This window comes from Aquila chrysaetos, chromosome 21, assembly GCF_900496995.4.
Source record: "Aquila chrysaetos chrysaetos chromosome 21, bAquChr1.4, whole genome shotgun sequence".
NCBI lineage: Eukaryota > Metazoa > Chordata > Aves > Accipitriformes > Accipitridae > Aquila > Aquila chrysaetos.
The window spans coordinates 15,977,193-16,250,788 of NC_044024.1; the positions used below are offsets into that span (position 1 = coordinate 15,977,193).

A 273,596-nucleotide genomic window follows, 5' to 3' on the forward strand; every position below is an offset into this window, starting at 1 on the left:
ATGCTGGATCTCTGCAGTGCTTTCCAGGACAGAGGATGAACAGGGACCATTTTTTGTGTCAGTTGCAATGAAAATAAAATAGAGATTCTTGGGAGCAGGGAGAAGGGAAAGCAATTTTCATGTAATTGATGTTGTGAAGCTCATCAGAAATCCTTCACTTTTAGGACTGCTTTAACAAAGAAATGACCCATTTTAAAATCCTCCCACACAATGCAGTCATATAGTAGTATCACTAATTGTTGTGATATAGTATTATTTACTCCCAAGCACTGTCTGTCTTATCTCCGGTTTAAAGTACATGTGTATGTATGGGTTTGTATCTATCGATCTATCTGTCTAAACCAAATCTTTCTGCTTAGCTCGAGAGTCCTGTGGTTCAGCTGAAGTCAGCCGGTGCCACAGCACGGAGGGAAACATTGAGCAGCGACTGCGGAGCTACGGCTCAGCTGAAGGTGCTCTTTCTCTTCCTTTGGGAGTGGGTACTTCCACCACAAAGCCAAATGCTTTAGGAAGATCCACAGAAACACTGTCCCCCAAAGCATGCTCTTTACCTGGTCAGCCAAACAGAGCGTTTTGCCTATTTTATCTTTATTCCCAGTTTGTCTGTCTACACAGCGCGGAGATAGCTGGCTTGTAGATCTCACCTATTTGTTTGACCTCCAGTGACTACTCAAATGCAGCAACGACTACTTCAGGGGGCCACTTTTGAATACAGCAGCTGTTCTTTGCACCTTATCTTCTAAGTTTTGCACCTGCAGACAAACATGCAAAGCCCCTAACTGCATCTCACATTTTCACAATGGTCTTCAATGGCAGCAACAAAAAGCAAGGGCAAACAACAATTAAATACATGCATTTCTTCCAGTTGCTTTATTTTGACTTATCTATCATCAACACAGTAGTTTTAGGTAAAAAATCCTCAGAAGATTCCCTCTTATTAAAGGAAAAAGAAATCTGTTCCATGCACATAACCATGACATGAGAAATACGAGTTTAAGTCCCTCCTTTGCTACCCTCTGGACAAGTTTCTATGACTTGGGCAGGTTCTTTGGTATCAGATATAGGAATGGGGGTCCTAGAAGTATTTAGCTGAATCTGTTGGGGTTTGACTGCTCCACTAAGACCTTCATAAAGGTCTCTAGTCTCTGTTGGCAGTTGCTCACAGTGCCTGGACAAAGATTTCCCCAGTTCTGTTTATAAAAAGATGGTGAGAGGTCTGCCAGGACCTGGTTGGAGCCAGAAACCTTTGATTTCTAATTCATTTTGAAGTAGTTTGGGACTTTGAGACCTAACCAAAATGAGGACTGTATTTCATAAATTGGATTATTTTCAGAACAGAGCATTTGCATTCATGTCCCTGAATGGGCTTTGGAAGTACTTTTACCCCTGTACCGTCCTTTCAAGGACTTAATGGTAGTAGTAGGCGATGTAATTGTATTATTACAGGTCTGCCAAGAACAGCAGGTTCACAGATCTGGGGAGGAGAAGAGTTTACAGTAAGCGTGCACTTGTGCATATGAATAATGGTAACTATTTTCACTCTCATTCTCGGCTATTTCTGATGGACCACAGTCATAGCACTGAGAAGTAATTTTTTCTTCACCATGTCACTTTTATAACCATCAGTCTTTTCAGGTATCCTTTTCAAGTATGTGGGGTTTTGGGGGTTTTTTTTGTTTTGTTTCCAACTCTGCAAGATGAAGGTAAAATGTGGTCCAATTCTTTGCTGAAATAATGGTACTAGATCCTGAGGGCCAGTGCTGAAGCAGCTGGGGAGCCGTGAATCTCCCATTGGCAGGGACAGGGGACAGAATCAATCAGTATCACAGGGGACAGAATGCAAACAGCATCGCTCTGTTGTCGTCTGACCCCATGTGTTGGGTAAGAAAGAGGGCTGTAACATTACAACTTGGCCATAATCCAGCCCCATAGCAAAGGACCCTTTCCCTCTTATTCTCCACTAATAATATTAGTCTCAAATCCAAGGGGGAATACTTCACACCAAGCCCTTCTGAAGAACTTGCTGGAGACCCGGGTTTCTTCCTGCTTCTTCTGCGTTCACCTGTAAGCAAGGCATGGCTGTAATCCTGCTACTGAGGGTATCTTTTGTAGGAAAAGGGCTGTCATCCCAGAGCTAGTAGGCATAAAGTCTTGCAGTTCCCATTGCATGAAACAACATCCTTTTTATGAGTAGACATTATTCAAGCCATAAAACCCACGCATGTTTCTGTAGTCTATAAAGCGCGTGTCTAGACCTGTCCAGGAAACAACTGCTTTTCCCGTTTATTTGTATGTGTGAAGTTGAGGGCCACATTTAATGTTTGTCACGCAGTCCCCTGCTATTCAGACTGATGGATCTCTCTTCCCCTACTGCTCCCAGTGCACTGCAGCGCTGCCCACATCCCGCCCTGCCTAGAGGTGAGTATGCCAACCTCAAAACCTGCTCTGCTGATACAAGGTATTGCCTGGTTGTATTTGTTCTAGCCACCGTCTTGCTTTTCTGTGGTGCCTGTGAACATAGCAAGAGAATATGGTTTTTTTCTATGTCACCTGCTGGGACCCGGTGCTGCCCGGTTGTACCTGCTCGGTGCCTGCAGAGCACTGGCTGCCGCAGGACAAACCCACAAACCCCGGGGCAAGCTGGCAAAGATGGAATGGGGATGATAGCAATAGAGTACATGCCTGTGCCTCAGCCCTAATTGGTTTTCTAGTACAGGTGCAGGCAAATTCCTTAGAGAATCAGATAGGGAAGATAAACACCTAACAGAATGAATGGAGAAGGCCCCACGTAACCGTAGATGAATGGTTTAGTGCTTCTATGTTTCTGTATAAGGATAGAAGTGTCTCCAGTTTTTGATGGTTTTCCTGGGCACTTAGAGCATCCCAGTTGTTCTGCCTTTGCTGAAGATTTTTTCTTGGAAAATTTCTAGTATTAATTAGAAAAATAATCTCCCCTTTGTGACAAAACCCTTTTGGCAAAGGTGGAAAGTCATTTGTGGTCTGTCTCAGCTAAACAATACTGTGAAATTTTATCTAATAATCTAGTGTGAAATTTTTTTGTGTGACTTTTTTTTTGCACGCATGATCAAGTTACAGTTGAAGAACAGGTTTTCATCAAATGAAAATGTAGAAGTCCTCTAAATTTAATTGTTGTTCTACCACTTTATCCTGTTATAGTGGCAAATAAATTATATAATTAACATCCCCCACACCCCATTTTCCTGCCCCACAAAGAGAGTGACACTTACGAAAACAGAATATTGAGGTTTATTTGGTACTGGAAGATAGTAACAGAAAAAGTGAATGTTACAGAACTCTAAGCTGTTGACTTCAAAACCAGGGTATAGTATCTTAAATATTGAATAATTGCATTGTTGCTTTATTCCAGAAATAGTTTCAAGGTCTGTAGTTATCATGGTGAATTCTTTCCCATGAATCTTTCTGATGTCAGTCTTTTGAGACAGGAGTAAATGTAACTTTGGTCTTTAGGAAGGATTGTGATTTGCCATTTCAGTGTTCCTAATAACTAATACTCTCTACTTTCTTTATTTTCTCAGGTACCTTAGGAATGTCCGACAGAGACAGCTATTTTTATGCTGCCATAGTTGCTGTAGTTACTGTTCACGTGGTACTTGCTCTCTTTGTATATGTAGCATGGAATGAGGGTTCTCGACAGTGGCGGGAAGGCAAACAGGACTAGAACGAAGACCGTCATCATCTGACGCCTACAGACTGTAAATCAAAGCTTTGTGAGCTGAAGGAAAAGCATTCTTCAAAATGTATAATACACACGTACAAAGATAAGGCTAATGCCTCAACCCTGGTTAGAATAAGACTTGTGCTCATCTTGAACGTGTACCAGTGTTTTCTCTAATGCTGATGGAAGTTGTTGTTTAGCCAGCCTCTACTAGGTCGAGCTGAGGTGGTGTTCCCCTGGAATTAGAATGGAATAATTACATAAATTTTTGAAAAAATCCTGTAGCTATTTTGGCCATTCCTAGTATTTTTCTGGCTTGCTCTGAAAATGATACTGGCATGAAGCAAGCATTACATTTTTGAGTAATTAAATTGCTAGTTAAAAAAGCTACATTACTCACTCTCCAACTACAGTGGAAAAGATGGGATTTCACTTTCCTGATTTATGGGTGTTGTGGTTTAACCCCAGCTGGCAACTAAGCACCACGCAGTTGGTTGCTCACTCCCCCCAGCTGGATGGGGAGAGAATCAGAAGAGTAAAAGTGAGAAAATGGGTGGGCTGAGATAAAGACAGTTGTGGTAGGTTGACCCTGACTGCGCGCCAGGTGCCCACCAAAGCCGCTCTATCACTCCCCCTCCTCAGCTGGATAGGGGAGAGAAAATATAACAAAAGGCTCATGGGTCAAGATAAGGACAGTTTAATATAGTGAAAGCAAAGGTCGTGCGCACTAAAGCAAAAGAAAACAAATGATGTTATTCTCTACTTCCCATCAGCAGGCGATGTCTGGCCACTTCCTCGGAAGCAGGGCTTTAGTACCCGTAGTGGTTGCTCCAGAAGATGAAAATGCCCCCCCTTCCATCTCCCTTTACTTAGCTTTTATAACTGAGCTGACATCATATGGTATGGAATATCTGTTTGGTTAGTTTGGATCAGCTGTCCTGGCTATGTCCCCTCCCAAGATCTTGCCCAGCCCCAGCCTGCTGTTGAGGGGGCGAAAATGTTGGAGAGCCAGCCTTGATGCTGTGCCAGCACTGCTCAGCAGTAGCCAAAACACTGGTGTGTTATCAACACCTTTCTAGCCACCAACGCAGAGCACGGCACTACGAGGGCTGCTATGGGGAGTTTTAAATCCATCTCAGCTAGACCCAATACAACAGTTTAATAGGTAAAGCAAAATCAGCGCACGCAAGCAAAGCAAACCAAGGAATTCCTTCACTATTTCCCATCAGCAGGCAGGTGTTCAGCCATCTCCAGGAAAGCAGGGCTCCATCACAAGTATTGGTGTCACGGTTTAAGTCCAGCTGGCAATGAAGCGCCATGAGGCCGCTCACTCACTCCTCCCAGCTGGTGGGATGCTGTGGTGGGTTGACCCTGGCTGGATGCCAGGCACCCACCAAAGCCGCTCTATCACTCCACCCCTCAGCTGGACAGGGGAGAGAAAATATAATGAAAAACTGGTGGGTTGAGATAAGGAGGTAAGGACAGGGAGAGAGCACTCACCAATTACTGTCACAGGCAAAATGTGGTGGGTTGACCTTCGCTGGACGCCAGGTGCCCACCAAAGCCACTCTATCACTCCCCCTCCTCAGCTGGACAGGGGAGAGAAAATATAACAAAGGGCTTGTGGGTCAAGATAAGGACAGGGAGAGATCACTCAACCAATTACCATTATGGGCAAAACAGACTCTACTTGGGGAAAATTAAGTTAATTTATTGCCAATCAACCAGAGTAGGGTAATGAGAAATAAAACTGAATCTTAAAACACCTTCCCCCTCCCCCTCCCTTCTTCCCGGGCACAACTCCACTCCTGAATTCTCTACCTAACACCCTCCAGTGGTGCAGGGGTACGGGGAATGGGCGTTACAATCAGTTCATCACAGGTTGTCTCTGCTGCTTCATCCTCTTCAGGGGCAGGGCTCCTCACACTCTTCCCCTGCTCCTGCATGGGGTCCCTCCCACGGGAGACAGTCCTCCACAAACTGCTCCAACGTGGGTCCTTCCCACAGGCTGCAGTTTTTCATGAACTGCTCCAGCGTGGGTCCCTTCCACGGGCTGCAGTCCTTCAGGCACAGACTGCTCCAGCGTGGGTCCCCCGCAGGGTCACAAGTCCTGCCAGAAAACCTGCTCCAGCGTGGGCTCCTCTCTCCATGGGGCCACAGGTCCTGCCAGGAGCCTGCTCTAGCGAGGGCTTCCCGTGGGGTCACAGCCTCCTTTGGGCATCCCCCTGCTCCGGCGTGGGGTCAATGGGCTGCAGGTGGAGATCTGCTCCACCGTGGACCTCCCTGGGCTGCAGGGGGACAGCCTGCCTCACCATGGTCTTCCCCACGGGCTGCAGGAGAACCTCTGCTCCGGCGCCTGGAGCACCTCCTCCCCCTCCTTCTGCACTGACCTGGGGGTCTGCAGGGCTCTTTCTCTCACGTCTTCTCACTCTTCTCTCTGGCTGCAGTTTCTGTTCCACAGCAAGTTCTTTTCCCTTCTTAAATACGTTATCCCAGAAGTGCTACTGCTGTCACTGATGGGCTTGGCCTTGGCCAGCGGCAGGTCTGACTTGGAGCCGGGGAAGCTTCTAGCATCTTCTCACAAGATCCTCCCCTGCTACCAAAACCCCACCACACAAGCCCAATGCAGGAATTTAAGTAATGCTGTACTGTATCGGGTTTGTGTGCCAAGGTTTTGGTAGCGGGGGGGCTACAGTGGTGGCTCCTGTGAGAAGCTGCCAGAAGCTTCCCCCATGTCTGATAGAGCCAATGCCAGCTGGCTCCAAGAAGGGCCTGCCGCTGGCCAAGGCTGAGCCCATCAGAAACGTCACCTGTATAACTCTCCATCTTCACAAAACCCTGTTGTATTTTCCAAAGGTAACTATTAACCAAACAGCAGTGGGAAGAGGCTGTGTTTTCTGTGCATTTGTGCTAACATACACTATTTTTCAGACAAGTACCCCCCAAACTTACAAAACAAATCCACATCATCCACTCTATAGTCAGCATTGTTTGTCCAGGCAGAGGTATAAAAAGTCACATAGTGGTTTAACTGCATGTAACGTGTAAGACACTGATTACATTTGCCTCTACAGAAAAAGGGGATTTCTCTTTCCTTCAGCATCTAGAGTCTCACTGGTATTTGGTAAGTATTGGTTGACTTATATCAGCTGTGGGAATGAAGCCTTTCCCATTCTATTAATGTAGGTGCCTCAGGTATTTCACAATGCATGTGGAAGGCAGCCACTTCCATCCATAACCCTATGTTTTCTTTGCAAAATGACAGCAATAATAGTGGGAGGTAGAAATTAGACAGTGAGACTCTAAGCTCCATTAGCTAATAGGGGTGTCTTAGCTCTTTGCTCTAACTGATCCTGGGACGTGCAATAAAGCAACAGGATTGTAACAGGGAGTATACCCCTATAATGCCCATATAAATGGTTTCTTTACTAACCCAAGTATTAATGTTACTCTGGTTCTATTTCCACAGAAGCTGGTGGCCAACTATGCAACGTGCTCTATGCTTTGTATTGAAAAGTTGTGGTCTCCAGGCTTTTGGCCTGGAGTATCATGAAGAGTTAGCCAATCCATTCATTTCACCTTTTGTGAAACTTATCTCTTTCTGGGGTATAGAGGTTCACAAAACAGATAAATAGAGAGTATTCATGGTATTGTTGGAGCCAAGAACATCAAGAAACTGAAAGAGGAAGGGTTTGGTAGGAAGAGCTAACATCTTTAATTAGATCAACTGACATCACTGGAAAAAAATGGACCGTGTTCCAGCACAGAAGTCCTTATTATTCAGCAAAAGACATTGACAGCCTCTAGAATTGTCTTTGTTTGCTCAAGCTCTATCAGATGGTGTAATAAAAGATGTTATCGCTACCTACAAATGCCAGCTCTCTTATAGAGGAATTGTCCCTCCACACTGTGAATCCAGTCACAAACATTACACATCCTTCCCCCAACCACAACAAAGCCCTGTCTCACAGCTGCTCTTTCTTCTACACCATCTCCTCTGGGGCTAAGCCCTAACCACATAAAAACATTTACTAATTCTAAGTGGTTAGCAGCTTCAAAGTTGATGCTGCGCAGTGCTGCTTGTTTGTTGCTGGGAAATCTCATTTCAAAAGCCAGACCCTTGAGGTCACTTGGCACTTTGCAAGATCAGGCCTTGTAACCTGAGCCTGTTACTGGCCCCAGTAACCACGGTCCCTTCCCCACTCCAGCTCCTTTTCTGATCATCTGTTTTATATCTTCCTTTTTGATACATTACCATGGAAACAAACCTTGGGAAAAAAAAAATATTCCCAAGCAGGTGGTTTTGTTTTTAAATATTATCTTTTCAGTCTTCACCTTTCCAGCTCTGCGCATGTTGGGGGGATTCTTTTTCTCCATCTGCCACTAGATGGTATTGCTTCAGCAGGCACCTTCCCGGCTGCTCTGCACCCTTGCCGAGATGCAGAACCCCAGAAAAGCTGGGGCCTCGGCGCTCCTGCGTTGCAGAGCACTCCGTCCGCACAGGCTCTGTTCTCAGTCTGAATTTCGAAATGTGCTCACGACGCCAAATGAGCCCAAATGAACCGAGTTCAGCAGTTACACAACGGGTTGTGTTTTCACGTTGCTTTTAATCTTTTACAGGCAGGCTGCAAGGCAATTCACAGGGACCAGCTAAAGGGGCTGCAGCACCAAGGAAGATGAGGAAAAGAAAATGCTCCAAGCGCTTGGAGGTGCATGGCCAGACTTACCAGACTAACAGGCTTTCTCGCTGCGTTTGCTGGAAAAACAGGAATGCCTTCACCCGCAGGCAGTCCTCTCCATAGAGCTCACTGCCGGGAGCTGAGATTGTGTCCCAGGAAACGAATTGCTCTGCACAGGCTTTATTTTTTTATATTCTTCAAGAATCCCCTGGCAATTGTCGTTGAGGACGTCTTAGAATAGCAGATCTTTGGTCTCAGCTAAACTGGCAGTTTCTTGTGCTTGCAGCACAGTTTCTGCTTAAGGGCAAATTTTTATTTGCTCTATGATCCAGAAGGTAAGACAGGTCTGCAGTCTGCCTGAAATTTCGGAATACTTGACGTATAAAACCTAAAGCAAACAGACAAGACTTTGTATGCTCCAGATCCTGTAAAATAACTGACACAAAAAAAGCAAATAAAAAGCTTTTTTTTCTCACAGTTGCAAAATTTTTCTAATAGTTTTATATTTCCCTTATGTGCTCATGAAAGAAAAGCTGTTAAACATGCAGGAAATCATTCAGCGAAATTGTTATTAGTCTAGTAATGAAAGCATCAGTGTGATGAGATATGAAGTAATTTTATATTAAAAATTAATGACTTGGGCTGTTAAGCCTTGAGTGATTCACTACTTTCTAATGATTGATATGCATCTTTATGGTAAGTTTATATGACGTGAGACTTATTCCACTTTTATGTTTCCTTGTTTTGTTGTTTTGTTATTAAACTGTCTTATGTCATTGCTTTTCCTACTGGGGAAACAAACAGAAAAGTCAAACCAGAAGTGGAAAGTACATCATGTATCTGGTGATTAAATGTTCACTGCACCTACATTCATATTTTTCAGTCATCTGACCTATATCTTAACCACGCACTGATTTCTTTGCCGAAGTATTTTTGTTCGCTGAGCAATCCATAAATAAACAAAACCTGCTCACACATTTGGGTTGGATTTGTGAGTGGCTAGCTGGAGTTTAATTAGATGTTTTTAAGAATTAGTTTGAAGTTTTAAGCTCATGTTACACAGCAAACCCTCCTTCCATCCCCATCCAAATGGGTATGGGCTACAAGGCATCCCCCGGGTCCACACCAGCCCCCTTCTGCCCCCCTCATGCAAATCGTCTCTCTTGCGAGCTCAGGCAGCAGTGGAATCAAATGAGAGGAGGGCTGTCCTATTTTAAAAGAGCATGAAATTGGTTGGTTTATAGTGAAAGTGAGACCTTCGTCCCTAAGCACTAAACAGCCTGAACTGTGCTGCATCTTAAGAAACAGGAGGGAGCCACCAGCTAAGCTACGTTCATTGCTGAAAAAAATAATGCTTCTAACAAAATTCACCTTCTTTCTCACATACACTGGAGAAAACAGAATAAAAGGCCTCACTATTCACAATCAGAGGGGAGAAAATCAGTGCTGCAGACAGTGTTGCTCCTTCCCTCCCACCTTTACACACTGTAGCTGCCGGTGCAGTGTAGTGTCCATGTCCTCTAGCCCAGATGAGGGAAATTCACTCTGAGTAAGCTTGGAGAAGCAAGCTCACAGCAGGGATTACCAAGAACAAAGTGCTTATTTCCTGATCTTAATGCTTGCAGGGAAAACAACCCTCTCTTATACTTCTTCTCTTCCAGGCTCGTAGGTAGCAGGATGCCATGCTAGCCCATGAGAGGATGAAAAGGCCACTGTGCTGTGCCATGTGCTGTGTGGCACTGCAACAAGAAGCAGGGCAGAGGCTACAGTGCTGGGCTGCAGGAATGCTGGATGTCTGCACGCTGCAGGAAAACATGAGGAAAGAGTCAGTGTGGAGTTAGTGACTCACACAATCAAGATTTGGCACGGCTCAGTGGTAAGATAGCAACGTGGTTTTACCATAAAAGGGGCAAATATGTTATAGCTGTGGTATATGAGATTCAATTAAATGGCAACGTTCAATTAAACGGCTTCCAGAGCTCTTGTATGGAAGCTTGCAATGCTTTGTGTTCCTGCTAGAGCTGATTGTTGAGTATAAACAACTAACTCTCCTGCAGACGAGACTGATTGCATAGCACAAAGATTGTAACACTCTGGTCTTCTGTTGAAAAGCTGGGTTCAAGTCCATCCCTTGGGGAGTATATAAGCAGAGCAGAGTAGCTTCAACAGGAATGTGAATTAATGGCTTAAACAGTGTCATCTTGGAAATGCTTAGTCCTCTGCCAGGCTACAGGAGAGTGAAACCTGCCCGAGTCCTTGGTCTCTCATCTGCAGGACCTCTTAGTTATGTTGGGGACTGTTCCTCTCAGATTTTGACCAGAAATTTCATCTTTGGCTGGAGAAGGAATTTTGATAAACCTTAGTGCCAGGAGAGCAGGAAACCTCCCTCCTAACAGGACAACGTAGAGCAACTTTGCAGTTTCCCTTTAGAGAATGCCGTAGCCCTTGCCTGCGTTTTTTCACGTATAGAGTTTTGTACTGGTGAGTTCATCAAAACATCTCAATAACATCTTTTTTCTCTGGCTCCGACACCACTGCCATTTGCTGGGAAGCCTTGACCTTCACCCAGTACACTCAAGGGTCGGTGCCGCTCGACCGCGGGTTCGCCACGCACGGACACTTTCCGTCTCCCTCCCTCCCTCACAGACTGCGGGGCTGTTCCGAGCCCGCGGGGGGGAGGGTAGCGTTCCCTGTAGCGAGACGCCACAGTCCGAGCACAACAGAAACCACGGCTGGGGCCTAGGCCCCGGGCTGGCAGGCCGTGGCGGTCGCCCGCAGGCCATGGCGGTCGCCCACCGCCCGGGCGGGCTCCAGCGCCGCCCGCAGCTAGGCCGCCACGGCCCCGCCGTTGCTATGGAGACGGCGGCGCGCGGCGCTGCCGCCGCCCTGCGCATGCGCCCGGCCCTCCGGCGGGCTTCCGGCAGACCAGAAGCTTCGGTAGAGCGGGACGCTGAGGAGGAGGAGGCGGCGGTGGCGATGGAGCGTTACGGTGAGGCGGCGTTGAACGCCGTCCCCGTGCCCGACTTCAGGCCGTAAGTCCCGGGGAGGGTGAAGGGCTACTGGTGACGCGAGGGGCGGGCAGCCCTGCCGGGATGGCGGGGCCTGGCGGCGGGCCGCAGGCTGTCCGGGGGAAGGGGTGTCTGCTAGGCCGCGGCGGGCGGGGATCGCTCCCGGTGCCGCCAGCCCGGGGTGGCGGCGGGGGGGTGGGGGGTGCGGCCCCCGGGGAAGAGTGTCCGCCCGTCCCGAGCCGTTGGCGAGGCAGGGGGAGCGGCAGCTCGGGCCCGGAGGAGCCGGAGGAGGCCCCGGCTTTGCCTTGGCCGTGCTGTATAACCCTGGGCAACCCCGCACCCCGAGCGCGGAGGCTGGTCTGCAGTTAAAAGCTCCGTGTCGGGGCTGAGGTCATACGCGAATGTTTGTTTTTGCTGCGTAGGGAAGCGATGGGAGTATGCCCGTGTAAGAAAAGTATTTGTCAAGAGTGGAGTTTTCAACTTCGGTAATAAGCTGGAGGTCATCTTATCCTTTTACGCGTAGGTGTTAGGTAGGGAATAGTTTCTAATTTCCATAGGGAAAGTTTGAATGGGGTTACGCTTGCCATCCCGAGACAAACTGTAGTAAAGGAAAAGATTTGGAATGTCTTTTTTTTTTTTTGTGCTACTTAATGTGCTACTTAAATGTATGGCAGTACATGATTGGCAAAAAGTGCTGTTAGCCTTAGTGTTAAAGCTGTGTGTGGCTGCATGTCACTTGTCTTTTGATGACTGTCAGAGGATGAGATATTTTTTCTTTTTCCCACTTCGACTCATTTTTCCAAGAAAATGTCAAGGATAAAATGTGATTTCAAGCAATATACTATGGTACAAATATGTCTTGATAAAAATTTTTGAAACTACTTATACAAAAATTACTGTGGAGGTGCCTGGGAATTTTAAGAATTGTGTATCCCTGACTTGAATTGTTTTTTATGCAGATTTGTGTTTCAGAGCCTTAAGGACAAGAGGAAATGGCCTGAAGTGCCAGGGGAAGTTTAAATTGGATATTAGGAAAAACTTCTTCACTGAAGGAGTTGTCAAGCATTGGAACAGGCTGTCCAGGGAAGTGGTTTAGTCACTATCCCTGGAGGTATTTAAGATATCTAGATGTGGTGCTTAGGGACATGGTTTAGTGCTGGGCTTTGCAGTGCTAGGTCAACAGTTGGACTCGATGATCTTAAAGGTCTTTTCCAACCTCAATGCTTCTATGAGTGTAAGGACACATGCCATTGAATCTGGTAGTCTTTGAAAGTCAGAAGGGTATTGCTTGTCTTACATGTTTACTTCAGCATAAAATAATGTAGTTAGCCAAGCAGAGAGAGTGAAAACTGGTAGAAGCACAAACAAAAACAAGCTGTATGCAGTGTTTTGTACATACAAAACCTGTTCTAGCGGGTCAACTTCAGGGAGACCTTACCAAGTAAGTAATCCTTCATTGTGATTGTCTTGCTCAAGGTATTCTAGGTTTAGGTCTGTGAAGGCAAAAAAGGTTACTAATGTTTTGGTGTATTGGCTCCGTGTTCTGATCATCGCTACAGTTATTCCAACTTTTTCAGTGGAAACTGAGAAATTATTTTAAATAGAGGAACAATATCTAATAAAAAGGAACTTCACTTCCCATAGTAAGCTGTTAAAGTTATTCTGCATACTTCCCTCTGTATCCTGGCCTGTAGGATTTCTCATTTTCCTAGACTTATGAGAATTGTCATATGACAAATGCATGTGTATCTAGTATTAGATATTTAATAATTATGTAATAATACACTGATAAACATATTAATGTACCTCCCCCCATGTTGTTAATGCTTGCAAAGCCATAACAGGGAAAAATCTAAAGACTATTTTTAATCTTGTTTGTGAGCTTTGACTGGCAGAATCCTTGCATCATTTTGAATACTGTGATTTTTCTATTGCAGCCAACAAATGCATACTCCAAGTCTTTATTGCTTCCAAATTATATACGTACTCAATTCTTGAAAATTAATTGTCTTCTGTTTGGGACTAGTTCTTGTCCTGTTTCAGGCATGTGTATTGTGACTTTCTTTTGTGTGTAACTTTTCTTATTTATTTCAGAAATGAGGGTTCATTAACATCAACTTTAAGAACGCTTCTATTCTTCACAGCTCTAATGATTACATTACCTGTGGGGCTATATTTTTCATCAAAGGCTTATATATTTGAAGGTAATTCTGTTTCTGCCAATTAGCATTACTATTACAAAAAAGAGGAAAAGCACAATCCTCTCATAGCTTCTTTGTTCTCCTTCCTGTTTTGAATATTTGTTTCCTTGTGCAGACTAAGGGCCTTGTAATGTCTAATTAGAACAGAAAATTACATAAATGGTCGATGCATCCTTCCCTGCATTGTGGTCTGCAATCTAGTATTTGCTGTTTGTTATACAATGGTTTAGATAGTATACAGGTGCACTGTTCCAGTTACCTAAAGGGTTTCTAACATCACCCTGCAGCAGACTTTTATCAGAATCATCAGGGATATGTTTCCTGCAGGTGTTGCAAAGTAATTGTGTATTCAAGACAGAATAATGTTGTTTACTAGGTTTATTTTTTGCTTTTTAAAACATACCTGTATTTGTAAGTGTAAACCAGGTAAGTCATATACCCAGTTTCAGATATCGAATGTGATTGCTTGTAGAGTTTTCTTTTAATTTAAAAAAAAAAGAGAGATTTTTAGCTGGCTGTTTGGAGCAGTTCTGTCAAACTGCTAACCAGCCACATTCTAGCCTTGATTCTGCAAGGCTTTAATGACTTCCTAATAGTGCAGGAGAAAAGTATCTCCTTCAGTAGCGGAGAGGAAGAAGGGAGAAAGCAGCTACTTTTAAGACCAGTGTGTGAATATATAACTGAGTTGTGCCAAAATGATTCTCCTTTGGTGTGTGCTGTTGTACGTAGTTCTGAAGGCTGAAGCTGAAAGCTTGTTAAGTAACTTTCAAGATCCTTTTTAGCATGTGGGTTTTTTTGGGTTTTTTTTTGTTTTTGTTTTGTTTTGTTTTTTAACATGAGGTATAGCAAACTGAGCCTTAATTTTTCTGTGTCAGTTAATGGCAAGATCTGTCAACACTGATAGGATTTGGTTTGTGTTTGGAAGGTGCTATTTTTGATGTGGTGTGATGTGTATTTTTTTGCTTGGTTGTTTTTTGGTTTTTGTTTTTTTAAATGAATGAAGAGAAATGATATTGTAGTATTTGGTCTTCTGGTATTTGAAGGCTTATTTCATGCAAGACGCATTCATGTCTCTTAACTGGTGAGGAATTATTGTTTTACGGTCTAAATCGAGAGACTAGAAGTCCTCTAAATTTAATTGTTGTTCTACCACTTTATCCTGTTATAGTGGCAAATAAATTATATAATTAACATCCCCCACACCCCATTTTCCTGCCCCACAAAGAGAGTGACACTTACGAAAACAGAATATTGAGGTTTATTTGGTACTGGAAGATAGTAACAGAAAAAGTGAATGTTACAGAACTCTAAGCTGTTGACTTCAAAACCAGGGTATAGTATCTTAAATATTGAATAATTGCATTGTTGCTTTATTCCAGAAATAGTTTCAAGGTCTGTAGTTATCATGGTGAATTCTTTCCCATGAATCTTTCTGATGTCAGTCTTTTGAGACAGGAGTAAATGTAACTTTGGTCTTTAGGAAGGATTGTGATTTGCCATTTCAGTGTTCCTAATAATTAATACTCTCTACTTTCTTTATTTTCTCAGGTACCTTAGGAATGTCCGACAGAGACAGCTATTTTTATGCTGCCATAGTTGCTGTAGTTACTGTTCACGTGGTACTTGCTCTCTTTGTATATGTAGCATGGAATGAGGGTTCTCGACAGTGGCGGGAAGGCAAACAGGACTAGAACGAAGACCGTCGTCATCTGACGCCTACAGACTGTAAATCAAAGCTTTGTGAGCTGAAGGAAAAGCATTCTTCAAAATGTATAATACACGCGTACAAAGATAAGGCTAATGCCTCAACCCTGGTTAGAATAAGACTTGTGCTCATCTTGAACGTGTACCAGTGTTTTCTCTAATGCTGATGGAAGTTGTTGTTTAGCCAGCCTCTACTAGGTCGAGCTGAGGTGGTGTTCCCCTGGAATTAGAATGGAATAATTACATAAATTTTTGAAAAAATCCTGTAGCTATTTTGGCCATTCCTAGTATTTTTCTGGCTTGCTCTGAAAATGATACTGGCATGAAGCAAGCATTACATTTTTGAGTAATTAAATTGCTAGTTAAAAAAGCTACATTACTCACTCTCCAACTACAGTGGAAAAGATGGGATTTCACTTTGCTGTGGATAGTTTCCTGATTTATGGGTGTTGAGGTTTAACCCCATCCGGCAACTAAGCACCACGCAGTTGGTTGCTCACTCCCCCCAGCTGGATGGGGGAGAGAATCAGAAGAATAAAAGTGAGAAAATGGGTGGGCTGAGGTAAAGACAGTTTAACAGGTAAAGGAAAAGCCACACACCAAAGCAAAGCAAAACAAGGAATTCCTTTACCAATTCCTATGGGCAGGCAGGTGTTCAGCCATGTCCAGGAAAGCAGGGCTCCATGACAAGTAACGGTGACTTGGGAAGACAAATGCCATCACTGCGGACATCACCCCCCCTTCCTTCTTCTCCCCCCAGCTTTTTATTGCTGAGCATGACATCCTATGGTCTGGAATAGTCCTTTGGTCAGTTGGGGTCAGCTGTCCCGGCTGTGTCCCCTCCCAACTTCTTGTGCCCCCCCAGCCTCCTCGCTGGTGGGGTGGGCTGAGGAGCAGAAAGGGCCTTGGCTCTGGGTAAGCACTGCTCAGCAATAGCTAAAACATCCCTGTGTTATCAACACTGTTTTCAGCACAAATCCAAAATACAGCTCCATACCAGCTACTGTGAAGAAAAGTAACCCTATTCCAGCCAAAACCAGCACAGTGGGACAGACGTGAATAATACATTTCTGAGTTTAGAAGTAATTGCAAAAATAGAATTGTGTAGAAACTCAGGTGATGTCTTTCTAATGTGAAATACAAAGGTTTTTTTGTTTTTCAAGTGTAACTTTTTTATTACAGTGTAAAATTCAATCTTCAGTTTCCTTTTGGGAGGATTGTTGTATTACTGCATTGCTCATCTTTCCACTCTTCTACAGTTAAATCTTGATGATGCAAAGGAAATGACATAGCATATTCTCTTATATGTCTTTACATTTTTCTCCTTGATAGTTGCTGAAGGATGTAGTTGGATTTCCTGTGGCAAAGTAATGTCAGTAACAGCTATAAGCCACTCTAATTGCTAGTAGAGGAATGAGCAAGAGAAAACAAGCTGTAGCCATCTGCAAATGTTGCCCTTTTTGAAGCAGAACACAAGAGTGATCACATGGAAAATTTGCTTGTCTTCATAAATATTAACTTTCACACTGTGAAATGATACAATATGTTGATTGTTTTCTTTTTAACTTGGTTGTGTATAGAAACTTGCTGTAGTCAAACCGATGTGAGATTTTTGTGTTGTAGGATAACCTGAATTTCATTTTGCTCTTGTGCTGCTGTTAGCAAGCTTCTTAGTCTGTAGATAAAACATTTTTCCTAAGGTTCCAGCAATGCGTAGAACTTTCCAAATGCTGATGATTGCTGTTCAGCTGTTGTGCTCGAGGTCTTTCTGTTAATTTGAGTTTTCCAGTTTGTTGTATTAGTTGAGCCTTTTTTGAAAGTGTTTTGCTTAATATAGGGCGTGGAATGGTTTTGATGCTGCATTTATCCATGCTAAAAATTACCCATAAATGAGGCAAAAATTGGTTATCCATGCCCAGTGGCTTGAGGGATGTGTTCCCAGGTCTCATTCCTCTCATCTCCACCACGGTCCTAGGCATGCACTATTATATACCCCATGTCAATGCAAATCAATTTCTACATTTTGTTTCTGAAACATTAACTTTTCTCATCCAGAAGCCCATTGTCAGGTTGCTGCCAGCAAACTGGAGAATGGTCTCGTAGTATTTGAAATATAAATTTAGTTTGTACGTTGGCATATTGGCTTCCTGTTCTCCAGTATATGAACTGTATGTTGTAGAACAAATACTGCCTTTTAATAAAGAACTACCCCGCAATACAAGGTCCAGTAAACAAGCACTTGTGCTGAACAGTTTTTTGAATAATCTCTTTAATACCGCTCATGTGCAGCACAGCCTACAACAAACAGATCAGCTATAGCACTGTTCAGTAGCTTTTTTTTTTTTTACTCCATCTATAGTGGAGAATAAATGGGAACATAGCTGTCGTGCTTTACTAGCTGAGTCTTGTGCTGTATCTGTTTTGTTTCACGTACCAGAATCCCTAGACACTAAGTTAAATAATTGTTTAGTTACAAAAAATCTGAAAAGTTTGACCGATGCTGTAAGTATAGGTACTATAATGTCTAAGCAGTTGGGGGTAACGAGCTGAGCATTAATCCATCCATTGGAAGATCTTTGAAGATAATCCTTTGATCCACAGTGTTCTCATTGAGAAAAGAGGCAATGCGTGAGTCTCTGCATAGTAACAGCCATGTACTGGGTTTTATGTTGCCTATGCTTGAGAGTTGAAAAAACTACTCAGGTAAATGGTACAATGAAAACAGTCAAGTGGTGGAATTATACCATGGCTAGGGAGCTCAAAGAACAGAAACTGCAGCCATACAATGTAGAGTGTACGTGGAGTAGATACGATACTGGAACCCCTATTGTCCCTTATCAATATTAAGATTTGTTATATTTCAAGAGCTTTGTTGTGGTCTCTTTAGGTTGAGTGTTTCCTTTCGTGTATATGATGTTCCTGTTAATGTCAAAGCTAATTCTCATGTCAATTTTTTAATTGTATAATGGCCATTGTAATTCTTTTAGAGTTTAAATAATGCTGTACTGTATTGGGTATGCGTAGCAAGGTTTCGGCAGCGGGGCGGCTACGGGGGTGGCTTCTGTGAGAAGCTCCTGGAAGCTTCCCCTATGTCCGACAGAGCCGATGCCGGCTGACTGCAAGACAGACCTGCTGCTGGCCAAGGCCGAGCCCATCAGCGACAGTGGTAGTGCCTCTGGGATAACCTATTTCGGAAGAGGAAAATGCTGCACAACAGCAGCTGGGAGAGAGGAGTGAGAAGATGTGAGAGGAACCCCTGTGCAGACACCGAGGTCAGTGAAGAAGGAGGGGAGGAGGAGCAAGGCAGGAGGGGATGCCCCTGCAGCCCGTGGGGAGACGGCAGGCTGTCCCCCCCCAGCCCATGGCGGGGAGCAGATGCCCACCTGCAGCCTGGGGGGAGAGGAGCCCACGCCGGAGCAGGGGGATGGATGCCCCCCAGGATGGCTGGGACTCCATGGGAAAGCCTGTGCTGGAGACCTGTCTCCCGTGGGAGGGACCCCACGCTGGAGCAGGGGAAGAGTGAGGAGTCCTCCTCCTGAGGAGGAAGGAGCGGCAGAGACAACGTGTGATGAACTGACCCCAACTCCCATTCCCCGTCCCCCTGTGCCGCTTGGCGGGGGGGAGGTAGATAAATCAGGAGTGAAGTTGAGCCAGGAAGGAAGGAGGAGTGGGAGGAAGGTGTTTTAAGATTTGGTTTTATTTCTCATTACCCTACTCTGATTGGATTGGTAGTAAATTAAAATAATTTTCCCCAAGTGGAGTCTCTTTTCCCCGTGACGGTAATTGGCAAGTGGTCTCTCTCTGTCCTTATCTCAACCCACAAGCCTTTTGTTATATTTTCTCTCCCCTGTCCAGCTGAGGAGGGGAGTGATAGAGCGGCTTTGGTGGGCACCTGGCTTCCAGCCAGGGTCAACCCACCACATGTACGAATATAGAAACTGATAAAAGGTGTGGAGAGATCAATAATTCTTGTTGCTTTGTTTTTTATTTTCTATAAAATGGTGATGTAAAATTTTTAATCGTGTAATACTTTAAAGTGGTACTGTAAGTTTGCTTGTTTTATTACTAGGAATGGATTTGAGACAACTGTTGTTAAAAACACCAAATTGGGAAAACCTGGTCTGCATAAGCCATTCAGTACTTCAAAATTGCCTCTCCCTTAGTGGTCCATCATGTGTTTGTAAAGGTTGACAATTGGGCAGTGTAGCTAAAGCAGGCAATTGTATCTAGCAGTGAGCAAATACCTTGAGACTGAGATTGTAGCAGAATTTTTCTGGAATGTTTTCCAAGACTATAAATAGTAAAGGCAGTTGGGGAGAACTGAGAAGTGGAAAATCAGTGACTTCTCAGAATTAGTTTAGTTTTCTTCTTCTGTACTTCTTATAATCTCTGGGTTTTTTTAAATGCCTGCAGAACATTGTGGTGGGTACCCAGCCTATGAAAGTATGCAGGTGATCAGCTTTAGTTTGTGGTTAGGGATGCCTGACTTAATTAATCTGTTAACCGCTAGCATGGAGTAGGAAGCCTCCAGAGAAAATGGTGATGTTGGCGATCATCTTGTGAACGGGAATTGTTTGTCGTACCCTAACATTGATTAATGTACATGAACTTTTAAACACTCTTTACAGCATATTTGAAACAAAACAAAATACTACCTACCTTGTTTTTGCTGTGTAAGAGAGGGCCTAGTAATAGCTCTCAACATTAAAAAACAAACAAAAAACCCCACAAAAACCCAACCCAACCAACCCCTCAAAACCCTCAACCTCCTGCATAATTTTCACCGCGATGGTTGTTGGATGCTATCAAACCGATACAAAGGTAAAGGTAATTTTGCCATGCTGCTAATGCAGCATGGTAGAGGGCAGGCTTTTCTACCTGATTGCTGTGATGGGAGAGGGGGAGTTGTGGTGCTGGCTGAAAAACTAGGTTCTCTCTCCCTGCATTGGTGAGCAGTAAAATGTTTGATGTTACTGCAATTTTGACAGGTTTTAGACTGCTGCACCGTTATTGTAGTTAAATAAACTGTGCTTAGGCTTCTGATAGCCCACGCAATTGGACAGGGTGTGCTTAAAGCCTCCAGGCAGAGGCGTTGTTGGTAATAGTTCGTGTGAGTAAGAGATGGGAAAGGAGAGGGCCCTTAAAATAGCGAACTCAGCCACACATGTATTATTACAAAATAACATGATATGGGTATGACTGAAATTTAGGTAGGCTGCAGCCCATGGGATAGAGGGAGGAAGGGGTCCTGTGAAGCAAAAGAGTGACCCAGGGAGGTGGGGTGGAGACGGGGTAGGGTGAGGACTGGAATGTGCTGGCACAGCTTGGTATATTATGACTGAGACACCATGTGTTTTTTCCACTGTTCTCCAGGGGATTATGCAGAGCCGTTGATCTGAAATATTAAATGTAAATCATACCAAATAGCAAGCCAATTCCATTTTTAACTTCCAGTTAAAGTTGTTCATAGGTTGACAGCTTTGCAGTCTGTCATCTGGGGCACATTTATTCAGCTTTGTCTTGTACAAACTAGCATTGTTACTTGGCTCCGAGTCATCTCTTAGGGCAGGGTCAAGCCCTTGGAGTGTAAATATTTCTTTAAAAATACCAAAGAGCAACTGCTACTCTAATGTTTCATTAGCTCTAATCAACTGTCAGTTAAAGGAAGACACACAAGCTTCTTGTTTCAAGTTCTCAGGAAAGGGTCCCTGCTGTTCCCCTGCAAGGGGAGGCTCTCCTTGAATGGGGCTTGCAACAAGGCAATAAATACTGTGTAATTTGGGGTCTCCACAGTCATTCTTTCATCTGATGACATGCTAATGTCTGAATTTCTGAGATGGTGGGATACAGCTTGAGCCTCTTTATTAGGAGGACTGAATCAGTGTTGTGTAACAGTGGTGAGGTATAGTTCAACACAAGAGATGGAGGTAAACTCTTGGGACTTGAGTGCTGTTTGAACCTAAAATGGTAAGAAAAAGTATGGGGGAAGTGAATGGGGAGTTCTGTAGAAAGCAGCTTTTTTAGGTGCTGGTCTCCCAGTTTGCATTCTGAAACCAAGAGACAGAGATGATGGTGGTCCTGTTTCTGAAGGCGGGGATACTGACTGGGAAGCTTTGTGGGGAAGGATGACCCGGCGGCAGAGCTTGGAAAGTCAAGTAGTTAACTTGGTGAGTGTCCAGCTGAATGCCTGGGACTGAGTTTTCTTGGTGCTGGTTTGCTGTCACGTTTCACAGCTCTCTTTGTCCCACCGGCTTTGGGTGGCGTGTTCTTGCCGAGATGATTCCCCGTGAGTGCCCAGTGTTTCTAGGAGTTATCCGGTTCTTACTTGCAACTGTGCTTTTACAATAGTGGAAACTACTCGTAGGCCTGGAAAAAAGCTGTTGATGCTTATAGTTGGCACATGACAGTGTGGTTTAATAGTTTTGATGTAAATGGCCCAGGGCACAGGCACAGGGGGTGTGTTATTAATTAAAACTGGTTTTAATTGAAGGATGATTTATGAGTGAGAGTAAGAGCAGTCAAAGAACAAAAACTGCTGTGGGTGTGGGCCCATGCTGCAGGCACCACTGAGGAGCCATTTAATACCTTTGCAGTTTTTCATCCTCAAGATGCAGAGTTTCTCTTAACTTGCTTGACTCATTAATACAGCTCTGCTGATGTTGGAGATCAACTGGAATTACCAAAGTTTAGCTCCACGGCTGGAATGCTTCGTACAGCTCATTTCAAGGGAATGAGTCTTTGATGTGTAGGTGGTTTTGTGTTGTCTTATACAGAAGACAGAAGAACCCACTTTGCTCTCAAACCTTATTGCAGTTTGAGCCCTTTCCTAGAACAATTCCTATAGAATTAGCAAGTGTTGGATGATTCTTCATTTGAAGCATTATGATAGAGCAGTTTCTTTAGAAGCTTGTGTTATGTCTTCAATACAGCATTTTTTTTTCCCAGTGTAAAATATGTCCTTGCCAAAAAATCCAAACCAAGAGTGATTCTGATGATTTGCATGTTCGAACTGTTTTGATGGCTGTTTGTGTGTTAGGTGCAGCTAGCTGTGTTAAATGTGGAGTGGCTGTAGCTCATCGTCTGCAGGTTTAGCCCAACATCTCTGAGACTTTCTGGGTGGATATCAAATTCTGTGCACCATGTGTTTAATAGGAGGGTCCTTTGTTTTCCTTAAGGCTTAGTGACTTCAGCAGGGTTTTTAGAAATAATCTTGAATAGCAGCTGTTTTACAGCTCCCAGTTTGACTAAATGAAAACTGGTTTTTATATTTGAAATAAAATTATAATGGCAGCTCTCTTCATGGTAATGACTGACTGATGTGTTGTGTTAAGCTAGTTCCTTTTATTTCTAGTTAGCATTAATTTCTAACCTATTATACTTTTGCAAGCAGCAGCAGCAGCAGGTTCCCCACTCTTTTTAGCACTTCTCCCTCTTTACCTATCCTAGCTATTTGTCAACTGCTTTCGATGGGAGCAAATATTTTCTATAGTAAGACATCCGTTGTGATCCCTAGTTAAGATTACATTGAACTTTGCAGGGAGAGATGAGGTTTTTATACCACTTGGTGGGGACCGTGCTTTCCTGCCCATGAATTTTCAGAATTGTTAGTGCTATCAGCTCTGATATTTGAGTCATGAAAACAATGCAGGGGAAAAAAGTTTCCAATTTTATAAACAATTGTTAATCAGATAGCTATTTGTCATGGGCCTTGGGAGGAGTAATTAACAACACTAAAATAATAGCACATTTCTGCGTTGTCATATGCTTCTTGGATTCAAAACAGTCCAACTCTACATTCAAATGTAGTTTTATTTTAGCATATTACAAAACTTAAGAACACTTAAGAACACGAGTAGCATTGTCAGTGTGATCCAGGCTGCTTTCACTTTTCCAGCTCTGAAAGAAAACTATGTTCAGCCTTTTGGTAAGGAAATCTTAGAGAGAACCTGGGAATGTATGATGCAGCTCTTCAAGAAGCCTGCCCATGCCAAAAAGCCGTGTTTGCATTGTATCAAGCTTATGCAAGGGATTAATTTGGAAGCAGAGCTGAGTGGCTTGTGAACTTTCTACCTCATGTCAGCTGTGCTCTAGCTGCATGGTCCAAATTGCAATTTGATGGGATAAACAAGTTCTGTGTGCTTTTTATGGACTTTGTTCAAAGAGTGAACAGGTAATTCTTCACAGCAGGTGATTCTGCACAGCACCAGAACTAATTTGCTACAATTTTATTCAGTTAAAGATGGAGCAATGCAATAAGATGGCCGATTGCATAAGCACAAGTTCGGTTGATCACATCTGTATGTGGATATGTGAACTGATTGACCAGTAAAGCAGACACAGTGATTTATTTTGTCTTGTCTCCTTGAATTCTGCCAAGACAGTTTTCTTTCAGTTCCAACTCAGCAGTTTGCTCAGCCTCAAAGATTACTGTACAGATCGATTGACCAGTAAGATGAATTGCTGTGCTTGTGGAAGCCAGCGTGCTTCAGACTCCTGTGATGAACAGGTGAGGCTGTGCCTCGTGAGGGAAGTCCCCTTCCCTGTGATCCTGGCTTTTGCAGAGCTAACAAGGGCTCGTCCCAAATCCGATACAATATGAAATGCAGAAAATGAGGTATTGGAGGTATCTGTGCCAGGAGTACTGTGATACAGATAGATAAGAAGAGTTATGCATCAGTGACGGGACGTCGACTGATGCTTTTTTTCTCATGTGCATTCCTAGCACTGGGAAATCAGTATAAAGCCATCATTTACTCTAACAGCCTTTGAGACACACAATCTGTTCTTAATATTTCCCCAGGAAAAAATTCTACTTAAACTAGGCTTTTGAGACTCAGTACAAATTTAAGCTCCTTATTTCTTTAGCCAAAAAAAGAGCTTTTGGATAAAACTCTGGTGTTGGTGTTGATGGATTTTCCTCCCCAGAATACCCTGCATATTCCTTTTGTGCAAAAAAAAAAAAGTTAATGTCACAGAATACTATGTGTGGTAGCATCCACGGGTTCATTGTGTTGTAACAGAGTATTTAACCTTCCTAGAGATTGTGCCACGAGATATCCAGATCACCTTCTGTAGTGCTTGCCTTTTCGTCTACTGTCCTTCATTGCAGCAATACCCAAAGAACAAGATAGGATCCTGCTGTGCTAGATCTTTATGAATGCACAGTGAGAGTTAATCGCTGTCCTGAAGAAGTCGCTGTATAACTAGATAGGTCAGGCGAAAGGGTTGTTGGGAAACAAACGCAGCAAACCTGTCAAAGTGGAAGTAGCAGTTTAGTGGTAGTTTAGTGCAGTTAGTACGTGGTAACTCCTGTGGTCACTGGGTCTGGCCTCTGAGCTATGTCTCCGGAGAAGAAAAAATAACACATCTTTACTGTGCGTAGATGCACTTAGAGAGGTAAAGGGATTTGCTTGGCATGCTATGGGAGATCCCAGGTTTAGAAATGGAGAGCAGGTGGGGGAAGGGACTGGAACTTGAATCTTTTGACCCACTGCCCTGTTAGCAATATCTGCCACTCGCCACCATCCATCCACAGTGATTTTATAGGGATTGTTTCTGGTGAGATCTTGAATCAGTGGATACCTGGAATGTTACCTAATTTTGCATAGCTTGACGTTCTCTTCAGTGTCTGTGCACCTCACGCTATAGTGCATGCTTTCCTTCTTTGCCAGTTCTGAGTATTCCATGAAATCCCTGTTTCAGCAGATCTTTGCTGTTGTTCAGCTGGCTTTAGACTTCTCTGAGCTTCTTTCAGGCATACCTTTTCTCTGCCTGATCCTTTCCTTCCACTCCTCCTAAAATCTTAAATAAAAATAATAAAGCTAGTGGAAATTTGCACACCACTGGAGGATGATGCTGTACTTGAACTGTGTGATTCCATTATCCTTTCAATAGGGTTAGCGCTGTGCTTTTGTCCTGCTTCACACTTTAAGAGCACATCCCTTCATTTGCCCACAAGATTAAGCTGGCAGTGAGTTCGGTGGTCAAGGCATAGAATATGCATGTGGTGCTGTCTGGAGGAAGGGTTGGAACGAGACTGGAAGAATATGGCAAATGATAAAGGAATTAAACTAATATACAGACCCTAATTTTTCATCTATCCCTTGGGGTGTGTACATGTCTTAGCTCTAAGCGGTGTATTGTTTGGGGAAGTGCATTCAAGCATGACTAATCTGCATTTGTCTCCCTCTCCCAAAACATTGTACCATTTGAAATGTTTTATTTTTTGGTATTTAAAGAATATTCTTTCATAATCCAAAAGCTATTTTTCATTTTTTTTAGAACAATTGGTTGAAGTGTTTGTATTAATCTCTTTATTATTTAAGCACTTCTATCTGCAATACACAATAGAGGCAAATGAATTGATTTTTTTTTTTGAGACAAGCTTGCTTTTTATCCTACAGAAACGATGACTCATGAGATTCATCCAACCCTCATCTGTATTCCTCCCCCAGCTAATAAGTTAAATGTGAGTTTTGTGTTTGTATTAAAAGGCAGCCTATGCTTACCTCACCAGGGAGCTTGTTTGAACATTGAGTTCGCAAGAGGAAAATTCCTTGCCACAGTAAAACTGCATCTCTGGGCATTAAGGAGCTTTGCAAAGTTTACTCCCTAAGTGAAGGAAGCAGCATTAGATTTAATTCATTGCTCGGGTTTACAGTGATCCTAGTCTGGCGTGCTTGTAACTCTTCATGGTGATGCCAGAGGGTTTGTGGCTCTGATGTGTGAGTAGACAGCAGAAGGCAGAGACCTGTAATATTTTGTCTTTGGGCCCGTTAATCCTGCAGATGGAGAGTATCGGGATGTACAAGATGCTACACTGGTCTGGGATAAAAACGCCCTCTATTTTCATTCTGACTGAGGCAGTCCTGCAAATGGTTGTGCTGGTGTGACTCGGAGGGGAGCGCGGAGGATGGAGACGGGTGGGTTGCTGCTGAAGCCCCGTGCTGTGAGCGGGCACCCTTAGCTGGAGCCGACTCCCACGTTAACACAGCCGAGCTTGCTTAAAGCTAAAATGAGGGATGGCCTTGCAGCGCTGCCGTGCGGATACCCCGTGAGTTTTCGCCGAGAGGAAAGAGCTTGTTCAGTACAATTCACTGCGTGAAAGGCAGCTGATAGCTCTGCGAAGTTGTGGATTTTGCATTGGGCTTTTTTTAACTGAGCAAAGGTCTTCTGAGCATCCTTGCTGACAGATCCTGGTTTAAAGCCTCCCGTGGGGGACGCCTGAGAGGGCTGCAGAGGAGTAAGAGGCTTTCTTGGTGTCTCCCAGCCCACGTCTGGCAAAAGTGTTTCACATGTAGGATCTGGCTTCTCTGCCTCTGCTCGTCCCTCCAAAGGTGCTTATAAACCAGGTGACGTGACTAGGGGCAGGATTGAGGCCTCTGTCCACTGGGATTAGGGAGAGAGTGTGAGGAACCAGTTGCAGGACAAACTGGTTACTTTGGAGAGCTGGTCCTGAAAGCTGGCTTACAGGTGGATGTTTGAGTTATCCATTTAACCTCAAACTCTTGGGCAAAGAGATACTTACATAGCTGAGCCTGATGCTGATCAGGTTCTTTTATAAAGATTTGATCCTTTTGTGATGTAAAGACTGTGTGACCTAGAACAGAGCTGAGCTCCTGAATTGGTTTTGCCTAGGTGCTGATCAGTGTCTGGCTGTAGACAGTGCCCAAAGCCTAACCAGTGACATGGGTGTGAATTCTCAGTCTGGACAGGTGTTCTGCCCTCTCTTCCCTACTGGTAATTATTCAGCAGCTTCACAAGAGCAAGCCCTGTTTTTCCACGTACTCCTTTTTGGTGAAATCTGGAGAGGTAAAGCAAAAGAAGCAGCATGCAGAAAGAAACCCATACCGTGAACACCAATTTTCTTCCTGTTTGGTCACTGCACACTTAATACTGCCTTGCAGATGTTGGGATGACTGGTACTTAACAAAGACTGTTGAGATTGATTTTTCAAGAAACAATAAAAAATCCATGCATAACTATCTCCTCCCTTCACCGTTTCCTAGGGTGGGAGGGACTGCCTGTAGTTACAGAAGCTGCAGAATAGACATGTCTGTACTCTCCATCAGCCAGAGCTACAAGCCTCTTTCTGTATGACTCTGGCTAAGGCCAGACTATCTATGGATTCCTGTTAAATGGGGTTTGGAGATTTTGCAGCACTTCTATTTTCCTGGAACTCTCCACAGCAAGTGTGCTGCTGTGAATGGAGTTCTTGATAGATGAACCTGCAGAAGTGCAAGAGATTGACAGGGTCTTGTATAGCAAAGGGTTAAGCTTTATATCCCACAGGGCGCTAAACAGAACGTGCATCTGCAAGAATAAAGGATGAAAGCTACCTAGACCATCAACTTCACATTTCCAATGGAGAAAAACACTTTGGGTAGATGCAGCCTGTGGGAGGAAGAAGAGATTCCGCCATGGCAGAAATGGGAAGTTGAACTGTGTGTTGAAGTTCAAAGACTGGAGGATCTGGAGGGTAATTCGTGCTCCTGCCTTACAAACTCAGTTAGGATTTCGGTTGCAAGTGGAGTGAACACCAGAAGCTTAGGTGAGACAATGCTGCTGAAAAATATGTTGGGCAGCTCTATGAATAGGCAAGGAATGCCTTTATGGTTTGACAGGTAATATTTCATTTCTCCCATCCCTTCTCAAGACAACTGCAAGTGGAAAAATATTGTGATTGAGTACAGGCCAATAGGCCAAGAGAGATTTTTACCTTTCTCTGACAGAGAGCGCAGCTTTCAGCTGGCTTCAGTGGGCATGGTTGCCTGGACACTTCAGCATTAGAACTGACCTAAGTGCTAGTCAGGTGGGGGGGTTGGGGTGGATTCCCCTTAGCTGGTATCAACAGCTTTCCTTAATTTGAATTTCATGAGCGATCTATTGGTTTGATGTAGTACTGTGCATGGGCTGAATGTAAAATATCCTTCCAAACTTAAGAGCACAAGGTAAACAAATGCCCAATGCAAAAGGCAATCTCTGCGACTTCGAGACACTGCTAAAATTAATTTAAAAGTGTACTGTAATGAAGATAGAATCTGTGTGCTGAAAAAGATCTTATTTCACAGACAAGTAACTTAGTGTGTATTTTGCAATTTGATGGTGTTCCATATAACATAGTGTTAGTTTCCTCATTCATTTGTAGATGTCTGCTCACTAAGCAAGATCTTTACAGAGTGTAGGGGCTGTTTAAATGCTTTAGGGGATGAACGTATTTATTACGAGCTGCTAATCCTTGTAACTTGTTACATTAAAATATAAATGGATTAGAGTGTAGTCCGATGAGAAGCATGAAAGTGATTACTAAACTGTGGAAATAAATGTGCTAGAACCCTAAATAGTATAATAATCCTCTAAGGTGAAATTGCACACTCATTCATTTATAATGGTATTGTGATTGGCTTTGTTTTAGTCCAACTTTGAGTCAATGCCTCCATGAAAATCTCATGACTTGCCTTCCAAAATGACATCAAAGACGAAAGGAGAAAAACAGTCTTGACAAAACCAGGTCACTACATCAGCAAGAGCAGAGTGGGCTGAGCAGCTCTGCTTCCTAAATCAAAGCCTTGCTGCAGGAGCATCGCTGCGCTCCCACTAGTGTGTCACAAGTGCCGTTCTCGGCGGTGAGGGACCGAAAAGTGTCACAACAGCAGATGAAGGGCTGAAGGCCTTGGCCAAATCCTGAGATGAGGATGTGGAGGTGCTCAAGGCATCCCTTTGGGGGGAATGTCCTGGTCCCAGCTATGCTTGTAGCCAGCCCCTGCACAAGTTAGGAATGAGGAGGAATAGCGAGTCCTTTGTGTCTAAATCAAGAAAAAAATCCCAGCAAGGGAGCTGAGATGTTCTGCTAGCCCTATGTTTCCAGAAAAGCAAGGGTCTTTTCATAGTCTTGGCTACAAACTCCCAGGGCTGGGAGAGATTGAGGATCTTCTGAAGCATACACACCTGTGATGTCTGTGAACCGTGAGAAAAATGTACGGGCCTAGAGCCAATCTCAGTCTGCCTACAGAGCAAGGAACTGTCAAGAAACCATCATTTCCCTCTCCTGCCACAGTTCCTGTGTATCCCCAGAAGAGCTGTCCATCAAGGGACAGGGAGGGGGATTTGAGTACACGTGCCCGGGGCCACGCAGGCTGCTGTGGAATTGCCATGTGGGCAAAATAACTCCTTCGTGCACGATTCAGCTGTCTGTAATGGTGGGGTGGGAGCTAGAGGGCATTCACGAACAGGACTCTGCTCCTGGACCCCATGCGACAGTGTCCTCCAGCTGCTTTGTAAAGGGCCAGTTTAGTGTATCTAGCCAAAACTTAACAAGATAATTATGTAGCTGGCAGGGCCAGGTAATACGTAGTACAACATACTGTAACGTACTGCTTCTTTTACATGTGTTTTGTGCAAAGTGGGAGTGCTGAGGTGTGCTAGTTTTGCTAGTTTGCTGCTGCCTGGTGAAGAGGGTGAAAAAACCTACAGGAAGAAGGAAGCGCGTTTCCTATCTTTTGGGGGTTTAATTAAATAATCAGCAGTGGCAGCGATGGCAAAGTGCCAGGGCTTTTCCTGGGACACGCTTGCTGAGCAAGCGATTTGCAGAGGAGAGGGAACCTGGATGCAGGACGCTCACACAGGTGTCTGTGTTCAAGAACAGCATCTGTTCTTGCCAGCAAGCTTCACTCTTTGTGTTGCTTACTTACTTTATTTAATGAAAGAGAGACCTTTGCCTGCATCTTTGACCATATGGGTGCAAGGCCAGGGTTTTGGTGTTGCCACGTGAGTAGCAGTACCAGCACATGGTCTCTTGCAGGTTTCACTAAAGCCGTCCAACATCACACGTAGCAGATGCTAAATGGAAGCCACGAGGCACAAGCTTCACTCTTTCTATAGCACACCTCAGGCAAGATTTACCGAAAGCAAAGACCTAGTCTCGGGCTTGAAATGTCACGCAGCGCAATCTGTCTCCTATCGCAGCTGCTACCGAGCGCTGAAAGCCGGCGTCCGCTCCTGCGCTCGCGATCCGACGTTCCCCCCGGCCGCACCTTGTCGGCAGAGACGCCCCGGCTTCCAGCAGAAGTAGCTCACCGAGGGGTTCAGGTCAGCCGCCTCTCCCCACGGCGTCCTCCCGAAGCAACGCAGGTGCTGCGGGGGCGCGGAGAGGGGGGGTCCCCTGGGCGTACGCGGGGTCCGCGTCCCAGGGGAGGTCGTGCCTCTACAGAGCAAATGCCGAGCACGAGCTGGCGTCTGCCGTGACCCAACAGGTCGTCCGGAGGGGTAAACTCGGGGAGGGAAAGAGAAACTTGCTTTAATAATACTGGGAGAGCCGCCTTGTTTTCAAGTGAGTTAATATCTCGGTGCAAAATAAATGGCTTCTATCACCTTGGGCTTCTCTGGGTAGGATTTTGAGCACAGCAAGCTAGTGGTGATTCTGGCGCATTGGGATTTTAAAAGGCGTTCTTGCTTCTTGGTGTAAACAGAAGGTGATAGCGTAGCGTGTGGGAGGTCTTTAATCTTGTCTTCTAGAGTTACATTTTGTAGGATTATAATTTATTTTTTTAAGCTTTTTGTTTCATCTTGAGCACTGGCAGAGGCAAGCAGGTAACTAAAGGTACACAGAGAGCATTTTAATGTGGCTTTTTCCTGAAATCATCCGAGCAGCCAAGCCCCCTCTGACCACAGCCCCACCCTCCCATCTGCATTTCATAAGGGTATTATCACTGTAATTAATAGGGGTTGTATAACAGTACCTAATTAAACTCTGATCATATAGTGTAAATTTAACTTGATTATCGTTAACCTCCGTGAACTCTGCAGGAGATTAATCCTGGTGATTCACTCAGCACAGAAAGCAACAGCGCCAGTTCTGCAGAGGACCAAAATATTAGCGTACAGAAATGTTCTGCGGTCCGAAACCCTGCGAGGTAGTGCCACGTGCCGACGATAACACCGGTGTCGGTGAGGGGATTGCGGTGCAACTGGAGTTTCCCATTTCCAAATTGATTAAAAGCCACTGGGATGCCAGCAGGCTCCTACGGTGCAGATCTTAAAATCACTGAATAAGGAGTCTGAGAGGATTATGGCTTACGTAAGAGTTTTATGTCTGTCCTAAAGCTACAGCCCCTATGCGTTCGTGGGCTGTGTACTGTGTCCGCCAATGATTCATGGACACCAGGACCTCCTGAATGACTACAAGCTATGTTTTGTTTAAGATGAGATTTCAAATACAGGACCTTGTCCCTGTCTCACAAAAGCTGGTGGGGTTTTGTATGTGGGAACAGAGCAAAGGCAATAATGTTGTTTATTTATCTTGATTTCTGCAGATTAAAATGCCTCTGCCCGGTGTGCTAGAGAATGTTTCCACTTTTCTTTGCTAAAATACCAACTAAGCCTTTGGTAAAGTAATCTTTTTTTTTTTTTCTGTATCTAGTCCAGAAGTACAGGGCACGGGGTTTGTCCTGTCTTTCGCTGAGCACATCTGTTTGTTTGCCGCTAATAATAGTTTAATCAATGGGGCCGATTCCTGCATATCCTCCGTCTGACGGTAGCCCAGAAGACCCAGATGCCAGCAGAAAAAGGTCTTTTGTGCGTGTTGCTTTTCTTTTTTTCTTAATTAAAAGCAAAGAGAAAGTTTTACTCCTGTTTGCATGAATGGTCACATCAAACGGTACAGGAAAATCTAGGCCAAGCTGCTTTCAGCGGGCTAAGGAACATTATACCATTGCGCCGCGTCCTTTCATAGTAGCGATGCCTGTTAATAAACGCCGGGCACCTTTTGAACTTTCTTTGATACTGTCGGCGTTGCTTTTCACGAGTACCCCCAGGCCCACCTTGCCCCTCCCTCGCTCGCCGTGGCGCGGCTGCTGTTAGGAGATGCGTCCGTGCGGGATGGGAAGGAGAGGGATGCGCGGCTCGTGCATCCTCGCTGCCTGCGGAAACGGTGCCGGTTATATAACGCCCTCGCCGGGTAACGAGGTAAAAACTCCGTCAACTCTTCTGCGGGAGGTTTTACGGGGTTTGGGGCTGCTGGCTGGCTAAAGGGTAAGTCAGGAGCGTGTTTCTCGGGGTGGTGGAGGGGGAAGGGGGGTGCACACGCGGGTGTCGGCGTGCGCGGCGCTGAAGAGGGGCTCCAAAATCACAGGCTGGGATGTGGGTGCGGGCGATGGTACCTCCAGCGAGCGCAGCCACTTTGCGCAGTTAGCACGTTGCCTGAAAAAGATCATTAGAGGATATCGCTGCTTTGCGAAACAGCTCTGTAACTTGTTTGTACGGTTTTTCTGTGTCTGAAACACAATTAAGAATATGCTGTGCTTAAGCCACAATGGCTTTCCCTTAAGAGTGGTAATAACGCTTTTTGAGAGAAGGCTGTGCTCGGGCAGTGAAATGCTTTATGTCTAACAATCGCAAGATGTTGACGCTGTTCAGAATGCAACTTGCTGGGGCTCTGCTGTTGGTTTTTTGCACTTGCGGAGTTGTGCCCGTTTGCAGCTCAGCTGGTACGTTTGCTTGTTGAGAGCAAATGTTCATGTTGACTGGTGAGTGCGTGCTGGATGACTCTGTCCATGAGTGCCAGATACCCATGTCTGTTTTGATTTAAGACTGGAGGGAGCTATAAAGCTGCCTTTATAGGTCTGGACGTGCTTGCCACTGTCACCGAAGAGCTACTCATACGCGTAGCGCTCTCGTGGAGCTATGGTCAAACGTGCCTCTCGGAACAGAAAGCAATCTCTGTTTGCAGCAAGATGTACAACAAAGAGAATGCCTGAGCTTTTGGGGGTTATGCTTGCTCTGTAAGTGCCGTATGCGCTTAAAGTATGCGGGAGTTACTGGTGAAACCGATGGTTCCCTTACAGAAAGAGAAGGGCTGCGGAGAGGGGCTGTACGTCCGCAGCCCAGTTAGCTGTAAGCTCAGAAGATTCAAACAGTGAGAAACAGAGCTCAAATGAACCTAAATAAGCAAGGGGATCTGAATTATTCACAAACAGAAATGTTTGTTCCTGAACAGTCAGGTGCCTAAATCCGGAGCAGCCTCGGGCTGTGGGACTGGCATTGCAGGGGTGAGCGTTGTCCTAAAATGAACTGTGCAGCAGAAAAATCACTTGGTATTAGATACAAGCTCGTATTCCCCTGGGACTGTGACTCTCTTGTGCTCGATTTTTTTTTTTCTGTTTTTTTGTTATCATCTAAAAGGTACTTGATGCCACAATGCTTGTCACTTCAGCTTTTGCATTTGGTCCTTGCAATGTTCAGCTGGAATAGCAGACTGCCGGGACCCACATCCTATTTCATCTTCGTTCTTCTTCTCTCACTCGGCTTGGGTCTGGTGGCCCCATAGATCCGGCTGGTCCCCGGCTGGCTGTGTGGCCCTTGGGTGAGGAGATGTGTGTAAGCAGAGGGGACTTAACCCGAGGGCAGCGTCCCGCTCCAGACTTGCGTGAGCTGCACATGGACTGGTTGCCAAACGGTTTTTACGCTGAACCTCCGGGGTTGTGGGCAGGCGGATGCGTGGTGGCCGCTTCTTCTGCATCTCACCGTCGCCAGCGCGCTTCTCGTTTGTTGCAGAAGTTTTGCAGGGAGCAGCTCCCCGACGTTCCGTACCCCCACCCCAGCACCCCAGGAGGAGTGTGGCAGGGATGGCTGGGGCTGGCGGCCGTGGCGTCCACGACTCGGACCTCGGGAAGGGAAATGAGCTGATGAAATCCCACCTTGGTGGCAAGCGTGGCATATAACTGTCTTTGCCCCAGGGAAGGTGGCTTCTCTGTGCTGTAGAAACACCTCGTTGCTTCGGGCAAGATCATCGGTTGCATGCTATAAGTGGGTGCAACTAATAAAAAAACATTATCTGTGAAGACTGCAGGCAGGTTGAGGCAGGAGCTGTTTCTTACTACAAGCCACGTGGTGCAGTAAGGACCACTGCGCGACTGCCCCACGGGCATGACCCTGTCTGGGGTCTGCCCTCACTTCAGGTTATTGCCCTGGGGAGGACAGCGGGTGGGTGGTAGTTACAATGCCAGACGGCAAGGTGTAATTCACGCTTTTATTACTCTGAATGTGCTCCTGAGATCACAGCTGTGGGTTTCTGGGGTGCTCCAAGAAGCAGGGGAGAAGGGCAAGGAGGGAGCACACACGTGGAGCAATGGGTCTGTTAAAACCTAATGGCTTGGGGCTCCATTCTGGATCCCGCTGGGCTCATTCCCTGGGCCAGAAAGGGATCACAGATTTAAAAATACGATTAGTATTTAGGTATAGAGCTCTCTCTCTTGCTGACCAGTTCCCAGCTGATGCCAGCCAGAGGCAAACAGAAGATGGTTTGACCTGCAGGTTGGCTGGTGTGGAAGTGCAAGAGGTTTAATGGAGCAGGTCTGTATCCCAGTAACAGCTGCCCGTGGACAGAACTGGACAAAATGGAAGGAGCAGTTCAGATGACCAGAGCCCTGAGCAGGGCTGCCTGGTGAGAACTTACAGCGTGGTGCTGAACTGCAAGTTAGCTGGCATTGTTGCTTTTTTTTCCCTCAGGCAGGAACTGAGCCTGGTTTGGGTGGGGTTTTGGCTTGGTGTGACTTTTAAAATTTTTTAATCCAAACCAGAACCAAGCCAAAACATGGTCTGGTTCTGGCCCAGGATAGTGGTCCAGCTGAAAAGTGGTATCTGTCAGACCTGTTCCCCAGCAGGACTCCCAGGACCCGAAGCGTAGTGCCATACCGCGCTCTCCTGTCCATCCTCTCCCTCCCTCTCCTGTGCTGCGTCACCCGTCGTTCATGCCAGATGTAGGAATCAGCAGCAGTGGACAATACTCCAAGCGGTGCTGTGCTCTGGCAAGGGAGAAGGAGATACTTGGGGATAGGCTGTCTCTGTTTCATCCACTTTAGTTTTGCCCCTGTGAGCTGGTTGGAAGCCAATGAGCCAGTTTGGTCCTGGGCTTAAAACTGAACTGGAACAGCTTCAGTCACACCAGGGCTGAAAAGCCCAGCTTCATTCTACCAGGCTCCCTACTTCTGGGGTAGGGTGCAATTGAATAGAAGCAGCACAGGACCTGCCAGGAAACAAAGACTGCTAAATGCACATAAGAAGTCATAAAAATCATTATAATAATTGAAAGTGATGGGCAGCCTTGCTGGGAACTTAAACAGAGATGCCAAGAGTTAACCACACCTCAGAGGCTATACTCCACTCTCTCCTTGAGGTAATTTCTGTCTTGCTGGGCAGGAGGATGAGCAGAAACCTCTGCTTTCCCTTTGCAGGAGGGAGAGACGAGTTAGTCCTGCGTGCATCAGCAATGCAACAGTTCCCCCAGACCTGCAAAGACAGCAATGGAGTTAGGCTTTCCGATGCTGCAAGCCCCCAAGCACTGGGTGCATCATTGACCACAGGTAGAAGGCCGTAAGTGACCACAGGTATAGAAATATCCCATAGCTGCCTAGTTTTTCATACGTGATCACCGCGGTGTTGGTGGCTTTGTAACTTTTGCAGCCCCATAGCTGAGTTCGCAGGGTCCCGGTTGCTGCCTGCAGATGGTGAGCCTTGCCCTATATATAAGCAGATTTCTCTCTGTGCGCATGCACGTATTTAATTACCATTATGAAATGGTAATAAAAAATTTAAAATATCATTACAACTTGGTGCGGAGCTGGGATTTGCAATCCAGCTGCAAGTCTCCTGTTGGTGAAGCTGCTCCGAGTTTATCTGAACTCTGCTGTTGGACGGTTGTTCCCCTCTATGAACCGCTCCCTGAGCAGGCTGTCGTTGCTCACGTTGTTTGTCACCGACTTGCCTGGATATGACTGTGTCAGCACCTTTCCTGAGTCTTTCCTATGGTGGAATTTTAGCCTGGTTAATACTCCTACCAGCCAGATGCCTCAGCAAAAGCAGTGCTAGGCATGCTTTGCCCAAGGAGTAACTTGCTTCTTGAAGGAGAGTTATTTTGATGTAGACAAGGGTCATTAGGACTGCTTCGACTTCCTGATGTAGATTGGTACGCATTCCGAGAAAGTCACCATGGAGATAACTTAATGCCACTGAACTCCTCTCTCCCCGCTGCAGCTGCAAGAGCGGTGCTGCCTCCGAGACAGCGGAGGCACGGCGCTGTGTTACATCGCGGGGCCGAATGCTGAGCATCTTTGCATCTGTTAGTTGACGGCCATCCTACCAAAGGTGCCTGCAGGTAGTTTCCTTTGCTTCCTTCAAAACACCAGGCAGAGAGACGCCCAATGGAGCCTCTTTGGCATTTGCCTTCATGTGCCCCAAGGAGAAAACCAGCCCAGCAAGTCTGGAGCAGGAAACCAGCACAGCCCCGTGCTGGTGCTGATCTTTGCTGGCAGCTGCTTCAGCCCTCAACCCACGGTCTGACCAGTTGTCAGTCCTTAGACTGAGCGGTTTGGCCCTTAATTTGTGTTGGGGTGGCTCTAATGGAAGCTGCCTGCCAAGTTCAGCTGCAGTCGGAGCACTTGGAAGATCTTCTCCCGTGTGCAATGACTGCCCTCCGCTCAGCCACGGTCCTGAGCTCAGGCGCTTGCTCTTGCGGAACTGTAGGAGACTGGATCAGAATTTGGAGGAAGCGGTTGTATTTCTCTTATCAGCACTCAGATGATAAAGCTGGACACATCTCTTGGTGGTCATGAGAAAACAACAGGAGTGTGATTTTTTTTTTTTTTTTTTTTTTTTTTTTTTTTTGAAATATCACTACCTGCCTGCAGTTGTTTCAGCAGCTCTGCTGTGGAGGAGAGTTCCTGGACTTGTGTTTGTATTACGTGTTTCTAGAATCAGTCAAAGCACTACCTAGCATCCAGGTTAGCAAAATGTTAAAATGCACATGGTAAACACTCAGATAACCCTAAAAATTTGCAGGATTAACCCAGTTCTAAGGTTATAAATAACTATAAAGACTTAGGTGAAGGCATCAGTGATAAAAGTAGGAGGAAAGGATGGGTACTGACTGTGCAGAGAAGAGGTTTTCAGATAATGGGAGGTATCTGGATGTTTCCTGTTAAAACCTTGACATTTTAATAGTGTGTTCTTCGTGCCACCCTCTTAAATCTCCTTGCCTGTTCGTTGAATTTGAGAACTGTAGACGTTTGCACACGTCCGTTGCTGTGAGGGTAGGCGAAGAAAAGTCTTTGAGAAGTTTTGGGCCAAGCGGTGTAGAAGCATGTCACATAATGGAGAGAACGATTTGGAGAATCCAAGCTGAGTGGGCTGGTGAGTGGGTTCGTGTTGCCGTCCGTCTGCCCTGGCGTGATTTTGGCCTTTAAATGGTACATGCATTTTAATTTTTTTTTTTTTCCCCTTCTGTTGACATCCTCGGAACAGCGCTTTGCAGTGCGGTCCAGGGCAGCTGGGTGGCAAGGCTGGACCTCCGTGGGGCTGGGCAGGATCCTGCCCCAGGGCAGGGGCCATGGGATCCCCGCACAACCGTGCCCCAGCTGCGTGGTCCAGGGACAGGAGCGGCACCCACCTCTCCCCCCTGCTCCCATCCACGCTCCTCATTTTGCTTTTTGGACCGTGCCTGGCACATGGCAAACCCCCCCTCGCCTGCGGGCCGGGAGGAGGTCGTCTTCCAGCAGACTGGTGCGTGCGTGCCTGCGGTACCGCGACAGGACCGGTCGGAGTAAAGAGCCCGAACGGCACAAGGAGCATCAGGAAGGGTCCCCCGGCTCCATAGGGGACACCCCCAAAACCTGACCCGCCTCACCCACCCCCAGGCCTCCCTCAGCACATTTTGCAAAGTGCCACCTCCTGGCAGCTGCTGAAGCCGTGAGCACCCGTCTCGCCAAGGTAAAGCCATCTGATGCACTTTGCAGTAAAATGACTCTCCGGTGCTTGCAAATCTTTCAGGGTATTAAAATGGGCTTAAAACCTACCGCATTTCTTCCTTTAGCTTGGAGGTGGCTCAGAGCTGGGTTTGACTGGCAGCTCAGCCACTGCTTGCAGTTTAAGTTCTTTGGGATGGGATAAATCCCTGCCTTCCCCAGCCCCCGTTCATCCCGCTGCCTTCGGGGCAGGCTGAGCCCCGACAGTTTAGCTCCGAGCTGCAGCCGGTGAAGCTGTCGGCACATAAACCTCAGTGGCAGGGTCAGAGCCAGGTTCGTCAGAAGTGTCCCGGCTTCAGAAAATACAGGCTTTTATTTTGGGGGGAGGAAGGGAGAGGACAAGAATGATTTCCAACATGCTAATAAAACCCCTAAAGTAAATAGTCGTTCTTCAATTTCACTGTAGCTCTTGGAAAATTTCCCAGGATGTTTTTAAGTAGCTCATTGTAAAATAGTGGGATGTTCTTTCCCAACAGGTATATGTTAAAATAAAAACATTTCATTTTCTCCACTTGAAATTATCATAGAATTACCTGGTCTTGGGATTACTGTGAATACCTTTGGGAAATCATTCTCCTGGGCTGCATTACGGGAGATGTGCTACAGCTGTGCAGGTCCACGGTTTCGTATAGCAGGGGAGGGAATGGTTCAGCACGCAGTCTTGCCTGCCTCGCTATAAAGGGGAAATCACAGGTTTGACTGGGGTTATATTTAAACCTTTCCATCATCAGCAATGAAACTGGTTCTGTTCTTTAAATTAAACTTTTCAAAATAGAAGTGAGGCTTTAGTACAAATGCCATCTGATTGACTCAGCCAATTTTTTTTCCTAGTTGAAGTATTTTGTTGCAGGAATTAACAGATATCTGATTACTACCAAACTTCTTCTAACATTACAACACAAACGTGTACATAGGAAGCAGAAGTCCTCCTCTGCCTACCTGGAAGAGCAGTCCGGCTCTTACCTGCTGATGTGGAGCACCTTGGGGAAGGTGCTGAGCCCTGTCTGCTGGGGAAAAGAGTGCAATAAATTGCAATGTTTTCATTGACTTCAGTAGCCTTTTGATTAGATTGCCATTCCCTCCGTAGACTTGAGGACCAGAGTACTAAAGGTAATGAAGGATGAGTAATAAAGGTAAGCGCGGATGTTTAGCCATCCCAGTCCCTCTGACATGCCAGTCCATTGAACCTATTTGCTGTTCTGACCTCTTCTTGGCTAGAATTTGATTTTGAGTCTCCATCGGGGGGTAGATTGGGCAGTCCCCTGCTCAAAGTACTGCTTCAGCCGTGCAGAAAATATTGAGCCAGGCTCTATGTTTACTAATAAGCTGATTTTGTAAGGACATGGAGCACCGTGTCTGAGCACTTGCGGCAGGGCTAGCTAATGATATTGGACAGCAAGCAACTGTCACTTTTGCTAAATCTGTCATATTGCAAGTAAGCTGCTTACAGCATGCAGTTGAGGTGGGCAGAATGTCTAATCCACCTTAGGGCTCTACCCAAAGTCAAATTTGGAGTCTGCTTTTCTCAAGAGCACAGTTGTCCCTTGGAAACTATTGTCTCAGAGGCACAAAAAAAGCTAAGGAGCAGAACAGTCACCAGCTTTGCTAAATAAACTCCATCTGCATGTCTGCTCAAGAGCTTGTAGACCCTCATCCCTAAGCGCTGATAAAATAGGACTTCTGAGGAACAGAAGCGACATGGAATTTGTCAGAAAACATATCCTTGTACATTGCTTAGCAATGTAGCACAGATATGCAAGCAACCTGAAGAGCTGGAACAGAGCTTTATATAGAAAAGGGGAACGCTGTGGGACACGGTCAGCAGTATGGGACTCTCAGCAAAGCTTTCATGGGTGGGAGCTGTGGCAAGTGGCACACAAAGAGACTCTCGGCTCTCTCTTTCCGTTCCCTGTGTAGCAAGATGCCAATCCTTAACCTAGAGACCCCGGCGGGACCTCACCTGCACCGGTGGGAGTGCAGCCCGTGGGCTCTGCGATGGCTGTATGGTGGGTTTGGGGGGGAGGGAGGATGGTGTGGGTACCTGCTTCTGCTGATACCTTCCTGCACCACCTCCCGCTGGCCTTCAGCCCTAGGTCGTTCTTCACCATTGCTACATTGGGCATGACTGTCCCTTCATGCTTCCGTGGCAGGAAAACAGTGGATCTCTCCCAGGTTTCTCCCTCTCTTTTTACAGGTGAGACTTCACCCATGCATCACAAGACACAACGTCTTTCAGAAATGTTCCCCCATTTTGGCCCTCATTTGGCCACAGTGCGTAGCAGATCCTTGAATTTGAGTAGACAAAGAATCCCATTAATGGAGGTGCTGCTGCTTAATATTAAACCAAGTCTGTTGCTGAATCAGCTCCTTGATCTTTGGCAGCCTTTGTGCTACAGAAGTGTTTATAGATTTTAACATTAGATCATAGATACAGTTTCTTCAGATGACGCTGTGGCATATGGGGCACAGTGCTGAGCTTTATGGGACAGTAAAACTCAGTGCTGAACACTCTGAATAGTTTCCTCTTCACAGGTCTTTATATCCGCCCTTAACAACTGTTCCTCCGTGGCATTTAATAGTGTTTAAGAATATTTTCACTCCCCTTAAATTGTTCAGTCATCTGTGCAGTGCTCCACATGTAGAGGGTGCTTGCTGGTACTATTGTCTTTCCTGTGGTTGCATGAGAAGCTCCACATGAGGTTGGAGTGCTGTGTTAAGCTGGGACAGTAGATCGTGCGTAGAGTTCAAAGGCTGTCGATTACAATACGCATTTTGAAATGATGGGACTGGACAAAATATATCTGGAAGGAGCTTCAGGGGGGCATTTTTTTGCTCCCCACAAGGAGATCCATCACAACCAAAAGTAGAGATGTGCTGACGTGACTTCTAGAGTTAAAGCTTAAGAAAACAAGACAGGAAAGTGGTTTTAAATGCTGTCATGAAAAGGAGATGGGAGACAGATTAAATGCCTTATTAAAATCACTTAGTGGCAGGGCTGCAGGTTCACTGTGGAATTCCTGGCTGTCAGCCCACCGATGCCAACAGCAATCACGTGCTTCTGAGACGCAGAGCTGAGGTCCCCTCCGTTTCCTGCAGACACCAGGGCGCGTGTGAGAATCCTTGGTGGCCGTCATAGATGATGGCTTGTGCGACCAAGGATACCAATTCACGAGTAGCTGATTTAAGACCAAAGAAGGCAGTTCTGCCTTCTCCCGCTTCCCGCCATCTCTGCTGCATCAGCACAGCAGTGGCAAAGTAGTTGAAAGCTGATCTTTTTAAAACTTTTCTTCCAGCACTAGCTTTCAACCATGCAAGTGTGATTTTTTTTTTTTCCATGCAGGCGAGGCTGGGAGTGGTGGAAGTCCTTCAAGGGCAAGATGTGCTTGAGCTGGTCATGAAACTGCACCCTGAGGGCTGCTGAATCAGGCTGCTCATAAAAGTCAAGGGCATTTTAATGTACGAGATGTTTATGTCCTTTTTTGAAGTGTTACAATGAGGATAAAGCGATAGCATCAGGGAAACGGGGTCACGGAGCGGAGCCGTGGGGAAGCGCCCGCCCAGCTCCTCCGGTGTTTACCTCGGGATGTGTTTTGGTTACCGACTGCTACACATAGCAAAGCTGAAGGTGCATTATCACTCTTCTGAATTTCAAACAGTTTGTTGTGTCTTACTGGAGAGCACATCATTGTTAGCTTTAACCAGCTGTAATATAGAGGCTGTTGAAAACCACAGCTCTGTTCCCATAACAGCACTTTTATTTTTATCTTCAGGAGGAAATATTTGTTGAAATTACCTTTTGGCTCCCAAAAGGTGAAGACATTTCTAATTAGAATGGTACCTATGTGTACGTGTAACTTTTTTTAAGGTAGAAAAATGTTTACCGGTAGGCTTGTACATTTGGTTTGTGTGTTCACTGCAGTCTTCAGCAATTGGGTTTGGTTTTTTTCGGATGGCTTTAACAATTATTGGGAGGTGATGGACAGTCTAGGGTTTTGAATACTCTTTAGAAGACTCTTTTAGTAGGAGGCCTGTGAGGATGAGAATGCTGCATTGCCACTGGAGAGATCCAATGAGGCATTTATGCCTAAAAAGCACTCCCTAAATTAGCCGACCTACCAGAAGGGAGATCCACCTACTGAGGGCTTGAAACCCTCGCTGAGGAACCCACGGACAGTGCTGGAGAGCACCCCAAAAAAGTGGTTCCTCAAAGCGTTTTAGGCCATGCGCGTTGAGATTGGTACTTGCTTACCCTGATGGTTAAACTTTCGCTGTCCAATTGATTTAAAGGCTACAACTTGTGTTTAAAGCTAAGCATCGGAGATGGAGTCTGTAAAATCCCTTCATGGTCTACTCTCAGGGAAGATTGGCACCTGTTTGCTGCCCTCATCCTAAAACCCACGTTCCCAGAAGGTCAATGGCAAGCAATACTGTGATGTAAAAGTACTTGGTGGGAAAGATAAGAGAATAAATCCTCCAAAGCAATGTAAGACAGAAATATTTTAGGCAAAAAGGTTTTCTCTTCCTTAACGCTGTAGATTTTTTTTAAGTGTTGTGTACAAATTGTGACCAGCTCTAGAAAGTACTTTAAAAAACTGCAGAATTAGGTAGACTGAATTCTTTCCCATATTTTTTTTTTTTTTTTTTTAAAGCATACAGTAGAATTCATCAAGAGGTGTCATTCTGTTTGTGTCTGTGCCAGTGGATCAGCCAGCAGTGCAGAATTCACCTTTTTCTCTATGAAGCTGAACAAAACAAAAAGGTTTTTGAGTTGTCGTCTTCTCAAATCCTTGCTAGGTAGGTATTAGAGATTTTTTACTAAATACTGCTGTTCTACTGAAGTCTTTAAAGGAAGCTTATCCAAAAGTTTTGCTTTGCAGGTGAGATTCAGTTTTGCAATAATCTGGGATTCCACTGCAACCCAGGAAAAAAAACAAAGTACAGACATCAAAGAACATAAGTAAATTAAATTACTGGGGTTGGAAAGCTGGCATTACATCCCTAGAAATAGCTCATTTTGCAGGAAGGTGGCATAATTTAAAATCAGTGGCACATAAAAGCAAAGAGGCCCTAGTGACCATCGTGGGCAGGAGTGAGTCGAGGTTTACGTGGGTCCATTTGTTTCAGACATTGAATGTTTCTTGGAAACTGGGCCCTTTCCAGGCATTTCAGTTTGGACATCCTGAGTCACTTTTCAGAAGTTTAACACTATTTGTTTCAAGTGAATCTGGCCACGGGATTTGTGTCCCGGTGCCGTGCAGGGTGTGTTCTGAAAATCCAGCCGGCCACTGATTGCTTGGCCTGCCCTGCCCTGGACCAAGGGTTTGTTGGAGGAGTTTAGGTTTAAATAACATTTCCACTGTCTAGATCTTTATCATCCTTAGAAGAGAGCTTACTCTGAAGGGGCCACTGATTGCATGTGAGCTACTGCTGGCTCTCACAAGCGTGGCTGTGTTTACACAAGCCAGGATTTGTTCCTGGAAAACGGGAAGGTAGGGACTCTGCTCCCGGCGGCGTGCGGGGGGGACACCTCCGCAGCCTGGCTTCCTCTCGCTCACTTAACTAAGTTCTCACTGACCTCTGCCAGAAGGTATTTCTGCAGCAGTTCTGACTGTCTAACATCCTCCAGCTACCCATAAATGCATGCCAAAGCTGTTAATTTTGTTCAGGGTGGTTTTGTTCCGTTGTTTTGAGGGCGCGGTCTGGGGTGGTTTTGATCTTTTTGAGCTGGATGCTGTGGTTAAGGCTTCTTCGTAAAGATGCTAAACCAAGGAAGTTGAGCCGTGTTAGAAATAACATGGGTAACATTTACAATCTTGCCCCCTGCTGAATGAAAACTATTGAAACACAAAAGCTGTGAAAAGCTAGACTGAATTTTCAACTTGCACAGCAGCACTTTGTTGAATAGGGCTGAACCGAAGCACGAGCTCAAGTTTCACTACATTTGCTGAATCAGGGCCTAAATTAGGAACATCAAGTAATCGTTGGTGCAAGAACTGGCTTCAGCTATGTAGGAAATTCAGGGCTCTCTTTTTCAAACACAGAAGCCCATTGCATTGCAACGCCAAAATGAAAAATTCACTTTGCATTCGCCAATGCTGAAATTTGGTAGGTTGCAATGGATTTGCATTGCAAACGGCTCAGTAACAATACGCTGGGTGACAGTGCTGTTGAAACAGAAGATAGCGTTGATGTTTGGAAACAGCTCTTATATGGGAGAAAAAAAGGCTGTTGAGACATTCTTTTTTGTGAAATAGCTCCAGACTAAGTACGGAGCACACGGCAGTGTGTAGGAGAAGAAAAAAGTGCATTAAGGCGTCTCTATCTGTTGCATGAGTCATCAAAACTTATGTAAATATGCATTCTCATAAGCTGTGTTTATCTTATTCATATAGAGGAATCAATAGTAATGCTTCTGTCTTTCCTGAGCAGCAGTGATGTAGATACGGAGTATAGTATTTTGATAAGCAGCGTTACATGTGTCCATTATTCCTGTGGATCATAGAAGACGAGACCAGCTAAAAGCAATTCCCCGTGACCATTACTTGGAAACATAAACAAAATCCCAGACCCTCTGATCCAGGATGGTAATGCTATCTAATCAGTTTTTGAAAGACAGGTATGAGAGTCCGAGTAACATGTCAGTCTAAAATAATCTTCCTTTTTTTTCCACTTTTATGTATCTCTGCATGTACTTCAGCAGGGAGTCGACGTGGAGGTTAAGAGGCTTTGTTAGCATAGTTGCAATTTTCTTGAAATTTGTCAGAACTGAATTGTAGCTGGCCAGTGAGAATTGGCAAGAGTCAAAATATGGTGTGACACCAAGAAAAAGGATCTCAGATTGTGTAGGTTCAAAGTCAGAAAAGTGCTGTGACAGCCTGCCAGCGTGATTCACATATTTTGGAAGTGCTTACGCGTCATACCCTGTTCCCAAGTAGAAGACACTGCTCTTTCGGACATCTTTCAGCCTTGTGCAATCAGTCCACCTGCTTTAAAAATGAAATTAAAAAAAATATTAATAATGAGAGGGATAGTAACAGATTGAAATTTCATGGGGTTTTAGGAATGAACCTCTGACTGCTGAAGTCAGAGGCAGCTTTGCCGTTAACAAAGGTATTTAGTCACTGCATAGCCTAACAGAATGCAATTGCCTTAATAGGCTAGAGTTATTTGAAAGGGCATTCTGTAAATGTCAAACAAGGTTCAACTGGGGTTCCTTGTGCATTTTATTGGGAGTAACTAGGTTTTGGACAAGAGAAAATATATTTTAGAAATCTATCCATACGTGGAGTACTTTGGAAATTCACCTAAAGGTAAATGAGTAACAGACGCAATATTCCTAGATTTCTAGTGCTTGGATTTTGAGAGCTACAGTAGTCTTTACAAGGGCTGGCTTCTCTGAAGAAAAGGGGACTTTTTTTGTAATGTATGTTGAGCTTTGGGGATGGTTTTGGATTCGGGCCATCCTTTCAACCACTGACATACCCCTATGCTACAAACTTTAACCCCCCCCCAGGGAAATACCTGAGGTCTTTGATGCTGTACCAAGATCCTCCAGTGCCACAGAGCTACCAGTGGCCACCGTAACAGTGAGCCTGGCATCAGGCCTGTGAGGTTCACCCTGCCTGTCTTCTTTCTGATGTGTTTGCCTGATGTTTGAACTCCGTGTAAGCCGACTCAGGGGATCCCAGATTTTCAGCTCTGGAGCTCACAAGAGCAGAAATGAGGCTCTTGGCTCCAGTGCCCTAACCGGCTTGTCCTTTGTCCAGGACAGCGCAAGATATTTCCTTCCAAGCAAATACTTACTAAGTGCATGGGGAAGAGTTCATATACAATTTGTTGGCATTATGTCAATACAGATTTATTCTGTTGTGTGTTTTAGAAGTTTAATTAACTTGAGCTTTGCAATATGTGCTGGAAAGTAAATAGCAGCCACATCTTTATTTACTTGGCAGAAGAGTAACACTTCCGCAGAAGATACGAAAGCTTTTCCTAGTGCGTGCAACTCTTATTCACCAGTACCCTGCAGGCCATTGCACAGTGCACACTCTTCTTAAATCCCCTGTAAGCCCAAATATCAGGCTTAGGGGAGACTTAGGTGCTGTACAAATCTTGTGGTGAGCCTTCACACGGGGGGTGAGTTTCATCCTACCATCTGAACACTGTGCGAACAAGCAGGCAGACCCGAGGCCAAAGGTGATGATCGACTCCATCAGTTTGGCTGTTGTGCAGAGCCATTTATGGAAAACATATCAGATGCACAGGCTGATGCTGCTTTGTGGATTTTTATCGTGTTAGTGATCAAAAATATCCAACATGAGCAGAATACCCACAACTGAACAGTTTTCATTTGGAAGGTCTTCTTGGCTGAGGATTTGGCTGTCCACTGAATTATAAATCTCAGCTGGCAGCATTTTGTAATAGGAATCCTCATATAACCTTTAGCCGAGAATCACAGATGGCAACCATGTGAGAAGGCTACTGTGCTTTTGATGCCGTCTGCATTGTAATCACCCCCGTAAAAAAGTGTCATATCCTATCAGTGATACATCACCCTCTGATGTCTCATCCATAAAGTCTGGTTCTGGGGCCTTGCAGATTATTTACACATGAGGTTTCCATTGCAGAGTCCAAGGTTCAGGCTGATCAGTGGTGAAAAGTCGCTGCCAGCGGTGGGAGCTCTAGTGAGAGTTAAGAAATCAAGCCTTACTGAAGCCGTTAGACCTGTGAATACTTTCACCCATTTAACTTTTAACCATCTGAACAACGAGTCCTCATTAGCTTACCTGGAATCACCTGCGTGCTGAGGGCCAGTTATCAGTGTACACATCTTCGGGGCTTGGGCTCAGGTGGAAAAGGAGAAAAGCCCTGCTTTGGGAGAGATCCTTCCAACACGATCACAGGCAAGGGCTGTTCTCCATCAAGTGCATGTCCCAGCCTACTGCAGACATTCTCATGCTTCCCCTGGTCCTTTTGGTGTAGCATCTCACGTCTGGGATAACAATGTCGTCGTAGTCCCTGTTTTCCAAGAAAAGCTTTCATCGCTTCATAAGCAGCTAAAATATGCATAGCCACTAACTTCACTATTAACATAACATTTACAAGAGGCTTAACAACAAGGACCGGATTTCTCATTGGTAATTAGTCCTGTTGGGCTGAACTGAACGCAACAGTCAAACTTCTCTTACTTTTCTCAATACTTCTCCTGTTTGCGCATAACTGACCTTTCCCCCTCCTTCATTCCTATTCCTCTTCCTGTTTTCTTCTTCAAATCTCACTTAAATGATGTTTGATGTGGGTTAAATGCTATAGAAATGCTACCGATTGCTGCTCAGTTCAAATTTGACAACTCTTATTCTAAGGCATCAGATTGCTAAACGGTCTTCTAACACCCTGATACAATGAATATTTTTCCAGGTTGTCATTATAGAGAGGTAGAGTAGATGTATATTTTTTTCCAAGGTTATGCAAAAATAGGCATAGTATTTGTTACTTGTCCCTCACATCCCCATATATGTTTCCTGCTCTGCTACTGTGAATAGGTTATTACTGGCTTGCTTGTTTGTAGTCATCACCCACACTTCGATACAGAAATTGCAGTGGGTGATGTTTTTTCTCTGGACCTCTTTATAACTCTTCTTTCATCTGCCTCCCGATTTTTCTCTGCCTATTGAAATTTCATGCATTCTGGGGGGCTGGTAGCCCAGATGTTTTCATGACAATGGTGTCTTTATCATCAGGATTTCATAATTAGGCAATTATTTTTTTTACAATACAGTCATTTCAAGATTTTTGTGTAATAAGCAGTTAGATATTATAATCTGCTAGAAATGCATTTTTGTGTAAGTATGGATTAGAATAGATTTTAATTTTACAATTTCAGAGATCTAAATTAGACATTGTAGTAAAGAAAAATGACTTTTTATGTCTATTAGAACATTTACTTTTGCGTTGTGCTTATGCCAGCTAGAGTGAAATATTTCCATATGTTTTTAATCTTAGCTTAAGTTAAAACTGCTGGTAAAAGAGATGGTGGAAAAATGGTTTGTGATGATGCAAGAAAATGTAGCTAGAATTTTTAAGATACTGCAGTGCCTGGTCCCCTCCTGCTCTGCAATAGGGAATTCAAAGTGTCAACAGAAATAAAATCTTAGTCAGTTTGAGCCAGCTGGAAGGTGGAATAACTTCAAGACATTTTGTTCTGATTATTTCAACCGCTTCTTTTTGCATGTAGCCGGAATGTTCGACCGAAAGTCATTTCCTTTCCACCTCTTCCTATAGTGTGGGGGTGTGTGTGTGTTTTTCAGCTGAGAGATGGAATGGAAGCAATCACCTGCAAAAATGGGCATATTCCACTAAAGAATCATTTTCCATCATTTCCCTAAAGAGCTCCCTCTGTAATTTTTCTCACTCTGTCTTACCACTCTTATTTGTTTTCCCTGATGTTCAGTAAAATATTAATTCTTTCAGGCCTGAATTTAGTCTTTCAGTTTATCCTTTGCTTCTTAATGGCTAGTATTAAACACTGATTTCCAAGGATGTTCACAGAGGCAGGTACAGTTTCAAACAACACTAGATGAGTACTACTTTCTGTTTCTGTTCTTCCTTTATTTCTAGTAGAAAACTGCCTGAAAACTTTACTCCTAGCCCATCTCCAGTTGTGTTTTGAAGGGAAAACTCCAGCTGGCTTTCGGCAAACAAAATGCTTTGAAGATGTAGACAGTCTTTTGCTGAACTGGGGCCCCATTAAGCGCTCGCTGGTCCTGCAGTGCCAGGGCTGTGCTGAGACACCCTGGCACTCATGGAAGTCTTTTTGCCGAGCTTCTGGATAGTTTTGCACTCGTGCCTTCTGCCACAGTCTGCAAGGGCTGCTCAATACCCCTCCACTAGCTCAAGTGAAATGTAGGCTGCCAAAACACCCAGCAAGTCGTCTCGCTCCTTTCTGCTTTAGCACTGATTCAATGATCCAGCTCTCCTCCTTTGCTCTGTCAGAAGAGTAGCAGTAGTATAACTGGCTGCTTTTTTTTTTTTTTTTTTTTTTTTTTTTTTTTTTGCCCCTGGAAGTCCCAGGAATACGACGTGAAAATAGATGATCCACCATGCTGTGAGACAGATACTAACTTTGCAGCTGGTGTTTGTTGCCTGACCCATTTGGGGACAGCAGGTGTTAAGCGAGGGCTGTCTCTGGATGATGAGTGCCACAGGTTACCGCTTTTCCTGTCTGCAGGCTACTGACGCTGTATCCAGGTCCATTTCAACCAGTGATGCCGCTTTTGTCATTAAAAAAAATGAAGAGAAACTATAGATAAGATGCAGGAGAAAATTCCCAGTACCCCAGGAGTTGCCCTGGAGAAAAGGGATGCTGCATATCCTTGAGAATGCATCTCTTCCCACCTTATTTAGCAGTTCCCCAAGATCCTTCATTAACCCGAACAGAGGTGGCAAAGTGTACAGCGTGGGATCAGCCTGGCTGCTTCTTGGATTGAAGGGAAGCCTGAGATGGGGGAGAGATCTGGGGGAGCGAAGAGGGGAAGAGGAAGGCTGATGCCATCCCAGAGGTGGTGGGTCTTGGTGGCCGTTGCTGTTGCCCTGTTGAAGGGAGAACAGGCACGGAGAGCTATCGCAAGAGAGCAGTTTTTGCCGGTCACAGAGGTCCTCGAGTCTCTCCTGCCTTTAAAGACTGAGCTATGTGGTCTCTGAATACCACATCAGGTCAGGATGAGGGAGTTGAAGTGAAAATAGCTAAAGCAGCGCTACGGAGGTAAAACAGGTCTCCTTCGTGAAGTGTTCCCTTGGACAATTTCTTTACCCATAGCCATGATGCTGATGGTGGCACTGGTGCTGTAGACAAAATTTGAGGTTGCTCTATGCGTCAGCATGATGGACTCCCAAGTCCAAACTCTGCCGCGTGGAGCGTGCGTGTTCAGATGGTGGCTTTCAATGACTTGAGGTTAGAAACCGCTTTCTGTATTCCTGCCTAACCCAAAATGATTTCTGTGGCCAGAATGAAGTAAATGATGACCACATCTCATCTAACTCTTCCCAGCCAGACCCACTATTTGCCTCTAAGAAGTTAAGTAAGAGGTGACGTCGCAGTCTAGGCTAGGGGTGGCTTTCATGTTACGTAGTGCTCAAAAAGTAGGTTACTGGGTCAGGAACAGCAAGTTCTGACTGTTTGCCAGCTCGGCCTTTTTTTTTTCCCCCACAATGTTTATACTGCTGTGACCTGCCATGCTAAAATGAGTCTAAAACGAGTGCAAGCAGCGCTTTAAAACAGCAAGATGTGTTTGATTGAACTTGTCCTTCTGTGCTTGCATCAGATTATCAGTTTGCAGGATGCTTGCTTTATGGTGGCTTCCTTTTTTGAAATGAAAAGTAAAGCTAATTGGAATCCAGTTGCTCGAAAAAAGACTGTCGTCCTTTCTAAATGATTAGCTTGAAATCAAAAAACTTTCTAAACTCATTGGAGAGTGCAGAGACGTGGGCTCACTCAGAATTCAGTACTAGGAGAATTTGCTCCCAGATCCAGGGTTGTGTTAGAGAAGATCCTTTGGGACATCTGCAAAATTTGAGTCTAGCTCAGAACGGTGAATTTGGGAATAAAGGAGTTTTGGTTCAGGCTCCAATCCATTCGAAATGCTCCCCAGCTGCTTGCACTGCTTTGTCCGAAACCGGTTCCTCCCCCCGCAGGCGTTCTGTCCTTTTAAGCCTCCGCAAAGCCAGAGCTCACGTCGGAGCTGCCGGGCGTGCGGACAGAGGGCAGCTGCCGGCAGGATCGCATCCCCGAAGGAGAGCACGGTGCCAGGCTGAGGGTGGGAAACCAGACGGGGAACACGAGGAACGCAATCGCAGCCGCCTTCCCAGCGAGAACACGGCGGGCAAGAGGATTGCGGTCGGGCTGGATGATTTTTTAAAGGTCTTTTCCAACCTAAACGATTCTGCGCTTCTACGATTGCAGAGGCGAAGCTGACTCACGCTGCCCGTGGGTTTGTACGAGCATCGCGCCCCGCGGTCGCTCCCGTGCCGGCTGGCCGCAGCCTGGGAGCAGACCGCTCGTCCCGGCGCTGCCGTAGGCTCCGTCGCCCCACGAGGGGAGCGCGAGGGCGGCAGCGGCGGCGGCGGCTGCTTCGTCCGCGGGGCTGGCACGAGCCCTTCCTGGGCCTGATCGCTCCGGAGGTCGCACCCAACCGCCGTGAAGGCCGGCGGCACGCGGCTGGACTGCCCCATCCAAAGGGAAATTCCTTCGGTGTTGGAGGCGAGCTTTCCTCTTGATCGGTGCCTTTATGCCCGGATTTCTACAGCCTGATCCTGCAGCCCTCGTCCCTCTGGTTAAGTGCGGAGTGGGGTACACAAGGGATGGGTGGCCCGGCTTCAAATATTTTAATAATCTCACCAATAACAATATTACTCGAAGCAAAGCCTCAGAATATGTTCAGTGGCTCGCTGCCAAAGCTGACTTAAGAGGAAACTATGTGGGCCATTCAGCCAAGTGATTCATCGAGTTTTCAGTGCTTCTGAAAACTCATCTAAAAGAAATTAAAGGAAAAAAAAAAAAAGGCAGGACTTGAAGAAAGATTGTACCTCGCAAAATCTCTCTTAAATCACAGAGAGCTTTCTGCCGCCAGACCAGATGTAGCAGGACAGAGAAAGAACAGCATCGCTTAACGCTCCTCACCGAGCTAAGATGGCATCTAATCACAACGCATCAGCAGCACACCCAGAAAACGGTTCGTGCAGCCTGCAAAGGCCACCCTCAGCACTATGGTTTCCACATGCCTCTTCATGTTTCTTGCCCGCGACTTGAAAATATCTGACTTTCTGCAACTGGAGGAAAAATATGTTGCTCGAAGAAGGGTGAGGTGGGTAATGCAGCTAATAAACCGGCAAGTCTCTGTATTTCAAAGTAGGCATCAACTCATTTTCTTATCATTTAATGAAAGGCAAGTGAAACTGCAGCATCTCTTGGCAGACGTGTTATTTATGAGAGACTATCATCAACCTCTCGGAGCTGCAAAGGTTCCCCACCGGCAACAGCTCAGCAGGGCCCCGGTTATCACCGCTGACTTACAGTTCCCTCTCTGCTGGCAATCAGTTCAGCGACTACCAGACAATATATGTTAAGCCTCACCCTGAAGACCCCAGTCCTGCGAGGTGCTGAGCGTTTGGTGCGGGCAGCAGCACGACAAGAGGCAGCGAGGAGGTGAACGGCTCACCCCCTGCGTGCCCCCTTCTTTCCTAGAGGGCTGGATCAGATTCTTAGCTGATAAAAATAGACGTGGCTCCGTCGCCTTCGGAGGAGCTACGCTGGTGTACGATGGATCAGAATCTGGCCAGGTGTCTATTTAGAAGCAAAAGCTCTAAAACTTTAAGGAGAGGCGTGCGTGTAAAATGCAAAATATCCAGCATCAGTTCTTGCCGGCCTCATTTCATAGGGGATTGTGTTGATGCTAACTTGGCCTGGAAGTTGACCTGTATGAAAAATCCGTGTCTTTCTCTCGGGCACCAAGCCGTGGGTGAGTTCGCAGTGGTTGCGCAGCTCGGTGCTGCCTTCCCCGTCCCCGTCGCAGGGTTAGCGAAGGAAGTGACGGTCTGTTGGTTAGAGCGCGCTGCCACATCACACGTGCTCGCTCCTGCTTCTGCCCTTGCGCCGCTTTGTTGTGTGATCTTATGCAAAGCCCATAGCTGTGCCTGGCCTTGATTTCTCTCTCTGCAAAACCATGACGACAGCGCTATCTGAGTGCTTTTTACCTAGACTTTTTTTGGGTGGAAAGCGACATAAAAGAGCAGCAATCTGTGTCTGTTCTTCATCCCTGCTGCACAAATAGCTCTCCAGCCCAGCTTTGTCACTTCAACAGCTGCAGCATGAAAGTAAAAATATCAAAGCCTCATGTAAGGGCTCTGCTTAGGAACTCACAAACCATTACTATGGCAAAGGAATGCCCTGATAATACTCTCCTTCCAGTCAAAGAAAATACATATACTCTCCGTGTATGGGATTCTGACCTATGAATCTAGTTACACTTAATAAGATGTAACAGTTGCTCAGGGGACTGATAATAGGATATAGTGTCCTTTATCTCTGTGTCACGCATTGAAATCCAGACCAGGCCATTAGCAATTAAAACGTCTTACTATCTGATGTCTGCCCAGTGGCCTGTGCAAAATGAGTCTCAGCTCAGCAGCCAGTGCACAAACTTTTGGGGTTTCAGGTTGTTGGGGTTTTTTTCCTCTTTCTTTTTTTCTTTTCGAGGGAGGGAAGTGTCTTTTGCAATCCCATTCCTGCCTTCATTAGCACCATGGCCAGCTGTTTGTAGGCAGGCAAGCAGCCAGGCAGACACGGGGTTGTGGCATTTTCTTTCCCTAAAGATGGTTTTCCAAATCAAAGCTGAAGTATGTTAGAGCAAGGCCCTTGGGAGAGCAGCCAGTGCTGGCTCTACTCATACTGAGTTTGTTTTGATACTAAATACACAGTTGTGTTCTCTTGGCTTCTTAATACAGCAGCTATTTAGGAATATAAAAATAATAGCTTGTAAAGAATGATGCATGTGTTTCCTCTCTGTCTCTCACATGAAAAATACCTCAAATATTTATTTTCAAGAATTATTTGAAAAATGGGAGAGAACAAAGAAAACCTCTACTTACCGCTGCAATTTCATTCAGACACACACATGTTTGTATTCCATCAATTATGGTGAGGCTTTATATTATATATATATCTTTCCCGTTCATTTATACCTGGTAAGATTTTGTTTTATTTTTTTTTCCCACCTGAAAACACCCAATGAGTGTGAAAGGCTCCATAGTTACCATCCACCCCGAAAAGGGCTGTGTGAAAGGAGGAATTTCTTTTTCTGCCATCAAGACATGGCCACGGTAATATTCGCACACAGATATTTGTGTTTTAGAGAGTTTTATAGCAGCGAAGGCCATTGTTATCAATGGCTGGTTGAGCACGGAATTAAAATTCCCTGCGAGCTGAACCCGGGTCTGTGACTTGCAGCTGTGGTTTGAGCGATCCCGCTCGGAGCAGAGGGGAGCTGGGGCTTCTCTGGGACCAGGCAGCTCCATCTTCACAGTCATGTGCCACCAAGTGAATCTGTCTGGTTCCTCTGCCACCTAAGTCCACCTCGCTGGGAACATCAAGGAGGACTCATGGCTGCCCTTCCTTGTAGGACTGGGAGCCCGGCACTGACGTCCCCAGACCACGGCCACCCGAGCACCAGCCTCCGGCCGTGGTCCTCACCCAGCTCCAGAGGAAGGTCCCATCTCCCAAGCCTCCAGGCTCTTGTGAAACATCACCGGTTTTGGAGGAAAATGGAAAGGGAAGGAGGGGACCCAATGGAACCCCAACTGCCTGGAATATTGTTAGCAAAACCTGCCACTTTCAAGCAGCTCTTGAGTAATGTCTTCCCCGGTGGAGATCCTGGGAGATGCCCTCCAAGTGGAAATACTGCAGTGGCAGGACATCGCTCCTCTTTCCTCTGTTTTGAAAGGTGCACCTACTGCCAATCGTAGGTCCTAAGGAAAATTTGCCAAATGGCACGCTAGAACAGCAGGGCTGGGAATCTCCCGCTTCCCTTTTCTCAGTATCTGTGGGAGCTTTGAATTCTTTCGTCAGAGTTTACGTCCCCTCTCGGACAACTAACAGCGTACTCATCGGCACAGCCTTTATCTAGGGAGAAGGCAATGCAAAGCGGGATCAGCGAGCCAGATTGCCGACTGGTGTGTATCACTGTTGGTCTGCTCGTGGTGGTTCACACCAATTAAAAGCAGGGCACAGCAGTCCCTGCAGCGCTCCTTACCGGAGCTCCACAATTACTTAGATGTTACCTTTTTGTCACCTCAGGATCTAAAATTTTGGCCCAGAAGCTTTGGCTTCATGAGAGCCAGGCTGGATGTGAGCTGGGGATTTCTGCCTTTCCTGGGCATAAATAATGCATTGTGATGTTCCAAAAATCAGCAAGTGTTTTCCTTCTGTGTTTGTAAGGAGGACCCCTGTGATAACAAGGGAATACAGTAGGTAATACAGCCTCCCTAAGTTTGTAGAGGGCAGTTTCTAACAAATTCCTTTGGGTCCTCTCTTCATTTAAGCACTGTCCTGGTGTACCTGCCCTGAGCTCCTAGATTCAGGGAAAGATTAGCTCACGTGCAGCACAGTGACTGCTGGAGCTACGTGAGCTGTTCTCACGTGGACAAACCCTGCCCTACATTAGACTCCCCGGAGGAACCAAGGAGTCACTCAGGAACCTTTGCAGAAATCAAGCTTGGGTCCAGCCTTGCCGTAGCTCAATGGTGGCCACACCAAATCTGTGCTGCTTCTATGCCAAGCACCTTAGTTATCTCTGTACTGCACCTCCTCGCTGGTCCTGTTCCAACTCTGCCATCTGCTCCCCGGGACTCTGCACCCGAAGTAGTTAAACTCTTTCAAGAAACCAAGTTGAGCCTGATCCAAAGAAGCCAGGCTCTTTTGCCTCCATCACCACGGCGTGGCTAATCCCAAAGGCAGACCGACTGCCTGCAGGTACCTGAGAGGATGCTGCTGAGCGATGCTCCTGGAGACAGTAGTGGTGCTGGTGGTCCTCGTTTCTCAGAGCCCAGAGGTGTCAGTGGTCCCACTACATCCATCTCCTCTCCGGTGTTTGAAGTGAGAGTCAGCTAATGTCTGGAATAGCTGCCCGTGGTGTGGGAGGTGGTTTGCAGAGTTTACATCAGAATATAATGAATATATCTGCAGAGAGAATTCCTCACTGAATATTTTTGTTTCAGATTTTGGAACGTGCCAGAGGAGAAGAGATTGAGAATCTCCACTTTGAAAGAACTGGAGAATTGAACTTTCTTCCTTTCTGGGTTCGCTATCCACCCATCCATACAGACACTTCTAAGACTGCTCTTGTGTTTTTCCATTTTTGTGTTTAATAGTCTGAGCTGATGACGGGTGGAGATGCCATTAAGATAAGCACCCGTACTGCACATAGAAGTATCACGAGCATCCTCTTGGATGCCCTTAATAAAATGTTCAGCTCTTTTTAAAGATGGAAAAGGACTGTGACACAGATCAAATCATCAGATCCTCATCAGCTCTTGGCCTGCTCACCTCTATGCAGCTCCCCAGGTGCTCGGCGGTACTACTCCAGATGAATGAAGTGGACAAAGCCAAGCTTGAATGTTAGCCATGTTCTCTTAATTGCACCAAACTATATAGTTTTTGCATTCTTATGAATAGGAAGTGATCAAGGCAAATGAATTCTAGAGTAGGCTTTTTTGGCCACCACAGGGAGTGATTAACCTTTTAAAATACTAGTTTCATAGAAAAGTCTCAAGAGCCCACAGCGGGCTATCTCCACGCCTGTTGCTTATGGCTGTTTAATTGTCCCCCACGAAGCACCAAGTTAAGAAGGTTAGCTGGAAATTGGGCAAATCAGGCATTCTCAGGGAGCGTTTGAAAATGATTGGAGCATTTAGTCACGTCGGCCCCAGATTTGCCAAAGCCCGTAGCGGTGGAGCGGTGAACCCCACACTCTCTGCCGACGAGTGAGCACAGCAAGCTCTGAACAGCCTCTTCCCTAGCCTGCACGGCAATGAAAACCAGTTTTATTTGTTTCATCTGAAACTACAGAAATCTTTCTCTTCTCTGCTCCCGCCTCTCACCCCTTTCAATTTTGTGTTACACGATAACGAGGTTTGAAATGGGGTCGGCGTTGCAGGGGAGATGTTCAAGGGAGACTCTGCGGCTTGGGGGGCTGCAGCCCCGGACGCTGTACGCGGACGCGCGGCTTTCGGAGCCGCGGCCGAGCCGACGTGCAGCAGCTCGGGGCTGCTGGAGCCGTGCTCTTCCCGGGCTGAGGGGCTCTGAGCACCGGTCGGATTTGTCGGCTGAGGAAGGGCCGTTAATTCCGGCAGCGTGGCTGAATCCCAATAGGAATAATTGCACGGTGCCTACCTGAAATGCCCCCTGCGATTTCGATGGGAGGGCTGCTCTCCCGCACCTCCTGTCCTAGGCTGGTGGGTCGTGCCCTTCTTTTGCTATTTCACTGCTGCCTTTTACCCTGGACTTGGCTGGGCTTCGCCTAGCGATGCGTGTCTGTCCGTCCATCCGGATTTTTCATTGCGCTCTGGGTCTCCCTCAGCTGAAAGGCTCTGTTTCGGTCTTATAGGAAATTCTTTCTTTCCTCCGTCCTTTGTGGCTTGGGGTTTTCCGTAGGCAGGACACTTGCCGCTGCTTCTCTGACACAAGCGGCCAGGGGTTACTTAACTACCCACATCTCGCTAAAAATAGAAATTCACGTCTCCAAAGTACTTAGACACATTTTTGTTAGTGTATACAGTGAGCTTTCTCCCAGCTATCCCAGTCTATTAATAAACAGCTCCAAAGCCTTTGATTTGCCTAAGCATTTAGGAAAATTCACTTTTTCCAGACAGGGGCTGCTGGTATTTCTGTACTCTGAGGTCAGAGCTGCCATCCTGCTCACACGCTCGGTGATGGAGAGAGGGATGTGGCTCATGCACCCATTTCTTTCTTTCCTGTGGCCTGCTCTTCCCAAAGGAGCATGAAAGCGTGGAGTGGGCCACATCTGTTACTTACCCTTTTACTAAGAACCGACTGCAGAGAAGGGGACAGGGAAGAATCAGAAAATTTGGATATACACTAAAGTGTAGGAAATGGCAGAGAGAGAAAAAAAAATGGCAGAGAGAGAAAAAAAATAGCAGAGAGAGAGAAAAAGAGCAGAGAGAAGAAAGCATGGAAAGAAGGTGCCTTTTTGTTGTGAAGGGATTAGCTGAGAGTCAGCTTTCAGATGCTTTTTTAAAAAGGCATTCTCCTGGAAAATATGGATCCTGATCGATTACGAAACCCTCAGGGATTTTTGAGGTCAGAGCTCCCCTGGGAAAGGGGACAAACAGGGCTGAGCAGCGGTGCCATTTGCAAATGCTTTTGTTACTTTTCAGTGAGAAATGCAACCAAAAGATTTTGTGGAGTTTTGGTTTAGGTTTCAAGTAAAAATATTCTTTTGTTATTTCTACGCATGCCCCATGAAAAACTAAAGACAGGTTCTTTGGGGCTGGATAACGAGGTTTGCCTTGGATGATTCATACAAATAACCATGCGTAGATGATGTAGAGAGGACGGGATCCGCAGCAGGTATGATTCGCACGGACCCATCGGCTTCACACCGACAAGGGGCAGCCCTGAGCACCCCTCTGCCCCACGGTGCGAAGGCGCTACCTGTGGGTCATCGGTCCCTTTTACCTTTCTGTGAGGCTCGGGCCCTGAGCGGGGGAAGTTTTTCTTCTCCCTGTTGTTTCCCCGACACTTTCCTCTGCATCCTTCGTAATGTTTGCGGTGACCGGGCCCTGAGGTGTTTGCAGCCTGCGAGGTGCAACTCTTCTGTGCAGAACAACGCTCCCTTCCTCTCTGGCCTTCCTTAATTCTCTGCTCGCAGCTGGAAAGGTTTAGTTGACACACAGGCTGATTTCTCACGAACTGTGGAAAAGCTGCCCCATCCATTTGTCTCAAGGTTACGATTCAGCCCCTGCTCTGGCTCTGCAGTCCTGCTGCTTATTTGCATTTTTCTGTACATGGTTCTTTCCATTTCCACACATTAATCTTTCTTTGTTAAGACTCTACCCCACGCTGAACAGACAGGAGGCACAGATGGCTTGATGCAAGTTGGTTTTTTTTTTTTTACTCTTTAATTTCTACAGTTCATTGAACAGCAGCAATGTTTAAGTTACATAAACGTTAAATATCTTTTATTTTCAATGGAGACCGGACTTGCTTAGCCTAACCCTCCACTAATCGCCTTGTGCTCAAGAACATTTCAACTTTATTTTCCAGGGTAGCATTTGCTTGTGCTGAGGAAGGGGTGGCACTCCTTCCGTGCTATGGAAATAATCTCAGACTGGTTGGAAAAGGGAAGATTATTTGGTTCCCCTGGGGATAATTTTAGGACATTCTTTGGAAGTCCTTTCTCCTCAGAGCTTATTTAAACAGCCTGTATGCCACCAGAGATCGACTTCAGCACCTCCTACAGAGTTTGTGTTTCAGACTTTTAATGTCTGGTCAATGGAGATACCTTGGGTACCTATGTCCTATAGGTGAACCCCTAAATTAGCATATGGAGTATGTGCTTCGAGTGTATCATTCCTCTTTGTTGCCGAGCAGGGAGGTAAGAGGATGTGGTCCTGGGTTCTGATGATCCTCTCGGGCTCGGGGCAGCACCGCACTCTGGATCCCGGCCAGTGTCCCGGTTAGGGTCCCTTTGCAGGCTTCTCCCCCTGCAAGGGGACTGCAGGCAAGAGGCAACCTGGCCGCTCGTACCTGCCCGCCGAGGGATGGACCATCTCCTCCATTTCAAACCCAAATCTCAGCTCGGCCACACGCTGCTTGCCAACCAGGGCAGTGGGTTTCAGAGATGGACCCGATGTTTTGAACGCTGCTAGAATTCCTTGTGAAAAGTTACAGAGTAGAGTAAAAATTTCTCCGCGCACTTTATTGCTTCCTTGGTTGCAGGTTTCTCCCTGCACCGTGGACTCGGGTGCTGTGGCAGTGATGTTGGTTTTTTGCGTGGGGCGGGTGGCTGGGACTGCTCTTTACAGTGCTTCTCCTGTAGCACCAGCTGTGCCCCCACTCCCCGCTTGCTGAGCTGCCAGTAGTAATTGGGACTGCTCCATTATATTTTAAAAAGCTGGTTAGAGACCTGATTTATAAAATACAGATCTGTCACACTGACAATGTAGATTTATTATGTGCTCAAGCTTTAAAATCATGTGTTTTGACTTTTTTCAAGGTTTCCTTTTTGGCAGCTCAATTGCAGTGCTCCCTACTGGGACTTATTTAAGGGGAAGAAAGGACATAATGTACTTACAAGTGTAAATGATGTATGTTTATTCCCCTGAACTGAATATGTGGCAAACCCAGAGGGTGAATAAGATAAGCTCGTCAACTAGGTACTCTTAACTTTCTTTCCAGCAATTAAGATGAGGTTTGTACTTCCCTGTCAGTTCTGCCGTATAATAATATCGTGTAGTCATGTAGCTTTTATACTAATAGCAGAGAGTGAAGGCACTTACCCCAGCCCTGAAATACAGAGCCCATTAAAATGTGATTGAAGGTATTTAATATCAGTTGTTGTATTTTCTATTTGTATTCAAAAATGGCCAGCTTTTTTATATGGGGCAAATTCAAAATAGTTCCACTGAAGTCACGAAGCCCAAATTTACACCCTCGCAAGCACAAAATCAATCTCTCTCCAAAGACTTCTTGGAAAGCTGACTCGAGTTTCTTATTTCTAGATGAGTTTGCTTACATTAGTTCAGAAGAAAATTTTTACATATACAGAGAAGGAGAGAGAGGGGAGTTCCTCTTTCCTACCCCACAGCCCCAAGAGGCTGGGTGAGCTGGGAGCCCAGAACCAGACACAGCCCACAGCATACGGGACGGGTCGAGACGCAGAGAGATGCGGGGACAGGACCCTGGCACGGTCCGAGATCGCGATGCAGGTCCCAGCGCGGGGTTGATCAGTCCCGCCATGCCGCGTGTCCGTCCATCCGAGCCAGCGTGACGTGCTGCCCGCTGCTGCCATCTCCAGCTCTGCAAAGAGCTTTCATGAGAAACTGGCTGCGTTTTAGCCACCGCCTGGGTCCTCTGGCCACCGCAGGGCTTCTCAGGCTCTGTCCCTTCTCCCATTTGCCCCAGAGCTCATCTCGGCTGTTGCGGCACAGTCTCTCTGTCAGCTTGAACTCTGCTTGTACCCCTTCCCTTCTGAGCTTAGAGATCCGTGTTTCGGCACATCCTCTTGAACAGCTTCAACCAAGTGTGAAGGGAGGCACAGCGCTGATCTGCAGCGCTGCAGTGCCGAGGGATTCCCGGCAGCAGACGTGACCCTGCAGGTTCCCATACAGTTGGGTTTGCATCAACGTTCAACTTACCCTTTTGTTAAGCGTTCGGATCTGTCTGCAGCTCAGGGATGCTGACTGCAGGTGATCTAGTCTTGCCTGGGACGTGATGAACTTCTGTCCTTCTCAACTGGTTTGTAACTGGTGACTGAGGTCTATACTCCTTTTTGGCCGGTTTTCAGGAGATGATGGTTTTTTTTCACATAGCAACCAGCTTATGGGCCCTCCTGTTTGGTTTTGATTTCAGTGCTGAAGGTTTCACATCAGTCCCTGGTTACAGGAATGACAGTCATCATGCTCAGGGCCATATTTTCCCTTCCGCCCTGCCACAAAGACAGGAAATCCAGCTCCAGGGCACGAAGAAGGGGTGACATGGACTCCACAAAGTGCCTCCTCCTCCCATTCCCTGACCTGCACCAGCCCCTCTGTGCAAGAGCAGGATAGGGGTTACTGGGTGGAAGGGACCTGCAGAAGGGACCAGAGCCATCAGGCACAGGGGGACCTTCCTCTGAACCTCCCAGCATGAGATTTAACCCTGAGCCCAGCAGTGCTAAGTCCAGTCCTTACAGCTCTCCCGCTGCTGGAAGAAGGCTGGGTCATGGTTATAACTAAAAGGTTCTTATGGGTGGACTGGGAACCGATGCTGGCGGAGAGTTTGGGTGTCTCTCCGAAGGCTGCTTTCGGGGCTGGCTGCCTGCTGTAAGCACGATGCCCCTCATCCAGCCCTCAGCTGGATCAACCATCCAAAATAATAACAGAAAAGACTTCCTCAGCCTTACTGGGCACAGTCCAAGGGTGCTGGTGGTGGTGCAGTGATGCTCAGGAGTGGCTTCAGCTCCCTTTTACGGCTCTGTGGGATATTTGGGTTGGTTTTTACCATCAGCAGCTGAGAAAGAGCTGCTGCATCGGGCTTTGCGCTTCTTCCATCTTCATGGTTATGGCTAATGGCCACTCCTGTCCCTGTATAGCTCACTGAGAATTTGATTAACAGATGACATATTTCGCTGCCAGCCCACCAGAGGGAGAGGAAAATGAATATACTACCAGTGTTCTCATTTGTTGTCTCTATGGCAGTGAAGATAATACCTGGGCCATGCTAAAGCCCACGCACTGCTTACTCCTTTTACCTACCTGTTTTAAGACCTGCCTCTACTCAGAAAAGACAGCCCAGAGGAGGGGGAGAAGACACAAATTGTCCTCCTGCCTGCTCAAGCCCAGGCAAGAGGCTTGTCCTCCAGTGAGGGATACTCAGGCGGTACAAAGGCGCTCCTTCTAGTAATCTGCATGCAAACTCTTTTGAAAGTTACTGGGCTTAAAAGTCCATGAACAAAAATTCAGTTCTCTCCTCACTTTGTTACTTATCTTCATAATTTATGTTATGTAAACATAGAGACTTGTGGTTAGATATATACCTTAAACACCAAAAATCAAAAGAAATAAATGTAACCCAAGGAAAGACCGCAGCACAGCCGGGGCTGAATCTTGCCGTCTTTTCCTTTCCCGGTTGCATTTCTAAGTCCACGCGAAAATATTGGGCTATTCATTAGTCAGATTGCTTCTCCTTTTCTAGGAAGGCGATGCAGGAAAGTAAGATGTTCCTTCCTTTTCCAAATTATAGAAGAAAAAATGCTGTCCTTGTGCAAGCTGACTAGTGAAGTTTTGCAAGGCTGCTACTGCAAATACTGCTTGTAAAGAGACTCCAAGCCTTGGCCATATATATATATATATATATATATATAAAGCTTATTATAATTTGAATACACAGCAGGACAGGTGCAATACACATTTCAAAATAAAATGCACCATCAAAGAACAATCTCCTGCCCATTGTAGAGGGGCTGTGCAGATAACGAAGTAAACCCACTCGCAATTGTTCTTTTGCAGCAAGTGCTGGTACATTTTTAAGCTACTCACAAGCCTGTTAAATAACTGGCCATCTTTTAAGCTCAGGCACCCTGGAGTGTAGGAGGCAAATAATTCTCAGGGGGGATTTAACACAGTTATGTAAAATAATCTGAAGCCATCCTGGTTGCTCCAGAAAGATTATAATTAAGCGGGGTTGTTTTTAAATATCTGCTATCATCAGAAGTGTGTTGTTTTTTAAATATCTGCTATCATCAGTTGATTTTTCTTTGTAACAAAACAAAACAAAAGTCTTGTTCTCATTTGTTTGAGAAGCAGTTTCTGTTCCTCTCACGAAGAGGAAGGGGGTTCAGACACGCTGCTGAATGTGCTGCTGTGAGTCTGGATATTTATGACACAGAATATCTTTTGAATAGTAATTTTTAACATCTGATTAATCTTCCATTCTGTTTGAGTAGAGAAGCGCCATCATGCTGGGCTGGGTACAAAAGGCGCTCGGCACTCGCTAACCAGCAGTCACCCAGCGCAAAGGCTTTCAAGCAAAATCTCTTATGTTGGTTTTCAACCTTGCCAGTCGGGAGGTTGGCAACTGCTTCGCTTAAAGTTGGGGGACCAAATTTTTCTCTACAGGAGCCCGTGACAAGTACATTTTAAAGCAACCCTCTGGCATCCTAACGCGTATCTAGGATGCACACAGAGCATGACCCGTGCCCCCTTGCACGCGCTGCGTCCCTGTGCTGGCCGTCACAGCGCTGCCCGGCAGGCAGCGGGGTGAGGATGGGACCTCTGGACCGAGCTGGACCTTCTGTACTTTATTACCTTCTGGTTTAACCCATCTCTCTCCTCTCCCCCGCCACCATGTGCCTTCTGTTCACCCCTGCCCTCCACAGGACAAGTTTTCTTATATCCTCGATAAAACAGTTTTCGTATTACCCCGGCTCTGTCACGGGTTAAAGAGAAAACCCGTCGCCATGCCGGCTGGCCGTCGTGGGACTTTGGCTATCTGTGCCATTGCATTAACTGCCCCCCGTGCTGCACATCTGCAGACCTGAGAAGGAAACCCTCAGCTTGTGTTTGGTAAGCTCCTACCGAAGGCAGATAAGCCACCGTGCTGCCGCCAGCCTCCCGCACCTGCATGGTTAAACGGCAATGGCAGGAGTGGAGGGAGCATTGTGGCATATACTAACTGGTACCCGGTTTTTTTATGAAGAGAGAGTGATATTTAGCAGGCCTGAATATCAGTGGTGCTGCCGGTTTTTTATTCCACTGTAACTAAAGCAGAACTTTTTGCAGATGACTCTGTTTAGGGTCATTTGGATGCCCTGCAATATGTTCACATATTTTCCACTGCTGAATGAGAAGGAGAAAATGAGTATGATACTTGTTGTAGGTGTCTGCCTTGCTTGTGGATGGTCTAGGTTTCTGCATACTGCTTCTCTGTTACATGGGGCTTTCAGGTTTCACTATTGATTAGAGTGGTCGCTTTTCTAATTAAAAGAATTCCCAAGTCTAACTATTGACTTGGGCAGTAAATGTGCCAGGTTATTAAAGATAAGAGGCTTTAGTCAGAAAATATGTTACCCTCTCTCACAAAAGAGGTCAGTGTAACTCGAGTAAAAGAGTGTCCTAAAAATCAGAAAACAAGCGAAGGAAACGAGAAAGTAGGAGCCAGGCAAATGCTGCTTATGTAATTACGGCAAAGCAAGTAGGACAGAGGAGAGGCCGGGCCGTCGTGCTCGGCTTTCGCGTGCCCGCTTCTCAGGGCAAAGTACGACTGCGTGTGTGATTCGTGTTCCTTCTGTGCAGGGGGCCGGTTTCACTCAGCAGGGGCTAGATGGTTAAAAAGAGAGAAATGTACTTGCCCATCGTGAAATGACAGCAGTGGTAAAGTGTCTCCTGTTGGAATGAACCTTCACAGGGCTTCGGAATACAGCTGCTTGTAGTAGGTCAAAGGGGGGTTTGAAGGTACACTTCAACCCCTTCTTTAAAATCTTCCTTCTCAGCTCTTGGCACACATCCCCTAAATATTACAACAGCGCAACCAACCATTTCTGTTATGGAAAACAGAATTGCCTGCAATGAGGTTGAAATCACCTGGCGGCCACCCATGCCTTGCCCAACAAGCTGCTTGTCCGCGGCGGGAGATGGGCCCTTCCACGCAATCTTCATCGGGGAGCCGGAGCTGGAGTCTTTGAAGGAGCCCCTCTCCCTCCTCTGCTTCTAGAAATGAGCCTACACAATTGGCTGGGAGTAAGCACTGAGCTCTTAAATAACTGAAATCGGGTGAGATGAATCCTGCCCCGGGGAAACTGAATTCCTTAAGGTAATGCATAATTACCCTCGCTGGAAGTTGTTCACACCTCTGGGCATAGGTCTTGTAGGTGGTTCCCGACGTGTAGCGGTAGTTACAGGATTTGCAACATTTTATTTGTATACTCACATCCATCACCTGGGGAAGCGAAATTCCTGGTTATAAGTGTCAATAGACAGGTACGCTGCCGGGCAAACAGAACTGAATGTACATCAGCCGTGGAGATAGAAACAGCCAGCCGTGGCACTGGTGGTGTCATTTGTAGCTCTGCTTGGTCTCAGGGCGCATGGAGGCACTGGGCCCCTTCGATGCTGAACAAACACAGAATAGAAAAGCAGTCGGGACCCGCAGGAGCGTCGAGCGTAAGACGACGCGGGAGGCAGTGGGTGGATCTGGCGAGCGATGGGAGAAATGTGGGATGACCAGGAGGTTTAGCCAGGGTGGCTCCGAAGAGTCATACTAAGCCTTTGTGGTACAGCCTGCTTCTGAAATACGCTTTTTCACGGTTGACACCAGAATTGCTAACAGTAAGATTTTAATAAACATGCACACTTAGAGACCCATACGTGGAAGAAGCAAATGTCTCTTTGGACCTGTTCTCGTCACGTCATTAACTGGTCTTTTTTTTTTTTTCCATTCTCCACCTCAATTTTTTCAATTTTCCTATGCTTTTAGAGAGCTTTTCCTTACTTCAGATGACTTTTTCCACTTCCCTGTATAAATTTTACCCTTGTCTCCAGTCCTGAAGTATTTATAGCTCAATGGCACACATAACCATTGGGCATACAGTAATTTCTCTTTGAATACTTTCCATATCTCTCCTGTGTGCTTTTCCACCCACACGTGTTCCATTGCCTTATCCCGAAGGATGTCTTTATTCCTCCCTTATACTTTTGGTTTCTCTATTGTTTTTTTCATGCCTTTCTTCTTGATGGGTTGGGTGGTTTTGCACATCACACAGCTTGAAAAAAATTTCCCTTCAGACTCTTTCATTGAACCAAATCCTATTCATCTGATATGCACACAGATTGAAATTCAGTCCTGAGTGAAGGAGCGACCTACCTGCTGCGGGGAACCTATTTTTGAAGAATTTTTTGGGACAAAGGCCTCAGATTGGCCTCCACAGAGGAATTAACTTCACCCACAAAAGAGTCGCACTAACCACAGCATAGTCACGACTTCTAGGGTTGTAATTGTATCTAGACATTTTTGTTAGCATTTTCTTTCCTATGGTATTTTTGCACCAAAGCAGAAAACTGAAATTCCATTTTTTTTTCAAATATTGACATAGTTTTTCTGATGAAAAAGTAAGAATAATGATGATTCAAATCGTGCAGTTATTTTCTTTTCTTTTCTTCCTGTTTTTATTTAGCCCTGTAGGGTAGTACAAAGGGAATAGCTACCTGTGGCAAGCACATAGCTTTCGTTTCAGTACGGACTACTACAGAGTCATGCTTCAATGGACAAAGATGGGAAGGCAGGCTCACAGGATTGAAAGCAATGACTCTGAACAAGACTTTAAGAGTTAAATAGCCATAGTGCTGTAGTTAGAAGGAATACTATCAGGGATATTAAGTTATATTACTTCTGTTATTTGGTGCTCATGGCAACGGTGATGCAAGTCTTCCTTTAATTCAAGAAGGATGATGAAGAGCTGCAGAGGACCAAGAGTGACAGAGGGACTGGAAAATGCATTTGTTGGTGAAGGACTCCAGACTTCCACCAGGTTGGCTTAACAAAGAAAAGGTTTAGGGCTGACTTGACTGCAGCCTAGAAGGAGCTAATATTCCCAAGAAAGAACACTTATTAGCAGGGAGTTCTCCTATTTAGCAGATAAAGGCATAATGAGAGTTAATGGCTAGAAGGGGAAGTTAGGAGAATTCCCGGATCAATTCAATTTGCACAGATCATTGTGGTTCATCAAGGATCAGAACAGATCCTCACGCACAAGGCAGTTCCAAGCCCAGACAGGCTGACTTTCTAAAATGCCGCTGGCTACCTCAAAGGTGCTCCCAGCCGCGGACACTGGCAGCACCACCTCGTGTACCTCCATGTAAAGACAGCAGAGAGTGGCCAGCGGCCACGTGCCACGCTAATTGGTGGCACATCACTGGTCTAACACTCTTTGTGTGCTTGAGCACTAGTTCAGGCAGGAGTTAATCCAGGCACCGTACGTGCTGCATTAATGCCCAGAGCCCTGATGAGATGGCCACGATAGATTTAGGTTATAGGAGCAATATTTAGCCTTTATAAATGCTGCAAAGAAATATAACACTGTTTGGCCTGATTTTTCAAAGATAAGGAGCACCAGGAATTAGTTGAGATTTACTTAGCATTTCTGAAAACCGAGCCATAAGTAATTAACTCCTGCATGCCTATGTGCTTAATTATTTTTCCCACTTCATTTAAGAGAGGAAAAGAGAAACTTTAGGCTTCTCAAAGCTTTGCAGCAAGTTTGTGGCATGATCAGAACTCAGAAGATCCTGAATAATCTCCCCATCGCTACTTCTGCCCCCTTTCTAATTAATTCAGGTTTTATTATCACCGATGCAACCTGTTATATAACATACAACATATAAGCTACAGGAACAAACCCCAAGAATACATCCGACTGCCTTCCCGTTCAGGGATGCGATAAGCCGGCCAGGAGCACATCCTGCCTTTAATTATACTGAAGAGGTCTTGGTGATTTGGTGTCCTACATCAGTATTAGGAAGCTTGGGCATTGAATTGCTATAAATCAAGAGCTTTGCTGCTCTCACAACAAGCCCAGTGGGAGCCTGACTTTCTCAAAGAGCTTAATTAAAGAGTGCTTATTGTCAGCTCACCCCGGTAGCCCATTAGAGCTCCGCAGAGATTTCTGTTCTCCAACATCATTGTGAAAAGTGGGACAGCCCTTGCTTCTTAGGAAGCTCTGTGTTCATAATCACTTCCTCACATGTCAATACGGTCCTGGTGATCTTATAGTCATGTTGCAATTAGTTGGCGATAGGTGTGAGCAGGGCATATCTGAATAACTGTTTATGGAGATCCTATTGGCTAGACAGTTATTCAACACAGTCATAATTTTCCTCATAGCTACTACTTTCTCTAGCTGTATCTCAGTGTGCTTGGAAAAGCAAGATTAATGTGTGACATTTTAAAAAACCACCTATTTTCTTTCCTCAGAAGCATGTATGTCCCTGCCCTCTGATGAATGCAGCCCCTTGTGATTTGCAGAGAGTGAGAGGACCCCAGGTTCCCATGTCATGGAGGCCCTTCAAAACGTTACTCGTTTTTGGCTCGAAATCCATGTCATGGTAGAGTTGCACTGCGCTGTAGTTAAATGAATTATTCAGACCATAATCTCAGCTGGCTGGTAGAACCAACTTAAGTTTTTTTGTGTGCACAGGGCTGGTGTGCTTGGACCCCCATCAGTCTCATCCATCTTGAACGGTGGATTTGTATGTGCTTTGATATTGATAAATAGCAGCCATCAGACGTCGGGCTGCACAGTTAGAGAAATGGGTGGGAAGAGAGGAGTAATGGTTTAGGCCTGTACCTGTGCCGTCCGTTCGGGGTGTTATCACTTACAGATGCGGAACAGAGAAGGTGGTGGTGTCCGTGGGGTTTGACTTGCACCGCTCGTGCGGTTCCCAGGCTTGTCCCACCCACTCCTGGAGCCGGGCAGAAGCTATCGTGCACAGGCATTACCCACGCGTGTCCCCGGAGTGCTGAGAGGCAGTTTTTAAATTTGATTCAGAATGGACGCTTCTCCACATTGCAGAGGCACAAATGGCCACCTCCCTTTAAGCTGGGCTTGGGCAGTGTTGTAGCGGGGCACGTTCCATGGCTCTGCCAGGGGATTGCACAACTTCTGGCTTAGCTGGCTAACCCATATCTCAAAGGAGCTGAGAGGACTCATTGATTCAGGTTTGTCCATTACTAAGTATTATTTCCCAATGCATTTATGGAGCCATCCTACCTCCAAATTCCAACCTAGAGAAGTCAGAGGTGTTTGGAGGCTTCGAAAGAAATTCTGGACAGCAAGAATGAGAGGAAATCTCATGGGTCTAGAAGTTGTCCTTATTTTGCATGTCCTTCTTACAACTTTCTCATCCTTCATGATTGCAACCATGAATCAACCTAGTACTAATTTTAATTCAACTCTGGCCAACTAAATGTGCCAGGAAGATTAAGGAGTGAAGTGTAGGCTGTCATCCTGCTAGTGGCCATTCCCAGTGCAAAACTGACTTGTAACAGAGCCATCTGATAGACAGGAAGCTCTTTGCAGCGATACCACAAGGAAAAGACTCCTCCGACTTGTGTTCTTCACTATTGCAGCAGTGTTTATGAACTTCCTATGGGTACTTGTGTCCTTCGCTGTATGGGAAGCAATCCATAGATTGCTTTAACCATATGCGTCATCATTGTCTTCCTGATGTCTGCTGTCCCACCCAGGAGATAAGTGTTTGCAGGATCCTCATGGAGGAGCGGAGTTCATCCTAGAGATGAAGTTGTCCTGGAAGGGAAGTTCTGCCTGTCAGCAAGTTATATATTGTAATATGTAAAGCTGGCAGTTACTTGCTTATGCCTCATGGTTCATGCGTTGATTTGTCCAGAGTGTCCCCCACCCTGATGTTTCACGGTGATGTCTTCTGTGCAGACACAGGTCTGTCCAAACACCAATTCTTCAACTGCCTTTTGGCACAGGTGAAGAAATGGTGCAAGCCCCACCATGCCCACCCCCGGTCACTGGATGAAAACTCTCCTCTGGCTGCAGCCCCGAGCAGCGAGCAGGCCAGAGGGAGCAGAGCGGCTGCAGCACGCGCTGTGCGGTGCCTGTGCACCGTGCCTTAAACGCCTGCAAAATCAGGTGGCTTTCTGATGTGAAGCAAACTGGTTGTTTCCCTGCCGCTCTGCGTACAGCCGATGTTGTGCCACAGACCGTGACATTCTTAGGTGTCAGCCGCAGCATGCCGGGTTTGGGAACCGGCTCAGGGGATGGAGCAAGGGGAGGGAACCTGAAAGGAGGTTGTAGTGAGAATGGCCTCAAGTTGCGGCAGGGGAGGTTTACGTTGGATGTTAGGAAAAATTTCTTTACTGAAAGGGTTGTCAGACATTGGAACAGGCTGCCCAGGGAAGTGGTGGAGTCACCATCCCTGGAGGTGTTCAAAAAGCGCGTAGACGTGGCACTTCAGGACGTGGTTTAGTGGGCATGGTTGATGGTTGGACTCAATGATCGTTAAGGTCTTTTCCAACCTAAATGATTCTGTGATTCTAAGTGCCACCCCTGGCCGGGGACACCTGCCTGCAGCAGAGTCAGTGCCTGAGCAGGGCAGCTCAGGGAGCCAGGATTTCCCCACCCAGCATAATCATTTTCCCCAGTGGAGCCAGGGAGCAGGCTTGACTCATCAGGTACAGAGACCTGGCAAAGGGAAAGAAAACACGGCTTCAGTCCTCTTGGCATGAAAGTGATCTGGTTTTGTGGAGGAGGTGGGCTCCTGGTTTTGGAGAAGGGATGTTTATCAGCAGAAGTTCCTGAGCTGGCCGGGGTGGAGTATCCCCTAGGATAGTGCCCAGTGACTGAAGGGAGCAGCTTTTGAGCAACACATGTAATGAGTAATGAAAATACAATTGCCAGCTCATTTGGGCATAATAGTATATTTAGAGAAACAGCCAGCCAAACCAAACCAGCCCATTTTATCAGGCCAAACCCCACCCTATTCCTCTGTTACCAGAGGAAGGGGTGTTCCCCTGATCCAGCTGAGTTTTTAAATGTCCAGTGATGCTTCTCCTCTGCCAGTGCCTACAGTTCTGGTTTGCCATAGCACTGCCGCCTCCGTTGCGTATTATGTGAGCTGTTATGGCCCAAGGAAGGGAGACGAGACCCCGTGTAGGGTAACATACACGTGTTATTGCCATGGGGAATCAGCATCATTTTTCTTCCTGTGTCTTTATCTAAAACTGCACTTTGTTGGTGATGAAAATGCATTTAATAAAAAAAACAGAAGCATTACCAAATGGGTGAGGAACATAGCGAAACATGTGAGGAAAGTGAAGAGCAAAGTAAGGCACACTCGTAGTTGCTGCGAGGCTGACCCAAACAAGTACAGATCAAAAGTCAAACTATTCCAGCAGCTCAACTTTTCTTATTCAGAGACTACGCTCTTCCAAGCCTGGAATGCAAAGGTAGCTTTCTCTTGTTCGCTGTTAATAGCTGTGGTAGTGGAGGCTGCATCTTCCTTTATTTTTGAGCCTTTATTGCAAGTGGATGACTGTGTTCCATAGATGCTGAAACCCAGAGGTGATGTAGGCTAGTGCTGTGTGCTTGATTGCCCTCCTGACCAACATATTTTGTGAATGTTATTGTTGAGTGTGTTAGTCACAGGTATGGCTGTGCCACATCTGGAGTTATTATCAATAGAAGAAAAGCCTACTTGTGCTGCTGGGTTATATAAAATGGAAAGAGCTTGAAACACATAGGGCAGTAGCACTGCCATTATCTTTTTAGCTTTATGCTTGTGTGAAGTAGAGATTTAAGATTGTACTTACATCAAAAGGCTGCAGGTATGAATTGAGGATACTGGGTTGAACTTCAGATTGAAGAACATTTAAGGTACTGAATTTCTACCTGAAAAGCAACTAATAAAATAAATGAACGTAACTATGCATTGACTGCAAAGTCTGATCTGTTTGAACAAAAAGCAGTCATTTAGCTCAATTTGGTAAGTGCGTTAATAATGGAAGTCTAAATGCAGTGGGGCTTTTTTCTTTTTAACTAAACTTAACCCATTTTTTATCCATCTGCAACTGGCATATGACAGCAATAATAACAATTTATTATACTAATAACAACAACAATAATAATATCCTTGATGAGTGTCATAGGCCTGCTAGATTTTACCACAATTCACCTTAAAAACCTTTTCTCTGTCCTGCACCTGTGGGAGAAGAGATTATGTAATTTCTAATCATTCTAGACTAGAGACAGAATTTCTTATTTCCAGTGAACTCCAAAAGAATAATTTTATTGAGGACAATGATGACTCGTAGAAGTAGTAACTCCCATCTTCACAGTGCTTCATCAGTGTCAATAAGGCCTTCCCCATACAAGAATAGCTAAATAGCTATTGTAACATAAATGTTAACCGTGTGTTGAATTCTGAATACTTTTGCAATGAAAGCACGGTGTTCAGTGTTATAGTTACATTGTGGAGGTATGTTCTACATACTGATTTCAGGATTTGGTCTATTAGTTTTATTCTGGAATGGAGTGGATCAAACAACTGGAAAATCTGTGCTCTGATCAGAATATATGATATTTACTCTGCTCTAGTATCCTCTGTACTTTTTTGTCACTGTTCATCTGATGCATTTAGGTCTCAACTCGTCCTTTTAAAGAAGGATAATGACAGGCTGCTCAAGACTGCCTACATTAGACTTCTCAGTCTAGGCTGACTGTGTCCCAAATTGAAGGATATTGATTAGTTTTGACAGTGCCTGAAATATGTTCCTGCATTAGCAATGAACTACATACTTGGCAAACTCGTGGTGCTGTAGCAACATCTAGAAGTCTGTTCTTTAAGGATAAAGAGTGAGAACCAAAACTCCATTTGGCATGGTGGTAACAACAGGTAGTAGTAGCATAGTACATGGGAAACGATGTAAAAGATATTGATGGGCATGCACGAACCTCCTGGCAGCACTGAAGGCAATGTGCTGCACCCAGTGTATCTGCTGGAGTGAACCTCCGGCGTCTCTCCTCTCTCTCCTTCAGATGGGTCTTCTAAAATCTCCAGAGCACTCTCTATTGCATGCAATGTTTCACATGTTTGCGTAGTTCCCTCAAACGAAACAATCAATCAGCCCTCTGAAGTTGGATGTATCACCTGTCACTGCACATTGGCAGATTTCCACCTGATAAAGTGACTGAACAAGTCGAATCTGAAATGAAGATCTAAGAGTCTGAGTAGACTAAATGTCATGGTACTTCTTCTTAATGCACATTCAAAGCTACTCCTTCATCCCCACTTTAACCAGATTATCTGTAATAGGAAGTAGGATAAAATTTTCCTCCTTGTTTACTAAAATAACGCTGGCAAGAAAACTGTATTTTGCACGATCACTTCTCAGTCTAAAACACTTCTAGGCTAAATATATTCTTCTAAGATACGTGCTTTGGGCATCTGTTTTCATGCTGCATTCTCTCTGCAAGCGGCACAGAAGATGTCTGTCTTTGCCATCACTGTGTGCAGCGTGGGTAGATCTGAGAAGAGAATTCTGCCTGAAGTTTTCTGTTGTCTTTTTATTCAGTCGAAGGATATGTCTCTCATTTCTCCCATTTGTAAACTGCACACAAAACGCAGTCATACGCCTGGCTGGAAATCTCGGTTATACCTTCCAAGCTATTCTAAAAATACAACTTGGGCCCTGCAGTCCCAAAAAATTAAATCCAGTGCTCCAACATGCAGGGGAGCCTAAAAGAATGTGCTGCTTCGTAGCGCACAGTTATCGCCCCTGCACTCGTTAGAGAAGAGAACCGATATTCACAAAGGCTTAGTTCCCTTTAAAATTTTGACCATTATGTGTTTTATGAGGACACAGGAGCAAAGGTCCTGTCTATTACCATTCTGAGAGGATTTTCAGAAAATGCGAGTAAGTTCTCTCCCCGCCAGACTTTGTGAAGGAAGGGATGCCTTTCTGCTCCCTCTGGGAAGCATACACAAAACCAGTTTTGTAATCCAAAAATACCACCTGGTTGTTCAGCTTTATGCCTAAAAGTGTCAGACTTATGCAAAGTTTAATGTCTCACCTTTACTGGTCAACAGTGCATATTATTCCCAACAGATCTCCGAGGCAACTCTTTTCAGCCTTGAGGTCATGCTCAAATTAGCCATCACAAGGAGGCAGTGAGCCCCACCCAAGCAGTTTTGCTCTGTCAAAAATTCAGTATTTGTTTCTAGCATCACATCTGGGCTTCTTGTCTGTTAGATCAATCAAAATGTTCGTTTGCTTACAGTCATCTGAATGAGGAAAGGTCACGATACAGAGCCATTAAGTCCCTTTGTAGTTGCGAGCAGCAGAAAGGCTACATAAAGGAGAAAATGATTCTTCCAAGGATGACAAATAAGCACTGTCTCAGATGCCTTGGCTCTGCCGGTCAGCCTCAGGATGAAGAGTCTGTCCTGTGGATATCTGCATTTCCAGCACCTAGTACACAGGACGCAAATGCTTTTGCCTCTTATTTTCATTTATTGTGCAATCTCTCAATGCTGCAGCCTTTGTGAACAGGGGAAGCTGTGCATTCAAACCACTGCTTCAACCTGGTCAAAGGAAAGCTTGCATCACTCCTGGTGCAGACGTAGTTATGAGGGTGCCCTGGACATTTGAAGTCCACTCTCAAGATGACTCGGTATAGGAAAGACCCATGTTCAAAAGAGTGGGCTTCACCTTCTGATCCAGAAAAGCAGTCCAAAAAAAAGCAAACAGACCACCCTTGGTTCTTCTTATAATTGACAGGGCAGAAGTCGGTCCACTAAGGTCCCTGGGTCTGAAAATCTGAGCAATAAAAAGCAAACGACCCTCGCAGAGAAGTTCTCCCAGCTCCCTCTCTTCCCCAGCCTGTCAGCACAACCTTAGACTTATCTGGGTTGGGTCACAGCCAGCTTGCCCTCATTCAGGCCCTGATCCTGGCAGACAGTAGGTAAGCCGATCAACCGCTCCAGCCAGCTCCAGCAGCCGAGACCTGAAATAGAAACGCACAGCTGAATGTTGGCCATGCTCTGGAAGATCTCCAGTGTCCTCATGGAGGGAGGAGGAGGACACCTTGCTCAGAGATCATTTCATTGCTCTCTGGCCCCAGTACGTTTTGGTCAGTGATAGCAAAAGTGCCTGATGTCCACGCGGACAGTGGGTTTTGCCTGTGGCAAGCAGGAAATTACTAAAAGTCGATCGGTTCAGCCCCTCAAGCTGTAGGTCCTTTGTAGGGTACGGCATTCGGAAGAACTCGCGATGTCACGGAAAGGTAGAAGGCTAGTCGTCGCCTCCCTATGACGTATCAGTAATCCCACCTACCGTTGTTAGTATAAAAGGAATTAACTGCGCAATAAAAGACAAAGTTGACGCTCACACCATGTGTGTTATCTGTCTCTTCCCTAGTCCGGGCGGACCAGTGATCTAATCGTGGCACCTTGATATGTAGCAACGCTACAGTCCTTCTTTTAGAGGAAACCCGTTCGAAGGTTGAGGCTTGCCCATCCCTACCACAGGCTGTGACTCTAACCTTGTGCACCGAAGTCTGAAGATTAAAAAAAACCCAAACAAACGCCGTAGTCTCACAGTCACTAAGCTGTGATGAAAGCTGCTTTTCGAAGAAGAGGACTGATCTGACTTCTGTGAAATTAAGAGATGTTCTTCCTCAGGGCCGTGATGAAACCCTGAGATGTGTGATGAGACGGGCAGGAGCCACACAAGACCACGTGCTGTGTCATCCCACCGGGAGGGCAGGAGTTGCAGGTCTGGTTGGATCAGGAGGTCTCTCTCTCCAGCCCAGGCACCAGCAGTGGGTCCTGGGCAGGCAGCTGAAAGCTTGCCGTGGCTGGGCAAAGCTCCTTGCTGCCTCCTAATGAAATGGTCATGTTTGTAACCCCCTTCTCCTTTGGTCCCACCACTGTCCCTGGAGGCACCTGGGCTCTCAGTACCGTCCACCAGACGTGTTGAGGAGTGACTGCAGCACCCGGGCTGGGGCTCAGCCGCGAGCACCCAGAAACAGCGGGGTGGTGAGACACAGACAGCTATGCTTGCTGAGGATGCACAAAAGGCACACGCAACAGGAACAGCCTGTTCCTTTCTCACCTTTAATAGGGAGCGAAGGTAACCTGGCCCCGAGAATGAAGTCCTGATTTTCAGCGAAAAAATTCATTGGGGCTTCTTAGCACTTTCAGTATTTCAACCTGTCTGCAGTTTTTTTGTACTAGTTCTCATACCTCAAACGTTGCCAAGGGGCTTGTTCAATCTGATAAGGCTTTGTTCGTAAGAAGCTACGTATTTATTTACTGAAGGGAAGACAGCCAGAAGGGTTTCTGAGCAGATACAAATGTGTGAACAGTTAAGCAGAGACTATTACGACAGCTTGTGTAACAGCACGATTGATGGACAGGTAACATTTAGTCAGCCACCTGCTTGGGGAGTCGGGATGGGGAGCTCTTCGCCCCAGCACTTTCCAAAATATGGAAATCACATCGGCTGCTCCTGCCAGGGTTTAAGTGTCCCAAAAAATACTTCTCCTTTCATCTTTCCTCTTTATGGAAAAACAGATCTGTTCAGGGAATGTAAGTCTTTGTCCTTTCTAAGAAAACACACAGAGATGGTGGGCAATCACGATGTAAAAGTGCACACCACGGAGATGGAAAAAACCCAACCCTTCAATCTGAACTAAGGCCTGAAGTCACTGTTAATTCTTTGCAAAATTTACCGCCCACAGAAGCATGAAGGGTTAAAGCCACCAATCAGGCAAAACTCTTTCTTGGCCATCAAGGGCACTATATTCAAATGAAGTATCTATGTGATTTATATTTGTCTGTTACTCAGCTGGGGCAGCACATGAACAGCGTTTCATAAGATGCTGTTAAAGGATATGCTGGCTCCTTGCAGTACATATTGGATTTCACATCTTCAGAAACAATGTAAAATCAAAAGAAAAAAAAAATTGGAAAGTAAACTATTGCCTCCATATGCGAATGGAAAATAATTTAATTATGAAATGAAACGGCTGTACAGCACTGCCAAGAGGGCAAACAAATGAGAACTTAACCAAGAGGAGAAAATTGTCAGTCTTTCAGTGCATAACCATTTTGTTCTGAACAGCAGCAATTATGGAAATGTGCAGAAGACTATTTCACTGATGATAAATCTGCAATGTGTCAAGCAATATTTGAAGATTCATATTTAATTACTGTGACTACACAAATTAAACAGTGGAAAAAAGTTGTCAATGCTGTTTTTTAAAGTAGGGAAATAGATCCAATGCCAAAAGCAACATGGTTAGCGTCGATAACTAAAAGAGAGAGTTTCCCTCTAGGCTAAACCTTGTGATAAAGGAGACATGTCACTTATTATGCACTTTTGAACATGTCTGGCAAGGTTAATAGGTAAATAGCCAGAATGATTATCGTCTGGGTTGGTAATGGTTTTCTCAGCCACATATTTACTCTGAGCACTTTCTTTGTGTTCCAGGTTACTCATAACTCTTGATCACAATTTGTTGGGGTTCCCCCCCCACCCCCGAAACCATTTTAAAACAAATAACTTTAGAAACCTCCATGCTCCACTAACAGCCAAGGCAGGACAGAGCTTCAATGAGTTCCTGTGGTAAAGTAAGTGCAAGCCAGCCATCTAACTTCGGGGAATTCGTTCGCCCTGTGCTGGCAGCCCGTGCCCGTCGGGGAGCGGCGGGTCTCTGCCCTCGGGAGCAGCCGGCGATTCGGCACAAGGAAACCCGTCCGCCAAAGCGAAGCGCGGGCTTGCAGGCTGTTTGGAGCTGCAGGCTGGCCAGGGTGAACAAAACAAGGACAGCGCGTGCTTTATTCCGGCGCGCACAGCTTGGATCAGCAGCAGCATGCATTAACCCCTCCGTGCAAATGGGGAAGGGTGTTTCCAGAAGCATCTTCTGGAACAAAATGTTACAGGGCGTGTAATCCTTTTCCTGCAGCGTGCTGGCTGGCACGGGGAGCGCCCTCCATCCCCAAGCCTGCCTACAGCAGCCAGCAGTCGTGAGCCTGCTGTCGCCCCGCAAACCGGGGGGTACGGATGCACTGAGCTTCCTGAAGTTTTCCCCTGCAGCCGTTTTGCCCTCATGGTGCAAATTTTGGCTGCGGGGTTCATAGGGTCATCCCACCCTGTTGCAATGACAGCCATGCTCCTGTTACCCTAATATACTGGCCCGACGGACACGGGTGCAAATGCCAGTCCTGATACTGCCGTGCCGTGCGGCCTTATGTGGAATTTTTTGCCTGAATTGCTTAGCTTTAAAATAAGCAGAGTATTTTTTTGTAAGGATTACTTTTGCAAAGTATTTTCAGCTGTAATACTGAAAGGGCTGTGTAAGAATCAAGTAATAAATAATATTAGACACCAGGCAACATCCCACTAGAAAATGCAGGAGAATTAATCACTGTGCCTGAAAACCCCACGCTGAATTGCTCTCAAGGACACAGAATTTTGTAGGATGTATGAATGGGAGCGGTTCCTTAAGAAGATGCTCTGTGTGAAGTGGATTGTGTGCCACGCTCTGCTGCAGTTGTCGTGGCGAGTATTCATATTTTCCATAGCAACAGAACCAGAAAACAACTGCCTAAAAAGCTGCATTAAGTGACCAGGGGACAAGTTAATTCTCTCGTCGGCATCCTTAACTTGAGCACTCTTCTGTAGATGAAACACTCCACTGAAAAGCAAGCTTTTCCTTTGGTTTGTGACATGTTTCCTCTTCATAGTTTCATTATGATTCACCCACCGGTTGCTACGCTAGTGACACTATCTGCGCTGCGTACATATGACTGCGTGGTGTCTGAATTAACTGAAGGAGATGATGACAGGGCAGCAAAGCCGCAGTGAGTGCTGTTTTTGTAGCACTTCGTGCAAGTGCTGTCCAATGCAGGTCAACCGAAGTTTTGCAAGTGAAAGGACTGAAGCTCTACAGGAAACAATGCACTTTTTTAAAATTTATTTTTGGAGTCTCTCTCGCTTGTTTTTCCTCGGTTGAAATGAGTTGTTATTCTGCAAACTAGCACCACCACCAGTGCTAAGGGCAGGCAGATGTATTAAATGGACAAGGGGAGGATAAAAACCGGGGAGAACGAGATGTCACTATAACAGCGATGGTGCTCCAAAGCAGGACAGTCTTTCACTTTAATGAAAAGAAATTTGTTGTAAGCCAGCATTTTCCTCAACAGTGGTTTGCAGTGCTCTGAGAAGCCCTGGGCTCTGCTCTGCAGAACCATATTGTTTGTATACTCTGCTGAATGCAAAATTGGGTAAAAATGTGGATGATGTCCATGAGAAACACTGCAACTTGACAGAAGTTGGTTAGTGCAAAACAACTAGGAACCATTTTTCTGGAAAAACAAACAAACAAACAGAAACCCAACCAAAAACCTCCTCAGGCTTGCCCGGCTGCCTGAAAATGTGCTGGGAAGGTGCTGCTTGGCTCACCACAGAAGATGGATGTTCCCCTGGAGTAAGAAGGCAGAGGGGGTTTCTTGATGTGGAGAGGACCAGCAGGATCTGTTGCTAAGACAGTCAGGGGTGCGATGGAGGGTCCTGGGGTCGGGATGAGAAGGGTGGCAGTACTTAACTGCCCGCATGGTCACCACCATATTGGGGCCAAGGAAAGAGACAAGCTAGCCAAAGAAAAAAAATGCAATCCATTTCCCACGCATCTTGCTTCTGCAAAATCTGTCCCAAGTTTCATGACAAGTGCATTCATCAGACAGCTCCTCTCTCTGGTCCCAGCCCCTCGTTCACAAGCCCTGACCAAAACTGATCGTGATATTCCTGTTTAGATGAGGAAATTCCAACCGTTTTGCATATTCATTTTCCATAGACACACAAAAATGCTATCAGTTGCTTATAGCTGTATAATAGAAGCTGATTTCACCAGGCCAGTCAAGGGTTTGTTTCCACTTATTAGGACTGACTTTTTGCAACACTGCTTGTAGACAAAATCTGTCGCATAATACTAGTATCTAATATCATAGTCAATTCATTGATGGTGTTCAGCACCTCCCCTGTGCCCAGAAAAACCACATGCATTTCTGTGAGTAGAGGGTGCAGTAACATCCCACGCAGTTCTGAGTATTTTTTGACACATTTTAGTATCATTTAGTGGTAAAACACAGTGATAAAGTCTCGCAGACTTGCGTTTTCACTTGCTTTTGTTTAGCTATGAGCACAGCGGCACAGCATCAGCAACACGTGATGCTTTCAGTCCATCCTGCTTCCAGGGTAAAATCTCTGTTGAATATCAGGCCACTTGTTTTATGCATTCATGAATTTATTTAGAAGGTTTCTGTGTTTATAAAAAAGGCAGAAGGAAAACAGTGGAAGTTACACAAGAACCCTGTTGACTTTGGTGCACTTGGGATCAAGGACACACGTTTTCTTTCCTGTGTGTCCTAAAAGACCATTAAGGGAGGTGTTTGGAGAGCTGTGCCCTGGGGCCTGTGCTCCGGGCGCCTGTCCTTTTTAGCGTCTGGGTTGTGTTGTCAGTGGTCCCTCGAGACAATCAGGCTGCTCAATTTTTCTGAAGAACCACCGGCACAGCTTGTGCTTAAGAAGCCACCGCTTGACATTTATAATCTGGCTGACTGTAAAACTATGCCTGGTTTGGTCTTTCCTTGGCGGTTAAGTACATGCAACTGTTTGCGGTGAGTGAGCTTGCATGGTATCAGATACGTACGCAGATATATATGTATTGTTTTTTCAGTCTTTGACAATCGGGGTGTGGTAGAAGGATTGGCAATCCCGCCATCTTCTAAATGCAAACACCCTCTCTTCTTTCTACTAGGTCCTTCCATGGTCTTAAGTAGTCTTGATTTTAACGTCTTCTTGTACAAGCTCCAGAGCTGGGAAAGGACCGCACTGGTCACTTTGCCTTGGAAAAGACGATTTTACTCTCCTTACACAGTGAAATCAGGCAATAGCTTCTCTCAGCACCCCGTTGCATGTGGTTTTGCAGAGGGAGACTGCGCAGGGGGTGAGCGGGGCGGCAGGAACTGCAGTAATTTGTGCCTGCAGGTCACAGCCATCCTAATGCCGCTCTCCATCCCAGTTACCCAGTTTCCAAAGGAGATTAGGGTGTAGTTGAGAGGCCTCTGGCTGCAGACCACTCCAGGCAAAGTAGAAGAGGCGAATGTCAGTAGCTGGGAGACAGGCGGGAAGGTATGGATGCAGGCAGCTCCTGCCCCAGCACAGCCTGCCAGGCCCTCCCAACACATGGTCCTTTGTCACCCACATGTGCAACTCGGGGATCTGGTCAGACCCTGGGTTGTCGTAGGAAGATCAGGTGCCAAGGACAGCTTTCCCTCTGCCATGTTTGGCCAGGAGCACATTGCTTCTTGTCTTGGAGTCAGACGTTGCTGCTCTAACCCATGATGCTGAAAACTCCATCCGATGGCATTGTTAATGTTGCATTTGCTCTGCGTAAAGGCCAGAGAGGAGAAGTGGAAACTTTGCAGTGCAAGGAATAGTTGACCTGCAGAATTCCCAACCGCTGTGCGTGGGATCAAGTAGCTAAGAACGGGCAAATACCAGAGGGAAGCTTTAAAGTGTTACCACCTTGTATGAATACAGCTTAGCATCAGCAGAAGTATTAATAGGAAATATCCTTGTTTATCAATGTGGATTTAATGTGCTAATTAGTGACAACTGTGATTTATTAGGAAGGATGCACTTGGAGATGATGGACAGTAATTCTGCACTGACTTGCCCGTTCTTCCTCGATGCTTCATCCATGGGTGACACTACTATAGCTGTTGCCATTGCCCGGTGCTCCCTCTGCCCATTTGTCCTCTGACTGCTGAATTCAGGGGGATTTGTGCCTTTAGGGTAATTATCATTAAGTTTCTATTTTATGTCTCTGTTCATGAGGCCCCTCAGTGGCTGATTATACTAATCAGAGGCGATTACTGCCTGTGCCCACTTAACCCATATTTAAATGCAGCAGGCTGAATTTGTCTTCAGCACACTCTCTAGAAGATATGAACCCAGCATCAAAGAAAACTAATTCGTAGGTACATTATCCTATGGGATCAAGCTAAAATGTGGTCAAAGAGCTTTAGATTCAGTGTATGCTCTCATGGAAGGATACGGACAGAGGAAGGTAGCCATGTTCTTGTTTGTGCAAGTTTTTTTTCCCCACTTCGAGTTAGGCAGAATAACATATCACAATAATACTTATCAGAGAATATTTTACTGCAGTTAAGAGAGAACACTTTTTCCTTTATAAAAATAATAATTATTGTTGCAAGTATGATCAGCCACATTAAAAGTATTCTTTTACACTTTTTCTTGGCCAGATCTCTGACTTGGGCACCTCTCAGCTTTTCAGAAAGAAATCCATTTATCTGGCTGTGCTATTACTCCAGCACAAGGAAATACAGGGCCTTAGATACACAGAAAGTTTGGATACCAATCTTGCCTCTACAAGAACCATCTTAAATAATTTTCTACAAAATAAGGTGCTGGATGATGGAAATGAAAATATTCCAATTGGTTCTCAAAAGCTTAGGTGGAATTTTGTCCTAAATGGTGATTAACTCATTTATATTCCCAATCCTTTCAAGCAGTTGCATAAAGATTCAAAGTGGCGCTCGAAGATGCTGGGTAGGACAGCAAGTAGCTCCTTCCAGCCTACAGGGATGCAAGATTTTATGCTAAGGGGGAAATCCTGTTCACACTGCAGTAAATGTGGTTTTTGCTCTGCCTTTAATGGAGTTTCCGTTCCTTTTTCTGAACTTAAATGAGAATGGGATTTTACCCATCTTCTTACATGATTGTGGTGCAAACCTGAATTTTATGTTTGAGTCTTTTTGAAAGGGGAAAATGAAGGTGAAACTATACAAGCCCAAAGACCAGATGCATCTCCAGAGGTAGAAGGACTCTAATAACTGTAGGGTGTTGCTCGAAGCAGAGACATGAGCTCTAAGCAAACAGTCCCTGCAGTGCAGCAGCAATGCCAGCAGTACTCCGAGGTGCTGGAGAAGCTGCGGCAAAGCCTGACGGCGGTTCTCTTACAGGTGGCAGAGTTGTGCCTGGCCAAAATGCACTTCCTTCTCCCCACCACAAGCGTAGGGGATGTTTGGGATGAGGAGAAGGTCATAGTACCACAGAAAGGAAAATGCACTGCTATTTCCAGGAGTTTTCAGTCAAACTTTAGAATTCACAAACATAAGGATAGATAAGGAGTTGCAGGGACAGTTTCACATAGGTAAACTCTTGGGCAGTATGTTTTTATGTTGCAAGTAAATGTGACTAAAATATTCCAGAAATTTCAACTATGTTCTTTACATTAAATCCAATAATTATTTATTCATCTCCCAACTTTGATTTTGTTAAATAACCAATACCATAATTCAGAGGCGAGAATTTAATCCACAGAAAATTCTGTCCTCGGAGAAGATCAAAGCGAGTCCTGTGGTGTTAAGCACACACCTACAGCACTTGATCCTGAAAAAAAATTAAGTGCGTGTTTCACTCAGCCTATCCCTTCTTACTGGTTCCCATGCATTAACCTAAGGCTCTGCCTGAACATTTTCAGTGCCAGGATCAAGGACCTGTGGAGATCCCCACACTGGGAGAGCAGAGGTCTGAAAAAGTAGGAAGCAAATGCACGAGAACGCCAGCGGGCTGTGACGGCAATGCCTGCTCATTCCTCTGCATCTACCAACGCTACAGTAAAAGATTGAAAGTCTCTTGGGTGATATAAATATGCAAGATAAGTGCGTACACTAGAACACAAAGGTGAAATGGCCCTGTTTATCAGGTACAATTAAAATGAATAGAGGATGACTAATAAAGAGGCAGTTTAAAATCTTTACATGACACGGTGTCAAGGCAACAGTGTTGTGCAATAGCACTGACACAATTAACGCCGTGTCCCTGCCTTGGGCAGCGCTGGGAACTGGGCTCCCGCCGGCCTCGCACGCACGGTCCCATGGCGGGCGCTGGGTGGGCTTCACCGCTTCAACTCTCCTCCGTTCGCTGCTGCATCCCGGAGGCACAGCAAAACCTACACAGAACCAGCCTCTTCGGATCAAGGCAAGGGTATTTTTTCCAATTTGCTGTCTCTGTTCTTCTCTTTCCTTTTGGTTTGCATTATCCCAAGCCTCACGGTTACTGCTTGAACATCATGTTGAATTTCTGGGCATACTCCGGAGTGAGACGAGGCTGAGGTGCCTGATCCTGTACCGGTGCTTGTTCTCGACTTAGCACTGCGCAATGCAAACATTTCCTGGCTACGCATTTTTGCAGTATGTAATTTAAAGGCTAGTTTGCACAACCCTTTGCTCCAGATGAAAGACTGTGCATGGGAATGTGATTTTGCAAAATACAGCTCAAGCTATCCCTCTATTTCTTTGTTTAATTATGTTATTCCTTAATGGTGCCTGCCAGGCTGCAGGATTCTCCAGTCGGCTGGGTGAGTGCAGCAGGGACAGGCTGGTTTAGAGATAGAGATAGAGATAGAGATAGAGATGGAGATAGAGATAGAGATAGAGATGGAGAGATAGAGATGGAGAGATAGATGCTTTGCTGTTCTTATTTTCCAGCCAAAACCAGTTCTCTCTTAGTTTTATTGCTGCTGGCACATCTTTGCAACACAGTGTTGTTAAAAACTAATAATATAAACAAATCTGAGGCTGTGCCAACCATTGCAGAGTACAGCCAAAGCTGCCCAATGCCGCAGCTTGCTGAGCAATGTGTGAATTTTGTCATGTCACAAATGTCTGTGTCCCTGTTCTTTTTCAACTTTTGGCAGGATCTTAGTGGCAAGTGTGTTCCTCTAAATGAGATAATTAAAGTCATCGACATGAAAACTCTTTCAGCATTGCTATAGCAGGAGTGGCCCCTGCGTTCACCCAGTCTGCTGTCTCTACCTGCCAGGGGCTGCAGGGGAGTTGGTTGAAACACTTCAAATAAAACACGATTTCTGGTCAGAAAATCATGTTATTGCAATTAACATGTAAAGCAGTATTTCTGAATGTTTTGCTTTATTAGAAGAGAGTGTTGAGGTTGTTTGCTGTGCCTGCCAGGCTAGTGGGATAGGGGTGGCCGTGGAAGCATCCCAGGTGCAGACACAACCCAGGACAAAGACTGTGGCACTTGGTGCCTCCAGGGGAAACCTGCCCCAGCCCCAGCTCAGCCCCTCTGGGGCCACATCCTGCCTGCGCTGCCCACGGCATCCATCTGTGAGTGCTTAATCTGAAGTGCCTCAGTTGCAGAGCGTGGTATTCACTTTATTCCTGATCTAATTCCCCAAATGTGTACCTGCATGCCCACAGACGGGGGCAATGGCATCCTCCTAGTAACTGTCACTCGGGTGACAGGGCTGCACTGCAGGCTGCAGAGACACACCTTAACTCAAGTAAAAAAGGAGGGAAATGTTGCATTTGATACCTGTTTGTACCTTGCCTGAAAGAGGGCAAGAAGGATTTTTCCCATGTGAACAAGGGAAGGGTTGCTGTGCTTTGAGGGATGAGGCTGCGTGCCTCAAAACCCCACTCTAAATGGGAAAATGAGATCTGCCACTTGTGGCAGTCAGAACAACCATGCTGTTTGCTTTGCCTCCGATAAGAAAGAAAATAAGAAATATTAACTGCATGCAAAGGTGCCCTTTCTCTTGTCTTCCTCAATAATAGCTGATGTTCCTCAGGTTTATTGCTGTAACAATGTCACTTCCCTTTCTCAGTGGCATCAGGTTTATATTAAAAACTTCATAGCAAAGCCTTTTTGTCCGCTGTCCCCTTTTTGGTTCTGCTTTTGTCCCCCATGCTGTGCTGCCCACCTGCCCCCTTCCTCCGGCAGAGCGAGGGCTGGGAGAGGAACAGGAATTTTGGCTGAGCAAAGAAAGCCAGGGGTCAGATATGCCAGTTGTGGGAAAGGGCGACTGGGCAGGAATGCGATCCGAGAAGGAGCAGATCTCCCAGCATTGCGCAGGCTGGGGAGCAGCTTTCCAAGAGGAGTTGAAGGGGGGGGGGAAACCCGACCCCCACCCAAAAATACCCACCAAAAAAATCTAACTTGTTAGTTCCAGTTTTGGAAGGGGGTTACATGGCGCAGCTGCTCGCAGCACCGTGGGTCAGGGACCCAAGCGATGCCCCCAGCCCCGCGTTCCCCCAGGTCACCCCAACCGGGGCACAACACGCTCCGCGTCTCCCGCTGCAGCATTTCGAGCGCTGATCCCCTCCCGGCAGGACCTCGAGAGGGGAAAGGAGGAGGCTATAGACCAGTCCCGGTCCCACAGCCTTCGGTATCTACCGCTTCCAGAAGCAACAGAAGTATAAATCGGGTGATCCCCGGCCATCGGCATTGCCTAGCGGAACAAGGGAAAAGCGGCCCCGGCTCTCCGGTTCTCCCGCGGCAGGGCCGGCGGGACCCGCTGCCTCCCGCCGCCCGGCTCCGCTGGGCACGGTTGTCGTCGCGGGAAGGGGGGAAGGAGCAACCCACCGTCCCTGGGGAGGAGGGAGAATAATTACGGGGGAGGAAGAAAAAAAAAAAAAAAAAAAAAGAAAAAAAAATAAGAGGGGTGGTACGAGGAAGGAAGGAGCGAGTGTTAGCCCGGTGACTCATGGCACGGGATGACTAATCCCGCCAAAGCGCGGCTCGTGCCGGGCACGGAATCGGTGCCGAACGCCTCGCGGGGAAAGCGGCCACAGCCTGTGGGACCCGGCGGGGCCGCCCGGGAGAGACGGCGGGGGAGCAGCGGCCGCCCCGGGGCCTGCTGCCTGCCGGGCCGTGCCTCGCTCCCCTCCGCGAGAGCACCCGGCGAGAACCGGGGAGGTGGAAGAACGGCCGGGCGAGTCGAGCCCAGCCCCGCCGCTCGACTGCCGGTGCCGGTGCGGCGCGAAGCGACGGCGGTGACCTACTTTCCGCCGGCGCGACCTGCCCTGCCCTGCCCTGCCCCGGCCCGGCCCCGGCCGGGCTCCGCGCCCCGCTCCCGCCTTCTTCCCCCCGCCCCGCGGTCCCGGGGCTCCCGCCTCGCCTCACGGCGCCGCTCGGGGGCGGGGAAAAGCATGCGGGCGGGCCCGCCTTCGGCGCGCGCGGCGGGTTGCCGCCGGCCCGCGGCTGCCGGTGAGGGGATGGGAGGAGGAGGAGGAGGAGGAGGAGGAGGAGGAGGAGCAGCGCGCCTGTGCAGTGCCGGGAGGACGGGCTCAGCCCGCCGCCGCCGCGTTACACAACCGGGCCGCCGCAGCTTAGGCGAGTTTCACAAGTCCCGCCGCAGCTCGCCGGTAGTCCGCACCCACCTTGCGCCCACCCCCCCCCCCCCCCCCCGTTACCGCCCCGCCGCGCCAGCCCTGCCCGCCCTCATGCCATGTCTCCTCCGGGCAGCGGGACCCCCGGGCGGGCGGTAACCCCTGGCGCCGGGGGGGAACCGCGCCGGGGCTGGGCATGGCACTGAGAGCGGCTCCGGGACGCGCGTCCTCCTAAGACGGTACGTACGTCCCTGCGGGCCCCGGTGGGGTGTGGGGGTGCGGGAGGACGGGGAAGGAGGTAAGGGGGGGGGGGGGGTGTCCCCTCAGTCGCAGCCCGCGGGGAGCGGCGGGGCCGGCCGCGGGGTGTCCCGGGGAGAGCCCCCGCTGCACCCGCCGCTTCGCCCTGCCCTCGTCCGACACCTCCGGGACGGTCCCGGTTAAGTTTTGGAGAGGAAAATTTACAGCCGCAACTTAAGTCGTTTGATTCCCCCCCCCCAAAAAAAAAAAAAAAATTAAAAAATCAGTGTATCGGCAGGACTGGCACCGGGGTGCAGCGCAGGCTGCTCGGTGGGGTTTCTGTCGTCGAGGCGAGGCGGGGAAGGGTCTCCGGGTGCCGCAGCTCCCGGGCGGGGATGCCGGAGCATCCGTGACAGACGGCCGGGCACCCAGCTCCCCCCCGCCGCTCCGCCGGTGCCCGCCGAGCCCCGGGTACGGACCGGCTCGGGGCCAGGCGGCGGAGCGAGCACGGCTGAGAGCTGCGGAGTGCCCGGGTCGGGGGGAAACCGGTTCGCTGGAGGCTAAAACGGGCCCGATGGCAGTTTTCGCGTTCTGTCTTGAAGTTCTGTCGCTCCGGGGATGCGTTTGTCTGAAAAACACGGTGGGGAGAAGCCTCCGAAGCGAGCCTTGCGCCTAAAGATAGCATCTAAAATCCAGGTTGAAAAGTTACTCCTCCCACCAGGGTTATTGTGCCATTTGATTTTACAGACTGTTTACATTATAAGCGGGGAATTAGGAAGGCTTTGAAAGTCCCTCGCGTGTTTCAGCTGGGGATTTGTGAATGACAACTCCAAGCCTCCGTCCTTAAAGGCAGAAATTGCAAACCGATTGCTCTGGGTAGCTTGCACTGGGAGCACAGTTCAAAGCTGAGCCCTGGGTGATTCATAAATGAGGTGTCACGGGTGCTTTAGAGAGCACTTGTCCTTTGTAAAATGCCACAGTCCCCGAAGGCAGGAGGCTCCTGAGCCGTCCGCAGAGCAGGTCCCTCCTCAGTGGGTTTTGGAGAAGTCCAGCACAGCAGTCCCTTTTTGGGGCAGAACCGGCACCTAAGTGCCAACTGGCCCCGATCCCTGAACGAAGTTGCCTTCTTCAGCAGGGGAGCAGCCCTGGAGATAATGTACCTGAAACCAAAGCTGTTAAAATGTCCCATGCTTTGCCCGCCTGCGAGGGTGCAGCATAACATTGCATAAAAAGGCAGGGTTATTTATTAGCCTAAGTTTATTTTGTTGTGTGCGGTGAAAGCGGCGGTGCTGATTTAGCTAACGGGATGAGACGTTCTGGTGTATAGATGGGAAAATGTCAGGAGTCGCTTCATTTTTAGGCAGAATGGCGGTGCTCCCCTGTCCTCATTTTGCTGGATCGCTGCTCGCTAATCCCTAGCCCTGGAAATGGGAACTTGCCTTAAAGAGGCAGCTCTTCATGGTTTTGGTACATAGGCTGTACAGTCCTCGTAGGTCCTACAAGTGCTGTGTGAAGCAGCAGATAATTTCAGGAGTATGTGGTCTGAACCCCTTGTACCAAACATACTCCAACATGTGCTGTTTTGGTTAGGCATTTGTGTAATTTTTATAAACTTCCTAGGCTGCAGTGCCTCACCATAGTTACCCAGGCAGAAAAATACATTTGGATTTTTGTTTTTCTAGAAACTGTATTTTAAAAAAAAGATAATTTTCCTGTAATGTGCTGATCGGAGTAAACCAGTGGGTCAGCGATGCATCGTGGAGGAACAGAGCACCCTGTGCACTGATGTGCCGTAAGGACAGCACGCGGGGCTCTGTGGCTGACGAAGTTCTGACAAATGCAGCGAGCACTAATGAGGAGGGGAGGCTCAGGGGTTAAGCCAAAAGTGGAAGTTTGCGTGGAAGGGAGGCATCCGTATCTCTTGGGCTAAACGTGTTTGCTACTGATTCTTTAGAATTTTTCTGGAAGATGTAATAGGAAAAATGCAAATGGCTTTAGGAGCAGTTGCTTACTGCTCAATTATTCTGTTCTTTGAGAGCTGTGGATTAGAGTTACTTGATCTAGAGGAAAAAGTAAAATTGGTTTGAAATTTTTTTGATAAACTGCAAACTTCCGTGAAATTTGGCAGTCAGGTATGTGATGGTTCCTGGGTTTTAGCCACTCAGACTATGTCTGTATTAAATTATTTCCCTGGTTTAAGACACCCATCAAGTACTCCAAAATAGCTCAGGGTTAAAGATTAAAATTAGCAAATGAGTAGTTCATAATTAAAGTCTCATGGTGTTGGAAGCAGCGTTACATTTCAGAGATACCGATGTCGAATCCAACTTCTGCTCATTAGTAGTATCAAAAAATTGGTAGGATGTCTTTACAGTTTGGAGCTAGGGCTTGTCTATGCACAGAAGTTGCATTGTTTTGCCTTAAATTACGCAATCTCCCAAGATTCACATGTAATGGTAGAAAGGTTTTGATGCCAACATAGCTCATTCTTTCAAGACTGGGGGAATAAGCTATGTGCCTATACCAGAACAACTGAATCCAGGCTTGTACTGGAACAGTTATGGATTCCGGTGGAGTAATATGGCTTTAACCATGATAGTAAAACCTATAAAACCCAAAATGGTATGGACCGGTCTTTGCTGGTATTATTAAAATGATACACCTCTGTATCACTTCAGTTCCAAATCTCTGTTAAGGAAGTCAGGCAGGTACAAAACCTGTATTTATTTGTTACGGCTTGGATGACACCCTTCTTTCACACGAATCTTTGTTCGCCTAAGGCCGCGCTCTGCTCGATGTGCCCCACGTCGTCCCGCTGCAATAGCGACTCTGTGCCCGTCGGCAGAGCCGCAGCCGGCGGGGCTCGCCCGGCTGCAGCTCTGCCGTGTCTGTCCCGTCCCGCTGCCCAGGCTGAGGCCGTTTCTCTTTTTTTCCTTACTTGCCACCGCTTTTGGGCGCACGTGGGGCTTTGTAGCACAGCGCGACTTCTTGCCCTGCGACCTGTGCGCCGAACGAATGGTACCCCTGTGCAGGAGCCCTATAAAAGCCTCTTTTTTTATTACTCTGGTCTCACTTGAGCCCCGGTTTTACGTGAGGTGGTGGCGAGGCCTCGATAAGCGCTTTGTACACAGCTGGGCTTGTTGGCTGCACATCTGCTTGGCCTCAGAAGCACCAGATTCAGTCAAACCGCAGAGGTGTGTGTACAGTTAATGAGAGACTTTGACCTACTTCATATTCCATTATTGGCTTTGGCCTTGTCTACACGGGGAGATTACACCAATTTAATTTAAGTCTGTTTTTTAAAGTGATTTGATTAACCTGATGTGACCTCACATAAGGACATTCTTATTTTGGTTCGAATGAACTTATTTGGGTTCAACCAAAACCTGCACTTAGTCAATTTACACAGAATCGAAATTAGCCATGCCTAAACTGAAAGGAGAACCGATGTCTCTAAATAATGACACAACTTTCTCATGAAAGCAGAACCTTCTGTAGAATCTGGAACAGAGTGTAATTACTAACAAATCTGCAGGAGACTGAAAGCTATTCATAGCAAAGTTAAAAAAACCAAAAAAAACCCAAGAAAATAAGCAAAACTTAAATATCTTGGTGAGACAGATGAAGCAGTGCCAATAATCCTAGTCCTGGAATACTGACAGCAGTGGCACAAGGCTTGCACGGCTGGCAGCCAGGCTGTCCCATGGCTCTTCAGCTGCGTAAGAGGGGAAGCATTTGCGTCCTGTACACGGAGTCCCTATACAGTCAAAAAATAAAAAAGTGATGTAGGGAACTATACACAGTGTCTCGTGACGTATTTTGTCGGAAAGAATAATTAGACATGGAAATAATGAGGAAGCAGGCTAAATTACAACAAGATTTTATCAAAGATGGATTGTGCTAGACTAATCTAACATCTTTTTTGTATAAGAGATTATTTAGGTGGGGTAAGGCAGGAATGTGATTTATCTAAACCCAAGCATTTGATACCATGCCCCACAGGACATTGCTTAAAATTAAGATGGTGGTTCAATACAAGAATTGCAAGGTGGAAAAGGAGCTGGCTGAGGAAAAGACACAACAGTTGCATGCACATAAAGTTGTCTGAATGGGGAGAGGTATTGAAAGAAAGTCATTAGGATGGAGAGAGATTAGTGCTGTTGCTCCCAGGGGACCAGGCTTGCGCCTGTTGAGTGGAGCTGCTCTGACCTGTGGGTAGGGTCTGGGTGTGTGCCCAGGAGCTGTGCGGGATGACACAAAGTTGGGAGGTATTGTCAATATGGAGGAGGATCAGATTATCATATGAAAGGAATTTAGATGACTTTGTTGATTGGAGTGATAGAAATAAAATGACATTTAATAGTGCTGAGTGCAAAGTCATGCAAAGTTTTAAGCATGGAGACCGGTAACAAGAATTTCCAGTGTGAAACAGGAGCTCGTCAGCTGTCCGTGACAGAAGGGAGAGATGTGGATGCACTGGCTGGTCAGGAGATACCTGCGAGCAAGCAGTGAGATACAGCTGTGAAGGAGACCTATGACATCCTTGGATATCAAAGGAAAATAGTATGAGAGATTCAGGGAAGTGTGATACTATCATTGTACAAATCATCACACAGAGCGTCGGTACAAGAGCTTTCCGTTGCTCATGGAGTAGCCCATTGGGATTTTGCATAGCTCTGGACACACCGATCACGAAAATGTTAAATTACAACAGTAGGAGGGCTGGAGATGTGGTTATACAAATGGACCGTCCGTTGCATGAAGTGAGGTTAAAGACCGTAATTTGTTTAGCTCTGGCCAGTTGAACAAATGAAGGGACAGGCTACAGTACGTCTTTTTACACACAGTTGGGACTAAATAGCAAGAAGGCAGAAAAACTAAGTCAAAAGATAGCATCCGTACAAGATCAAATTGTCTAAGTTGGTCGTGGGATGGGAAATTAGAAGAAAGCTTCTAGCTACCTAAGGATTGAAGTTGTGTAATAGTCTTTCAATTAGGGTAGTTTTGAGATAGATCTTGATAATCTTATGAAAGAGATTATACAATTAAATTAGAGAGTTCCTGGAGATAGGAAATTAAGTTTGCAGAGTTTGTCCTTTGGTCTCCAGAATAGTCCTATTTTTAATGTAAGGTTGAAAGGAGAATGGACCTGGTTTTGTATGCACTATTAACCCCACGCATGGAGGCTTCTGCTGTTTTCTTGGGAGCCAAGGCAAGAGTGAATTTTCCCTGTTGCTGCAGATTTGAATCTTTTTTTTCCCCATATTTGCCTTCCTCTCAAGCACTAGACCTTGCAAATGTGCAGTGCAGAGACTCCTTGTAGCATTAGATGGGCACAGTTGCCTGCAGTTTTTTCTGGCACGCTCCCTGGTTTAACCTGTTCATCAGATTTTGGGCCAGAGAGGCGTTTTTCCTTCAGGTTGTGTTGCCAGTAACCATATAGTACTTCATGGTATATTTTCTGGGACCTGTTGCTAGCGTTGTTTAATGGGCTTTGTGTGGATACAAGGACGTGCAGTACTGGCAGTGATCTTCACCTGCCCTTTTCTGTGTCACAACACAGTTTAATCTTTTGTGCTTCCGATGTCTATCATAATTTTGTTGTAAGATGCGAGGATGTGTTCTGGGGCTCCTGGTGCATCTCGGCAGGCTGAAGAGGTGTTGTGAAGTAGCCATTAGTAGTGTTGTTTTCCCAGACTGGAGTGCTGGGGTTGGTGTTCCCTTTCTACCTGATATTCCTAAAATAAGTTGCAAAGCTGGACTTAAAATCAGCTCTGCTTTTGTGCTGATCGGAGCAAAATTCTTTAAATTGTGTAAGATAACCTCTAGAAGAAAGAAGCAATTGCTGACCATTAGTGATGGATTAGTAATTTTAAAAATACCGTTCTGTTATAGGAAAGTTGAATGTATAATGTGCATCTTATTACAAGAAAGAGAAAAGTAAAGGGAAAAAAAAATGACAGGAAGCAAGCAGGCAAGCAAGAAGGAAAACAGCTTGACGTAGCCTGAAGCAGAGATCACATACCTGCTAAACTGCCTGTAAAGAGAAATTGAAATGTGGAGAAATGACAGTGCAGATGAGGATAATATTGAGATGGTAGAAGAGGAAGTGTGTTAACCAAACTCCACAGAGCTGTTGAAATGTGTTGAATCATCTGACTGTGACTTGTATTCTTAGGCAAACACAATTCTATAATTGATTAATTTGTCGACATTTCTTTAGTGCATAACACTATGGCAACCAAGAGGCTCGCTAAACACTGTCACAGAGAACACTGTAAAATATATCTTCCCTTAAGGAGGGAGGGAGGGAGGGAGGCAGAGCAAGACCGTGGAGCTCTAACTTTGGAGGACTGATAACACACGCACACAGAAACAGTTGCACAGGTGAGCGGTTGGAAACGGCCTCCTGTTGATGGTGGTGGAAGATGAGCGTAGGATGGTTTGCCGGTGATGCACGTGTTCTGGCGACGATTGAAGAGGCGACGCTGGCTAACAACCGCCGTGAACACGAGTGCTACCTGACCTTTGCGGAGCGGGTGGACTGGGGACAGCCGTGCCACCCTCCCGCCGGGTCCCTAGCACCCGGGGGTCCCGAGCAGGCAGGGAGAGCAAAGGGCTCGGTCTTCCCTGCGCCGCTGCCCGGCCGGCGCGGAGGGCTGCGCCGCCTGCGCGTCACCCTCCGTCGGCTCGCGGGGACCTCGGTCCTCCGGGGCTGCTTCTCAGGGACCTGTTGCGTGAAATAGAAGCGCGTGGAGTTTTACGCGGCGCATCCCGGCCAGCTGCGTTGTACCTGCAGTCGCCACCTGCGCCGCTCCCTGCGCCCTGGCTCTGGGCAGGGATTTAGGCAAGCCCCTCGGTTCCCGACGGCGGTGTCGCGGCTCAGCAGACACTTACGGTGGGTCTCTGCCACCCCGCGGTTAGCGTTCCCCCTCACCCCCAGGTGATGGGTAAGTCAGTGTGAGGTGCTTTGTTGAATGCCAGCTATAGGCAGATTGATTAGTTGATTGGCTAATAGATAAACGCAAAGATAGTTGTAGATGTGTTTACTCTTGTTTACAAACTGCCCAAGCTTAGGCAAGATTTTCGAGTATGTAGCAATGGCAGGAATCATATCCATAAAAATGCTAATCTCCTCTCTTGCTTCATCTGTTCAGCCCACAAACACACGCATACACACATGCTTAAAAGAAATTAATAAGGTTGGTTTGTTCTCTTCTGGGCTCAGCCTACTTTAATCTTGTTTTAACTCACAGCACAGTGCGGCATGTTGCTTCAGGACAGTAAAGTTTTGAGCATAAGCAACATAGGAAGTAAACCATTTTTTGGAGAAACAAATGAACAATAGATGAGCTGCTAATAGCTCCCGTTGCCATTAATTATTTTGCATAGACATGGCAGCGTTATCGAAAGATTCTCAAGCAAATGCAGAGGCTTTATCTGAAGGGGATGAGACGAACCCTTTGCCCTGATGAAGGCAAAGGTTGAACTTCCATCACCTTCTGTGCAGTGAGGACCTCTCCCGGGGTATCAGCCGAAGAGAAAAATAAATGTCCTTGGGAGTCAGCCCCTGCGGTTAGGCCGTCTAAGGCTTTGCTGCGCAAACTGCAAATAGGTTTTTACGCATAGAGGAGGATGCTGTGTGTTTGGTCCACTGTTGGCTTGCCACAGCAAACGCAGCAATTAGAGAGGCTGTAATAGCTGGGGAGGGTTACGCCCCTTGCTGAGGAAGTTTGGCCATAAACCTGTTTGTCCTGTCTTTGAGTGCAATGTACACTGGCACGATTTACAGTAAACTAAAAATATTCACTCTGATCAAACTGTTTCCGATCAAATTTTATGAAGTGTTGTATTAAGTGTGTGTGTTAAGTGAGTCATGTGCGGCAAAAAGGCGGGACTTTGGTTGACTCCGCTACTGGTGTGTATATTAAAGATGAATATCAACGGTTTGCTTTTTCTCTCAAATGGAATAATTGGAATGGCTTCATTTTGGGGCAGGCTTTTAATGGAAGGGGCAGAGCAGGAAGCATTAATAAACTCTTGGTGCTAATCTTAACACCTACATTTTCTATTTAATCTTGCTTATTGCAGAGGGCTCAGCCTTGTCATTAGTGAAGACAATGTGTCAACATAGAAAAAGTGAGTTGCTTTATTTTCTTTCCATCATAAGCTCCGGGGTTAGCCTCCCACATGGCAGTGGTGATGTGGAGTTGTGTAATTGCAGAGGGAGTATACATTGGCCCTTGGGTGCCAGTCCTGGGACAGACAATTCTCATTGTTCATTCTGCTGGAGCACGGACTTCTGTGAAGCTAAATCACTTTCTTATCTAGGGCATCTTCACATCTCTTGGGACTTAGCTCTTCAACTGCAAGACCCCCTGGTATCTGTGTCTCACCGAGCCCGGAGCAGAAGTCTGTTATTTGGGGAACTTTGTGCAACTTGGGAACCCTTGCTGAAAATTTTGTTACATGGGAAAATTGTCTACAACTCCGTTTTTTGTACTTTCTGGAAATAATTCAGAGTTTGGAAGGAGAGGGTCCCAGAAGAAGGTTGTTAGAGCAGGAGAGTGTATATGATTCTGCAACAGTCCTGGTATACTGTCTGGATAGGACAAAGATCCACTGCCTAAAATGGGAGAAGAATAAATGCAATGGTCTAAAGTTGGCCCTAAACCATTTGGAAAAAAAGAAATGAGGCTGAATCAGAACTTCGTCTTATCCAGGGCACGTGTTTGGAATCTGGAGCTGAATTCCTTATCTTGGGTATGTTCATAGTTAAAAAGGCAACTAGTAGAGCTATCAAGATCTAGAGTGTTAGACTGATTAGTTTGTTGTTAGTAGGCTGTTGTGACTAGAGTAGAATCTCTGTTTTCACTTGAGGGATGGAAAAAAGACTAACGCAAAGAAGAACAACTTCTGTGTTTTGATTTTTTTTTTGAAGGAAAGCATATGTATACTAATAAGTGATCCAGCTGGAATAGCATCTTTCTTAAAAATTGTCCTTAGAGATAGTGTATTAACATGAATTTGATTGCACGGTAAGTAAAATTTTATAAATATAAATCATCATCTTATTTCAAAAGCTGCAGTGGCGAGGAAACTATTCTGGGATTTTCTAATACAGTCCGGTTTGAATTGTTTGAATAAGAAGAGATATCGGTGAATAAATCAGATAATGAGCTGCTTTACATAGAAGGCATAATGCCTATTTATGATGTATAGAAGTCCTGAGAGAGATGAATTGTCAGTTTAATCTTCTTTGGATTGTGTTTGAAATCTACTTTTATGAGGCATTCCTGACTGTTCCAGAGATTACTGTTCAGACACTTCTGTAGACTTCATTTATATTTGATTTACAGCTCTACGAGGTCCTTTGCAGGCAAATGTTCATTTTCTTCAGTTGTTTTTATTTGGTTCCTTAACCTTGAAGTAAAATTTGTAGTGATTGTCGGTGTTGCCAAAAGTTTTCTTCTGACCTAGTTGCTCTTGTCAGAACTTAAGCAGCACTGTTCTCTCAATGGACGCACCTTACCAGAAGAAGTAGTAATGCAGATCATCTCCTTCATCATTGGCATCTTTGACACAACATTGCAGAGCTTTGCAGTTGACCTGAGAGGGACAAAGATCCCTCCCTTGCTCCGTGCAGAAATGAAGAGTAAGGAGTTTGGAGCCATTGCAATAAACACTTCTTTTTCCCGCTTTTTTGTAAGTTCTTGTGATAAGTTTCCTGTGGAAAAGAGGATTGCTGGATGAATTAAATCAGATTAACTAAACATTGGATTTCTCTCTCTGTTTCTAACAGTGCGTTGGCACTGACTGTTTACCCGTAAACCAGCTATTTTTGGAGCAAAAATATGGATTTTATTTTTGTCTCTTTCCTGACATGAACGTCATGCTTTATTAGGGAATCATCTCAATCAGCTTTACTAGCAGTTGACTTTCCTCCCAGCCTTGCAACAATTGCAGCAGCAGCTTCAATCAAAGAGCCCTGATGGGGAAACGTTGCTGGAAGGATGACATGCAATGCTGGAGTCTGGCAGAGCAGGATTGCTGCTCTGCATAGAGGAAGTAAACATCTGTGAGTTAGTAAAAACTTTCGACAGGGGTAGCAAGACAGTTCTCAAGATAATTCCTCGTCAAGCTCTGCTCTAACTTCTATCTCCTGCCAGACTTCCTAAGCACTAGGTCATAAGGTTAGAGAAAATTGTGGGCCGATTGTGTCATCCTTCACCTGTAGATACAGAACTTCCCAACTGCAGTCAATCGCCACCAGACCCGGGTAGCCTGTCGTCACCCTCCTATTAAGGATGACTGTTTCCAAAGCATTAACATTCATGTCAGGTCTAGATATGGATCAGCACAGGCTTAAATCATTGTCAGGAACAGATGTGAGATACCTAATCAGTTATTTCCTAAGGAAAATGAGTTTGATTGCATGAATAGTTGTAAATATTTCATTCAGCGATTCAGCCACTACAGCAATGGTAAACAAGCTTCTGAGGCTGAAGAGGAGCATTTTGTGGTACCGTACTTGATTTCTTATTCATTTAAACTTCAGTGCAGAAGAAAGCAGCTTAGGTACTTCAGATTACTTTTTGTGACAGCACTGATCATAACCAGGGGCTCACTTTGAAGAGAGCCAAACATGCTTAACCCTAATAAACACAGCCAGCTTCATCCTGGTTTACAACATGCAGTGTTTGTCCACAAGATGAGCACAAAGCCGCAGGTTTTGCCACTGGGACGTGATCATGGCACAGCAATTAATTTTGGCTTCAGTAGGAAGATGACAGCCTGGGCACCAAAATGTCCATCCTCTGCCTCGGTTTTGCACCTGCCCACCCGATGCCAAGCTTTGGTGGTGAGCGTAGTCCTGGGCTGGGAGTTGGGCCAGGACTAGGTGCGCTGTGCCCCTCTCGTGCAATTGCTCCGCGATAACTCTGCTGGCTCTGTGAAGCGTTGGCTATACATAAGCAATAATTAAGGACACGGCTTTAATTTCTTTTTTGTTTTGCACTTCTCACTTGTTGAAAACAAAACTGAATTAAATTGGAAGAAACTTCATTGGTAAATCAGGATGGGTGTAACACTAATTTCAGTGAAGTAGATAGGAATTTTACTGCTGACCTTTTGCAGAAGGGCTGGTGAGAGGAAGAAAAGGAAGAAGTTAGCTTTTCTCTCTGCCTAATTGTTTTCCCTACTTGAGTTTTGGCTAAACTATTGTATAGTTTCCTTGTGATTTTTAGAAGACACGCACAAAAGCAGCACATGAAAGAAGGAGGTTGGGAGTACAGATGATGTTTGCCTCTCGAACACGGTGTGAAATTCTGAGGAAACTGGGACTGCCAGCTAAAGGTCATGGGCATTTTTAACTTCTGCTGCTGGCTTCATGCTACTGCGTAGACGTTTGTCAGGGGTCTTGCTGGCCTTGGGGGTATTACGTAGTCAGATTATCACAGAGACAAGCTCCCCTTTTACCCATGTGTTTTTTAAGCATGTACATTACAGTACGATTCTTTCCATCAGCTGGTTTTGATGTGTATTTTCTCGGCCAGCCTAATTTTGTTGTGTTAAATACAGTATGTTAGTATATGGATATACGGTTTAAGGTGCTTTACTCAGGAAAGCCCTAGGTAATAAGTTCATGTTTATCCTAATTCTGGAAAGCACAAATAAACCCCACTATTTTCAGCCAAGAATTACACAGATGGTTAAAAAAAGAGGCATGTGCCAATGGATCTGGCTAAATGAAGGGCCAAGCTTTTCGATGCTCTTTTCACTCTTTCCCAGGTGAGATGAGATCTCACACTGCAGCGTTTTCAGCTGGCCTGGTCTCTTACTTGAAAACCAGGGACCACAGATATCTGTAGGGACAGATCCGCCGTCCTTGTCAGCCACACCTATACAGCCAGGATTGCTCAGCAATGGCAGTATCCATCACTGCTGCCATTAACTTACTTAGTAGAGGAGAGTTATTCTTTGAGAGAGATGGACCCTTGTATTTAATTTACTGGTTGTATTGGAGTCTTGATTTTGGCTCATACTGGGAGGATTCTTAGTACTGGACCATTGCAGATGTGAAATAAAGCATATTTTAAAATGTTCTGCATGCTTGCACAACTGTAACCCATAGACAACATTTAGATGTCCAGAAAAACCTGTATGCCCTTAATTTCAGGGATGCCCATCCTTGTGGGACATGTCTCTGTCCTGCGTCTTCCCTCCGCCGTCGGTGAGAAATCCCCGCCTGCCCGTGCTGCAGCGGGTGATGGGGGACCATGCGCTCTGCACCACTGGCCCGAGCGGCTAAAGAGACCAGAGCCTCTTTGAGGGCATGACAGCAGAAACGTTGCTGTTTGATCCGTTCCCTTTCCCCCGAGTCTCTGTGTTTACTCAAATCTTTTTTTATATGAACATTATCTGGGAGGGACACATCTTTTCTGGTCTTAAATAGTTAAAAAAAAACCCCAACCACCAAGAGAATCCCTAAAGCAAAGTGGACATTCAGTTGTGCTGAGTCATATTTTGTTATTATGGCTGATTATCCAGCCAGCCATGCAAATAAACTGCAAGGGGAAAAAAGGATGTGTGTGAATATCTTATCTGCGACAGAATGAGGCCTTGGGTCTTTGTACACAATAAGTGTAACAATAATGACCTAGTATGAAAGTGTTCTAGTGACTGACATATTTGCAGTCTAAAAAAGATAACAAAGTAATGAGAGAGAGAGAGAGAGATCTGTGGGTGTTTATCTTCTCTTTTCTTCTTTCTGAAGGAAAGTTTTGCTTTCTTGTTATATTTCTAGTGCATATCTGCGGTACCGTGCAGAATGATGAATATGATTACAGTTAATTGTTTAAATATGCTTTTATTCCTGAAGCTTTCAAAACAAATAAGCATCTTTTGAGGACCTAGTTGAGAAGTGATGTGGGCAAGATAGTGCAAAAGAGAATATTGGATGTGAAGTTAAAAGTGCCTCAGAGAAGAAAAAGAGAAGGGGGGGGCATGTTTTAAAGAAGGAAAGCAAGCCAGTTATATTATTAACAATACCAGTAACATAAGTGGCAGCAATTCTTCTTGAAAAAAATATGTAGGCTTCAATAGTTCAAATCCATCCTTGGTGTAACAGCGATTGAATTATACTTGGATCACCGTCTCCGGTGCATAAGTCTTCTAGGGTTACTTAATGCAAATACTACCATTGAGCATGACTTTGTCCAAAATGCATTTGCTGACTATATTTATCATCTGTCTTCTTCACAGTAAACAAGAGGAGACATCTGTGGAGAAGGTCTGGTAGCCACAGAAAATATTTTGCATCATAGTGTCTAACTGGTGCCATTATGAGCTATTCTCAGCTCAAAGAGCTGTTTTTTAGGGCAGCCGAAACACTAATGTATATTTGGTGTTTGGGACCCTTTGCAGACATATTACATATTTGTAATGCAGGAAGTAAAACGCTGGGTGGAAAAGTGCCACTTCAAGACAACTGTGAGTGATTCTGGAAATTCTAAGTAATGAGATGAGTTTTCTCACAATAATGCTCAAGTCTAGCCCTTAATCATACACTTGAAACAAGTGGGCTCAGACCTTACGAAAGGTGTTTACTTATTCAGCTTTAAGGCACAGGCCAAGAAATAACTTGATCGGATTAGCCGAGTTTGAATAGGAACAGCAGCAAATAGAATCAAATGAGTGTGAACGATGCTGCTGTGCTCTCTATTAGAAAAATATCTGCCAGCTGCCGTTGTGGAGTATAATCCTGCAAGATGCTGACACCTCTGGTTTCCATTGCCCGAGGGAGCTGGACCAGGGCACTTCAGGCATGCGGCTCCCATTACTCACCTTAGTCAAACAATGGTTTTTCTCTGAAATCCTTCTTTACCTTGTTATAGAAAGGCTGATTCTTTTCTACCTCCTCTTTCTTGAAAGGCTCTTGACGCTTACAGGGACTGGGTGCGTTGCTGGTTATTCTCAGCTGCAAGATTACAGAGATGGCAGTGGTAAGGTCAGTGGGGCATGAACACGGCTCAGCTGGAGAGCAGATGTGAGCAGATCATTTAAGGAAAGCAGCTGAAATTCTCGGAGCCAAATGAGGATAAGACAAATTTTGAAATGTAAGGGCTTTGTTTAAATTCCTTTTGACTTATGTGCACATTATACCTGGAATGCTCCAGAATTAAACACACCAAGAGGGTAAAGAAGTTTCTTATGCTTGAACTTGGATGCGTGAAGCCAAAGATATAAAATGAGGTCAGTTAGCTCAGCTGCAGTGAATCCTTTGATATTCATTTAATGGATAAGTAGATAAAACTCTAAGTAAGCTTGCATAGGAGACTTTGAATTTTAACTGCTAAAGCTCTTTATAATTTTCTCACAGGTCTTTTACATAGCCTGGACATTAGGAAATATTTCTTTACGAGAGCGTGGTCAAACACTGGGACTGGCTTCTTAGAGAGGTGGTCGATGCCCCAAGCCTGTCAGTGTTTAAGAGGCATTTGGACAATGCCCTTAATGACATGCTTTAACTTTTGGTCAGCCCTGAAGTGGTCAGGCAGTTGCACTAGATGATAATTGTAGGTCCCTTCCAACTGAAATATTCTATTCTATTCTATTCTATTCTATTCTATTCTATTCTATTCTATTCGGCAGTTTAACTGTTCACAGAGCTAGTGCTGTTCCACTTCTGCTGTGATACCACTGCAGGTCTCCACAACCCATTTTCTCATTTCTTCTGTCTCTGAACCAGAGGTGAGATGTGGTCTGGCTCTGGGAAATTCATCGTTCTGGCAGTCTTTGGGTTTGAGATTTGGGCTGAAGTCAAGAAGTTGAACTGTGGATCAGGAGCTGAATTCTCCTCTGGTATAGGGAGGCTTTCAGTCTGGTTCAGACCTATCTCTAATCCTTTTGTCGTAGTATTTCCTCTTTTTGAATAGCTTCCTTATGTATTGAGTTCCAGAAATTCCAGGCTGGTGATACACATGGGAAACAGATTGCAACAAAGAGCAGATTGAATTACTCAGGTCTAGGATTACTGAGGCAGAACATTTTTTCTTCATGTTGTTTGAAAAGGGAGAAGAATCTTCCTTTTTTTATTTATAGGAAGAAGTTTGAGATCAAGTGACTCTGAGCTGCCCTTTCATTGGTCAGTCAGTGATCACTTGAGGAAAAAATAACGAACTGGGTTTTTTTCCCCCCTACTTCATTTGAAAATCGGTTCTTACCAGTGCTGCTTATTTAAGGGAGGTCTAAGACTTTAGTCTTAGATGCTTCAGGAAGCTAATTTTAGGAGGGAAGACTTGACTGAATGCCAATAGACAGAGCTAATCATCAGGACATCTGGATTCACTTCTTAACTCTGCTGTGTGACCTGGGGTCAATGATTTAGGTCGAGCTTTTCCAAAATGTGCATTATTTGTAGGTGCTTATGCTGGGTTTCAGCATTACTGAAAATTAGGCTGTAACTGCATTTACTGTTTCAAATTCAGCTTCCCAAAACTGGGGCACTCACAAAAAGAGTACCCCTGTTTCCTCACTTGTACAACAAGGATGGATAACTGTGTTTATGGAGTGCGCCGAGGCTTCCTGATGTAAAACCATTAGTGGAGAGAAAGGATGGGAGCAAGTTGCTTGCAAAGCAACAGAAAAGTAGACGTTGTTCAGCAGAAATCAAAGGATGCCAAACAAGAACCTGACTTCCAAGACCTCCCACTTTACCAGCCAAAGGGCTCCCCAGACCGTGCGGAGGACCAAGCAGGTCTGAGGAAGCGCAGCAACGACAGAGGCAAGGCTAGCCGGCTGTCTGCAGACTGTCCCTACAGCATCCAGCCCATCCAGCTGCCCTTCCCACCTGTTGCCCAAGCAGCAGAGGAGCAGCTGAGTTGCCGTTTCTTGGATGGGGGATCCAGGGACGTAGGATCTGCTGGTCCGGCAACCTGTGAGCCGATGGACTTTGAAGCCAAGTCATACACAGTGTTTTTCTCACGGGAGCAGAGCACTTGGGAAGTGTGGTCCTGGAACCACCTGGGACCCACTCCTGACCCAGTTGAAGGCCCCTGCTTTTACTGTGCAAGGCAAGCAGCCCTCGGGCCTCACGTTTGGTTTTGCATTATGAGTTCAACCTCCAGCACAAGCAAACACAAAGCACAAGTGCTCATCTCCTCATCTGTACCGTCCTCAAGCACCTGAAATGCATTTTATATACAAGACTGAGAAAGGCAAAGAAGAAACAAAGCAAAAAATGTATTGTTTGAGGAGAAAAAGAGAACAGCTAAGGACATGAATGCTACCATTGCCTCTTTCAATGAACTGGTAGTTGCTGGGGGTGTTCTCTTGCTGAGAAAAGTAGAGGTGGAGGTATTGAATTTAATTAGATAGCTCATTTTCTTTGTCATCTAATGATTACATTTATATTGTGCATGGGGAGAGCATAAGGCATAAAAGTAGGTAGTTTAATGACACACAGACTTTGTGTAGCTGTCTGCCTGGGATGAGTTTCACCCATAGTAAAGAGAAGAGGAATTGCAAGAGGGGTTTCAGAGTAACACATCCAAAAAGACAGCTTTGACATGTTTGTCCTAGTATCTACATAGTTGCCAAAACAAAATCCGAAACTGAAAAAGGACCCAATGACCTCACTTAATGCCATAAATCCAGTTGATGCAAGCTATGTCCTCTTGGTGGGAGTAACGCACAGCACCTCCCAGGGAGAAGCTCCAGCTGGTGATCCCTGAAAACGGAGCACAAGGCGTCAGGGTGCCCAGCACCCACTTCATACGCAGTTCTGCGGTAGGTGCAGAAGCTAACGCTGTCGAGTTAGCAGAGTGTTGGTTTCTTTTAAAAATGTTCCTAGCTGGTTTGCTCTGGTAGTGTTGAAACTATTCTGAACGAAACCCTGAAATTACCCAGAATTTCAGCAGTGGGTTTATGATCAGATGTTGTCCATATTGTTTAAGCTGCAGAATCAATAGCTTTGGGGTTTTTTTTTTTAGCTTGTCTGGCCACTCTTTTCATTGCTGAAATTTATTGGGTTAACCTTCCCACACGCATACCCCATCCTTTGTGATTTGCCAGAGAGGTGAATATGATAGAAGGTGGCCAGAGGCATGAGAGAGGGAGCTCTGCTCACCTTCCCTTCGCGTGCACCCGGCAGGAATGGTTACTTAACTTCCAACATCAGGAGGCGAGTGGTGCAGGAGTCATCCTGAATGTCACCACTGCTTTCCTTGGTAGAAATTGGTCTCGGTATTTTTTTGCAAATTGCTCTGAGGTAAAATGTGTGTTTATGTATGTGTGTCTATGCACTCACCCACACACACATGCATTTGCACCATCAGGATCAGACATAAGCAGAAGCAGAGCTTTAAGAGCATTCATATTTGCTGGAAATTTTGGAGAACATTCTGTTCAAAAGTCTTCCGACTGTTAGATTGCAATATTGCTGCCTTCTCTTTAGCTCTATGTGCCTTTCCTGGAAATTGTCCCATGAAAACACACATCTCAATTTCTGCTGAAGGACTAACTGTGGACAGCTGCCTTTGCTCCTATCCTACATGAGGCAAAAGTATGTTACTGCTTGAGGATTATTTGGCTCTATGTCTGTCTGAGTCAGGTGTGTTAAAGAATTGTTTATAGGTTAGATATCATCATTTCATACTACAACATACGTTTACCTTTCCTGTAGTAACTAAACAGCTACAAATGAACACAGGTATTAATCCAAGACTGCAGAAGAAGTATTATTTGCATATGCATTTTTATCATACCCTGCTTGTGCCAGTAGAAGTATAGTTTTGTACTACCTAGGGTTGTGAATCAGCAGTTCTGCCTTTTGCCATGTTTTGAGAATTTTAAGGGGCTATTAGACAAATTGATAGAATTAATTACATGCATGCCCTTCTTGTTACAGAAACCCTGGAGACATTTTAAATAATATTCTACAATGTTTTAGATGTTATTGAAGATGTTGTACAATGTTACTGAACCCTGCAAGGTTCAGTAATTTGTTGGAACAGAAGGAACTTGGCTAGCTATTTTCTCCAGTATCTGACAAAAATCCTAGAGAACAAAATGTTCCAGTAATCATCTTTTCTTTTCAAGTATCTGTTAGTTTTTAAACCTTTTCCCCCTTTCTTTTGTCAGAAAACAGTGTATCCTTGTTAAAAAAAAAAAAAAAAAAAAAAGAACAAAACCAAACCCCAACACACCACCATTGTTCCTCCCTGTATCTTTCATTTCATTTCTGTGCTGAATCACAGTGTTCTGATATAGCCTTTTTTTATGGTGTAATTGTTTTGTATAATCCATTTTCTTTGGGCACCTCTTAGCTTCTCTCTGAAGCTGTTACTGCTATAATGAATGCAGTCATAAATCTGTCACAGGTAACAAGCTAAATTTAGAGCTCAATAAACCAGGGGAGAGTATGCTGTAGATAAGTGAGCACATCGAGATGCAATAGTTACAATAGCGGCACAAAAAGTCCGCTTCTGATAGATTAACAAAAGAGGGCACAGAATATTTGGTTCTCGCACCGATTCACCACCGTTACCCATGTTCCAGTAAACAAAGACGCTGTGTGAAAGTGTAGGTACGGTCACAGCGTGTCACCCTGCCTTGACACCCCCAAAGCGTGAAGAGGTGTGTTAGCTGCCACAGGTGAGTGTGCTGTACCGGACCGCTTCCCTCCAGCGTCCTCAGCCACGGTGGAGATGTAGGGTGGTGTTTCTGTAAGGGATGGAGCTGCACACCTCCACCACTGGACTGAAGGGGATTCCGGTTCCTCCGAAGAGGCAAAGGGTCTGAAACTGGAATTAGGAGCTATCGGGCAGGACAGGACCCAGGACGTGGACCAAGGTGGCATGGGAGCCAAATGTGTTGAAGACACCCATCTGATCCCCACCAGCGTGATCCCTAAGGCAGCGTGTCCCTAAACAGAATTTGGCAGTCGTGCACGCCTTGGGTTTGGACAAGCCAAGAGTTCCCACAGTTAAATGGCTGATTGATTGTCAATACTGGGATCATTATAACATTTTTTTTCTCTTTTGAGAAGAGGAAAGTGGAGAACACGGAGAAGAAAAAGCAATGGAAAGATGAAGGCAGATGACATAGGAAACAACAAGATCCACGTTCAGTTCTCTGAATTGCAAACCAATGGATGTTAAGTAATAAGTGAAAGAAGAGCAGGAAAGAATGAAGAACAGAAGGCAAGGCATGGCAAGGAAAGGAGAGGGTAAAATGCATGCAGAAAAAAATTAAGCAAGCAGGTCAAATAATGCAGAGATGCAACTCCCTTGCCTCTAAAACATCTGTTTTAGTCTTTGCATTTCCATGTCATGCTTTCACGCTGAGCTGTGACGCGGCAGCTCGTATGGGGTACTCCGGCAGAGGGTAATGCCGCGGCCGTACGGAGCAGCTACTGCTGCTATTGCCCCCTTGCTGTAGCGCTGGGACAAAACCTGTCCCGAAATATTTGTCCCAAAGTTTGTCATCGAGTCTGCTCAGTATAGGACAAAGACCTTTGCAGCGGAGGGCTGTGAGAGCCGCTGCCGTGGTTTTCCTCCGTGCTCTGGGTGACGGGCGAATGTGCGGGTAGCTGTGCGGCGGGCGGCACGGCTTCGGTGCTCTGGTGCGTGAACGGAGGGGGTGGTCGCTTCTGTGCTAAACAGCCGTGAAGATTCACGGGCACTGTTTGGTTTTTCAAATGTCATTTGCATTAGCATCTTATAATTGAATCAGTAGCACTTTACTGAAAAGGTTAAATTCTGCCTTTTAAAAATTAAATCAGCTGTTTAGCTGTCAACCACAGTCATGCCCTCCTGTTGCCTCAAGAAGAATGAAACATTGGCATATTGACATATAAATCGTATTGCTGGAGAATGCATTAACTCTCTTATTTATGACTGCATTGTGCCACAAAGTGCTGCATCTCATAATTGAGGGCTCTCTGCTGAATTCGTTGCATGTAAAATCTGTGGAAATTATTAGCACAGCACATTTCAGTAATTAAAATATTTCCTGCAGTATAGGTTTGAAGACTCCCTAACTGCCACTGTACATTACTGAAATGCAAAATTTTATGAAAATTCAAATACAAGCACAACAAAGTTTTTATGCATAGAGAATATTTTTAATTAGACCAGTCGATGTAGTTGGGAAAAGCAATCAAATTAGCTGGGTTCAGGGACCCTTTTTAGGTGACCGAAGAAAGCTGTAGTTGTTGCTGATCACAAAGAAATGTGCAGCATCACACTTATGGAGTGGTCTTTGCCTTGCTGTCAGTGACATAACCATATAATTAAAATTAAAGCTATAATGAAGCATTCATAGGAACTGTTGGTTTCAGGAGATAATTCTTACTAATGTGATGTTCCATTAAGAGTTTTCCTAAGGTCATGTTAATATTTTGATGATTTGCAGCAAGCCAATAAATAAACATTGTCTTTAGGCGAAAATTTGCAGTTTTAGATAGCTCCTGAAGTCAGACAGTTCTGCAAAACAAAGAATTTTTTAAAAATTCCCTCTCCCATTCTCTCTTCAGTAAAAAATGTGCCAGAATATTGCAGATAGCATGGAATAGTGCTTTAAGTATTAGCTGTGTGTCTGAGAAGTCCATTTGTATTGTTAAGGCTGTCATACAACATTACCCTTTCTGTAACCCTGGAAACAACTTCAAATACTGTGATATTTGAAAAGGCTAAAATATTACTTGCCCTTAAAATGCTGTGAATGTTTTTGGAGGCTCCCTGTACAAGGGAAGAAAAATTTTTTTCCTTTTCAGAGGGCATTAAGCAATGATAGATGTGCATTTCTTTGTGAGAAAGCTGATCCTCACCTGTTGTAGGTGGGGTGAAAAACAATGCTAGCAGCACTGACAAGCGTCCTCTCTCTTTACCTGCCCATAGAGTTCAGGAATCCTTCTCTCCAAGTGTTGCAGGAGAGGATTTTCAGGAGGCAATAAATAAATTTTGATCCCTCTGGTTAATACAGATAAGGTCAAAGAGATTCCATCTGGAGCTATTTAAAATACTCTTAACATGCAGACATACTGCTGTCAGTAGTGCTAAGTGCCTTATCTTGCTGAGGAGTGTATACAAGCCTTATGAAACTATTCTTAAGTATTCTGGTTACTATATTTAGCTCTGGCTCATAACAAGACAAAAAGCACTTAGCTAAATGTAGTCCTGAAGTGCTTAATCCGGTTAAGAATATTTTGTCCTTAGGTGTCTTCTACTAAGACTTTTTGTAGCTCACCGTCCTGCTGCATCATGCAAAAAGCTTCTCTGGGTGTTTGGGCCTGTGAATTCTTTTATGGCTGTTTATTCTGTTAGAGCCTTGAAGTCTGGTGTTGACTGAGGACATCTCTCACGTTCGTTAGGGGTGTCCCAGTGGGACAGGCCTGGAAAGCCTCATTCCCCTGCCCCTTGCAGCTCACATCAGCCGTACTGCAGCGGGATGCGATAGCTGCTGCTGGAGACTGGAGAATCCGGGCTTCGTTTCCCAATTTAGACTTGGTGAGCATTAACTGGACTGTTGTCTCTCTCGGTGACCAAGCAGCTTCCCTCAACTTACTGCTATTCAAGCTGCCTGGGAGGGCAACCACACGTACAAGGCAGAAAACCTGTCAGGCTTCCTGGGTCTTTTCAGTTGTTAGACAACCTATGGGCAAGGCAGTGTGAAGGATTCTGCATAAAGCTTTGCATTCAAAGCTCGGGAAGAATCCTCTTGTTTGGCTGAATTTTTGCATACTTAAGCCCATATAGAAAAAACGTTTCCTGAAAAATTGTGATAGATCTGTTTGTGTATTCACAAGCATTTTTTATAATTTAACCCACTGCTTTAAAAATAATTTTCTTTATACCTACCTATGTATCTCCAAAATTATTACAAGTTAGCACAACTTCTGTATGGATCGTTCTTCTAGAGGAGAAACAACTGTATGATTTTGATAAAACAGCACTGACCAATGAGCAGCAGTGACTAAGGTAAGCACCTCGGTTCCATGGTAGCTCAATAGGGTAACAAATAAAATCACACACTCCTTTTGAACTAGAATAAAAGCTTGTAACTTGACCAGCATATGACGACTGTGAGAACAGAAGCATAGCAGATCCACCGTGTTTAAACTTGCTACGCAGGTGTTGTTTTCAGTTGCAGCTTCACTGAGGATTTCAGGAGTTGCGTGAGATTTTCCCTGGAAGTTCATGTTTCAAGCTGAAAATGATCACTTCATCCCAATGGCATTTTTTACTGATTCACTTACCACTGAAACACATTAGGTATTTTATAAGTTACTCTTGTACTTCTGTTGTGTCAGGAGGTTCAAGCCTCTTGCAAGTAACTTCCATATTACTGTTTAGAATGACTGTATCACGCTTTATCTGAGCTTTATTTTTTGAGCAAATGGACTGACATAATTTCATTTAGCTGCAGTGAGCAGGAATTTGGCCCATTGTCTCACGTTACTCATGTGAACCTCCCCTACAAAGCACTCTCACCGTATCACCGGTTGGGATCTGTGTTGCTCGTGGTATTTAGCAGCGGCCCCACAATGTCAGCCCCTACCCCATCCCCGCCGCCCTTTCCAGCGTGCACGCCTGACGTGTGTCCCTTGCCGTGGTTCTTCAGCCACCTTCTTGTGTTTCCTTCCCTTTGAGGTGTTTTCACTAGTTGGAGAAACGAACAAGCTCATGCTAGTCCTTTAGATGATCAAAAATGTGGGGGTATGTTTGCTCACTCACCATGGTTACAAAAATGTAATCCCTGGTAGTGGCAGCAAGTTTTTTGCAGTGTCTTGAGCTGATGTTGGAACTAATGGTAACAGGAGAAACAGCCATGAACCTGGGCTCAAAGTAGGGAGGTCACTTCAAGGGCATTAAAAGCTTGTTAAATTTGGAAACCCAACACTTGGCTGTTGCTGAAGATATTACTGCCAGTCATGGACAGTCTGGCGGCATCCATGTCCTTCCTGAGAATGAGGTTCATCTGAAGCCAAACAAGTTTCAACAGTGATGGTTTCGGAGAGATGAGCACTGTGGTGTTGGTACAGTCAGGAGTTCAGGCTGTTCATTAGTAACCATTTAAATCGCAAACAAAAAGGAGTGTGTGTCCCATCAGTAGCAAATCTTAATGGGAGGCTTTAAATCCATCCACAGGTGCGTGGTTGTGGCTTGCACTGACTTTAGCTGATCGTGTTCATCTCGAAGGAGGTTTTTGGTTGCAAGATTGGATAGATGAAGTATGGATCATACTTGCTGGTTTTCATAGCACGCATGCCAGGTAGACTGTCATACTTTGGAAGGACTCCAATCAATCCTTAGTGGCCGAGCTAGAAGGGCCGTTCCTCCACGCTGCTGGCCCACGCGGCTTTTTGGACACGAGAGGTCAAGTTGGCCTTCCCAGGCTTCTCCTGAGGCAGCAGGTGGTGCACACAGAGCCAGGACCGGGAGTGGTCCAGCTCCCGTTCCTGGAGGCTTTGCTGAGCTTTCACCAGTTATACTTGAGCATGTTTCTGATTTACGGTGGTAAACTTTTTCAGCTTGAAGTGATTGCTGCTTTCTAGGCTAAGTTTTGCCTACAACTATGTTTTAACTGGATTTGCTTTTCCTTCCAGGATTAATTTTTCTTTGTCTGTATTTACATGGTGATAAGAAGTGCTAATCCCACTCCGTCAGTCTGGACTGATGAATCTGAGGAATAGAACAGGTAATTTCTAATTTGGCTTGTAGCTTTCAGTGACTCGGGTAGTGAGAGCCACTCCCTCCCCATGGAGTGCATTCATATTTTGGGACAAAAGAAATCATACAGTTTCTTCTGCCCAGGTCATCTGCAAGGAGAGGGATCATTGCCCTGGAACAGGAAAGGAAGGGTAAATTTTTGTAGCTTTTACTGTGAGCAGCATCTTTGACTTCCTATCAGTTGTGGGTAGTTTTATTTCATGTTACTTTTATAGCCACCAAGTTGTTTGAGCTTGGGGTAGTCTCAAAGCAGGGAAAAACATTTGGATGTACCCATTGAAAAATGCCCCTTGGGTGCTGGGCAGGGTGGGAGGGTTTTGCCTGTGAAAGTGCTCACTAGAGATGGAGGCAGATTGCTGCTGATGCTGGGGATGGGTACAATCTCCTCTTTGGAGGTGTCCAAGGGGGGTACAACCCAGCAGAGCTGACACGGGTGACGTGGCGTGGAGTGATGGCAGCTGCCTGGCTCCCCGTCCCTCGGGCTTAGCCCATCTGAGTCACAGAAAGCAAATCACCAGTGACGAAGTTACCCTTGTGTGAATTTTCCATCATTTCACAGGGCTTGAGGCTGCCGTGTCGTTACTGAGAGTTGTTGCCAACTGTTGTCCTTACCTGCGCTGCAGGAACAGTTAAGATAAAGTAAAGACAGGAGCCCACCATGACTGTTCTGGTGCAGGAACGTATAGAACCCAGGGAACCCAGGTCACGTTCCCTTCTTTTCACTGCTTAGTGCCAGGTGAGGAAGTTTTAACTCGAAGTCTTGAGTATGAATCCCAGTGGTAGGACGAAGCTCAGATGCTGTGGTGGAAGCCCACAAGCGCAAGCGGCAGTCATTGGCTGCGGGATGCTTTGAGTGAACCTGTCTATCATATCATCTCTTAGATGTCCTGAGAGTACCCTGCTGTTGCCTAATACTAATCCTTTGGGGGATTAGCACAGTTTCCTTCTTGCTCCTATGCCCTTCCACTGGGAAAGAAATCTCAGATGCTTTTCAAGCATTGCAATGCTTGAAATCAACCAGCAGCCTGTTTGATTTCCCAAAACAGGACCAGGCGCAGTGCTGCCTGGTACAGGCATCAGAGTCAAATCGGCTCTCACGTTTGCAGGGGAGATGCTGACTCGCGTGCAGATTTGCAGAGGAGATGCTCATTCCTGTGCGGAGTTCAGCGCTTCGGCAGGGTCCCCAACCTGTGGCAGAGGGGAGTGCGAAGGCTGGCTGAGGGGCTGCCGGCTCTTAGCTTTCCCTCTGAAGTCACGCTTATTGTACCTGTATGTTTGGGTGTATAGCAACATCTTCACTTCTCAAGCGTCAGTAGCTGACAGAACAAGCAAGAAGCTATATAACAAGAGTGGAGTTTGGGAAAGGGAAGATTGAAACATCCAGGAGGTCATGAAGTACAAACCAGTAAGCTCCACATTCTGTCATCCTCAACAAAATCAGGGAATATTTCTCAGTAAGTATTTCTGTCTTTTCCTTCCAGAGCCCTGTGTTGTGTAGACGAACTGATGGATGAAGATGAGAAGGACAGGGCAAAGAGGTATGAAGGGATGCACAGAGCACTGAGAGTGGAAGCTCTCTTGGGAGAACTGTAAATGCTGTGTTGTCCGATGCTTGAAAAAGTACTTGGGACCACTGATGTCAGAGGCAGAACCCCCGTGCAGTTCACAGGCTGTGTATAGCAGACCACAAACAGCATAATTAAGTCACCGTTTTCAAGCTTCTCATAGTGTGTTTGACCACCCGTACAATGGGTTAATCAGCTGAGTGGTCCTTAAATTACGTTGTCCTGCCCTCAGAATCTTGTGTTATCCCATGGCTATTTATTATCTTGATGCAGGACTCCTGACCTGTGATTTTATTGGCATCGTGCAGTGGTGCTCACCTGGGGTAGAGTTCCCCATGAAACTTAGAAAGCAGTCCTGTTTTAGCACAGGTTTGAGTTAGTCTCACTTCAGAGAAGCATTTGGCTCAGTTCTAATTAGTCATCATACACGAGTGCCAAAACAGAAATGGCTGTGAACATAAATGCTGGATCTGAGAACCTCCAAATGCCAGCCTGAATCTGAATGGAAATGCTTTCTGCATACCACGCTCGGTCTAGATCACAGGAAGCATGTATCATCACGAATACACTTGTAAAGAAAATTAATTACTACTGGAAGAGGTTGTATGAAAACAGGGTTATCATCTGAGATATGAGCATTGGAAAGAACGTTTTGGAAGAAACTGAATGGATTTGCTTTCTCCTTTATTGTTTTTAATGGAGGGGAAAACCCTAATAAAACATTCTTAAATTGTATTAATGCAAGCTGGAAACTTGTCTGTGGTTTCCTCAGCCAGACTCTTAACATTCCCAGTTTCATATATCATGGCAGCAGATTTTCAAAACCAGATACAAGAGTGTGTGTTTGACTTCATTCTGCAGTTGAGATATATCTGCACAGTATTGTCTGTCTGTAAGCTACTCTTGGAAGTGCAAGTCAGGGAATTAAGAATCCTTTGCATTTGGACCTTTATATATGTGTGTGTTGCAAAACAAAAGTTCATAAAAATGAGGTGGACAAAACATAAGCATGTAGATGCCAGGACTTCTCTTACGGGAGAAATTTTGCCCATAACGCCTTCACCTCATTATCACTGCTTTTAAAACGATGGGAACTGTCCCTGAAATGCATGTAAGGATACGGTCTTGCTCAAATGAATGTAAATCGTATTTCTTACCTCGAGGTGCTCCTTGCTGATGGTGACTTCAGTCCTGCTGCAAGGCTCTAAGCACCAGCAAGGCACTTACTTACACCCAAGCCTAATTTTAAACAAATGAGCAGTCCCAGCAGAGTTCAGATTGTTGTATTTAAAGTGTTTTGCTGGGGCAGGGCCGTTTACCTCTCCCCAAGTCAAGCTGTAGGTCCTTCATTTTACTTAGCGGCATTTATGTTTCTGTCACCCAGGGCATCACGGAACAAATCTGAAAAGAAGAGGAGAGACCAGTTCAATGTCCTCATTAAAGAGCTTTGCACAATGCTGCAGGGCCATGGCCACCCTCTCAAGATGGACAAGTCCACAATACTGCAGAGGACCATCGACTTCTTACAGAAACAGAAAGGTACTCGAGGGTGCTGGCGTGCTCCCGTTGAAGGCCCTGGCTTTGCATCTGCCCAGCAGCCAGTTTCCCCACTCAGAAGACGAAAACTGGTTTTTCCAAGCATCTAAGACCTCCAGAGAGGACATGATCCTAAGCGAGGGGCAGAGTAAGGCATAGCAGTTGGCCCTAGGAAATGGGCTAGGTTTGAATACAGTGCTGATCAGTTAAACATATACTTGAAAAGATGCAGTGCTGTGTGGTTTTTTAATGTAGTGACATAGCTCCATTTCCCTCGCTGGCCTCCGCATCCCCGGGCAGGCTTTATATGCTCTCAAACAGAGCACGAGGGAGGAAGAGCTGAGGAACAGCACGCGCTACGAAAAACAGGGGAAAGGGGGTTCTCTGCCCCGGCCCCAGGTCTCCCAGGGTAGGACACGGCTGGGTGCAGACTGTCCTGCTGCCTGGGCACTCCCGTGAGCCTTCCTGAAATGGCTCCAGACTCGCAGACACCCTCTGCTCATGGTGATGCTCAGCTACTATGAAATTAGCCCATTGACCTTATTTTTTGAAGGATTTCTTCAGACCACGCAAAATGTCTCCTTTTCCTTTTCTTGATTTCTAATGCAGTTGTGTCGTGATGGTGTGGAAAATGACTATTGCATACAAGAAGGCTTTGTGTGGAGAATGATCTGAGGATGATTCCTCTGAAAGCCTCTTAAAAGAAATCTAGTGTTACTTGAAAATGAAAAAAAAAAATCCAACTAGCATGAGTCATGTTGCTTTTTTGATGTTTTCTCTTTAAGAAATCACAGCACAGACAGAAGCCTGTGAGATTAGACAAGACTGGAAGCCTTCATTTCTTAGCAACGAGGAGTTCACCCAGTTGATGTTAGAGGTAAGAAGAAATTAAAGCTGCATAGATTAGTGAGAAGTAATCAGTTCAGTGGAGTAGTTCAGAGATATATAGTTCCTTTTCACCTGTAAGTCCCAATGTTAATGTTAATGATTTCTACTCTGCTGGCACATATAATACAAACCTGAGAGAGACCAATGTTGTGCTAAATGCTTTGCAGACACAGAATTAAAAAATATGATTGCTTCCCCTTAAAGATAAACAGCTTTTCATTTAGGAATGAAGACCAATTTGGCCCAGATTTGGCCTGGTGAGAGAGGATAAATAGAATTGCCTTTCTCAGAAGAGCCGCTAGAGCTAGGAGTTTTAGCAAAAACTTGAAAGGACCTGAAAAAAGCAGAGCAGCTCTCTTCCTCCCACATCCCATTAGCCAGGCAGCGTTTACTTTGCTGCCTTTGCTGCTGCTAGCTGTGCGGTGCCGTACTTGTGACGTGAATGCTCTATCTTTTCCTTGCATTGCCTTTAAGTGCATTCAGGAGAACAGCTCTGATACTCTCACCTCTAAAATGCTTAGCTGATCTAGAAGCCTACATTTTTACTTTCTTAAGGATGCGGCTTTTGGGTTTGTGCTGCATGCTCCTCTGACGAGGACATCTCCTACCCTGCGTGGGCAGCTGTTGCTCTTTGCCCCACCAAAATAAGGGTGTATGCTGGGCTGAGCTGGGAGGTGCTGCAGTGTCTTAGTTATTCCTTTTCATCAGGATGTCATGACTCACCTCCCTGGAAAAGTCTGTTCATTCTTTCTGGGAATTTCTCTCACCAAACAAGCTAGTTTGTTCTAGCTGAATCAAAACAAATTCCCCCCTTCGAAGTGGTGGGGAAGAGAGAGCCCTTTAGTAACTGTTGGCTTGCTGGACTATGTTAGACCGTTGACCAGTTTACTTAAAATCAGTATTTTTTTCCTGAGAGGGCTTATTTTCAGCAAAGGCAGAGTATGACAGTGAGGTGAGGAAGCTCTGTGGAAGCTTCTGGTGAGGAAGATGTGTCAAAGACGCATCTTTGGCTCCCTGTAGCTAAGCTGCAGAGCAGCCTAACGGTGTCTTTAGAAGAGTTGGCTTTGTGCACAGTGCTGACCAGAGATTAAACCTCCCAGGTCTTGGTAAGTATTAGAGAAGAATAGGGACAGACACTGGGTCAATGGTACAAGAAGATGTTGTGAAGAATAGGGAGAACACCTAAAGAGGAAAGCACATGCAATGACTTAAAAGGGGTGGAGAACTTTGACTCCAGGACAAAAACCATTGTGAATAAGAAAGGGGGAACAAAATGAACTTTAAAATTGTTGTGTCTAGCCTAACAAATGAGTGCTTTAAGCAAAATAAATAAGGCTTTAGATCTTGTCCATATTGTCCATAAATTGCAAAAAATACAGCATTGTATAATTTTTCTGTCTCTGCTTATCCATCTGTCCATCCATCCATCCATCCACAATGCTGGGCTTGCCATGATGATATCTAACATCTCTTTACGCACCAAATTGGTTAACTATTGTGTAAGCCAGAACACATTAATGAAGTGACTGAAGTCACTAGGATTGTGTGGGTGTAGAAATTCTAACCACCACTGTCTTGCTTCATGTTAAATAAATACTCACTGGGTGAAAAATACAAGTCAATTTAGTGTTAATGAGCAAATAAGAATATAAGAAGAATGTTGAATTAGACAGCATGTGTAATTTTTATTTTTCCACATTAAACTATCGTTTCCATAATTGATTATGTTAGTTTTAGGCTGTTAGAAGCATCACCAAAGAATAAATTAGCCTATTATATTTTAAGTTGTTCCCTTGCATAATTCTTTTTATTTTTTTTCTTTTTGCCTGCCTTTTGTCATTAGGCACTAGATGGCTTTCTCATTGCTCTTACCACTGATGGGATTATTATTTATGTATCTGATAGTGTTTCGTCTCTGCTTGGACACTTACCGGTAAGTTCTGACAACGCAATATGTTGAAGAATCATTCCCCTGCCTTAACGCAGCCCCGTCACTGCAGGGCTGGGGATTGGTTTTGTCCAACCAAAGAGGCAACTGACTGTGGGTGGGCGATGAACCAGCAAAATCTTAGGGAGTTTCTCAAGCTCCTGTGAATAACAGATTCTCTCTCAGGGTCTGCAAGTTAGCTAAAAAAACCCTATGCAAAATCACTGTACTCATAGCTCGCAACTTGGCTGCATGTCTGAAGGATGGTCTGGGTGGTGTTTATCCCACCAGGTATATGGAAAATCTCATGCTTGTGAAATCTGTGCATGCTGAAACTCTTCTCAGATAATTTAAAGATTATTTCAGGTCTGAATCTATGCTCTTCTAATGACATTGGGTTTTTCTACTTCAAGCCCATGGTCTTTAGTAACAAGTGTGTGGCCTCAGAGGTTACTGAGAGAATTTCTAGAAATCAGTTAGCTGTCAGGTGCAGAAATTTCTGTTGCCCTCTCAAAAGCGTTTTTTATTTTTATCTGGTGCCAAGCACGAGACACCAACGATGCTGTATGAGGGCAAATTTGAACACACAGGTAACCTGGCTGAATGTCCTGGTGTGCAAAGAATCAAATATGTGCTGACATTTTGGTAGAATCTTTAGTCAGGATGTGTGGGTTTATCAGCACTGAACCACTTGCAGGTCGAGCTGATTTTGCCAGATGTTCAGCCTAGAAGAAAAATTGAGGATGTGAGGAGGAGGTCTCCCACTTCTGTCTCATGCTTCCAAAGGGAAATGTTTCAAATTTTCATGTTGATATGATATTTCTCATCACATTGTATTCCTGTGGTACCAGGGTTTCTTCTCTAGCTTGCATCTGGCTGAACTGAAGGGCAATCTCTGGGACCCGTTCAACCTTTTGCAAATAGATGGCAACCCTGGGGTAAAATAACCTAGGGGTTATATTCTGCCCTAGATCCATCTGCAGATTGACTGGGCTTCCTTGTCTTAAGTAAGCAACCACGCTAGACCGGCAGCGTCTGTGCTCTGCTGCGGGATGAAAAGGCGTGTGGTTGTGTCAGGCTGTACTGCTGAACATGACAAAGCATTCTTTTGTATCAGTCAGATTTGGTGGACCAAAATATATTAAACTTTCTTCCTGAGCGGGAGCAGAGTGAGGTGTACAAGCTCCTTTCTCCACACGTGCTCATGACAGATCCTGTTGCAGCTGATTTTCTAAACGGTAAGCTCTTCTCTTGTCTGTCGGTCAGGGAAATTTGCCAAAGGCAAACAGCTCCCAGCGGAGCCTGCACAGAGCTCTCCAGCTATTTAATTCTCCTGCCTGCCACTTCTGTTTTGCTGCAGTTAATATCTCTGGTTTTTAATGCAGCACATCATCTAATGTTCCTACATGCTCCCAGTACTTGCTCTTTGATTTGGACAGTCTTTGTTTTACTGTCTGTTTTGCATCAGAGGACAGTGAATCATTAGATATTTTTCCCAGAGCAGGATGCTGGACTGAGCCTGTGAAAGGAGTGAGGGGCTTGAGGGAAGGAAAAGGGTAGGAGAAATCCCAAAGGGTTTTGGCAGAGTCTTTGTTCCTTAGGAAGCTTGCAAGTCTGAGGACACATACATGTAATTTAAGCAACAGCCTTCCTATCTGAACACCCCATCCGGATCTCTACTGCTGTCTGCCGTCCCACCCCCAAAATGTGCCTTTCCCCAAGAAAACATCCCCAGCACCAGAGCAGGCAGCAACATCTTTGTAACATCCACGTTTCACCAAGCCTGTGTTGGGACCCCGCTTTCCCGGTGGGTTCACCGTGGCCGGGCAGTGCTAACCTCCCCTTTCTGCTGCCCCGTAAGCATCAGTGGGAACTGGGCAGCCCTCGTGCTGGTGCTCTGCCCTGGGGTTGGTTTCCCTCCGGCTGAAGACCACATGCTCTGATCTGTGGAGTTCAGACCTTGGGCAGAAAACTGAATAAGAGCTTGGCACGGTGCCCTCCACCGTTAATGGAAAGGCTTAGGGTGACTTCAGTGCCCTTTGGGTCTGAGTCCTATGGAGCAGTGTCAGAGCAGAATACTGCAATATCATTTAACAGCTTTGCATGAAATTGTGCATTGCACAAAGTCAGGGGAAAATACCGCTGACCAATATTGCCAGGGCTTCACGCCCAGCATGGTGGGGTGGCTGCAAAGCCATGTGAGAAAGGGTGAGAATACATTTCCTTCAGTAGAAACAGCTGATCATTGCTCCTAGTAGTTATATATTTACTTATGGGTATCAAGAGCATCCCAGCAGGGTGTGCTCAGATACCGCAGCAGCAGGGTTGGTATAAGCACCTAGACAGATTTGATATAGGGAATGCGTTAACGTGCAGACTTCTAGTAACATTGTGTATGTCTCCCTCACTTTCTCTCATTTCAGCGGAAAAACAAATAGAGTTTTGCTGCCATTTAGCAAGAGGCAGCTTAGATCCAAATGAACCCCTGATGTATGAATATGTGAAATTTGTAGTGGATTTTAAATATTTTACTCATGGTAAGTTACTGCTCCAGCCTACCTTTACCTCTCTACCTCTGTCCTTTAAATTGTGTGTTGATCTGTAGCCTCCTAAAGGCCTTGTTTCAGCTGAAAATGCCCTATAATCGGCAGGGATGGAATGAGTTGTGGATATGTTGGAGATATTTTTTTGTATAAAAGTGGTGGGGAGGCCGTTGGTCAGAAGAGTGCACTCTTCTGCATGCTGTGCTTAAAGAAGCGATACGAGACTGATCCTACCTCCATTTGACCCACTGTGAATTGTAAAACAGCCTACTTATTCAAATAACCAGTAAAATATGCTATTCTGTTTCACTTGTGGCAATCAAACGACGCTTTTTAAAGACTAAATAGTTCAAGAAACCTGTAAAATCTTGAATGTCGCAAACGTTGAGCTGGGGAAAGGCTGACAAGGAGACTGTAGCTGCACACTTTGAGGGGCTCAGAGCTGTCTTACCAAGCTTCCCCGCAAGCCAGGGGTAGGTGGTTACAACTGGGTAACTCAGAGCCCAAAGGGTCATGCTTTAAATAACATCAGCCTGTATCAGCATGGCATCGCCTTGTGGGTAGGAGGAGTTTGTTGCTTGGGTTTCGTCAGTCATTGTACCTGTCTTAACATGAAAAGAAAGCTCTCCTTCCTCTTCTTCTTAAATAAACTGTCTGGTTGTGTCTAGTGCCTACACCCTCCTGTAATGGCTTTGAGTCAGCTATTGCACGAGCTTTCAGGTCAGCCACGGAGGAGCAGATTTGCCTTGTAGCAACTGTTCGTCTTGTCACACCGCAGTTCTTAAAGGTGAGAGCTCTGTGACTGCGTCTTCCCTTTGGCGCGGGGGTCGGCCGGTGCCCAGCGGCAGAGCTGCTGCGGGTACCACGAGCCGTGTGCTCGGCTGTTGCGAGGGGAGCCGTGTTGCAGCAGCATCTCAAAGGGTACGTTCAGCGGCACAGATTGTTTGTGCAGAGCTAAATGAGAGGGGACACCGCTGTGACTGGGAGTGGGACGACGTAAGTACGTATTTTGGAATGGCGAGACACAAAGCGGGAGCTGCTTTTGGGAAGAGGCAGTCGTATGGTGGGGTCTCTCAGAGCAGTCAGCCCAGGAAGCGCCAATACAAGGTGACCAGCGAAACCGCTTGAAAAGTTGCAGCCTTTAAAGAAATACAGCCCTTCTTGTATAAGGCGGCCACCCGCATCTTGAAACACCGTGAACACCGTGTTTCATGGACTCTTTCTGCTGGTCCGTAAGTGTCCTGTGGTGCAGTGATGACAGGGATAACGACCGTAGGTGCTTCTTGCTCAAGAGAGCATTAGCCAGCTCGGTTTGAGGCTGGACCTGGTGCTGCCATCCATATTCGGATACCAATATTTACAAAAAGCTGGGGAATTTTGCCCACAGACTGCAAGATGAGGCCATTGGACTATTTATCCTAGCTCTGAAATTCAGCCCAGGGTAAATTAGTCAGCCACTTTTCGTCACTTTATGCATCTGTAAAACAAGGCTTATACATTCCTTAGAGGAAAATAAGTCAAGTGCTTTGAAAGCACTACATTTTGCTAGGGTTTGTTATACCAAGAAGATGCACCCTTGGTCTTGATAGAGGGCTCCTTTTGTCATTTCATAGAATTAAATCTCTGAATGAGCCAACTGTTTTGCAGGAGCTCTGCAATGTTGAAGAGCCATGTGAAGAATTTACATCGAGGCATAGTTTGGAGTGGAAGTTTTTATTCTTGGACCACAGGTAAGAGATTTTGTTTTAGTCATTGAAGAGTAAACAAACTCTAGTTTAAAAACAGAAAACTTTGTGTAGCTACTGCCTGAGATCCCAAGTAGAATAGCTCCAATTAAATGCAACTGAGTAAGTAATAACACTCTGAACTTGCTTATTAGGCATCCTTCAATGCTTTACTCTTGTCCATATTTTAGGCAGGTAAGAAACCATATAAAATGGTGGGAAAATGTCTAGCAAAATGTCTAGCTTCACCAAGATATTAAGTCATTAAAACTGAGCAGTGTCAGTCCTGTTCCCTGTATTGGTTTAGCTCCTCTGTTTTCCAGCTACAGCTTCCAGGAATCCTTCTAAATCTTTTGCTGTGTCAATAAACTTTTGATTTTCACCTTGAGAAATGACAGAATTTATAAAAATAAAAGAAAAAGCAGTGGATTAGATGATTATTTAATTGCAGATTTGTTTTTGACAATGCCATATGGTGGGCTCAGATTCAGCTTGGTGAATGAAACAGAGTGGAACTACTTTATTAAGCTGATTAATATAGGATTCATTTTCTTCAAAAGAAGCTGGAGGTTTTTGTTCACTCTTTTACTTCTCTGTATGTGACATGTATGCATAAGCACATTGCAAAATCCTACCCTTTCCATTATCCCTCCCTTAGCAAGCTGTGCAAAGGTAGTCATTACTAGAAATAGAAGACTAGTAAATAAGGCTGTAGGGGAAAAAAATACTTGGGAGGAAAAAACCCTAAATATCATCTGCATATTTACAGCAACAAAGAGAGAGAACAAATATAAATGAATAATAACTTGCATTTATAAAGTAGACAAGATGCGTACCTCACATTCCTTACCTTGACGCACGGAGGAACTGACCCTGCGACAGCCCTACGGTTAATGGTGTGTGGTTTGGGACAGTTGGCTTATTAGTCATGTTGTCAAGATCTTGCTGGAGTGACTTTGTTAGACTTTAATTGGCCTGTCCAATAATGCACATTTTTCAGAATGAGGTGATTAATGTTAAGATTCGTGAAAGAGCCCTAAGCCCCTTACTTCGCTGTCTGATGAAGTGAGCTGGTTTTCCAAAGGGCTGTGTCCCAGCAGTTCCTGTGAATAAGGTGAGCAGGAGCTGCTTTGAAACCTATCAAAGAGTCTTTTGATGAATCTGGGTTATGACTCAGAGAGGAATCTTTCTGCGCTGGGTGCTTGCAGCCACTCTGGTCCCACTGATATCCCCAGTGAGGAAACTGTTGTTACTGAGAGTAAATTAAGCTGATGCAGATGCTGAGGTAGAGTTTGTGACAGCCCTGGATGGGAGTGGTAAGCCCAGACCCAAGAATGAGCAAGGGATCGTGGGGGTTGTCTCATTTAATCACCGATTCAAACCTCTCTCCAGTACAGTCTGCAGGACGCTGTGAAATGTTGTTGGGTGTTTTGCTGTTTCTTGCTTATTTGTGTCAACTCACGTCACCCGATGCTGAGGTGTGCCATCAGTAGGGACAGAGGGTACCCAGCACGAGTCGGAATCAGGACCTTTGCTATCATGACAATAACATACATTGCACTAAAGATAGATAATGCAGAAAGCACTCCATAGATCTGGATAAACATTAGAAAACTAGGAAAAAATCTGTATTCTGGGTCGACATGTAAATATGTGTAGAGGAAGAAAACCTGTCAACCTTGATAACGATCTATTTCTCTTCTGCACTGTGGTCCTCTCCTTATTTTCCCTTCATTTATTAAACAACTGCACTCAAAAGGCTCTCTGAAGATTGTGCATTTCCATTTGCACAGCGAATTGCAGGCCTCAAGGCTGGAACTTAAGCTAACAAGACACTTTCAAATTGTTCCACAAGCAAGGCAGCTCCTTGTCAAATGACAGAGGAGGAGCATTTTGGGGTTGCTTTCTCATTTAAAGAATTCTGGTGAAAGTCATAATACTTTCCTGATCAGCTTAAATGTTTATCTGATGTGCATCTGAAAGACATTATTGTCTTGAATATAAGCATGTTATTAAAGATGGGAGAGACACTGGTGTGTTCTGCCAAAGAGACAGCAAGGAAGGACACTTTAATAAATACACATATTATCATCATTAACAGAATCTGGGTCACATGAGGAAAAGGAACACAGTGCTCTATGAAACATTATTTGAATAAAGCAAGCTGTATTGTGGCGGAGACCACTGTGTACTAAGTGCACTCTGTTTCAAGAGATTTGCCATCGGAGAGTGTTGAGGGCTGGCTGTTCCAGCCAAGCCCTTGTGCTGGGACTCGGCAGCTCCTGCTCGGACCTTGATCTTCCTGGGGCTGCTGTTGAGCTGATCCCTGGCTGTCCTTCTTTTCCCCCATTTCCCATTTGGTGCCAGACTGCCCACAGTTGTGGGGAAGAGGGGGGTTATAGACCTGTCTGGGCTCTCTTTAGTTGAATAATCTATGCCCACCGTGTCTCTCAAGAGTACAAATGTGGAGCTCGGTCGCTCAGCCGAGACAGGAGAAGTTCCCCCATTAATATCCGGAAGACTCAGGACTGATCCATCCAAACCCAAATGTACTTACACTTAAATTATTTTTTTGCTCATGTTCTTGGCCACTTTATGGCATTCACCTTCCTTAAGAAGGTCACTTGACAGCCCAAGAGAAGGGCAGCGGGAGAGGCACGTTTGATAGGCAGTGACACCTTCAGCCTGCCCCGGTTTCGAATTGTTAACCATTTCGCTAACACACCGCCGCCTTATCCCTGAGGAACGCGCTGAACTTGGCAGGTGAGACTCATGCTATCAGCACATCCAGCAGCCAAAACAAATAGGTGGAGCCAAATTAGCACAAGTCCTGCCTCACCAAGTGCGTGCAGTGATTGAATTGGTGCAAGCAGGAGTGTACTTGAGCACTAGGGGACAGAAGGTGGCATGCTGATAGAGGGGGTAGAGGCAAAAATAGTGGTTTTCTCCTCACATTTCAGTGTTGTTTCATAATCATAAGCTAGCAGGCTCCAGTGAAGGCTGTGCAGAAGCTCAGTGTTGTTAGGACATGTGCTTAAAAAAAAAAAATAAATCTCATATTTTGCCTAGAAAAGGGAAAATCTAGAATTGACAGCAGAATAGTCAGGTAAGTCATTGCAATGTGTCTATCTAAATACTTCGTCAATTCCTTCTCTTCCTGCCATAGAAATAACAGTCCTTAAAACCAGCTCCATGCCTATTCTTACCTTTACTACCAGCATAGAAATATTTTTGCTGGTTATGATTTCCCAAGCTTTTCCATGGGAACAATTACTTTTTCTTTTACCCAAGCTGGTCCTGACACACATTGCAGCTTCCCACTTACTCTTTCTTCTACAGTTACTACCCAGATGACATTTACATCCAATCTACTGAATAATTTTACTCGAGCTCCATGTTATTATGCACAGGAACAGCCATAGCGTTTCTCAAGCTGTGTGTCTCACAAGCATGCTTAATGAATTGAGTCACATACGTACGTGCCTTTCTCTACACCCACATAATGAATAGGCTATGAAACAGTAAACACACACCTTTTCATTTTCTCAATTTTTACCTCTCCCTTACTGGTTTGTTGTTTTTTTTTTTGCTTGTATATGAAAAGACATCATTGTGTATATGAAAATCCACTCCTGATTGCCCTGCCAAGTGAACGTACAAGATGGTTTTGGTTGCAAGTATCGCAGTGTATATCTGCCAGGATGTCAGTGTGTCAGGTTTTGTGCTCACTCCCTGCCCTTTGCTTCCCTTCTAGGGCTCCACCTATTATAGGATATTTACCCTTTGAGGTTCTGGGAACGTCAGGGTATGATTACTACCATGCAGATGACCTGGAGCTTCTTGCTAGGTGCCACGAACACTGTAAGTTCCTCTCCCTTTGCAGCGTGCCTGTCTTTGATCTTGTTTGTCACTTGTGCAAAACCTTTTACTGTCATCACAAAAGGCATCTTTATCTGGGGCACGAGGGAATTCTCTCTTCCCACGACAGACTGTCATATCTGACGCTTACCTGGGATGTTGAATCCCTGCAGAACTCACTCAGATCAGGAACTCTTTGTGCGGGTTTCCCAAATTGGCAGATACCCTGTTTGAGCACAGGTTTTCTGAGAGTGAAATGAGATTAATAGATGGGAGGTCAGAACTTTCCACCCTCTGCCCCCAGCTTGTGAAGGCAGCCCCAAACCCTGGGAGTTTTGTCGGTCGTCACAGTTCGTGGGCTCTTGCTGTTCCACCGGGCTCCGGAGTCAGCCAGGAGGCTCAGCTCACCAAAATGCCTTCTGAAGGCAGCACTTGGATCCCCTGCCTGTGCAATTAGATGTTGTGAACCTCACTCACTATTAGTAAAATGCTTCTGGAGATCCATACTCTTTTTTAAGTACAAAAGTACTGAATACAGATTCCCTGTGGATGAAGATGGCTCATTTTGGTTGACCTGAAAGTAAAGCAGAAAAGTCCAGTTCAGGCTGATGTGTGAACACCAGAGACCATCCATGACGTTCATCTTTGTGCAAGGTGAAATACTGTGACCTGCAAGAGCCCAGGAGGAGCCAGGTCAGAAGGAGCACTTAGCCCGAGTACTGCGGCAGTGCAGCCCGCTGCTGAAGAGCCATGTCCTGCTGAAGACTGGAGCTGATGTGAGGAGGGGCAAAAGGTGGCAGCAGACGTGGTCTACTATTAATCAGTGTGCTGTTCCTACCAGATGAACACGTGAGATGCTTTATCCCTAAGACTGTTTTTCCATTTTATTGCATGCACTTCAGACGGAGATACTGAGCCGCAATTAGGTCTGTCATCCAGCTGGTTTGCATTGTCAAGCGCTGTAATGAAAAGTAACTAAGCAGTTTGTAAAATGCATCTAGGTAATCGGGTATTTTGCCAAGAAATATTACTTATAGGTTGCCTGTTGGGCAAACTCTCTATCTGTTTGTCTCCGCTATCTCTGAAAGGAGAGTGTCAAAAGGAAACAAGGACACCCCAGAGAGTGGCGAAGGTGCGATGCTGTCATTACGCTGAGATGCAGAGCAGCGCGATGCAGGGACACCAAGAAGCTCCACAGCCCCCCAGCACGCTGGAGCTAGACAAGCTGCTTTGTCCCTGAGTTGCAAACCACCTCCGTCTTTACCACGTACTCCCAGCCACTTACATGTATAAGATGCTAAAGGACCTAGTAGAGAATGGACAAAATTACTTCTCTGAATGTCAAGTTTCCCCACTCCACTTGCCTGCTGGCTTTTCTGCCCTGTCAAGGCAAAGTGCTGGTACAAGACAGGCGGTGGGGAAGCGGTTGCCCAGCTGAGCATACAAAGGAAGCTGTGAAAGGGGCTAGACACAAGTTGTGCCAAGTGCAGCAAGTGTGTAGATGGGACTATCAAAGGAATATTTTAATTGTTCTCAAGTAAAGTACTTTTTAGTGCTGTTTGCTTAAAAGACCATTCAGACAGAAGTGAGCTACTTTTAACCAGACGATGTCCCTTTGGTAGTATGTGCATGCAGTTTGACGTAGACGCTAACTATATTGAGAGTGGGGTCAGGTCATTCAGCAGAGAATCTATTTAGTGATTTATGTTCTACATATTTGCTAGCCACAGATCTCCTCTTACATCTTAAAAGAGTATTTGCACAACGCACCTGAAGGAAAGGATCTTTCAGTGTTACTGTGCAGAGGGACAAAGTAAAGTGCTGGCAAAGTGACTTATAGAAGTTGCTTCAGGAAATCTCTGCCAGGACTAGGAGCTGAGCGATCCCCAGCATGGCGTGTTAGCCAGAAGGCCTTTGCTAAGTGCTTCATCTAAAGCCCATGACTGTTAATGGGATCGCTAAAGAAGTTAGTCCCGATATTTAACAAAATAGAGGTGTGCAGGTGAGTAAAAATACTTGGGTTAGTGTGGCTTGATAAGTTCCTGTTTGTCAGGTTGACCGCTCTGGGCAGGCATCTTGCCTACTGTGAAGTGAAGTGGGTTTGCTTAAACCACGTTTGTATTTTACTTTGCATTAATTATGGGTATTTTAAGTCAGCAGGTTTCGTTTTGTACTCCCAGCAGTCCGGGAACAATTAATGTGGTTAATTAATGTAGTTCCCCTCATTATTTTCCAGTTGTATTACACCACTTGAGATTTTTCTGGACATACCCTGATAATACATACCAGTCTGGTGTATTTAGGTCATCTCTTGAAAGAAAACTCTCAGTTAAACTGCTAAAATTCCACTATCTTATTGTTTTGTGTCACTGTTAGGATCCTGACTTCAAGCCCCTGGTCTTTGAAATGCATTCTCATGTACTTGTGAAAGGCCAATACTTTGTTTAATTTATGGTTTTTATGCTTATTTCAGAGGAGCCCATGAATAAGTTATAAGAATATAGCTAGTTATATGGTTATGCCAATTATAAGAACAATCTCAAAATAGCAAAGAAGTGCACTCTTGAAAAGAGTAGCAGAAAAGAACCCAATTAAAAGCCCAGTACGTGGTTGCGTATTGTGTCATGTTTATAAAACTGCAAGAGCCGTTTTAGTGCAGTAGCAGACTGCAAGAGGCGTATGGGACCAAGTGGTTTTTCTAATCACCTTTGCACCATGAAATTTCTGTTTGCTATAAATTGCTTTCTTTTTTGTTTAACAGTGATGCAGTTTGGAAAAGGGAAGTCCTGTTACTATCGGTTCCTGACCAAAGGCCAGCAGTGGATATGGCTGCAGACACACTACTACATCACCTACCACCAGTGGAATTCCAAACCCGAGTTCATCGTTTGCACTCACCTGGTAGTTAGGTAGGAGCAAGCGCCAAACACTTCACAATGTATGTCCCATGTGCTCATCCATTATTTTCTCTAGTTCTGTTTTGCCTTAGCCAAATATTTGCTGTGCATATTGATGCACTAAGATGGTATGCAATTCTATAAAACTATTATGACAGGGAACATGGGGAAAAGCATAATGTGTTTTCGTTACTCATTTTTTTTTGCAACCGGGCCAAAAGCCTGCAAGCCACCATTGGCCAAGTCTATCAGTGTGTTACATTCCCCTTTTATCCTTAGCGATGACATGGCCGTAGGAAGAATTAAAGCTGTTAAGAATCAGACGGCTTTATGGGTGTGAATGGGATCATACATCTCCTGCGAAACCTTTTGATCAGGGCTTTAAATCTTTATGACTTGAAGTCAGCTGCTGTCCTGCTAGCCTTCCTCCTCACCTGAAATTCAGCCCAGGATCCCCCTCTAGTGGGAAGCTGCTGGTGCTCGGTTGCAGACCCGTGCTGGAAGGCGGTGCGTGTGTGGGATGCTCTGTGATATGCACCTTCTGGAGGCGAATCTGCTTGATTACCACTGTCATCTCAAAAAAGATTGTGTTAAGAATGAGAATATATTTACTGAAGGGCTTGAAAAAATAATGACGTACTGGTTTGCTCTATTAACTTGAGTAAGGTTGTTGCTCGCTGCATCTTTCTTTACTGTCAGGAATCAATTTGTGAATTTTTTTCTGGTCCCCCTTTTTGCTGTCAAACATCTGGAAGAACAAACACTAGTAAACTGGGATTCTTCTCTAGATTCTGAAACAGACTGAGAACACCTTACACCACTAAACAGGTGTAAGTGATTAGAGCTGTGTGTGCCGATATAAACTACATGTCAAGTGTTATCATAAGCAAATGTTAGGCAGAGAGATTGCTTCTGAGCTGTGTTGTTTCTGCTGCCCTGCAGGGAATTTGGCTTCACTTTAAGCTCTGTATTTATTGTGCATGAACTTGTTTCTTCTTTCTGCTTCCAGTGTCTCTTAAACCTAGTGATATAGTCCTAAATAGATTTTGAAATTCAATTCTGTCTCATATAGTTAAGATTCAGAATACATTATTGAAACACACAGGTTAAAATGTGATTTCAGGAAAATTCACTGCCTACGATGATATAAGTGAGTTCAGTTCAGCAACTTCTCTTGCGTCCCACAAAGGTTATGGCCCGTTAATATTTCAGCACCCTAAATTCTGGCACCTTTCAGTGCCCACAATCCACAAGCACTCAAAGAGTCTTTAAAACATCCTCTCCAATTTATCCTAATGGTGAGTCATGTGGCATTGTTTACTGTAAGTATTTTATTATTTAAGGGAAAAACAGTGAGGAAAGCAAATATACACTTTTAGAGGCACATTCCTGGGGATTCCTGCACCTGGGCGGCTGTCAGTTTGTATTCAGAGCTTCCGCTGGAGTGAGGGATGTTAATTCTGATGTAGCACGCTGCACGGCTCCGTGCGCACCCTCAGAAAGAGGGGACCTGACCTCCTCCTCCTCCCCAGGGCACTGGCTTAGGTCTCACTGAGCTACCGTACAACATGCAAAAAATTGATTCTTGATCATCAGCAGGTTAGAAAATAAATGTACATTTGCTATGGCAGTTTACCTGCACAGAAGCTGTAGGATCATTTTTCTGCCTCATTATGGAAAATGGGAATCTCCCTTATTAGGAAAACTGTACTGAGAACAGACACCCATTTTGTCTTCAGTAACCAAGTGCACTTTGCGTTTAGATTAGTTTTGCTTGAAGGCATCCAGGGCCAAAATTTGCAAAGGAGAGTCTACATTTGTGCTTGGAATGATTAGTACAATTAATCATATAGGCTCTGCAGTCCTGGGCACAGTGGGACTGGGACACCGCCCTGTTGTTTCTAGTCTGTGGATATTCAGCATGTGCAGTTATTCACAGATTGCAAGGCTGTATGATGATGTTCCTCTAAGCACCTTGTATATGAGAGAGAGAGTGTGTGTGTGTGTGTGCTGTGCAAAGCTTGTGACTCCACATGAAAAGGGCATAGTGACCTGTATGGTAGGCTAGTTACCATACAGTAAACAATACCCAGACTGAAAAACTGGATTTTAAATTTTGTTTTATTTTTTTTAGTTATGCGGAAGTTCGAGCTGAAAGAAGGCGAGATCTTGGCCTTGAAGAGTCATCAATTGAACTGGCATCCTCTTCTCTAAAGGTACCATGTCCCTTCACAGTTCAATGAGTAGGTGTTTAAACCAAACTGAGTAATCACTGACCAATCTTAGGAAAATATCTGTTCTTTCGTCTCCTTCTCCTTTACTCCCATCTCCTTCCAAGCCTTCAGTTGGGTTATGACTCAAGCAGACCCTGAGAAGTTCTCCACCGCATAGCTCTAACCGGCCTGTCTTGGTTCAGGCGTGTAACTGCAAATTCAGCGGTTGCATTGCTGCTGTTCTGCTATTCATTATCTTTCTGAGACCGTTACTCAAACAGTAGGTTAAACCACCTCAGTTCAGAAGCAGAAAAGTAGAGCCGGAGCTGGAGGCTAGATTGCTGTACCTGTCACCATTAGTAAGGCGCAGAGGATCCGAGCGCAGGGCAGTACCACATGGTACCTGTTTTGTTAATGCCAGCTCTTCGCTGATACTCAGACAAAGATTGGAAGTGAAGGGAAAACACTTATGCCAGATTTTAGCTCTGTTTACACCATTGGACAGCATCGCGTCAAGTGTAGGATTGTGACCAGAGCAATAATTCGCATGGCTTGAATCAGTCTGGCATCCCAACACACCTGCCCAATTAACAAGGTTATTTTAATTACTTTTAAGTTCTTCCTCTCAGTAATTTACAAATAATACCAGTAATCAAAGTAATTTCAAGTGGATTGTTGTGTAATTATCATTCCATTAGCCTCATTGCTCTTCAGACATTATTTTATAGAAGCTGTTTATGGGATGTATGGGGGAAGCTGTCCCAGAGATGTTTTGCGCTTGAGCAAGGACTGTCTTGCAAACAGCTGCTTTTCTGTCACCACAGCACACTTCTGTGTCTTTTTCCCCTTTCCACATGATAGCTGAGATGTTTTTTGGCAGACCTTAAGCTGCATCTGTTGATGTGAGGCAGCTGGAGGAGAGGCAGAATGATCCCTCCCATTGCTTGATCTTCTGGAAGGGAGTGGGAAGCTCCCTGGGGGGGGGGTGGCACGGCCATCGTGGTCACCCATGTCCTGCAGGTGAGACATTCCTCTACTACCCAACAGCATAAACAGCACAGTTTGCCATAAACCATCTGCCAGGTGGCATCTGTCATTTTGGTGTGACGGCTCCAAAGCCATTAATATTCCCTAGCTTGGGCTGTTCCCCTCCGCGGATGTGCTGCCAGGTTCCTGCCCAGAACAGCCTGCTGGGAGCAACTGCTCCCCAGGGAGCGGCGAGCAGCGTTGCAGCCCTCAGCATCACCCGGTACCCGTCCCTCGCGGGAGCCGTTTGCTGTAGGTTCTCCTAGGGCTGCAGCTGGTGTCCCTGTGCCACTGCCGCTCCGTGTCCCTTCCCGGCCATCTCTCTCCATCTCTGCAGTGAATAAAACCATTCCCCAGCCAGCCCCTCCTGCCGCCTTCATTCGTTACCTCTGCCACCACTGCCCAGTGTGCCACGGCCAACAGACTGTGACATCCCTGAAGAAATCAGGCAGAAGGAAGCTAATTACAAAAAAACGTATTCCCACGTGCACACAGCTCCGCAGGCAGGACAGCGGGAGGGTGGCAGGCCGGAGCGCGGGGCACGGGCGGCAATCCCCACGGCGTTCGCCTGACACACGGCGCGTCCCCCCCACCGCCGCTTGCTGCCGTCGGATGGGTGTCCCAGGACAGAAATGCCGGGGGTGCCTGGGATGTGATCCTGAGGGTCCTGTCTGCACAGGGATACCCGAAGGCTTTAGCGTGAACATTCAGGCGCCGACCGAGCACTGCGCCGGGGTTTGGGGCTGCGGCGCTGGCCCTCTCTGCGCCCAGCCTGCTGTTTTTCTCTGCCAGCAAGCGGTCAGGGAGGTGGAGGTCCCCTCCAGTGCCGTCCTTTGCTGCTGATGATCTCGCCGCTTGTGTTTCGCTCCCCGCAGAGCCACAGCAGCTACCTGGACGTGGGGCGGTGCGGCAGCAGCCAGGACGCCAGCCGGGAGGGAGTTTCGCTGTCGTCCCACAGCTCCCGGCGCTCCTCGCACACCGCCCTCTCCGACTCCGCGTGTAGGTGACTCCGCGTGTAGGTGCCAGCGTGGCCGGGGACAGCCCGGCGTGGGGGAGTGGAGCGGGCTGGAGGGCAGAGCAACCTCCAAAATACTGGGGTTCAGCTGGAAGCGACCGAGTCGGGGCGGGAGCGGGGTGCTCAGCACCGGGACCGACGTGCTGTGCCGTAAGGAGTTACGGTACGGCAGCAGAGCCGCGGCCGCGTGCTGCCTTCTCCCTCGTAGCCCGCTGCCTGTGTGAGAGCAGCTGTCCCCCCCGTGTGCCACCAGCTGAGGGTTGTGGGTGGTTGCTGTGGCTCGGGGGACAGGAGGGGACTCGCTCAGCTGAAGCAATTTGATGGAGTCCCGAACCTCGCTGACAAAACTTTTATTATGAGGTAGTCCTGTCCCTGATGATAGGTCCCTGCAGAAGGAGAGCAGAAGGCTGCCTGCCTTGCTGCCAGCTTCGTGCCAGCTCCCACGAGTGTCCCCCCCTGCCCGGGGGACAGTAGCGAGGCGACCGCAGTGCCCATGCGTGCGGGGCCACGGGTCAGAGCCAACTCAGGGGGCTTTTCTTGAAATACTTGCCAGGGGAGAGTGGGAAAGCTTATCTGGGGACGCCCACGGAGGGGAAGGCTGAAACGGGGCGTTCGCATCAGCAGGGAACCCCCCGAGTCAGGCGGGGAGCCAGAGGGACCTCGGAGGGCGGTTTGGGGACCCGGTTCGGCAGCGTTTGGGTCGCCGCTCGTCCGCGTAACGCGGAGTTCAGGCTCAGCCAGGGTACTCGGGCACGGGTCTGCCGTATCATAGTAAACCGTCTCTTTTCCAGCCACGTCGTCCATGCGACACACGGACACCAGCACTCCCACCCGGCCGTCGGGGCAGGCGGAGAAGGCAGGCCTGCGGCTGGCATCAGCTGGAAGCGCTCAGGTCGGTGGTACCGGCGAGCAAAAGCCTTTCTGATGCCGTAAAGGAATCAGCTTGGCAAGCGTCGATCTTGCCCTCAGAGAGGCTGGATCCCCACCTCTGAGCGTGCTGGGCCTGAGCGTGGGATTTCCCGGGGCTGTGGGGAGCGCTGCTGGCCGGCAGAGCGGGTGGAGGGCCGAGAGGGGCTCCTTTCGGGATTCGGTCTGCTCCTCCCGGCCAAACGCCTTCTCACACCGCCAGCCCGCTTTTCTCGGGGTTTCTACGCGTGAGATGGCCTTTATCCAAAAGTGGATGCTGACACCGAGGATTTGCAATCAGCAGGGGGCACGCAGGGGCTTAAATTCTCCCTTCAGACTCTCCTCAGGTCTCCTCATGGTGTTGTCTAATTCCCTGCACTTATTTATCACCAGTACGAGCTGGTATCGCACCAACTCTGCACTAGAGGTGCTATGGACCTACAGTAAGGCAAGGTTTTCATTTCTAGGCCATAGTAACTCCTCAAGCCCCTGGTGAGCACCTCCCTCAGCATCCCGTGGCTCAGCCGGCAGTCCCCTCTCAGCACGCTGTGATGGTACGTGGTTTATTTTTGTTAAACGCACTGGTATGGCCAGTCAGCGGGGCAGACTCGGTGGCTCCGGTTCGCTGCTCTTACCTCCTTGCTGGCTGGTCCCGGCGTGGGGGCTAGCTTTCAGTGCCCTTTCTGTTGCTGTTACTGGGGTTTATGTGCAACCAAATTATTGCAACCACTTATTTGAGCTAGGAGACAGCAGGTAGGACACCCAAGGAAATAGCTTAGGAAAAGGTTTACGCTTGTTAAAACCATTGGGGGCTGCTGAAGGCTCATCTCTGAATTGCTAGCAACTAACTACAGGCTGATACAACGCTGAAGAGTTTTATTGCCCTCGTAGAGGAAGGGGATGTCATGGAAGGTTTGAGTTAGGCCAGAAAAAGGAAAAAAAAAAACCACAAGAAAAATGTGGGAGTCATAAATCATAGCTATGAGGCCTGTCCTCATGGAGCTTTGAGGTCAGTGTAGTAAACATTTAGACTGTAATACAGGATTGAAGGTGGCCAAGGTAGGTGTGAAGGATGGATCCCAGGGTGGGATTAAAACCTAACTTGAGCCTGGCATTTGGCAAACGTAATTGGCAGCACAACTGAAAGCCCAGCCTGGAGGTGTGGCGAAGGTTTTCATGCAGCATCTGCCACAAAACACAAGTGGTCCAAAATCAGCAGGGTGTCACACTAAAGGGACAGGGGAGTCCCGTGCGTAGGCACTGCATCTGCACGGAAATGTAACAGACCAAGATCTGGAGTGAAGCACTGAGTATGAGCCAGCTGTGCCGCTGCTCTGGAAGTACACTGGTACTTTGGTTAAATATGCAATTGCCGTTTTTTGTCAGCATCGTATTTTCTATGGCAAAAGCTGAAAAACAGTCGTTTTTGTGAAGCCAGTATCACTATGAATGTGAGTAGCAGGACTGGTCCTACCCCGTGGTCTTGTTCTCTGTTCTCCGCAGCCAGTGTACCATTTCCCGACCCAGCTGGGGATGATGCATCAGCTGAAAGAGCAGCTGGAGGAGAGGACTCGCATACTGCAAGCTGACATCAAGACACAGCAAGAAGAGCTCCACGTCATCAAGGAGCAGCTCCAGCTAGTGCAGGACTCCAACCTGCAGGTACACCCGGGGTTCCCAAACCCACAAACCGTTTGCTTTTCTTTTGAGTACACAGATCAGTAACAAAATTGTCAGTGGCAAAATCATTTAGAGATGAGCTCTGGATAAATTGGTAGTTTGGTCTCAGATGTGAGAGTAGTGTCTCCCAGGAGATGAGTGGTGTCAGTATCTGCTTAAGTATTGAATCAGTAATTTTCATGATTTAGAAAAAAACAATCCGGAGCTAATCCAAAGTCCCCCCTGCACAAGAAGCTTGGCAGTTCAGTGGTTGGTTAGTGCTGCTGGATCGCCACACTGGCAAAATGCAACAGGCATAACGGAGCTGGAATGGTCATGGCTCTGAATAAATGTTTGGGCACAAGCTAACATTTGATTTTCCATTATTCGTGGTTCACTTTGCCCCTGGATTTAGAGGTGGTGCTGCTGCAGTGTTATATATATGTTGATAGAGACAGCCTGGGAGCCAGAGACGGTATCTGCCAGGCAGTGCAACCATTGTATGAGCTGCGACAACTCATGTGTCTCTCCTATTTAAAGATGCTGATGCAGCAGCCGATCCCCGTCGTCTTTAACAACGTGCAGCACCCGAGCCCCAGGAGGCCACCGCCGCCGGGGACGCCCAGGCAGACCACGGCCAAGAAGTCACAGCAGCAAGGCCTTATGGGGACAAAGCACTACTGCAGCACCCACCTGCTGTCACCGCGCCAATTCCTCAGGGACCCCTGCGGCACGGCCGCCCAGGTCCGCTGCCGGCTTCGTTGTCTTCATCGTCCCCTTTCCTGGCTTTTAAATACTTGTCCCCCCTCTCCGTGGTCCCGCGCATCTCCTCTGTGCTGGTTTTACTCCGTAGCTGGCATTACGAAATTTGTGTCGGGAGTCAGTTGCGAATGATGTCATTCAACTGTAAAAATAAAAGCCAAGTAGCCTAAAAACATTAAACCCTGGGGACCGCTGGAGCCGTCCTGGTGACCAGAGAGGAACTGAGTGGGAGGACTGGGCTCTCATTCACTTGTTTGCGATTGCAGCATGATGCTCGTTCATAGCCAGTGAGAGTTGTGACCTTGTAACATGGGGAAGTAGGCATAATTTTAAAAGATTAATTTTCTTCTGCCTGAGAAGTCTTGGAAGGCAGCTTTGAAAAACAAGTTTGTCATCGCTAGACCTAAATCCACTATATTGATGGTCACATCCCCTTGGGAAAGAATTGAGGTGTCCAAAAGCAAAAAATACCAAAACTGCTGGTTTAAAGGACAGATGAGATGCTTTCCTTGGGGACTTTGGATTTGCACTCCTCCTGCCCTCTTAAGCTGGTCTCTTCTCTCTCCAGCCTTGCATGTCCTTACCCTTGTACTCTGATTTCTCAAGAGACCGTCTGCTCCTACCGCTGGGGATCCCAGCACCTGCCGTGCAGGGACAACAAACGAAAACAACGGGTTGGTTGTCCTGAACAGATATACTGTTCCTACTGCTGTGTTCAGGGAGAATATCCTACTGCTCTTTCTCCTTTTCCCACCTGCATACTGGAAGCAGTTATTTTAGCCTTCCAATTAGGGAGCTTTAAAAACTTACGTGGGTATCTCTGTCTTCACTTCAGGTGCAGCAGCAGCAGCAGCACCTATTGAGAGGAAACCAAGCCCAGCAAACGTGTCTGCCAGGGCAGACGAGCATTTCAGTGCCCCTCTACAACAACCCCATGGTGTTTTCGCAAACGCATCCCATTACAGTGGCTGCACAGATGCCGACCGATGGCAGCGAAAGGCAACCGCAGTCTGACTACAGCCAGGACAGGAGCCTCAGGTACGAACGCAGCCCTGCTGGGACCATCCTGATGGCAGTGGCAGAAAATAGCGATACCTGGGCAGCGGGGAGGGCAGGCACATCTGGGCTCAGGGGAGTGATTTTTCTCTGGGTACCACAGCAGGGACATAAGGATGTTCCCTCCCACAGAGATGTGCGTTAGTGGGGAGCCCAGTGTGCGTGCAAACAGGGTGCTGTGTGTACCATGCCCTACCCTCAGGGGCCCGAAATCCTTTTCTCTCCATATTTCCATAAATTGTCCAGGTAGCTCAGTAACCTTTGGACATCTGCTGCTGTCAGAAGGAGTGAACAGGAAAAACTAGCAGGGACAGGCTTTCCCAAACCTGTGTCTGCTTGCTCTGAAGCTCCAGAGTGTCTTTTCTCCAGCCAGGACAAGTGCCGTGGCAAAGGCATTTTTCTTTTATACAGTGCTGGAAACGTTGTGTAAAACACATACTACCGCCCCAAACTATTCAACCACCTTTCAGGGAGGTATTTGCAGACACTTTCTACAGGATCCAGCCGTTTTGAAGTACTGCGTAAGGAAACAAGATAAACCCTAGAGGTCTCACCATCTATAAAACATATTTCTTACATGAAAGATTTAGCAAGTTTCAGCTCACCTTTGCAAGTGCATTAGACAAGGTTATAGTAAGCATCCTATTTCATTAGGTTTTTTTCAGGGTGATGGTTTGCATGCTTTCAGGGAGGATTTTCAGGGATTTGTTTCTACAGACTGACAGTCAGGAGTCTGGACCTCTCCCTTTCCTGACCATCCTCTGTTTTTCTTCCACGGCAGGATGCTGTTGGATCAGTCTATCCAAGCCATGATGCCCGCCGCCAACAGCAGTGGCCAGGCCACGCAGAGCAGTGCCAGCAGGCAGCAAGGAAAGTGAGTCTTTGCTGGCCCTTGTTTTCATGCAGTGTTTTAGCACGGCATTTTAGAGCACTGAAAATTACTTTGAAAAACTTGTACATGATCACGCAAACACAAGCAGTCTCAGTCTTAAAAGAAACAAAAGCTCAGCTGGTTAGGAGAAAAAGTAATGAGAATTTTTTTTTAATTACAAAGAACTTTATGATAACTAAAATGTTTTTTAAAAATTTTTTTTAAACTGTTTTCTGGCTTTTGCAAAGCCTAAAATGCCTATCCAAGTCATGGAGGAGATATACAGCCTTAAAAACCTTAATTTTCTGCAGTTCCAGTCCATGCTTGATGGGGAAGGGGAAATCTGGAGCCTGCTTTCGCCAGGCCCTGCGTGGGTTGACAAACCCTGCTCCAGTCTGGTTCCTGCAGCACCTGGGCTCCCCAGGGCCCGCTCCGGTGGTGGGTCTGGGTTTAGGTTCTCATGCCTTATTTTCCTCCTCGTGGCAGATTCGTTGCAGAGCAGCAGATCTTGCCTCCCCCAATACAGATGCAACCAGTTACCTGTAGCACCGTCCGACCTCCAGCCCCGTCGCCCGTTTTCTCCCCATCTCTGATGATCCCCCACACCAGCTTCACATCCCACCAGACAAACACACCGGTTCATCTCCACCAGTGGCCACAGCAACAGGTTCAGCAGCACCGTCTCTACCTTCAGGTAATAGAGCTGGAACAGGTTTCTGAGGATGTGCAGGGATGGCTTTGGGATTGGGTTGGGTTTTTTGAAGAATGGGGCTTACCTGGCTAATCAAACCTGGTCAGTGCACTCGCACGTCCTCTGTTCCCATTGTATCTGCACGTATGCGAGTACTCAACCTTTCCAGGCTGGCTCTGCACCCGTTCGAGGCCATATTTTCCAATGAACTCAGTTATCACTTAGTGTCCAGAAGAAATATCCAGTTTTTCAAGCACAGCTTGTCATCCGGAGGAGCTCTGGTGGGAATCTTGCTGTAGACATGAAACATGATAAGGGATAAGCTCTTTTGAAAACATGCCTCCTGCTGTTACATCTCAGCATAGCAAGGGGTTTTATCAGCTGCTGTCACTGCTTTCTTTTAATAAATGGGTGTTTCACAACACAAACCTCTGGAGAAGGTGATATTGGTTTTTCAAAGCACAGCTTCATTAGTACCTGCCAAACCAATGACACTGCCAAGGAGAGGGGTTGTTGAAACTAATAATTAATTAGTAATACGTTCTCCAAGACTTGCCTGGTTGGCAGAGGTAAGTTACGGTCCTCCAGGCAAAGTTGGTAGAAAACAAAGCAGGAGGAGTAGGTACAGCTGAAAGTAGCCATGCAGCAGGACTGGATTTAGAGTAAGAAACAAATTGTTGTTGTCAGCAAACGTGGGCATGAGCCATCCCCGCTTTGGGTACGTGTGCTCACGGGCTGCACTGAGGTCCTGAGGACTAGCGATATGGACAGCAGAATGATGATGCTGTGGGAGATAAATAGCTCCAGGGCAACAGAAAACCAGGCTTTGGTGCCACAATGCCTTTGACGAGGGGTGAACCAGCAAGTCCAGGCCTTTGGGGTACCAGCCACGGGGTGGTACGTGGACAAGGTCGCTCTACAACCTCTTCGTTGGTTGAAGATCCTTCCCACGGAAGATGGAAGTTCTGCAGATATTACCTCGCATCCAAGTAGCTTTTGAAGGTCTCCATTCCTGCTTGGTTCCCCACGGGGCTGGTAGGACGGACGGGTCCAGCTTCCCCTCCGTACTCTCCAGGCATCGCTAGTCGTGCTGGTAGCAGCAGCATCCCAAGCGGCTTGTCCACAACTCCTCATACCCTCGGTGGGTGGAGGTTACCTTTAGGACTTGGTACACACCGCTCCTGGGTACGAGCCTCAGCATCAGCCCCGCGGCGAGAGAGGGAGCGGATGGGCGATAGGGCAGCTCTGACCCGTCGCCTTTGTGTCTCCCGGCAGATGCAAGGTCCTGAGCCGGCGCCTGGGGGTCCGACGCAGTGCATTTTCCAGCCCCCCCACGCCCCGCAGCAGAACCCCCTGAGCTATTTCCTCCACCCGCAGCAGCAGAGCCGCCACGCGCAGGGCCAGACCTGCAACCTGCCGGACCTGCCCGAGATGCAGCTGCCCTGAACGCCGGGTCCGGGAGGCAGGGACCACCTCGGCTGCGGCAGCTCGGCGCTCCGGCCGCGCGCGGAGGGGAGGACGACGCCGTCGGAGCACGGGACGGGTGAGGTCGGGCCCCGCGGGGAAGGCGGTGGCCGGAGGGACGGACCCCGCCGGGGGGTGGACGGCTCCGGGGGGGCACCTCGTCGGTCGGGATTTCCACGCAGCCGGGCCGTCACGCCGCTCCGGCAGCCGTACGCGCCCTCGCCCAGCACCGCGGTACGACTGGAAGGCGATGGCTTTCTGGCCGCGAGGAGGTTAGGTATCGGGTCGCCGCGAAGGTTGCTTCGCAACGGAGAAAACCCTTTTCCGTTCAGGGCTTCGATGCTGAAAGTCACTGTGAATTTAAGCCCGGCGTTTGGAGCACATACACAGACTGTCCCAGTCCACAGGACGCCATTGGGTTACCATGTACATAACTCGTTTCGCTGTAGTAGGTCCATTGTGGATTTTTTTTTTTTTTCCTTTTTTCTATACCTCAGTCCCGCAATTTTTTGTTTTCCAGGAGATTGGATAATGCTGCTAATTTACATAACACCACTTTTGCCTGAATTTCTTACTGTTGTTATACCAGCTCACATCGCAGCTAGCAAGGTATTTGTCATGTTTTATTTTGGTTAACAAGTGCAGATAAATTTATATGGTTTTTACTCCCTGTAGCCAAATATTTTTCAGGTTACAGACAAAGAATCCTTACTCATTCTTTTTTTAGTTGTTTTGTTTCAAGTGCTGTAGTTGTATATGTTTCTATACATGAAAACAAACAAAAAAGCGTAGAACGGCATATGACGGCAAACTTTGTGGTTTTGCTAGGTCATGTTTCAATTTGGCGAACCTGAAACGTATGATCACAATGACACAAGTGATGTTACAAGCCCATAGGGTCAGCAATAAATTGTATTTTTGTAAATTGTCACTTTTTAACTATAAGTTTATATTTATGAATTGAAAAACCAGTTTATTCCTCAGTGGGTGTATAGTTAACTGTCCCTACTGTTTGTGTCTTTCCAAAGGAAAAATTACAATGTACATTTTTGAGGCGTTAGTAGCTGAGTACTGACTTTGGGCACTGTTAGAGCCCAAACGTAGGAGATGGGTTAGGCCATTACTATAAGCTTTGCAAGAAAATGGTCAGTTAGGACCAGGTCCATCTAGCAGCAAAGCTCCATCTGGCAGTCAGAGCAAGGTTTAGGGACGGGTTAGTTCGTAACCTCTGTCGAATCCGAGCAAAGCGTGCTGCTTTTTTTTTTTTTTTTTTTGCCTTTTTTTATTTGGCAGTTGTTTGCTTTTTTCCTTGTGCAAGCCGCTTTCTTGGCTCTTTGCACCACCGCAGGCAGCTGGACGCTGGTGCTTACCGGTGGAGCAGCCTTTGGCACGGGCAACCCCCAGCAGCCCTGTGTTTCAAGAAAAGGGGGGAAGCGGGAAAGTTAGCGTGCAAAAAAACCTAGGTGTAGCTAGTGGTACATATATCTGTAGCTAGAGATATCTAATGCTGTCGATATAGGTATGTCTATAGCTAGCCGGCTAGCTCGCTTTCCCCACCGGCCACACGCATTTTCTGCGCTGCAGCACCGGGAGGATTTTGTTGGCTTTGGGGCCGGGCGTGAGCACGTGGGCTCGGTAGCAGGGGGACAGAAAAACCGGACTCTCTCAGCCTGCCTGAAAGAGGTTGCGGCAGCCCGCGTTTCCCGGAGAGCTCTGGAACGAAAGGGGAGCGCGCCAGCTCTGCCCCAGACAGGGTTTTGGCTGCAGCCTTTCCTGCCGCCTGGCGGGGTGCAGCGTGACTCACCCCCGGCCCCGTTACACAAGGGGCCGTTTCCCACCCGCCGGGTTTTTCCTGGAGAACGGGACGGGGTTTCCACGCGCCTCATCGCCCGTGGTGGTGGCGAGAGGATGGGCTGCCGGAGCAAGGGGCACCAGGGGCTTTTGTGGGGCTGGTGCAAGGCGCTGGGCTGCTGTGCTCTTCTGGCCACGCAAACAAAAGCCGTGCGAGGCCCCCCCCCGGCTTTCCGCGGGACCCCCCTCCCTTGGCAAAAGCGTCGGCATGGGTTGGCTTTGGCCGGGGCGTCGGGGCACGCTCACCTCCCGGGGATGCCGGCGGTGACGGACTGCGGGTCGCAGAGCAGGCAGAGGGGAGGTGCAGCCTCCCGGCCACGAGCGGCGTTTTGGGGAGCACAGCGGGCCGTAGCCCAGAGCCGAGGGGGTGCCCGGCAGCCCTTAGCCCTGGGGTGACGCTGTCGGGGCTAGTGCCTTGAGAGCGCGGTCCCTGGCTGGGACCCAGCCGCTGGGCACCGGGGTGGCTGAGCCCCTGCTCTTGGGCACAGCCTGAATTGCCCCCCCACCCCATTTTAAATCCCTACAAGTAACTGCGGCTACAGCAGAGCCGTGGGCCAGGGTCGCCTCGCTGCCGGGAGTGGGACGGGGAGCGCCAGCCTTGGCGGTGTCATCTGGAGCTGAACTAGTAACAGCCGCAACCCTTGGCTCTGAGACCCCCAAGTCCTGGGGAGAGCACGGGGGTCTTTTCTGCCCCAGGTGGTTTGTGCTGCAGCGTCACATGCAGCAAGGGCCAGCACGGAGCCTTTGAGGTAGGAAATAATAATTCTTTTTTTTTTTTTTTTAAAGCACTATTACTTTTAGGGTCTCCCCCTCCCCATGCCAAGACAGGAGGGTTGCTTGTGAGGTTGGGGCAGGAGGGTTTGCTGTGGTTTTGGGGGTGGTTGGGGGTTTTTTTTCCCCCCCCCAACCTTGGCACATCACGTTAGTAGGGAGGCAAACACACACATTTATGTTAGGGCTCCACTATTGTACACAATTTGTGGCCTGGCATGGCTGGCAGGAGGGAAAGGCTGTGCATTTCCCTGTCTTGCCCATTAAACCTGCATCACCCCGACACACCACCATGGCTGTTCTGCAGCGTCCCATCACCGTACATGAGCCCCGACATGGCAGGTGTCAATCAAATGTATCTCAGAGGTGGTGGTGGTTGGAGTCAGGGGCTTGGGGGTTGGTTGTTTTTTGGTTTGTTTTTTTTTTTTTTTTAAGAGGGCTTGGTAGGGAGGTAGCCAAGGCAGCGATGGTCTGCCATTGCTTGGCTTTGAAAGCAAGTCCAATAAAAGAGGGTTGGGAAGGGGTTTGGGGGGGGGGTGGTAGGTGTGCGAGATGGGGGCTGTGCCGTGGACACAGGACACAGCCCTTCTGATGGCAGCACTGGGCTGCACAGACAGGGAGGGCTGGGGGGGGGGACCACCACCCCTGCTCACAGTCTCTCCTGAGTCGGCAAGGAGCACGGGAGGTTTGCAAGGATGTTTACATGTTAGATTGGCCTTGCTAAAACAAGAGACCTAAAATGCACTTTATCATGTGCCCCCCCCCCCCCCCCCAACCCTGCTTTATTCCCCGTGTCCAGTCCAGCCGCTGACCTAGCTGCTGGTGGGCACTGGGTGGCTGCACGGTCCCAGGCGCTGCCGCACGGGTAGAGCTGTGTTTTCCAGACACGCGCCAAAGGACAAAATCCCACAGACCCTTTTGGGGACTTGCTTGGTCCCTGCTCCGTCTGCCTCCGGGTTGAGGAAAGGCCGAGTCAGGGCCATGGGATTTTTGCCTTATATCGTCATTCACTCTCAAAAAATATATGAATAAATAAATCGCTTTATTCAGGTTGATTTGTATTTGTTTACCTCAGTGTTAGCTATGACCTGTGTTTTTGGGACCCATTTGGAATTGAGGGTTGCTGATGGGTTTGGTTCACACACCCCCAGGTGCTTACAAAAAACACAAGTGACTTGCTGGGGACAAGCAGAGGGTTAGGAACGTGACCGATGCCGCCTGCGTCGGGGTTGGGCTCCAGTGTCCGTGTCGGCCTATTAGTCATTAGTGTTCTGAAGCTTTCTAGTACACAAACACCTATATACTATCTCTCTCTCTATATATAGATATACAGATATATGTATTTTTAATATACATATGTGTATGTACATGTATATCTATATATACGTAGGCCACACAATTCCAGACCTCTGAAAACACAGGCAGCTTTAATTAATAAAGTCTTGCACTTTTAGCGTATTTGTACATATAAGCTAAAGCCTGGTGGGTATAATCAGGCTGGTTTGACAAACACAGTGAAAAGTTACTGTATATATTGTATATACTCCATGTAAAAAAAAAAAAAAAAGAAAGAAAACATCTTAGAATTGAGTATAAATCTTGGTTTATTTTATATGATGTTGAATATAGATACATTTATAAATGTTACTATTCTTAAAAGTATTTTGTAATGGGAAAAAGGAAGTGTCTTATGAAGATGAACAGTAAAGATCTTATTCTTGTCTTGAATCTATGTCCCTGCACAGCTCCATTGAATGGGAGCCCGTGCATTTTGACAAGCTTTAAACAGATTGTACATAGTATTTAAAAAAAAAAAAAAAAAAGAAATAAAATAATACTTGTAAGACCTCTTACACAATATGTGCTGTTGTTATTCCCTGGGTGGTATGGGTCCTTTGGGGTCAGACTCTGCTCCTTGCTCTCCAGGAGGCACAAGAGCAGCAGCCATCACATGCATCTGCCCATGTATAAACAGCTGAAGGGACGGAGCTCAAGACAAAGACTGGGATTTCCATGACCAGTGCCAGAAGCGATAGGGGTAACACATAAATTAGGAAGAACAAGGCATCAGAGTCAGTGTAGACGTGGCTGCACGCTGTAAATGTTTTAATTTGGATGCAAAAAATGAGTAACAGCACTCTTCCTGGGCTAACCCACAAGATCAGGCTGCATGCAAGGCTGAACTAGGCCCCGGCTTCAACACCTGGGTCTCCTCTTCATTTTTCCTCCACTTCTGGGGAGGTTGGCATCCTAGCGTGGTTTTTGGCTTGGTCCTTGCTTTGGAAAGCACTGACTAAACGTGGCTTTAACAATACCTATGCTTTTGAAGGAACTTCTGAAACAGTCCATCATGAGAAATAATAGTGCCTCAAACACAGAATTATTTTTTTTTTTAAGTGAAACAAATTTTTATTTAACACCCCACTTGTCTTACAGTACTTCTGCATACAATACATTGTATAAAAAGGCCAACCTGCCAACACAAACGTGTTGCCTTCTTGGTAAAGTGACAAAGCTATAGCAAAAAACACAAACTAGCCTATTTTCTGGAAACAAATTGGAATATTTCTTTTTGTTTTAGTCCAGATAACAACTGCAATTGCAATCAAGAACCTTGTATGGTACAACTGGATGAGAAATTTCTAATAAAATCAACACACAGCTATTTCTTAGTCACTATGGTAGCAAACTCTTCTAAAAATACATTATTATCTAGCCATTAGAGTGATAAACAAGTGGCTTGTTTTAGGAATGGACGGAAACACAGAGTGCTTTTTCTGAATCACATGGCAGCGACCATTTCCGTGTATTGGGAAATGCTGCCAGTTGAATTACAAGCAGTTCTCCCCCATGGTGGAAAGGGCTCATGTTTTTATTACTATTAGTTGAGCTATTCCCTTACCTTCTGTGTTCAAACCCTGAACTCGGCGCACAAAAAGGTCAAGCAGCCAGCTCCTCATGGTGGTCAGGGCTGTCACCATTCACCCGGAGCGCAGGGAACGGCGACAGGCTCCCCTGCAGCACGCTCTGGATTGCAAGACCGAGGGAACATCACAGCTCTGCTAACCATCCCCTGGGCTAACGATTACGTTTGACAAAAGGCATCTTATGAGCATAGCAACAATAATAATGGCCTAGCCACAAGAAAAGACTGTGTAGTGTGTGTATGCTAACAGCCACCGAGAATGTTTCAGTGTAAATAACCATAGCATAGCTGCCAAGTCACACTGGTGACACTGCAGCAGATAGTGCAATTTTAAAAATGTATGAACAGCATCACTAGTTGTAGCAAGCTATATCCTACCTACAACTGTCTATTTTGTACTGAATGATGCACATTCATTTATTTTCTATGACTGAACCAAAAAAATAAAGACGGATAACTTCATGAAAACTGTTACAGAAAAGAAGTAACATAGATACGTGAAATGACACCAGTACTCACTTAACCACGTTGCTTCCTGTTCATGAATGAACCGTTCAAAGTTCAAAAACACTTCTAAAAACTTCCAAGTTACTATTTGACTGGAAAGTCCCCACCTTGGGAAGTAGCTGAGTAATTCTGGGTCCGATGTTTTGCAACCGCCAGACTCCTTGCTAGCACTTCTGCTTAATTCTCAGCTACATGTGGCAGCTGACCTCCTGCAACAGAAGTGTGCACACCCGCAGCATCCTAACGCAATATGATGTGAATCTGGGTTCATCTTTGCATCACCAAGACCTTCAGACGGCCAAAAAGCTTTATCGCATGGGGATCTCTGTCCCTGCCTCTGCAGAGCTTAAAGTCAAGGCATCACCCTTTGGGACTGAAGAGAGGGAAAGAGCTTCTATTCCTCTAGCTCCCCCAATCCCAACTAAGCCTGTGTGTATTTGTTAGCCAGCCTATCTCCACGATAGGACCAGGAAGGAAAGGAGCCAGGCACCAAGTCCAGAGTTACTCTGTCACAGGCAAAGCAGAGGTGTCCCTCAATGTTACGGCACACTCCAGAAGCAGCCCAGCAAACACACCTCTGGGTCACGCTCCTTGGAAACGGCTGGCATTTGCTACTTCTAGATCTCCCCAAAGGATCAGCCCGTGATCCAGAGACTCCAAAAGGAAGAACCTGCCAGTTGGGCAGTTGCCCGAGTGCTGCCAGCCTGCTGGAAGCGACCTTGCTCCACCCTCCGTCCTGCTGAGGCTGGATGCCTGGCTGCTCTGACTAGTCTCGCTGGATCAACCTGCAGATCTATTACAGCAGCAATTTAAAGACATTACCCTTTGGGGGAAAAAAATATAAACAAATTGAACAGAAAATCCATGCATTTAATAAAAGTTAGTGTTCCGCTACATATCCCAACTTCTCACCTTAAATCTATTTTTTTTATATATATATATATATATATATGTGCTGGTAATCTCTCTTTATACATAGATATGATAGCTGTTGAGTTACTAATGACTCTACAGTCTCTTGGATTGACACTAATAGAAAATGGTATTTTAAAAAGGTGCTCAGTTTTGCATAAGCAAGCCAAGTAATGTCACAAGGCTATTGTATTTTGCAGGTTCCTTCAGTACAGTCTTCTCTACTTATACCTTAACACCTTGGCTCTCAACCAAAAAATGTCATTGAGTTTTAAAACTTTCATATCTCTCTGCTACCTTGCTTAGCAAATAGTTCATAACTTTGACTAATTCTTAAAATTAACAATATCCATCATAAACCTACAAAAGCTTTTTGGATGGGCAGCTGCATCTATTTTCATGGGACTCCCGTTATAATTTCAGCATGGCTATTTGCAGAAGAATTACTCACTGAGCAAACCTTATCTGAATATGTCCTGGACTAGAACAACAATATCATCTGCTTTGTATTTCTAAAACAACATTAGGAAAACAGTGAGTAAATACATTTTAAAAGTAACACAGTGTTGCCCTACTGTGCCTCACAAACATATCCATATGAATGGATAAATTAGTTTTTATATTTTATGCATAAAAATACAAATCAGTATTATATTGTATCAAGTGTAATTACTTTGTGAAGGCTTCTGAAAAAAGCTTCCTCATTTCTCACATATATTATATAGTTTTTGGAGTTACTGTTCATTCAATAAAACTTTATTTTACATTAATACCTGAGAGTATGGGGGAGAGCAGAAGAAATAATTCATCAATTCATTGCTCCTGATCAAAACTGTATTCTTTAGAAGCAGCATGGGAACTTTAACACCAATTGCAATGAATCTGCAATCACCAAGTGCTTGTAACACAGGTCAAAATTTCATTTTATTCTTTGTTAATGTTAGTATTGCAAGAAAAGCCCCAGTGAATGATACCATCCCCATTCTGCTTCTTTACAAAAAACATGCACAGTATAAAAATAATGCTGCTCTGCAGAGAAAGATTGTCATACAGGCTTTAGAAACAGCCATTTTTAACTAGTTCAGCAGAGTCCCAGTTTACTTTGTTGTTGTTGTTGTTAAAATACAAGCTCTTCCCCTCTTTCTCTAAACCCATTCTAGCACCAGCTACAGAAGGTTCAAGGTCAACATTTATCAGCATTAATACTGGGAGAGCTTGCCTCCACAGGATCTGTACTATATCGGTTTTTATATATTAAAAATTTCAAGTCAGATACCAGAGGATTTTCTTGTTGCCATGAATCCTGTCAGATAGAAAATATTACAGCAGCAATAATCCAGAGAGCTATTGAAAAGAAAGAATAATTACTATGTTGAGGTATGGACTCAGGGTAGGCAAAGGAGCAACTGCAATCTGTCCCGAGCAGTTCAGTAGTCATCATTCAGCTAACTATGAAGCAGCTAAAGATGGTCTGTGCTTGTGCCTTCCAAACACAAGCAAAACTATATATTTCATCAACATGCTCCTAAGAAGCAAACAATGGCTCCTCTTGCAAGATGAATGACAACCACCACGTGGTCAGACAGATTTAGCCACTGCTTTCCCTTGATTTCAACAATTTATACTCGCTTTTGCATCTGTGTGCAGCCTGGATGACCAAACAAGCTTCCATCCTTTTCACCCATAGTGAAAGGATTTGTAGGAGGATTGGTATGAAAATGAGAAAGAGAATTGTATATAGGCTGAGCTAGAAAAACAGGAAACCAGTTGTTTGTTGCAACAACCGAGACGTGGGCTGGGATAACGCAGTCTGCAAACTGCTGACGAGGGGCTGGAATCTGCAAGAGTCCAGGACCATCAGTAACACCAAAGCAGAGGAATTGAGAGTAGGGCAACTTTCTCCACTAACCTCATGCTCTTCTGCCCACCATAGCCTCTATTCTTAGTCTTCACCCTGCATTGATCCCAGTCCACATGCAAGGTTGAAAATAACTAATTAAACTAACCTGGAAGACAACCTCTAAACTGCTGATACTCCTTTTAAGTGAAAATGGCTGGAAGTCATTCCTTTTATGACAGTAATAGAAATGAACCTGGAGAGCACACACAAACAGCTGTCATTCAGAAAAGTTTGCAATAGGTCACATCCAGTATTTCCAAGCAATGTTGCATATTTTAATAACATGGTAAAGACAGTTTATTATTCAGTCCTTTTTTTTGGAGTGAAACTTATGAACAATGCAAGAAAGTGATTGTGCTTCAAACTATTTTTATTTACATTACATACCAGTAAGCTGATATTTAAAGCTAACTCTTCAAACTCCATTCCCTATGTAAACACCAGACTCAACTTCCATAGTAACAACCTTCACCTGTAAGCGCTTTATGTGGTTAATTCAGACTCAAAGGTAAAGAAAATTACATTCTGGTTCTTGCTTTAAGTTGTAAATTTTTAGCACTCTCTATTTTAACTTTTATGTCATGAGGTTTCTCAAAAAATCTCACAAAGGCTGGCTCATTTAATAAGGATGCCAGAATCTGTTCAAAGGCAAAAGACCATTCTTGGTTCCCTCTCAAACTCTGTGCTCTACTGCCTTCAGTCTGCTCAGAGCTGCTTTCGTCCTGTGCTTTTCTGGGGATTTCAGCAGGCACCTCCAAAACAGCAACTGGACTTTTGACTGGAGATGTGGGACTCTGCAGTCTTCTCCCAACTTCTTCCATTTTCAGCAGAAGGCTGGTAACCACTGCTATAGCCCGATACAACAGTTCCTCCTCAGGATCCCCATGGAACAGATTGTACAGAGTTTTTGAGAATTGGATGAACTGAGACTACAGAGAGATATAGAGGAGACTATTCAGAGAACAGCAACACAACTGTCCTGCTTTACTACACATTGTGATCTCAATCCAGTGCCTGCTGCTGCTAGGCACCTGCTACAACTGCTCTAATAACAATATGGGCGTGAACCTGATAAACCTAAGTGTGCCTGAAAGTCCCTGTCTTCATAAGCTTACAGTTACAGCAGTTTAAAAAAAACAGTCTAATGATTAATGTGAAGGCTTGAAACTTAAGGGATCCTACAAATCCTTTAGAAGACTACTAATAGGACTTAAAGGATAAAAAGCAGTCAAAAATAGACTTAAATAAGACTCAGACAGTTTACCTGATTCATTCTTGGCAAATCCTTAATGTTTTCTTCTTTCTTAAGAAGTTCATCTTGCCATTGCTTCAGATATGCCTGAATATCAACCTTCCCCTTCCCTACTTGACAGAAAGAAAAAAAAAAAAAAAAAAAAGTGAACAAACAAGAATTAAGAGCTTCCCACGATGAGCAAAAGAAGTGGCATCCTCAATGTCATTCCTTCTCAACAGAGTGGTGGGGCCAAGGACCAAACAGGGTCAGAGTTTACATTACCGTCTTGCCCCCCAGGACTATACTTACAAAAGTGGATATAATATTAGCACTACGCTAAGGATGACATTGCTCAGTATACTTTATCACCACACACCTTCCCAGCTCTACTCCCTCAAAAGACACACAGTTACCAAGTGTCTCTCCAGGATTCTTTACCTTTTTCTGGGCTGCTCTTCAAAGAATCGCTTTCAAGACTATCCCCAACAGATGAAACTACAGTTTAGGAGGAGACAAAGAAGAAAGAGTTATTTGAGGAAAAAGGACCAATGGTTCATTTCCTTTTATCAAAAATTCCTTCCTTAAGGAGCAAGACCCTCACTGACCCCTACATTTTCCACACAGATTAGGCCAAGAAGAAACCACATTGTAAGATTTGTATACTTTCTATAAAAAGAGAAGCCACCACGAGGCTGGAGATCACAAAAGAAACTGCAATCAGTTATATCAAGCAAATAATCTTCATAATGTTCACAGCCCATGTCTTGAACAGTGGTTATAACAGTACCCATATATTACAGATAAGGTACTTTTGGATAGTTTTTAAAAACCAAAAAGGATCTGTCTTCCAAAGAAGTAAAACTGTACAGCTTTCCAAACAGAATATTTTTATCAACTCAATAAACTTAGACCCCACAAAACTTTTTTCAGCTTGCTTGGTTTAAAGTGAAAGCAAAGGATTTTGAAACACTTGCTTATGTGCCTCAAAATTATTATGGATTTGGATATTTTATTTCTTGAGGTAGGAATATCATTCCTTTATGTCTTGAATGCAAAAATGAAATGGCCATCACTTCAACAACCACTGCAACAGGTTACCTACTATGCTGAAAAATGCTGACCAGATACACTTCCCTATTTCCATGTAAACACCAGTGGCCTTTGAATTCAATCACCAGACTAGCCATCCACAAATTCTGCATTACTTTATGAAAATGTAACTATCTACAGAAGATCTTCACAGAGGATTCTTGTTAACAGTGATATGATTTACTAGTTTTCAGAAGAGAGCTCCCCATGTTTCACCATGAAATAATTAATAGGTTCCTTCTAATATTCTGCAGGCAGAGGCTCACACTCTGGAGCTTACCACTGAGTTGGCTGAAGTGGATCAGCTCTTCTTTCGAAAGATCAACACCTTTGGAAGGGCTTAGAGATTCTACTTCAGTAAAAGCTGCAATAAATAAATGAATAAAGTGGGTTTGGGGCTCCCAAGCATTACCAAAGCAGTGATAAAAAGCAAAAGGTTTGTACAGACAAATGGACCCTATGAAGAAAAATGGTATTTGAGCAGATTAAGTCCTTCCCAAAGAATACATCACTCTGGAATACACATCTGTATTACCGCTATCGGACTGTACTGTGGCCAGGACTGGCGACAACAGGAAGAAAGTAAAGCTTGAGAAAAAGAACCATGCAAAGATGATAGAAGCCAGGAACAGCCCTCCCCAAATGCCAATGCCTCTCACTTACCTGGAGGGATGTGCAACTTAAAAAGAAGCTTGAGTTTGTCAGTAAAACTTCCATTATACATGGTATCTGTTAGAGGAAAGAGGCAAGACAGTCTGTTCAACTGGACCAAACTTTAAAACACTCTCTTAACCTAAACAAATACAACCCAGAGAGGCTGGAACTGGACATGTGTCCTACCTCACATGGAGTATAATTAGAGATGAAGTTTAAGGAAGGCAGTATCCCCTGCAACTGAGCCTGGGGTTTACCTACACTGAGGAAAGAACACTAATAATGTCTATGACTCACTAAAATGAAACCACAGCACCAAAGAAATAGAGGACTAATGTCTTCTCAGCATCTTCCCTTAACTTTTTGTTTCCTGAACAACACCTCTTTGAAAACAAGATGAAAGGAACAAAGTAGTAAGTCAAGAAAATTTTCAGTTCCCCAGAGATATAAGGCATGGGTCGTCTTGCACGATCTGTGCGCGTGGCTTAGTATGAGGAAGCATTTATCATCAACCAAACAGGCTGGGCAATGAGATCATACCATTTTCTAATTTTCTGATATTTTGATGGTAAAGCCATATTTAAATTTAATCTCAAAGAGGAGATTATTGTCTAGGGGATTAACATCTCAGAAAAGTTACTAGTTTGTAAAGCCTTCTGTTAGCTATTTCATGGTGAAAGTGTAGCTCCCACTCTCAAGCTTATAAATATACTTTGAGCATTTGGCTTGCCATTTAAACAGTCTTTGCATTTAATGTCACCTGATAAAAATGAGACTATTTGACCCTAAGTTAAGAGGCTAGTCTCCTTAGGCTCTTTATATAGTGCATGGAAGGTGATACACTCCAGGACTACTCCCAAGATGGAGTTCCCTTGTGAATGTGCTACATATATGTGTTGTTCTCATACCAAGAACACAGGCAAATTGTTTGAAGTTTATAAGGCAATCGGAGCTCTCATCCAGCAGTCTGAATGTCCACAATGCAAGCGAGTCTCTGTTTGCACAGTGTGACCAGGGGCTCAAGAGATGACAGAGAACCCTGAATTGCTGGCAATCAATCCGATACTGGTCAAGATACGGCAGACTGGCATCATGATGTTGCAAGACAGGACTATTTACATTCCAATAACATGAAAGAAAGTGCTCCTTCTGCAAAGGAAAGATAAAATGTTAGATTTTCTGAAACAACAACAGTCTCTGAGTGAAAGATGGGGGAAATTAACTACATAATTTGATTTAAAGCTGACATGTAAAACATATGTTGAATCTAGCTTTTACCTCAGTTTGTTAAAACTGTTTCACACCCATCACATGGTCCACCATTAAGATGGATGTTTGGTAAGTGAGGGAAATGGCACATTACCTTGAATAATTCATAAAGCTCTTCAAGATCACTGGGACTGAATTTTACATCCTGAGACACAACACGTAGCTGAAACAAAATTAAGAGAAAATTAATTAATGAGTCTTCCTTCTTTGGAATATGGCTGTAGAATAAAGTTATGAGAGACTTAATCTTACATTAAAGGACACTGTTTGAATATTCCAGGTTTTGGCATGTTACAATTAGGAGTAAGAATAGAACTTCTTTTTAAAAGCAATGAGAAGTTTATAGACTGAAAGAAATAATTTCTCCCCAAAAAAGGGAGCTTAAAGCTAGTCACATTACTTGCATACATGGAGCCTACACTATGAAAAACCCAGGAGATAAAACTCAATTATTTGTAATGATATAACATATAGCTTCCTTTATAATGGGTAAATGCATGATTGGCTCTCAACAGTGAAGCTGAATCCTCATTTTTTAAATTTAAAAAAAGTGTTCACAGCTTTTTAAAACAAAGTTAGCTACAAGACCAGGTTTCATCTTCAGAATATGTATGTTTGTAAAATGAAATACAACAGTTACCACCACCAGCATTTAATATCGGTTGCTACAAGCCACATTTACTACAGAAAGAAGCACTGCCTGTTAAATAGACTAGTATCGACAGTTATTGGAAATGAGCCACTGAAGAAAATAAGCAAAAGAAGCACCTTGCAACCCCCACCTTCATTCAGGAGTCTGAACTTAAAGGATGATATTGGCAGCTGAAGAGCTACCACACCATGCACGCGTTACCATCCACGCACATCCACAGACAAAAAGTAACCCTTGTTGAATGCAGTACAATAATCTCTTCAGTGACATTTGGGATTGCTTCCCAGACTAAAAATGCAGGTAATTAATTGTTTTACTGTAGCGCTGTGGACATTTTACAGTTCTCTATGCCTCCAAGAGAAATGCATTAACAATTTAACAACAGCAGATAGAAATATAGGTCAGCCTGTTCCAATCGATGCAAAGTGTCAGCAGTACACCAGCCTTTAGAAGCTGTCTGTGATGGTGTTACTTGTAACGAGACCAGAAGGTCATGCTGTGATTCACGGACTGAAAAGGCCAGGGGCCAAACCTCACTTAACGGACACCCTGCAGACGAGAGGGATTTCAGTGTATAAAATTATATAGTTGGCCCTGGAAAATGTAGCTCTTCTCAGAATTTTCCAAAAGGGAACAAATTTTATCAGAGGAAAGGGTTTAGCTCTTCCAAGTCACTCACCACATTCTGCTTGGTCGTAGCTTCTAACGTCTGGATCACATAAAGCCTGTTCCTGCAGCGCATGCTCTCAACATCCTCATATCGAATATCATCATATCTCTAAGAATTAAAGCATCGTTCCATGAAATCAACTGTTGCTAGACACATCTAAGCAGATACTTTTATCTTGCATATAAGTACAATACAGGTATGGACACAAAGGAAGATCCCAGAACCTCTGAGCAAAAAATCATTTATTAGAGCACTAACATTCTCCCTTAAACAGTGTAACTTTTAAAAAGGCAGGTGTTTCAAAGAGTGATGGAGAAAAAAGAAACTAGAGTAGTTCACTGTGTGGGAAGACAAAGGACAGGATTTTACTGCATGTTGGTTCTGTATCCAACTCTGCTATCACATGGTGCCTACTGCTGCAGGGTAGCAAAGTCTGAGGCATGTATGTTGCCAGGGCTTGAAGTTCACTCTAGTGAATTTTAGAAATTAGCTGAAGTAATTTCTGAACCGTTCCTACCTACCTCTGAAATTTCTGAAGGACAGGGAAGGTATCTGAGCATTGGAGTAGAATAAATACATTTACATTTACCTTTAAAGAAAAGAGGGATACTAGGCAAAAACTAGAAACAAATTCTCAGAGAAATCATGGAACAAATTATTGAACAATTAAAATCTAAATAGAAACAGATAAGATAAATCAAAACAGGCTGACATTCTTTATCAAGATCATGTCAAATCAATTTAATTTCCTCCTATGAGGAAATTTAGTGTAGTGTGTCGAACTGAAACAGCAGATAGGATACATCTTTAATTCTGTAAGGTTTTTGACACTCTTCAGCAACACATGCAAGCAGGAAGATACGGCCTAACCACGATCACCATGCACCATGTGCACAACTGGTTCTAATAACAAACTTTGAGAACAAATGAGTGATAAACGACCAAACTAGGCAGGACTTTCTGAAGTTTTTCCGCAGTGTGTTTTGTTCCCATTTTCAGCAATGTACTTCAAACAAGATATGAAAAACTGCAACACAGTCATGAAGAGTCTGAGCACATAAGCTTTGAGGAAAGGTTAGAGGAACTGGTTGTGATAAATCTAGAAAAACAAAAGATCAGCGTTGAAAGGGTAGATGATGAACACCACCCTAATAGCAACAAGGAATTGCAGAGAAAACTGCAATATGACTATCCTTAATAGCACTTTATGAGCATCCAAGAGGAACTATACTGGATATTAGGATATTTTCTGACAAGGGCCAAGAAAGCCTACAATGGGCTAAAGTTTTTGCAGATTCCCTTTTGTTGAAGAGTTTTAATAACATTAGATATTTCTCAAGGATGATCTGGGTGTATGCTGGACAGGGGGCTGAACTGGATGACCTGTGGAGTTCTCTTCCAGAACTGTATTTCTCTGTTCCTGTGAAGACCACTACCAGCATACTTCTGACTTGGAACAAAGAGGAAGCAGACAGAAATTGCATCTCTGAATCATAACTCATTCACTGGTCTGGCTTCTGGGCACTGATATTGTGCAATGGCCTCAGTAAGAATATAAACAAGATGTACAATTTAACTCTGAATTACTGTGATGTGATAAAGTTACACGTTCTTCCATTCACTAGTTAAACATGACTTCTTCATTCCTGATTAGACTGTCAGTCTTGCATTTGTGCCTGAGTCATAAAGGCATGAAACTGAACATCATTTTAAAATTCAACTCCGTATCTTTTCACTTAATCTAATTTATCTTGTGAACACCCATGCAAAGCAACAGTATCACAAAGAATGTCTCTGTTCACTTATTCATGATTTGTAACTAGACCTATCTGCAGAATGACAACTCTCCATTGCAGCAATCTTCCCATTTCGAAATTTGTCTTATTTTATTTCCACAGTGATATGAAAATAAAACCCTTCATCAGAACAGAATTATGTTGAAATTAACTGTCTGTTCAAAATGGGAAGCAGTAAATTGACTCTCACTTTGTATCAGCAGTTCTCACACAAGGGGTTGTGACACTCACCAGCATTGAAGAAATTCAGTTTAAACTGAAGATAAAAATTTGCATCCAAAAACAGGGCTATGAGATAGAAATGGGGATACAGGCCTAGGAACAGGGCTGTCAACTTGGCAGTGGGAGATTCAGGTTCAAGGATCTGCCCAAATTAACGTTCAAAAGCCATACCAAATCAGAGGCTATCACTTTGGTCCAGTCACCCGCCTGCAAAGGCAGGGGAAAAAGAAAGAGAGTTTCTTTTGCTTTGTCTTTCAGTAATGATTCCCTCTCTGTGAAAGCTTACACTTCAAAATGCATTATACAGCACTTCATTATTTACCATCTCTGTTCTTTCTTCTGCAAGTATTCATCCCCACTATTAGATCTCACCATGACAAGACAGACCCATAATAGTTTGCAACTCTTCTTTGTAAAATGCTTTAAGATTCTTCTAACGTGATTCTTCAGTATAACATTCTTGTAAAACAATACTGATAACAGAAGCACAGACTTTTTATATGATTAGCCCAATGCTAAACACACTTCAAGAGAACTTGAATTTGATTCTTGTCTTTGTCCACCCCACTAAAGGCAAAGCCCTCTTCTCAGTAAAAATCATAAGAGACAGTTCTTAAGTTATACAAATTACAGTTAGTTAATCTTTTCTGAATCAAGGCCAGGACATTTTTCCAAAAGAGATGTATTGTGGACTTTTCACTAGAAACATATGACTGAAAATCAGAAAAGGAGAAAAAAAAAAAAGTATCACACAGATGAAAGAAACCAGCTAATAGAAAAAACAAAATGTGAACAAATCTTTTCTCTCAGCTTGCCTTTCGCTTCAGGTGGGCTGAGCAGAAAGCCTTTCTACAAATGGATTAATAGCCTGATACAAATCATGCCAAGGAAGGAAACGCCTCATGAAAATCTGAGGACAAAAGGGGAAGGAGAAGCTAGACCTAATTCTTCCCCAATGCAGAGTTGCAAAGCTAGACGCTGCAGAAATCAAACTTGCAAATTGAAAGAAAGTACCAGAAGATCATAACTGGTCTTCCTCACCCAACATATCTCTAAACAGTCATTTAACCCATACAATAAACTAGTCAAGTACACAGTTTCCTGCACAGGTTGTTATGTCAAATGTTACCACTATCTGCAATGTGCAGTAATCAGTCTCAAATTAGTAAATGCAAGGGCTGTTCCTGCTGTACTTTGTCATTTAGCTGACATACTAATAAAGTGAATGAGGGATGGCAATATATGACCTGCGATGAACCTATGGAACTCCACTCAGGAAGGCCTAGCAAGCACGGCCAGGCAGTTAAAAAAACAAAACAATACAAAAACAAACCTATCCCATAACCTATAAGGTTTTCAGTGAAGCTCAACAAAATACAGCCCAATTTCTACCAATCTAGACAGATTTTCTACTCTAGTTTGTACAATGCAGCTGCATTATTTTTAAGGCAGCCCATGCAACGTAAAAACTGCATGGGATGCGAAAACATACCCACAAGAACACATACTTCATTTGACTCTCGGATCAAATCAGTAATGTCCACTCTTGGATGGTCACTCTTTGTATCACTGAGGTTGGAGCCCTGCTGCACAGCTGGAGGCAAAGGACTGTCTTTGTTCGTGACACTGTCAAAAAATCTGCACAAAGAAAACACATGAGAAATCAGCAGGAACCTGTTTATCACAACCAAACAATAACATCAGCATCTACTGAAGAGAAAGTGCACAGAGAATGGGAAATAGCAAAGAATATCAGAATGAGTAGCACAAATATGCTATAATAGGAACAACGGTATACAAACATGGGAACCGGCTACCCTGACAAGGTTGTAGAGCTTCTAGCCTAGACAATAACATGGCTGATGTGACCTCGTGATAGCAGTAATCCTCTTTTGAGTGGGAAGTTAGACTACAGACTTGCCAAGGCTCCTTCCACTCGGCATTCCCCTGGTTCTCTAATCCATCTAGCAAGGTTGTACTACATAACTAGGAGAGAGGAAAAGAGGCTTGTCCTGAACTGTGACCAAGGCAATCTTAATTCTCTCAGATGCATAAGCCAAGACATGCTTGATCTGCACCTATTCATCATACCTACATAACCAGCCTAAACAGATCCAATATGCAGGCTGGCCAATTCCTTTGCCAACATTGAGGAACCATACCTACAGACTGATAGCTTCCTTTTTCTTGAGGAGAGGCAAACTACTGTAATCATTTTTTAAATATACCAGCATGCTGCAGGCTGGGTTAACTATGCAACAGTAATGTTACAGCCAGAGAAAATGTTGAAAGCAAGAGTTCAAATGGAGTTCGTAATAATCATCAAAATCTTGAGTGTCAAGCGGAAACAGAAGCTTGTTTGGTTCAAGTGAAATTAAAATTTCACCACAGTTCTAGATTTTAAATTTTGATACATTTAAACTGGGAGAATGTGCTCTTACTGTTAGGTTTTTTAAGTGTTAAATATTTAAATGAGTACAGCTGGGTTTTACAATAAATACCAGGCTGCATGGTCTCTTACAATAAAAATTACATTCTCCTCATTAATTCTGTAGCTCCTACCCTATTCAAACATGCAACATTTAAAAGTCTCACTAAAGTTCTTAACAGCCATAACTTGGTGACTCCTATAGCACAGTCATTTTGCTGTTTCAATACTCCATGACACAAAATCACAGCAGCAACAACAGAATTTAGGTAGGTAGTGAAGCAAAAACTGTGCAAGTTTTGTTTGCAATACAACAGTTTAAAATGTACTTTATGTTGTATATTTGAATTTATTCTTCAAATGCTAATATAGAACAAACATCTGGTCATGATTATCCTCGCTGCATTTTTTTTTCTCCTTCTATTTTAAGCTATTAGCAGCAGAGGAGCCAGTAGCCTCAACTACAAGAACTGAGCTGTAGAATATGTTGTCTGTAAGTTGATGCCTGAACTGTTTGGAACAGTCTTAGTGTGCTCTAGATTACCTCATCATTAAGGAAAGCCACCTTCTGTAAGTGATATAAATTCCAGGCAAAAACCACATTGCCTTTACTTTAAAATACACAAAATGGCAATGGTTTTAAAACTTTAATGGAGGATGGGATTTACAGAGGATCCAGGCACACTTTCTAGCCACCCCTTCCAGAATTTTGGCCCAAGATGAACACTTAATTCCTTTGAAGCCTTTGGAAGTCTTAGTCAGATGATGTCTTCTCATCTGCCCCAGAATGACTTATCTATTTGCAATTATAGCAGCTGCTACACAGCCCATACGAGCAACAGTTACACTGATACCTGTTGAGAACAGTGACTGCTTCTGCATCATCCTTACAAGTCAGCAACTTCTCCATGTTGTATTCCAGCACTGCGAGACCCAGCTGCAAGATTGCCTTTATTCCATCATAGAAGAAACAGTCCACCACATTGACTGCACTTTCAATAGGCAGCACACTGATAAAAAGGGTAAGGAACCAGGAGAGAGAGACCGAGGAGAAAAAAGTCATGTCCGTCATGTGGTCTGTCAACTGAGGCAGATGAACCCTGATGAGCTCCTCAAACACTGCCTGATCTACCAAGGCACCTGCAGGGAAAGGATAACAAAACCACCACCCAAATCTTAATACAGAGAAGCATAGTTTTCTCAGAGCACTGGCCAGAAATAAAGCCGCTGTCCTACTGCAACTTTGTTGTAAGAGCAAACACAGGCCTAGCTGCATGGAACCATTGGCTTCGTTCCCTATGCTGGAAGCTATGCACTCTATGCATGGGTCCAGAGCCTTGCTGCATGCTATAAAGCATGTTAGCACTTTTGTGAGTGCATGGCTGCTTCCAATGATTCTCCTGAGAGCTGATACATGCTCTCTGCAATGATAGAGAAACTTCACATCCAATTTTCTTCTAGCATATACACCTGCAAATACTGAGATGGCACAAGATGAAAGACTAAGTCTGGACTTGGAATAACTCTTTTCCTTTTATTTAAGCTGACTAAGCTTCAAATAAATAGTATGAACTGCATTTATAATTCCAAAAGAACAGTATAATAGTCTAATTGACTACTTCCTGAGTAGTTATGCCTAGAGTAATAACAATATCTGAAAAGCATATGCACTCCTGCTTAAGGAGGAATCTTGGGACATTCCCTGTAACTTCCATTTTCTACTTCACAATACTGAACCAAATGTACCAGTTTCTCTGCACTCTTCAGCTCACTCCTTACATTTGTTCTTAATGAATGATCATTGACATTCAATTCTAGATAGACAAAAAGACAGATGGATGTTACCAATGATTCGACGATTGAAATAATCAGGTAGCATCCTTTCACACACAGCAACCAAAAGCCAGAATGCTTCCTCCTCTTTAGCATACAGCAGAAGTACTGATGTCAAAATATTCATTGCCTGTAACATTTAAACAGGAAAGGAAGCATTGACAAGGAAATATGGCGAAAACACAACTGTTGTCATTCATTAAATTTTAAATTTCTGAAAACACTTTACAGCATGTTTTTAGAGTGCTAGGATAACCTACAGCCATATCCAGAATAAGACTTTCACCTTTATATTATTAAATACAGAGCATAGTATTTAAACTACATTAAAATATTTTTAAGTACTAGAAGTCTAGTAAGAATGCAAAGGTATATATGAAGTGGACATGACAGCATTCACCAACAAATTCAAGTACGATGTAAAAACTCATGTTACAGAGTGGGATGAAGTAAGCAAAGTAAACCACTGAGCAAGAAACCATTACATATTTATGTGATTGATTTTATGAAGTGCCACAATACTGCCATCATCAGCTAATATTTAGACAACCAACACTAAGAGTCTCAAAACTGCTTTACCTGACAATATCCAATTTGGGGATTCCTGTATGCATAAGCTGTAAGAACTCTCCTTAGTGCAGAAATTCCTGTGTCACTTTGAAAAGCAGGATGCTCAGGTAAGGAGCGCCGTAAATCTCGTTCAATTTCATCAGTAGCTAAAGTACATGTTCCTAAGGACTTTTCCACCAACTCAGTGTAATAACCAGGGTTGGATGCCATATCGTTTACAGCACCTGCCAATACATTGTATTGCACAGTATTAGAGGACAACAGTAAAGTATCTACATGATTGTCTGCAATTTGTATAAAAATTTTTGGTGACTACTGAGGTACCTCAGGAATCTCCAGATGTTACTGCAGAAACGTATCAGAGTAATTCTACTGAAATTAATGGAATTACTCTGAAATGAAAACAGAAAAGTGAAATAAAATAAGGCTTGGAGGAAATCTAAGTCACTTTCCATTATAAAGTTGATTTTTACTTTTTGTTTCATTGGAGGGGGGTGGGGAGAGCTTCCTTTCACCTACAATTTCACCCAAGTTCTCGGGCAAACACAGTACCTTCCCATTTGCAGAGTTGGGAACAGATTAGAAAAACTAGGCAAAGGACTAGTATTTACCTAAGTAATTCCATAACTTTTATGTCAACACCTTCTGAGATAGAGATACCAGTCTGGTAACAGAAGCATAAATGCCTACGTAAACACTCAAAGAACACTAGCAAAGATAAATCCATGTTCACATGTCCTCAAAAGGAACTATCATACAGTAGACTGAATGAAGAGTATAAAATGCATTTGTTGCGATAAACAGATCGTCTGGAACAGCAGAAAGATCTGCCCAGGGCAACACAGTGAGTACAGCTAGCAGCTAACGTCCTGGGTGGTTCCTCAAAATCTGCAGCTCGTTTTCTGAATCTGACACAGGTTTCTTGCACGACCCTGATCAAGTCAGTGGCTGCTGCTTTTCTAAGTGTTTCAGTGAACAGGAATAGAAAGCACACAGAGGTGTTGTAAAGCAGTGTCTTAATTCCCTGGGCCTCCATTTCCTCAAGTTAAGCGCTCTGACACCATTGTGTTCTACAGAAGAAAGCCACAAAAGCACACTCAGAGCTTTGGCAAGAGATCCCATATGTGTAAGAAAATCCACAATTCCTGTACATCTCACTCTTTAAACCTAGCAAAGAGCTTGGTATAGCAAAGAGCTGCCAATAACCAGGGCCAAATTCTCTGCCAGGAAAACATTTTTTTTGTGTGTATGGTAATGCTATCCTCTCAGAAAGCTTAAATCAAAACAATTGGAACACAGTCCCACAAACATGCTTTTCTTTTTAGCAAGTAAAGAGGCTTTGCTGAAACTGATTGTCCCCTGGAACAGCATGTACTCTTATCATTATTTTTCAATTGAGTCTGTTGTAAAAGAAGCAGATGCGGGTTTAGTTTGAATCAATGCAAAACAAAATAATAGACAAAATTATCCTGTTCATCATTTTGAAGTGTCTTTCTTCAGAATCACAGAATGGTTTGGGTTGGAAGGGACCTTAAAGATCACCTAGTTCCAACCCTCCTGCCATGGGGGCAGGGACACCTTTCACTAGACCAGGTTGCTCAAAGCCCCATCCAACCTGGCCTTGAACACTGCCAGGGATGGGGCATCCACAGCTTCTCTGGGCAACCTGTTCCAGTGCCTCACCACCCTCACAGTAAACAACTTCTTCCTTATATCTAATCTAAATCTACCCTCTTTCAGTTTAAAACTGTTACCCCTTGTCCTATCACTACACCCGCTGATAAAGAGTCCCTCCCCATCTTTCCTGTAGGCCCCCTTTAAGTACTGGAAGGCTGCTATAAGGTCTCCCCGGAGCCTTCTCTTCTCCAGGCTGAACAATCCCAACTCTCAGTCTATCCTCACAGGAGAGGTGCTCCAGCCCCCTGATCATCTTCGTGGCCCTCCTCTGGACCCGCTCGAGCAGGTCCACGTCTTTCTCACGCTGGGGGCCCCAGAGCTGAACGCAGTACTCCAGGCGGGGTCTCACGAGAGCAGCGCGGAGGGACAGAATCACCTCCCTTGACCTGCTGGCCACACTTCTTCTGATGCAGCCCAGAATGCAATAGGCTTTCTGGGCTGCAAGCGCACATTGCTGGCTCATATTCAATTCTTCATCCACTAACACCCCCAAGTCCTTCTCCACAGGGCTGCTCTCAATCCACTCATCACCCAGCCTGTACTTGTGCTTGGGATTGCTCAGACCCATGTGCAGGACCTTGCACTTGGCCTTGCTGAACTTCATGACGTTCACACTGGCCCACCTCTCAAGCCTGCCAAGGTCCCTCTGGATGGCATCCCTTCCCTCCAGCGTGTCAGTTGCACCACACAGCTTGGTGTCGTCGGCAGAGTTGCTGAGGGTGCACTCAATCCCACTGTCCATGTCGCCAACAAAGATGTGGACAAATTGCCAGAGGTAAGAGCATTTTTTGTCAGACTACGTTCAGTCAGTAACTAGAACATCCATGCAGTAGAGCCCACAAAATGAATCAATTATATTTGCTATGCAATACCTGAGAAGAGTAGCCACAGCTCTCCTCTTAATGCCTCCGGGATCCCTCTTACAACTAGGTCTCGAGTCTTCTTTGTTCTAAACATACTGACACCATGTCCACGTTCGACAAAGAGGATGTTCCAGGACTGTTCTTTCATTTTTTCTTTCAACTACGAAAAGCAGAAGACAACAAGCATTAAGTATACTGGAAGATTTTCCTCAGATTTCAGAGAACAGAATAAATTTTGCTCTCAGTTATATTCATATAAACTGGCAATGGCAGCACCAGCATCCATATTGACATGTGAAATGAATGCTGATGCAAATCAGAGCAAAATCTAACCTGTGCATAGTCTAAAGTTTGGTATAAAATGCAACTACATGACCTACTATTCTTTAAAGCATATTATTACAAGAGTGTCTATACCAGATCAGACAAAAGGTAAATCTAAGCCAGTATCCCATCTGACAGAAACCAACAGCAAGCGCCAAAGGACAGTAAGGTCAAGCAAACATCTGCAAAATCCTCCTCCATCCTCCAGCAAATAGAAAAACAGGCACCTCCTCAGCAGAGGCAATGTCTCTGAATTTGACAACATACAGCAGATTTTTCTCTGCAAATTGCTTTCTGAACCCAGACAAATCTGCTGCCTTCTAACTTCACTTGAAGCCCCCTTGTTGCAGTATTAAGACAACAAACAACCACTCCCTTTCACCTTTTTCAAGCCACTCCTAAGTTCAACTTTTTCCTTACTTCCCACTTGAGAATGATTCCAACCTGTAAACAGCAATAACTGAATGCAAGCTGGATTTTCATTTTACATGAAGTCATCACCATCTATTTGTTATGTTTTTGTTCACTATTCTGCTAAACTTAATAAAAAAAAAAATCAATAGGTAGACAGCCCTATTTGTTACCTCTAGATTGAACCATTTGCAGCTTTGGCACCACATCAGCAAAAATTACATAATTATCAAAGGACCACGAGGTACTTTTAGGGAGTCAATGAACAGTGATAAAGCAGTAAGATAGCAAACCAGTGCAAGGTGCAACTGTGCAGACAAATTCTGCTGGCATAGTTCTCCCAAGGCATTCCAAAAATGCATTGCCAGCATAATGGATAAGAAAATTCAACATTTGATATAATTCCTATGGCAAAAAATTAGAGGTATGTTAAAACTTCCTCTTGTAAAATTCTTTTTCAGCTACCTCCACATAAATATATATATATATATATATATATATATAAGTTTGTATGATACATACATACAAACAAATCTGCTTATTGTAACTTGGGCCAATTTCAAAATATCCCATTTTTTTGTCACTGCTTTGTGATAAACAGCATAACATTTTCTTGGTAAAGGGTAAATGAATAGAAGAAGGAAAAAAGATGAAACTGAGTGAAAGTAGTAGAAACGACAAGCAGGAAAAACAGGGTAAAGAGAAGGTTCAGAACGCTTATGTGCGGTGGCAGGTTTCTCTGCGCTAATTTGAGAGCTCTAACAAACAAACTATGAGAAAAAGTATTTGGCCATGATGGCACAATGAAACCAAGCAAGTGATTATTTACAAAGTCAACTCACTGTCACAGACACCTGCTTAATTACTCTCATAAATTAACATATTTCAATTTCAACATGTCTACGAACTGTTCTTTGGTAACAGCAATAAAAATGTACTAACTCTGTTACAGATGAAATAATATCCCACAGAAACTCAACAGGCAAAACAGGTTGCTTCCTTTTTTTGATTCATCATGCTTTGTTGCATTTTATTAGTGGACAGATTTGGAGCAGAATGGCTATGAATGGTGGAAAGCACACAGAGGGGTGGCATGACATCAGTGTCATCATTCTCCCACAGTTTCTCATTCTCTCCTCAGTTTATTTATGTGAGCTCCAAATAGCACTAGGAGAGAATCAATAATCAGGAAAATTTGCAGGAGAATGAAGTCTAGTTGGATTAGGCAGGGGAACTACTAGCTGAAAACACTTATGCTCATATAGGTTTTACATTTAATCAAATATTTATCAACCAGATAGAACTTTTTTAAAAAATACCAATTTCTGTCAACATAGAAGAAAACAGTGTATGAATCTGAACTTCAGTAGGACCAGCCATGTAAGTAAAACCCACTTCACAAAATGAAAACTGGCAAAAATTCCCTATTCAGACAGAATTGAAGTTACAGGCATTTTACCTGCAGAGTAGGAGGCAGAGATAGTAGAAACAGTGAAATAGATCCTTTGTAAAGTAAGAGATTACTAATAAACTATTGATTATGCACCTAAAATGCAATTTAGTTTCTCTGAAGCAAAGCAACAGATGATCAGGTGCTCCAACTCATGAGAGGCTCCAGGGCTGAGACAGGATGAACATTGCCACTACATTTTTTTGTGCATGCAGCAGTAAGATTTAACATTGTTAAAGCAATTAAAGGTGCCAAAAGGAAAAGTAGATTTTGTCCACTTTTGTTCAACATTCTATAAAAAAGCAGAACTTAAAAATCTGGATTCCCTTTTCTCCTGCCCAAAGGCTGTTTATTTTCTGATATTTCTAATATAAAAAATTCTGTATCATAATTTACCCAGTTCTGCTGAAAGACTTGATTTTAAAATAAAACCTTTCTGTCTTCTTGCACACACTATGGAGAAGCAAAAATAGGATGTCCTACTGCAAAAACAATTAAAGAAACATTCTCCAGAGCATAACATTGTTAGACAGCAGTGCAAAAGAATGAAGCAAGGAATAAATTAAGTCAATTTCTTGATAACATTCTGCTTGCCCCCGAAGAAGTTTGTAGCAGCTTTGTATCTTGACAATTCAGATAGATATGAAACATGTTCACTATCATAAAACAAACAGCCAACTCTTCCCTGAGGGGTGGAAGAGCAGGAGGAATTAGCTCCATGAAGATAAGGCATATCATTATTCAACAAGATGAGCAGAAAATTGAATGGAGCCATGAAGAAGCACCCTGTGGACTCCAAATACAGAAAAAGCAGATGAAAGAAGGTTGGCAAAGCCCCAGAGGAAATCAGCAGCCTTGCTGGAATACATTTTGAATATACTTCAGTCCTTTCCGATTAGATTCCAAAAACTGTTGGCCATTTTATCCCTTACCATTTTAGAGTCTAGATTCTCAGCATCCTGAGGATGGTAAACAGTCATTAGGGCTTCCGTACTGACAGTTTTGCTGTTATCTCTCTGACCCATTTTTGACGGTCCCGCATCAAAATCCTTTGGACTGTCAGAGGCAGAACTAGCTGCAACCTTGAAAAAAAATTTAACAGTGGTAGTTATAAATGCCAAACAATCCTTCAAGAAGCAGCACTGATAGCAGAAGCTGTTTTGCTTCTAGACCATCATTGTTTATTATATTAAGTTACAGGTACCAGATACAGAATTCCAAAATAAACGAAAAACAGCAATCCCTGCTCTGCACAGCTGGGCTTTGAGGAGGCTGCACTTGAAAAAAAAAAAAAAAAAAAAAAAATCCATCTCTACAGCCAAAAACTGAATTATGAAAGGACAAATATTCATAATGAGAACTGTAATAGACAGGGAGGTCTGATCATCCATCACCACTGAAGTCAAAAGAAAAACATTCATTTAAATGGAGCCATAGATTGAACTATACAAAAATGCTGAGGCATTTTAAAACCAGCATTAGAACCTGGATTGCTTTTCAAAACCTGATGGAAAACAAAGCAAAAGAACCTAAACCAGAATGCATTCACAGTAGCACCATTGTTTAACACATTCTCTTTCATAAGGGCACAGAGTTATTTATTTTTCCACACCTTAAAACCAGAGGTACATGACTTAGCATGGTATGTCAAAATAATGCAGATATAACCAGAAATAAGGTAATCTAAAAGGGAATGCCTCTAAGCAGCAGACCTTACCACTCAGGTCTCCCAGGGCTGTGCTGTACCCTTATCAGCTGAGCATTTCTGCTGATACCAAACTATCTTGCTTTTATTACTCATTTTTGCCTTTTAACCCTTAAGAATCAAAATCTCAAGGTAGAGATTTTGCTGATACACTGACTCTTTTCTACCAAAAGGCATTTATTTGTACGCTTCTCCACTCTTACAACTGTCACTTTAGAGGCTACCTCAGCTGATTCTATTTAATTTTTTTTCAGGGGAAAATCTTTAGGGAAGAGATACAGCAACTATAATAAGTAATGCTTGTTAGGGATGTTTTGTCATTGCTTTCTTATTTCTCATGCAGGAAACTACACGTACATATTTCTTCACATCTAGAAACAACCTTACAATCATTCCATCAACCTCCTGAGTCAAATAGTCAGCTGGCAAAAACTGACATAGCTACATATAATTTTACATCAGACTGGTGGACTTCTGTTTTAATGTGAAGGGTCTGAAGGCAAGAGAGGGGAACATGCATTTTTTAAAGAGAAAAAAAAATATTTTGACAACTTGAAATCTAAAGGTACAGCAGACATCATTACCCATCTTGTGTCTCGATTCAGGCTTAAATATAGATGTATTGCATTACACAGCAAAACACTGACAACGATACATAAACTCTTAGTAAGACTACACAACCTTTGTCCTAGGAACAGGTACTAAGAAATTAGAATTAGCAGAGCAGTTACCTCTGTATTTATGATGTGTTGTGGACTTGAAGTCGCATTGCATTTCATTCTGAGCTTTGCCACAAGCTGTTCGAAATCTCTAACCTCTGTGAAACGAAAAGCTGTTTTTCCTTTGGTACTAATGCTGACTCCTCTGTTAGCTGGATCTGCCTTATCCACCCCTGTGACCTGTGGAAGCAAAGATACATAAATTAGGCAACAAATTTTACCAGCTTACTTCTAAAAGAGAAAACCTGTTAAAAATATGTGTGTACATGACACAGTAGTATGAAGCACCACACAAGCAGAATTAGTAACGCAAGTAACAAACTCACTACATTTAAAGCTCAGTGGTCTGCAGCTATTTTAGCACAAGATAATAAGTATTATGCAATAGATTTTTGACAAAGTACCAAAAATCTTTGAAGATGTTTTCCCAGCTGTGAGTACTGAGCTTATTTGAAAATCTTGCCTCCTTCTACCTGCTGAAGCTGTTACTTTTTTTCTTACCATCCGAAAGCAGACAAAACATGGCTTTTGCGAGTAATCAAACGAAACAAGTTTCACAAGAACGAATTTCTACTGAGAACACCCTTTCAAAGACAGCTGTTATAACACGTGACAGCTGGAGCTGATTTTAATTGCCATGATGGAACAGTTATAGATTAGGGCAGTTAATACACTTTAATAATGCAAGTACAAGTGAGACAATCATGAACAGCTAGACTGAGTGCCATTGCTGATGCTTTTACACTGTTAAAGGTAAAGAATGACAGACCACTGAAATAAAGTAACTGCAGTACCGTAGAACAAATAGTGAGGGCCTGACAATCCACAAGAATAAATTTAGAGTCAGCTCCTTTAACACAGCCTCTTCTTGTTTTTCACAGGTTATAGAAATCTCTATTGTTTGCAGGACTATTTATAGATAATCAAATACATTGCTTTATCTGGGCAGGGAACACCAAGTGTATTGCTGAAATTAGCTCAGCTCACCCCCCTATATCAGGTGTCTTATGTCAGGCAGCATGTACACAGAGTATGCAGAGCAATTACAGAACCTGGTTAATTTTTAGGCTATTGTAAAATATGTCTGGGTGCTGATGGAAAGCTTTTAATACTGGAAGACTGAAATATGGCAATGTCCCAGACCACATGAAGTCCAGAGAAGGATAGAGAAGGTTTGGGTTTTTTTTTTTTCCCAGAAGTTATTCCACAGTCTAGCTATAGTACTTTATAGAAATATGAATGCTGTGTCCTTTACAATATGGTCCTCATTCAGTCTGTTGACACTATCAGCTGTAACGGCACTGATACTTGTTCACTGACAACTGTCAGTGGATTTTCCTATAGACTTTTGAACAGACAGCACTGCTCAACTGCTGCAAAAAAATTGGACTACTGACCTAAGAAAGGAACATGGCAGAGCGATTACTAATCTTCAAGATCTTCAAAGCATGCTCCTTGAGAAGCTGGCAGCTCGTGGCTTAGACAAGTGTACTCTTCACTGGGTAAAAACCTGGCTGGATGGCCGAGCCCGGAGAGTTGCGGTGAATGGAGTTAGATCCAGTTGGCGGCTGGTCACAAGTGGTGTTCCCCAGGGCTTGGCATTGGGGCCAGTTCTCATTAATACCTTTATCAATGATCTGGACGAGGGGATCGAGTGCACCCTCAGTAAGTCTGCAGACAACACCAAGTTGGGCAGGAGTGTTGATCTGCTCGAGGGTAGGAAGGCTCTACAGAGGGATCTGGACAGGCTGGATCGATGGGCAGAGGCCAACTGTGTGAGGTTCAACAAGGCCGAGGGTCGGGTCCTGCACTTGGGTCACAGCAACCCCATGCAGCGCTACAGGCTTGGGGAAGAGTGGCTGGAAAGCTGCCCGGCGGAAAAGGACCTGGGGGTGTTGGTAAACAGCCGGCTGAATATGAGCCAGCAGTGTGCCCAGTTCGCGAAGAAGGCCAATAGAATCCTGGCTTGTATCAGAAATAGTGTGGCCAGCAGGAGCAGGGCAGTGATCGTTCCCCTGTACTCAGCACTGGTGAGGCTGCACCTCGAGTGCTGTGTTCGGTTTTGGGCCCCTCACTACAGGAAAGACATGGAGGAGCTGGAGTGTGTCCAGAGAAGGGCAATGGAGCTGGTGAAGGGTCTAGAGCACAAGTCTTACAAGGAGCGGCTGAGGGAACCGGGGTTGTTTAGCGTGGAGAAAAGGAGGCTGAGGGGAGACCTTATCGCGCTCTACAACTACCTGAAAGGAGGTTGTAGCGAGGTGCATGTCAGTCTCTTCTGTCAAGTAACTAGTGATAGGACAAGAGGAAATGGCCTCAAGTTGCACCAGGGGAGGTTTAGATTGGATATTAGAAAAAATTTTGTTACTGAAAGGGTTGTCAGGCATTGGAACAGGCTGCCCAGGGAAGTGGTGGAGTCACCATCCCTGGAGGTGTTCAAAAAACGCATAGACGTGGCACTTCAGGACGTGGTTTAGTGGGCATGGTGGTGCTGGGTTGACGGTTGGACTCGATCTTAAAGGCCTCTCCAACCTAAACGATTCTATGATTCTAAGACCCTCAACCCCCTCCAATTCTTTACTTTTTATCTTGAGAATCTCTCATTAACTCAACTTCAAGAATTAAGCATAAGCTTTTTCATTAAAAAAAAAAAAAGTATTTAAAAAATTTGGATTCTGTACCCAGCTACACAAATCAGAGTAAACAGAAGAGAGAAAGAGGATACAGGGAACAAAGCTGAAACATGAAAGCAGTTCTATAAACCTACAAACAGAATTCCTACATGCAGTATCAAAGATAGGGGGAAATATATGACATCATGTAAAGTAAGCAGATTCTAATGAAAATCTGCTAAACTGGCATTAAACTACACACAAGTGCAAAACTTCTGGTATAACTGCCTCTGACTTGTAGACTGCATTACCTCTCTTAATGGAATGATTACACTGCACAGGCTGCCATCCTGGCTGGCAAAGCAGATGTAGTTTTCTGAAATGCACATTTTCCCATGGGTGTTGTAATGACTGAAAGGAACCCATAAGAAGCACTCATGAACTTCCTTCAAGGTCTCTTCTTTGGGTAGCCTGAAGAATGCACTAAACTGCTCACTGTGGGCACGGCTTTCTAGGCCTCTAGATTAAAAACAAAACAAAAAACAGGGTAGAAGAGAGAAAATAAAAATTAAGTAAGTTTAAAATGTCTTTACAAATACAAAAGTTAAAAATACCTTGGAAGAAGTCAGTAATACTAACATCACGCTTTCCCATAATCCGTGGGGTCGATCTGGAGGGTTCAATGTTTTGCTTGAAGAGGCAACAAAGGGCAGGACCACACCTATCTATATACACCCACTTAACAAAATACTTAAATACTTCACTATACAGGAATAGATTCAAGCATGTTCTTACACAGTAAAGTACTTTGCTGAATCAGGGCCTACAGGTAGTGCAGAAAAACATACTAATAGCCTAATCCTCTCTGTTTCCCCACCCATCAGAATAGTCCATTTAAACCTAAAACAAGTTTTTGGCTTGACAGAGGTTAATTAGCTAGAAATGTAGCACATGCTGTAAACATCTGCCATGGGCTAATTCTTCACAGATAACTGCAGGCAGAAACAATGTTTTGGTTGTAAAGCAACATCCCTCTCCAGCATTGCTACCAAATTGAGGTATCATTTATCCAGGAAACACAACCTAAACCAGGTTTTATTATCAGTGTACTATAAAATTAAATAGCTTTTTTTTATTTTAATCATAGGTACATGGAGCTTTCAGTAGGAACAATTATTAGAAAAATGCTTTATCATAATTTCTGATTTGCAAATAGGTAGCGTTTTCCAACAATGATTTAGTCCCTTTATGTGAATCTAAATTACCTAAAACCAGACTTGCTCTTCCTGGTTACTTTTCACAGTAAATAGCTGTGGTCCACAGATCAAAACCTGAATATTTGAGTGAGAATTTGGACAGGTCTCTGAGGAAAAGACAACATTTGCTTCAACAGAAACCAGAACTGACGAGAAACCATAAAATTACTACAAGGAATAATCACATACCTTCCTTGAGAAGGATGGACCCTAACCATCAGGTGACTTACATACACATCTTTCCCACTGCCTAAAATACTGTGGTAAATAAGGAAAGCCATGCACCCATCTGCAACTTATTATCACCCATCTCCAGTGGCAAAAAAGCCATGTAGTTATTATTTACATATGTTTATTAAATGATTTATTCTCCACCTTATCCTTCCTCATCAGGTCTCTTTGCAGACACTGCAGCTCCAGTCTTAATTTTCTAATCCTAAATGCTGCTAGAACGCCTTTTAAAAATTCAAACCACTATAAACCCTATAGTTGAAGACCAGCTCTGAAGTTTTGACCACCTCCTGCCTTCATATAGACTTTTGATACTGCAAAGTAACAATGAAATACAATGCCCCACATTGCTTTGATCCCAAATTTTATTGAGACGCTTGTTTAAGAGAACACCAGCTTTGCTGACATTTACGTATCTCCTTGAGACAAGGATTCTTTTCCCCTTTGCCTAAAAAAAGCAGTAGGCCAAAAGCAGATAGACTCTAAGTAATATATTACCTCTTGGTGATCTGCAGGGGGTCATGAAGGACTAGGTCATTTTCAAATGTCTCCTTGTCAAAAAGTCTCCTAACAGCATAGCTTGCCAGCTGTTCCATGAGAAGGAACGTTTCACTAATGTGCAAAAACATGGAAAAATAGTGATCTTCCCCACGGGAGCACACATGAATGCTCTCTGTCAGAATCACATTGGAAGTCTTCTCAAGTTTTGATATTTCATCCCAGGAGATAGTAAGTTTTACTGAAAATACAAATATAAGCAGATGTGAGTAACTTCTTGTTAGCTGCTACCCTCATATTAAAAAAAGAAAAGTAGTAGTCAACAGCACTAATAAAATATAATTAAGCAATACAGTTAAATGATAACACACTTGGAAAGGGCTAAAAACTCACAAAAGCACAAACCCCACCCTCTTCACAATTCCTATAAAAGAATTCCATTAGAAAGAATTTTAAAGAAAGAAAACCATTAAAGACACACCATGTATGAACATAGAAGCTTACATCACATTTTCTTTGCTCTGATGTGAAACTGCAAATTGCAAACAAACATCATCATATAAGCCACCCCACTTTAAACAGTCTACCAATAGAGCTTCTTAAAGTAAATCAATCATGTATTAGCATTTAGAAGAACCATGCCCATTAGCTATGACATTTCCCAATACAAATGAAAATTAGCTTAGAAAGGATCCTACTTTCTTTATGCTTTCTAGTTTTCACAAAAATACAGTTATAGCTCACACTCTTAGAGGCATTTGTTTGGGCATTTCAAACTAATGTTACACAGGAAGAAAAAGATGTGTAATTATCAGCAATGCGTAGTGCACCCATGTGAAATATTAGGTCTATGTGTGAAGAAATAACTGTAATCCTTACAGGCTGAATTAATATGCAGCATGAACTAAAGATGACAAACAACTTTTAGTTAGAGTCAACTGCAACAGGTCTCCCTTCTCTCTGAAGCTTATATAGAGGAAGAAAACTAATGGACATTATGTAGTAAGTTACACAAATGTATTCATTTCCATAAAGTATTTTATGTTTGCAGTTTTTTCTATTCTGTGTTGACATCTGCTCACATGGCAAAATAGCTCCCTTAGGACATAGGAATAGTTCTTCCAAATATGAAAGATAAACAGTAAAATGTGAAGGGACTAGGCTTAGTATCGAGGCTTACTTACTTTCTGCTCCCAGCAAAAATGAGTAAAAGCTAAGGAAGTTGGTACTAAGATAAAGCCATCCTTGACAGGGCACTCTACCCTTCCAGTAACTGCATGAGTAATAAGTAACCAACTTCTCCTGCTCTGGTAATCCAAAACATTTTTCAAACTTCATAAGACCTTCACGGAACTTCTCAGGATCATCTTCTTTTACAAAAGAACCTTTTCCCTCTTCAGCAATCAAACCCTAAAACAAAAGAACCAGTTACTTTATATATGCATCCATGTGGATGGGTGTCATATATGCACCTGCATACATACAGCATTGCATTCTCCTAACAGGATCGTAAGTTTTATAACAGGAAGAGTAATCTGAGGATCAAAACAGAGGTCACAAATCAAATGTGCTATTTCAGACTCATCCACCAAGTATCCCACACAACTTAGGCAAGACACACATTCCCAGGTCTCCTCTTCTGAAATAGATATATTTTCCTCATTTAATCACAAGAATTTCTGGGCTAAATATTTAGCATACATAAAGTGAACTTTTGCGCCTTCAAAAAAATATACCCTATGCTTCCCAGGCATTATTAAAATTATTGTGAAATAATTTATCAACAGTTTTAGACCACTATCTAAAGGCATCTGATGTATCATTTACCAAGAAGAGTTTATGTCAAACAACCTTACTTACCTGTGAGGGAGATAAACAGGAGCAATGGAGTGTGTTGAAGCTAACAGCCACATACTACTCAATCAGAAGTATGTAGCATTACAATGCTGTCCTCTGATATTCTAAAGAGGACATATTATTCATGTACATTTAGAGGAAAAAAAAATACTTAGCCTTTCCCAATTATGTCATGTGCCTGTTACTTACTCTTATCTTTCCCTGGACAAAGCTCGTAATATCTTCATTTGAATCAAATACTGATAAAGTCTTCATAACATTGTGTTCTAGCCAGTCCCAGTGTTCTGTTATTTCTTCTCTGCTGGATCCTGATTGAAAGACAAAGTTAGTATTACTTAAAATTAGCACAGACGTTAATCATTTCACTCAAAATATTAATCAAGAGAATACTTAGCAAGTTCCCAATTCACAGAGTAATTCAGATACACAAGTCCAAATCACAAGTCTCAAATCTATTGTCCTCAACTCTTGTGTACACTAAAAATGTATTTGGTGTACATTAAAAAAGTGCACTGCTCTGTTTTTATCTTTCAAGCCCTTTATGCAGCTATTTTTCTAGCATTACATCCAGAAGCATCTCAGCTTTGTCAACATCATGTGGCTCAGTGCTGAAGCCTGACTTGGACTGACCGTTCCTTCAGCTCAGCAGTACCTCCCCAACACAGATAGAGAGCATTGCTAGAACACTCCCAGTGTAATGGTCTAGAAGGTGGGAAATATGATATCAAATTCATGAGACTAAGAAGAAAATGAAATCTGGGCCTTTGATATCCTCAGCTGTGATCACTGGGCCACACCATTTTCCAGAGTAGAACTCCAAGACTTAGAGCTGCTGTGCAAAATCCCTTCTAACAAGTTTAAGGACGTAAAGCATACATCACCGCAACCAGGAAGGTAGCAAAGATTTCTCTTTGGATACATGAAACAACCATTTATGCCGCTTACAACAATCAATCAATCGCTACTTACTTGTGCTCATTATAGGTCATGGGTTTATCTCATTCTCTGACAATTATATTTCTAAAGCTTAGGCAACCGCCATTCAGGAAACAATGTCATCCTACCTACAATAAAGTTCTGCTTATGCTGTAATTCCAAACAACGCATTGTTTTCATGCAGTTGCAGGCTTCTACAAGAGGACAGAAGCACAGCTGCACCCCATATGGAAAACATATACCAGAACTAACTCCTGATGCAGGAAAAAAGGCTCACTGATTCATACAAGCTGAATGATCCTTGAAACACCACCAGAATAAGTAATTTTTTTTCTTCTGGACTGTCTGGGACTCAAACACATGGCAATAAGGACTGTTTTCTTTCATTACATATGTGCAAGAGAAGGAGTAACTTAAAAAAAACGTTATCAATAACCATAAGGAATGTAGAAACCATAGAGCCAAAATAAAATTCAACATTCCAAATACTGCATTTTCAAAGACCTTAGAGAGAAGCCAGCCTTGCTATTTTATTTACTTTACACTGCTTTTTAATTTAGGTTTCAGAGAGCTATCACCTACTATATGGTGAATGTCACCGCAACTTTATAGCAAAGAAAAACCTCTCTCACCTGAACTTTCCAAAAATACATTTAGATTACTGGTTTACTTTAAATAAAAAGGAACACTCTTCCCCACTAGCTACTTTTATAATTAGAGAAACGTGGTAGGACAACTTAAAAATGCTTATGGTAATTCATCTTACTCTCTTCACACACTCAATTACAAATTATGCAAGTGGTAAGAGGTAATAAGCAGAGATGATACTAGTGAAACAATAGTAGAGGTCCAGCAAATACAACACTGAGTCAGTTATTTAAAGACAGGTGGCCCCCCATCAGATGGTGGGAGACAGGGAGAGGGAAAGAGAGGAAAAGAATTTACATAAGTTTGAATAAAGAGATTCCAGAATATAAATTAATTGGCAGTTTCATCCTCCACAGGAATGCTCACAAATAAAATCAGCCAGTGTAATCACATACTATCAATACCCCTAAGCAAGAACACACCTTTAACAATTTCTTTTTTCTCAATTTACTTTGTAAAGACTAATTAAACAACTTTCAATGGACTCCACAGAATTAGTTAACGTTGCCTTGGGGATGAATAGAAATTGTTCTAAATATTGTTAAATAGTTAGACTGCACTACACAGGGTGGATTTGCAACAACACTTTAAAAAAATTATATGAAGAGTAATTAACATAGCACTTAAATCGCAAACTAATTAATTTTTCTCAGACTACACATGTAGACCAATTATTTGAGTCACTGTGAATCGGAGGCACAGATGTGACACAGTAAAGATGAAAGTTTTTAATAAATATTTCAATGATTTAGGAGCACTGTTTCAGATCCTTAATATGTAATAGCAGGAACAAAATGTAGCCTCTCCAATTTCTTCACAGAAGGAACAATCTTTTTTCTAATACAAAGTACAACTACATTATGTAGCCTTTTGTTGTAAAGTATACTTACACAGCACAGATTTGATATAAATTCAGTCCTAAGGTGAAGATTAGCCTTTGTGTTTTCCCAAGGGCTGACCTGGTGGCATTAGAATTCCCCAGAGTGTATTTCCAACATACTTATGAAAATACGTTTTTGATAGCCTGTCACCATCAGTTCTGACTTCTTCAGAAGTAGTCCTAAAATTTTATTTACTGCCAATTCAGAAACTGTTCAAATTCTATCAACTTTATAAGGCTGCCCATTTAAAGTGACATGTAGTGAATTACATTAAATCATTATTAAACAGCTCTCTCACTGGCTACTGCCCTTCAGAGAAGTCCTTGCAGAATGTGAACAGGAGCAGATTACCATTACAGCATGAAATGTGTAAACTATTAACTAAACATCTAAAAGAACAAATCTGTATTTTGGAAGTAGCTTACTATATAGAAAAGACAGCAGGAGGCACAATTTTTCATTTAAGGTGAAGCAATGAAGATTCATAATAAAGTGATAACAGCAAAATCCAATGTAACAACAGCATAGCACTTACTAGTGGAATTACTCATGCATGGGTTTGCAGAATGGTAGATCTCCTGCAAAGCTCATCTTTTGCCACAGGCAACTAAAAGGAAGGCCTAGAGCCCGGAGAAGTCTAGATGGAGTCTTGTTTCTTTAATGAACACTACTATTTAAAAAAAATTAAAGCATGGAAAAATGAACTAAAATATATGGCTTTTTTTCACTGTAATTAGAAATGCTTTCAGAGTTTTCAATAAGCCTAAGAAATAGACTAATTCCACAACACTGACTTTTTAGCATTAGACCACATGACAATATTAATTAATTTCAATATAAAGACAAGACCATGCCTCAGAAGAAAAGCCAATGATGCATAAAGAATAAAAGAGTCCTCTCAACTTTTGGAATGGAGGTCTCTTTGGACACCCAGTAGTTAACCAGCCTGTATAAAGGAATTAAGACTTTATTTTCAGGAGAAGCTGCAAAACTTAAAATTAAAAAAACCCAAAAAAGCCAAAAAAAACCAACACACCACCACACCACCCCCCCCAGCAAAATAAACCCATGCATGCTATCAAAAAGCATGCTCTAGGAAAAATTACATACTCCACTCTCAAGGTCAATTTTATTTTCCATTTCCTACTGATTAATAATGCAATATGAGAAAGTGAAAGAACTTCTACGAAAGCAGCAGATATGAGGACGAATTCAGCTCCAACCATGACTGGGAACCTGGCTCATTTTAACAAGCAAAGATAAAGTAGGAAAAAAACATCAGGATAAGCGGATCCTGTTATTCCTACCTACAGCACACTTAGTACTCCCAAGGGTCAACTTATCCCTATCATCCTGAACTTTGCAAAGTTACACTTGCAGGTCTGGAAGAAAAGATTGTGCCTCTGTTAATCTAAGACAGCACCAAGGCTTTAGTACCTGATGGACAACTGCAGAAAGCAGCCAGTCTGAAATTGTAATATGAAGAGCCCGTAGATATATTCTGAAAAACTGGAACAACACTTTACTGTCAATAACAGGTTTGCAAATAATTTTAAACCATTTAGAGGTCATGAGAATGAATAATGATGCAAGAGGATTAACCCAAAAATGGATCCCGTACTTTGTACCCTCATTTTTCACTTTATAAAATCAGTTTGCTTCTAAATCATAGTACATACCACATGCAATGGACCAGTAGACTTGAGAATCTGGTGTCTGATGCAGGATGCGAAATGGGGCGACTTTCGATGTAGAATCCAACACCGCATCTAATGTTCCCACGAGAAGACCTGTTGCGTTCAAGAAAATGTATACAGCATAGTGAAACTAAGGTTTTGAAAGGTACACTCACTTCTGATTCCCTTCTTAGTGAATAGGAATGCTACCCAAGTAAGGACTAATGAACACTGAGAAAATAAGAAGCACAAATGAGTAAAGCAGAAAGTGCTCCCAGAGGAACTTCTTTGGGAGGCGATGATATTTTGATCCAGTAAAAGCCATTATAAACAGAAAATGAGGGTGAAGAAGTTTTTTGAGATGACCCCCTTGGAAGCAATAGCCAGGTAGTATGGTAAACCAGAGGACAACCTGAAATATAACATGGTAGTTTCCATCCTTCAATGAGCACAAGCAGTAATTGAACTACCCCTTAACTAGTCATTTACTGTTCTGTTTTCCAGTCACAGGAAACAGCTCTTAGGAGACTGTAATTCCATTATGTCTGATTTTTATGAAAATCCCACTGGTTTTACATTAGAACACCATATCATACTTTCTGTACATACAAAAGTCTTGTGGCTCATACCATACTATAGCTAGAAAACACCTGCCATTCTTCGTAAAAAGTCTATCAGATGACACCCACATGAAGTATGGAACACTAATATTTCATCCTACCATCATATGCGTAAGTATATTATATAAAGCGCATTATTGCCACATAGATTATACACCCACGATACAATGGCCATGTCAACTCCCTGCCACTAGATATTGAATTAGCTCCTATTAAACAGAGTTCAGATCAAAATATACTAATTTCATTAATGAGACATACTTCATCTCTCCATAACTGAGAGCAAAAAGTTCCCTGAGAAAATGAGTATGCATTTTATCTTGGCTGCCAAAATCATTCCTTCTGCACAGTAAATAAATACTAGCCCAGATACCTTAAAAGTTCCTTTCAAATCTAAGAATTGGGGAATTCTAAAAAAAGAAAAGCCCATACAGAAAAAATACAAGCTTTTGGATCCTGATGCACAAGTAAAACTTTTTCTTCTTGTTACAAGAGAAACAAAAATACAAGCAACAATACCTTATGCTTCCTTCCCATATTTCCTACGCTTGCCATCCTTCTAGCATGGCCACATAAGTGGAAACTTCAACTAAAGCAAAGCTACCAAAGCAATCACACAGAGCTTTTATTCTACAGAAGAACTGCAAAATAAGAGAAGAGATTACCCCCAAAAATATGAGATGCAATTATCCAAAGAGATGCTGTAAAATCTGTTCCACAAACCTGCTGAGATCATGGATGCAGGGGGTTCCCCAAAAAAATGCTATTAGGGTAGGAAGCTTGCATGCAAATTTAATATAACCCTTATAGCACCTCTAAGTATCCTTCCATGTTTAATGGAAAATGATCTGTTGATTCAGGTTTTAGTATTCCATAGAAGCATTAGATTTAGATAATTTCAAATGCATCCCTCAAAAGTTATTTCAGAATTTTTAGGTTGGCTTCTGGTACTTTTTGTTCCATTTTCTTTCCATTAACCCCCTCTCAAATTCTGAAAAATAACAATTGTGAGAGAATACAAGAAAGCAAAGTAAAACAAAATTGAGAAGTCTAGACAATCATCCTCAGAACACAGTTTTCCTAAGGATACACTTTCAGCATAGAGCCTGTGTGACTACCTTTACTGCAGCTATTCAAGTTTCAGAATGCTTTTGGTTCTCTTCAAAAAAATGGAAGCGAGTAATAATGAAAAACACAACTCCCCCCCCCCCCAAAGACCAGTACATTACATCAATCAAAAATACTATCTTGTCTTGTCTGCAATTCATAGATTGTAAGTTACTGTTGGAAAGTAGAACTTTTTTGTAGTTTCTAACTGAAGTCAGACATTGAATAGATAACATTAATGTCTGTTTAAAGAGCTCTGGCTTACTGAATGAGTCATAACACTGAGCTGATCTCAACATTGGCTTTGCTTCAGCAAACGTTTTATTATTTCATTCACAATTCTCCTAATATAATTTTCTGTTATGATATACAGTACAAGGACATTAGTCACCATTTGTAAGGTTGATGCAACTGCTCAGGTTGAGAGAATGATTACAACAGTGCACTAGAAAGCAGCACTCCTCAAAATGCTGTAACAGTTTCTATCTACTTGGAAGGTCATTAGATTACAGACACATTAAATTGCATCAGGTTAGTATCAGTCAATTCAACAGTCCCACTAGTCAATATTGCTTTGTCCACAAATGCAATATAGACTACCCTAGTCCTGAAAGTGCTCTATGAGCTGTGAATTTCTTGAATATTTTATTATCAGTCAAGGTTTCCATAACTACAAGTTGTTGGGTGCTTCTCAGCAAGCACTCCCTTTTATTGCTATTTATTTCCCAATGGGAAATCAAGAACCACGTTCAGCCAGGCAAGTAAGACCATTGGTGAGCCATTTGCTGGCACTCTGCTAACTCCATTCGCACAAGCCTACTGAAGAAGGATTCACCTCCAGGGTTGCAGAGACTTAAAATTCACCTGTATAATGATAAGGATATTAATTGTAAAATAAAGGAGAAGGTAACAAAAGAATCAGTAACTGCTCAGCCCAGACACTAGAACTACCTCCATAAGGGTGGCAAGGGGAAAAAGCAGCTCAGGCCATACTTGCCAATCCCTCGCTAATGAAATGCAGTACGTGTTGTTCTCAAACAACCAATGTTAGGGACAACCTACAGAAGGTCACCTACTCTCATGTCTACTCAAAGCCAGACCCCACAGTTTCTACTGGGGATTCCACCTAAATCATCCTCTTGCCTTACTCAGGGAATGACTTCAGCTGTCATAAGGAAGGTGATACACATTTATACGGAGAAAGGGCTCTACTTTTAGAAAACATTTTCAGTTTCACAGCTACTTGAGTAAAACTACTGGCAAATACCCTAGATACTTAAATAAATAAGGTAAAATACCCTAGAAAATAAAATAAAGGGCAAGGAATCCAGAAAAACTTTCAAATAAGGATGTGTTCTTCCCAACAGTCGCTAAAACACCTGGTTAGCAAAATATCAACATTAGCTGCAGAGACATGCACCAAAACATATCAGCAATGAATTTTGCTTTCAGTTGTACCAATTTAGGGCAATAAAGCCAACATGTTACATGAAAATAACTGGCTAGCATTCTTCCATTTGGGGGCAACACCACTTTGTTCTTCTATATTTATTCCACTAAGCACGGCAGGACAGTACTAATATTGGCTTTTTTTTTTGGTCCTTTACAATCCACAATCTCAAAGATTATTTTTTTTCCTGGAATAGCTGTCAGTTACATCTTTTTTATTGCTGAGAATCTTCATTTTAAATATGTACATCATACCCAGGAATCTGACTACTTCCTAGCGTAGGACTAGTGTAATGCAAACAGAATAACATAAGTTCCATTTTACAGATGAAGAATTGGAAGCAAAGAAAACATGCTGTTGACTTTTTTAAAAAGAGCACTATTGTTCTGAAGCAAAGCTAGCACAAGCCTGTTCTCTCCTCTAATGCATAACAGTACCTTTGAGGTCAATAATTAATTATATTAAAACTGGATCAGACAGCCTCCTGATTTGCTACATTAGAAGTGTTAAGGGACATAAAATATTTATAAGACTGTAAGAGTTCCTCACAAACAGAAATGTTCTATTTAGCACAACACTGGTCAACCCCATCACACTAAGAATTTTGAAAAGTAGACACTTTGATGTACAATTGAGTTCGCACTCTTAGTTTATTTACATCATCATAAAAAGGAGCTGTTTGAAAATACTGTAAAAGCTTTCCCTGAGTGGCAACAACTGCAGAAAGTGATATTCTGCAGCTACAGTCAGCTTCATTTTGGCAATAACTGCTCACTTCTACAATCTGAAGAACTTAAGGGCTAATCAGAGCAGAACCAAAGAGGGAAAAATACTGTAAAACAAGTAAGTTTGTGATAGCTGTGGTGGGTTGACCTTGGCTGGATGCCAGGTGCCCACTGAGCTGCTCTATCACTCCCCCTCCTCAACTGGACAGGGGGAGAAAAAAAATACAATGAAAGGCTTGTGGGTCAAGATAAGGACAGGGAGAGATCACTCACCAATTACCGTCACAGGCAAAACAGACCCAACTCGGGGTAATTAACGTATTGCCAATCAAATCAGAGTAGGATTTCCCTCCTTCCTTCCCAGGGTCAACTCCACTCCCAATTTCTCTACTTCCTCTCCCTGAGCAGCACAGGAGGATGGGGAACAGAGGTTGCAGTCAGTTCATCACACGTTGTCTCTGCCACTCCTTCCTCTTCAGGGGCAGGACTCCTCACTCTTCCCCTGCTCCAGCGTGGGGTCCCTCCCATGGGAGACAGTCCCCCACAAACTTCTCCAACATGAGTCCTTCCCATGGGCTGCAGTTCTTCATGAACAGCAGCGTGGGTCCCTTCCACGGGCTGCAGTCCGTCAGGCACAGACTGCTCCAGCGTGGGTCCCCCACAGGGTCACAAGTCCTGCCAGAAAACCTGCTCCAGCGTGGGCTCCTCTCTCCATGGGGCCACAGGTCCTGCCAGGAGCCTGCTCTAGCGAGGGCTTCCCGTGGGGTCACAGCCTCCTTTGGGCATCCACCTGCTCCGGCATGGGGTCCTCCCCGGGCTGCAGGTGGAGATCTGCTCCACCGTGGACCTCCCTGGGCTGCAGGGGGACAGCCTGCCTCACCATGGTCTTCCCCATGGGCTGCAGGAGAACCTCTGCTCCGGCGCCTGGAGCACCTCCTCCCCCTCCTTCTGCACTGACCTGGGCGTCTGCAGGGCTGTTTCTCTCACATCTTCTCACTCCTCTCTGGCTGCTGTTGCGCAGCAGTTTTTTCTCCTTCTTAAATATGTTAGCCCAGAGGCACTACCAGCGTCGCTGATGGGCTCGGGCTTTGCCAACAGCAGGTCTGTCTTGGAGCCGGCTGGCATCAGCTCTGTCGGACACAGGGGAAGCTTCTGCCATTTCTCACAGAAGCCACCCCTGCAGCCACCCTGCTACCGAAACCTTGCCATGCCCAATACAATAGCAAATATCCTTCAGTTTGATCAGATATCTGTCATACTTCAAGAGCTAAAACCATTTACAGGCATTCTCCTAAGCTTTCAGCATATGATTCTTAGGTACATGAAGAGACTCCATAGAATCCTACAGAGGATACCTCACAGCAAGAAAGCCTAGAGCAATCTTAAGCGAGGTTTTTAATAGCTGTGTCCTGACAACTAAAATTTCTAGGTTTGAAGAAGTATAATGTGAAGAATAAAAATAATGCACTTCAAATGAATTTTTTTAGTTGTTTTTGTACCATAAAGTCAACCTGTTAATAAATTGTGAATGAAAAAGAAAAATAAAACTTGAAGGCAATGTAATACCTAAATACAACTGCAAGGAATAAAATCAATAGGAATAGTATGTGAATATACAGATTTACTACAAAACTGAAATCCGTTGCATAAGCAAGCAAAGAAATTCAAGTATCCCAACTGCAATTTAAATGGACTGTATTTTTCAGCAAAACCTCTTTTAAAAAATTAGAAGATGCAGGTCCCTCGAAACCAAAACTACCAGAGTAACATAGCAGACACTATGTAACTTCCACAAAGGCTTCTCTGGCACAGAGATATAATATCAGGGGAGAAACACACATGCAGAGTGAACTGTTGCCAAATTACAATGCAGGAGAATCAAACTGTAAATTCCTACTACAGTAAATATTTACTGTAGGGGACAAAGCAGGATAAAGCTTTATTCCATAACAGCAGTTTTACAGAGCATTTTGGTTTGGTTTTAAAAAAAAAGACTGAAGCCCCAGTTTTCACTAGATAAACTAAGATACAAATATATACCATATAAACCATGAAAAGCCATTGTCTCTGTGTATTTGATTTAAAACACATGAATGCCAACTTGTGAATAAGACAGGTTTTTCTACTTCCTCAAATTAAGCACAGAACTCTTTTTTTGCTTAATTTTATTTCCCAAGTGAACTCGATCTCATGACTAAGAAACCTCAGCTTAATGAAATACTGAGCATGAGCTGAGACACAAATGTTCTTAGTCAATTGAGATGTAAAACAGGTCAGTTTATGCCTTCAGTGAAAAAAGATTTCATCTCCATTTACAATAACTCATTACTCAATACATTATGGCCAGTGGTTATGACTTGGGTAAGACGACAGTAACTCAATAAACTAAAGTGTGTATCCAAGCCCTTGTGTGTCAATCTATCTTGCCTGTTTGTGGCAATAAAGATATCCTTGAAAGAAGGGAAAATTAGAAGCACAACTCTGAAAAAAGCTAAGTATTAGTCTCCTTGGTAGGTCCAGAGAAAAGTATCGCAAAAATCACAGTTCCTCCTTATCTTTGCTTCTGTACAGCTAAAAAGCTGTGTAACATGAACTGGGAAGCATGTGCCGGTCATTTTCCCACCTGTCATCCCCAAATGTAAATATGCTTCTTAACAGAGTCGTGTTATTAGTCTCACAAATATATGCACTGCAAAATAATCTTTGGTACAGCTGCTGAAAAGAGCATGCAGCAGAGGTCATTTCAGATCTTTATTAACCAGCAAGTTTTCCTTTCGATTCCTGTCACAGTTGAGGACCCACAGCAAGTAAGCCACACCAAAAGCTCAGTGTGCTAAAACACCAGTAGGTATAAACGATTTCTACCATTTATTCTACTACTGTATATTTAGTTATGTCACAGCACGGACCTTTAAGTTTTAAAAAGCAAGCATCTTCTTTGCTGCATACCAAGCCTAGATACAGTGCAAGTTTCCTCTCCTGTCCTGCAGCTCCTACCAAAAAAAATTTCTTTAAGTTTGTGCAAAGATCACCAAGTATTTTTTTAATTGGTCCACCACATAATTCTGTTAGAGACAAGGTCCTTGCCATTGACATCCACTACTTGATAATACTTTAACATTATTCCTTTTGACAGATACCAGACAAGGAGAATTTCCCCAGAGCACACATACAAGCTTAGCTCTGTCTCCCCTTCCTCCGAACTCCTATGCCTGCAAGCTAGCAGACAACAAGCTACATCTTTTAAAAAGCAGGAATACCAGCAGGGGCCTTCTGCAGATTCAGGATGGCAATAACTGCCACAGGAAATCCAGGACTTGAAGAGTCAGGGTTTTTCCCTACCTTTGAGATCCCCCTTTTTTCCACGCACCGCATGTACGACAAGCAGGGAAGACTCGTTCCAACCATGTCTTTCATTGATAAGTTTTTCTCCTCTCACAGTTGCTTTTTACTTAAATTTCTCAAGCAGAAAGAGGCAAATTGAAACAATGGAAGCAGAAAACAAATTATTTGTTTGTTCACATTTCAGTGAAAGATTGGTATTTTATGACACCAAACACTCATTTGTATAACTACTCCCGGAATACCCATCTCCTAATTAAGGTCCTGTCTAAACTATAACCAAAGCAACATCTTTGTGACCAATATGCTTAATCTCACTAGACCTTGGTTATGGCACATGCATTCACAACACAGGTTTTGTGTCATCATAACTGCACTTCAGCACATGGGCCATTTTGCCTAACTATATTTGTATCAATACACTCTAGAAAACCTGAGTAGCTCTCCCACAGCAGCTCTGCTGAAGACAGAGTAACAAGTGGTCATAGGGCTGCACTGCGAGGCATACAGCAACATACTTTGGGACAGTCTATTGCATGCTGAATTATCAGGTGTAGAACCAGTCAAACAGGTTACAGATTCTGTATCCTTAGGTGAGGTCTAAAAAAGGAAAGAGAATGAAATGTAAAGATAAGCAGGTGCATACCTGCAGGAAGAGAGACAAGTCTAAGCACAACCAGCACGAGATATTTCTGTCCATTTTTATCGACACTAGCCAACTCAGAACTACGCTGTGTGTGGACACAAGCCATAAGAGCTAATTGTATCATCTACAGATTACAAATTGGTCCTGCTGTAACAGTCAGTCCAGAAGGGTCACAGAAACAAATCCAACTGCAGCCTTCTTTCTAAACCTAGGACAGCACCAGAATTCCCAGCCTTCCTTCAGGTAAGTGCCTCTGCTGTCTTCTATCTTTTTCTCCTTGGTCTGTACCTTCTCCAGCTATTGGCTGCTTCCTCAAAACTCACATCTCTGCTCCTTAAAGTCTGTCTTACCAAGTGTACTCCTGTATTCTTGGGAATCCTTTGCTACTGCCTCCTCAGCTAGTCTCCATTACTGCTATTCAAACCCTGCAGCACTGTTCATCTTTCTTCCCATTCCTGTCCTGAGGCATTGCCCCTCTCTTCCCTCAAGACTTAGTCTTGCACTACTGCCTGCCTCTTTCACTCATAACTCCCCAGCCCCTCAATGCCGCCAGTCACCTCTAGCCCCGTCTCACCAGCTGAAAAATGCTGTTCAGGAGAACAAGATTTTACTTGGCAGATTTGCGATGACCTCATAAGATAATAGCTGTTCATTGTTTTGTTCTAAAGTAAGCACTAATTTTCTTGAGTGACACATAGCAACATAAAATTAAAATCAGGCATAGCAAATTATGCTAGTTTATACCTAGGAGGTTTGAAAATATTCAAACCTGCAAACACAAGTGTAACTGCATTTTTTCCAATTTTCCTGTTACTATTTCTTAATCACAATTTTAATTCAATAACATCTCACTCTCTTTGTTTCTGTCCAGTGAAAAACATAACTTGCACAGATGAAATACGTATGTACCTAACATTATGAGAAAAGTTACAGAAATAAAATGTACAATGCCACCTTAAAAAAAAGCATGCTACAGGAACTATCCCATTCAAGTGTTTTTCCATGCTGTCAAATGCCATCAAGGACAGAAGACTAGTGATGGAAGCCTCACCTTCAACAAAAACAGAAGGGCACTAGGAGGGCCCAGTTGTCTGTCCAACTATAAGCCTACGAGGATGTTTTTAAATCAACACCTCATTCTAGTTCTCATTGTTTCACTTTAATCACAGTTCTTAAATGAATTTTATCACACAGAAAGACAGCCTTCATACCAGCTCAGCCTCCTTGGCTTCCAAAGATACCAGGTCAGAGAATGGCCCATTTAGCCTGATGACCACAAGACCTCCAAGGTTGCAAAATACCACCCTTGGCTCTAAGGCAAAGCCTAACATTATCTATATAATATTATAATATGCCTAGAAGGGAATCTGGGATTTTGTGATGCTTTCTTTTTACACTTTCCTTGCGCCCTGCAAGTGGTTCAGATGCCAACAAAGAATGCCCCACCTCCAGCTGGGAGGGCTATTTCTACATCTGAAATTCATCAGCCAAAAGTTTGGACTTTGTGTTTTTGTCCGGTAGAATGAATAAATGTTTCAACAGGACAATTATGCTTCACATTTAATATAGTGTGTCTTACAATGACACAATTAGAGAGAGCCTAGAAAACCCAGAGAGATGCAACTCACACAAAACACCCAAGAACCATATCCCACCCAGGAACAACTTTACTCTGCTTCCCTGTAGCATTTCTCCTTGACAGAGTCAATGACAGACACCACCAGACTACGAAGGAGTCAGTTCTTGTCTGAATAGCTACTACCACAACAGAGGTCTCAGTGGTTGCTGGGGTCGCTGCAGTGTGTAACGATAAAAGCGGACAAGAATTAAAAACAGAAACTCAGTTCCATACCTTTAAGTTCTCATGCAATAAAGTTTATTATACGGTGGTCAATGCCCTGTCACTTTCCTGACCCACCCCTCCTGACAAGCTCCATCAAATCATACGCTTGTTTTTAAAATGCGTGATCAGAAATGCCTGAGCAGGAGCTCATTTCAAGCAGCCTCAGACGCACGCAGGAAAAGGGATTCGGAAATGAGCACCCTGCCAAAGCAAGACAGATCCGTCATTTCTTCTGACGTCTCCTCTTCCACCACGCTGCAAATCTAACTCTGCCAGCGTGTCCGCTGGAGCAAAGGGCTGTTAAGCTCCCACCAAGCGTTGGGCTACGCCGACCTCGGCTCTACCTACCGCCCCAAGGGTGGCTGCCGGCCCAGGGCCCGCCGGGACGCACATCCCCAGCGGGCTCCTCTGCTCCCGGGAGCCCCTGCACCACGGGCACCAGCAGGCCCCATCCCAGACGGAGCGTGCCAGAAACTTCAACAAACCTTCCTTTTCCCAGTGGGACGTCTTTTGAAACGCCTCTCTCATGCAAGGAAAAAGGGGAGGGGGGGGTGGCAGAAGGAGGAAAAAGAGAAACCCCATGAGGGTCAAGGGCTCCAAAACTCGGCCGGGCCTCCCCTCCTCCCTGCCCCTCTGGAGCGGGGGGGGGCGGGTCCCAGGACCGGCAAGCGGCCATCCCCCCCCCCTCCAGCCCTTCCTCCGGCCCCTTCACGAGGGACCGGGCCCGAAGCGGCCCCCCCCCCCGCCGCCGAGCCGAGGGGACAGCCTGCCCCGGCCCCCGGGGTGGGGGCAGTACCTGCCAGCCCGCCTCCGCCCTCCTCGCCGTAGCCCCGCCGCCTCTGCAGCACGAAGTACTGGTTGGAGCGCTCCTGCACCCACAGCTTGAGGGCATTTTTCAGCAGCACCTCCTCGGGCTTCAGCCACATCGTGGCGGACCCCTCACTCCCCACCGCCGCCGCCCATGCCCGCCGCGCCGCCCGGCCTCCCGCTCCCACCCACACAGACCAGCGGCCAAGCGCCGCCGACGGGCGCCGGGAGGGGGGAGAGCGGGCGGGGTGGAGGGGGGGGGGGGGCACCCCTGCCCCGAGGCATGCTGGGAACTGTAGTCCTCGCGGCCGGCTGGCCGCGCTGCGCCGCCGCCTCAGGACTACAGCTCCCGTCGGGCCTTGCGCGGCCGCCCGCCTGCTGGGCCGTGTGGCAGCAGCCCGCCTGGCCGTCAGGGGCAGGCGGAGGGAGGACGGGGAGACTCGGCTGGCAGCCCCCCACCCCGGCTCGTCCCGGCGCGGGGAGGAGGCCCGACAGTTATGGCTCCTTCTGTCCCACAGGCTCGGGGAGAGACTCTTCCTTCCGCTGCCCGCACACGGCGCCTCCCGTGCCCGTGTCCGGGAGCTGCGCGGCCCCGATCTCGCTCCTGTCAGGCAGGGCCGCAGGAGGCACGGACCTCCCCGGCGGGCGCCTTCGCGAAGCGCGTTGGGTATCTGTTTGTCCTCTCTGCCAGTCAGAGAAGTCCCGTTTTCAATGTTGGCCAAACGCTAATTCCATTTTCAGCTCAGAAGATGGACATCACCAGGCTCTTTGGTTTTTGCATTTGTTTTCCTGGCAGCGTTAAGCCTTATGCTGCGGCAGGAGGTTGGGGTGTATAAAAAAAACACAGGAAAAACCTGCCACGCAAGGAAGGGAGCCGTGACCACCACTTCCACTGATGACAGCACCCATCACAGCACCCATGTACATCCCCTCCTGGTCGAAGGCCGCGCTGGGAGCAGAGGAGCAGCCCCACCAGCTGCAGAAGCAGACATATGGTCAGCGTTGCCTATTTACATTTCATGTTATAAAGAGACAATCTGTCTCATTGCTTCTACCACCCAACACGATTCAGCGCTAATCTGGAGTAGATTAGACATTTTGCTTGCCTTAACAGCAGCTTGATTCGTGGTCTCAGTATTTTCATGATTTGTCTGCAAGACCTTCAGCATTTGTCCTCAATGACTAGCTCTTCAGATTATTTGCAGACTGACTTTACCAGTTGTTCTGCGCTAGAATAAATCAATCTATCCTGTTAAGGAACAAGACAGAGGCTTTCATACTCATAGGGACTGCACTTGAGTATCTGCTCTTACTACTGTCTTCTGTTGCTGTCTCCTGATTTAGAGAGCAGTTGTCTCACAGCCAGGTTTCAAAAAAAAAAAAAAAAAAAAGAATATATATATCAGGTGCTGGAACTATTCTGCCATACATGCCTGGCAGCCAAGGATTTCCCAAGGCTGTGGGATGACCTCAGGCCTTGCTTTCCATAAGCACAGGCCCGCACAGCAGAACTCCCAGCTCCCCATGAAGTCATGATCACAGCCACCCAGCTGCTCAGTCCATCCATTACCGAGCCCCCTCTCTTGCTGTTTCTTCTCCAATCTCTTCGCTACATTCCAAAGAACTCCAAACCTCCCCCTGAGGCCTTGCACTTGATAGCACTCTGCTTCCTAAATGGTGTTTTTTTGGTGCTGAACAGAAACACAAAGAAAAACCTTCCAGGACTGGAAGACCCACTGCCTCCTCTGCTCCAGGCTGCTGATGCTGGGGACTTGTCAGAGTTACTGTCTTTTCCCAACTCCGTGCAAGATTCACCCCTGGTCCTGACACAGTCTGTAATTTGGTACAAATGGAGTGAGTAGGACATCCCTGGTTCCCAGGAACTTCTCTGCAGTTTGCTGTCCTGTCAGATCCTTCCCATAGCACTCTCTTTCCAGCATAATTGATCTTCCTAAGATTTTCAAGAATAATGCTTTATTGATTGTATGTCATACAAAAAATTCAACACAGTTGTTTAAACTCAGCCTCTACTTTGAGCTCTTTCTAAAAAAAAATTATGCAGATCATGCACTAACGTTGCCAACGTGGCACTTCTGCTTTATCCTGTCTTCCTTTCATCCCTTTGATCAGTCGCAAATGTACCTTCACTACCAAAAATGCTTCTGCCAGCACTGGTCTATTTGCAAGCACAGGCATAGCGAGATTTTGCCAAGCGCTCACATAAAGATGTTTGGCAATGCCCGTCCTGTTCCAGCTGCGTAACAAACTGCCTACCCAAAGGCACCAGTGTAAAAGCAGAACCGAGTGTGCAGTCCCATTTAACTCAGTGGAAGGCTTCAAAACTGGGTGAATTGCACTGGTATGAGACTTTTTTTTTTGTCTTCCACTCACTCATTGCACGACAGTAAGAGAAGCTTTCGTATTAAAAGGTTTTTGGGACTGAATATAGATTTAACTGCTACTACTATTCTTTTTACCTGTTTTTATAACTGAGTAGGAAGCAACAAATTTCTGGTGCTTTACCTTTACTAGAAAGGAAAAATGAATTAAAAGGCATTAGCCAGCATGTGGTAACTAACACAGATGAAACATTAATAAGACAAGGCAAACAACTCCTAGATATACTAGCACGTCACTCTTCATGAGACAGTTTCTTCAATCCCCTCACCTGAAGTGACAGAGAGTAACAGACATTAGCAGGTTCCTGGAGATTTACCAGCTGAACCGATAGTGATTCCTGCATGGATGCTGCTCTTCTAAGAGCATTCCCAGAGAGAGTGTTTACCATTTAATTTTCCCCAATTAGCCAAGCCCTTGTATAGGAAATACCTATTAAGGCTCAAACACAGGTCTTCTAATTCCGATGCTAATTGTAAGGAGAGATGCCCTTGGCATTTCCAACCCAGAACTTGGCTTTTGGCATCTCCCAGACACTGGACATGTTAGGACATATGTTGCTTTCTTATGTAACATTCAAACTTCGTTAATTGGATAAAAAATTAACAGTAAAATGCTACTGCTTGGAAAATGTCTGTTTTGTTTTCCTCTCCCTTGGTTCAAGGTCTTGAATGTCTGTCTTTTTTCCAATTCCCTCAGGCACTGGATTCTTAACGAAAAACTATTAAGATGCAAAGAGTGCCCCTCTATCGGCTTGGAGGAATTTATTTATAGGCACTTAAATTCTTTCTTAATCAGTGCACAATCATCCTACGTTCTAATCAATGCATTCTACAGCAACAGAGATCCATTTAGTGCTGCAGAATTTTTCTTTCACTGTATTAAAGACCTCCTAGAAATAGTAAATTACTTCCCTCAAGTAACCATAGCCAAGATTATATAAAAGATAAATAGCTATAAATTTTGGCTTCACTCTGTGTAACCAACAGTTGAACAACCACCGCAGAGAATTACATAGTTGTTAATTCACAGTGGGTGAACACTGCAATTTGGTTTCAAGTTTCCTTTAGAGCCAAAATTAAATTCTCAAAGCCAGTAGATTTTCTTTCACCTATTCCAAAATGCCAGCCATTACACCCCTGCAGGAGCAGAACTCTATTCAAATCTGCACAGGAAAAACATCAGTCTAAACCTGGGGGGAAAGGCAGGGCTACCTTCTGAGCTGGTGTATGTTAAACACGGAATGAAATTACATTAAATCACACAGCCAAAGTAGATGTGTGTATTCTGTCCAACTGTTAGGTCACTTGACAAGTGCAGATCTTTCCATCTAAAGACTGAGATGGACTAAGTCTCTCCATTCTATGGGAAGAGTCCAACTGCCCTTTTGACTCAAACTGCTTTTATATGTTTGCAGCCCCTCATCACCAGTCCTGCTTTTCCCTTACGCAAAAATCTCAGCTATAACTACATTTCTACAGGGACACCTGAAAATTTTCCTCAAGATGAGAAAATTGTATTATTTTCATTTGGGATTTAAAATAAAATCCCACTGCTGTAAAGCCTGGTTTACAAGAAAGCACAGTAATCCAGCACCAGGTGACAATGCTCCCTCTCCGGCAGGGATAAAAAAAAAATCTTTCCCAGTCCCCCTTCGAGAACATGCAAGCGCTTGAGTGAAGCGTCTAGATCAGAGCTTTCCTGGGGGAGAGATAAATGACAGTAGTGAGTAAACACTCGGAGATGATGCTGGAGCCTGTTCTGCTTTCTCTTTGGGGGCAGAATAATTGACATGTCTGTGTGACTCAATGGGAATATTAACAGAGTCTAAGACGCACACATTTTAGCAACCGTTACCACTCGTGGGCACATAATTTCCAGCACCTTACATGCAAATATTAGTGTATATATAGCAAAACCCCAAACTATTGCACAATAACAGCAAGCTTGCATTGTATTTCAGGAACAACCCTATCCCCAGGCACATTCCTGTTTGCCTCTTGCTTAGAGGAAAGAGTCTATCATGCCATAGTGCCCGTATATATGTATACAGAACACAGAGCCATTCAAGCCCACAGAATCACACAAAAAAAAAAAAATTAAAAAAACCTGCTGCACAGTGCTCAAAGTAGGGTCAGCTAGAGACAGCTGTTAGCCATGGAAACTTGAAAATACAAAGTGAGAGTGGAGCTTTGAAATTTCTTTAAAGCAGGTAGAACTGTAGCAATGTTCTCAAAGGGAAAAACCTCTGCAGAGTTCAGTGAAATAAGACAGTGGTTTTTTTCAAAGTCAGACAGCAACAGACCCAAGTTTAGTACCATACACTGCATGCATGAAATTTGCACACTTTCATTTTTAAACAAAAACCCTTGCACAGCTAATATTTACAAATAAATCTGCATGCACAAGAACACGGCAAACTCTCAGGTTAAGCTGCAAAACCAGAGAAGCATTAAATTCTTTTGCCTAGCAGTAGCTCAAATACTGTTCAGGTACAAACGCTGCATTTATTCCTTTAGCAGTATTTAACATTCAATACAAGAATCTTAAAAAAAAAAAAAAAAATCTGAAAATTAGTGTAAGTGCCTTGAGTGCCAAGCAAGTCCACATCTTTACAGAACACATAACACATCATCTGATACTACAGTAGTATGAGTTCACTGACCTGAACTGCTGCATCCCCCAGCATTCCACTAGTGCATTCCTTGAGAAAATGCTGTGCATCCACCTTACCCTTAGAAATACAAGTACTGAAAAAAGGCAGATTTATTGCTCTTAAACAGTAAATAGAAGGCTAGAATCCTGTAAAGATAGCAACCCAAATGTATAGTTTAAAAAAAAAAGCCAAAGTGCCTTTCAATGTATTGAACTGATCTGAATCCCCCCCCCTTTTTCTTTTTGAAGGTCAAATCTTGTTCCTGTTAAACACAAAAGAGTGGCAGATGATTTCATGAGAGCATATCATCATGAAACTCTACTACATTACAGCTTACACACCACAATAAATTTATAAAAGCTTTTTGAAATGAAAAAGAAATTGTCTATTTACTGCTCAGCTGTTCCTTTCTCTGCTCTGCACTTCAGATGTAGAATAGAAATGTGATCACAGCAAAATACAGCTTCAGAGTGAAGTCTGATTATACTCAGCTTTGCAATTTGAGCTCATAACCCAACCAATGCTTCCTACTTAGAAGGAAGCTCAACTTAGAACTCTACTCAACTTAGAACTGAGCTAAAAGGAAGCACCAAACTGGCCAGGGGAGTGACAAGTTTTTACTACATCTAATAGTATAGTACAGAACAAAGGACATGTAATTATTTTTAAAATGCTTTGTCTTATAAAGCAAGCATAAACTTTTGAGTAACAGAGGGATGCTGAGCAACCTGACAGAGGAAAGTGAGATGCAACCTGATCTGAAGAGTTCATGTAAGACTACCTTGTGCCAAACATGCCTAGAAGAACAGTTCAGAGGCATATTGAGCAGCTCACTGAGCACATCCTAAGCTGCTTGTTTTTTCTTTTATATAGCATACAGCTACTAGGCTTAAGCCTCTCAACACAATTTCAATTCATGTAACTAGCACCCTGCACATAATTAGCACTCATTCCAACTAGTTTGCTGCTTTTTGGCCTCCCAAAACTGAATGAGTTCTGGGGTTGTGGGACAGGTCAAATTCAGCATCTGTTTCCATGTAAGAGCTGGTAATCCACATTTAATGTCAGTCAGGGTCATCAAAATATAGTTTTATTTACATTTTCAAATTCAATACAAATCACAAAATATTTACAACAATTTTAATTGCATTACAGCTAAGAAAATGCATTGCTTTTCCCCTCCAGATTCAAGAGTACTTTATTGTGGGCTTTAAGACAAAGTTCTGCTAACATTAGAAACAAGCCATAGATACAGAGATAAAAAAATAAAGTGCATCTGTAAGATGTCCTTAGTTACCTTTGCTGGGCAAGGCCTTACACTTACTATTGAGGCACCCAGTGTTTCTCTTCGACCCCAGTTCAACTCCCCACAGATGGCAGACAACTCTTCCAATCATCTATTATGTTTACAGGACATCAGCTCTCCCTGCAGCTTTAGCACACAGGCAAGACAATGCACAGCAACAGTCCAGCATTTTTCAGAGGCTGGATCATTTTCTGAACAAAACACAGCAGATCCTTTGGGAAGAATCTATCTTTTCATCTTCAGTTCAGCCTTCCTGAAGTCATCCCAGACTCTCAAAGACAGAACTCTGGCATATTGCTGGTGCTAGAGATGGTCATTACTCCAAAAATCACAGAGGATCTTTCAGACTGTCTAATATTAACAGCTTTGAAAAGTTCCTGCAATTGTTCCCTTTACAGTATTGTGCAAGTCAGATTTGGCCTGTCAGCTTGCAGCTCTCTTTTTTTTCCCTTTAGGAATGCGTGGTTGGCAGGTTGGAGTTGAGAGGTAGCGAATCAGTCCGTTTACTAGAGAACCAAAGACACTGTGGGCAAAATCCAGTTTGACAGGCATTAGTTTATACTTTCTCCTATCAAATTAGTGCACTGAAATATTAAATACAGTGTTGCTTTAAACCAAACTGTGCCTGGTAAATAAGTATTAGACCAGATCAAAATCAATTTGTTTACAATGAAAATCCACTTGAATTAAAACAATAAACCACAAAAAAAGCCCAAGTTAAAACAATTCCCAGTAGAGACAGCTACAACAAAGGATCTTCTCCTTAAAGGACTCAAACACTGAAGAGAAGCTTTGCTGAAGATGGAACTTTTGGTTTAGTGTTAAAATCTGATGGTTTCTTTATATTTAAGACAGCTTTATCTGAAGAGTGCTAAAACTAAATTCCACATGGGAGATGCAGTTTTAAGAATGGCAAACCATACAATTATGATTTGAACAAGAAGTCTATTTGATCTGAGCATTGCCAAGGCAATATTTTTCTGCTACAGTCTTGCAATGTTTGGTATACACGTGATGGCAGTATGCAGCTTCTTGCAGAAGGCTTACACCGTGTTGCTGGGCATGTTCTTAGGACCTGACTTCACGAACTTGTGTTTCGTCTGCCTCAAAACTTGGGTTGTCAATGTGTGGAAGGACATTCACAGCAGAGGGCTGGGATTCATTGTTTACAAGATGCATGTTGTCATCTGTCCAGAACAAAACCAAGAAAAGACAAGTTAAGAAATGTCATAGGCAAGCTTTACTACCTTAAAGCAAACCACGCTTGCTTTATTTCCACAAGCCCACTGTAGTGGTCTTTTCCCAGCACTTTTCCTGCAGAGTGGGAAATCCAAGGCCATGCTCCAGCTACCGCTCTTCTGCCGCCCCTCATTAGTTTGTGAGCCCGTACTTGACACTGCTTGTCATTTCCAGAGGTGTCTGCTCAGCTCTGGAGTTCACTTCTCACTACTGCTGAGCAAGGCTAGGTTGCGTGCTCAAGCAGCAGAAGGCCATGTGAGGCTATGAAATCCAACTATAAGGAGATTGGCAATTCTCATATAACTTTAGGGCTGCTGAACGCAGGCATCAGGAGCAAATTCTAGAGACTAGGTTCAGGATAAGCTGTGGGGGACAGGCTGATTCAGAGAGGAAGGCCTCCTCCCTACAGACTAACCTTGTTAGGCTGATGTTAGTGTGTGCCCTTGCCACTCAAAGTGAGAATACACGAGGGCCTGAGCCATATAACTAATTCAGCATTACTTCAGCTGCTTATAGGGATGCAATTTCAATTTCTGATGTTTAGCTGATAGGAAGTGCCCTCTGCCCTACTGGGGTGCCTAAATGGGGTACACTCCCATACACACGCCACTCGCTGGAGCAACCTGTCCCACAGAACGCAGGCAGCAAATCCCGTGCTTTCCTATCAGCTAGGCTTCCCACAAGAAATCTAAGCAGACACAGCCAGAGCATCCCTTTTGCCTGTGAAAGCTCCCCCACTTACTCCTCTTCCCAAGACCATTCCACAGTCCTAGGGATAGTTACTTTTGTTTACCTGGAACCTTTCCGTTTTTTTAAATCAACAGCAACAATGAGCATTTGTTGGCAAAGTTGAGCACTAAAAAGACATTTTCAATTAGTTTGCTTTTGTTCAAAAAGACAAGGTATTTGGAAAAGCTGATAGTCTTTTCCAATTAAAATTGTCTGAAAGTGTGCAAGGATGACTCAGCCTTGGCAAAATCTGAAATTCAATTGATGTATTCGTCATCTTCATTTTGCATCATCTAAGCTAGAGCATGACTGACTCCTCAAAAGTTTTCTGTAAGTAATTAACTACTTAAAGCAGACAGATCGGGTGGCAAAGCAACACTCACTCATCCAAATGAAATCTCCAGAGAGACAACAAAATGAGGGACATCTTCAGAAAAATCTCTTTCGCCTTTAAGTAGTAAGCCTCCAATTTTCAACTACTCTTTTCATAGGCTCCAGTTTTTAATTCACATTTATGTTGTGTTTCATTTGAAAACAAAGACTAAGTCTCAAAGCCAAGTACTAAAACAAAAGGGAAGATGAAGATTACCCTGAAAAACAAGGTGTTCAAGCACTGTGAGATGTTAAGGCAAACCCCCCAAATTCACAGCATAAGCAACAAAGTGCAATGCAATCTAGCAAGACAGATGAAACAGTAGACGCACTTTCTGATGGTGCATGTTCCTCCAGAATAGATTCGTCTGCTCCTTGTACAGAAGCATATCCAGATGATGCTGTTTCACTATGATTATCCTCTTCATTAACTGTAGAGGCATTTGATGTCCCACTAGATACTGTGGCTTGCACAGACTCGCCCCCTTCTTCTACATCCACCTTCATGAAAAAAGAGAAAATGGTTAAGTTACAACTCTGTAGGAGGCTGCATCTTTCCAGGAGACCAATACCTGCAAGGACTGGAGTCTAGTGAACTTTTACCTGAAAAAAATAAATTTAAAACTGAAAAAAGCTCTGCTGTTAACCTCCAGCATCATAAGTGAAAACCAGTTACTGGCTAATTGAGTGGGAAGTTCAGATGCAGCTTCTGCATTCTTCAGCCAGCTCTTCCCTTCTACTGCCCAGTACCAGGAAAATAGATTCTTCCTTCCACTCAGTGCAGATCTCCCTCCCCCAGGCAAACTCTGGCATACATTTTAGCTGCTCCAGGCAGTGTCAGGCATTGGCAACAGCATCTTCCCCTGGCACTTGCCACAAAGAGCAGTTGCAGAACACATCAGAAATTCCTTATGTATCCTAGGAAGTCATGTGGCTCCAGGAAAGCCATACATGCCACACATTGACTATTCAAGCACTCTGGGTACTTAGTAACTGAATAGAGGCTGGTTTCAGGGACAGTATTAGTTGTCAAAGTCAGCCTGAAGCTTTGAGAAACACCCCTACCTGCAAGCACAAGAGCTGAGAGCAAGTCTTCAGTCATGCATTACAACCAATTTTGGTTGACATTCTACCCAAGGCTTTAGATGATACCAACTCAGACCAGGTCAGCTGCAGGCTTTGCTAAATTGGACACGGCAATTAGTCCTGTAGCATCTCGCCACTGACATGGCAACGCCTGTGCTTATCACTTGCACTCTAGAAGCAGCATGAAATAGCTCAATATGTGGTTACTACACTAGCATAATATTGATAAAGGCATCTGGCACTAAGAAAAACTACTGGCTTACCTCAACACCCAAAACTTTGAGTATGTCACATTTGCACATCGGGCATGTCCTGTGTTCCAGAAGCCAGGGGTCAATACAGCTCTTGTGGAAGAGATGGCTGGTGGAAGAAGGTAACCAACAAGTTAGGTTTCACACCAGGAAAACTGTTTGTGGCAGCTATGAAGGCCCATTTAGAAACACCAAGAATTTATTCAGTCTAGAACTGATTACCTTATTTTGCCACAAGTTTCAGTTGAAATTTACGGGTAGTTGATCTCTCAACCTGTAGCTGGTTTATGCTTATTAGTATTTCTATACAACTTGCTAGAATTCAACATTATCATCTTTGCTACATCAGTCAAGCTTTTTTTTTTTAAGTCTGTGTACAATATGTTCCCAACTGATAATTTAACTAATACAAGTATTGACATCTCAGCCTTAGCTTTAAGGTTAACTTCTGTCATGCAGATGCAGATGACTAAATAGCACTTGTTTCTGTTAAAACTATATAGAAAAATCATCTCACTGAGTTTTGTCCTCAAGATAGACTATACTTCCGCACATTTACTTTGTCTATGCAGTCACTGTATATTCCAAGGGAGTATTTGGCAGGCTGTGTACTCAAGAAAGTAAATATAGTTCAGCCATTACAGATGCAAATGTGTGCTTCTATGAAGACACTCAATTCCACAATGGGTCTGAATTAGGCCACAGATTTAGGAGGATGACTTGAAATCCTGTAATCTGCCTGTTCCTTCAGCTTGAATAGAAATAGCATGGCAGACAGGCACTGCTCAGTATTAATCAGAATTCTATTATGAGACAAGTGAAGAGGTCACCACATCCAGTGCTCAGTATTGTATGCCCCAGTATAATACCAGGATTCTCCACTTCAGCCCACATAACCAGCACCTCCTTCCGGCTGCACCAACATAATGTCTAAAGTACAACCTGAAACTTCCTTGATGCGTGACTATTTTAAGTACTCGGACTTAATACTGGTCTTGTGTACCTCTGCTACTATAAATGCCTTCAGTTTGACTATCTGGACAAGAATGCCTTCTGCAAATACACACACCCCAGATACTTAGATATCACTGATGTGACTCACAGGAGCATTCAATTGCTTGTTTCTTTCATGGATATAGTTAAATGCTTTCAACAAGTAGGGTCTCACTGTTGAGGTCAACCACTGACATCAAGTACATCCTTGCAGTAAATATCAGTTTATAACTCATGTGAGAGAGAATTTAGTATGGTTGATACTGGTAGAGATCACCACTGGTGAAGATTATCAAGTAAACGCAGTCATCTAAAGCTAATGCCTCTTAGAGCTACATTTGGGCCAAAGAGGAATGAAATATCACAAAATGTATGGAAAAGCATTCTCAGAGCAAAGCATAATGCAGCAACTTTGTGTATAACGAATATATTCAAAAGAAGTTACTCCCCTCTTAACCCAATAAGTCATGCTTTGTTTGCAAGTTCATATGAAGATTAGCAGGGTTTATAAGGAAATAATGAGAAGTCAGGTCTCCTATCAGCCAAAAGTATCTAGAGCCTGTCTAAATGCCTCTGTACTCATGGGACTTACTTCATCACTAAACAGGACTACCCACAAGCATAAACCTGACAAGACAACTGGATAATCATTAATGCATGTGCCTGAAAGCTTATTCAGTTTTGTTTTTTTCTAAAATATTTAGCATTAGATCAAGGAAGTTTGTTGGTAACACCTTAACAGGCCAATTTTGTGATACCTAAACAGCTTAGAAGTCCTACTGCTTGGGAGCAGAGAAAGCTTTTGCAAAACTGTAACCCAGTGCAAAGGTAATCAAAGGTGCTCAGATTTGATAGTGTTTGACAAATAACACTGCTCAGCACACAACAGATGCTACAGATTTTTCCATTCTTCAGAACCTGATTTTTGCTACCTCAAAATTTTTCCACGTGCTTTTTTGTAACACCCCCTCCCCCCCAAGGGTTACAAAACCTCTTCCCACACAAAATTTGGGCAGTTCACATTGCAGCCCTCTGATTTTAGAAGCTTTGCCAGAGCAGTTTCATTCAGCAGGCACAAGGGCAAGTACCACAAAACAAGTTTCCTTAAGCCCTGAAAAGGCTTCATTGCTCATCTTAAGAGAAATTGTAGGGTACACCGTTCGGAAGATCTCGCGATGTCACAGAAAGGTAGAAGGCTAGTCGTTGCCTCCCTATGACATATCAGTAATCCCACCTACCGTTGTTAGTATAAAAGGAATTAACTATGCAATAAAGGACGGAGTTGACACTCACACCATGTGTGTTATCTGTCTCTTCCCTGGTCCGGGCCGACCAGTGATCTAATCGCGGCACCTTGATATGTAACACTGCTACAGAAATCAAAATAAAGTCAGTGCTACAATACTGGGCTTCCACAGAAGCACAGCCATGAGATACAACGGTAGAGAATTCTAGAAAAATAAACTGCTATAGCTCTATTTTGGTCTCTATTTCAGACGATGCATACAAGAATAGAAATGCTTTCTTCTAAACTACCAAAGTTAGCATGGTTTAACAAGTTTAGTAGGAGGACAACCCTCTTAGTAACCAGTAAACTAGTGACAAGAAATGGACACAGTTTTGCCAGTTATCTGCAATTTAGAGATAGCATTCTTATACAGCAGCAAAGGAAGAAATCTTTAAAAAGCCCTGGCATCCCCTGGAGAGGCACTGTGGTCGGCCAAGTTATACTTGTCAAGCCACTCACAGGGGAAGTTATGAACACAGGCCATCAGGGCACACTATAAGTGTGTATTTATACAGTTCCTGTTGTTCAAAACACTGTTTGACAGACATTCAAGAATTCTTGCTGTGCAACAGCTTGATTAAAGTTTGATCAGCTTTGTTAACAGAGCAGAAGGAACAACCAGTAAGAGGCATGCTTCCAGATTTTGGATTAAGGGGCAGTTTGGAAGACAACTTACTTGCAAGTCAGAATGCGCACTACTTCATTCGGCTTGTACAGCTCAATGCACACAACACAGCTATCTCCATCAGGACCAGTTTCCTAAAGCAGTGAAATGAATTTAGTGTTAAGAGACTTTGAAAGCTTCCTTTGAACTACAGTCAGATTTGCTGCAGACAAAAGGGTCTAGCTAAAGTAATCTAAAATAACTCCCATATATAATCTTACATAAACACTTTGTGCGGATTACTCATAGTCAAGCTGACACTTCAACAGAAGCATTGAAAATTTAATCCTGTGGTTTAGCAGTCCATCTGCAAGCCATTGTTGGGTTATTTGAGGCACTACCGTAGAGGTTTTGAAACTGCTACCTCCAGTTTTAGTTACAAAAAGAATAGTCAGGGAAGCTGATTAGATACACTAGTTTACCTTTAAGCATCCATGCTGGCAAATTAGGACCTCTCACCTCAGCAAGACTACAAGCAAGCAGCTAAAACAATAATCTGATTTATAAGAATGTCCAAATTGAAAAGTCTTGCACCCCAGAAAAGGGCCTAGTCTGAAAAATGAACCATCTCTGCAAGAGACAGTTACAGGCTCAGAGAGACTTCTGCATCCTGCCCCAGTACCAAGGACCACTCTCTGGGTTCTGTGCAAAGGGTGCGATTACGGGATCAGTCATACCTTGTCCCCTTGCTTCAGGGTGCGCAGCTGTAACTGTTCAATGGCCTTCTTAGCCCTGGCCTTTAGTTGTCGCTGTAATAGAAAGCAGTCCTGGTTAAACACAGTCATTTTTCTCTGAAGTCATGTTTACTAGTACTTACCAAGGTGCCTACTGCAAGCAGGCACCAGTTTTATAACCCAGATATTATCAAAACAAGCCAAGTAAGCATGACTGTGCTATTTAGAGACAACACGAAATGGAGTTTCAGGACATACTGATGTGGTTATTGACTCTGGATGACACACCAAGGCATTTGCATATGCTTTGTTTTTACCTAACCTTCTCACAAAGCACAGGAATTTCAAGGGTTTCTTCTTTGAGAAGATACCTTGATCAAATTAAACCTAGCCAAAACAAGTAGAAGCCTTCAAATTGACTTGGTACAGAAGACCAAACATTGAGTCCAACAATCAGTAATTTTAACTACTCACTTTATGACAACTCCCTGGCACAAACTCACATCCTGATGAAAGACAAGATTCTTTGCCAGTCAGCTCAGCTACCACCAAGCTACCCTGAACTAGTCCTCTGCCATGACTGCTTTACAGGGCACACAAACAGCTCAGGAGCCTCCTAGAACCAACCACTCCTGTCAAGTGGAAGAATGCAGTTTTACCTCAATATTAGTTCAAAGTAACATGCACAAAGGAAGGAAAAAAAAAAAAAAAAAAAAGGGCTCAGAGCTAGTTCTCCCCCTTCCTGCAACAGAAGGTGTGAAACAAATCAAATGACTAGCCCCTGGTGGGTTACAGGGCAGCTTTAATGAAAGCAGAGGAGGAAGCATTCCCCTTCACGCAATAATTTGCTTGCTGCTGTCAGGATAGCAGGGCAGAGATGAGCAGACAGCAGAAGCCCAGCTTGCCTGGCAACTGTTGCTGTCCAGCTGTCACTGCAAAGCATTTAATTAGCACAGGAGCCAACATCTCTGTTTAAAGGTCATAGGTTGATGCTTTTCCGCCAACACAAAGAATATGAGTGTCCTCTCCCTCCCCAGTGTACTTATTGCCTCAGGACACAGAGGCATATCAGGCAGGTCTGGCAGCGCCACCCCAACACAGCACTTATCTTAGTGACACACTCCACTCAAGTTTTGCAGCTAGCCAAAAACCCTCTTCCTAATTCAGCTGCTCAGTGCACCGTCAGCTTTCCAACATTACTTCCCCTTATGCCTTTTAGTTCAGTTACAGGAATCTTTTCTGGGATAAAGGTGCAGTGCTGGTGGCACAAGTACAGAAGGAACAAGTGGGTGGAGGGCTGCTGCTGACACCTAACAAACTTGGCGAGAATTGGTAATTCACATCTGCACAAGATTCCCTGTGCTCAAGCGGTTACTGGCGAACAAGTTGATTTATATGGTCTGCCGGGACCCTATCAAACAGTTTTGGTGCAAAATGACCTATTTGTATATTGGTGTTGTTTTGGGGTCCTACGGTATAGCATCCACGTGCACACTTTTAGGAGTTTAATAGTTGACAGCTATTAACAACTATCAAGGAAGAGATACATACAATCCAAAGGTGACGGATGCAAACAAGTTTTCAGGTATATTTTTTAGGAACAAGAACTAGTCAAGGTTTCTTTGAAGCTTGTAAAGTTCTTCTGCTGAAGACATCAATATATGTTTCTGTATGTCACTTAAGGTTAACCTCAGAATGATGTTCCCCTTGTCAATGTTTCAGACTGAAGCCACAGCGAAGCAGCCACCTACTCATCTCAGTAAATCCTGAGGCCCCCAAAAGTGGGGGCAAGCAAACATGGTAACATCAACAGAGCAGGAATGTAGCAATATTAGTACTTCTCACATGCGGCCAGAACTATCTGTCATCGCTACTTGTTATTAATTGAAAACTAAACTTTAGGAATGTACTCCCTCATACAGTATCTAATCTACACATCTAATGGCAGGCCAAGCTTATTAGACAGGACCCAACTAGCTGTATTGTTAATAATTTACTGAAACAATATTTTAAGTTTTGCCTGGGCACATGTTTAATTGCTCTTCGAGAAATGCACCAATGGCAAAGTCACCTTTAACATTGATTTTGGTAAGTACAGCAAAACACCCCTCCAGGGGGATGGAGGAACATTGCAAGAGGAAGCTTTTTATTGAATAGCCTACCAGGAGATCCAGGATACTCGAGCTTGGAATGTCAAAGCATTTTGTGAAGCCAAGTTTTTCAAGCAAACATTAAATGTTAATGACATTAAAAGTCTAAAAGCCCCAACCCAGCAACTCTACAAAAAATAGCTAAGTTGAGGCAGGAAAAAAAAAAAAAAAAGAAAGAAAAAAGCAACAAGATACACAAAACAGGTCAGGTCCCAGCTCCTATCCAAGCTCTGGCATGCTGAAGTAGAGAGGTACCCAACTGGGAAAACTAGGTTTGCTATTGCTTAGTCCTCAGTCTTCCCTAATCCAATGCTGCTGATTTTATCTCCAACCCTTTCTGCATAAGGATGCCTTCCCGGCACCCCACGAGCAGAGTCATGGCAATGGAGACCGGCAAGCCCTAAAGGAGGGCAGGAATTCCTGCTTTTCTCCTTCCTGTAAGCTAAGGAAGTTCTTCCCCACAGGTAGCTACTGCCATGAAGCCAGTTTTGAGTTGTGGAAAGTTGAGCAACTCACCTCCTCCAAAGCCATTAATTAGGTCATTTCTCAGCTGCAACATCTAATCTTTACGAAATCATTGGAAGTGAAGAGTTGAGCTTAAATTAGAAACCAGGCCACAGATAATAATGCAAAATGGGCAGTGATGTTACAAAAGGTTAATATATTGAGGAACTGAATTTGCCCGTTGCTCTGCTGACTAGAAAGGTAGCAAGCCACCTGCCACACTTGCCTTGTTTTTCCACCTTCTTGCTCACAGACCTCACGATGCAGTAAGAGATCACAGAGGTGGGGACTTGAATTTCAAACCCAAAAGAAAATATGCATTCAGATAAGAACTAGCAGGTTGTAAACAGTTTAGCTGGCTAGCTCATCAGGAAAAAGCTACTTTATTTTTACTCACAATTAGGACAGATGTGCTACTAAACTTACATTTTAGCTTGGACCACAAGACAACATGACTGGTTCTTCTCAATAGTCACTCAACTTTTTAAAGAAACACTCTGCACAGTTTTACATTACTGACTTGTATCCAAATCCTGCTCAAGCTGAGTGAGAGAGAGCTGCTGCCTTCAAGAAAAGTCTGCAGAGGAGAACATGTTTAAAACCTGAGTTATATATGATCAAGCCATCCAGAAAAAGTGCCTTCACCAGAAGAAGCAAGTAGTCATACCAAGAAGTACAGAAGCTGTATTGGCAAACGGCAAAGTTTAAAGGCACTCAACGGCCTGACTGTCTATAAAACAAGAGATTGCTTCAGAAAGCACTGAAGTCTGACAATTTTTCCCAAGCTAAAAGAAAAGTAAAAACATATTGCCAATATGGTAATACTAGGAAGCCATCCAATTCAAGCTGGGGTTCCTACTAGTTCCGTGCATGAATGAAACACACATCTAGCCAGGCTTTTGTTTTCAAGAAGCCTTTGCAGAAGAGACAAAACATCTAGCAAATGGTCTCCCCTCTTTCTGTTCTACCCCTTAGCAAGCAAGTTGGACTCAAGCTTCATTGCCCTTTTCAGTCCAGAGCAAGAACTCTCCTGGGACAGTGGCTCAGTCCACAAGAGCAAGACAAATATTGAGGAACCTGAACATACAAGAGGCAAGCTGCAGAGCATCATTATCACATATCACAATTAGCTCATCATAGCACTCTGCAGAGCAATTCAAAAGTGTTCGTTTTGGTTCAAGTGGTAGATTGGCACTTTAAAAGACTGCTCACACAATAGCAATATAATCCCACAGGGAAGGTCAAAAAAGCAGACAGATACTTTGAAGAGCAGTAACGCTGGGTTGAGATGCATTCAGAACAGCAGTTCACTTCTGAAAAAGGGAAAACTTGTAATACTTAACTATCAACACACTTGACTGCTTCCTAAAGACACCTCCCAAAACAATGTATAGCCCTTCAACGCCTGTGCAATAAAAGAGACAAAACACACTCCTTTACTCCACCAAGTAACACACTGAAGTCCAGGCAATCCAAGTTTCCAAAGGGCTGAACAATGACAGGAAAGGTGCCCATGCAGCATGCAAGCTGATCAGTTGTTTGACTAATATTTAGTATTTCACGGAGCCAAAGCCAAAGTCTCAAACTTTGGATATACACTGAAGATCCAATCAGCCGGCTAACAGGGAACACTATAGCATCACCTTTTAGTAGTTCACCTTCACTAACAAGAACTTTCTTGTTATTCTTTGCTTATCTAATCATTGTGAGGTCAGTTTTTAGATGCCATAGTATAAAAACAATTGAAAGCGACTCTGGATCGTCTTGAGTTTCACTTTTACAAAATAGTACATTTTTACCCCCTGAGAGCAGAAAAGCTTTCTTCTATTCTTATACTCTATAAAGCACTTTTTAAGGCTTCTTGATTTCAGTTCAGCTGAAATCATGTGGAACTGGCATGTCATTTATCAATGCTATTTTTCAATCTACAGTAAACTCCTTGTGCACACAGAGCCCAAGATAGGTGAAGGTGCTAGCCAAGCAGACTGGATTTTCCCAGTACCATCTACCATGGAGGCATTAACAACATTTGTGGCTTGTTGAAAGCCTGATAGTTCAGAATAGAGCTGGACTTTGACAACTGCTCTGTTAAATACCTTCAAAGGAGGAAAAATTTTCATGTGATTTGATAAACAGTGTCTTTTGCAGACCAGCTTCTAGGGCACACAGTTTTTTCCTGCCCAGGTTTGTTTAGCATTAAACGGAGTTCTCACACTAGGGTAGATGGCAGGGAATGAAAGAGGGAATTCAGCAGCAGGAGACAGTGTGCATCTCTGTCCACAGATGTCAGCAAGAGGACAGCATCAAGTTACAGAGCTCTAGGCCATCCCTCATGAAAGGTACTACAGAGGCAGCTCCGTATGACATCCAGGAGTAGCAATGCTACATCTCCCAGGCAGATGACAACTTCCAATACCACTCTTCCGACTATTCCCTTATCGTATCCTCACGCCACTTCCAGGTGTGGCATAACCCCAGAACATGCAAAGAGGCTAAAACAAAGCACTTAAAGGAGGTGTAGTCCAGGAGTTGAGGCAGACACAGCTTAGAAGAGGCACAAACACAGTCTGGCTCGCTGTTAGATCTCTAGTCTCAGTAAGGATATAGCCAGCTGACCATCATCCACAAGGTTACACTTAGACAACAGGATTTCAGAACAAACCAGACTGAGTTAGGTTCTGTGATTACTAGAGAGAACCCGGCATTCAACTCTGGCCAATATTTGAACCCATTCAACTCCAGGAATATTGCTGTCATTCACCTTAGCTAGTCTCTCTGCCTGCCAAGAACAACGATGCTTCTGCGTGTTAACATTTTAAAGAAGCCAGTCCTAAAATGTTACAGAAGCCTGAAACTGGCCTGGATTTGAACACCTGTGTCCAACTTCTAGCTTCATCAGCTTATTTCAGAAGAATCTTGCTCAAGAGGCCTGAAAATCTCCAGGACAGCAGAGCAGCTCAGTAGGGCAGGTCATCTGCGATGGCAGAGAAATCTGTCACTTCTTCAACTATTTAACCAGTGATCCAGAGATAATTCACGTACTCTGAGCCCAGCTAGAGTGAGATGCTCGTGCTATTGCTGTCTGTAGGAGAGAACTCTGTAACAACTCTTCTTTCAGAGTTCAGGTAGCTCCCGCAAGAAGCACTGCAAATACCAATGGTCTCCTTTGCAACACAGCTCTAAGAGCAAGGCTGAAGTAAGTACTTGCATCTGAGCCACTCAGATCCTGTTCCTGCTGCTGCCCATCACCTTTGACAGATGTCATGCCAGGACTTTATTCTCACTTTTAAGGCATTTGGTTAAGCCCTGAAGTAGCAGGTATAAGGCGGGTCTGATCAGACTGAAGACAAAGCTGTAAGCGTTAGTCCTATCAGCTGATCAGATTATTGCACAGAAGAGAGTTACTTGGAAACTTAACTCATTAGCAACTCCCTGCCTGCAGTTTAAAAAGAACACAATTAAACAGTGCTTTTTTTCAATTCCTAATTGAGGCTGTCACTGCAATTCTCATAAGGCTTTCAGTCAGAAAGCAGCTTTCAACAAGCAGCAGCTTCCCAATTTGTGGTCTACAGAAAGGCGGCCAAAGTCTTGCACCATTTTGCAGACACATTTGCAGTCATGTCTCGCATTACAGCTAGCACATAGGCAGTGCTACATGGGAAGTGTGAGGGTCAGCTAAAAGCAGTTTAGGTCTCTCACCGCCTCCAATACATCCGCATTACGGCTGCACTGCAGTTCAGGGAGTAAAATTTATAGGAGACAAAGTTAGCTAAACATGATCAGTTGCTTTCTCCAGACTGTTTACTTTCTGCCATTTCTTTGGAAAGTTTTAAGCTGCTTAAAGATACATCTCTTAGCATTTTAAAGATCACACTCTCTCCTTCCTGTGGAACGAACAAATTCAGTAATTTTGGTGCTCAACAAGTATTTTGCCTTAAAGATCCACAGCATGGAGGCTCAAGGGTATAAAAAAAAGCAATGGCACACACAAACTCACCTGATTCCTGGACTGGGCCCTTGCGATCCTGAGTCTCCGAGCAGAATAAAAAATAAAGTAGCCCATAGTTGCTGCTGTGACAATGAAAAACGACACCGAGATGAAGAAGATGGAGTATTGATTCATCCAGGGACCATGCTTTTTCCCCACTTCAATAACCATAGTCACTTTCATGCCACTCTCAATCCGGTGTAAGATCTCCATGCCTTTCAGGTTGCCAATCATAATTGCAACGATGCTTTCAGCACCTGCAAAGGAGAAGGGGAATCCATGCTCAGTTCCCAGGTGTTGTATAAAAGTCATTGTCTTAGATGTTCAAGTGCTAAAGAACAGACTGGAAAGTTTCTCACTAGCATTTGGAGAGTCAACATGAGCTGATGGAATAAGTGTCATCTCCATGTGCTTGTTCAGCTGAAAGGTATGTCCGATTACCTATGAGCTGCAGAATTGAACCATATTTAGAATTCATTCCTCTCCATAGCACTCCTCACTCCCATATAGGACACGCATTGTCATTAGTTTAGACTGAACACTTTGGCAATTTACATTTTAACATGCCTTTAAACTACATGAAGTTAAAAATAAATCCTATACAGAGTGAGGTCACTAGGGATTGCGGTATCTCCAGGAGCTCAGGGATGCCAGGTACACAGCTGGTGGCTTAGGGACCCTTCCTGTAATGGGTCTGACTCCCTCCCTGCTCCGCTGCTACTTCTTAACACCTCTTTTCTAAATTTGACAGTACTGTTGAGTACTTCCCTAGACACTGAGCAATCAAAGCCATAGATCAGCCTCTGCTTTGCCAAGCAACTGAGAAATGTTTAAGTGAATGAGTGAAATTTGGTTGTGAACTATAAATGTTGTTGTGGGTTTCTAATGCAAATTCAGAGGGAAGCAAACATAGAGGTGTGCTCAGCTTTTAAACAGTTGGTGGCAGATGGCAAACTCCATCCAGATTTTAACAACAGATTTCATTTACTCAGTTGAACATCATGACAAGCCATCAGAGGCATCAACAGTTTTATGGTAGGAAGAAATTTCAAGCAATTCTGCTCACCATGTACAGAGCAGAACAAAGCTGCTTTCATTTCTGTGACAAGCAAGTGCTTGAGGACACTTGATACTATCTGCAGGAACGTCAGGCAGTCCCAATATAACAGAGAGGCTCTTAAGAGAAAAAAAAGGCAGGAAGGGAGACAAGAAAATTGTCACTGGCCTCTCTCTAAACTAAACAGAGGAAAAGTGGATTCGCAGAGTAGCCAGTCAGGAGGCTCACTGCATTAAACCATCAGCTGCACAACATTCATAATAGATACTGCATGGTGAAGGAATAAAGGCTGCTACAGAAGTGCTATTTTTAGCTAACCTCCCAGCCAAACACTTTTTAATGGGGAGACCAATTCTTTTTCCTCCATTAAGAGAAACCTTATCCAACTTTCAGCTATCAAAAAACGTAGAATTGGTGTTAAACCACAAAGGCTCTCACTTGAGGAAGTGCTTATTAGTTTTCCAGCTTGTTCACGTAATGCCTTTGATCCAAGATGGCTAAGCATGATGTCTTGCAACTCTCCTCAGTGTGACTAAACTCATCTTTTATTCAGAAAGCTCCTTGTAATGAGAAGTACATCACACAGAGAACAGGAAAAAAAAAATTAAAAAAAAAATCAGCCAGACCGCAACAACCATCCTTTATGATGAACTAAGGCTTATCAGCAGTTATAAAATGAGCTGGAATCAGGTGTTAGGAGCAAGTAAGGAATTAAGCATTAAGTCAAGCCAGAAGCTTTGACTTACTTTCATAAGCACAGAACAGACTGTGACAACAAGAAAATAAAAAGCCTGCCAAAAAAAGCAAAAAGAGCTTGTTCTGCCTTATTCCCCTTCGCTTCTGCATGTCTCACTAGTCAAATATAGCTTGTGGTTATGCGCAATACAAGATGTAGCGTAGGGATTCTCGTTAATGAACTGTCACCATCAGCCTGCAAAACCACTTCAGCTACTAAGCCATCAGTTGTGAACAAGTCTTACCCTTAAAGAAAAAAAATATCTTCCATTTAAGTTTCAGGCTAATCAGTTCACCAGGATGTTATTAGATGACAGTTTTAAGTCTTTTCCTGACACTTTTCCCCCCAGAGACTTCTCTCGCAATTTCAGCTCTGCTTTAGATAAACACATGCGAGTGGTCAGCTGGTCGTTTTGATGCTGGAGCAACAAGGGCAGAAGCAAGAGTGGTCATTTCCATCAGCACCTGCACTACTCCCCCCTGCTCAGAGCAAACCCCCACTGACACAAATCGGCATCCATCTTCAATATTTTGCAATGCAAACTCTTAGGACCAACAATTAATTTCTAAAGGCAATTAAAGGTGAGCTAACCTGACATCACATTGAGTTAACCAAATGCCTCGTGCCAACAACATGGGAAAGGAATCCAGAAACTGCACGTAATTTCTGGCCATCAGCAGCACAGGAGTTTAGTCACTTCAGAAGCAGTTTTTGGACAGGGACTAAACAAGGCTATGGCACCATCACACAGGGCCTGCCATGCGGGCATCGCCCTTACCTGGCAGAAAACAAGGCTTCCTTTGCCTGTCAAGAGGCGATTCAATGATGCCCTGTTAGCCTGAAGCTAAGATAGAAGCCCAGAATCCAAGTTTAGGACTACCGCTGTGGTTCTAGAATAAAACCAGCTAGGATCACCCTCAGCCAGTGCTTCTTGAACTGCTGGATGGGTCCCATCATGATAGGTACTGAAACATGTTACTGTGGCCTGGAAACCACCAACCTAGACACAGGCTTCTGAGAGTGCTTGGGCATCTTAATGGAAATGAACTATTTGAGGGGACACCTGCAGAGGTGTCTCAAGCAGAGCAGCTGCCCTGAACTTTCAGCTTTCCCCACCCCAGACACCAGCAAAGCAAGAGGAAAGTCAATTAGTTGTGCGTGGCAAAAGCCTCACAGAAACCCAAGTTCCTCACCTAGGCGTCAGGATTTGTAATTCAGGTAAAGCTTTCTGTAACAGTTTTTAAGGGACATTAGAAGGTGAGATTAAGGGGCTGCCTGTTTAGCTAATAATGGGCTCATTGCTAAACAGAAGCAAGACCTGTTTGTTTAGTTAAACATTTCCCAGCCTCTCTCCTTTCCCATCTCCTGTGAAATTGGAGAGGGAAAGTTATTCAAGTCTTTAGACAAATACAATCTGCCTCTGTGGATCGGGAGTTTTGCTGAAGGTACCTCCCATATCATAAGGCACCATGCTAGTCAAAATCCGAAGGATGCTGTTTTGCAGATATAGGTTGGCACTGATGAAGCACAAGAACTTAAATGGTTTGTTGGGGCAAGGGAAGAGCTGGGACACAAGCACATTTGGCACACAAGGACAGCGCATGACTGGGATCAAAGTTTTACCTTCCTGTATATCAGGTTTACTTACATGCAGAGTGGAGTTGCATCTATTTATACCAATATAAATACCTATATTAAACTCTGCCCTGCAAAGACTTCACCTCTTCTGCCATTACACTTCTGCTCCCCGTAAACATGAAGTTACAGATTTGGCAATTCAGTAGGGAAACGCAACGTGCAAGAGGTGCACAGAACTGGGAGCATTAACTTTTGCACAGTAAACACCTGTTTTTTCACATTCATTAAGGGGATTATTGTAATCCAGTGCTACTCTTGTGTGTGCTACAGATAAATCTATTCTGAACCAAGCAAATTGTAGGTCCTGGAGAACAGTCACCCCACAATGTTTAGCAGACTGCAATGTGACCTAATCAATGCCTTATTAGCGGTCAGTTTTTAGCTAAAAATCACAATCTGTTCACACATTAAAGCGCCTCGAGGCAAGGATTAGATCTTGGGGCCAAATAAATCCCCTGCTTCAAAACAAGGTATGGCAAAGCATTGCTTACCTGATTCAGATTAAGTATACGCAATGTACAGGATAACCAGAACTTTATATCTTGGAGCCACTGCATATGACTAAGTCCCAAATGAGTAAGCACCTATGTGCCATTGCTAAGTATGGTGGGACTCCATGGCATACCTCAAGGCAACACTTGCATTGCAGATCCATGCTAGAGCACAGCGTTGATGCCTCCACGGTCCCCATATCTTGCACAGCTATCATCATAAACCCTCTCCCCACAGAAGCTGCTCAGAAGAGCTGTCACAGTGAATTCAGGGTGAACAAAACTGCAAGCCAATTCCCACAGGAGGTGGAATTTTCAGACTTGGTCTAATTTTTTTTTCCTTCCTGCCCCATGCAAGTGAAGGAATGAGAAGCCCTGGCAGCTAGAGGAACTACCTTCTTGCCAGACATATTACAAGCACAAGTACAACTTCTAGAAATACTACAAGCAGGTTTCTCTGGGTGTTACAGTGAAATTTCTTTTTTTTTTTTTTTTTAAAATGAAAAAGGAACTGGTTTTCCATAGATATTGATTATTAATATCCAGTAATGAGCATTCCTTTCTCATTTCTCTGTTGGGACCTGTTGAAGTTGTCTACCCTTTCAGGTAGTTGTAGTACAGCTTCCAGGTGGTCTGGAGTTCACAAAGTGTCAAGGAGAATCAGAGATTAAGGAATGCACCAGGTTTTACAGTAATTAGAGGCTACATGACTGAAGGCTTTCTGCCCAGCCCCCAAAACTCACTACTGTTAAAGCCCTTCTATAATACAGAAAGGGAAAAGAAGGGAGCTACACTAGCACTCCAGGTGGAATAAATACAGCAGAGTAAGACTTAAAAGCCCAGAGACTACAGCCACAGCATGCAGACTTATAGGGAAGTTCTGCCCCCAAGAGACTCTGCAATGGTGACACTGAGCTTGCTCATGGTCTTGACTTGAAGTCTGCTCTACTGGGGAGCATGGGAAGGTCCCATCAGCCCTCCAAGAGCACAGCTGCTAGCTCTATGTGTAAATGTAACAGGCAGATTTCCTCACCTGGGATGAAAGTTGAATGCTACCTTAACCATAACTAAAATTTAGTATCCTGCATCTCCAGCCTTGCAGTCGAGCAGCTCACTGCATGAGAACATCAGAACAAGTACAGGGCACTGCCTAAGCTTCACCCATTGCTGCTTTTGCTTTCACAGCAACCATCCCTTCCGAAACAGCTTTGGTAAGCAAATCTTCCCCTGGGGAGGGTAGGGTGTTGCAATAGCAGTGTGCTTTCCAGGGTAAAATCCTGGCTCCTGGACACTCCGGTGCAGATTCCTACAAGTTGAAACCACTCCACACGCGGCAGCCAGCTCAAGAGAAGGAAACCGGCCTTTTTGTGCATGCTGGTCCTCCTCAAAGCTCCAAGTAGTTTGAAGTCAAACTTTGCTGTTGCCCTTTCAGATCTTTGCCTTTTCTTCCAGATGTTAGAAAAAAAGAAAGCTTTGCCCCTCCGTTGATCTTAATGTAGCATTTGCATTGTGCATTTAATAAAACTGAAGCACAGCCTGGAAAGGGGAGGAAAGAGAGCACCTCCAGTAATTTAAATCTCTGCTGTGTTAGCAATCCCCCCTCAAGTTCTGAAGGCCATATTTAAGTTCCCCAGCTAATTAACTGCCAGAAAACAAGTTTAGTTTTAAGGAAACCTTTTTCAGCGTTTGTACTTAAGGAATCTTTATTGTAATACCACGTTTCTTATTCACCACTTGAGTTTCATAACCAAGAAAACTGAACTGGCTCAGATCACTAACCACAATGCCAGCTTTACAACTGTACATTATTTTCTGATGCAGCCCATTTTAAGGTCTAATATACTAGTACCTAAAAGAAAACATAATGTGCCTTCAAAACTTAAGCAAAAAATTCTCTTATGAAACTTTCCATCTCTGCACACTCTCCCCTCCTCTACCACTGACTTCGATACCCCACCTAACACCACAGAGAACATTAATTCAATCTAAGAGAAATATTTAACATTTTCTCTGTGCAATACTGAGGTGACACTGACAAATGCCGTGTGTGTTTTTCCAACTCTTGTGAGGCCCTGGCAAAGCTTTTTGCAGTGAATAATTAACTTCCAGCTGTTTGACAGCTTTGTATGTCATGGAAGCCAACTCCAGAACTCCAGCTCCAAGTCAGCTCCTCTAGCCTCACTTAAAATTGGTTTCTCAGCTCATTCAGGCATTGGAACTGGTTTGCATTGTTTAAACTTCTTTAAACCAACCTAATTCAGCTTCAGTTAAGTCATGAAAGACCCTTTCATTTCAGTTTAAAGGCCTCAGTGTAACCTGGGGGGGGGGGGGGGGGGGGATCTACAGATCTTTATTTTCTCTGATAGAAAAAGCCAAACCCCTCTAATGTCTCTATCACAGTTTATCAAGAAGAGGCTGTAAAACAGCATGATGGGACCCTCTCCCCTTTGGGAGCAGACCTAGCTACAACATAGTTTGGTGAAAACATTTGAGGAAGGCAATAGTTTTGTAGGCATTTTTGAGAAAGAAGACATAAAACATGGTAAGTAGGCAAGTTATTTCAGAACAAGGCAAAAGCTAGCACGCCACACACAAGCTCCAACATTTCAGATTCCGTAATTTCTCCCCCTTTCTGAAAGTCCAAGGTTCTGCATCAACTTTAAGCAGAGTGAAATTAAGTGCCCGGAGTTTTGCCAGTCGTATTTCACTTTGTCCAGAGAGCGCCTTGTGCAACCGGCGCCGCTGCCGTGGAACACCCACGGCTTCCTCTCCCCGGCACCGGCACAGCTCACCCCATGGCTTGCCTAACGCTTCGCTCGGGTACACCAGCAAACGGTCCTTCGTCTTGGGGGTATCAGCAATCCATTTCAACAATATTTTAACCTAATATCCAACCAACACAAAATTTTCCTCGGGACTCAACTGGGTTTTTAATATTGAGGAGAAACAGTTTCACAGAAGTCCCTGGAAGGGGAAGGAAGGGAAACAGTGCAGTAATTCTACCTAAAAGTTAAACATTATCTTTCCCTGTGTAGAAAGGGTTTTCTCACAGGCTAGTCATAGCTAGCTGATTGGAAGTTGTTTAATATCACAGTGGCAGAGTCAGTCCAGATAAACCAAGATTTTTTTTTTTTTTTTTTAAAAAAAGGATCACCTTTTTTGTTTTACAAAGGAATTAAACAGCAATTCAGCAGACAACCAATGAACTGTTTTCTCTGAATGCTTTAAGGGGACTGAGAAATGAAGGACACAGTTTTTAACAGGTTAAAGGCTGCAAGCATTCTGCTACTGCTGAGTAAGTCCTGCCAGAAAACTACTACAGGATGAAGGATTTTATTTTTAAAGAGCTTGCATGATCTTGCAGAGAAGTCTTCAGAGAATGCAGTCGCAAAAGAACTGTTTAAAGTACCACAGCAATAACCCATCACACCCCATTTCCGCAGCTATAGAAAGCTCCAGCTGACCACCATGTAAACCACATGCTCAGAATAAGCAGAATGGAAGAAATTACTTTTGATTTTGATTGTTTCCACATACAACAAGAGCAAAAAGCAGACTTCAGAATTTGAATTCTCAAGAAAAGGATAGGTTCTCCTTAACCACAGCAGAATCGCTATCCGTAGACTCTTTAGGGAGATGAAATACAAACCCTAGCCTTGGTCAGATGGTGGCTGGATCTTTGGTTTTATCTACAGGATACAGTGCTTGCAGCACAGAAGATCAGCACTAGCTGTGCCTCCAGCCTTGGTCAAAGGAGTTAGTAGTATTTCCCTGGCATCCCTCCAACCCCCAACGTCAGCAAAAAGGCATTGGGAGACCAAGCCATCTCTTGTACTTTAACATGAAAGACACTGTCAGTTGACTTTCCAACAATTCCCTACCAGATTAGCACACTTGGCTCTTCAGGCATGCAAGAAGATTATTTGATATACCATCTTTCAGGTTTAAAAAAAAAAAAAGACACAACATTTTGAATATTGCTTATCTCACTGTATCAAAATAGAAACAGGGGAGTTCTGGTGGTTATCGAACAGGCTGGTACAAGTTTACTGTTATCTGTTACAGTAGAAGGGAAAAATAAACGAACAGCATAAACAGACTGAGACAGTAATACGGACATGATGTAATTCACCTGGGATGAAAGGGCAGCGCCGCACACAAAAGCCATTGTGTCTCGGCACCACGCCACGCTTCAGACGCGAGGGCTATACCCGGCCTCAGAGCAGTACTGTGAAACCAGACGCCCGCACGCTACCTCTGCTCTCATCAATGGTACAACGTTGACAAAAAAAGTTAACGACTGCTGTCATCCACATGCACAAGGCCAAGTCTTATCGGGAACGCAGATCTGACCCAGCAGCACCAGTCCTGGCATTCATCCTCCATCGCACTGTCAGAGGAAACGTCATCCTCACGCCTTTATTGCCCTGCGATAAGCTCTCCCCTTTGCAAGAGGGAAGGGCGACTAAACTCATAGTTCCCGAAGAAATTTAAGCCTGGGCAAGCTGACATGCAGGTAGGCTTGTCCCTCCCCTTTCTCCTGCTCTGCATGCTCTCCACCCCAAACATTACCTGGCACCACGATAAAAGAGTTGCTCGCTTCCAGGCTACTTTGCAGTTATTTAAAGCAACAGCCCCTTATGACCCCAGCCTTTTGATTGAACTGTCTTCTTGCTCGCGGTATCACCTAAGCTTAAGGAAATCCACTTTCAGCTTGCTTTACTTGGCAGCTGGCGCTATGTCTGATCTCTTCCTCCTTAACATACAAATCTTTCAAAGTACAGAGGTAAACACTGAGCAGCAAGACACTTGAAAAAGTTGCAAAATCTGGCAGGAGTATTCAGGAACAGGAAGCAATATCCAGAGCTTTAAAAAGAAAATAAAAAAAAAGGGGGGGGGGAGGAGCATTACAGAGAAAATTAAAGATAAGAGAGAGCCTTAGAAGATCCTCAGCATGGTGAGGACAGAAAAGAGGGAAGAAAAGAAACCCCCTACTAGGTGGTGGTTGTGTTGTGCAAAAGCAGCCTGTATTTTGAAGAAGTGATGCCCACAGCAGTCTTCGTCTGGAAATGTACCACCATACGCTCCTCGCCAACACTACATTTATTAATGGGACTACGCTGCTTGGGAACTACCGCCCATGTTTGTCTAGGGAGGCTCCGGTGAGGTTGGCCTCCAGACTGGTCACCCAACAGTTACTGTGGAAAAGGAAGATCTCCACAACGGGAAGTACAGGGAAAATTTTACCAAACAGGCTGGGTGTCTAAAAGAGCACATCAAGACCAAACGTAGTTTTACATGACATGAGTTTCCACGGGTCCCCAGGGGATACTGGAGGTGGAAACCAACCTGCACTCTATTTAGTTTAACTAGCGTTAAAAATTACTATTTTCCAAGTGAATCCAACAATTACCAGCCTTTTTTTCTTCCCCCCCCACCCCCTTCTGAGCCTTTGAGATTTATGTAAATGCCGCCAGGCCCTAAATCTTAGAACATTTAGAACATGAAATCATCCTTTAAAACAGCAGCCAAGACAGTACGCTTATTAAGGACACTGAGATGAATGAGATCTGTAGGACAGCTCTCTTCACACGCTGTCTGGTCAGTGGCATTTGCAAGAGTAAAGTATCATCCTTCAATCTAGCAAACAGCATCTAAAACCCACTGGAGAAGCAGCAATCAACATTCCCTAATGAAAATTCTTTGGTGAATTTACCCAACAGCTTTCAGCAGATTTGATTTAGTAAATACATTGCTCGCCCTCTTCAAATGAGATTGAGCTCACAGCTAATATCCCTTGCTCTCAACATACTGGTAGCAGCTAAGCGCTCACTGGAAACGAGTAAGTCAGAGACCTAATGATAAAATAATGTAAGTCAGCACAGTGTAAGCCAGAAGGCATCTGTCTGCAGAAAGATGACAGGTCACATCTGATACAGTGGGGAACAGTGCTGAGCCCGACCGCTGTTTGCTCACTGGCACATTCAAGACCAGAGGCAAACAAGCACAGTCATTGTTTTAGGGCCATATGTCCCACGCAATGAAGCCTCTGCTACCACAGCTGTCACTTAGGATTTTAATTCATCCTTTCACATTTCAGCAGCCCAGTAAACCCGAAGAGCAAGGGCACTTCGCAGACCTGTTCCAGGCTATCTAAGGGTTGGTGCCTACCCTGCGGTTTTCCATGGCACAGAGGTACCTAAATTAGACCAAAAAGAGCAAGGGTAGGGATCAGAAGCTGTCAGTAGCACCGACCAGTCTATCCTGCTTCTCAGTGCCTCTCGTGCTTGCTCAGACCTCTGAGCTGTGGGCAACTCCAACTCGCTACCGCACCCCCCCCCGTACCCTGCAGGTGGGAGATCAGGGTCATCGGCCAGACTCTCTGTACCACGCTCAGTTATCGGAACGCCGCTATAGCTGTGACATTAATTTACTCTAAACCAGGCAGCCAGGAGAACTGAACTGAGCACATAAAGACAAAGTTGCAGCACATCCACATGAAATAGCTATTCTCAAAGAGCTGCGAACTCCAGGCACTACAGACTGCAAATACGATCCAGGCACAGTGGATCCGTTCAAGTTCTTTCTCAATAAGGAGCTGCTGGTAGGAAGGGCTAAATAATTTGCTGAGGCTCACCCAGCCAAGGCCAAGGAATATGGGAGAGCAATGGGTCATTAATTAGACCTTGCATCCTCATTCCTCACCTCGGATGTGCTCGGCGCAAGTCTGCACTCACTGCGAAGGAGAGGTGCACTATCTGTTTACACAACATTTACAAAGTGTTAGCACAGCCTGCCTTGGGATTACTAGTCTGTCTCAATCTTTAACAGAAACAGTTTTACAGGTCACATCAGCCTTTTAGTATCATGGCAAAGTTTTAGCTTGTTTCTAAAGATCATGCCTGACACAAAGTTGGAGCAGAGCACAATTATACCCTTTTGCCATACGCTGTTTCCTCTAAGCATACGGAGATTAGCCTTCACCTCAGTGAAATTCCTGCAGAACAAGTTAAGTGGCAGTGCTACATACTTAACCTTTCCTTCCCCTTTCACCCACTGATGCAAGTTTACACTTGAACCAGATCTTGTTAGCCTGAGATACGCTGTTGCTGTTTTCACCAGAATTACTTAGCTGTGTTCCCCCAGCATAAGTCCTCTGCAGATCAGGTGATTTGCTTCTCAAGGCTAGAGTTACACAACAAGAGAGAAACCAAAGAAAATTATCACAATAGCTTTCTGACCCGCAAAGAATCCTTCTTTACCAGCTGCAGGGAAATACTTAACACCAAAGAACACTCTCCATGGTTACCACCATACCCTGACACCAAAGCCACCTAACAGCCCGGCTCTATCTTAAGTCAAGGTCCACCTTTAAAACAAACCAACTCTTGTCATGCACTTTTTCCCCACATGCTGCTGGTTTTCTCCAATCAAATGTCTTTTTCGGAAGGTCAATATAGATTACAGAGAGAGGTGCAATTATAAGCACACAGGACTGTACTTTGAAACCCTGCTCAGCCTGCCACAGAGCGGTACCATCTTCTTAAAATGAACACAGTTAAAACTCAAGTTTGCCAATTGATACGGTTTTGTGCTTATAAAACTACAAAGTAAATATTACTTTGGACTCCATTAAATCCTTGACATTCCATGTGTTAGAAAGGATTAGGCCGGATTTCATCATATCTGATTTGGCTATTTATTGCCTTCTGTTGTTTTTATTGCCAGGGTGGTTTGGGGCTTTTTTGGTTTTGGGTGGTTTTGTTTGCTTTTTTTTTTTTTTAAAGTTGCCACACAGAGCACTGTTATAAGCAATAAAAAATTCATCAGACTAAACATGATTATAAGAAAAGAAGTCTGTGGAAGCAGGATGACCAGGACAAATACTTCTGTCGAGTACAGGCATGTTTAAGTCTCTAAACAAGAAAGTTGCTTCAAAAGCCAAGCTTGACAGCCCGAGAAAAAAAGCACACTGTACTTTTAGAAAAGCTTCTGCTAATAACTTTGTGTTCTGTTGCTACCAAAGTTCTGCAAAGCAAAACATCTTGTGCCATACATTTTATCAAAGCCCACCCACGGGGACCTTCCTTCTCTGCCAGGCAGATGACCGCTCCCATGCCCCGCTGCGGAGAGGAGAGCCCTGGGCACCGCTGCAGCAGGCGGGAGGAGATGCTACCCCAGACACGCTGGGCGATGGGAAAGCCCCGAGGCTTAGCTCCCGCTCGCCCCAGCAAAGCCACCTCCCGCTACTTCCCACTGCCTCAGCTTGGGGGAAGCGCTCAGCCTTGTTTGGTTTCACTTGATGGCTACGATAGCCCAGTTAAAGCAGAAATGAAGCCAATTAGGAAACCCAGATTTTGAAGTCACCGTTAGCACGGCTACAGCCGTTACAGCAACGGCGGGAGTTGTAGTTGCACAAAACCCATTCTTTAATGAGCAGGGCTACCTTCACCACTGCCTCCAGAAGAGTTAGAGCATCCAGTGCCACCGATAGAGGCCAGAAGAGGAGACCCATCCCAAAGCGCAGTTCAGCAAAGGGCAATATGACCAGCTCTTAAGTTTGAGCTCAGCCTACAGCACTACACCTCATCAGGAATATCCTGCACTTGGCAAAACGAATGAGGCTGATTACTTGTAGCTTGCTTCCTCTCGGCTGTGCTGTGTTGAAAGCCTGCAACGTTTGTCAAGTTTGACCGGAGAGCGTTGGCTCCCAGCAGGGGCATGGGGCAGGGGTGGCCCAAGCACAGCATGCCACCAAAGTCCCCTGAGCAGAAGGAAGAGCTTCGCTGTGGGAAGACGTGAGAACAGGGACTCGCAGATGACCGCAACAATACAAAAAGATAACTCAAGTCCAGAGAGGAAGAAAAGGGAGGGTGGGACAGGAGAGAAAGTGAGGGACTAAAAGAAGGACAAGGAATAAAAGCAACAGCAGCAACAAGCTTAGCCCAGTAATTGTGCTAGGACATGGCAAGGAGGAGTCACACAGATGAAATAAGCAGTTTGACAGAAGCTGTCTTCTCCGAGAAGTCCCTGTCCTGTTTGCCTACAGTTCAGCTGGGAAGTTTCAACATGCCCTCGAGCCTGTAACCCATCATGCAGGATAATCGGGACAGCTAGAGCCACTCTGACATAAATCCCTCAGCAGAAAGCTTAAGGACAGTATGGGAAAGAAGGGAGCTCCTGTTGGAGCGGGCCCTGCAGAGAACAGATGGCACATTTCAAGAGGTGGCTCCTAGCAAGATTAAGATGCCGTAGGTCTCCCAGCGGCCAGGATGGAGGAGGGGGCAGGAGCACCCATACCTTCCCCTCAAGAACAGGTTCAGCAGTGACCTACCCAGGTCAGCAGTGCCAAAGGAGCTCCTCTGAGAGCTGCAGAATAAGGCAGGCACACAGTGAACATGGCTCAGGGCAGAAATGCTCCTGTCAGCTCAGCAGGAGAAACTCACCCAGCGATAGCCAGACCTCGATAGCATTTGTCAGCAGATGATTTGATTACGTAAGAAAGCTCTGCCTCAGAAAGGCCAGAGCCCATCCAGATTGTACGTTTTAAATTCTTAAAGCGGAATAGACAGTCATACAGCTCATTAAGGTTGCACACAATGTTCCTCCAGAGGCAGCTACCGTTTCCTTGTCTCACCAGCACACTCACCTCTACCACTAACAGACAAAAATCCCCTCCACCCCTTCTAAGAGGGGTACTGCAAGGATATAATTATTTTTCAAACCAGTCAAAGCTCTAAGACTCACTACTAATTTTCACTGCTGTATTTCTCTCCAGAAGATGTGGCTTCCCAAAGCAGCGGCACTTAGCAGAATACCAACACGCCATGAGGTGGGCACGCATCAATCCAACAGCCGAGGGCTGGACAGAGCCACCAGAGCCAGCTCCCGCTGCCCCACCGCGGACGGGGCACCTGCTCGTGCTGTTACCAGAAGGCAGTCCCACAGCTTTCAGCCCAGGGCTGTTTCTCAGGAAACACTAGCCTGAAATACAGCCAAATCTCAGTCTTCATTTGAAAGATGGGCAGTTCAGAAAACAAAAACACTGCTGGCAAGTAGGAGGCTTTCTACAGCGGGAGAAGAGAAGCGCTGTCATCAGCCTCTGCAAAATGGAAACAACCTTTAAAGGTCTTTAGCCGCTTGCATTGAAAGTGGCATTTTGCTTGGTGAAAAGTTACCTCTGGAAGAGTCTCATGCTTTGCCCGTTTCTGAGCTGGTTAGTGTGCAGGACGTGGGGAAAAGCAGTGTCTGACCATGGAAACCCAGCCTATTTCACTGCCCAAATCTACTCCACAGGCTTTACAGGTTTTAAAACCTCTGGGCACCTACCTGGTCATGCTAGAAAGCCAAACCGGAGACACTATTCCCACCTTCACCCCAGGCACCGCCAGCGCCGGTGCCCAGCCTACCCAGGCCAGAAAGCTCAGGCAGCCTGCTCGCCTCAACAACAGCAGCCTCAGCTATCAGACATGGTTACTCATTAATCAGAGAAAATTCAACAACAGCAGCTCCTTGAACAGCACCGACTAGTCCAGGCAGAAACTCTTCTTGTGCAGGAGAGTCGAAAAGAAATTCCAGTCTCTTCCCGCGCAGCAAAGCTGGGTATGTTCACCGAGGGCTGAATCAGCTGGGGCTTAACCCGAGCCGTGCCCTCGCACCCTACAGAGGGGAGGGAAGGAGCAGCTCCCAGCGCAGGGACCCTTCTTTTTCTAAGCCCCCCCCCCCCCCGCTCCCCAGCGGCTTGCCGGTGCCCGTAGCGGCTCACCGTGGTGGGACATGGGCAGCACCTCGTTGCCGGTGCCGCGGTAGTTGTAGATAACGGCGGCGGCCGCGCCGCGCTCCGCGGCCACACGGATCTTGTCGGCGAAGGAGCAGCCGCCGCCGCGCTGGATAAGGGCGAGCCAGCCCGGGGAGCTACCGGTACCGGCCCCGGTACCGGCCCCGGGCGGGGGGGCCCCGCTGAAGTTGGTGCGGGCGCTGCAGGCGTTGAAGGAGTCGCGGCCGTCGGGCAGCACCAGCACCCCCGCGGCCGCCTGTAGCGGCGAGTCCTGCCCGTACAGGCCGCTTTCGCTCGCCTCCCAGCCGCTCCGGTTGCGGTCCCCGCCGTCCTCCCACGACACGTTCAACCAAGCGGTCCACACCGCCGCCGCCGCCCCCGCCCCTCCACGGGGACCCGGCGGCGGGGGGGCGAGGCAGAGCAGCGCGGCCAGCGCCAGCAGCGAAGCCCCCGACGACATCCCGGCACGGCCCCGCCGCCGCCGCCGCCGCCGCCTAAAATCGCCGCGGCCCCGCCCACGGGGGAGGAGCGGGGCCGCCCCCGCCGCCGCACGCCCCGCCCCCCCCCCCGCCCCGGGCGGGAACCCCGCCGGGAGTCCCGTGTGTCCCCCCCCCCGCAACCGGCGCCGGAGCGCGGATCCCGCGGGGGGATACCCACCGCGGTTGCGGGGCGGGGGGGGATATGGGGGGGGTGTCCCTCTGGCCGGGTCGCCTCCCAGGGCAGTGGGTCACTCGCGCGGGTCGCCCCCCCCCCCCGGCTGACCCGTGAGAAGTGATGGTTCTTGCCGACATCGCGTCTCAGGGGCGATGGGTGACACACCCCCCCCCCCCCCCCGGAGACGTCCCAGGAAGGGTGGATCACCCCCCCCATCACCTCCCGGCTCGGTGCGTGACCCACCCTCCTCCAGACTGCCACCCCCGCAGCGGACACAGCACCAGGGCTCCCAGCGGGACTGTGGGACCCCCTGAAGGGACCGAGCCCATGAAGGGACCGAGCCCCTGAAGGGATCGACCCCATGAAGGGACTGACACCCTGAAAGAATCGACCGCCTGAAAGGACCGACCCCATGAAGAGATTGACCCCATGAAGGGACCGACCCCATGAAGAGATTGACCCCATGAAGGGACCGCCTGAAAGGACCGACCCCATGAAGGGATTGACCCCCTGAAGGGACTGACACCCTGAAAGAATCGACCCCCTGAAGGGACCGACCCCCTGAAGGGATCGACCCCATGAATTGATCGACCCCATGAAGGGACCACCTGAAGGGACCAACCCCATGAAGGGATCGACCCCATGAAAGGACTGACCCCCTGAAGGGATCGACCCCCTGAAAGGACCGACCCCCTGAAAGGACCGACCCCCTGAAGGGATCAACCCCATGAAAGGACCAACCCCCTGAAGGGATCGACCCCCTGAAGGGACCGACCCCCTGAAGGGACCGACCCCATGAAGGGACCACCTGAAGGGACCAACCCCATGAAGGGACCGACCCCATGAAGTGATCGACCCCATGAAGGGACCACCTGAAGGGACCAACCCCATGAAGGGATCGACCCCCTGAAGGGACTGACGCCCTGAAAGAATCGACCCCCTGAAGGGATCGACCCCCTGAAGGGACCGACCCCCTGAAGGGACCGACCCCCTGAAGGGACTGACCCCCTGAAGGGACCGACCCCCTGAAGGGACCGACCCCCTGAAGGGACTGACCCCCTGAAGGGATCGACCCCCTGAAGGGACTGACCCCCTGAAGGGACCGACCCCCTGAAGGGACCGACCCCCCAGCAGCGCCAGCACCCGCCGCCCAGCCGCGACCCAGCCCGCTTCGCGCTGCCGAGTTAATATTTGCTGCCACTCAGCAGCACGCAGCAGCAGTCCCGCCTGAAAAGGGTTTGTAGAGTGCGAGGATGGCTGTGTTAACTCACCGGCCACTGTTCTCCGTGTCGTTAGACATACGCTATAAACCTGCCGCTTCAACCAAAAACGCCTTTTTCAGTTTATGTATTACTTGTGTCTGCACAGTTGATTATCACTTGGTCTATGTAACTCGCAATGAACCATCACATTTCTTCAGGGCTCTGCAGTTCCTTTCTGGGCAGCCGGTTTGCATTCAAAAGTCCCTCGCTCCAGCGCACACACATCTTTGCTAGGTTGTCCCGCATCAGGCAGTGCGGTCAGAGTGCTTGCAGGATCACGCGTGACACGATGGAGAGGCCTTGCTCCTTCCAGCTGCTCTGCGGGAATTGCCCCCAGCACCGGGAGCCACTCAAACACATCCCCAAACGGCCACGTGTCACTACGCACAGGCTGGGTCTCCGGGTGGGAGCCCATCGTTTAGAAAGGACTATTCCTGTGCAGTGATTACGTGGCACAAGATCAGCTTCTGCCTATGCAATCGCCGGCAAAATTAGGGTAAACACAGAGCTAAAGACTTTCTGATACGAGTCGGCACCACCGCTTAGTTTTTAATGCAGGCGTTTGGCTGATTCTGAATCCATGCGGCTGATAACCCGATAGCTTGGCGTCGAGCCGTGGCGCACATTTTCCTTCACTTGCACCTGTGCTAAATGCAGGACAACGAGCGTTACGCAGTCAAACCCGACTCGGGTTTGAATGACTCCTTGGGGACAGGGGCTTCGAAACCAACGCGCTCCACTGGCGTCCACCCCTGCCAGCACGGCGGCTACAGGTTTTTGCAGGACTACAGCAGCGTGCAGAGCAGGTAATGAAGAGCAGATGAAGCAATTTGCTAAAGATCAATATTGCTAAACACGCAAAGCTTACTAAGCGAACTCTTTTGTCCTACCCTAAACAAACCCCTCATTTTCTCATTCCACATCTAAGTAGACAACTTATTTCAACAGTGACGTCTCTAGCTATAATAAGAAGTATATCTGTAAGCAAGCAGAGACATGGTGGTGTTTTGAAACCTGTTCCACATAGGTGCAGGGAACAGCTTAACAACACTCTGAAAATATAACCAAGCTCTATGCAACTGACAGCAGCCAAACCGCTCAGCTTCAAATGCCTCCAAAGCTTTAGGGATGTTCAGCTCTGGAGTTTTCACCGAGACAAAACTGGACCAAAGACAAACATTGGAACCTCCTCGGGATACAAAACTTCCTATAGTTCTGGGGGGTTTTGAGTAGAAGGCTTAGCCACAGTCTCTTACCCTTCCATACGTTATAGTTTGTAACGCGATGATAATAAAGCGCCAGCGTGGGCGCAGATGTTGCAGCTGCGGGCGGGTGCGAAGGCGTTTCGGGGGCAGGCTGCCGGCGAGCAGACCTGCCCGGCGTCACGGCGGCTCTGTGCGGGGGCACGGCTGCCCATCAGCTCCGGCCCGGCGTCGCGTGGTGGTAACTAAAACTTCACCGCTCTTCGGCAACTGGTGGGAAATGCGCGGGGTGTCCAGGCTACCGCCCGGTGGCAAAATGTCCACGGCGCATTTGGTAATCTCACCAAAATGAACACGGAGCCTAAACTTGAACTTCTCGCTGCGCAGCGCAGAGAGCGATAACGAGGAACAGAATTGCTCTAAATGTGATTGCGGACGTTCTGCTCCCATGGCATTATTCTGGTAACGAGTTTCTGACCCCTTGCTTAGGCAATGTTTCCACTCGCTTGAAAATAACCGCGTAAGCGAACGGCGGGCACAAACAGAAACCTTGTTCACCGTGCCTGAGGAATTTCTCAGCCTAGCAAAGCAAAGGAAGCCGAGTGTTTGTATTGGGGCAAAAAAGCGGACGCTTGTGCTGACGGTGGTCAGTCCTTCCGAGTGAGCACTGGGAGACACCAGCCTTGCTCGGCTTGGCAGGGAAGCCACTTGCAAGAGGCCAGCGGTCCCTGTGCATCCCGGCACGGTTAGCAGCAACGCCGGGCCAGCACAACGGAGAGGAGCCGGGTGAGGCGGCTGGGACAGTGTCAGAGCGCAGAGGGACACCCCAGCAGAGTTAAAACGATACGTTTTAAAAACAGCATGCCAATTATACCCATTTTAAGCTGCCTATCTCGCACTGAGAACTTTCTGGGCTCTCATTCATTACATCTTTTTCCAGAATGATAATTAATAAACAGATGCACTGAAGTGCATCCTTTACTCGTGTTTGAAAAATGTGGTTTGTCTGGTGGCTTTCAGCTCAGTTACCTGTAATTCACAACAGAAAAATTGGGTATTGAGTAGCAACTAAAAATAGTCACTGGTAGCAGGAAGCCTGCAGGGACCAGGCAAGAGGAGGGCTAATAAGGTTTTTTTTGCTGTTTTGGGGGTTTTTTGTTTGTTTGTTTGTTTGTTTGTTTCCTGCCTTTACACAAAAAGCTGAGATTTTATAGTTTGGAGAAAGCACATTTTGTTTTGGAGAAAGAGGCCAGACATTGTAGGGGCTGTGACATGTAGTACGACGTATTAACAAGTAGTGCGACTTACTTCTGCTACATTTGTTTGTGAGAGCTTTCTAAAAGTTTCTGAAATTAAAAGCACTGTAGCCCATGAGGACTACAGGTGTGAGAATGATAGGGTAAGCAGCATTAATTGGCTCCCACAAAAGCAGAAGCAGAATTACATCTAAAATAGGTACAGCATGATGGAATTTCTGGCATAGATCTGATTTTTTTAAAACCTTAGAAGATTTTTATTATTTAAAAACTTATGCTGTATAATTTTGCTTTTCATTTTTTCCCCATGGTTACTGGTGGAGGCTCTGAGACGTTCAGAAAGTAGGGCATGACTTTCAGATGAACAAAGTGAAATCCTGGAAATGCTGTCACTGCCTTCTACAGGGATGGACCCTGTCATTATCTGTAGCTTTATCTTATTGGAGTAAATATTTAAACATCTTTTTTCAAGATTAAAAAAAATGTATATGTGTATGTGTAAATGTTGCTTTTTAATGTCAAGCCAGATCACTCAGGGCATCTTGCTGATGAGAGATTTGCACGTTTGTGTCCTTCAAAACTGGATTTGTTTCTCATTCAAGTACCCAGCTCTGGATCTCTGTCTTTGGAGGAAAGCTCACAAGGACACAAGAAATCTCTGTTAGGGCAAAACATTACCGGGGCCAGCACTGAACCCTCCAAGTGCTGCGTATGGGTCTGGACCATGTCTCTGGGCCTTCTCCACTGACCAACGAAGTGGAAAGGAGAAGCACTTATGAAAATGGAAAAATCAATCAAAAGGAGCGCCCTAAAATGAAACCCAGAACTGAATGTCATGGGACAAAAAAAATCCATGAACAAACGTTACCCTGAATCACAAGTTAAAGACAACAGATGTTGCATTTCCTTATTCAAGACCAGCTCATGTCCATGACCAGCAACGGAAGGGGCTTGGCCAGGTGACTTGCTCCAGCATAGGCAATGCTGTGGGCTAAAGCATCCCAAGTTTTTAAACTAGCTGAAAAAAAAAAAAAAAATTAAGGTATGAGAATGGAGCTTGTGGTGCTTTGCTGCTTTACAAAGAGGACAGTCTCAGGCCGGAGGAGGCGAAGAGGCTGGAAACTTCCCCTGATCCTGCCTGCGGGGCTTGGGAGCTTCCAGGAGAATCTGAGGTGACCCTGGTGACTAGATGCAGAAGACACACGGAGGTTGCCAGTTTCAGCTAAGTTTCACTATGAATTTGGGAGCTTGTCTGGCTCTAACACAACTTGGAAACTCCAGCCTACACGACTCTGTTCACTGGATGTGGAAAAAAAAGTGCGTCAGATCGCCCTGTGCGCTGGCACCGAACGCTTTCCCTCGGCTAGCCAGATGTGCGCAAAAGTCCCCGGTGCCAGGGAAGCAAACATTGTTTCTCCATCTCTCTGGCACGGAGGGACCAATTGTTGTCACAGCACTACATGTGTCCTCTGCTACCCCAGAGAATATGGGTAAAACGCTGTCAGCAGAGGCAGGAGCTACAAAAGGGATGGATGCTCATGCACTGACCAAAGTTCGCATGCACTCTTCCTCCTGTCAAAGACACTTGCAATTTCACGAAATCATGTTTTCCATCTTTCGTTTCAAAGGAAGTTTGTTGCTAAATAGAAATAAGCAATATCTAGGAGATGCAAGCGAATTAAAGTGAAGACAAAAGCATTCCCCACAGGTGACCACAAGGAGCCTTGAGCAAAAAAAAAGCATCTACAGTTCCTCTGAAAAACTAAAACAAGAACAAACAAAAAAAAAACCCCAACATACAAGAAAGGCCAGAACTTGCCAGACAACACGTCCTTTTGGTGTGTTTTGGTTTCACATTGAGCTGAAGCATGATGCTACTCAGGCCTGTTGATTCAGTGGTGGTCTTTATTCAGTGACAGTGGAGTTTCCAAGCAGGGGACTGAATCAGTGGTTTCCTTCCCCTGCAGTGCTTTGGGCAATCTCCATCCAGCCTGGGGACCGAGATTTTCCATAGAATGCATGTAATGCAGTTGACCAGCTGAGGAGCATCAGGTGACTGGAAGTCTGAACACATCCTCAAGAGCAGAACATACGGACGTTTGGCCCTCTGAGGAAGAAACGAGTCCAAGTCAAAAAGTTTGCCCTTTCTGGGTTTGTTTGTGCATATGCACAAACTACGGGGCAACAGATCGCAGCTACTCACAGAAATCAGTAGCCCAGCCCTGCGAAGCTTTGTCATCCAAGGTACAAGCGTGCCTAGTTTCAGTTCTGACTTTATCTCCATCAAATCTGCTCAGGTCTCTGTGACAAGCCCTCACTACATCCAACAGGGAAAGCTTAGCAGTGACTCCGGCTGGTCCTGAAATCCTTGTTTACAGAACCGCGAGCCGAAGGCAGGAACGCTCTGAATAGGGGCTTTTAAGATCACAGAACTGTAAAAGCTCAGCTTTTACAGCATAATTAGGACGTCAGCATAATTAGGACGTAAGTTGTGACAAACTTCAGCGAGCCCAGTAATGTCAGCGGGAGCTTTGCCAACAGCCTCCCCAGGCCAAGGACTTGCCAGGCTCGCTCCCTCCTCCCTTCCACCCCAAGGGCTGCCGGCGAGCCGCGAGGGGCGTCTGCCACCCCACGGAGACAGAGCCCCGGAGAGGAGGACACAAACATCAGGGCAAAGCGTGCAAATGGAACAACCAGGAAGGAGAAAAATCCTCTCTGGGAAGGCGTGTGAGATTTACGGTTTGGGTTCCTGGACCCGGCTGGTGGCTGGAGGGAGGTTACGGGATCGCCCGAGCTCCCCGAGGTCACCCAGCAGCAGGCAGCCGTCACGGCTCGCAGCCAGGAGCCGTCGGCGCTCGCTCCCTTTCTGAGAGGGCTGTGGAACTGTCCAAACCACCGATCGGCTCTAGACTAAACGATCTGGTGTGGGACGTACTTTTTTTCTGAGATTTAGTTTTGGCACGTGACTTCAAAGCGTGAGAGGCCTGAACTGCGAAGTCAGGAGCTAGAGGCAGCGCTCCTCGCCGCCCCAGAGGACGGAGACCTCGCACGGCGGTTTGGCCTCAGCGATGCCTTCCAGTGTGTGCTTCTTTCAACATCTCCCTCCTTGAGATGGAAAAAATTGTGAACCACAGACGGTTTTTCCTCTGCGCCTTTTGCATCTTTGCTCAACCCATGCAAGGGTGCTCACGGCCACGGCTTGGGGAGAGGGCAGCCCACTGCCTGCAAGCTCTTCTCCAAGCGTGAAAAGGACCATATTCATAGCAAATAATGATATTGATAGATCTCTTCAGTTTGTGTACAAATACGATTCGTATATTTCAGGCTTTTTTAATTAACATTTTCACTCTTCTGCGGGGATGCACATGGTAATGCACTTTGATGCACGTGATCCTTTAATGGATTTACCAACCCATCTGGAAAACTGCACGGAAAGCAGCAGTAGATTTTAACTGGAAACGGTGACTACTACAAGCAGATTGATGGCCCATATTAAAAAAATATTCTGAATAACTTCCAAAATAACTACTTTACAATATTTAGGATTAATTTCTGAGTGAGATAGTAATAAATGCACCTATAAAAAGGTGGCGTAGCTTATTGTACACTTGCTGGCCTAACATTTCCATGTTAGGAAATGGCACAGTCTAGAGTCCACTGAAATCAAAGGAAACACTTCCACTGATCTTGTGAGGTTTAAGATTTTTTTTTTTTTTTCTGGAAAAATCCTGTATAAATCCTTAGTTAGAAAGCCAGCTGGACTAGGAGGTAAGTAGACAGGACAGTAAGTTGCACTAAGAATTTTAAAGGAAACAAAAGGCTGATCCCAAAAGAGACAGTGAAATTGGGGTCCAAAACGTCCTCTGAAAACCTCTGATCAGTTGCTGCTTCGATCACCACCAAAATCTGAAGTTGGCTCATTTTTGGTTTGGTTTTCAAAGGAAACAAGGTATGCAATCATCTAGTTTTCCTTTCTGTCCTCATCCCTCCTCTTTCCCCATCTCCTCCCCGCAGATAACTTTCCTGCTTGCCTACACTGATGACCAATTTCAGCCAGCCTCAGCTGAAAGCTTGGAAAATTCAAGGAGAAGTTTCCCACAAGTCTTTTACCATCAGCAGCTGGTTAGAGGACCCTCAGGAGAGGCAGAATCCTGAGGTTCAGCAACTCCCTGGCTGCCTTTGCCCAGGGAGAGGCCCGCCTGCGAGGCAGCGGGGTTTATTAATTTGAGGAACAAGGAAGCAAAAGGACTCTCAAGGTTGTGGTGGGAACAGAGGTGAAATCAGAGGGACGGGAAGGGGGAGTGCAAAAGGTATATTGCATGCCAGCACGGCCTGCAGCTCGGGGATCTTCAAGGAAGCAAGAAAATGGGCTTGAAACCTCTCAGGTGATAAAAGGAACCAAACCCAGCTCTTCACCGGTGTGGGTGAGTGCACCGAGCTCCTGGAGGAAAAGGTCTCCACCACACCCTCTGTGCTTCACCAGGAGGGACCGTCCCAAACCACGGCGAGAGACAGCGCATGAAACGCTTAAATCCAGCTGGGTTCCAAGCTCTGAGTCTTGGCCTGAGCCTGAGCAAAGCCCCGAACCACAGGAGCCTTCGAGGAGATCAGAATTTAAATTCAATTGGTCTCGAGGATTTTCCTCTTAGCTATTTATGCCCAGCTCCTCGCTCGGGCGGTTACACTCAGGCAGTTTGTGGTTTGCCTCGTTGGCTTTCATCCGTCCTTCCGAGGTGTTTCACAGCGGTGCCGGTGCGGAGGCACCAGGAGCTGACCCTCCCCAGCGCACTCTGCAATCCCCCAAGGACTCATTTCACTCATACCTGCAGGTGACCATCAGGCTTCCAGCATTACTTTTTTTTTTTCTCTTTTGGGGTTGTAACAACTAACACAACCTCAACTGCAATGGCCTGACCGATAAGAGAGGTGACACTGACAAGTGATCGAGGAAAGCTGTGCATGTTCTGTAACATATTAAAAGCTTGTAATTAGAAGCCAGATTGAGTTACTCAATTAGATGCAAATATTTCTTTTGTTCTTTGTTTCCAGCAGGTTAAACAGAGGATGCCGCCTTTCTCTTTTTAGGGGAAATGGTTAGCCAGCAGGTTGGCTTCTTTTTCTGGTTCTAGCAGTTAAAGTTTTGCAAAGCCTCTCCTGAGCTTTGCTAAACAAGGAAGCTCATGAGAGAGCCACGCTGTGGTCCCAGGACAAAACTTCTGCTGTTTTTTCCACAGAAGCAGACTCTGGGCTCCCTGTGTATGTTCACCACCAAGTTTATGGATGAACAGGTAGGTCACAGTATGTAGTCACCTGAAATAAATGCAGTGCTTATCACATTGATTACCTTGGAAGCTAAAGAAACCATACTAAATGCCAGCGTGGTGAGGTCCTGGGCTTTGCTGGCTCCATATTCTGGGGGCTCTGGAAAATCCCAGACCTGAACGCAGCTCCCCGGCAGCCTGCGCTCTGCGGCGGTGAGCACAGCCCGCAGCCATTTTTATGGCTGCTCGGGAGCCTTTCTGGAAGGAAAAGGCTGTCTGCTCTGGAGACGGGACAGTCCAACCCGGCTCTGAGCAGGGCAGATGTCTCCAGCTGCCCAGGGCCGTGTCCGGTTTTTGAGTAGAGCCTCCAAGGATGGAGACTGCACAACCTCTCTGGGCAGCCTGCCACACCGTTCAACCACCCTCACAGCGAAGACGTTTTTTCTTATGTAATTTCTTGTTTGTGCCCATTGCCTCTATTTCTTTCACCGGGCACCACTGAGAGGAGCCTGGCTCCGTCGTATTCACCCTCCCTGGCTCCATCAGGAATTTGCACACCTAGACGAGAACCCCTCAAGCCTCCTCCAGACGGACCCGCCGCGGCTCTCGCAGCCTCTCCTGGCTGGGACGGCTCCGGCTGGTGAAGGGCTCTGTGCTTCACCCTTCCTGCCGCTGCCCTCCCTGCGCCCGCACCTCTCCATCAAAGACACGAAGCCACTTAGACAATTTTCTCGGACGATAAACGGAGGAATTTAGTCCACACTACGAGAACGCTGACTTCACAGAGGCATCTGGACTGCTGTTAGCAGAGCCACTTACTTTGCAAGGAAAAAATGAAAAGGGAACCTCACGGCATCTGCTTTGCATGGATGTTCTGGGAAGTTCATTCATTTTCATGTGCAGGTCCCACAGGCTGTTCAAAGCTCGGGCAGAGAGCCCGGCTTTTTCTGTGGGAAACTGAGGAGATGACTGAAAATGTGCTGTAAAACAGAAATGATTCTGAAGATGAAATAAGCAATGATATTTTAGAGAGTTAAGATGGGGAACCTGAGCAAGATTTTATACCAGCTTTCAAACCAAAAGATAAAACCGAACTCCACTGTCAGGCATTTAGCCCACAAGTTTGTAATAGGTATTGCACCAACAGCTAATAAAACCCTACCTCAAAATACTGCTGAGATAATAAAAGTTAGACTTTGTGGCTACAGAATATCCTGGAAACAAGTTAGAAGGAAACACAGATCCACAACAATTTTTTTCAATTAGTCAGGATTGCCGACTATTTCTATTGTACAGACAAACAGATACCTGCTTGCTCCTGTTGTACAACAGTTGTGCTAGGGTACTGTTCTTCATGAGTCTTGGAGGCGTTAATAGTTCCCTGTCACCGGGTCTTAGTAAATCCCTTGGAGAAAACTTTTCAGAACACACTTGATATTTTAGCTTAGCTGCTATATTGGACTAGGATCCAAATGGCAGCCATAACGGTGTTTTAATTTTATTATTCTTTGTTTTTATGCTATCGCCGGTCTCCTATTTTCTCTTGTAAACAAACAGGAAAAAAAGGAAAAAAGATCACAGTGACAAGAGGATACAGCCCTCTACCGACCCGTGCCAGCACTGCTCACAAAGCATGGGCCCGAGCCAGCTGCTGGGTGACTTTGCAGAGCACAATTCTTCTGCTACCCTCTGTGGTCTGGTATTTGTTACTAAAAAAGGAGCCCCAAAATATCTTGTTTAAATCTGGCTAGGTTTCAAAAACTTGATAATTCCTGGAATTTCCATTTAAGTTTCAAGGAGGGGTGCTGGAAAAATGTTGTTACAGATGCATATTCCATTTCCTTTCCAGCGAAAATCAAGCAAGTGCTAGAACTACTAAAAAAATGACATTTTTCTTCTAGCAAAAGCTTAGTCTCTGTACCATTGGATCAATCTGACTTTGTGCAAATAAGACACAAACACCTGCAGAAAATCTTTCAGATTAAAGTAGAGCATTTTCCCACCAGTGGCTTGTGTAATTGGAGAGGAATGGGAAAGCTGTTTCTAATATCTTGACCTCTAAAATTTTCCGTAGTAAAAGCTATTATATCAGTTTTATTGTATGTGTGTGTGCGTGTAACAACAAATGAGTACCCAGTAACAGGTAAAACTGATGACAGGTAAAAGGAACTGCCCTCCAGGATGAGGGAGGAGTCACTAAGAGGGGAGTTTTTTCTTTGTTCCTTCCCAGCAACTTTAAATTACCAACGTTTCCTGCACTCCTGGACTTTGCCCAGAACAAACTATTTCATTGCTGTAAGACTGGGTGGGTATTCTACCATGTGAAATACATACATAATATTATACTGTTGTAACAGAAAATAAGGTTGTCTAGAAAGCTATCCAGAAATGAATAATTTTATGTTAAAGTCAGCAGGAAGGGAGGAGGTCTGCGGGAAACAACGGCGGTTTTCCCCAACATCGGGCACTTTTAAGATTCAGCTGGACAGGGTGCTGGGCCATCTTGTCTAGACCGTGCTTTTGCCAAGAAAGGTTGGACCAGATGATCCTTGAGGTTCCTTCCAACCTGGTATTCTGTGATTCTATGAAACTGCGGCCAAGGCCCCAGGACCTAATAAATAACCAAGGCGATGGGATTCCTGTAGCCCTGCGCAGTAGCAGGGCGATGCAGACGGATGACTGAAGATGTCAGGACTGGCCCCAGCCGAGAGCCGGCCGATAACCCCAGGCTCTGCTGCTCCTTGTTTAATCAGGAGCTCGCAGATCGCCGGCAGCAGCAGGGCAGATTTTTCTCTCGCTGCTCTGCAACCGGGCGTCTCATCTCCGAAGGTCCCCTGCCCAGATGGCAGAGAGGATTAATTCCCAAGTGTCCTCAGACCTCTCTGGGCGATGCCACCATTGGCAGATTCCAGCCAAATAGGAGATTTCCTTCCCCAGCCACGTGAACAACCCTACTGTAAAAAACTAAATCATCTCCAAGCACTCTTTTGCTCTAAGCGCTGTGCCGCAATGACAACCCCTCTCCCGGGCTTTTTCTATTTTACCTAAAGAACGTACGGCTCCACACTTTGCACTGAGGGAAACAAATACAGAGAGAAGATGCTTCTCCTATGTTGATTAGACAAAGAGCTCATCTCGCTGGACGTTTAACATGTGTTAAACCATGTTTAACACGTGACAACTGCACTGATTTATAAACCCTCTTTGCCACCAAACAGATCGTAACATCCACTTTAGTCCTATAGGACGACTACAGGAAATAGTCACAAATCATAATTTGTCTTAGAGAAAATTAAATGAATTAAATTAAGAAAGACGGAAGTTCACATCTCATGAAATACACTCTTGGGTGATATATCTGTTGCTTTCAAGATTTAAGAAATCTTGTTAGTTTTAGAAAAAAAATATCTGAAAATCTAGGGTCTGCTTTCAGAGCTCATCCTAAATAATTATCTTATTTCTGGAGTCTGGTCTAACTGTTGGGTTTGTGACATCCCAGTTACCCAGCATGTCTAAACCAGATTCCATCCCATTCTCCTCCGCTGACCGAGGGAACGGGCCGCCCTGCTCCCGCCGTGGGCCAGCTGGGGCCACCACCGCTTGCAAGAAACGCAGCTGGCACCGATTTTGCAGCTACATAAAGCCAGTACAATTCTTTCTTTATTCACCCAGTGCTAGTATGAGCTGGCACGCTCCAAAACCAAATAAAAAAAGCAAGTTAATCTGAATCTTGACATGCCAGCCACTGAAGTCTAAATCGCCTTCTCCAGAGGTAGAACAAAAGCTTTGGTTTATCAGCTACACGTTTCCAGTAAAACGCTTAAGCTCTGTTTGCAAACACTAGCTCCATCATGATACCAGGACAGTCAAAGCTGTCTGTGTAGTACAACAAGCCGCTGCACTTTCAGTGCTGTACAGCACATTTTTTCTTGGGTCGTGCAATATCTTGTTTGGGATGCCTTTTCTCTTTTTTGGAGCTGAGCCTCACGCGATGGTTAGGTTCGTAAAGCACCTGTGACGCTCTTACAGGTGCATAACTGAGACTCGGAGCCAGCCTGCCCAACAGCTGGTGTCGGCCGACTCCTGTGAACTGCCCAGCTGTGGGCTCCGCCGCGAGAAACTTCCTAAAGCGGCAACTCCAACCAGCACGGGGATGTGATCACTAAAACGCTGGCTCATCTCCAGGTTAAAAATTGCTCAGTTTGCTCACAAGATCAGACAAGCAAGACTTACGCCGAAGGATTCCTAGTGCAGCTCCACCAAAGTATATTTCATGGAATTAGCTACGTATACATACGCTTTGTACTTAAATGCTTATTAGACAGGTTGACCTAGAGGAACACACGCAGAAATAAAAGCCAAGCAACACAGTATCACAGTTAGCTTCTCAGTTCTTCCCTAATGACACATCCATAGCTGTTAGGGCCAGAATGGGTGATTACAATCATTTTGTCTAACCTTTCATTAAGGAATTAGGGAATCCCAGAAGAGGCTGAGATCAGCCACTATTCAGAAAGGATTAGAACGATTTGGCAGGGGCGGGGGGAAGCAAGATCTGGCTTGTAATCTGCAAAGCATATAGCTATGGTGCAGACGCTTGTAGGCTCATTTGTGTCCTCCAACCTCAAAAAATAAACTAGTGCCTTCAAAGCAGACACTACGGGTTTCTCTACATCACTGTCTAAAATAATTTGCGTGCTGTGCAAGTAAAAAATTACTTACTGAAGTACTTACTTCAGAGACCCACCAGTTTGGCTGCACTGTACCAAGCTCAGAACCTAACCGGAATATTTCTTACTAAGCACTGAAGTCAAAACTCAAATTGCGTAATGCATTTTCTTTCCCACTGAATTTCTCGATTAAAGCAACAGTCATCCACAAACACAACTGCTTCCTTATAGCCGGTCCTGGACCAAACTTCAGAGAAATGATCAGGTTTCAGCGCTTCACGCTGTGATACTCACCGAGATGCGACATCAGGACGATGCCTTTGCCTTTGTCCGGCGCGTTGTAGATCACAGCTGCTGTTGCACCCCTTCTGGCTGCCACCTTAATTTTTTCAGCAAAACTGCAATTCCCTCTTTCAATCAGTGCTATCCACGGCGGTTTTGTGACGGTGAACTGGGTGTTTGCGTCGCAGGCTTGAAGATTAGCAGATTGAGGAATGCCCACAAGCCCCTGAGCACTCAGCAGAGGAGAATTTAATCCATACAGACCACATTCGCACTGCTCCGACACAGACCTGTTGCTAGTGCTGTTGAAATAGAATAAACTTACAGAGGCCCTCACGGAAAATGCCTCTGTAGGCTTGAATAAAATACTAACAACCGCCGGGAGGCAGAAAAACCTGAACTTATCTGCTTGCTTCATTGCTTATTCATATAAGCACAAAATGTAGACGTCTATAGGTATTTTCAGCTGGTAGTGGTCCTTGTTAGCCCACAGCCTGCTGAGGAGTCTGAAATTTCAGTTCCAGCAGGAACTTGACACCAGCCAGGTGAGTCCTCGAGGTGCCAGTGAGCTTATCGGGAGTGGGGGCTGGGATGGACACAGGTGACACACCTGCCTATTGTGAAGTAGAGGTGCAGGCTGAAGGACCTGCAGGTAACCTTTGGCCCTAACTTTCCGCTCCTTCTTCACGAAGCATCGTTCTCCCCCTCCTTCTCTCCCATTACTGCACAAATTCTAGCTTCGATGAGGCTTCCTAAGAGATTGCTCAAGCCCCCTGCTCCTATTTCAACCTGAACGTCACTTCAGAGGACCAGGTCAGCTTTCATTCAGTGATGTAAGCTCAGGGTTCTCACTTCACAGCACAATCTGTGATGCAAATGACCCAGTTAAAAAGGGCACAAGTGGAGGGAGGGAAATATTAAAAAAAAATTACTCATCTTACAGAGTAAGATAACCAAGTCATTCCCCGCGTTTCTCCTTTCGGATTCTTCCAGTCATCTACTCTGTCAGGTCCAGCTTGTTCTGGTGTTTGTAATGAACTGATTTTAATATTGATTTATACCAATGCAAGAGATGTAGAATCAGCTAAACTGATCACAGAAGCAAACTACCTCTTTCAGCCCATTTTCACATTCTAGCTCACTTTCAAGATTTACATTGAGATGTTTGAATGATTATCACACAACGCTCCATTTCTGGATGTAGGCTCTATAGATTCTTTCTCTGAATTCAGTCAGTGTTGTACTCCATAACAATTACTAGCATCAACTCTTGGTTTCTTATATTAGAACAGAAAAATGAAAACCTTACTAATGTCAGAACTCTGTAGTCCATAATGAAAACAAAGGACAAATTGTAAAGTTATCAAGACCTTTTTCCTGGTTTTCTGCAAAAGACGTGCTGCACACAGTGTTGAAAGCCAAGAGAAGCTGCAATTGGTGGCATGTATTTTGACAGAAGATCAACCTAGTTCTCCTGTAAAGATTCTTTACAAGAGTAAACACTGTGGAGAAGATTCTTGGAAAACTGAAACAACTTTTGTAAGCAAAAAGAAAACGGAAAGAAATTGAAAAAAATAATGCAAGACGTTTACATATATTAATTCATTTATTTATATTCTCCGGGTTTCAGTGTTGCGCTAATTCTACATCACATTAATTCAAAACTGATCTTACCTCTAAGATCTATGACTTAGCAAGTTTTATACACACAAAAGTACCATTAGCTACATACAGTATACCTTCCCCTGGTTTTCTTTGAAATTAATGCTGGAAACATAAGAAACATGCAAACGTTAAGATTTTAGAGTTGGGTATGAATTCTACAGTTAGGGAATGTGCTCTGATAGTATTTTACCGTCAGCAGTAGCAATACACAGCAGCAGCAATACACAGCAGCAAGATGATTCCTATGACATTTTGCAGGAATAAAAGATTCTCTATCTTGGTTTAACACAGCAAAATTAACATGTTTTGACAGACTCGGGATCAAAAAAAGTTTCGTTTTATACTTCCGTCAATAAACACCAAGTAAAACAAACCAGCAGGTAGTTTCTTCGCAGAGAGGACCTTCGCCCAGTGCTACAGTGCTGGTTTGGCAGGGAGGAAGTGGAGGAGTGGTGGAACCATATATTAACACGGCAACACTTCAGAAACTGAAGTCGGCATATTAAGTTCAGTGTTAACTTACAGGGATGGGGTAAGTGCCTCTACAGAATGACCCCGAGTACTGAAACTCCAGGTCTACTACAGGCATTGAATATTCTCTAGCTACACGCAGAGAGCCTGTGCTTCTAACATTGGCACTTCATTCTGCAAGAGTAAATATCTCTCCTTCCTGCTTTTGCCATGAAAAATTTCAAACACCACTTCTGTAAAATAAAATTATATACTTTAAAGTCTCAAGCTCATATTATACATATTCCACACCATTCTGATAGTTCTTTTAGAGTTAGGAATTCCTAACATGGAGGATGAAATGATTAATGCTACATGTTTAAAGTATAGTAAGCAGTGCAACGTGGCAAACAGCCTTTGCTGCATTTCTATTGCAGGGGATGGATGGAGTGGCTAGAACAACTGAATAGAGTGGCTCTGTCAGCGTTAGCCACATCAGTCCTTTCATACAAAGATAATTACTTTAAAAATTGTGTCTAGAAATAACGGTTTCATTAAAATTAGACTTCGACCTGAAGTATATCTAAATAAAAAATACTGGCTGACACAGTCAGCATGGCTCAGTTTGGTACACGAAGTGCTGGTGCTAATCTCTCTCAGTCTAGAGCAATGACCTCTAATCTTCACATACCCATAAGCAACAAAATTACACAAATAACATATTGCAAGCAACACCGTGCTCTTCTCCGGTTGGTATGTTTTCATTTTGCCTTCAGTGGCAAGGTTACAATGCACTCTGAAAGGCATAGGTTGACAAACATTGCTCTAGAACTAATACTATATGAACCATACAAAATATAAACATACAATACATAGTCACATTTAATTAACTTTTAGTCCCTGTGCAATTTAAGTTAAACTTCTCATTAATACATTTTTAAACTGTAAACCACACTAGAGAGACAGAATAATTTCATCAATTTCTTTAGAATGTTAAGACTTTTACTTTTTATCTGAAGTTGCCTATGAACTTGTACTATAATAAAGACAATTACGTTTCTTCTTCCGTTACCATTAACTGAAGTTAAGGTACAGAATTTAAGTACTTGAAGACAAAGTCCACTGTGCCCAGGGCAGATGAGTGAGCTACTAGTTGAAAGAGATACTCCTGAATTAACAACAGGCTGCTAAAATATGCCTAGAAGTTTTCCACAAAAGAATAAATTTGTTCCTATAAATTAACTCTGTGGGCTTTGGTCAATAATGGCACAATTTAATTGGCAAGCTTCCATAATGCAATCATTACTTCTCAAAGAATTGAACTGAGACCAGCATTTCACATGGACAAGTTGTCAAACAGCAATGTGTTTCAGCTCCTGCTTGAGAATAATTTCCTAAGGATCTGGTTGTATAAATTATTTGAGGCTGTTTGTCATGGGAGGAAAAAGTGGGACTTGGTTCTGAACTCAGCAGGAGCCAGCTGCTACTTAGTACATAGGCAAAAAGTTGACAGAATTTTATAGAGTCTCTTGCTCTTGCGGAAGTAGCAGCTTCTCACAGCTGCTCAGCTCCTTCATGTACTCAGAATACAGCTATTACTAAAAAGAAAGAGGATCGTGGCGATCAATAGAAAAAACCTAATGGTGTGACAAACTGTGTATCCTGCCATGCTAAGCACTCCTTAAAGACAGTTTTTCTCTTGCAAAGCTAGAAGCAAGTTCCACTAATAAAGTTTCTTTTTTTTAAATATTTCATTATTTTTTCATTAATAAATAAAATATGTTAAAAACTTTTGGGTGCTACACTCACTACCCGGCGCTGTATATACAAAAGCAGACATATAAAAACACAGCATTTGACCTTCCTCAGGTAAAAAGAACTGAAAGTGGCTTCTTGGGCCACTGAGACCAGTCCCTGATACTAAAGGCACCATGATATTTAATCCCTTTCACAAACACAGTAAGCTTCAAGCCTGTTAGGCTGAAGTTAGGCTGCCCCTAGCACCTCCCACTAAAAGATCACTATGGAACATAATAGCTCTAATCCTCAAAATTATTCTAATTTCCAGCCTAAATTTATATCACAGCCAGTTAATGCTTTTGCAAACACTGCCTTTAATATTGGGAAAGCCTGCCTCTCTTCTCAGTTCTCACCCTGACATATACATTTCCTGTGTATGTATATGCACAGGCAGAGAGATGACAATCATACTCCTTGGTATCCTATCAAAAGATAAGCTCACTGTATTGTCTATTCATCCTTCTTGAACATAAGTAACCAAGACATTGTGTAATCTGTTTCAAGACTGCTGAAAAACAAAGGCAACAATTGTCCTTCTCAGTTACATGGATGACCATTACAATTGCTCTAAGAATCATAATTTTATGTTTATGTCTACTAGTTCTAGAAAAGTGCAATGTGTAGAGGGTGTATTCAAGTTACAGCAATTTTATTTCCCTCCTTTTGAACAATAAAAATTTGAAAAATAAGTTATTAAATTACACTGGATCTGGCACACCAGGTTCCATTGTCTTGTAGATTTTGCTCAGAAAGACTTCCACCTTATCATCACCCAAGTGACAGATGTCCAAGATGCAGACAACATGTTTGCCATCTAGATCCATCGCTGCTTCTACAATTTCATCTAGAAGTTAAGAAAAGGTGTTTTAATATACATACAGTAAAAAGGTATACTGAATTGACATTGTTTTCCATGCAGTAACATGTTTATGTTCAACCTTCTTTCAGTGAAAAACCTCACTCTAACTATGAAATGCTGGCCTACTGGGATATTTGTTTTTCTTTTTGGTAGAATTTTATTAGTAAATTCAATCACTAGAAACGACAGCATCAGAACTTACATATGGAAAAGCTGAAATATGCATTACTTAACCATTAGTGATTCTCACATTTCATAGTATTATTCAGGGAAAAGTAAAGATGTACTTAAATAAAATCAGGTCTGTCTATATAAACATGCAGGAAAACATGATGGTTATATAGCACTTTGCAGTATGATACATGTTAATAGTGGTCACCATATTTGTTGTGAGGTGCTAGTAATTAGAAGCATAATCTGAAGGGAAATAATTCAATAGCAGGCAAATACTTCAGCTTATAGGCACTACAGGTTGCATTAAAGCAGCTGTTCAAAGTGACATCAGTGAAATGTATTGACTGATTGACAGTTATTCTGCTCTATTTCAAAGCAGATCAAGCCAAATATTCACATGCTCAGCCACACATACTGACTTCTACGTCAGTATAGTTTTGGATCAACAAATAACCGCAAATACTATCTAGGTCACTTAGGAGTTTGTGGTTTGGACATTAAAATACTATCTTCAGAGTATGAGAACAGCTCCAGTAAAAACTGCCTTGAAAGTTCAGCATTGCATCTGTTTATACTAAAGGTGGTCACATAGAATTCATATATCTTTCACTGAAGAGGTGAACAATGTCTGACCTACAACAGAGAGTTCTATAGAGCATTAACTCTTGTACTGAAAGATAGAACAAGAAATGATAAACGAGTAACATCAGTGAAAGCCAGTCTCACTCGAAAGCGGAAACATGTCACAAAGCCTTCCATTGCTAGTGGCCTTCTGCTGACATGCAGAGATGCAACTCATACAAGACAATAACGTATCATTTTGAATGTCTTCTAGTTGAAATAAGTGGGGATCTTCAGGACAAAACAGTGGAAGAAATGCAACATCTATTGCTACGTCATGGTTTATACCTGTAGAAAAAAAATATTTAAGTTAGCAGAAAACTTTTCCTTCAGCCCATTAGCAACTTCATGCACCATTTCTTCTGTTTTTTTTTAAAAACCAAAGCGTTGCAGGCTGAACACTGATTTTTATTTACTTGTTCTTTGTCCACTAATTAATAACTGACATCTAAAAATACATTTCAATATATATTTGTATATATATTTATACATAAGCACATTCAATTTGATACAATGTTATAACATACTGTGATTTAAGGCTAACAATGCTGTTAGCTCAGAAAATATTAAACCAACATTGGAAGCCATTTCACACTCCTTTTTAACTCTATTGCTGCTACACGGGCAGAGAAATTCATTTTACAACCAGTGTATCTACACAGTATACGGTGCAGTACTTGTGATACAATATAATATTCAAGACAAAAGTAAGTGCCAGGATTCTAATGACTAAATATTCAAACACCTTCTCTGCAACCCTCCCTTAGCAAATAATGGAAACTTTTAAATTATGGGAACTTAACAGAAGCATCATTAAGCTAGGCAATTTCCTTCTCCTTTTAATGGGAAAACAAAATCAAACAGATTAATATCCCACAGTAATGCTAACAAACAGACACACATCAACTTGTACATTTGTATTTTAACAAATAAAGATCAATCAACTGATGCTTTGTGCTAACCAGAAGCGGCAGAGAGCAGTTCATGAGTATGGCTAAAATACAGCCCTTAATTTTCTACACAGAAGAAAGGCACTTTAGGAGCAACAGTACTCAAAAAACAACTCAATGAGAATAAAGCTCAAAAGAAGCATTTATACTTGTCCTTTTCCCTTTAAGAACACTAACCTGTTTCTGATTAATACCTCTCCAGCAGGAAAGTCAGCTGACAATCAAGTGCAACCGAATAATTTACCTGATTATGTCAGACTGGTTAATTAGTGAACAGGACCGACCTCTAATTGTAATAATCAATAGCTTAAGGACTACGCACATTCTTCAAATAATACACATAAACCTATACATAAAATTGCAGTTGTATGAAAAATGATACTAAACCCAAGAGATTCACTCATTTCATTTAAAGGTGTTTTTTAATGAGAATTACAGCTTTCTGGTAAAAAAATATCCTAAATCATGACTCTAACAAAAATCTAAAATGTCAATAATTTTTTTAAACTTCAACAAATACTCAGAATCAACCGATTAATTTAGAAAAATCCATTCAGTTTCTGACGAACCTTCAAATCATTCTGAAGTTAACACAGCAAAGAGCTAAGATCTTACACTGTTCTTGCTTAACCTTTTTTAGAAGCCAAGCTACCAAGTACTTACCCAGAACCGTCACTTCATAATACCCAAGGCCACTAGCACTTTTAAACTCATCGATATTTTTATCTGTTCTGGTTTCTTTTGGCTGGTGCACTGCTGCATGAAGGTTGTACTGTTGCATAAGTAAGTCTTTGTGCACATAATCAAATTTACGTGGGATGCTTTCTGGGAAAATTGTGCTGTGATGCAAATATTTCATTAACTTGTCTTTTACTTGTGCCCACAGGTCACTCTGCCATGAATCACAAGTTCTTCCAGTCTCTTCAGTTTCAGGTACATCACTCATTCCTTCTTGGTCTATTATAAACACAGAAAACCTTTAGTTGCATATATGCTCATAGAATTGTATCACTTCTCTGCTAGATGAGAAGTATTTTCATTAGAACATTTCAATTATGAAGACAGGGCAGAATGTTCAAAACATACAACACAATGAATTAAACTAGGGCTGGAACGTGAGTAAACTGGTAACCTTAGAGGCTAGACTTGTAGTCAAAAGACTTATTTCACCACATGAAGAGCATCATCCTGGCTTGTTTTTGGAGAGTATGTAACTTGTTTAATAAACAGCCAGAAACCATGAAAACAAGTTTAAAATGGGTACAAGTGAAGGCAAACTTTTCCATTACTTGCACAATAACTATAAGCTTACATTGAGAACTATGCTACGTTTAAACTTTTTGCTATACAGTCAATGATAGCTCCATTCTTCTTTCCTATTACATATAACTTGAGGATTGTTAGTGGTAAAAGCTTATATAACCATCACTTCCAATTTTGAAGGCAAGTATTAAAGCCCACCTTACCAGAAAGCTCATTTCAATATATTCCCAGTACAGCCTTATATCTCCTCTATCTCCTGTGAAACAACCACTCATCAAGTAGCCTTCCGAGCTGGGTACACTTCTCTATGAACATACGCTTTTTTATTTTACTTCTTGTTAGTGTCATAATTGCTATGATGCAGTATCAGGATGTTCAAAAATGAAGAAAACCAGAATGTACACACACAAACTTGGTACAACATAGGCAAGAACATTCAACAAGGGAAATAAGAGTCTTGCTGCATTGAATTAGACAACAAAGGACAGTGAATTTAAAGAAAATTGACACTAATAGTGAAATTGAAAGTGTGCTCTGGATTGCATAAAGCAGCCTGCAGTATTTTTCTCACAGAACTGGAATCCATCATATAAGGCAAAGGGGCACATGAAAGCTGCTACACAAAGAAACATTTTTTCTCACCAATTTACTTGGAGCATTACAGTATTCTCTACAAGCATGAAGACTTTATTTGCCTAATGTATAGTATTGAGTACAAAAAAGTTTCAGAATATAAGTAGTGGGATTAAAGAACACCCTTTCTCTTTCTAAAACGTCAATCACGACTTTGCTTTTCTCCCTCAATATATCATTGGTGCTGTGATTTGCGTGTCCTACTTGTACACTCATTATTAACTTAGCATAAACAGATATGTAATTAGGACAGCACACAAGAACAGCCACCACTGGTTATTGAAACAATAAGATGCTGAAATTTTTAATAATCTGACCACACTTTAGAAGAAAAATAAAGCAAATATTTGAACTCCTCTAGCTATAGAAAGCCTCTTGGCAGCAAAGACTACTTTCTTCTTTAAACCAATAAAAAATATAAAAGTGGCTATGGTGAACACTTAAACACATGATTTCCCACAAAAAGCAATTAAGATGAACCATATTTTGAGTTCAGTTAGCAGAAGGATTTTTTTTTTTCAAATCTACTGTATAATTACAGTATACAGCAGATGTTTTTTTCTTGTAAAAAATTAGAAGTTAATTTGGTCATCAGCCTACACTGTTACTATAAAGTTTCTTTTTTGCAAACACTTTTGTTAGTAAATGTGAGTCACTGCATTTCTGCTTTAGAGTTACGTTTTACATTATCTTACAGCACAGACTGCAATCTTTTACTCCTCATTTGTAAGGAAAAAACCAGTATCTGGAGTAAACGGAATTCCGGGGAGTGAACCTTATCCCAGTACTGCTCCCCCCCGCCCCAGATATTTCAACATCTAAAAAATACACGTTAATAATTTATTTTGTTTTGGCTATCTCTATCACCTCTTTTTGTACATCTACCCAATAAATAATCAAAAAGTGTTACTTTGATGCAGGCTGTTATGATATGGAGCTGCTAAGAGATAGAAGTGTCAGCACTGCTAATACAGACTTATAAAGAGAGGGGTGGAGAAATTTCATGTTACCATAAATAGCTTCTAAAGGCAGCTAAGGGCATTTTCCCTTGCTGGTATTTAAAAAACAGAAATTGCTCTACCTGGGACCGCAATAACAACACTATGAAGCTTAGAGTAACACTTTTCCATTTACCTCTGACCTGCACATCAGTAAATGGAAAAATAGGTATATGATACCTAAGTAATTGATATAAAATGTCAGAATACTGCAAAAAAAAAAAAATCTTCAAAATCTGAAGGAACACAACATAGAAAAGTGTTCACTTTGATACATACACTATAATTAGTAGGCTTGTTAAGCAAAATATACACATGCTGTTATTTACATAAAACTAGCATCAGCTAAACAATTGGTATTTTATATAAGACAATGATATTCCCATAGGACTGACGTTATGTGAGAAAAATATATGCATATGTTTAGCAGCTACATTTACTAGCATATTCATGTAATTATTGCATACTTAGATTAGATGAGGGACTGATTCACTTATTTTGGACTACACTCAAAGTGTCAGCCAACTGAAGTTAAATAGGGTTTCACATGCAGTGAGGAAATATCAGTGTAAATGATATTTTAATTTGTGAATAAATGTATCTAAATATATCTGTATTTCAGATATAAATATCTAAATAAAAGTATCTAAATACAAGTATCTAATGCAAGATTGCTTTAGTACAGTTAAAAAATGAGGCATGTATTTCACTGTACATCTTCATATCCTTTTTTTTTTTCTTTTGAAAACCAACCTTTTAAACCATCTCATTGAAACTGCTTAGACGCATTCTTTTTATGAGATCTACACGATATCCCAACAATTCTCGAGAGAGTAACAGCATAGCACAACGAACACTACAGCTACCAGAAATTCCTGTAAAAATAATTTCAGGCGAGAACACTCGATCTGATTTCTCGTTTTTAAAAACAACAAGAAATTTCACCAAAGACTAACAACCAATAAAGTAATTAATTAGCAAACTTGCTTAGGGACATGTTTTCTTACTTTCGAAGAACAGATCTCTACGTAGTACCCAAGGCTGCTCTTTCTCTGGAATAAAATGTCACTTCAAAGTTACCTGTACAAATTTTTCTCCAATTTGAAAGTTGAAGAAATTTCAGTCTCTTAATATATTAAACAATTGGGAAAATTCACTGTAATTTCTATCGCTTTAAAGCAGCAAAATGGAGTAGATCATCATCAATAGGCTAAAAAGAACAACCTATTGCAGTCATAACTAAACTAAGATGAACTGCTGCCTTGCAAAAATAAAAGGATGGACAACATTATACATGATATAGCTATACATAGAAGCAAATTGGCAGATGTTAATGTTGGGACAGATGCTAGTAGTAGACGAACTTTTAGATAAAATTACATGACTCGGGTTAAGTCAGCTTTGAAAAGAGGAAAACAGGTCAAAATATTTGCATGAAATAAAAAACCAGACCAATCTGCACATAATGACAACTGACAAATTAGACTTCTTTCTCCAGCCAAAACCAGGTATCAAGAAATTAACTGCATGGAACACAAGTTTAATTTTCAATTGCAGAGGAAGAAAGATAAACTTAATATTATTAACTTAGAAAAATCCCTAAACCAAACATCATTCTTATTACTGGCTTATATGTTTCATCCACTTCCTCCCCACATCTTGTATTTGTCTTTTTAATTAGGTACTTACATAGCTTTGGGGCTACCTTCCCAGAGAGGGCCAATTTTATCACATGCAAATCACTATAGCAAGAAAACTGCCAACAGAAAATGTGGGTTCTTACGCTACTAAGTGCTTCTGAGGTACAGAACTAACTTAAAACTTGTATAAAGCAACACTGAGAATTTATTCCCCATACTGGGAAACAGCCCAACACCATCCTTCCAGCCATCCTTTAGAACACATCAGGGACATGACCGAGCAGAATGACATTTACAATACGTTGCTACAGTGGCTCCCTAGAGGTTGATGCAGCCAGATTACAGAAGAGCTGTCTTGACAAACAAGGGTTATAAGGATACCTTTGTTGCCTGTTTTGGACCTGAAGAGTAGAAGTAGGCTTAAACCTTCTAAGGTTAATGTAACAACTATTTGCAACGTACCTGAGCAGCACTGTAAACCGTCTGATACAGCCTGTCCATTTTTATCTTGCACAGAATCTTCATGTTGAAATTCATCCAAGCTATAAAAAGAAAGTTATAGTATATATATATTTAAAACCTATTTAACCTCAAGCGCTATGCAGCAAAAGTTCAAACTTTGACAGATTTCTAGCGATAAATGATAGAAGCTCGAATGAGTGAGCACTAGTAGCTGTGCTACCTCATATCACGAGACTTGTAATATAGCAGCTTGACATAACGAGACCTACTACACTCAGTAAATCAGTTTTGAAGAGCTTAGGACAAGAACTGCTGTATTTCTTTGGTTTATGAAGTTAAGTATTTTGCACTCAAAAAAACCCAGTGTTTGTTGCCCTCTACTGGGCACCTACTGGAAATAGTGTGACACTAAAAGCTGAACATCACGGACGGCCAACAGGTTTATGACTTGATTCTAAAAAGTGGTTGCACAGCATGCTGCTGCACTTTCATATCAGCACCTTCAGCAGTCAAAACCAAAGCATGAATGGAGCTGCATCATCACTCTGGAATCCAAAATGATAGAGAAATTCCAAATAATATATTTTCCTTTGGACATACTACCCTGTTGTAAGAATCAGTTCAATCAAGCAAACTAGATTTTTGTTATACTTTCATTTTTAACCATGAAATTTTAAATTAACAGTAAGCAACTATTCTCTAACAATCTCTAACGAATGACCTAGGATATTATGCAGGAGAAAAACGTAACAGCCTGCAGCCACAACATGGTAAAATAAGCTCTTAGGCTCGTTTAGTCCTTTCTTCTTTGCTCCATTCGTCTTACTATAAACTCACCATGATGTCTGAATAAACTTAGGAAAAATACTACCTTGATTATCTTGCATCACAAACAACTGAGATGTAGGCAAGACTTTGTTAAGGTACCATTAAAATTCCAGACTACCAAAGTTGTTACTAATAAAATATTGTAACTGCGAATACACAGGCACAATATACAGACAGTGAAAAAGGAATCAAAGCCGAACATGGTGTTTAGTGGGACATTCTGTATTTCAGTCATAAGGATTTACATTTTTTTCCCAATTTTCCCCATTTCATACTAGGATATATCTTGAAAATTTCATGTCAATGTTTCATAACATGGAAAATGTCTAAAATCTAGTGAAAAGATAAAAGGAAATACATTGTGGTTTTTTAGTATGAAAGTACATTTATGTCATCGTGGTATGAGCTAAGTACTGGAGTGACCTTCTTGTGATCTCCAACTCTAGGCACAAAAGAATCCTCGCTTAAGCAGCACGAACCATGCAATTGAGGTTTCAGCCACCTAATTTTGTAAACAAAAAAAGCTGCCACATAGCGAACTTTAAAACAGCGTGACCCTACTTGCTTCCCACCACCCACTTAAGCTTCTGAGCAGAGTTGTGTTGAAAATGTTGGTAAATGAAAATTTGTGTTTCTATGTAACTTTGTAGTTCAAAGCATTTCTCAAATTTTGAGGTCCAGGGTAACCTCAGAAAGATACATGCAAGATGTCAGACTAAGTTTTTGCAGTGGTATTTTTATGTTTTCAGATGAAAGTTAGTAGGAAAGTTTGCCTCTCTGTAAAATGGTAATTCATTAATTACATTTTGCTTCTTATGGTATTATTTCTAGATAAAAGAACATTTCCATGAATATAGTATCTTATGAAGAATTAATTCCTTTTACAAGAACCATCATGGAAAGTAACTACTGTGTATGCTTAACAATAAATTAAACATTTATATACCAGCTATATTAATATATTTTCAAGCCATTAGAAGACATGTTCAAAAGTATTAACAAAAGTAGTCTAACTGAAAATTAATGCCCACAAAACTAATTGTCTCTTCTGAGACTCGGACTTCTCAACAAGAAACATGAAAATCTAGCAAAATGTTAGGACAGGCTTGCTCAGAAATCAACATGTCAAGTTAGATACATGCCAACTTCCCTCTTCATTAAAGCAGAAGATTAAAACAACCATACTGCTGACAAGTTGCTATTATGGAAGTGGTTTCTTTTTCCTTTAAAATTGAGGTGAATAGGCTCTGATTTAGAGCTAGTAGAGCCTCTAAAAAATATGAAAATAACTTGTCACAATTTTCCCCCAGTTCTTTCACAGACCTGTAGCTGGGATGATTTCTCCTATCTGCCCGACACGTTATTCCTACCGGACTCCTTTGTGCTGGATGTGCGTACAGTGTAACTTGAGCTAAGTGCATAAGGGAAACCTACTTGTCTATATACAGTTTATATGCTGCTTTGCCAGCCAGTATGTCTGCAAGCCACCTGATATAACCCAAACCCTTCCATTTACTGCAATACGCTGTGGCTGTTCTACACCTAAACACGCACCCACATTCCTATTTTGCCCATGCCAGCTTTATGAGAACTTGTGCCATGCCAAATTTGCTATTCCCAGCCTGCATTCTGCAGCCTCCCTCTTTTCACAGATGCCCACTCGCAAAAAAGCCTTTATTCAGTATTTCCAGATGCACTGGTATTCATCTTTTCAGTCATTTTACTTTAAAGTACCATCAACAAAAATAACATTAATCAAAATAGATGGCAGATGAATACTTTTAGAAAATACTGGGAAAATAAGCATGTCTTGTGCTTCACACCTATTTCCTAAGCACTGGGACTAAATGTGATAAATAAAATTGAGAAAGAAAATAGTTACATCTTGTAGCTATGCCCAAATGATGCAAGGAATCAAAGTGCCTCAAAACAACAAAACCACTCCCCCACACTCACTGATATAACTGGTAAAAGCCTTATTTTATAGACTGGTTTGAAATCAACTTAACTCAACTGTCATGACAGCATTATGGTATACGCATCTACCATGCAAGTAACAAAGAAACCAAACAGCCTTCTACATAATTTTACAAGTCTACACAAATTGATTGTTGATATTTACCAACTTCTCCCTGAAAAATTCTGATTTATGTGAAAAAGGGGTCTGAAGGAAACATCAAATTCTGGGAAACTTTCAGTCATGTAAACCTCAAGCTGAATTTCCCCATATGATAGAATCCTCATCCCTTTGCTCTCATCAGAGGAGAGAGAAAAAGGAGAAAAGGGTCTAAGTTACATAAACATTTAGAAGCGAAACTCCAAGGATAGAAGCAAGTTACTTTTAAGCAGTGTAGAATGTGAGCATGTGGTGCACCAGCAGCTCCATGGTAACTGCAGCGCTAAACTTACAAAGATTAAAATGCTAAGAAAACTACTGTGGTTTTTTTTCACTTCCACATATAAACAAGCCTTTCTGAAATTCCTGATCTTTCCCCATTCATAATAAACTATCAATTAAACTACTTTGGGGTATATTAAATGCTTAAAAGTACATTTATGTTGAATGTCTCTACTAGCAAGGATATAAATATCAACAATAATACTAAATTAACCAGTTTCCTCTTACCTTGTTTTTTCTGAAACAATCGATAAATAAGTTACCTCAGAAATGTAGGAACTGAGGCTGTCAATAAAGAGCCTTAAAATAAGCTTTTACTGTTTAAAAACAAAAAAACTTAAAAAATGCAACCACATGCTGAAAAACTGCACAAAATACTTGACACAAAATAAACTAAGCTAGAATATGTACTTCAAAACATATTGCTACTGTTGTTATTTCATCAATGTATTAAAATATTTCAGTGAGAGCTGACATTCTGCTACTTCTAAGCAACAGAACAGAAACCAATGCAATTTTAAGGAATGTCAGGCTAACTTTCTATTTTTCTTTTGCAGTTTGGAGAATTCAGCACAACTTCATAGTTAATCACAGAAATACACAAGTTACCTTTTAATTATATAGAGTGAAACAGCTTTCCATAATCCAACACAGACTTTCTCCTCCTTTAGTTGGGGTTCTAGCACTAATGGCATAGAGTGGACACACAGGTAGCGAGGAGAGTAGCAGATTGAGAAAAGCAGAGAACAAAGTAAACATGCCTTAACTTTTTGCTTCACTTTTAAGAAATGGGGAGAAAACATTCTTCCCACCCTCCACCCCCAAGAAAAAATGGAACATTTCTCAGCAAGCAGAAGAAAACAGGATTCCTCACATTCCAAAAAACCTCCTGGTTTTCCTATGGATTTGTGCCACAAGACCATGCAAACTCCAGCACCACCTGCAGAGATGTGACCTTAAAGGCAGGTGTCACACATTTAATGAACAGGCTGCAGAGCCAGGCAACCATTTCCCGTAGAAAATGCAGTATCTACCAAGAGGACACAACACACGTGGGCTCAAAAGAGCCTTCTTTATCCCACAGAAAAAGCTTTTGCAAATTAGCTTCCAAGAAATGTTTTTCAAAAAATAGGCATGCTTGTAGGGCAGTAATCCCGGCAGAATGGTCAACAACTTACAGTCAACTCCATCATTACTATTGTTGCTATATCACTGGCACCATGATTCTTTGTTTTAGGGGGGAGGGATGAGGTGCTAAAAGTAAACTAAGGCGGCAGCTGAGGGGTATATGTACTCATGACACAAGCCCAAATCACCACTGCCAAAAAACCCAAACATCCGAAGTTACTGACACCAAAGACTTCAACTACTCAAGTTACCCGAGCTGTGTTTGGAACAAATGACAAGAATTTATGGCCCTTAAACAAAATGCAAGAAGGAAAGTAGCTTTTTATCCCAGACTAGCAAATAACAGCCCTCATTCAGTTTTCTTAATAATTTCCCATTTGTAGTTATTTCATTAGGTTCCAGACTTATCAGGGCTCTGGATTTGAAATTCCTATCTGGATTTTTTAAAAAAGTCCTTCTCTGGATCCAAAATAAGTTCAATAAAGACGGAGTGTTGGGTAGTGGAAGGAGCCAAGTGGCTTCTCAGGGACAACTATACTTACACCTCTGTAGCATCAAGGATGATGTATAGCTTAACCACTCCTGGCAAATCCATTAATGCTATTACTCTGTTCACTCTGCTTGCTAATTAAGCATCCCTCCCTCCTGCCTTTGACTTTCCTACTTAAACTGTAATCTCTCTGAAACAAAGACTACATATATTACTCTGCTTACCACAATGAACCCGTTACTATATATTCCATAAGTAGCACTAGTAGCAATATAAAAATGTTTAATACACACTCAAAATTGTTTCAGAATAAAATAATCCAATACATTTGAACTAGAATCAGTGCAGAGGAAGTGAATAGAAAATATTAAACTCTACCCTCATCTGTTCTTTCATTTCATTTCCATACAGATTCCTGACCTGTAAAAGCTTCACTTCAAATATCTTTGTTTCATCATTGCAATTATTTAACATAATTAACTTCACGTGACTTACCCAAATTTTCTTCTTGCAGACCGTGTGAAATAGGGGTAAGATGATACAGGAATAACAGATGCACTTCCCCTTAAAGCAGGAAATTCACCATTATTTTACAGTATTTATTTAAACGGAAATACACAAAGCAAAGAACATGCATGTTTTTCTTTCAGGCAGAACAAACCTAAGACACTTAAATGTTGGAATTTTTCTTATGGAACAGAAATCCACTAACAAGTTTGCTGTAACACTGCCAAGACAGAACTTCTATTCACCACGATTCTCTTAGTCTTAAGTTTTTATTCAATCCTAATTATATTTCATCTTATTTTCCCTCAAAATATTCTGAATACCCACCCTCTTCCCACATTATGACTTTTGGATGTGAAAAGTTGAGAAGAAAAATATACCCTTTACAGCATGAGAAATCCACTACAAAAACCAAGATGTGACTGGCTAGATTTTTGCAACATTACATCTGTCAATGTATACACCAGGCTTTTAATACTAAGTATGGGTACATTAGATTTTGCACAAACATTGCAACAAAGGGCAATCTTATACAAGTAGATATTTTACTCTGGAATCTAATATGGTTGTATCATATTACTTTGTTTTATTCCAGTTCCTTATATTGGACTGATATCCTTTGTCTATGTCTGACTATATGCAATACAATTTCATGAAATCCCATCACAAGCAGAACCATAGTACTACAAATGATTTTGAGCCTTCAGGTTAGCACATGACCACCATGTACTTGCCTTTCTGACAGCAAGTCACAGCTACAGGAAGTACATTCCATTAACCAGAAAGAAAAAAATGGTATGTTTGAAATTAAGGAACAGGTATACCAGATCCTGATTCTGCATCGTCAGTGAAGAAATCTTATTTCCTCACACCACTGTAACTGTTGCTTGTTCCACGGCTATGCCACTAAACTATATATGGTTCAAGTATTAACTACTTCTATTTCAAATCTGTGAGATTAACAACAAAGTAGCATAAATATTAATCAGAAGAGAGCATCGCAAACCAGACACCTGCTTTAATAGATTCTTCTTTAGCCTGAACAGTATAATTATCATCACCTGATGCTAGGGAAAGCACCTAACTACCCTTTAAAGATTAAATTATATATGCTTTTAAAGTTTTCTTATATATTTTCTATGGCCTGGGCTCTGAACTAATTTCTATAAACACTTTTTAGAAGATCCACTACATATTTATGAAGAGAGCTTACTGTTCTGCATCTGTATTTAATCTGCACGGTATCTTTCTCTTGACTGAACTCTTTTTTGGCAGCAGAGTTTGGTGCTGATGTTGTTCCCCAGGAGTGCAATGTTGCCCCAGAAAAGACTTAACTTCTTTATTTTGAAGGTTGGTGTTTTTTCCCTTGTGACCACAGTCGTCTTTGGACATGGCAGAACTTTCAAGAGACTGAGAAGTATCTTTCTGCAACAACAGTTAATTAAGAGTTTCAAAGCACTTAAAGCTATTGCTTCCAACTCAAAAACCTGCAAGCTTTAAAGTAACTTTTAAAGGAATAGAACAATTTACCCTACCTTCTGAAAGTCACGTTATATCTAGCAGAAATTATCTTCTAAAAATATTAATAAGATAAATTCTGTCTAGAAAGTGACAGTGAGCATGTTGCAGTAGTTGCGTCTCTCACATTGTAATTTACTTTAGGGTCATCCAGTCAGTCAAACAAGTACCTTCTAAACAGTTATGTAGTTTTACGGAGGACTGCCATAACACTTTCAGAAAAGCACTGAAGCATTGCTTTTTAAAAAGTTCTAAATTATGACTTTCAAAAATTTTGCTCCCAAAATAGCAAATGAAGTTAATCAAGAGACAACGTAACTAGGCTCTGCACTCAAATGCAAAATTCTCCATTGTAATTATGATCATAGTTGCTTAAGTGCTATAGCATTAATTCTCAAACACTGTACCTGAACAAGTTCCACTCCTGAGGCTTCTTCAGCTGCATTGCTACAGCTTACGTATCTTATGGCACTAATTATTCCCTGAACAGCAATGCGCTTGTGTTCTCTGTAGTGCAAGTCTTCAATCTCTTTCCCCGTTTCACCTATGGCTTTCAAAACCGATTCAACTGCAAAAAAGAAATTTCCATAAACAAGTTTTAAAAAAATACAGCATCAAAATGTCTGAATGCAAGACTCAAAAGAAACGATAATTTGTTACTAAATATTAAATCAATTTAATAATTATATTTTTGAATAATTTTAAATCTTTTTGTTGTTCACACCACATGGAAAAAATTGTAAACAATAAACCTTTTTAGCTCACAAGATTCTTTTAGGATGCATTATCAGATATCACAATTTCTGTTTCAGGTGAAATTTCTAATTCACTGTATTCTTCAGTATAACTGTCTTTAATTCTGATTTAGCAAAATATTCAGAGTAAAACTTCTGAGCAGATCTGTAACTTATGTAAGCTGCTACAGTTCTCTTGCAGCTAATGGTGCCGTGATACTTTCTGTAAGATGAGGACTTAGCCTATGACACATTTAGTCACGAAAGGGAGTTTTTCTTAAATGACATTACAAATTTGTGTAATCACTAGTAGTAACTGTGTTGCTTTTTAATTGATGCTTTAAATGCTTGGAGTAAGACTGAACTGAAAAAGGCTACACATCTCAAAGTTATTTGACGGTATGATACCTTTATTGTTTTTACAATATTTCAAAAAGTTATTTGGAGGTCGTGGAAAAGGATAATAGCCACCAATGACAGTTTTCTTCATTTGATCTGCTTCGCTTTGTGTTTTAGTCCACTGAATGAAGTTTTTCACTTTGGTATCCTTGGTGTATGGCTGGCCCTTGTGCCACCCTTTTAAAACAAAAATAATCAGGTATCAAAACCAAAGCAGGTTACTGTCACCTGTTCTCATCTTGAAACTATCCTGAACACTACATAGAAAAAACGAATTAACTAAAACTGGACTAGAGAATACAAAAGACACCTTTCCACTAGTCAACAGTGTTTTATGAAATGAGTATCTTGAATTCCTTGACTAACACTTGCATTTGACACTGAAAGTTAGACAAATGTTAAGCAATAGAAAGAAATAAAACAACTAGCAAAAATGCAACTAGAATATTTTCTCATAGGAGCATACAAAACAACAAAATGATCAGAAATTGTTTTATTTGCAGGAAAGAGCAGACAAATAATCATCATAGGGTTCAGCAGAGATTGTTACTGACAGGTAATTGGCAAGGCACATATTCATTGTTGGCTGGTTTAAAACCAAGATATGGACTAAATACCAGTTTTATCAAACAAATTGTAATCAGACCAGGTCTACGTCTAACCTGTGACCTGAAACAGACCTTATCCAATGGTTTGCAATCTCCAGCTGTAGTTCTCATTTAGGACCCAAACAGACATAAAATGAACTAAAGCTTAAGTATTTAATTAGAAAATTAAGCACAAAATGTACTGAAGGAAAGCAAAGGAAAAAAACCACCTCTCAAACCCTTCATTTAGGAATAAATTAAATCATTAGAACATTAACAAAAAGACTAGCTTGCTTTGCTAGTCCAATTAAGCACAAAACACCCTACCCAGCTTGTCAGGAAAGATCATGTGTCTAGAACCAACTATGTTCAGGTACTTTTTGGGAACATATTTTTCTCTATTCCTACTTGTCAGCAGAAAGATTCAGACTGGGTGACTGATATGTTAGTAACACTTCAGAAATAAGCTGGATAAACAAACAAAGGAAAGATACACCTATTGAATCATACTCCCTTGCAATTAGGCCAGTACATCCCTCACCTGCAACACTGCTATAATCTGCCTCCTGATTCAAGAGCAAATATATTACAAACAGCTATGCCTGGTCCTGCCTGTGACATGCTGACTGGTGGCATCTAGCATACGTTATCACAGGACCATAAAGAGTACTGTAACTGCAGGTGGGAATATTCAAACAAGACTATCTAGAAGGAATGCTCCTTCAGTGCAGCTCAGCATCACATCCCTTCCCAGACCATGTGGTCTGTGTAAGGCCTGGTACGTTGGGAAAGATGAAACATAGCTCTCCAAATATTTGGTGAAAAAGATTACCTAAGATAAATTTAGGACAACTATATCTTTTTTTTTTTTTTTTTTTTTTGTAACCAGGAAATCTGTAAACCAGAAAAGCTTCAAGTGATTTTTTAATGTTTTTAAAGAAGTGGCAATCTACATTGCTACACTATCAAAGGATTAAAACAGTCTGAAAGAATTAGTAAACATATGACTTCACCTAATAATGCTTAGGTACTTTTCATAAGAAACACCCATTAATGCCTCACAAGAATGCAATTGGCCTTTTTCTTTTTCAGTGGTATTTCATTATTAACTCAAAATAATTTCTGACAGGGAAACTAATATTATGCACTGATTATTTTGTTGTAAAACAAAAATACCCTTTCCAAAGAAATAAGATGAGAACTACATAAAACTAAAACTAGTTTAAGTTACCTGTAATGAATATTTGACTTTCATTTGAAGTCGTAAGGTAAATTGTGCTGGAAGGATTCTCAGTGAGGTCCCGTACCACTCTCATCTGTGTACACACCAAATATGTCACTGGAGAAAAAAAAAAACCTTCAGTTTTTTTCCTGGTATTTCACTGATTTTAGAATGTCAAGACTGACACGCACTGGATTAGTTTTCTTAAGTGCTCTAAACAAGACATTTTAGTTCTTGACCCTACAAATGCTTCAGCATGTATTGAGCCTCTGTTATAAATTACAATATGGAGATGCAATTAAATTTTCAATTTAATAACTGTGCAAGGAAATTTCAGCATACATATTAGGACTAAAATATGAGATACTTCATCAGGTAAGATGAATGAAACAAATAGTAAAAATGTGGATATTAGATGGCTGTGCTTCTTAAGGATAAAAAGCATAAAATCATGGAAAGCATAAGAAATCATGACATGCCACTGTGAAAATTCTAAATGAGTACAAACTCACTCTTTTGTTAATATCTCAGTTAAACACTGAATGTCATTCTTTGCCATTTCCCCAGAACACTCAAGATGAATGCAGCCATAATCTTAACAGGGTTGTGCAGCTGGTCCCGCATCATATGATGTAAAAAATGCACATGACACCAACCAGAGTTAATGGAAGGGTGAGTGCTTGGAGGAGAAGAGAAAGAAGGCAAGAAGAAATATTTAAAGCGCTTTTAAAAAACTTAATTAAGGATTCCCCAGTTTCAAATTTATCATTCTTAGTTCCCATGCAATAACTAACACAGCTTTTTTGCTTTCACCTCTCCCTTCCTCCAATCCTCTTAAATTATTCCTGTCTATAAAAAAAATAATACTTATTTACAGGACAAAAGGAGTAATAGATTTGACCAGCTGCCTTCTCTATTTGCCTCTGATGCAAGACATGTTGCCCCAGGTGCTTCGCTTAAGTTTCTGTTTGAAAATAATGAGATCAGACAAGCCCCAGGCCCAGCTGTCCATCTGTTTTGTTTAGACTAACTGGCAGATGGCAATATAAGGGTTTCAAATACTTACAACTATTTTTTTATTATTTTTAAATTTTAATTTCTGATCAGCTGTTTTCTGTCTGAGAAGATAAACCATGGCAATTTTTTATTCTGTGGCAATTGTACTCAAAATTTGAAATTAGCAACCAACTAGAAGAACACTGTAAGTGACTGTTAGTAAGTATTATAGAGAGATGAATACTTGGGTGAATATGCTCAAACACATCTGGCTGAGAAGTTGCAAATAATTCCAGTATGAATGGTTGGTCTGAGGTCCCATCAATGGCATGTGCCCAACGATAGAGCCAGAAATCTTCACCATGTTCTATATAAACAAATATTAAGAAAAATGTATAAGCATTTATTCAGAAAGTTAAAAATTGTTTGATAAATTCTGAAAGTCATATTTATAGAAAAACCTCTCTTTCTTGCTCGTTCAGCCCTTCCTACAAATGTCACAAGACCAATAACATCACAGGAATGATTGTTTGGTAAGCCATCGAGTTCTGACCTAAAACCGAAACAAAGCAAAAACGTGAGTATTGGTTAATAACAAAACATAAAGCTTTCTCAGAAACTTTTCAAAAAACATTTCCAATTCACGTTCAGTGTAATGTAGTGAAATTTAAGTTCCAGCTTGACAACCAACAAAATTCTATTTTACCTTGTGATAAACCGATATTTAACTTCAGGTAACCCCCACTCTGGCTTAACCATTTCTTCTGGAATAATACTTATTTTAGTAGGAGGGTCTCGAACATTAAGGCTGATTTCTGACAAAGAAAAAAAAAAAGTCAGTAACATTTAAGGCATGAATACAAATTTAAAAAAACCCAAACTTAAAAAAACCCACAAAAAAACCAGCATAAAGTTTCTTAAATGAAATATTCCAACTTTGTCTCACTGCTTGTGAAATTATTAATCAATTCCTCTGACTTTACATTTTCATCAAAATAAAGTAAGGAATTCAGGCAGAGCATTCAACAATGCAATTTTATAATCTGAGAAATGTTAAGCTTTCCAATTCCCTACATGAGCCAATTAGTCCAATCCAGCCAGATATTTTAAAAACCAGCAAGAGCAACTAATACTACAATATTGGTTAGATACAAAGTACTTTTTACGCTAGCTTCATTCTCAAATGTCACTAAGATCTAAAACTGACTTGCAGACAATGAAGTAAAACAGAAGACAGAACTAGCAGATGAGAACTTCCACATCTGATACCAGTTCAGGTAGTTATTAATATGATAGAAATACGCCATGGCCATGGAGGAAAACAAAAGGTCTTCTCATGTCTACTCTATAGCACCTGAAAAATCTAATTTATTGAGCAGACTGTTTAGATGCCGAATAACAAAAATGGTGGAGCGCTGGGGGAAGCGAGGGGTTCTGCAACCAGATACAGAATACAGGAGGAATGGCTTCAGCATCTAGAATACACAAGGTGGTACTCTATTGTGTCTCTCATAACAAGACAAATCTTGCTGGTATGAAAAAGACAGATTCTGATGAAGTTTCTACAAGATACTTGGGCTTGGGTAAGCGATTATTCAAATAATGCAACCAGAAAAGTAATTAAATAGGTATAAATGATGTATATAACTGTTTACATAATTACATCTGGCCCCTCACCCTAGTGGTGCAACATTAGGAAGGTGTTATACTTGAAATTGGATGCTTTACTTAAGAATTTTCTTTTGGCTACTGCTTTATAGAAATGTATTTGGAGGACAATCGTGGTTTTGCATATGGTATTTTAGGACAGTATCTCAGAGAAAATTCCTGAAAACAAAACTTCCCCATGCATCAAAACTATTTATCAATTGTTTCGTCATTTTGAGATTAGATGAAAGTCTCATACTCAACTCAGGACTATACCCTGGGACAATTCAGAAGCTAAGGTCAGTCCAGGCTATTAGAAACAGCAGTTTTCATCAGTACCACACAAATGCAGCGATCTGTGAAATGCACGCATTGCCTAGCAGTGGAATTCAAGGTGTTGGTACTAACTATTTAAGCTCCAAAGGTTTTGGGTCCTGAAACAGCACCTCTCAGCATGTCATACAATGCTGCAATTGCAAACAGAAGCAAGCAATGCAGAACTCGTTTCTCAGGAATCTAGGAATATGCCAGAAGCATATTGTCCTGCAAGAACTCTTAATCCGGAAAGCCCTTTCCCTTGTGACCTTGTTAACCCTCCAGATACATTTTACAACATTTACGGGTGAATGGTTGTAAGGAAACACTGGAAAGTTGGGATCTGATGGAATTACAAATTGGAAATAGATGACGAAAAAAGTAATTGTTACTTAAGCAGTTCAGTGTAATTGATTGATCTAACTAGCTAGCTGAAGAACTTTTGGAGCACTCGCTGTGCATGCTTAAAAAACCCTGAAATGTTGCCCCATATTGGGCACACACAAAGATATTTATATTAACAGAGTAATTAGCGAGGCATTAAATTTCACTTCATCTGAACAAAAAAAACCCCATGCACCAGGAGTTGCATAAAATCCATTCTATAACTGCTCTAGAAATTTTTCTGGATATTCTGTTCTCGTTAGACTCTCTTCTTACAGGATATATGGGCATAAGATCCATCAATGCATGGTATTATGTGCTTTGTAAGTTTATATTAAGACAAAATTCTGAGCTTTGTGCTGAGAAAAGAAATAACATACTGTACATACGTTGATATGAACCGAAGATCAGTAATTTCTACAGTTTATCCGTGGTCTGAAAATACACCATGGCACTTTACTATAGACTGACTTGTAATTCTTCCATTACACACCTATTACCATTTACAGCCCATTGGCCTATTTTTCAATTTTGATCTCTTCATTAACATTTCCACCCCAATAACACTTGCAGAAATCACTAGTGCAGCGTGAATGAAGCCATTAAAATGAAGCGATATTTGCCCATAGTGAAAGTCACCACAGAAGGTGTATTTTATTCTGTCCTTTTCCCACAGAAAGGTTTTGTGGCAATTGTAATTGTTTTCAGGGCTGGCTTGTAATCGTCAGCTTCCCTCACAAACTTCTATTCCTGGCTAAATATGTCTCTCTCCTGCCAACTCATCACAAACACTTCAGACATTAAGATCTGGTTTTAAGGCAAAGATACATTAGGCAGAGAATACACCGCTTCTAGCAGTGAAAATATTATTTATTTTTGTGCACTGTAGCAACCGCAATAGGAAACTGTCATCGTTAATAATATATTATTAACATCCTTCACTAACGCACATATTTGCTTGTTTCAGGGAAGTTATTTGAATTCTCGGAATGTTGGCTGTCATTTTATTCTGAGAATAAAGGCACAAAAGGGGAAAGAAGTCGTGTTCAGTGAAGTAGGAGAGAAAAAAACAAAACGTTGACCAAATCCAGTTTGAAAAGGCTATTATTGTTATATTGCAGCACTTGTATTTCTGTAGCGTAGCTCCTTTGAATATCTGTCACACTAAACAACTGCAAATAAGAAAATACTTTCCCATAGCCAAGGAATATTCTTCATCTGTGCACTCCCATGGTGCTGCTGTTTCAGCACAGCCAGCAGTCATCAATGTAACTTTTTATTCAGTGGACCTTTGCAGATACTCTGGGCCTTGACCACATGCACTAAAATCTAAAGTCAGATCAGGTGACAATGTGCTTCAATGACCTGGAAGAAGGTGTGAGCAGTGCACAAATGATATCTGTATTATTAAACAGGAATTAGAATCAGATTAAAATACAGTACCAGAAGCCTGTCTTTATGACCCAAATACTTGAAAACAGGATTAGATTTTTATTTATCTTTTAAATAAAGGTTTTAACTAACTGTGGCAAACTTTGTAGACATGATCCAAATATAAACAGGGAACAATAAGAACTTGGATGCTAAGACACCTTTCAGAGTTGATATTTAAGGATATATACCCTATCAATTAGTCTCAGCAATGGTTCACCTTCTATTTTATTTCTATGAAGAGCTACCTTTTTACAGCTGTATTTCATTGAATCAAAACAGGTTTCTGCAATACTTAACCAATTGTAGCAAATCTCTTCATCTGTGAATCCCCTGGGGTTGGCAGTGTTTTAAATGGGTAACTGGTTTTGATAGCATACTGTTCAAGGAGCAGTACCGTGCCAACCTTCACACTGTTATACCATTCAGGACATAATGAATTCCACAAAACCATTGACATCATGCCTGAACCATCAGCAACTTCAAAGTAAGCCTGAAGAAAGAGACAAAATACATTCATCTTTTATTTATCATCATTCTAGTATGTATTTATTTTGGATAATGCATCAGCTACTTGACTCACGAACAATTTCTCTGATGATTACAAATGGATACAGAGGATGTTCCAAAACTTGTATTGAATACTATAGTTGAAGAAATCCCTGATTTCCACAAAAGAATTCTTCCACAACTATCCCAGCCCAAACTCTTATTTTTCCAGTGCTCAGTAATGGTAGGTGACACCAGTTCCACTCTATGGTTTTTGGAGGAGGTTGAGGAAATACCATGCACAAGAAACAATACTGAAAAGATTCTTCTTTATCAGAGAATGCTGTATTTAGAATAACATTTCAAAATACGCATGAAGAAAAAACATATTTTGGAAGTTGAGAAGTTACAGGACCATTTGCTAAACATTCTTGATCTAAGGATGATACAAGTCTAATTTTTAAGCCAAAAAAAAAAAAAAAGCAGAAAACTGTCTGCATTGCAAACCACTATCTTTTCATCGAAGTTTTTCTGATGACAAAGATTTCTACCGGATTTTTTTTTTTTTTTTAAACTGGGCCAACATTGAATCCATAACTAAGCACATCACTGAGCAGTGAAAAAGATTTTTAAACACTCTTATAATGGTCTTAAAAGGTAGCAATCCACTGAAAAAAAAAATCTCAGCTCTATCAAAATGCTTCATTTTATCCATTCATCTGTCAGCCTCAAATATCATCTGCTTTTGCTCATACTACCATTCACTCTCTTTAATATATCACCATTCTTGAACGTACCTAACACCTTATATGTTTTTCCGCCTTTGCTGCTTCTAAAATCCTCTTTTCCTTATTCCAAGTTCAATACAGAGATTATACAAATCAACAGTTGTTAGTTCATTCTAATACCCCTAATTAGCATGAACTGTGCATCCTTGAAAGTAAACCATTACATCATAGAATCTTTCGTTATCCCATTGGTTTTTATCTAATAACAATAATTCAACACACAACACTATCTAAAGAAGGAATGCATAAAGCAAAAAGCATGTAAAATCTGTCTCCTAACTTCTTGAGCTAAATCAGTTATGGGTATTGTTTCTACACCTAATGCCAGGAAATGTGACTGAGGAGCTGCCATGAAAGTTAGGAGTATCGTCTAGATTGTCTGCTGAGAAGCAGCTCCAATACAAAGACCCAGATTTATCTTCATGTGCAAAGGGAATGGAAACTTGGAATAAGAGACCACCACAGCCCTTCATTAAGACACTTCATACCTCTCTCTCCCCCCATGGGAGAATTCATGTGAGTTATTGGAGCTCTTTACAAAGTGTTTCTCTCCTGTATGGGGTCTGGCTGGGATGGAGTTTATTTTCTTTGTACCAGCCTGCATGGTGCCGTGGTTTAGATCTGTGACTAAAATAGCATTGATAACATGCCAATGTTTAGCTGTTGCTGAATAGTGCTTGCATGGTGTCAAGGTCTTTCTCTGTTTCTCACTCTGCCACCCCAGTGAGTAAGCTAGGGATGGGCAAGAGGCTGGGAGGGGACGCAGCGGAGATAGCTGACCTGAATTGACCTAGGGGATATTCCATGGCATGTAACATCATGCTCAGATATAAAATGGGCTCCTAGTCTTCCCGAAGTACCCATTGTTCAGAGACTGGCTGGGCATTGGTCTGCTGGTGAGAGGTGGTGAGTAATTGCCTTTACATCACTTGTTTGCCTTCCGCCCCCCAACCCCCCTGCCTGGCCCCGGCCTTCCTTTTTGCCCTTCACCGTATTAAACTGTCTTTATCCCAACCCATGGGTTTCTCCTTGCTTTTGCTTTTCCAATTCTCTCCCCTGTTCCCCTGGAGGGGGCAGGGGAGAGCAAACAACCAGCTGATGAGTGCTTAGTTGCTGGCTGGGACCAACCCACCACACCTCCTGTCTCCATTTCCAAGACGCTCTACACAAAAACATCACGAGTAAAACATATTAGGAAAATCATTAAGAATTTACAGTAAAACAATCTATCTGGAAGTCACCAGGTGAGAGAATTAGGGGATACAAATTGTTAGAATTTATTTGCCTTTTTTTTTTTGGACAAGACAGACTAACTCCAACTTCCAAAGGATAGAGACCAGAAACATTTAGGCTGTTAAACTACTAAAAAACTCCAATTTTTTTTTTCTTCACGAAAAGCTCAACTGAACTATAGTAACTGAAACACATCCACCAAAGTTTGTACATATGATCACTAAATTCACCATTTTCTACTCTAAAGGGCTCATCATTTTTGTAAAGGTGGCATTTTTAATATAAAGTAGCTACAACATCAATCTTAACTTTACGTGCTTACATGGGAATAACGATTTCCAAATATCCTACCGCTATTTGTTCAAGTGTTAACCTATGTATTTATCCCTCTTTACCTGATAAGGCACATCCATTTTTTTCTCTGGTTTCCCGTAGTACCTTAGTCTAGATTTGTGCAGGACTCTCACAAGAAGTGGATGGAAGTGAACTCTGCTTCTCCACGTCATTTCCAGCTGACCAAGAGAAGTCAGCTTGGAGACTAAGGTTAAAGGAAAAAAAAAAAGAAAAAAGGATGAAAAAAGAGCGTTCACGATTGAACATTTAAGTTTGCGGGAATAAAATGCACAGACCAGCATGTCGCATGTATCTCCTTAATGTTTCTAACATCTAAAAAGGCTCATTTGCTGATAACTACTCACCGTGAAATCCTGCTCTGAGCTATCTGCACACAGCATAGTTTTGGTTTCTTTTTTTGTTTTAATTGAAAGGGACAGCGATGACTCATTTAAAATGACGCAGAAGCGTTGTCAGACGTCAGCTGTTATGTCAGACTACGACAGACATAAACGTCAGCCTGCAAGGGCATCACCTGCTTAGACCTCCCTCCCGCTCAGGCTTCGCGGAGCGGCCCGAGCCCCTCGACGCTGACCGCGCTTTGGGTGGGCACCCAGTCCCACAGACCAGCCAAGAGACCGCTACTGGAGCGGATGTTTTTGGCGTCTCGGAAGGCTGGGCGCAAGCGCCACAGCCACCTATTTTCAGCCAGCGCTCCGTAAAGTTTAAAAAAAACCAAACCAACCCTCCCGAAGCAGCACGAACGCGTCAATCGCGATACACGCGGCGCGCCGGTGTCGGTGCCCAACCCGACCGGAGGGTCGCTTCTGAGCGGGGAGCCGTGCCCAGCCGCGCAAGCGACGCCAGCCCCCGCACCCCCTCATCTTGGCGGGCGCCTTCACCGGCGCAGGCCTCCTCCGGGCCGGCTTCCCCCCTCCCATCCCCTTCCTCTCAAGCCTCCTCCTCCTCCTCTCCGCTTACCGTCGACGTCCACGGGCGCCGGGGGTTTGTCCGCCACCCACATGTCTCCGTAGGGATCCTCGTTGTTCCACAGCGGCAGGTAGTGCTTCTTTTCCCCGCGGAGGGGCGGCGGGCGGCGGCGGGGAGGGGGGGCGGGCGGCCCGGCTCCCCCCACCGGCTCCAGCTCCTCCAGGCAGAGGAACCCGTAGTTGAGGCGTTTCTCGTCGTACAGGTACGAGCAGCGGGTGAGGCGCAGCCGCGCGCCGGGGCGCAGGTGCGCGCGCTGCACCAGGCCGTTGAGGCGCGGCGCCAGGTAGCAGCGCTCCTGGCACGCGCCGTCCGCCAGGGTCACGTCGTACCAGTACTGCGGGGCGGGGGGCGGCGGCGGCGACAGCGACGACGACAGCGACGACGACTCGGCCAGGTACCGCTCCACCGCCACCACCGTGACGGGGGGCGGCTCCGCGGGGGCCACGCTCAGCTGGGAGGAGCCCCGCACTTCCTCAAAGACCCTCTGGAGCCAGGAGGCCTCGCCGCTCGTCGTCGTCGTCGTCGTCGTCGCCGCCGTCGCCGCCGCCGCCCCCTGCCTCTCCTCGGCGGGGCGGGGGCTACCGCCGCGGTCCGGGGTAGGGTCCTGCATGACAGCTTCCTCGCGGCCCCTCCCCCCGCGCCCCGCCGCGCCGCGCCGCCGAGGGTGAAAACCGGGACCCGGACCGCTATTGGGGAGGGGGGAGACGGCGGCGGCCTCGGCCTCCCGCTGTCACGGCCTGGGACAGGGCGCCGCCATGGCGCGGGCGGGGCGGGGCTGCCGCGCGCGCGCGCGCGCGCGCGCCGCGTCCCGTTCAAAGCTCCCAACGGTCGCGGAGGAGAAGGGGTGGAGCCGGCGGACCGTTGCGCGCGGCGGCGGTGGCGGCGGGAAGACAGTGACAGGAAGGCGGCGGTGGCCGCGGGTAGAGGAGAGAGCGGGCTCGGCTGGGGCGGGGGTGCAAGGGAGGAAGCGGAGGCCCGCGGAAGCGGTGGGAGGAGCAGCCGCCGGTAATAAATAGCCGGGTAGCGGCGGAGAGAAGGGGTTTCTGAGGGGTTGGGCGGCACCGCACCCTACACGCACACACAAACATCCTCCCCCGGTACCCCAGGGCTCGTTCCCCCGGTAGGCCGGCACTGCTCGGTCGTTAGCAAGCGGCACGGAAGGGCCCTTTGTACGTCCGCCCCGGTGCTGACCTGCCGCCCGCCCGCGTCTTCTCCCTGAGGCGCGCTGGCAGGGTGCCCCCCCCGGGTCGTCGTCGGTAGAGCGGGGCAGGGCACGGCAGGGCAGGGCAGCCGGGCCTGCCGGCCTCCTGCATAACAAACGGGCTCTTTATTCCCTGCGTCCCGTTAGGGACTTTTCGCTGCACCTGTTCCCGGTTCCGTTTTAAGTGGATGCATAAGACTCCCTATTGCTTCTACCTCAGGATGAACGCGTGCCTCGTTGCAATGGAAGTGTCTCGCGCCAGCTCCTAAAACTGTATTTACCTTTTTTGATCGTTGCGGTGCGCTGGTAATCATAATCATCCTGCCACTGAAAAAGCCTCCTGGGTCTTTCTCCTTTGTTGTTTCCAACAGCAGTGGTTGAGTTTCCACCTATTAGGTGAAATTCTTACTAGTGGTCCCTAAGCGTGTGACCTTACTTTATTTTATTACTGATTCTCATCCCGCTGCTACTATCAAGATCATCCTATTCTTCTTTATGATACCGTTATCATAATTAATTATGATATTAATAAAACTTCTGGGGATTAGGAACTTTGTGCTTAATAGTTTATTAGCACTTGCCAATGTATGTATTTTTTCTGTCAGAGGAAGCATGAGACTATAAAGCAGTGGGACAGAGTGAGGAGAAAGGAGTAAAGATAAAGGGGCAGGAAGAGGAAGAAGAGAAGCAGTTTCCAGTACTTGCAGTGTCACCAGGCCAGATGATAGCCTTTGGAAATCCACAAGACCAAAGTGGGGCTGCAGCTTAGGCGGAGCTGCTTCATGTGCAGGGCCAGAAGCAGTTCTCTGAGCTCACAGTTTGAGTATGATTGTATTCTTAGTCTACTGCTTTTGCCTTAGGGAAACTGGAAAACCTGTTGCTTGAACCATTTAAAACAGAGTGAAAAACCAGACAAGGGAGTATAAAACCCAAGACTTTTCTGGCCTTTAGACTGCCCTGGAAATGGTATGAGTTTATGGAATTATGTAACAGTGCACTCCTTGGTGAGAAAAATAATAATAAAAAAAAATCAGTCATTCTTGATGCTTATGTTGAAGCCAAGGTATTGAGTAAAACTTCGGTGTGGTGTCTTTTTTTTCCCAGTAAACACATGATCTGTTGTGTGGACCGATAAAATGGTATTTACGATTTAAAAAAATGAACATGACCCAAACACCTTTTTACTGAGGTTGCACAGGATATGATTTCACATCACATACAAGGCTTACCCGGAGAGCTGTGGTGTAGACTTTCTTCAGCTATTAAATGAGTCTGTAGGTACAATGAGGAGATCTGTAAACTGTTTCCAGCTTCTCTCCACTTTTGTCTGTTCTCATGATACAACTTGCAGAAGGTGTTTTATTTGTAGCAGAGGTAATTATTACATGTACAGCTGTGGTCAGGATTTTTTATTCTTATAAGTCACTGTGGTTCCAGTCATGAAAACTATGAAGCTCTGGCTTTTGTGGAGTGATAATGGACTGATACGGACCAATAGTAGAGTTAATACTTCATAATTTTGGATAAATTTGTATGCATTGCAGTTTCAGATACAAGATAGTTCCCTCTCTTAGGAACGTGCTCCTGTTACCTTCTTTCTCACCAGCAGAGGTCTAGCTAACATACTAATTTCAAAACTGCAACAGGGTAGATCGCTTTTGCTGATGGCACGTCAACAGCATGTTTTCATGACTGCTGGTATCTGCGAGTTCCTCTAGATGTGATTTCCCTACTATACCTGACCAGTGGGGTGGATGTGATTGTATTAGAAACTGGAAGCTCAGAAACACTTGGAGAATCAGTAATGAATGGTGATGAGCCATCAGCAGATGGCTATCAGAATCACAAAAACTGAGAACTCGCAGTGTGTTATGTTGAGCTTGTTCCATCAGGGCATGTAAGAAGCTCATCGAAGACAATATGATTTTTTATATGCCTACAACTAAGTGTGCTGAACCATACCAGTGTTGACCTCTGATGAATCAATTCATAGTCTCAAATTCTCAGACATAATTAGCAGCCAGGTATCTCAGTTTTTACGTAAAACACACCCTAAGAAAAACAGCAGTTAGCCTCTGTAGCAATGCCAGCGAGGAATGGACCGTGCTGAGTAGGAGGACATTATTACACTCTGTTAAACATTACATTTAACGTATGTTGGAGAAATGAAAGGCACAAAAGAATAAAAGGGGATGCTGTAGATTAGAGAGAAAAAAGAAAGCTATTGTTCAAGATCATAAAGCTTACTGTATAACACAGTTGTTCGCCACAAAGTATTTTGAGGACAAAAATGGCAAAGCCTTTCTAATACATTTCGCCATTATCTCCTAGGTGCTTTTGTTAAACCAACCTAGAAAATAACAGGAAGCGATTAAATAATGCTAAAATAACATTTGAGGTGATTACCCAGCAGACATCCTCTTGCCCTTTAATCAGCTCTATGCACTTTGAGGAGCAGTTTAAGAAAGTGGTGGGCTACCAGCAGGAAGATCTCTTCCACTTTTCTTATGTGGAACCTTGATTTATTGCACAGGTTTTGGAATCTATAGAAGTCTTTTATATAGATTGCAGGTTTGCTCATGTTTCATTTAACTTAAATACAGCTGTCTAAACATGGAACTGAACTTGTAAGATGGTCTTTGGAGAAACAATTTTATTCCAGAGCAATTTGGTACCATGAAACAAACTACTCTTAAATGTAAAACAAAGCTAAAATTACAATGCCATTTCATTTGAGCTCCAATAGCAATAGATAATACAAAGCTATTTACAGTTTGTTTGATATACTATGTAACTTGCACTGTGTGTGTGCGTAGCTGTATGTTCCTGCCTAGGTCTGCTGTTTGGCAAATAGCTGTAAATTCAAAAAGATATTTTAGTTTTTCCTATTATGAGACAGAACCCCAAATGCTTTCACTTTGGACTGGCACCGTTTCGTTTGCAAAAGTGTGTTTTGTGATGGTGAGATATAAACTGTTTTATCTATGCCTTTAGGTGCAATGTGGCTAATACTTCATCAGGGCAATTCTACTGTCAAGTCATACTACGTTTGAGGGGTTCTTAAGGTAGGGCAGTTTCTGCTAGGGAGACAGGAATTCTGTATGTTTCTTATTAGCGCCTGCTAATTCATGCCTCCCCTTCCTGGCTTTTTTTTGGCTACTGTGCAGATTCTAAATAAATGTTTGCTTTCTTATGTTGCATAAAATCTAGTGGCCACCTCCCTATTGCCTTTTGGCACCGATATGCTCATTTTGTGCAGCACCTTACAGAATATACAGCACAAAAAAGATGCAGACTTAGAAGTATACAGGGCTGGAATTAAGTGTGTGTGTGGAGGAGGGGGGGGACTACATAAATTATGTATTAGCTTGATCCTGGCTGCTACCTTAAAGGGCAAGTTGAGGCCTGGTCTTGCCTGTTGATATCAGAAAGATGTTCTGGAGTCCAGTATGCACCTCTTCCATGATTTGCTTGTATGCCAGAAGCGGTATCAGATGAATCAGTACATGGATGGATGCTCCTGTGTCTCCAAGTGCGTTCAGTTTCTAGCAATTTGCAACCTTCTGTTTTCTTAATACTATTTTAATTGAACAACTCAGGATGGGCAGCAGGAAAGGATCATGAACAAGGATGATCAGAGAAAGACTTATTT

General features: G+C 44.0%; 5 protein-coding genes across 16 annotated transcripts; 2 read left to right on the forward strand and 3 right to left on the reverse strand.

Annotated features, from left to right (window-relative positions):
• Nucleotides 1-11,261: 11,261 nt before the first annotated feature.
• Nucleotides 11,262-15,428, forward strand: VMA21 (vacuolar ATPase assembly factor VMA21). Its single transcript, XM_029997291.2, has 3 exons — nt 11,262-11,408; nt 13,479-13,588; nt 15,134-15,428. Exons 1-3 carry the CDS (start codon nt 11,269-11,271, stop codon nt 15,274-15,276), a joined length of 393 nt encoding a protein of 130 aa, XP_029853151.1. The 5' UTR covers nt 11,262-11,268; the 3' UTR covers nt 15,277-15,428.
• Nucleotides 15,429-32,020: 16,592 nt separating this feature from the next.
• PASD1 (PAS domain containing repressor 1) lies at nt 32,021-143,876 on the forward strand. 7 transcript variants are annotated; one of them, XM_029997541.2, is made up of 22 exons: nt 32,021-32,251; nt 110,939-111,030; nt 112,544-112,600; nt 114,012-114,166; nt 114,949-115,040; nt 116,895-116,984; nt 118,096-118,216; nt 119,402-119,515; nt 120,190-120,308; nt 121,169-121,251; nt 125,000-125,106; nt 127,865-128,012; nt 130,135-130,216; nt 132,115-132,238; nt 133,046-133,146; nt 133,628-133,714; nt 134,664-134,822; nt 135,360-135,563; nt 136,417-136,619; nt 137,419-137,511; nt 137,995-138,202; nt 139,475-143,876. In XM_029997541.2, the coding sequence occupies exons 3-22, from the start codon at nt 112,569-112,571 to the stop codon at nt 139,643-139,645; spliced, it is 2,493 nt and encodes an 830-aa protein (XP_029853401.1). In that variant the 5' UTR covers nt 32,021-32,251; nt 110,939-111,030; nt 112,544-112,568; the 3' UTR covers nt 139,646-143,876. The 7 variants fall into 7 exon arrangements, with proteins under 7 accessions (XP_029853401.1, XP_029853400.1, XP_029853404.1 ...); XM_029997540.2 differs by having other exon boundaries at nt 32,233-32,317; XM_029997544.2 differs by lacking the exon at nt 32,021-32,251 and adding an exon at nt 87,133-87,332 and having other exon boundaries at nt 135,360-135,565; nt 136,425-136,619.
• A 5,006-nt stretch (nt 143,877-148,882) lies between these two features.
• Nucleotides 148,883-189,435, reverse strand: TBC1D8B (TBC1 domain family member 8B). 5 transcript variants are annotated; one of them, XM_029997539.2, is made up of 21 exons: nt 189,218-189,433; nt 178,692-178,802; nt 174,737-174,855; nt 173,875-174,100; nt 172,691-172,931; nt 171,017-171,224; nt 168,109-168,276; nt 166,605-166,754; nt 163,497-163,647; nt 160,957-161,171; nt 160,390-160,507; nt 159,399-159,684; nt 157,625-157,754; nt 154,108-154,206; nt 152,871-152,939; nt 152,416-152,656; nt 151,517-151,582; nt 151,134-151,217; nt 150,203-150,259; nt 149,795-149,892; nt 148,883-149,459 (listed from the first exon to the last, which is right to left on the reverse strand). In XM_029997539.2, exons 1-21 carry the CDS (start codon nt 189,345-189,347, stop codon nt 149,049-149,051), a joined length of 3,378 nt encoding a protein of 1,125 aa, XP_029853399.1. In that variant the 5' UTR covers nt 189,348-189,433; the 3' UTR covers nt 148,883-149,048. The 5 variants fall into 5 exon arrangements, 4 of the variants coding, with proteins under 4 accessions (XP_029853399.1, XP_029853398.1, XP_040975006.1 ...); XM_029997538.2 differs by having other exon boundaries at nt 149,795-149,895; XM_041119072.1 differs by lacking the exons at nt 178,692-178,802; nt 189,218-189,433 and adding an exon at nt 177,548-177,678 and having other exon boundaries at nt 149,795-149,895.
• Nucleotides 189,436-195,338: 5,903 nt separating this feature from the next.
• Nucleotides 195,339-239,229, reverse strand: RNF128 (ring finger protein 128). Of its 2 annotated transcripts, none has more exons than XM_029997137.1 (7): nt 238,824-239,229; nt 209,535-209,782; nt 202,887-202,958; nt 202,222-202,304; nt 199,277-199,373; nt 198,260-198,428; nt 195,339-196,774 (listed from the first exon to the last, which is right to left on the reverse strand). In XM_029997137.1, the coding sequence occupies exons 1-7, from the start codon at nt 239,227-239,229 to the stop codon at nt 196,656-196,658; spliced, it is 1,194 nt and encodes a 397-aa protein (XP_029852997.1). In that variant the 3' UTR covers nt 195,339-196,655. The 2 variants fall into 2 exon arrangements, with proteins under 2 accessions (XP_029852997.1, XP_029852996.1); XM_029997136.2 differs by lacking the exon at nt 238,824-239,229 and adding an exon at nt 224,213-224,715.
• Nucleotides 239,230-240,398: 1,169 nt separating this feature from the next.
• RADX (RPA1 related single stranded DNA binding protein, X-linked) lies at nt 240,399-270,374 on the reverse strand. The gene is made up of 15 exons (XM_029996438.2): nt 268,735-270,374; nt 267,816-267,958; nt 265,211-265,403; nt 261,840-261,948; nt 261,595-261,686; nt 261,378-261,500; nt 260,147-260,254; nt 258,338-258,505; nt 257,603-257,763; nt 256,891-257,102; nt 255,666-255,734; nt 250,327-250,406; nt 245,994-246,287; nt 244,486-244,668; nt 240,399-243,570 (listed from the first exon to the last, which is right to left on the reverse strand). Exons 1-15 carry the CDS (start codon nt 269,351-269,353, stop codon nt 243,425-243,427), a joined length of 2,700 nt encoding a protein of 899 aa, XP_029852298.1. The 5' UTR covers nt 269,354-270,374; the 3' UTR covers nt 240,399-243,424.
• Nucleotides 270,375-273,596: the final 3,222 nt, after the last annotated feature.

Bases quoted from the DNA above. Each gene is read 5' to 3' on its own strand.
- RNF128 (XM_029997136.2), bottom strand. From the start codon at position 224,684: ATGTCGTCGGGGGCTTCGCTGCTGGCGCTGGCCGCGCTGCTCTGCCTC. The intron at 202,959-209,534 runs GTGAGTTTGTGT...TTTCTATTACAG, and splicing joins GGGCCCAGTCCAGGAATCAG to CGACAACTAAAGGCCAGGGC. The intron at 198,429-199,276 runs GTAAGCCAGTAG...TTTTTCATGAAG, and splicing joins TCAAAGTTTTGGGTGTTGAG to GTGGATGTAGAAGAAGGGGG.
- VMA21 (XM_029997291.2), top strand. From the start codon at position 11,269: ATGCGCCCGGCCCTCCGGCGGGCTTCCGGCAGACCAGAAGCTTCGGTA. The intron at 11,409-13,478 runs GTAAGTCCCGGG...TATTTATTTCAG, and splicing joins CCCGTGCCCGACTTCAGGCC to AAATGAGGGTTCATTAACAT. The intron at 13,589-15,133 runs GTAATTCTGTTT...TTATTTTCTCAG, and splicing joins AAAGGCTTATATATTTGAAG to GTACCTTAGGAATGTCCGAC.
- PASD1 (XM_029997541.2), top strand. From the start codon at position 112,569: ATGGATGAAGATGAGAAGGACAGGGCAAAGAG. The intron at 132,239-133,045 runs GTAGGTGACTCC...TCTCTTTTCCAG, and splicing joins CGCCCTCTCCGACTCCGCGT to CCACGTCGTCCATGCGACAC. The intron at 134,823-135,359 runs GTACACCCGGGG...TCCTATTTAAAG, and splicing joins TGCAGGACTCCAACCTGCAG to ATGCTGATGCAGCAGCCGAT.
- RADX (XM_029996438.2), bottom strand. From the start codon at position 269,353: ATGCAGGACCCTACCCCGGACCGCGGCGGTAGCCCCCGCCCCGCCGAG. The intron at 261,949-265,210 runs GTTAAGTATTGC...TTTCTTTGTCAG, and splicing joins GAAGAGATTTGCTACAATTG to AAATCAGCCTTAATGTTCGA. The intron at 244,669-245,993 runs GTAAGTACTTGG...TTTTTTCTACAG, and splicing joins TTATGAAGTGACGGTTCTGG to GTATAAACCATGACGTAGCA.
- TBC1D8B (XM_029997538.2), bottom strand. From the start codon at position 189,347: ATGTGGCTGAAGCCCGAGGAGGTGCTGCTGAAAAATGCCCTCAAGCTG. The intron at 168,277-171,016 runs GTAATGCAGTCT...TTGCTTCCACAG, and splicing joins TAATCATTCCATTAAGAGAG to GTCACAGGGGTGGATAAGGC. The intron at 151,583-152,415 runs GTATGAGAACAA...TTCCTCTAACAG, and splicing joins ACAATTTGCCTGTGTTCTTG to ATACCATGTATAATGGAAGT.